We start from the raw sequence: 259,751 nt of genomic DNA, 5'->3' as shown, positions 1-259,751 counted from the left end.
GGATCCCTTCAGATCCCCTGGAGTCTGCATAGCAGGATGCGATCCTCTTGGTGAGAAGAACAAGTGCTTTTCTCTGACACAGGGCAGTCCTGCTGGCCTTGCATAATCTCCCTCCTCTCGGGTGCTCTGCAGCAGGGAGTGCAGAGCCAGCGATGGCCAGGTGCTGCATAATGGAGCTGAGGCTTGCCCTGTCCTTCCACCCTTCCTACTTGCAAACCCCGGAGAACCACTAGCCCAAACCTGGCTACTTCTCTAACACTTGGTACTTACGGCATGATGTCTGTTCAAGGAGCTTCACAAACAGTAACTACTGAGTCCTGTAAGTGCTTCTTAGGCCTTAAATAGTCTCAAGCCTGATCCACAAGGTGTTTGTGCCAGTGTAATTATTTGGAGGTGATTTTCACTAGAATAATTAAACCAGCACAAGCCCAAATTGGTGATGCAGCTATCCTGATGTTTAAAGATACTTTCTGCCACAGCCAGGCATCCTTTTCCAGGTCCAGAAGTGCAGGCTGAAGACTTTATGCTCCCGGCTGTTCTCACCGTTCCTTCTTTGGAGATCATTGCTCCCCATGGTTTAGCTCAGAAGGACATGTGGAGAGCATTTCCTAACCTGTTGCAGTTAGAGTCAATTGGGTTAGTTCAAACCATCTGTGGCTGCACTGTAAGCAGCTAACTTTGCACTGAAGGCCTCTCCTTCCATCCCATTGGCCTTGCTGAGGGAGGTTGTCACAGGCAGCTACAGTAATGATGCTTTAAGACCATTTGCAAAACGGATGTGTGTGTAGGGCTGCAGAGAGCCTTCTTACAGGTCCAACTATGCTGGAAGAGCCATAACAAGAGGCTGCTGTACTCATTACCTCATCTCCAGATGTTGTCCCTTCAGACCCTCTTAGGTCAACTGTTTGAACAAGGGCTCTTATCCCTGTCAACTAGAAAATTTTATTGGGAAAGACCTGCAATTTAAGCTGCTCAAGCACTCTGTGCATTTTAACTGAAGTGGTTAACAGAAACAGATCTCCTAAATATTTGCTCTGTTTCACATCTCGGCAGGCCTTTGCCCTTACAGAGTGCATCACAGTGGAGCACTGCTCTCTTCTGCCATGGAGGAGGCAGCTGAACTGCACAGGTAGCAAAATCCTAAGGATACTAAACTTCAGTCTTCCTCCCTCTGGCTCCAATCACTCTCTACCTATACACCTCCTGCAGTGACCACCATTTCACACTGGAGAGTAATATGACAGCCTCTCACATGAATAGCTACAATAATATGGTGAAACACCTATTATTGTATGGGAGTTAAGGGAACTGTCCAGTTCAGTTAATATAAAGTCTGGATAAGTGAGGAGCCTGCAGAGGTAGGCCCTGTAAACAATCTCTGAAGCAAGGCGAGACGTATTCTCCACACTCCCTCCTGTCTGGAAGAAGGTCACTGGGTTTAATAAAACTCTTGCAGGAGTCCAGAAAGCCTAGGAAAAGTGACCATGGGAATTAGTCTTTCAGAGCCTTTTGAAGGTCAGGGAGTGGCAATGAAACAGCCTATACGCTTTCTCTTAATTTTCACAGCCCATTGCACAGTACCTTTGAATAGTGTTTCTGGTAAGTAGTTGCAGCTGGGTGTCCCACTATGAGGTCTGTATTGCCACTCATGTATATAGGCACCAGGATCTTTGCACAGATCATCTCAGATTCCTTGCAAATTTATGCGTTTAGGAGGCTGGCTGGACTTGAGCATTTTTTTTTTTTTTCATTCCTCTCCCATCCCGGGCAGGCTATTGAAGGAGAGGCATCATCCTGATAGCCTTGGAAGGCTCCTTTTGTTCTGAAGGATGCTGCTGACTGTTTCCACAGTCAGTTTCCCAGGGTGAATCCTCAGGGTAAAAACAATCCTTGTCCTTACCTCCTTGGTGAAAAAAGGCAACATTCATGGAGAAACCGGGCAGGTAAGACCCGGGAAAACTTTTATTCTGGGGACAGGGGAGAGAAGAGCCCTTCAGGAAATCCCATAAATCCAGTAGACTAGGAGGAAGCTTTACGTTCTCCACATGGACCTGACTCTACCTGTGTATTTGACTGCTTCAGTTGCTACCTTTTAGGGAGAAGTGGACAGTGCTGGTTTTGGGTGTCAGTAGGACTGATTCCTACTGTGGACTAGCTTTAATGCTCAGTATGGTCCTGCTGTCCTAATTTCCTGTTGGTGAAGTTTCAGCTACCATCTCTGTAGTAAAGAGCTAAAGCAGCACTGAAGGTGCTAAGAAAAGTTAATTAGCATAGTTTAGAAGTTTAGTAGCAAAACCAAGTTTTCTTTACCCTCTTTAGTATGGAAGTGTGGATTTAGTGCTGGCGGTTTAAAGAAGCAAAATGAGCAAGATGTCTTCAGGCAGAACCAGATGAGCTAAACCACACTGAAGAACAGTTACTGTGGTAACCTCCCATGATAGATAACCTCCCATGGCCTTTGTGAGGAGACACATTTTAGACGGTATGGCCTTTGGAACAGCTTTTCTTTTTGTCTTATACCTGAAGTCTTGCAGAAAGTTGTCTGTGCTTCTAAAACCTGAGCAGCTTGGTTTTTTTTTTACTCTTGGTCCCCTGCTGGTGCTCTATCACGCATACAAATCCTTTCCTGTCTGCAGTGGCAGGAAGAGCTAGTTCAGAGTGCCTGTTAGTGCTCCAAATAAAACCTTATTTGAAAAAAATAAAGAAAAAAAGAGGTTAGTGATGACAAACAGCGTCTTTGTAAGCTGTACTAATTAGGCATAAGGAAGCAAGTGGCACAGCAAACAATGAAAAATCCTGCCACTGAGCCCTGCTGGAGTGTGGAGCTGCCTCCCCAGGGAGGTGGGTTAGATGGGAGCATTAGTGAGCATGGAGAGCTGACAGCGACAGAACTTGCCCATTTAACCTAAGTGGGAAGTGGCCCTTGGGAGAGGGGGCGCCAGCTGTGACAGATGGCATGAAACACGCCGCACTACAGAGAGCCATGCTTCGCTGCACGGGAATTCACCAGAAAATGTAAATAGGGATGATTCAGCCCTAGAAATGACAAAAAATGGAGGCGCAAACCCCAGATCAAGCACTTCCTTGTTTTTGACAAATACTTGAGAGCTCTTACTCTTCTTTTATGCTAGGAGAACATTTATATTGCTTGATAAGTCAATAAACTGTTATTGGATCTGTGTGGGCCAGGTTTATTGGATCTGCGTGGGCCAGGTTCCTGGGCTGGCTGGCCTCCAATCAAACGTGCCCAGTGGTGGGGGATTGTTCTATGGTACAAATAAACTTCCCCTGAGGAATTCAGCTCACTAGCTCCAGGTGACCGTCCTTAAGCCATAAATCTTTTGAAAGTGCAAACACTTCCGGTATTTGAATTTTTCAAGTTATGTCAAGCAGCTTGGAAAATTTTCATCAAAACAAATCCATCTGCTATCGTAAAGGTGTCTCTCCCCTTTCTTTCAAAAAGACTATATAAAGTTAAGTTGCTCTTCTATTGATTTCTGTTAGGTTTAAAAAATTCTGGATGCAAAATTCCAGTTTTCCGGTTGAGTCCCTAGCTACACTATAAAACTGAATATAGTTACTGAATTGAATTTTGTACACCCTAAGGCTGCAAAGAACTGCAAACTGCTTTATTTGCTGCTGACAACGGACTTAATGCAAAGCCAACACTTCCTTTCCTGGTGCAGCTCCAGAAGAGGACCAGGCAGAGCTGCCCGATGTTGTGTGACTCATCATGCTCCCAGGGACGACAACTGTGTTGTGGCTGATTCCACAAGCATCAGCCTCGGCCCAAGGCTATAACTATATAGTCTCACTAGCTTCAGGGTACATTGTTTGTTAGAGGCCACCATGAAAGTCCAAGTAGAAGCCCACGTGATGGTAGGTGGTAGAGAAGAACAGGATGTGACTGGGAATGATCGGAATAACTCCAAAATAGCACACCAGAGGAGAACTGTTAGGGAGAAATAACGTGCAAACCTCATGACAAATCTGCAGAAAAGTCATGGGGGCTATTCAAAACTCTGGGACAGCGCTTGTACATCCATATTTTCTAATATTCTGAAGAAGCCCCGGTTCCTGCAACAAGCAGTTATAGTCCTGGCCTCACAGTTCAAGAGAGGACTGTGGAACTTGTCTTTAGGGAGGCATTTGGGAAAGTTAATGTGAATTCGTTTTTAAGTGGCTCAATTAAACCATGTTAAACCCCTGTGTAGACACACTTGTTTGCTATTTATTTGATGAGGTTTACTTCATTTTGAGTGAAGTAATTCACTTTAATTGTAAATAAGAGTTTCTGCACAGGAGTGTGATGTAGTTTAACTAATCAAATTTAATTTCATGCTTTTTGCTCATTTCTATCAATCCTCAGATTAATTTGAGAGATTTCAGTGGACTTAGTCTGAATTTATAGTCTGAGCAGACTTAGGTTAAATGGTAAGGTTTTTTAGAGGATCTTGAGTAACAGTAACATGGCAGAGGTAGGTATCATTTCTTGGAAAGAACTAGAGAAGAAATTGCCAGTTCCATGTTTTATTAAAAGACAGGCAGGATGCTTGTGGGCAGCATCCCTGCAAGGAGCACATCACTATTTTGGCCAAGCGAGGGGAATTGCCCGTTGACTAAGGTTGTTTCCGGCAAAAGCTGCTGCTGCTGCTGGCTAGAACAAACTTTTCCGGTAGCTCAGTTGTTCTTACCAATACTTTTCCTTTTAAAAGCTCAGATACCATTGACATCTAGTGGTGAAATCCTGTGCGTGGAGGGCCAGTTTATTGCATCAAAACTGCCTATGTGACTTCAAGGGACTACAAGGAATAATGCAGCAATGAGAGGCTCCTCTGTAGTCTGTGTGGTCCAGTGACCTGGGTTTATTCGATTTTTTTTTACTCAGATTGCCACTTAAGTGGACTGATAGGATTGTCTGTTCAGCCTTTCTGTGCATGTTTCCCCATGGATTTGGTTTTCAGGTTTTATTATGAAAGTGCATATTCACTTAGGATGGAGGCTAATGGGAACAACAACTGCTGCTTTCTGATATGTCAGTAGCCATCCGGTGTCAGTGTCTTGGCCGAGGCTGTGTGCTGCAGTACGAACATTTGCTCATAGTCGACACGGCAGGGTTGTCTTGGTGAGGCTGACAAAAGAAAGCAAATGCCCTGCCTGCCGAGTTAATGGCGTGATGCTGAATTGAGTATCTAATCGGTGTAGCAGTTCCGTGAGCCCGAGGAATGGGTTTTCTCTGGAAGGTGGTGTTGTGCGTGTGTTCCTTGCAGCCTTTGTGACAGGTCACACTTATGTTCATCCAACCTTTGAAAAGGAACTGTGTCACTTAAACTCCTTTGTGTAACAGTGCTGACTTCAATTCCAGACAGTAACCCGTCACAAATGAATTGCACTGTGAAGTGAAATCAGGTTGCTCCTGATTTCAGATCTCTCAGGTGTCATTGTCCTCAGGGCACGAAGCGAGGCTGTGCTGGTATGCTAGGCTGCCTACCACAGTGTGGGCCCAGGGCACCATGTTGCAGCTGGGGAGGGTGCTTTGGAGCCAGCCTGCTCCAAAGCATCCTGTACCATGATGGGTCACATCATCTTTACCCTGGGCCCTGAATTCCCTGCTTCTGTGGGACCCTCACGTGCACAGATGGGCAAGGGACCGACCGCAGATGGGGCCAGCCAGCTGTAGCCGGCATATGGTGTCACAGAGAAGCTGCTGCAGCAGCTTCAAATATATGCGCTCCAAATATATTAGCTAGTGGCACATTTGGGAGTCAGTTGTTTTATAATCTGCTAGTTGATAATCCAGTGGGTACCAAAAGGAGTAAAATTCAGAAAGGCTGAGCATTTCTCCTATTGGTCAATGACAGCTGCAGGTCCTAGGGACTTTAGAAAAGTCAAAACTAATCACATTTTTATGTAACTTGGGAAGGTAGGAGGATTGCAAATTCTTTAAAGTGAATTCTTTACATTCATATCATATAGTTATGAAGTAGCATCTGAAAACTGAAGTCAAATATTTGCTTAAGCTGTAGCTGTTTGATAAATTGTGAAAACTCAGCAAAAAGCTCCAAACAGATAATGCGGCACATTGGGAAATGCCTTCATGATGAATTGGCTTCAGCAGTGAGCTGGGATTAGGAAGACTCCTCCAATCAATCATTCCCACTGCTGTGTTGATGCAATTGCTTCTGAGGCTACAGTCTAAGCCAGATCACTAACGTGAGAAACGTTCCCATCCAAGGCAAACCTCTCCTATGTAATAAACCTCATATTTCAGATACACACACAACTTGCAAATTATAATTTACCCTTCCACTGGGCCTAATGTATGCAGCTCGTCGGGAGATCTCCCCAGGGACTAGTCACTGTGATACAAGGACTATGGTCACAGTGATAGTCACTGATCAGTACGGGGTGATATCAGGGATCACTAACATTTGCTCTTCCCTGGACTCATGAGGAAGGGTGCTTATGAACAACAACTAAAAGAAATGTCAGTATAGCTTGTTCACTTAGTGGCACTGTCAAGGATTTAAAAGCACATTAAACCACTAACTACTTAAATTCTCTCAGTCACCACCATACAGAGAGAAGTTACTATCCCTGTTTCACAGATGAAGAAACTTAAGAAACAGTGAGCAAGAGAGACTTGGCCCTGGTTGCACAGAGCTAAGAACAGATTCCAGACCGCTTTTCACCCAGCCTTGAGCGCTTCCAGACCGTTGGCGCTTCTCTTATGCCTGCTCACTAAACCAATTATGAAGCGAACAAAAGTCAATGAAAGCAAAACAGGCGAGAGTACAGCAAAGACAAGTGCAAGTCTGAGTGTGGCCGAGCATGGCGCATTAGTCACTGTTCCTCCCCGGCTGGCAGTGCATGGCCTCGCTGTCTCCAGACAATTGTTCAGTTTTCTGCCTAGCACAGACATTGGGTCTCGTGGTGTTACTTGCACTGGCTGTTTACACTGTGCACTTTGAGGCTTTTAATTCTTTCTTTTAAGGAAACTGGCATGACTTGGAAAATCTTCCCCTTTGGATTAGAAACTCCCTTCTCAACCACAGTGTCTGGCCCAGCCGGTGAACTTTCAACAGCTACTCTGTCTCTGAAGCCCGCTCCCATTTCTTGCGACTGGCCGATGTTCTGAATGATTCTATTGCTCTAGAAACGTACTCCATAAAGAGTGTCTGAAAACTGAAATTATTTTGTGAGTGGGAATAAAGTGATATGCGCAGGAATGGATAAACCCCTCCACAGCCACAGATATGGAGGGGAACATTTTGGGAGCTGAAGCAGGGTGGAGCATCTTTCTGAGGCTCCTCTGAGTGACCTGCCTCAGCAGACAAGGAGTCCTCTCTCTCCAGGGACCGTTTCTCTTGTGGGGGCCGCCCCACTTGCTACAGGTAGGAATATCCCCAGTCTGCCCCTTGACATCTTTCTCGGTGTCCTGACATTAGCAATAGTTCACTCCTTCAGTCTTCTGCTCTGCTAGAATAGTAACCAGCTTTTACTGGTTTTGGCCTTATTACTATTTAGTTTATTAGTTTTATCTTTTGCTATAAACCCCTTCACTGAAGAAAAGGGGGCTACTTTTGTTTTCCTAACTTGCAATATCTCAGGCTCAATGTCAGTGAGAGCATACAGTGACCTCTAAAATCATGTCCTACCTTGTATATGTTATTGCACCATCAGCTAACAGGCAGAAGAGGGAACTAGGAGACTAAAATCTGCTTTTGAGCTTTGTTCTCCTTTATGTCAACAGTCACATCTGGCAGTACTTGTAGGAGCAAGAATTTCCTCCTGATACAAAATGAGGAGAAAGAAGAAGCATTTTTAATCTTGTTTCTAAAGAAAAGTGGCTAATTTAATTGCCCTATCTTGTCTCTCATTGGCTTTCTAGGTACTTTGGATGCTTTCAACCCAGTCTGAAAGAGGAGTGAAAGCCTCAGAAATAATTATATGCCTGTAAAGGAACTCAGAGGGCCACTGAATTAAATGGCCTCTCCAAAGGGTGCAGCACTGCTCCTCAGCCCCTCGGTGCTCTGTGGCTGTTGGAAAGCCAGCTCTTCGACAATGCTGCATTAGTACCCGCCTGGTAGAAATTTTGCGGGTCACAGGAATCATCGTGTGGGCGCATTTGAGCCAGGTACCATTAGTACAACTTGCTTTTCCTCCTGATGATTTAATATCTGGTAGTGTTAGCAAGGCATTGATCTGGGGTCATAATCTAGTTCCTGCTTCAACCGCACACTTGTGTCACTGTAGGCAGGGCATTTCCACTGATGTCCCTTGGTTCCACATAGCGGTCCTTTCCTCCTTTTCCCAGTCTTGCCTTTTTGTACAGCCTGCAAAAAGGCTGAATTTTCTCTTAGTGTTTTATGCAGGAGACTGATAATTTGTGAGATATGTACAAGACACTGGTATCCTAATGATATTGCTTTCCAATTCCTAACTGATTACTACCAACAAAACATCAGCAGCATTTAAGATACTGTTTTGCTTGCTTGCTTGCTTGTTATTACTTCAGCTATGCTATGGAGAGGACAGCAGCTCAGGGGAGCAGAACTTCAGCATGAATTTTATCTCCGTTTCAGATATTTTACATTGTAAAGACCAGTGCTTGCTTACCTTACAGCATTTTTTTCTGAAGCTCACTGAAGGAGCGTAAGCAAAGTGATTTAGGATTCTCAAAAGTAAGGAGCCACAAACTTCCTAAATATTGTGTTGCAAGGCAAGACAACTTGACTATAAAAGAATGGCCCTCAATGTGAGGAAGAACTGCTATTATGAAAATAGTAAGAGTCTACTTAACGACAGAGACTCTGTTTACTGGCGTTTAATCAATAACATATTGGATCCGTGTTTAATCAAAAAAAGATATTTCTAGCTGGAGTGGGTTGAGAGGGAATTGGATCAAATTTCATGTTTTGATTTCAAGAATAAGCGATGGAAGTGAGCTGAAGTAATATGAACTAACGCTTGCGTAGCTTTTTTCCCCCCATCCTGTTGTGTAAAAAAAGGTGAAAAAAAATCCCCTCTAAATTAGCTTTCGAGGCTCACGAGTGGAACAGAAATCTTACAGTGCCATCTAGGGGCTACTGTGCTTAAGTGAGGACTTCCTATTTTAACGCTGAAGTTTTCCACTAGCTGGGAACTGGAAATGCATTTCAGCTGCTCTCGTCTAGTCAAAGCAGTTCCAAAAATGGATGATCATCTTTTATTACTCAATCCACTCCCGTATGGGAGAGCCACATGATATTGTAGAGAAATACTCTCAGAAAGTATAGGTGCATACCTCTGATCCTGGAAAGAGCTCAGATATGTTCTACTTCTGAAAACCACCAGTGTCTACTGTTTCCCTAAATTGGGTGCAAATGAGCAAAGAGTGACCTTAGCTCTGGCAGGCAACTTGAGCAAACTTTTCTCTTTCTCTGCTCAATACCATGTATTTGGTATTAAAATGATCTGTTTCTCTCCAGGGAAGGTGGTCCTCACCTCTTTCTGCTCTTGTTTCTATGTCTTGGCTTCTCAGTTGCTTTGCTGAAAGCACATGGAGAGTCAAAATCATTTGTGTGTGTGGTGAGGCAAGTACCTACTACAGAATTTGATTTGGGGAAGTGACATCATCAAAATCTTAGCTCGCCTGATGCAAAAGCGCTGGAATGAATGTTTCGTATCAAATATCACCATTGCAATACTGGTGGCAGGGATGACTTTGGACCATGACAATTAAACCAGTTATAGTAGAACATGAGCATTTGGCATCCAAGACAACTCAGCAACTGCAGTAGCTAATCTAGGCTCTCATTATTTTCATAAGTTAACATTTTCCCTGCTCAAATTCTATAATACACAAATAGGGCATTCTTCGGAGAGGAAAGATATTTGGGGTATTTGTGATTAACTGGTTTGATGTCTCTGAATAGGGATAGCCAACAGGTTCCTGATGGTTACTAGACACATTCATGTGACTGCTTGCGTTTTCTGGAGCCTTCGTATTCCCACAGTGCATTTCTCAATCAAAGCACTCTCAAGTATTGAGGTGCTGGACATGGGAAAACACTGCTGATGATAGATGCTATAATGAATGTCAAACTATTTCCAACACGCTTTTTCTTGGCACCTGGCTAAAGCAGATTTCCTGTTATTACCAGCAAGCAAAAGCTACATTCTGTGAGATTATATACACTTGATTAATCTTCTTTAGAAGGAAAAGAAGAGGAGAAGTACCCTGTAATGTTTATCTGTAAATATAATCAAATTCTGTGAGAGGAAACATTTAATCTTGAGCTTAATACGGCATAGACTGTAGCTGAATGAAAAGAAAGAAGATTCATTTTCTGACCTGACTCACTGCATTTAGTGCTGAGCACTTGTGGGGAATTTGTCAAACAGAACAGTGCAACGCTGACACCTTCTGTAAAACACCAGGAATGTCATGTCTTATCATTTAGGTTTGTGTCCTTGGAAATTTCTAACCTATATGTTGGCAGAGAGCTGTTCATACAATAACTGAAGCAGACAGCACTACAGAGGTGGCTTCCCCACTGGGCTGTGCAAATGCATAACAGATTAACAAACCACAAGCTGCAGCTTGAGGGTAATGAGAGGTCTTCTATTTAAAAAAAAAAAAAAAGTTAAAGCCCTTTCTGCTTTCCTATTTGACTTGCTTTCTATTCAAAAGCACGCTTATCCAAAGGAGCGGCTAAGCATTTTAAGTTGAAGCTTGCATCATAGAAGAGGGCCCCAGCCCTATGTTAGAGGCATTTCTAGCCCACCTGTTGAAGTTATTCCACTGTATACTATTTACTAGATTAATATGTTAAAAGGACAGAGCACAAGAGGGAGCCAGACTCTGCATCCTACATAGGCGTTTGGCTGTGTGGTGGGAGTGGCGCAAGGGGGGCCTGGGTTTTGGTCCTTGTGCTCTGAGCTGTTCCTGTATTTAGTCAGTGTCTCCAATTTAAGATGCATGAAGTCCCATGGACACGAGATCAGGACTCTCTAGCCCCAGCTGGTGCCCAGGGACTTGGACCACAAAGTCAAAGCTTGTTGCTCTCTCTCTTCCTGGCTCAGCAGATCTTGTGTTGCTTTCTGTATGGTGATGTGACATTAAGGGAAGTGCCTCCCCGCCCCCAACCCAAGGATCAGGCAAGCTGCAAGGAGGTGGCAGATATGACTCTAACCTCTGTCCTGCTCAGGAGGAAATACAACCCATGTCTCCCATGTCATTCTTCTGGCCACTAGATTTTCAAGGTGCTGATGGGAATTTGTGATGGCAGCGGCACTGACTCTTTAGTACAGTGCAAGTGTGTAATGGCCCTGCCTCACACCCACAGGAGCAGTGTTTGAGACGTATCTTCCTAGCTAATTCTGGTTTACTCACTAATCAGTGTGTACATTTTTCTGGAGCTGCCATTCTGCAGTGCCTGAAACTCCCAACACACTGCGTAGGAAACCAAGCTGACAATCAGCACAGACTCTGGATTAAAGACCTAACTTTTAAGCATCTGAGCCTTTTATTGGCACTAGCCTTAACTGATGTGTTTTTCAAAGCACCCTTACAGCATATCACCGAGTTAGTAGCTGAACAGCTACCTCCTGAGCCTCAGCCCAATATCTTTACTATAGATCAGCTCTTCAGCTGCAGTACTGCATCCTGAAGTAGGTCCTTTATGGCCTCTGTCTTCCTAAAATGCATCACGATAGTTCTTAACTTTGCTGTGGTGCTGCAAAGAACATGAAGAGATCTGACCAAGTGGAAAAATTAACCAGATTCCTTTGCATTCTGCACAGTAGCTATGTGATAGCATGAGATTAAACCAAGGGTTTAGTACTTAAGCAGCTACCTACAGAATGTGACAGGGTGACTGCACCCCATATCTATTTGCATTATATATATTGTATAATTGTACATTGTATATATCTCTTTATATATTGTATCAGTATAATATACCAAATACATATCATATAATATATAAAATATATTATACACATGGTATTATACAATATAGACTACATTATATATATTATATATTTGTAATATATAGTGTTTGTGTAGTGGGAATGCAGTATGTGCAGCGCTGTGTCCACCTCTGTCGTAACGCAGCTCTTCTACCATACAGCCTCAATAGGCATCAGAACGGCAGGGGAAACTCTGCTCTGTTAAGACGATATCTTTCACCATCATAAGGTTCATACCACAGTGTGTACAACTTTGTCCAGGGTGGTCAGCGCTTCCTTTAGGTGAGCTCAATTAACAACCCAAGCTCCGCTCTCCGTTGTAGTACTCAGGAGTTTTTTTCAGCGTAACTAACTCAATTGACGACGGCACTGCTCGTTCATTTTTTTTTTTCCCCTGTTTACCTGCCACACAACCCTTTTAAAACTGACAGGCTTACACAATTAAACCGTAAACGATTTAGTAAAACTATTCCTACATATTAGAACTCTTGAAGAAACTGCTCCACTGTTCCCGAGGTCGACGAGAGTCTCTCCGCACGCCTCGTGGCATTAGTCGGGTCTTACCTCTCTGCCTCTGTGACCTGCACTCATCTTTGAGTGTGCCAGCTACAAGGAGGATTACACAGAAAGAAAATGGAGAAGAAAACATTATTGTAAGGGTATTTAATAGTATGGTGCGTCTGCCAGCCGATGGCCCCCGAGGCTGAAGACGTCAGGCGGGGGGCGCGCGCCGCCAGGCAGGTGCGAGGGGGCCTGCGAGGCTCCCGGCGGCCGGAGGCTGGTCCGACGCCGGCTCCCCAGGCCGGGGCTGCCGCGCTGCCCTGCGCTGGGCCGCGGGGACGGGGGAGGTGAGGGGGACGCTGCGGCGTTACCCAGGAAAGCGGCCACCACACCGGTCACCTTCGCAGAGCCGGGCTCCTCCTGCGTCTGTCTTCCCACCCCGACTCTGCCTGACTTCATGCCCGCAGGCCTCTCCCAGCACCTGCCCGAGCCCTTCAGCGGTGCTCGCGAGGTGCCAAAACCGCCATTTAAATCTGTCGTTGAAGGCAAAGATAAGCGTTTATAGCAAATCTTGCTTATCTTGGCTCTGCAGCTTCTGTACGGGAAGCGTCACAAGCTCCCCGCGGGGCTCCCGGCGCGCCGCGGCGGTGGTGGGGCAGCACGCGGCCTCGGCCCCATGCGCGTGGGGCCGTACCGCACGCAGGCCGCCCCGGCCGCTCGCGTCCCCGGCTGAGCGTGCCGCCTGGGGACGAGCCGCACCTTCACGGCTTTTCTATAGCGCTTTCTGCTTGTTGTGTTTCGGGGTTTGTGGCCCGCTTTGCGAAGCACCTTGGAGGAATCCCTTTTGGAGCGACAGAGTGTCCACCGTGCTCTGCAGTTCGCCTCGGCCACGCTCTGTGTTTATGCGTAGATGGGTATCTCTTCCCTCTCCCAATCCAGCAGGCACCGGCGCTGGCGCCTCTCTGATCTTACCGCAGAAAGGGTGGCCTGCGCGCAGGGCAGCAGGTGGGTCAGGCTCCCTGGGGCTTTTCGTTTGTGCCCCGCAGGGAGCCTAACAGCCCTGCAGGGGCAGGAGCGCAGTCACGAGCAACCCACAGCGTGCAGCGTCGCCAGAAAAAGAGTATTAATTAAAGGGTGTCAGGAGAGGGAAAAAAAGAGAGAGTATTTTTTTTTAGGGGAGATAGGCGAGAATAAATTTTCTAAGGGGAAGGTAATGAAAAGAGATGTCTTGCTACAATCTCTCATTTTTGGAGGAAATTCTCCTTTTGGAATTGCACGTCAAGCCCTCTGCTCACTTCCAAGCAACGTGGCAGAGCGACGTTTGTAGACAACACTGAAAACTGAACAGCTCCTTCTAATTTATTTGCCAAATTTAATATAGCACAGGTGTTATTGCACACTCCAGATCCAACCACTTACTGCTCTGCAGATGTCATACGCCGGCCGTAGGAAGAGGTAGCACTGTTTAGGTAAAATTATTTTTTAAATAGAGACAATAGATTTTTATTAATCTGAACTTCAGAATCTGAATTTCTGTTCTGAATTTCTTACCACTGTGCGATATATATACATGTATATATTTTAAAAGGACAAAAGAATCAAATTAAACAAGTGCTTTCTTCTCTTAATGTGCCACAAACTAGTCTTTTACATAGCATAGCAAGAGAGTATCAGTTCCGCAAATGAGATGATTATTTACTAGTAAATCAGAGAGTTAAAATTACTGGGATTAACTGCTTCTTTGAGCAGTGACAAATGCAAATGCTTTCTGCTCTGACTTACTCTGTGTTTATCCCCTACACCTGAGCTATAGACTGAACTGGTTGGGCAACCACCTGGATGCCCTTCCCCTGCTTTAGGGGAAGCAGGGCCATGGGCTAGCGTACTTTTTTTTACTTGTGTTGATCTTTTTCTTTTCCTTCCCTGTTTCCATGGTGGTGTCTAGCACATCTCTCTGAAACAACAGCTTTATGCAGAGATTTCAAGATATTCTGTGAGAGCCCACCAGGATCTCAAGCACTTTCAGCAGTTAAAAAAATTTTTTTGGATGATTTTCTTAATCCTGCTCCCACGTAATTTTATTTTAACAAAATAGCAATGATATTGAATACTGTAGTTAAAGGTAGGCAATAACGCCACCTTTTACCTGTATGTGGACATAATTTTCTTAATAAATATGGCTGCAAATTTCAATGTTGCCAACAAGACCAAAGTCAGGTTTGCATTAGCAAAATATGATTTCTTTTGTAAAAAACACTCTTCTCCTTTTCTCCCAACCCACCATAATAAAAACATTGATGAAAACTCATTTCTTTGTTGAACACGTTGTTCTGTGAAGAGTAAAACTGGCAATTTCTATGCTGATTTCTATGCTTTCTATCTCTGCAAGCCCACTACAATAAAGCTTGCTTCTTCACCCCATATCTCGTTTACTCTCAATGTCTCTCTCTTCTGCTGCTGTCCCTTATTCTCCCTCCTTCAATCTCCTCAAGCTCTCAGTACTCTTGGCTCCTTCCTCTGATGGCTGAAAGGCTACGTGCATCACACCTGGTCCCAAGATACTTGTGTACTGCCTGTGAGGATGAGGCAGACAGAGGATGGGCAACTTCATTCTTCAATTTTTCAGGGGGAAAAGGGAAGATGCTAACTTAGGTCTCTCCTTTCTCTCCAGCTGCAACTTTTCAGAAAATGTATAAGAAATTAGTATGTCAAAAATCAAGTGTGACTAGCCAAAGAAAGCATGAGTTAGCATTGGGGGATGGAGGGGTAGATATATGATACAATTACGATCTCCTTTCTTCAGAAAACCAGGCTAAAATGACTTAGGAGACTACCAGAATCCTAAGGAGAAATCAACACGTGACAACCATTTGAAGAACTGCTGGTGGTCTACTGAATGAAGAAAATACATGGGTAAAATGGGGGGAATGACATTTGTAATGCAAGGAGAGTTTAAGGAAAACAGGAATCCTGAAGAAAGGCTGAGGAGAATGCAAAGTAGTGGGATGGAAAGGGAACTTGATCTTCCTCTAAACAGCCAGCAGGAAGCATTTTCATACACACACATGAAGTTGTCTTTAAGACTGAAAGGACCACACATGTGCTTTAAATCTTGGTACTTTTCCAATAGAACTGCAAACCGAGGGGAAGTATTTTGGACAGAAAATAAATAAAAATGTATTTACAAATTAATTTTTATTAATTTTTAAAATCAAGGTCTGAGGCTTTCAAAATTCATGCAGTTCTTGGAGCTACACAAAGAAATTATGAAATGATAAAGCTTTGCATAACTGTCATGGAAATGCAAATACACTTACTTAGTGGATCCATTCCCTTTTTCTCCTTCTCACGTGGCAGCTAAGATGAAAGCTTATCTCTTGGGTATAGCATTGGGCTTTTTGCTAGTGGTTTAGAAATGTGATGATGAGATATTTAGCGCAGTGAGAAAGTGGAAGAAATTTGAGCTGTACATTGGACAGAGGCAGGGACTGGCTGAGGCTTAAGTGTGTGCTAAAATATTTCTGCATTTCCCTTTTGAGACTATGTGAGGTAGTTGAGGGGTTTTTTGGAGGAGAGTTTGGACTGTCACTGTTGGTCGAGTTGTATTCACAAAAACAGCTGGCACTTCTGACCTCTGGTATAAAAAGTCCGCTTTCCAATAGCTGCTTGGTGAAATAGCACCAAATTGGAGTGCGAGCAGAGCGAAGTGAGTGGTCCTTTCATGGTGGGAAAAGTAAATGAAGTCAGGCTGTGCTGGATAGTTACAGGCTCATATTTAGCTGCTGCTGGCCTGGAAATCTCTATTTCTTTTGTACAGATCCAGGTTGTATCCTATACCGTCTTTGATCTAAGTGGGCAAAGGATTAGGAGTAAGTTTTACATCAGTTACATTAGGAATAACTGAGTTTTACATCTCCATTTCTGCTGAGAATTTTGGGAAAATGTTTGTAGTAGCCATCTCATGATTGCTAACGTGTCTTTTTTATACTCATTTTGGGGAAGACATCATTTCACGCCAGCACTTTTCTGGCTGGACAGAGGAGGCACATGCCAAATTTCCTGTTCAAATCACCCTGAAAGGAAGAGCGTTCCGTGTTGCCCAGGATAATTTTCAGACTTAAGCCTCTTCATGTAAATAGACAGAGTACATTAGGAGAGGTCACTCAAATAATCTGTGACTTCCCCTCTCAGCTCTTTGCAGGGTTAGTCTATTAGTAAATCTGTGACAAACTGTACGATAGCTGCTCTGCATTCAAATCCTCCCTAAAAGCCTCTGCGGTGGCTGCAGTTTGAGAATCCATAACAATTACAAGAGAAGAAGTGTGTCATACCTGATCCCAGCTTGTCAGCCTGTTTTATATCTTTTTCATCTTCTTGGTCATAACTTTTCCAAGCTAGAGAACGCCTCAGTTTTGTACAGCACACTCTAATATGGTGGTACAAAGCCAATCATAAGCAGTAATAGTTATATATTTCATTAAAGCAGCTGAAGGAGCTGAAGGCATAATGCCAAACGGTCAGAAGAAGTGAGACTGGAAAGGGTGAAAGCTTTTCTCTTGAAACTGTAATTTATTACCTACACAACTTGACTTTAGTAGGGCTTTCCCAGAAGATATTTCTCTAAAATGAAACCCTAGAAACCCAAAATGTACCATGCTTTATGTGTTTGTTAGTAATAATAAAACAAAAAAGTGTGGCAGATCTCTTCATGTACTTAATTATGTAGCTGATGCAAGTTTCCTTAATTTCCAAATCTAATCTGCATAGATACAAAGATCACAGAGCAATCTGGAGACTTGTTCTTTAACCAAAGGGAAAAAACAACAAAGGGAGTAATTAAACCACAGAAAGTATACACAAATAAGATAGTATCTGACAGAACACCATGGGGGGCATCTTCCTTTGTAAATGTTTTTTTTTTTTAATGGCAGTATTTGAAGGAAAAGAGAGAAAGAAATAAAAGTCACTAGGATATATCTTTGCACTGATTTTTAGTTTGCCGTGGCTAGGAAGGATTTTTTTTTGCTTTTACTGAGTGTTGTCCCACTTAATCATTCTCTCTTCTCTAGCTCTGTAAGAGATTTAAAACATTCTTTAGAGCTGCAAGATAGATTGCTAATGTGCTCTGCAACTTCCTCCCATGCTCATGGTGCAGAAAAGAAAAAAAAAAACTCCGTGGTGGAAACAGTCAATACATGTTTTCCTCACTATTACAGTGACTTAAATGAGGAACAGCAACCTGAGGAAAAGAACTGTTGAAGAAATGTTTAATTCCTAAAGGGCATCTTGCAAACCATATCCTTCCATGCTCCTGAGAAAACACTGCCTATGCTCCATGTGGAAGTTGTAGTTCCAGGATGACATTAATAAAAAGAACCTAATCAATGCATCTTTAGCTCCTGTGAGGACTAGTGGTGTTATAGTAACACAGTAAGTCACCATATGATAAACAAAAGGTTCCTTTGCTACTCTTAGGCATGTAGTAGTGTATGCTGCTGAAGGTGTACTACTATTAATTTCTTTAGAATGATAGCAAGGTAAAATTAATGGATTAAAGGCCATTGGTTGGATTTTGTGATCATTGCATATGGCATCTGGAACAGCACGTGCCATACTGTTTGCTCTTTGAACTACAGCAGTTTTTTTGCAGAAAATCAGTCAAATTGATGTAAGATTTGTTAGCGATACTAAATCTAAATCTAAATCTAAATCTAAATGTGTAGGGCTTCCACTTCCAACTTTTACATCTTATTATTATATTTGGTTGCTAGTTTGAAAAGCTCTATTTTATTATCTCAGTTCTGCAGGAGGCTGGAGAAGTTTATGGAAGAGAAATCTATCAATGATTGTTAAATGCATAGAAGCTACACAAGTCTCAGGAAGTACATGAAGGAAAAATGTTTGTGGCTGGGAGAGTGTTAGACAGAAATGTCATACCTGTTTGCTCTGTCCTTATACTTTTTTCCTGAAGTATCCACTTTTGGTGCTGTTGGAAAAAGAATATTTGTCTGAATGGACCTTTAATCTCATCCATTCTGGCTATTCTTATAGTTCTCCTACAGGTATTTAAATTTGTGAAATAACACATTAGTTTTTTATCTGATTTGCTCTTTGCATATTTAGACTGTGCTCTCTTGACTGTTTAACTGTGTAACTGTAAGGCAAATTTGACTGTAGGACACTTTTTGACCTCCCCAAATGTGTCAGTGCAGATTTTGAATTGTGGTAAGCGGAACTGTGGGTTGTATTTCAGTAAGAAAAGTAGAATATAACTTCTCTACAGCTATGTGACAGTCCTTTCTTGATGTATACAAAGGTCACATCAGCCTTTTGGCAATGCTGAGAGGTCATGTGCATCTCATCTGTTCACCAGGATTCCAAGTTTTTGCCCTAAGTCAATGTTTGGCAAGAGCAGATCCCATTCAGTAAAGATATGTTGTGCATTTTGTTTCTGTATTCAGACCGCGTGTTTGGTTCTATTGAAAAGCACATTACTGGCCTGTACCCATTTCCCAAACAACCCAAACTGCTCTGTATCCAAGAGCGTAACATTGTACTTTCTTTGCAGCAGAGGCATGCTGGGGAAGATGGTCATGTACTAGGATCTGCAAAAAGTACAATCTGCTACTGTTTGATCTTTTTATCTGTTTGTTAGAAAATTGATCTGTAAGTATTCGTGATCCTCTGCCTCTGAATTGTCGATGATTCAGAAACTCATAAAGCCATTTTGACATAGAGGGTCAAAAAGGGATACCCTTTGCCTCTTTGATCCTTGTTCACAGTTGATTTTCACATTCGAATTATGCAAATATTTCCACTAGGTTAGAGAAATAGCAATGGGATGCCATTTATGCTGGCAGATGAATGATTATAATTCTTTCTTATCTAGACTCCTAACATAGATACACAAGCAATTGAAGAAATTCTTCCTGTGTCTCTTTATTAACTATGACTGTGACTTCTCAAAATCTTGATTTGGATTAAGTAAACGTACTCACCATGCTTTAGATTTTCTCTGTTTACTTACATTTAAAAAATTAGACTGGTCTGAGTTATTTTTATTCTTGTAGTTCTTTCAGCTTTGAAGAACAATTTTGAGTAAAACACTGAGGAAAGAGAACCTTCTTTTAGGACAGAGGGTCCTTTTTGCCTGTGCTGAAGAAGTTAATTTAGTAAACTCAAAGATCCTTTTTGTTACCTTATCAATGAGATACCAGCTGTGTGAGATCCCAGCTGTGTGTAGCTCTGAGCTGTTATATAGCCACAATAAAAGCAAAAGAGATAACTAACCTATCAGGAAATGGCTTTAGCTTCTCAGGGACTTTATTTAATATTAACAAAATTCTCATGGTTGTAGATGGAATTATTTTTGTCACTTCGACTTTACTGGACATAAGCAAATAATTTTTGTACTAGTTTTATTGCTACTATTTGTTTTTGCTTCTTGTTGGGAAAAAGATTTCATTAAAATCGGTGAAAGACACTTTGGGCCCACAGGAAGGAGAGATTTAGGTATCTACTTTTGCATGTGTACATCTTCCCACTAAGATAATTTTGCTTAGATCTGCATAAAATATGCCTACTTGGGGAACTTCAAATAAAGAGCTGTGTATTTATCTTGATGAGCATTGTGTACATTATGTATGTTTTGGGCTTGGTTATCCAGTAATCCTTTCTGAGATCCATACAAACAAAATGCCCAAACCAATAAGATAACTAAGACTTTAATTACTGTAATGTATGTATGGAGCATTTCTCCTCCTCCCTACTTCCCTTTACCCAAACCATCCTTAGTTCCCCTGGGCACCGTCTGCTAGCTAAAGCATCGAATCCGTCACAGCGCACTTAAACGGCTGCAGGAAATTTGTTTTACAAGGCTGGTTTTAACCGAACTACCTGCTGTGCACCACATTGCTACTGTTTGTGAAATGAATGATGGGAAAAGCAAGTCTGTGATTTCATTTGTTCAGACCGATTAGTCACACGTTGCATATGGTATCATTTGCTTGTCACTTAATGACTGACCAGCCTGCCTGAATCATTAGTGCGGCAGTGCAATGAAAGGAAGACATAAACATAATGATGAGCTCAAGGAAGTGGAGTGCTGTTTTACCTAAAAGAAATGGTGCGCAGAAATCCAGCACAGCTGCAGGTGCTCCGACGACAATGTGGGAAGCAGTTAGCTTCCAATTTAGCAGAAAATTAAGAGGGAAAAAACTGTTATTTGTGAGAGAAGATACTCATGGCAAGCAATCATCCATGCTCTGTATCCACAAGATGAGCATTCAGCTGTCTTTGTCGTGACTTAAAACAATTGGTATCTTGGGCTGCATTCAACACCAGATTGGTGCTTATTATCTGCAGTTTATTCTTTCTTGGGATATTTTGTGTCCCCCCCCCCCCCCCTTTATTTTATGGTTAATTTGCTTGCTTGAATGTAAAGCCATTTAAGCTGAAAAATCTGGATTGTGGTTCATCATTGTGCCAGTGCTCTGAGCTGTGTGATGCAACATAATTGGCAATTTTCAAATTCATAATCCATTTTGTTTCATGCATCTACACACACATACCTCACCCCATCCCTTCAAACTGGTAACAAGCAAGATTAGAGCACACGGATTCCTTTAGTCAAATAACACAAATCAACAAGAGGCATATTTTTATAAAGTTAAATGATGAAATCCCACAAGCCAAGCAAATATTGTTCCCAAAGGAGAACTAGTCTTCTCTTCCAAGAATTAGGAAGAGTTCATGGTTGGGAAGTATTCTCATCCCTAATTGGACAAGGCTTCCATCAGTTTCAGCAGAGCTTCTCACTACACAAAAAAGCAGAAAAATCTGAAAATTACAATTGCCTCAGTTTTTGGTGATTTTGGTAACAGTCTACTGGGCTTTCTGGGAAAAAAAGCATGTTTGAGGGAGAGACTGGTACTTTTTATTGGAAATTATTATTTCTTAAACACTTGGTTGCTTATGCTGATATATATTGCTATTTGTTCGGCAGAATTTTAAATACACTTTTTGTAAGTGATGATAAAACGCAAAACAGTGAAAATATTGGCCTAATTTTTTTGTAAAAAAAATAGAAGGGGGGGGGAAATTAATTTGATTCTGTCTTCCTTATGCATTGTGTTTTCCCTCTGCTATCTGGTTTCTGTTCCTAGAGAAACTCACTTCTCTGCTCTTGCTTACAGAATTTGGGCCAAAGGAATTTCTTTGTCTCACCATCTTACCAGTAACATACAGCGCTGGCAGGGTTGGGCTTTTTTTTTAATGTCTATTTTTTCAAGAGTAAGCTAGGCTTCTACAACAAACTCTGGCCTGCCTGAGCTTTTCATTTTACTACTTCCTTGTGCTCCCTTTCTGTTCTCACCAGCTGGCCAAAGCGAATGCTCAGCCACACTCTATTTTCCTCTGCCTAATAGCCAGTCTTCTCCTTGCCAGTTCTGCCTATAATCATTCCATTTTCTCTCTATTCATTTCCAATACTCCTGTCAGATCGCAGCATCTACTTCATTAAGCATATTATCTGCTTTATCAGCAATGACGGATTCTTTATGATGCTGGGACAGAAATGATCTTGGTCCATCAACCGTTTGCACATGTAGGGTACATGCCAGATCGCCAGGATTTGCTAAGTTGCAGCTACCTGGAAGGAGATTGCTCTGAACTGTTTCGCTATTAGGTCTCCGTTCGTTCACCTCAGTATGCAACCCTTTTTATCTGAGGAGGTAAATTCTGCCTAAAACTGATAATGGCATTATACTTCTACAGTCAAAATCTTTTAGTGTATATCACAGATCTGCACTTGCCTTATCTGAAGGCTCACAGGATAGCTCTGTTAGCTTTTAATTCACTAGGCCTACATACTTTAAATTTCTTTGGTTCTCCCAGTTTGTTCTTCAATATGAAGATACTGCAACCTTTAGAGAGGTGATCTCATGTGAAAGACAGTTGCAGTGACTAGTTCATGTCTTCCAATAGCTTAGTACTCAGAAGGTGAATAGAAAGTTAGCAGTTACTAGGAAAGGAACTGAGAACAAGACAGAAACCATCATTTCACTGCTCTGTAAACTACTGATGTGCTCATATCTTGGTTACTGCTTGCAGTTCTGGTCAGTCCACCACAGAGAGGACAATTGTAAGTGTAGAGGAGGGCATCAGAAATATCACAGGCCTTGACTGCCTTCCAAACTTGAGACTAGGATTTCCATCTGGGAGAAGATACTATAGAATAGAAAATGAGAGATTCATATCATCGTAAGTGGGATGGATTATTCTGTATTTCTCACAATAGAGGCATAATATCGGATAGGAATTTTAAAACAAATGAAAGGCAGCACTTTTTCACCTAGTGCATGGAACCATTGCCCAGTAGTTGTTGTGGAAATCAAAGTAGGAATAATTCAAAAGGAAAATTAATGAAAGAGAAGTTTATCAATGTTTATAAATTATTAGGTTATAGCCTGTGGCTCATGAAGTTTATGGTTCACTACCAGATGGAAAGTTATGAGAGAGAAATGATCACTCTGTACTTGCTTTCCTCATTTCCTACATTCTTTTCCTGACCACCTGCTACTGATCAGAGACAACACAGTCAGAATTACGTTGATTAGATGGGCCTTGGATGTGATCCAGTATGCCAGGTTTTACATGTCTTTACTGCTGTACAGACCAAGCACTCATATAACCTCCATCTATCCTTTCCAACTTTTCTGTGTAAAGAGCAGGGTGCAACCCACCGAGGCAGTCTGGCCCAATGTCAACCTGACCTTTACGGCAGAGCTTGGCACGGAAAGGTAAGTTCGCTCTGATTCCCAGGTCATTGCCTTAACTATCAGACCATATTTAATTCTGTGATTTCAAGAACATAGGTCCATAGGCATCCAAAGGATGGAGAGGTTAAGAATAAGTGTCTTATTCTTGCATGTACACTTTGATTTGGAGGGCACGAGGGAAGTCTGTTATCATAGCCTTCCTACTGAATTTCAGCTTCTTGCTTTAAGAAGTTTCACATACTCTGGGATATGCTTGCGACCAATTGTGTCTCTAACTGGGAATGGAATAGCATCTCACCAGCATGGTGTTGAGACAGGAAATGAAATGCAGCTCTGAATTCAAAAACAGCCCCTAGAACTGTTCTGTTATCCAAATTTAAAGAAAAAAACCCAATAATATTGGAAGTCTGTCTTTGAGACAGACATTTGTAAGTATTGCAAGGTGAGTTTAAAATGTGGCTATCTGAACAGTTGCTCAACCCAAATGCTATCATTGTAAAAATTGTAAAATATTTAATAGAAGTTGGCTTGTGCTGAGTTTGCGAGTTTCATGTATTCAGAGGGTAAGGTGCAGTCTATGCATCCTATCTGACAGCAGCAAAACCTTACACTGACAGCTGCCTGTGTATAATAACTTATATTTAAGAAATATTTTTACAGTTGATTCATTACCTCTTTTTACTAAGAACATCTCCAGTGGCACAGTTCATTTTAGAATCAAAATTTCTTCAAGCAAGCAGTGGACTAAGCAGAAGAAACCCTGTAGGATCTAAACACTGGCTTCAAAATCCTCTTGAGAGACTCTTGCTACGTCCTCTATCACATTTTATGGTCACCAAAATTCCCATAGAAAGCAACGAAAGCTATCTGCAAACTCCAGTAAAAAGCAATAAAGTGGTGTCAAAGAAAGCAAGCAAAATTTAAAGGCTAAAGGTTTTCTGCAAAGTATTTCAATGCTTTTGCTTCAAATTTCATTCAGAAATCAATCTGAATTTAATTCAAAATAAGTCAGTGCACTGTCCCCATGTTTCAAGTCTAATGAATCTCAAAAGAATTTTATTCAGCAGACCAGCTGAAAGTGTTTGCTGCTCAAATCAGGAAATTTCTCTGAATATTTCCGTATTAGTCTCTGGTTCAGCCTTCAAAGTCCATATTTATATCATCATTAAAATGGTTCATGGCCAGCAAGTAAAGAACTATTTGGTTATCTCCAGTGCTCAAGCTCTGGCTTTCTAGTAATACTGGATTCAAAATCAGAAACCTAGCGTGCCATATAATTCCACGTGGACCCCCAAAATAACCAGAAAAGTCCTAATGAGAAACATCTCTTTATCAAGATTTGTTCATATGACAGTGAGGCAAATAGCCACTTCTGTTTTATTTCCTGTTAGCAAAGACAACTTGCATATTAATCTCTTCCCCCAGTCCCCATTTTTATCCTCATGAATGTGGAATTGGGGCAGCCAGCAAAAGAAAGTGATCACATACAGGACAGTTTTACATATGTTGAACTGATGTTCTTGGAAGTGTCGCAGTCTTTATTTTTCTCGAAGGGTTTGCTATTTTAATTACCTTTAATTCTTCTGCTTTTAAAAGAAAATCATTAAGACTTTTCAATAATTTACTACTCCAGAGAGAAGTGTGAAGGAAAGTAGATTGCTTGTACTAGAAATATCACCTGTTGGCTAGATAGGCTACATGTAATGTAAGACGCAATATTTGGACAACATATTTCTGGAGCCTGATTTCAGGGCTTAGACTGTGGCATCAAGCAATATTAATGTCGGCATAACCACACTGAAACTGACTGACTGATTTTAAGCTTCAGGTTCTTGTGAATCACGAAGAAGAAAAAAACTGTGTGAATACCAAAATTAAACTGATAAAAATTAGTTAATTTCATTTTGAAGTCAATGAAAAGTAAGAGGACCGAGAAAAGGACTTGGATAAAAAGTTGAAGGGAATGAAGAAATAGAAAATGAGAGATGCCTAAATTAATGAATACACTCACCCCTGCACCACACTAAATTGTTAAATATTATAGTTGCTCCTAATTTCAGTTGCTGTGACCATGAGCAATGGAAAGGCATGCTCTGTTTATCAAAATAAAAATGATGTCAGTTTTCAGCAAAATTTGGGCCATCTGATGGGAAAAAATGTTTTCTTTTAATATGGTTACCGTGAACTCGTTCTTACTTTTCTAACCAAAGAGCTGAGAACGACATTCTTTTCCCTTACCGGTGAGTAGTAGCAAAATAGCCTGGAATCAGCTTTCAGCGGATTACATATCACTCTGTAACCCATCCTCCTCTTGCATTTAGACAAGGAAACAAGTGAAATCAGTGTGTATATCCAGTGCCTTGTTTTTCTTTTATTTACTTGAATTCAAAAAAAAGTCATATGGAGATTAACACAGCGAGCCAGCATGGGAACCAAACAAAAAACTGAAAAAACAATTATACTGCTGCTGCTGGCACTCCTGTACAATGCGCAAATTGCATGGTTGTCAGTGCTTCCTGCCACATTTTGGTTTTTTTATAAACCACTTTTGTCTTCAGCTAAAAGCATTAGTATATTTTGCATCTATTCCATATTCTGCACCATTGTAATTGAGATCTTTTGCAAAAAAAGGGGGGGGGGGATTTGAATAAACCTCTTAAGCATTGAAAGTGCTATACAATAGGAAATTGTTACACATATGCATTTTTATATCCAGTCTAATTCTATAGCTACATGAATATATCTTACTGGGTAGCTCCAGAGTCCACCAGACACTGGGTAAAATTCTAACAGTACTGAAGCTATTCACTCTGTAATATAGGGAAGTCCTCAAGAATTGTGCAGTCTGGCCTATAAACAGTCCAGCAGAGAACCTGAGCAGCATGAATGGTTCATGACCAAGACTTCTGTAGGCAACTGAGCCTTCCTGCTGTTAGAGGTCAAAAGCTCTTTGTAGGTCAATGCAGTACCATCTGGAGGAATAAGATAGTCTACACTGCTGTAGTGCTCATTAACAATATGTCCTTTTACTATTACAGAAATCTAAATAAAAAAGTGTCAGGAGATGAAAAAGGACTGGCTAGCAGAATATGGTTGTCTATCCATATGACTGAAACTAGACTGAAAAAAAAGCCAGTTTGATCTGGGACACTGGAATACCCCCTGACCTCTTTGTTAGATATTGGAAGAGAGTTTGTTGCACCTTACGTGTGATGGCTGTGTTCAGCAGAACTGTCTGGGAGAGCTATGCGCTTTTTTCTAGAAGGCAGTTCTGATGTACTGCAGATGACTGCCTTAGGAAGAAATGAATTCTGCCAAAATGTGCCTATTGTTGATTGTTGCCTGTAAAGAAAATCTAAATGAAAGCTTGGATGTAGACATCTAAACAGATGAGCCTACCCTGATCGAACTAACATAATCACTAGGGGCAATGCTCAGCCTAGGAATCGCAGCCCCTCTCACAGCATCAGAGGGGAAATTTTGGAGAGAGTCACCTATCCCCTCTGAGATCACTCACCAGAACTGATGTTCTTGCCCACAAGACATAGCTTCTACCAAGGTGCTGAAATGATGTTTTGGAACAATCCCCTGTGTCCACAGCCTCCTTTTCTGCATGATATGGGCTCAGTGGTGTATCAATGTCTATTAGACATAATAATATGGTAGCTGTTTGAATGTTTCTGCTAAATTTTATGCTAAATCATTATTGCTAAATTGTTGATGTCTAACTCATTTCTATCTGCATTTTTTTCTGTATCCTCAGCAAACAAGTAGGATTCTTATTCTTTATAGTTATGTATTAGTTCTGGTATTTGCTTTTGTTCTCATGTTATAGCAACAGTTGTCTGATTCTCCTTTATTTTCTTGAGAATTAGAAGCTATCAGTGATTCTCCTGCGATTTTAAAGTTTTCCCTTTCTTAAGGTTATTGCTAATGATTCTGGGAAACAGAATAACTCAGATCCTTAGTAATAAAGCTTTTTTTGCTCTACCTTTCTCTTTTTTTCTTTTTTCTTTCTTTTTTTTTTTTTTTTGTACTGACATCTAGCAGTCCCCTTGGTATCACTTACGGGTTAATAATTCTGACTTACTTCTCCTTCCCTCCTCTGATAGCTTCTATGCTAAAAGAAAATGAAAGATCTTAACTTTCTGCCAAATTAGGAAGAGTGAAGTACCTTGATCCTGAAAACTTAGAAGAAATAGGGTCCACTATAGATGAGAGAATGATAAAAAGTTAAGCATTTTAGTGGAAGGGGAGGTTAAGATCATGCACTAACGTGACAAGGGGTTCCAGGAAAAGGTGTGGATAGGAGTTAGAAGGACTCCTCTTTAATTTGATTGGGCTATGAGAGAGAACATCTGGTGTTGAGTAGACTGGCTTGTTCAATCATTCTGCAGTGGTTTCTTTACAAGCACTTTGCTCTCCTTCCTTGATTCCTGACATATTGTCACGTCTTCAGCCGCCTTCAATTTTTTCTGAGAAGGGGCTGTAACTAAATTTGCCAAACAGCTTTAATGGGAAGAAAACTGTAAGAGGAGCAAACATAGACAGCAGAGCAGAAGCTGTTGTTTTTCCTTTTTTTGTAGTAGCTCAATAGTTTTAGCACTTCCCTGCAAGGCCCAAGTCTTAGATGTCATTTCCCCTCTGCCCAGGGAACCAGAGCTTCCATGTCTAAGGGAGGCATCCAAATCGCCGCATTCAACAGTTTACAGAGGGGACTTTCAGCTTCTTCTGTGTACTCTAATTTCTCCACTTCAAATAAAACACTTTACATCAGTGTAAAGATTGAAGCCACTGTCAACCATTTCCCTGGATTGTCTTAACCACTGGGTTATAGAGCAACGTGTGCTGGGATTTCCATGGTCTTTCCTCTTGGAGTCATTCTACTTGGCATAAAACAGTCACTAAACAACAGAGGAGTGTGGTGCTTTGCCCCAGTGGCTAGGGTCATTTCCTAGGTGATGGGACAACTGTATTTTGATGCTTGCACTTCAGCAAGTAAGAGATGAAAAAGACTGACCATATTTTTCAAATCTCTGTAACAGATCATACGTTAACACACTCCTTATAGTGTATGATATTAAGGCAAAATAACCATTCTCTCAAAAAAAAAAAAAACACACAAAAACTCCACTTCTCCAAACTATGCAGTCTTAGGCCATAGGAAATGGAGCTGGAAACCAAATCAACACTTGTTTTGTTTGTACGCTTTTTATATTTATACAAAATAACACAAAATACAAAAAAAAGGGTTGCGTGCTGCTTAAAACATAGTGGTTAAGGCATGAGGATTGCAGAGATGAGGGAAAATCCCTGAGAGGTGAGAAGTGTTTTAAACTTGAATTTCATTTATTCTGGGGTTAGTGCACCAATGACTGTTCTCCTGAGAAGACAGAGGATACTGTTTCCTCCTATTTTGTGAATCCAGCCCCTCTTTTCTTTGAGGAGCTCTCAAGGTGTTTCATTATGAGCTGAATGAACTGTTTTGAGACAGATGAAATTTTCAGATTATTTTTGTTTATTTCAGTGAGAGAAAAATGTAAGTTTTATCTAAGCGGAAATAATCTATGTGCACAGTCCCAATCCTGCATTTACTTAGCTGAATTAGTTTACCTTTTTGCTTTCTCAGAAGCCTTCAGGAATCAGCCCATACATACATTGCTATGAAAACTAAATTGGTAGAGTGGAAGAAAAGAAAGTTCAATCAGCACACAACCCCTTTTCTGTGTTACAGAGCAATAGCATCCATTTCTTCTTCTAAAGCCACATTCTCTTCATTTTCACAGGCGGAGAGTTTCAGTGAAGTAATTGAGAGGAAAAATTTGCCCCTGCTGTGGCAAAGAAAAGTAATACAAGGCTCCAGGAAAGAATAGCAGTTACAAGTTAGGGATTTTCCCACAGAGTAAATTGTTTGTAGGAATCACATGATTTCATTGTGATTGTCCCCAAGGTAGCACCCTTCTTGGTGGATTGCTGTTGTAAGTCAGTCTAGTAAAAGAGTGAGCCTTGCAAGAAATGGTTAGCTAAATAATTATTATACTTCTTTACCCTCATTCATTAGTCAGAACTATGTTAATTTAACAGGATCTTCTCCTATAACTGTCTAAATTCTCACCTTTAAGAAATGAGCCTAAAGACTAGATGACTAAAGAAAAAAATCTCCCTCTCTCCTACCTTTCTTTTCAAGATGTTTTAAAGTCACAAAAATCAGAGAGAAAGGTCTTTATTCTGCTCTGCAGTAGCTGTCTGATGATGCAGCATTGATGCATCATCAATGTTGATCTTCATGCCAGAGTGTCTCTAGCATGATGTAGGTGTTGATAAGAATATGTGAAGTTAGGTGGATGATGTGAACTTTGTTAGTGAGAACTTCAGTTTAAATACTGGGCTTATCTGCCTTCCCTCTTTTTTTTTTTTTTTTTAATCTCCATATTAGATGGCAGAAGAAGAACACAAATTAAAAAACCGATCTGTAACACGAACTTAGAATATTTGTTTATACTATACATCTACCACAACACTATATCAATAGTGGAGGTTTGCAATAGCAACAATATTGTTTCAGGAAGCTATCAACTGGCAGGCTGCACTGCTTTCGATGGAAAACCTTATCTGATAGTGATTACATAAAGGAAACACTATAGTTTGTGTGAATTCATTACCTGGAGACTTCAAGAGCAAAATTAAAAATTAGATAATGTGTCAAATATGTGTTATGCAGCAGGCAGAGAATCAGGCATTACTGACGAATTAGAAATTACCTATAAAATAACTTAAAAGTGAGATGCCTTCTATTCGTTTAACATCTAAAACTGGCACTGAACTGAGAGAAGAATTAGTAAAGTTGCTAAAACTTCTGAAGACAGCAAAGGATAAAGATGCCTGTGAAGCAATAGGGTAAATGATGGTTTGAAATTGATATTGATAGATCAAACACTATATGCGTTGTAACAGATGGCACACCAAATACATCTGATGTGAATGTAGGATTAATTGCAGTATTTGAAAAAGCATTTGGACACCCATTTTTGGCATTTCACTATATTGTGCATCAACAAGCATTGGGAACGAACATAATCAAACAACGCTTGAAGAAAAAAGAAAATTGCAACAAAAAGAGTGAACTTCAATATCTCATGTGCACTGAACAACCACCAGTTCCAAATATGTTGGAAATAATCAATTTACTATATTCAGGATTGGTGAAGCATATCCGTGTATGGTGGTTTAGCTACTAGTGTGCAGCTCAATATGTCATTTATTATTTGGAGAAACAGAGAATACACCTGGCCTCCAAAGATCAAAATAATCCACAATTGTCTCATCAGCAAAGACTCATGACCTAATGGTTTTGTTTATTTTAATTTGCATTTGAAATACATTTTAAACTTCTCAGGAGAAACACAGATTTATGGATACTGATATACTTTCCTTTACACAAGCTGCATTTAGGAAGTACAGAGTATTTCAGTGTTGATGGTAATAGAAATTTTTAAAGGACAATAGATTCTATAATTCAACTTCTTATGGTATATTTAATTAGTCCTGAAAGCAAATAATAAAATTTATCACAAATCCAAACACAAAAAATCCAAACACAAACTGAAAGGTTTCAGAGCTCCTTTTTGCTGAACACCTATGAGATGAAGATGTCTTCAATTTTCAGTCAAATTCCATTTGGAAACAAAATAACCCACCTCAGTAAATAAAAATTACTTATTTAAGAACTTGGTTAGGAATTCTTGATTGTGAAGCACCAGTGGTAAATAGGGTCAGTCTCAAAAATAAAATTCAAAGAGCTTGAAAATATTTGCCTACTTGCTCTAAGACAATGACACTTTTATAACTAGCTATGTTGTTATTGGCAGAGCAACATATCCCTGAGAAGAGTTGTCTTAATCTACGAATTTTGACACAAGAAACTGTTTTACATCTGAAACGCGTGTGGTATTTGTTGCACTCAAAACAGTCAGGATCAAACCAGCAATTACAGTGCTTCCCACAGATATGCAATGTGGCAAACAGCGAGAAAAAAAATTCTCAGGCAGGGAGTGAGCGTTGGCCTTACAGCATCTTTGAATGTGTGTACAAGCTGTGAGAGCAAAACAGTTGCCATTTTTCAGGAGCAAAAGCAGCCGTGCCATTAGTACTTGTATGTGAGTCCACACTTCTAAGGGACGCCCTGAACAATGACATGTGGTTCATGGACCTACAGCTGCCATATGTTTTTCTGCCATACGCTCTCCTTGTAGGCCAGGCTGAGTCATCCTCCCAGCTGGCTAGCAGTTTGCAATTGGCACCAGCCTATAGACTAGCTCCCACCCAGTATGGTCATCAGGGAGAAAGATCTTCCAGCTGGAGCTATGTTTATTGAGTCCCATGAGATGAATCACCCGTCATTTGTGAAATGAGAAGATGAGACCGCACTGTGGATGACTAGAAGTCTATTCAGGCAGGTCTTTCTCCTAGTTGAAGCAGTAAAAAGAAAAGGCAGTGCTTGCTGGTGAGCGATGCTGTCTGCTCTGGAAGCTCAGATCCCCCACCCCCACCCCTGCCCCACCAAAGACAAAAGATGGCTCTAGAGAAAGAAAAGTGATTAGTTGATTGAAGAGGCTGCTCCTTCCTCCACCTTCATCTGCAACATGAATAATATCCCCCCCCCAAAATGGTAGACTTTTAAATAAATGACAAGCCTTGGAACTATCAGGAATGTCTCATTACATGATATAAAGTAAATGAAACCCTGAGACGCTCACTGACAGCATACGAGTGCGGCGGGCTGAGGGTCCATGGTGCTAGCCTGCAGGCTTGTCATATCCCAAGCGCTACATGTGAGACTCCCCTGCACTCCCTTCTGCCATCCTGTGACCCTGTGCTTGAAGACTCATGCCCCAAGGGGTAAGTGTGTCAGACGAGAAAGCAAAATGCAGATATCCAACCTTCTTCTTACGGCCTGTTCCTCACCGCTGTCCTCCTCACCCACCTCAGGATGAAGCTATACATCGGAAGGGTTTCTAGATCCTGAGTTACAGCGTATCAGGGAAAGTAGGGACGCTGCAGAGAATAGGCGTGAGGAAGGCAAAGCCAGTTCACCTACGCTACACAACTGAGCACAGTAATTACAGACATAGTGCGCAGCATGCTTGTTTATTTGCTACTTTATATCACAAACTGTGTAATAGCCTGCAGGAGTCCATTCTGCCCCTAATTCAGCCTTAATTAAGATTATGCCTTTACTTAAGTAAACAGCCAAAAAAGGTGAGAAGGGTGGGTGGAATAAATAAATAAATAATGCAGTACATTAAGCCATTGCCTCAAATGGTATCAGTCAAAGATCCTCATACATCTGAAACTCCTAAGTGGCAATGAAAGAAAATTTAATTTGGTTGGATTTTGCTCTGGGTATGCCATTGAATCAGTCTAACTCTCAATCTAATTAAACTAATGCTAATGGCATGTGGTTGGTAGACGGGTAGGCAAAGGGGTGTGCGCACAGACGTTTTCATACTTCACGACCGAGCCTGGCTCCAAATATAAGTTTGTCAGTTCAAAAGATCCACCTGTTTTGAATAGCATCTTGTTGGTACTGACTAGAGCGCTTGGGAATTTTCACCAGAGGATGCCGAACTGTTGGAACATGGCAGGATTGCTGCGCTACATTCACTGCAAAAGTGCTCCCGAATACAGGTGCTATCCGAAGGGAAAATAAAGAGACGCTCACCTCAGAAGAGCAAACAGCAACTTGACTAAGGGACAGCCCAGAGTTCCTGCTCTGTCTCATTCCGTATAGGGACCTCACCCATTGTACTTCATGTCCCTGGGGAGTGCTCTACCTCCTGGGCTATTAACTACTCCTTAGTGTACGTACAGCTGTTAGGGCAGGTGGGGGCAGGGAGACGTGGGCTAGAGTGGTGAGAATGACGCCATAGCACTATCCCATGGTGCGCTGAAAAGAAATCAAACAACCTGTTCAAGCTGGTTATTAAGAGTATCAAAGTCACTTTTTTATATCTGCTTTGATCACGTTGGGCTTCATTTTATGAGTAGAGCACAGAGTGTGGTTACGTTTTTTTCCTCCAAGGAAAGAGAATTTAAGAGGGAAAACTAAATCACAAAGTTCATCTGTGAACCTCTCCTTGTTCTAACCCTGCTGTTGTTTGACTCCTGAGAAGAATTTTCCCTTCTAAGTTGTCTGACTGTTTCTTAAAAATGCTATTATTTATTTTTTAGATCATACAGAAAATGGATTCACACCAAAAGAAAGGTATCAAACAACAATTCCCAGATGCTGAGCATACTTCCTGGTCTCTTCTTGGTGAGTGGTAGTGAGTAAAGTAGGTAAGGCAGCTCAAATTCAGATTCATGGAGCAGCGTAACTCCAAACAGTGTATTCACTTTTGGCCCTAACATCAGCCAAGGCTTTATCTTTGGTGGTGTTTTTCCATTCCTAGATGACAAAAATATATCAAATTGATATAACTGCTGTAATAAATAAAGAGGTGATGGTGTGTATTAGCTACAGCAACGGCTCTTCCGCTCAAAAGAAAAAAAAATGCAAATACATATTCATACAAATGTGTTCATATCATTCTCTGTGCAGCATAGAGTGTTTCATATCCCAGGGGGTGGTTTGGCTTCCAAGGAAGCAAATGTAGGAAGAAAACTCTTTTTTCACTTCAGCGAGACGAAGAAGAAGCTGTTTCAGAGAGGCATTTGGCTCTAGATTTTTTTCTGAAAAGGGAATGACAGTAAAATACCTTTTATCTGGAAGTCCCTACTTCATCAGGGATGATAACAATGACATGTCAGTTTGTTATTACAGATAGAAGAGCCTGTTGTCTTGTGGAAAGAGCATCATGTCATGCTCTGTTCAACCCTCTCTTGTGAGAGGAATGGGAAGTAAACCATAGCCATTGTAGCTATGGGTCTACATAGCTTCGCTGTGACTAGTGACTGTGTAGTTACTACACGTAGCTAATGCTAGGGACAGAGTTAGCGCTGGCCAGCTAACAGGTAATTTTAAAGACAGAAACCTGCACGAAGCAAGAGATCTTGGGAGAATGCTTATCTCCAAGTATTTTGTGTTTCCACTGGTGTTTGTCTTATTTCCTTTATGTCACCATTTGCTTTTCATAGTGACAGTCAGAAGCATGTAACCTGTCATTATGTTTTAAGGCCATTAAAGCATTTTCAGCGGTGTTAGGCAAATCTAACTATGAACAGTGACTTTATTTACCAGAAGAATGGTTTCTAGGGAAACCTCTACTCTTTTCAAAGGATAGAGAAGAAAAACATGCTGTTTATTAGAATGGCTCACAGGAGACCTACTGCAGGTGAGGGTCTGTGACGCATTTTCATTATAACTTTCAATCTCTAGGGGTTAAGATGAAGCCTTCCAAATAATGTGCATGGTAAGAGAGGTTCTAACCCTCAGCTGAGGTGTTCTGGATGATGGATGTTTAAGGAGGTGCCATCCTGAACACAGTCCTCTCAGAAAGTATGTTTTTAAAATGAGTCTCTTCAACAGTAATGAAAAAGGGGGAAAAAAAGAAAAAGAATAGCAGCACATACCCCATTTACAAAGGATTTAACAATGGATTCAGTAACCACCTTCAGTTTTTTTTTTTTTTAATAGTTCCTATTTTGATGGCTAAGCAACTTTTCAAAGCAATAGGATAATATATCCTCCCTTCTGCTTTCTTCCCAGGTTCCTCCCCATCCCTTTACCCAGTCACACAGCTTTCAGTGTGTTCTGCTGTGTCCGCAGAGGAAGCGGTAGAGGGGTGAGATATACGTTGTGCCTAAGCCTCCCTAAGACATGGACACACAGCTAGTGCCTTGTAACTGCTCCTTGCTGGGTTGCCCAGTGCTCTCTGCTTCTGGATGTATGCCGGTATTATAGACTCCATGAGACCTCCTTCATGCTACGCCTTTGGAGAGAGCCTAGTGTGGTGGCACCGACCTGCAATTAGCAGCCCTCAGTGCCACCTCAGTGGCAGTAAGTCCTAGTTGGGAGTCTGACAGAAGGTCCATTGCCTTGCAAGCCCGCTCCACTCCTGTGGGATGTCAGCTGTAAGGGGTGTGGCAGGACTGTGCAGATTGGGAGAGTGAGCACAAAACGTCTGTGCTTTTTAGCCCCTCTACATGATGAACAAAATCATAACCCTTGACTGGGCATAGTATTTTGTATTTTTCCTAGCCAGTCCCAGTAACAGAACTCCACAGAACTCAAATCTTTGCTGACCAAAAGTAATCACAACGTTGCCTTCCCTCTGCAGTAAACTTTCTGCACAAGGGACAGAATACACATGTGTAGGACCAAGCAGACAGCCACTGTGGTTCTCTGTATCCCCTCTCACCCATGCAGCACCAGCAGCGTTCCCCAAGAGCTTTTGCTAAGTGGAAATAGTCTAGTAGTTGAGGATGGGCTTGTGGCTGAGGATTTGGGAGACCTCTGAGAAACTGAGGTCAGTACCTAGCATTGCCACTGCTTTTCTGAATAGTTAGTCGCAAGTCCCAGTTGCCTAGTCCAGCAAAGCCTGGCTAAGCTGCATCTGAGACACAGTAGCCCCCCCAAGGCTGGCTGAGATCAGCAGCAGCACTGAGGCTCTTACCCCCACATTGACCTCTACAAAGAAGCAAAGGAAGGTGAGACAGCCTCCCTCAAGGCAGAGACACGACCGTAACATCTCCCAGCTCCTGGATGAGCCATGTCCTTGGCTGAGAAACACCTTGCTGCTAGCCTGTCTCAAACGTGCCTTGAAGTCAAGTAGATTTCCAGCCATCAGAGTAGTGAGGCTCTGGCACAGCCATCCAAGGGGAGAGCAGGGGCCAGAAAACCAGGCTTGGAGAGTGACAGAGCTTAAGCACAGTAAGGGCTGAAGTTTTGCTAGAAGGTGGCAGACAAACTCTTTCCCAGACTCAAGGTACCCCTAGAGACTCAAAACCATGGGGTTCTTAAGCTAGGCTTAGACAGTTGAGGACTGCTAAGCAACCCCTGCTCTATTTAGCTCAGAGAGATTAAATTATGTTTCTTACTTTATTTTAATGTATCTTAATGTTTATTTCTATATGTGCATGAGTACTTAATTTAGCATAATTATTGAGATGAATTGCAGCTAACATTACAAGAAAATTGTAACTTGTCATAAAACAAGAGGGCCATATTGTAGCAGAGCTGTTACCACACAGAAATGCTCTGCTAGAATAGCTTAATAACACAAATAAATCCATACTCCCCAACATGATACTTCTTAGGAGGTTTGATTAATTATTAGGAAACAAAACGGCTAACAAAGTAGTATATATAAAATATCTTTTCACATCAATAAGATTGTAAATTTTAACTCTATTGCATGACAGCAAGTATAAGCAAGAATTACACACAATGCAACTAGCTGAATGAATTGATATGCTTCAGGCCTTTGTTACTAGAAATACTTTGCTCTGTATTATAATCAGCCATTGTAACTCTGCTCAGCTGCAATTCAAGTTTCTCCTCACAGTTTAAGAAGTGACATTCTAGTGTCTGTGCAAACGAAAGCTTCCAGCACTGTGGCCTCTTCGCAGCTTTCCAGAGGTGCCTGAGGCCTGACCATCAGAATCCAGTATCTTTTCCATGTGGTAGGCAGCTCCAAATACAATTGCTGCTTTGACCTCTTTCCCAGTTCTGATTCCCACCAACTGTAGCCCAGTTCTTTTTCTCATTAGCTCCCACAGTCTTCCCAAGTATAATTTGCCACCTAGTTACATCTTAGCATAGATTATAAGAAATCAGAAGTATTGTGAAGTCAGGAAGACTTTTCTACATGGATTTTTCCAACGCTGATTTGCTCACCAACAGACAGGAAGTCTCTAGCAGATCCTGAAAAGTCAATCCAGATGCCCTCAGTGCCAGTCAAGTGCAGGGATCACATAGCCCTTTTTCTTCTCACCTAGCAGAAAATGGAAGAATAAGGTCACACTGACGCTTTGACTCCTTAACCAACATATTTTATTGGGAAAAATAACTTAACCTTTTAAACTCATGCAAAAAGTGCAGACTACCTCTTTCCTGGTGGGTTATGATTCAGCTTAACCAAGGGCATCAGCGGCAAAGATTCTGATGAAACGGCTGTTTATTCAGTGCTTCAAGCCAGTGACTTCAGTCTAGTTACTCTATAGAATAGATGGGCCTGTGAACCACATGACTTTAAGGGGCTAACCACAGCATCCATCCAGAGGGGTTACTCTCGCTCTTTACTGACTGCTAAGAATTGCTCCTTAGCAATCTGACAATTTCTTTTTTCACTAACTGTAGCTCTGAATAACAACTTTGTCATCAAACATTCAAAATCCATTTCTTAGCCACCAGAAATAATGAAATTGGCTTAAAAGTAATGAATTCAGAAATAAAATATCTTCTGAGCTTTTATATTTGCTTTCTGCTTTGAAAATGTAGGTTTAATTTAGTCACAGTTTCAAGCTTTCCCCCCAGAAAAGAGGGCTGGAAATTTCCTTTTTCATTTAAATAAGTGGTTTGCAGTGCAATCACATTAAGCTATTGAGCCACTCCATGAAGTAGATTTTTTGTTATGGTATAAACACTGAAATCCTCACAAAGAAGAAATAAGAATTAACAGAACAGGCAGAAGCCACAGAATGCCGCCTCTTTGCTATCACCAGTATGAGAGCAGGCAGCATATTATGTGCTGATTGTCACTGTCAGTTAAATGGTGCAAGCACACTTGCAAAAGTCTACAACACTTTTGCAAGAGTAACGGCTGGATGATAGACAGCAGCTCTCCAGGTTTGCCACTGGCCGCAGCACTCCAAGGACTGTGATTGTGCCCCTGCAGTTTCTACCCACCAGGTTGCCATGGAGTCATTTGATCCAGTCATTTTTTCCCAACCGTAGAGGACACCAGCATTTTCCTTTGGCACTCTATTGCATGGGCATCTGGTCTTAGTGTTGCTAAGCGTCTGATTTCACCAAGCCAGTCATGTGTCTCTACATCATTTATTTAGTCCAGAAGTAGAGAAAGGGAAAAAAGCGTTTAATAGCAAAAAGATTACTATTATGGGAAAAAAAATCTCCTCATTCAGAAGCCTTTGTGTTAATGTAGAAAAGTCAGCTCTGCGATTAAAAAGATATTTCAAAATAGCTACATTTTATTTCCTGTGCCGCTACTGTTATATTTTTTATCTCCATATGTCTAGCCGAAGTTGCTGGAAACCATGGCTTATGAGTGAATCTCCAGCTTCATTTTGTATCTGCTTGATTTTGCACCCAAGGTGAGAGACCCACTGAGATCCATACTGGAATATATTGAAAGTCTTGCATTGTAAGAAAAAACTGCACTGATCTTCATGAGAACAAATAAATAGTGACAGCTCAGCCAGACTTAAGCAAGACTGAAGCCAGATGAACTCATGGGAAAATGCAGTGTTTCATGAATTAGGATAGTTCCTCCAGAGTATACAAGATTAAATAGGTTATCGCAACAGATCTCAAAATATAAACAGCCCTCTCCCACCTAATCCCATAGTGTTACAACATGACCAAATGGTTAAGAAAATGTAGAGAAATGTATTGAAAAAACAAATGATTGTCAAGGCAGAGGATTTAATGAGAAAGTCAATTTTGCTGAAGTAGTGAAACAACTTGTAAGAAACGCTGACAGAAGACTGCTGGCAGCTCCTCAGCAATACCTTAAGTGTCCCCCCTACAGTGCTTTGCTGAAGTCAAATTCCAAGTGGTGGAGTTAATCGTCAAAGCACTTACTGGTATGGCATGAAGCTAGATCAAAGGCCTCCTCAAAGTTCAGGAATAGGACTTTGGTTAGCAGCTCCTGAAATGTAAACGGCATTTCCTCTACAAAGGTAAAGTCCTTGGTTCAGGGATTGGGGCAAATCCTTCTCAGCTGCAGGTGCAAAACTATGGAAGAACCTCTTAAAGGCTGTCCTAAAATGTTGCACTATGAAGCGCTTGAGAGAGGGTAAAAGAGACCAGGTAAACTCATGTGATGACAAGGATCTATCACGTTGCTTACTATTTCACAGAAATGTGCTTGGGTAAGGGGTTAATGGATCTTCGTAAGAACCTCTAAAGGGCAAACTACAGGCAATTCCAAGAAACACGAAGTGCACTTTCATGGATTTCACTGGTCATGAGTCTCTGCTCAGCTCAACACGTTCCCTGGACTTATGTGCTTGGTGCCCAAATTTGTTGTTATGCGTGGAGAGCCAGCTGTGCCGTCCTACTTTCTCTACATGACTTTCTTCACACTAGCATGAAAGTCAATAGTTTGCCCTTCCTACTTGGGTCACCCCTCCAGGTCTATCTGAGTGACGGAGGCTTTTTTTCTTCCTTTGAGCATCCAAAGCCAGGAGAGCAAATACCCAGCCCTCGCCTCAAATCATAATATTACCATTTTTCTCTAGAGATAAAAAACGTGTAGGAAAGGAACTGTGCAATGAGAGCTTGGACCTGTCTGTTCGTGGTAAAGGTTCACTGCCCCCACTCTTTAAAAGCTCTCTGCTTTTAAAGTAGTTGGACAGAATCAGGAGGTTTTCAAGTTTCCTCTGCTGCTTGTTTGTTTGTTTAGGGCACATAGGCAGCAGCAGTTGCTGTTTCTGGTTGCTGGTTTCCAAAGCTGAAACTGCTGAGATGACCTTGACTGAAAGCAGGAAAAGAATCTAGCCCCAGTAATGGAGATCTGGATGGGCAAAAGAGTGAGAGAGATGAGTTGAAAATGGTGAGTGAAGGGGAGAAAGAGATGAAGGAGAACTTCTACATAGATTTTAAAAGTCCTTCTGACTCCAAACAAGTGTATTGCATTTGCAGTGTCCCATCCTACATTTTTAATCCTTTGAGTTGACAATGGCATACCATTTGGAGCCCTCTTCTGCAAAAATTGTCTAAATTGGATCTGTTGTATTTTATATTCAGAATTACAGAGATTTTTCTACCACCGTGGCCTGTGGGCCAAAACATCTCTTATTCTGCATGTCTCCTCCAGGATCTCCCTAGCACCAGCACACCATGCTCTGTATCTTGTGCCTGAGCTGCTTAGGTCTTTGAAAGTCCTGCCTGGCCCTAGTTCGTTGCTGAGCCATTTCAGCATTCAGCTGAATTAACACCGCACTATGCCAGCAAGCATTCACGGACTTACAGGGCAAGGTGAATGGCCCAGCATGTAGGAGTTCAGCTCTTCATCGTTTGTGGCAGACTGTCCAATTTGCTGATAACCTGTGCCACGGGTGCAGAGATACTCAAGATTGCCCTAGGCAAAGCCCGCTTGGGTCTAGCCTGGCATATTAACTTATGTCTGAGAGTGCCATGCCAACGCCATGGTGCTATTGCTGAAGCCAGCGGCAGTCACCTGCAGTGCCTGGCATTCACCCCAAGGTAAGAAGCCTTGCCAGTGCTACCTTCAGCCTGGCGGGGTGGCTCAGCTCAGCCGCAGTGTCAGCTGGGCCCAGGGCCACATGGCTATCTCTGCCTCTGAGACGGGCTTGCTGCCTGGGATCAATGCAGAGAACATGCAGCTTGGCTGGTGCCAGACCTGAGTTGCTATTGTGCATTTAGATAGCCTCTATCTGAGCCAAAGAAGTATGAGCTGTATGGGAGAGGATGGGGAGTATCACCCAGACAGCCATGGGAGAAGCTCAGGTCTGTTGCAGTATCCAGGTTTCCCTGGTTTCTCACTCCCTCATTCCCCTAGAGAGTTACCAGAAAGGCAACCTGCTGCAAGCTAAGCAGCAGCCCTGGCTACTCAGTTTTACACCTAGTTTGCCCCAGTTCTCCTACTCTTCTTTTTTTTCCCCTTTTGCTCACTGAGTTGCTCAAAAAAGGAGCCTTTGCTGAAGCCAGCTTTGGAAAGCCAGAGCCAACCTGTTTTAGCTTTGAGCCTAAATGAGCAAATGAGTAATATAGTTACACAAGACTGACGAGGTGCCATCAGTCACACACAGTAGCACTGTTGTCTGGAATCCTGCAGAACTGGCAATGAAGACTGGAAAAATAATAAAGACATTTGTATTTTTATTATGGAGAGATCAGCTGAATAACATCCTAGTGATGTACCATAATGCTTTGGCCTTATACAGTCAGCTGTCAAAGGAACTCAGAAAGGTTTAGACTGATGAAAAAAAGTTAGTGAAAGCACATTGGTATTCAGCAACCAGGACAACACTGAAACAAACAAACAAAAGCTATCTAGGCCTTTAAGATACGATCTTTTCTCTCCTGCTCTTTTTTCAGTATTAATTCCTTCCTTGCTTGTTAGAGTTGTTACCTCCATCAACAATGGTAGTGTTTCTGGTTTTACTTTGGTCTTTTACTTTGGTCTTTTACAGTGCAGAATTCTTCATTACACCCAATATTACACCCAATATCATGTAAAACATGAAGACTACTCTGAGCCATATTATTCAAATCTGAGATCTCCAGAATATGAAGATATTCAGGCTCAGGATTTTAAAAACAAACTTATTTTGAAGTAAAATTAATTCACAGAGGCCCTGAGGCTGCTCAGTATGGAAGTGACTTGCAGCCACAGATGAGCTGTGACTGCCCTCGGCCTGAGAGTATCCACATTTCTGCAAAACAGAATGATCTTCATTCTTGCCCTAAGATGTAGATTTGTCCTAAAAATGTTGCTCTAGGTCTTCCCTTAGACATTACTGCATTTGCATGTACAAATATTTTGCAGATTACAAAATTCCAACTTCTGCCTTTTCTAAAGTCTCATGGGCATGAAATGTACCCAGTGCTTCTTGGAAGTGCACAGAACCCTCTACCTTGGGCCCAAAAAGTAGAATTAGGCTTGTTATTTAAAATCTGAGGCATGCATGGCAAAATCTAAATAAGAATAGATAGTATGAAAGGGTTAATTGCCACAAAGACCAGCATAATCCTGACCTGCATTGATTGCAATAAAGTTCTCATTAGCAAACAGTTAGCAACACCTACACTAAATAAAATGAATTTCTAAACAACAGGTAGTAATAACAAAATACTCTCCTTTGCCAAGAGTCATTAGAAGGTGGAGAAGGATTATCCGTAAAGAGAAGATTAGAAAAAAGAGAAACCCCTGATGTAGCAAAGGGAGCCCCAGCAGGCCAGCTGGCTAGAATTGAGATAATAATCCTGCGTTTCTTCAAAGACATAATAAAAGTAAAAAGAAAGATCAAAGCAAATAAAAGAACCCCTTCACATGATACAGTGTGCTGTAGATAAATGCATGTGCATTTTTAACAATCAGTTCTAACAGGCAAACAAAGGAGGAATCAGCAGTAGGTTTCAGTAGTATTTAAAAAGACCTAGGAACTGATAATGCCAGTTTTATACCTGTGTAACTCTGCTGGCTTCTTGATTTGTACCAATATAAGTAGGAGGAGAATTTGGACTCTTACTGTACAGTACAGTGTGCTATAGGATGAATTGTTGTTCACTGTTTCTCTGACTGTTAGGGGGTGGATAGAATGAACTAATAGGTCTCTCAAATTTTCTAGAGGTTTTTATTTTTTTCTTAGAAATGCTTTAGATCCCAGCTATTTTCTTGCCTTAGTAGTTAGCATTTCCACCTGCTTAGTGCTCTGCAGAACAGAATGAAACTTTACCTAGTTTCACTGTTACTTCAATTCTTACCATCTTTTCCTGAAGCAGTATTACTATGGCAACATATAACTCAGAAAAGGGGGAGAGGTGCTCTGGGGACTGCTGGCCAAGTATGACAGACCTATTCTCCATATATCTAAAGCTCTGAGCACTAGCTGGAATGACTTAGCCAGGTTTTCTTTGCAAGAAACATTCAGCTCCACGGGTATGCTCAGGGCCTAGCTCTCCTCTCACTTACACAGGACCCAATCTAGCAAAATCCAGGGAGTTACACAAGTGCGAGTCAGGATTTCAGTCGTGGATTTTTTTTTTTTTTTTTCAGCTGAGCTTCTCAAAACCACAGTTTCCTCACATGAGTCCCAGCACAGTCTTGGCAAATCTACTCTGCTTGCCTCCGGGTGCTGCCTTGGCTGACATTTTCTGTGCAGCTCCCTAAGCTGTCTATATTGCCATTTCTATAGTCACCAGGATATAGTGTTTCCCAGGATGGTATATGCAGGGCACGCACAGGTAGGCACCAAGCCCTTGCATGCCCGATGCTCATATGTATGCACCAAGTCCTTTGGCCTTTTACAGGTAAATTCTCCTCCAACTCAACATTTCGAATCTAAGTGCAGCGTTAGCGATGACGGAGAGGGGAAACTCTACTTTTCTATCAGACTGTCAGAAAAATCTGGGCCAGACGTTGCTCTTCGGGTTTCTTCCAGGAGATGGCAGCATTGCAGCGCGGACCAGCCCCGTGGCTGGGGGCGCGGGGGGACGCGGAGGGTCCCGGGCCCGCGCGCGGGAGCGGCCGTGCTCTTGCAGAGGAAGGACGTCTGGCACTGCTCCTCACCCGGCATAAGCAGCAAGCAGTACTTCACCAATGGAAAACCTGGTTATCTGGCTTGCCTTTTTTCTCCTCCTTGGGAATTTCTTTTAACGGACCCCCCCCCCCTTTTTTTTTTTTTCAGTTGTGAGTCTGAACACTGAAGTGGTGGGGCAAAAACCACAGGCGGGTGCCAGAAAATTTCAGCTGCATCTTGCATGGTGAGGGCAAGTACCTCAGAGGTACCTGGGTGTACCTCAGAGAGTTTTCATAGGGAAAAAGCATCAAGGTCAAGGAATGCCTGTGGAAAAAGCAGCTAAATCTTTCCTTTTTTATACCACACCTCATCTTTTTCTCTCTCACACATGGCTTTGACTTAAAAGAACACGTTTACATCTGGCATATGTCAGTCTACAATGTGTGAGGAGGACTAATGGATTGTCTCCCACTCCATGATGTTCTCCTGACACCTCCATCTTTGCCTGCAAGTGTCTGCTTTCCAATAGCGTTCTCAATCACACAGAGATGTTCAAACAGCAGAAGTAACTAAAGACATTATTTTCTCTTCATGTTTGTTACTGCATCGCTGCTGAAGGCTGTCATCCTAGCAGCCACATTAATGATCTTGTGTGTGCTCCCACAATGGTTCAGGGCAGAATCAGCCCCACGGACTGTGACGATTTATGGTAGCTGACATGAACTATAACTATTGCAGCATCTCACCTGTGGGGAAACAACTTTTGAACAAATGGTTGGAAATGAACAACTACCAACAAAGCCCCTCCAACCAGCCCCTCAAAGCCCCTCACTGGCAGCCCGTGCTGCACTGCGCCCTGGGCGTTCTGCTCGTAGCACTAATCCTGCACAAGAACACGCTCCAGGTTAGGAAAACATCTACCTGCTTTTACAGCACCCAAATTGGATGAGTCTTTGAGCTTCACCTGCTTCATGGCTCTCCATATTAAGCTCCTTTCAGTCTTGTTTTCAAGGAGAGAATAACTTCACAAAAAGTGCTAGTGAGAAAAGCACGAGTCATCAAGGTATATTGAGTTCATTGGTGGCTCAGAGACCTGTACTACTGCACTTTGGAAATGTTTAGGTCGTAAATGCTTGTTCAAGTCATAATAGGGTATGTGTCCTCCTCGTATCTTGAGCCATCTGGAGCCAAGAGGAAGCTCTGCTTATCTTTCAGGCCCTGTGGTCCTGGAGAGAAGAGCTGTTGTTGTGGCAGCTTGTTCTTTCTGCGTATCCTGGGAACCACAAGTGCAATGGCCATTTGTGGTGGCCTGGGTGGCCACTATGTGCCAGAGACAGCACATCTTTCCTCTCCTTCCCTGTCTTAGGCCCTCACAAAAATCTCCTCCACATGAGTTGTCTTTTTACACCCCCATTCACATGCATGGGAAGAGAGGGCAATGTAGGGAATAAGCAAGCTCACCCCCAAGAAAAAGCCTGGGCACAATCTCGACAAGGAAAACGTCCTGGAGATTTCTGCCCACTCTGCTCCCTCCCATGGTTTTTCCTGGAGGAGAGGGCAATCAGGCCTATTATTTATTTAACATCAGATTGCTCAAAAAGAGGTTTGAGCTGGCTGTATAAAGGAAAGTAGGTTTCATTACCTATAGCGCTTCTCATTTCAGAGGAGCTTATATTGTTACGCAGTTTGAATTGTTTGACAATATAATTAGTATTATTAGTCCATAATGTACACTAACAGGTCTGGTGGTGAAAGGCTGTATATTAATGCACAGTAACTATGTTTCTCTGGAGGGGGTTAAACAAAACTGTAACTAAGGTCAAAGCTATGCCTTTGCCTCCATCTGCTAGGAATAAGACATACCTGCTTAAATTTTAATTACAAATTAATCAAACAAAATATGGCATATTTTGCCCTGGAGGGCTAAATGCTAATTTTGTAGCTAACCAAGAAATACCTAATATGGAAATGGTCTAAAGCTAAAGGTTATTGTGGTTCACTTTTGAAAATGCACCTGATAAGATCCTTGAATTTGAGCTGAACATTAAAAATCAGTGAAGAATGGCATGGCCCAGTGAGCTAATTTTTAGACCTTCTCTCTTTCTGAAGGTTCAGATAATTTCCTGGCAAGGATTGTTAAACCAATATTTTTCTCCTAGTAAAGACTGACAAGTTTCTGGAGCTCTTCAATAGCGGCAATAGTTTCTGGTAAGGAGAGATAAGCCCTTTCCTATTTGCCAAACAATGATGGCAAACAAAGCTGCATTCTGCAGGAAGCACATGGCTTTTTAAAAAAATGTGTTTTATTTGTTCAGCTCAAGGTTGGCCTACTAGACTGAACAGGCCAATGGGTTTTGCACGCGTTTCTCTATACCCCATGTTCCAGTGTAAAGTTCAGGTACAGAACTGGTTTCAGGGTGCCTGATCTGTTTTTTTTTTTCTAGTAAAAGATTTGTGTGGCAATAATGCAGGAGACACAGCATGCAAATAAGAGCTTGGATGGTATTCCTTATTCTTAGCCTCCTGCCAGGGAAACAGCCTACAAAATGTTCATCCCTTTGGAGATGCAGCAGCTGATTACAGTATGTCATCCTTTCTTCTGGGTTATCAAAAGCACATACAACCTAACGCTTTCTGAAAAGAAGTGGTACCCTTTCAGTAACTAGTGACACTGAGGCAGAAATGGGACAGGTAGATGGGACAGGCAGATGGGACAGGCAATTAGAATATGTGAGTCTAACAGATGGAGAATCAAATAGATTTTTCAAGGACTCTGTTAAAATACCAGTGAAACTTTATTTTTAGTACCACAGTTCTGTTTAGACCATTACAGAGCTTAATGCCTCCTAATCTACTCAATGTCCTCCTCTTAGAAGTGTCTGCTGCTTCTCTTCAGTAGGCAGGTTGTACGCACACAGCCTGGTTCTTCGGCTCCAGCAGGGTTTGTGCTGCTTTGGACTGTGCTGAACGATCTCACTCCTTATGCAGACATGGCATAGCTTTGACATTGGGGACCATCTTATGCTCTCACTATTCAACAAGCTTTGCTGTAAATATATCTTACAGAGCATTCTTCCTCTGCTCCTCTGGGGGGAACCTTTGTGTTTGCGAGCATATATGAGGCCAGACTGGAAGCAAGAGGTATGCATGAATGACGGTTGCCCCATCACACAGTTATCTTGAAAGAATCTGCTTCCTGTCAGGCAATGAATCTGGGCTCTCCTATGCGCTAGGAAAACCTCAGCAGTTACTGCAGTCCTCAAGAGCATCTCAGAATACTTCTGAGAAACCCAAGTTTCCTCAAAACACTTTGGCTGGTGCTGAGCCATTTTTGAGTTGATATATTACTTCTGCTGTGGCTGTCACCACCTCCTCTTTGCTGGGATGTGAGAACTCAGCTTCTTCTTGGTCTGCCTAAGTCCCACTTTTCCAGTCAACCTATATTACCTTCCTGATTATAAAAGGAGAATTGCTGCCAGGAACCTAGCACAGAAGGAGGGAAGGGACACTGGGCTGAAGTGTTGCTCCCAGGGAGAAGCTGGTTAGCAGAAAGAGAAAAAAACAGAAAAAACAGAAAAAACACCCAGGCCAAGTCAGCCCACTTTCTTCGCATCCGGCCAGCAGAGGGAGCCACAGCCAAGCCAGCTGCCTTGATGAGGGTAAACCAAACTGCAATCTGCCCAGCGCTGCGTAGGAAAGGAGGGTAAGGCAGAGAGCTAGCACTCACGCAAACCTGTTCCCATTCTTGCATTCTCTATGCGACTATGAGGAAATAGTCAATCACTCATTTTCTTGTGTTTCTGCCTGTTTCCTAGGGAGGAAATATTTGAGGATATATATTTGAAGTCAGCCAAGTGTTTGGGTTCAGTGAGGACCACAGATGTGTTTGTTCCTGAGCCATCACCTGGATCCTCTCTTTCTTTGAGCAGAGTAGGCACAGAGCCTGTCCCAGAGGTCAGCCAGGCAAAGCACTTCCATCCTTTTAATAGCATTCATCCCCATGGAAAAATTCCAGGCTCTTGTTGATGTTGGCTGTATTAGGTTAGTAAAGGGATCATCTTCTGTCCTAAGGGACTTAGGGGATTCAGTGACTGCTTTGCCAACTTTTGTAATAGGAACATCCTGAGAGAAATTTAAGCACAGTGATCTGTCTCTCCACACTCTTGTCAATCAACTTACATATACAGGTTTTAAGTATGTTGCCAGCATGCCTTGAGGTGTTGTCTTATCAGGCTTTGTTTAAACATGTAGAAGGTATTGCCCCTGTCATGGGAAGACCTCTAACTACATAGATACTTGTAATATGCAGGCAAAGTACAAGCCAGCCGCCAAGGATATGTAACTGTTCTCTTCAGCTTTTTCTTGTGTTTTAACTTCCCTCAAACTGTTCTCCTCCCCATCTGGTCCTCCATATACTAGACTCAGCAAGTACCTGCTGCCTTTTGAGTTGCTCAGCAAGTACCTGCTCAGGAATACATTCAGTGTAATGTGGGTGCACATGGGAGAGCGGTCACTAAAGACCACTGTTATTAATGTTGGGAAAAGACTGGCCATATCAAAAGGCTTCCCCTGTCCTGTGCATTCTTCCTCTGCTCCTCTGGGGGGAACCTTTGTGTTTGGGAGCATATATGAGGCCATGACTTCTCTTGAATCTGTGAATCTGCCTTTTTCCCAGTTCCTGATTTTTGCATCTCGTCAGAAGGGGATATATTATTTTCTCAAAAAAAATGGGTGACACAACTACTCAACGGGAGGTACAAGGCAGATGGTGACGCAGGCTAGAATAGCATAGGAAATCCTGAAACAAAAGCTGGACCTCCAAGCAACCTGCAGGAGCTTCTGGCTACTTATGGGGGAAGTAGCCTTCCTCTCATCAATCCTTTGCACTACACTCCTGCTAAAGGGCAGGTGAGAAGTGTATACACAATTCACTTAATTACTACTTTACCGTCCTCTGCAGTATGGAGTAAGCTCTATTTGTAATGAGTTCACTTCTATAAAAATCAAAAAAAGAGATCTTAGCAAATGACATAAAGACTTTTAACCACAGAGTGCTTTTCTAATTGCATAGTACTACTATACCCCTGTAGTAGATACGCCCATAAGTCTTTGGACTAATGGATTAACTGTTTTCATTTACTAAGGATAGCGTCTGATCCAAAGAGTCTTTGCACTGATACAATGGAGAGGATAATTCTAGTTATCAATACATAAACACAAAAGAAAGGAGTGGAGCTATTGCTACACTGGATCGTATTTTAACTTTTATGACTTCCTTGGCCCATAGTGCTATACTGACTTGGGCAATAAAAGATTTTTAAAAAACAACAGATTATGATGAGCTTGTTCTTGTGCTTCATAGCAGAAAACCAACACAAAGACAAGGTCGAGAATGCTACAGCACTCTCTTGTTTTGGTCAAAGAAAGCATGCACACATCTTTCTACAGGATCCTGGCCACCTCTAAAGTCAGCAGTCTGACGCTTCCAAAGGGAGTAAGGCAGTAGGCAACACTTCTTGCTAACTGGAGAAGTAGGCAACACTTCTTCCTGACAGGAAGACCCGTTAGGCCAAAGTCACAGACTGTGCCCTCAGCCAGACATGAGATGCCTGGCAGTGGACATGGACATTTTGCATGAAGTAGATAATTCTTCCAGAGCTGTGTGAGGAGCTTGTTTTGGCCCACACGGTTACAACATACTCAGACGAAAATGGCCTGAAGTGGATGGTGTCTGCCCAGATTGTTACAGATCCCTGGCTAATTGGTTTACAACTGGCACGTCACCTACTAAATCCATAGTGATGGATGCTTGCTCAGGGGAGTTATGGCTTTGGTTCATTTGCAGGTGGCAAAAGATGGGCAGTGTTCCCAAAATAATTGCAGGCTTTCAATAAGCTGCAATGCGGCCACAGAGGGCACACGTGAACCCATTATCTGCTTCCCTCTGGAGTACGTTAACAGGAAAGAAACTCGCTCAGTTGTTATACAGGTGTTGGTGAAAGATTGAGAGAAGTTTACGGACACTTACCCATGAGCAGTTTCAAAGTGCCAGGAAATAATACCTGAGATTCAGCTTCTTTGGATGCCGGAATTTTCTATTGTCTAATTCTTTGGGGCATGAAAATTGGCTTGAATTGTAGACACCCAGTTGAAGGTTTATGATAGTCTGAGCAGATGTGTGGTGCTGGCAGAATGTCACTCAATGATCCCGTCCAGCCTATGAGAAGAAAAGGGGAAAGTGTCAGCTATGCTGCTTTCATAGGCCAGTGACAGCACCTCTAGAATTTAGACTACATCCAGGACAACTAGGGAAAGAAGGGTGTTTCCCACAAGATGAAGCTAAGAGAAGATGTTTTAGCTCAAGTACCATTTCTGTGCTCTATGTAAATCAATTTAAGAGGCATTTGGAAAGTTGGGTGAGGGCCAGGGTTCCTTACTACTGAGTATAATCACCTTACTTGCAGTTGATATAATTAAATGTAAGCCATTAATAGAATGATAATTTTTCTAAGAGAGCGTGCCGAACACAGAAGCATTTATTGAGACATGGCCCAGCTGGCAGAAAATAAAGCACAGATACAAATGAATGTAACCACTGATCTCATGCAGTCCCTTCTGAGATGGATTCGTGCAGCCTCTAGTCTGAGTTTCCAGCTGGCTGCCATATCAAGGTGGAAATGCAGTGGTGTGGTCAGGACTAGGCTGTGTTCCAAGGTTTAGATATTCCAAGGACTGTGTCCCCTTGGCTGCCAGAGAAGAGGAGAGGCAAAGGCTGTAGGAGCCTATATCCCCCCCCCCACTCATGCTCTTTCATCTCCCAGTTCTTTTCATCTCCAGAATCTATGCTTCTGTGGCTTGATTTTCTAGCTTCAGTTTGCATTTTGTCGAATCCACTGACAAGCTACATTTTAGTGTACTATGGCAAGTTGTCTTGGCTCCTTTGCCTCTTGATGCATAGATTTAGCAACTGGCTCACTGTTAGCAACTCCTGGTAGTAAGCTAATCTCTACCTTTAGTTTGATGGCTGTGCGAAGCAATAAGACATTACATACTTTGGAATTTATTGGAAATCCAGACAGTACTATGCTCTGTCACAGGAAGGCAAAACCTGCAACTTCTATCTCGCAGTGCATTTCACTTTGTCTCCTCTATCATTGTGGACCCAGACATCAATGACATGCTTATTTACTACATATTATTAATTGTGCAGTGCCATTTGTAACATTACACTGCTGCTTGCGTGTTTTAGATATTTTTCCTGTGTGAAAAACAGCTTAAGGGAAACTGCTTCCCTCATCTGAAATTTAAACTACCTGGACAACAAAAAATCCACCCTTTTTTGCAGAGATGGGACTTTAAGTACATTGTAAGTACACTGAAATGCACAAAAGGAATATCTAACACCCATGTTCATTTCTCTCCTTCTAATGAAACAAGCTGTAAATCCCTGAGCTTTCAAATCATTGCTTAAATCATAGAGGTGATTTCTAAATGAGAGCCAGAAGCCCAAGCAAAAAAGCTGTTGTGTCAAGCCATGACTGAGTTGAGGAAACTCTTGTGTTAGGTGGAAGAAGTGCTTGCAAAACTCAAACGTTGACTAACATATTTGAAATTGAAACTGAAACTGAACTCACTAAAAGTAGTGAAAGTAGCAGCCGGAAGGATCCCAAGAACTGAGGAAGGGTGAATGTTCATATGAGAGAAAAGTGCTTTTCCTCATATATTGTCGGGTATGAAAAGTCAGAGGAGATGGCTCTCCCAGTTTCAAAGGTCAAAATGGCCTGGCAATTGGCATGGACACAGCAGATATTTGGAGGAAATTTATGCCAGGCAAATTTTGGTTAACCTAGAGTTTGTTAAAAATGATGATCTTCAGCAGGATTTATAGAACTGAGAAATCAATATCAGAAAGAAATTAAAAGGATGAAAGATCATAGGGGGATCATAAAATGGGACACTGCCATGGGTTCCTAGCCTTTTTCTAATCCATGGAGACAGAGAGGGGAAAGGTCAGATGATCCCAGCTCACAGGCTACAAAAACAACACTTCCTCTGAGGGGAAAGCTCATTTCTCTCAAACAGTAAGGCTCATTTGTCCCAGATGAATGGCTGGGAAAGTAAAGGAGAGAAGGGTATTCCCCACATCCAACTAAAATGGTCCAGCTTTGCTGATTCTGCAGGATTTACCCAAGGAGGAATTAGCTAGAACCAGCACAAACCCCTCACGGGCAGTTTGGAAGCAGCCATCAATCAGAGTGGGCTGAAATAGCGCTAGGAATTAATAAAAAGAAGAACTAACAGATGACACCGCCAAATATCAGCAAGGAATTTTAGGATTGATTAGTAAAGGACTAACAGATGGTTGTTCTCCTTGAATTGAGACTTGCAGAATTAGATCAAGAAAAGAGTGCCAAAGATGTTCTCAGAAAGCTGGAATTTGCCTCAGAGTGTGACTTTTTTGCTGCAGCAGTAGTGCCCCCGAAAAGAAAAAAACCTCCTGTGAGGAAGATGGAAGCAGGTGTTCAACCACCTTGTAAGTATAGCTTTGCTGCCTAATAGGGGTAAAGGAAAGGGGAAATCTAATCTTGGTTCATCTTTTTGAATGACTGAAAACAAAATATCAGTTTGCAGTGTGAAACAAGAAAATTAAAATTTCAACAATGTAAACTTTATTGGCTAAAACCCTGCAAACCTTAGCGCAGCTCCTCTAAGGGAACTACGGAAGAATAGGGGAAGACTATTGCAAAGGAATAATCTGGGGCTTCGGTAGCAGTTGGAACAGTGAGCTCATACAAACTTTGTCCTCAGCCTCAACTACCCTCAGCCTATTTGTTGCAACAAACACTGCGTGTGAGGAAAAGATTTTGAGGTGAGTGGGTGGGAATCAAGATAGGAGGAACATTTGTGCTTCTGTTCCTGCGTGAGCTGCTACTGACAATGCACGCTCAGAAACCAAACCTACTCTACCACCTGCGATCTTAAACACCAGCTTTTGCAGTCTCTCCTGAAGGTCCAGACTGTCCTTAGACAGTTTGGAAACCACTAGTTTTTGTAACATGTTAAAAGTACATTTCTAGGGTTTGCTAACAAAATACAGAAGTTAATATTAAAAACTGTGTTCCAGTTAAGGCAATCAGTAGCTCTTTGTAAATACTTTAGAGGCAACCGTTTTGTCCTGAGCAGCATTCATGTAGTAACTGAGCATGTATTCATATAGCTGTTAGAAACTGAACCACAAAATATCAAAGCACCAAAAACAGTGATGGAAGATGCCAATGAGTTAATATACAGGCACACAGCTCCTGGACAAGCGTGACCACAAGTAAATCTTAGATTTGTTGTTTTCTTCTATGCCTTCTGAGATGGTGATTTGCCCTGCACAGCAGAACAGATTTTGGCCTTTCTTTTTCACTTACTAGAGGATTTGCAGAGCAGGAAAAGAGGATTACAATTCCTCTCAGCAGAAAGTAATCCTTTTAAGTTAGGTACGTCAGCATTCATTGAGAAGTGTGGGAAAGTGCATGCTACTTAAAATGCTTGACAGGTCTCAGAGAAATGTGGTGGCAGGAAGATAGGACTGAAACCCCCAGTCATGATTACAATGGCTCCCCAAATTAGAGACTTTTGGAGGGAGCAGTGAAAACAGCTCAGGAGTGAGGACTGATTTTCATGTGCATCTAGTTTGGTGAAATGAGAGCATCAAAGTCCAGAATTATAACCTAGAATGGTATTTATTCATTTGAAATTAACGGTAAACGTACTTTTCATTTACAAGGCCACTTCAGAGAGATGCTGGTCCTATGATGTAATTTTACTGTGCATCAAGTATGTTACTGAGGTGGCCCACAAAAATGAATCGAGCTGCTATACTTGATACATACTCAGAGCAGCTAATGATTCCTTCAGGACATGCTGGTTTCGTTCAGAAAGTTTTAGTCCGATTATAATGGTCACCCTAAGCCCGAGACAGAACTTACTGCTATGAGTTTCTTTACATAATTCAAGAGTGTGAAGTCTGGACTGAGACATTATCAGCAATGCTATCACAGAATGAGGAGCAAAGAGAGGCTATTCGGGACCCAGCTGTTGCAAAATAATTCAGGCTTAATATATAAGGTTGAAGAGGACCTAAAATCTAGCTGTATCTCATCTGAGGAGCTGATGAGGTTCTACTGACAAGGCAATAGTATGAAAGCTATTGGGGGTTAGATACACAAACTTTGAAAGGAGGTAAAGAAAATGGGCAGAAATGCAGTAGCAGAAAATCCACACTGAGAAGTATTTGAGATACAGCTGCCATCTAATCAAACCAAGGCAATTAAAGAAACCCAACTCTAAAAGAGCAGCATAAAGATCAATATCTGACACAAATGACTTGAAAATGCTGGGAAGGAGAATGATTGTGAAAGTATAAAATGAAATGGAAAGTTAACAGAAAAAGAGAAACAAAGCAAGAAATTGCATAAAATAGCACAAGATACTATTGGGCAGTTCCTAATGTATATGCAAGAGCACAATAGTCACATATCTCTGTTATAATCAGAATGCAATTTTATTCAGTCTAATTTAGCACAGGACAGCCAACACAATCGTTTCAAATCTGCTGTTCACAGTCTGAGCTAGTGTCTTGACAGCTTTTAACAAATGAAGTGCTTCACACTGTAAACTGTTGGGGAGAAGCAAAAGAACGAAAACCAGGGTCAGCAACAGAATACATAAAATACAGATCTTCAAGGAGTATATGGGCTACGTGTTATTATACAAGTGATTTTATACACTTTCATATTTTGAAAAGTCTACGTTCAATTTTGCTGACATTATATGTAATTCCCATGCTTTGTCTTCTACTAAATTCCCTTTTCCCCTCCTCCCTACCTCATCCACAAAGCTTATTCCTGTACCCTGAGTGACAACCGCAGGTGTCTGCAGTGGATATTGCAATGCAAACCAGTATTTAAATAGCGAGTATTTAAACGGTTCTTTGTTTGCATGTAACTACTTTTCCTCAGATCCAGTTCTAACAACTACTCTCTATATGGCTGGAATATAAAGGCTTGGAAGTACTTTGTGGCTCAGCTCGGTAGTCCACCTTGGGACTCAAACAGCGTGTGTTACACTGAGGATCAAATACCATACTACAAGGAGAGGCTCTTCTTCCACTTTTGTGGGGGGCTTTTCAGAGAGCAACAGAAGAAGATAATTTCTCATCTTGTCTTTTCACTTGCCTACAGGAAAATTACATTTGTGAGTCTTATTGTAAGTCAATTACACTACACTACACTATTTAAAAGTCCTAATCAGGATTGGGAACCCATTGTGGTAGGCAGACTGCACAATGAATGTTGGAGCCCTCCCTAAACTAAAACATATACACAACAAGTAATTTGATGGCATTCAGCAAGTATTAAAATAGTCAAAGAGTTCTGGATTTGTTACTCATGTGGTAATTCACAATTGGGTTTGAAGGTAAGCTACAGAGGAATACAACCCATTCATCTTTTTTTTTTCTTTAATTAATGCAAAACTACAAAGACAGTTATCATGGGCCTATTTCATCTAGATTACATAGCAGATGAACGTGTTGCTTTCTTGGTCCAAATGTCCAGACCTTATCCCACACCCCCGGGCTTAGAGAGAGCCAGTGAGCATTCTCCTGTTTTCCCTGATGTCAGAGAACAGTGCAGTTAAGAGGTCATACATGAATTTTATGGAATTGCAAGTACTGGAGATATTCCATTGCCAGTTCTGAGAGGGCTTTATACCCGCGAACCATTTGCAGAGCCCATCCCTTTGAGATCACTGATCAGGGGTTGGCAACAGCCACGGTTGGAGAGGATGGCTGCAGCTGCGAAGATGAGTGGTACTCTCCAGGGCCACCCAGGAAGAAATTTGCAGACTGGGGAAAAGGAGGGGAACTTTTAAAAATGTAGCCTAAATGCAAGAGTTCAGTTACATGCATATTGGGAATTATACTTTTCCATTATCAAAGCCACAACAGGAAAATATAATCTCAGCAGGTTTCTGTGACCTGTTTCATGCTGCACTGAGCAATCGAGGAGCCACAGTGTCAGTGGGACAGGGAGAAGCTGCGCAGGAACCTCCGTCCCACCATGCAGTGCGCTCACTGGGGACCACGATCTCTGGGACATGGTCTCTGCCCAAAGGGCTGTTTTGCTTATGGAATTATTCAGTAATCACCAGATAAAAGGTGCCTAACCTAGTACTAATTTGACACCTATAATATCGTAAATTTTTACAAAAATTAGAACTCCTAACCAAGGAACACAGGAGGCCATTTGGAGACAAGTAGAAACATAATAGTTTCTCTGTGTTCATGTTCTTTTTTCTTCCTGCTAGCTGAAGTCTGGAAGAATATAATAAAATAGGAATTTGTTTTAGGAAAATATAAATTGTGGAAACAAAAAAAAAAGATACATGTTCTCACTTTTTCCATCTTTTATTAAAATACTCTAACTTGGTCTACTTTGCACCATTTTTAAATTTGAATTCCTCTAGATCTGATGTTGAAGGGGGGGAAAAAAAACCCCAACAGGTCATATGCTGCCTCTTTAGACTTCACTTTGCACCGGCGCAACAACTGGGAGTTCAAGGTACCCCACTTGAAAAGCTTGGCAGCGCTTACAGAAAGCACTTAAAAATTATTTCCATCCGTCTTTCTAGCGTCTTGAAAAACGCGTGTACTTCACGGCTGCGTAATATGAAACAAACAAACAAACAAACAAAAAAGGATGAATTATTTGGAGGATCAGCGCCTATTCGGTCAGCCGGCAGCGCTCCTTTGCCCTTACCCGCCGGTCCCGCGTGAGCGCTGCGCTGCGGGGAGCGACCCGGCCCGGCCCGGTCCCCGGGCAGCCGAGACCCCGCCGCCGCCGGCCGCGCAGGGGCGGAGGGAGGGCACGGGCTGCCCCGGCGGGTCGGGTCGCGGCCCGGCCCGTCCCCCGCGCCTTTCCCGCCGCCGCCGGGCGGCTCCACCCCGCCGCCTCGCCCGCCTCCCGCTGCCCGCGCAGCCGGCGGCGGCGGCGCCCCCGCGCTCCTCCCCGCCCCTCTCCTCCCTCCCGCTCCCGCGCCCCGCAGCAGCCGAGCGGCGGCGGCTCCGGCTCGCGCGATGGCGCGGCGCGGGCGGCGGCGGCGGGCGGCCGGCCGGGGGGCGGCGGCGGCGGCAGCAGCAGCGGCGGCGGCGGGCCCGGCGACGAGGGCGGCGGCGACGAGGGCGGCGGCGACGAGCCGCGGCAAGGTGAGGCGGCCCTCGGGGGCGGCGGCGCGCGGCACCGGCCGCCCGCGCCCCCTCCGCAGGCCGCGGGGGCGGCGCGGCGGGCAGGGAGGGGACGGGGACAGGGACGGGGACGGGCCCGCGCTGGGGCACGGCCCGGCCTGGCCCGGCCGGCGCCCGCCACGTGGAGCGGCCGCCGCCGCCGCCGCCGCGGGCTCTGCGCCGTCCCCGGCAGGGGCCGGCGGCGGCGGCGTTGGCGGCGGCCTTTGTTCGCCCCCGCCGGCGGCGGGCGGCGCGGGGGAGGCGGCGCTGCCGGTCCCGCCGCCGCTGGCGAAGCTGGGCCCGGCCGGGAGGCGTTAGAAACCCTCCTTCCTCCCCCCAGAATACGGCGAGCGGTGCTGTTTTGGGGGCAGATCCGGCCTTGGCGGGGCCCCCTATCCACGTGGCGCGGCGGGGCTGCCGCCTTACCGTGCCCGGGGGTCGGCGGCGGCGGCTCCTCCCCGCGGGGGGCGGCTCTGGCCCGGCCCGGCCCGGCCCGGCGGCGCCGAGGCGGTCCGGGGGCGAGGGCGGCCCGCGCCGGTGTGCGGCCGGCCGCCGCGGTGAGAGAGCACCGCGCCGTTTCAGGGGCGCTCGTGCCGTCCTGGCGTTTGTAACGTTTGGGAGCGTTGTGTGGAGCTTGCTGGAGAGGAGCGTTTTTGTTTTTTCTTTTTTTTTTTTTTAACGAAAAGCCTGCTCCGGAAGAGTGGGAGTTGTGGCTTTTTAAAATAGCGCGTATTTTCATAATTCTGTCTTCTCTTGTTTTTGTTTGAAAGTGAATTTATGTCCTCGCAAGTATGCGCAGCGCGTTACGGGCATCGCCTGACTACCTACGCGTATTGGTAGCGTTGGGGGTTTTAGAGCTCCAAGGACGAGCGTGCTGTGATCTGCCCACCTAAGGGGGGTCTTGTGCAGGTGCGACACATGCCTAGACACACCAGGCTGCTTGTGTGTTTGCCGTCTTGGTACATGCTGGGGGGAGGAGGTGGAACCAGCGTTTTAATCGCTTTTGCTGGAAGAAGGTTTGAGTTTTATGTGGGTTTCTGTGGAAGAAGAATCGAGGGATGCTGTAGAAAGACCGAAGCACTGGATGGTACGTGTGTCCTGCGTGGTACTTGGTAAACTTTCCACCTCTGTGTAGCCAGTTCCTCAAGTTCTCCACCTGCAGAGTGGGGATAAGGGCGGCGGTGCTGTAAAAGGCTCACTGTTTGGAAAGCGCGTTGAGAACCTTTGATTGGCAAGGAGCAATAGACGTGAATAGCACTAACTTGTCATAGCTGATGCTGTAAAGAGAGGCTCTTATCTGCTAGGCACCTTTCTGCGGAAGAGCTAAAAGCTAGCACGTTATGTTTCTTTTAAGGCTCAGCAAAGGGGAGAAAGAGGCGGTCTTTTCTGGGTTCCCGTGTTTCTCGTGGGAGCTCGTTTTTGACTGCGCAGGGCCTGTGGCCTTCCTCTGGCTCTTGCTCCTTTTTGTGCCGTGCTAGTTGGCAGTGGGTTTGGTTCTGGCTGAACCAGAAGGACTGAGGTTTCCTTGCCTCCCTGAAGTGATGTGTCATCTGCTGGCTAGGAAGCTCGTTTATAAGTAACTGCGTGTCCCCGTTGTAAGTAATTGCCAAGTAAGCCAGTAGTACAAAATTACTTTGAATTGCAAGATCAGCAGTTGGGTCTGTTTCCCATTCCAAGGTCTAATATAAAAGATTTTTGTACGGCAGTTTCAGTATTTGGAGTTTGTTAAAGGGGCCCTGGTTAATTAAGCTTTGGCACCCAAAAAGCCTGGACATTGGCAGTCCGGACATGAAGAGGGGACCGGTCACATGCCTGAATTTCCATGAAACAGCGCAGCGGTCTCTTGAACCGTGGTGCCTGTTTCTATTTGTACCGTTAAAATATACATAGTGCCCAACTCCTTGAGCCAGTGACATTGTATAAAGCTGTTGCGCTTGGGTCTCTGGGACTCAGAAAACAATTAGAAACCACAGATAAAAGAGATACTCTTGAATTATGCAAAATTAATTAGGCAAAAGCAGTTACTACTGTTTGGATCGGTGAGAGATGAGATAGTACAAAAGAATAGTTAGTAGCAGTAGACAGCATTTGGACTGTGTTCATATGCTGGCATGCTGGTATTTACATTGTTATCAATTGTTTTGAAAAGTATGGGATAGTTTTCACGTAGTTGCCTATAAGTGGTAGTATTTTTAATAATTTGCCATACGCTCATGATAAAAGTTAGGCACTCTTTATTTTAGAATAAAGTAGCTTGATGGTTTTGAGCTTATTGAATTACTAGTTTTAAGTAAAGCAGCGTAGAAACTGTGCTTTGCTAGTCTGAACATGGCCCAATTTACGAAAATTTCATGGAATACTTTCTTGCTTTCCACCCTGTTACCACTGGTGGTGGGAATACTTCAGCATCCAGCAGGTTTCAGGGTTTTGTGCTCTGATGCTTTTGAGAATTTGCTGAAAACTCCTGGTATCCTCCCTGGTTTTCTGCCTTTCCTTTTTTCTTTTTTTTGGGGGGGGAGTACCTTGTGTCTCAAATTGTTCAGATGGTATTCATAGTCAGTATGATCATGTGTGTAGTTGTGTGATTCCTCCCCACCATGACACATGACTTTGCTCCTGCCTTTCCTTTCTTCTGCAGATGTTTGTATGAGGTTTAAAATGGAGCTCTCGTACCATGCTATTCACCATTGTGGTTCCAGTAGAACGACTATGGTTGTTCTGCAAATAGTTGCAAATAGTTTTGGTTTTTTGGTTTGGCACCTTTCAGCGTTCTGGCTGGTCTCTCTGTCCTTGTCACGCTGGTGATAATTGTCACCCTGGGACTGCCTCTCTGTTCAGTTGTTATTTGGGGGACACGTGCTGAATACAGTGCCTTTGACCCTTGGGTAGCGTCCCTATGGGCTTGCCTGAATACCGAGCCCTGAACATGTCAAGAGATCTCCACGGCGCTGGCTGAAGATGTGATTTTAAACAAATTTTGTTTTTATAAATACTCATTTGGGGTTAAACTAGGATTATTTCAGCTTGACTGAAATGAATAAATAGAAAGTTTGAACACTACTGAAATTATTTGTTCTGTGCTTGAGATAGGAACATCCATTACATTGTGTAAGCTTGAATGAGGGGAGGATGTTTCAGTTGATTTTTTTTTTTTTTTTTCATGGTAGAATCAAAAATAGAGAATTACCTTTCCTCCTGCTTTCTCATACTTAACATCCTCCTGACAGTGTGTTGTTACAGAAAAACATGCCAGTGTAGAATAATTGGCAATGAAGGCAATATTTAAAATCGTTGAGAGATATTTGTGGAGTGCAAATAACTTAATTTTCATGATTTCCACCAAAACAGAGGGTATGCATGCAAGCATTATCTTTTTTTAGCCTGTCAAAGCACCAGTGTGCAGAAGGGGAAGTTGCATCTGTTTTGTATGATCAATACGTTTCCTTTCTTAATTGAGATACTAGAATTCTTACTGTTGATGTGCAAAGTAAAAAATCTCACCTAAAGCTTTTCTTTTTCTTTTTAATTGCTTAACAAGATAGGTGAAGTTTGAGGGGATGGCAGTTAAAAAAACCACCTTGTTTTGACTGTGGCAACATCAGATGTCTTACTGTCTGTCACTTGTGTTGAATACAGGAATGTCACTGAGCAGTTTCTAATGTCTCTCCCAGCCTCGTTTTCTGTCTTCGTCATTCTTTGCTTTTGGTGACGGGTCTGTCAATTTGCATGGTACAAATGAGCTAAGTTCTCTCAGTTCCACCAGAACAGTAATTCTCCTCAGTCTGTCCGTTTTGGGTGTCCTTTTGGGTACGCTGGCAGTATTTTATTATTTCAAATTTAGAGAAGGTGAAACAGAGTTGAGGGTATGTTGAACTTGATGATCTTCTGCTGAAAAAACATACTTTGGCAGAGTTATTCTGGGAATTGTTGAATTTTATACTGTTTGTAGCAAGGAGTGTTTTATTCTATTTTTGAAAAGTAACCTGTGGGTGTTTTAAACAAGTAACTAGTTTATATGCAAAAATAACTGAAGTCAATAGGTATTATAAAATTTCGTACAAGAAATGATATTTAGACTTTTTCAGCACCTATGAATCGTTCCCAGGTTTTATGAGGTTTTCAGTACTTACCTGTTTTGTAACTAATATCTTTGAAAGGCAGTATTTCTCAAATCTTTGCAGCGTTTGTGCACACTTCCATTTTGTCTCAACCTGTGTTTCTTCATGTTGAAATATTTTCTCTGAGCAAACTTAAAATGTTCAGCACCTCTCTGGTCTCCTGTCTTTTTTTTTTTTTTGAGAGGGTGTAACTGCAAGAAGACCCTCTCTTGAAGTGCCCGCTTCTTTGAAGTGCTTAGAATAGATTGTTTTAACACGTGTGTTAAGGCAAATACATGCTTTTTCTTGGTGTTGTCTACTTTGTTGTCAGAGCTAAATTGATAGGCTGTGATGCTGATTAATAATCAGTTTCTGAATCTGTTTGAATTGAAACTTAACACTGAAAAAGTATGTGGCTTCCAGGACTGTACAAGAAATACGAGAATGCATCATAGTGAAGGTTTTTGGAGCTGGCTTATGTTTGATGTCTGTCTGCTGATGGCGAGGGACTCAGACTGGCAATACACCGACACGTGATTTCTTGTATGGAAATACTGGCAATAAGCTAGACTGTGAGGAAGATGCAGGGGTGTGTGTTGATTAGGCTGTGTGTGCACCTTGGCTCTGGTGCAGATGACCTGGATGTGCATTTCTTGACAAACTTGCAAGCAAGACTCTTTTGCAGAGTTAACAAAGGCTTCTTTAGATGAGTAGAGGCACTGCTTTTCATGGTGAATTAGGAATTATGCCTAAAACCTGCACACATGTGTAGAGACAGAATTATTCTTATATTCACATCCTGTTTGCTTCTAAGAGCTGCTTGAAACTAGACTTAGGTTGATCATGTTTCTTACTTTACTTAGGGATCAGATGCTTTAGAAGTGTGAGTCTTAATTAGTCTTCTGTAAAATAGCAGTTCACACATTAAGGATTTCTGCTTAAAATCTGGCAACATTTGAAGGAGATACTGAATTACACAGCTTTACCAAAATCTCAGTTATCACCCTTCTGTCTGTACTTCAAGCCATCATTTTTCCTGTGTTTTTAAAAAAAGAAAAAGGTATTGCTGTTCCTTTTTTTTTTTTTTTTTGATACTACTGGACTTTAGGCTGCAAGACTAACTACACAATAATGCATTGTATCTGGTCTTCACGGTAGCCAATAAATCACTAATAAACCGGACGGAATGTTTTCACGGAGACAGAGAAGAAGCTCGTGGTGCTAAGAACGCAACTGTTCATGTGCGTTATCAGGGAGCGCCTTTTAAACTCCTGGAGTATGTCCACCCGACGTGTATCAGGTGTTTTCTGTTATTAGATTAAGCCATTTAGTGGAATGGAGACTCCTGAACAAGTGAATGAGACTCTTGATAATCAGACTGTGAGAAGCAGGTCACAAACTAAAAATCGTTGAAGTTCTGCAGTAAGTTATTTAAATCAGTACCTCAGTATTTGGTAAAGATCAAAAAAGGGTCCTCTACTGGGAAAGTATTTTTTTCTTTGTTCAAAATCAGTAATTACACCCCCATAATGGCTCCTCGGGTGCAGATGCAGAAGTAATAGACGAAGACGAAGGAATTAGTTAGGCATACAGTAATCGCAGCAGTGGCTAGCTCCGCTGTACAATAGCACAAGAACTAATGCAGTGATTCCTGGAAGCCATTTATTCATAGCAGCAAGGCTCGCAGCTCCTTGTATGTTTTTCCATTATGCCATTAAAATGCATAATGCTTAATTTTTAACGCTGCTCTGCATTGAGTGTATTCCTTCACAGCAATGGAGCGGGACTCTGGCTGTTCCATTGAGGAGGTGGGATGAGGGAATATCCAAAAGGATTTTAATACGGACAGCATGACTTCTGCATCAGCGCGCTGGATGGTGCTGTGCTATGCCTGCAAGGGTCGTTTGTTTAGAGATGAATTCTGCTCTTGCTCAAGCCGTTGTAAACGAGTTTTGAATCTGTTACATCAGTTTCGTAAAAGCAGAGGAAGAATTTAAGCAAGAAATTAAGCCCCTATATGCCTGTTACTTGTTTCAAAGTGTGGCTTTGGTCAGGGTGCTGCTTCTTGTTCTAACAGAAATGTAGTTTTAACTCTATTGGAGATTATTTGGAGAATGATCTGCCTACGGGATGTTTGTCTTGGCACAAATAAAAAGTACAAAAAAAAATTATTTTGAGGCCCTTGGTTGTCTGTGACAGCGGGCAAGTCCAGGCCGCTCTCTGTTTCTGAGTTCATCTTGGGGATGGTCTCTTGCACCTGCAGCGCTGGGGACCCTTTCCTTTGGACAAGGAACACTTCCTTATCCCCGGTCAGCTGTCGATCTCGCTTGCACGTTTCTGAGGTTTAATCAGAGAGCAATGGAAATTCCCTTGCAGCCTTAGTGCATGACATGCAGTGAGAGAGGCTCTTGTTAAATGCGAGCAGTATGCATGAAATGTATGCCCCGTGGATGTAGAATGTAAATGTTTGGTCCCTGGTGAGCGGTTCAGACACTTGCCTCCCTAAGCTTTTTTGTGAATAGCAGAATGGTTTTGCAAATGATACTAACATGCATAAAAATGTCTTCTCAGGCTCAGGGTAGGAAATGGACATTATTTAGGTGGAGCAAAATACCTTCTGCTGCATTTTTCTAAGGTTGGGTCTGTTCATCCTGTCCTTCCAGACACACAATCCGAAAATAGCCTAGGTGAGAGATGTCTGAAGCCTTCCTGACTCTCTATCTATCCTGTTGCATAGTGAGGCTTATCTGAAAGGCCTGATAAAGTACTTGGCAATGGGAAATGGTTAGCTCTGGTGATACAAGTTTCCTTTAGTATTGAGACTGAACCTCTTGAACTCTTTAATAAAGTCATGAACTTGGTCACTTCAGAAAGTGCCACACTCTCTCTGTGGCAGTGCTTCCTGACTGGCTAGATCTTGGGCATGTAGCAAACAAGAAGTGTTCTTGATAAAGTGGGCTTTCACTTTCTTACCAAGCATCTCAAAATAAGTGCTGCATAATTACTGACAAAAGAAGACGAGTTGCGTTTTATTTTTGGAATTAGCTAAGTGTCTGTTAAAATATGTGAAATACTGTTACAAGTAACATGGTGAAATTTCTTTGTACTTGTTCAGCCCCTTTCATTATATTTGGAGGTGCGTCACCTCACTTCTAAGCCGCTGTTGCTCCGTGACACGAGGAGTAGGAACGGGTGTCACTACTGATCAAGGGGACCCTGATCATGCTCCTGAGAAGATTACGCATGCACAAATTTTTACGTCTGTGAGATGCACTGTTGTGTGGAGTTAAACACCCTGCATATTACGTCTCCTCTCTAATCCAAACCTGGGAGTCTGTATTTGGGGATTCCAACAGTCTGTACCAAATTTCCTGGAGTTTAGCTAAATGAGATACAGTTTCGCTACACAGAGTATTTTGTAATACATATTTCTACTTGAATAAGAGTGTAAAAATAAATGAAATTGTACCATTGCCCATTTGAGTTTTCCTATTAAGTTAGCATGTCTTGACTTTATCTTCTGTCTCATTTTGAATCGGAAGCAGATACCCAGAGAAGTGGCTGACATTTTTAATGCCCCCAGTGATGATGAAGATTTTCTGGGGTTCCAGGATGATGCTCCTGTACAGACATTGTTGTCAGAGGACAGCTGTGATAGTTTTGATTCCCTGGAGTCAGGAAAAAAGGTACGAACAGATTGCCATGGCCCAGTTATGCTCATTTGATACAGTAGTACTTCTCTGAGCCTCTGTCAAGGCTGCGCAAGCCATAACTCACCGCAAAACCCAGAATCTGCAGTCCTCTTATTAAAAATAAATATAAACAAACTTGCTATCCTTTTTAGGATTTAGTTACTTCTTAAGACTCTTTCATAATATCTCCTTCGCTGGAGATACTCAAAACCCGTCTGGATGTGATCCCGGGAAATATGCTCTAGAGGACCCTGCTTGAGCAGGGAGGTTGGACTAGATGATCTCCAGAGGTCCCTTCCAACCTCAACCATTCTGTAATTCTGTGATTCTGTGATAATATAAACAGGAAAATGGGTTTCATTAGAGGGTGAGCTTAAGTGAAATAGTCATCTGTAACTCTTTTAATACGGCATTTAAGAGAGAAAATGACCATCCAAGGGTAGTCTGCACTGGATACATAAGACTGGGCAGAAATGCATGACAAGAGATGGGTTTTGTGAGTGTCCCTGAAAGAAGCACTGTCCATTTGCAGAAATTCATATCCGCCTATTGCTCTTTCTGCACTAAAGTTGCCGTTTTAATGGTGGTGACCCACAGAAACCATTAGTTCTTATTCTGATTTTGAGATTTGCTAGTTCTCTGGTATTTTAATGGTGACATAGCTGATCATCATAATGATTCAGTATTTTTAGGATTTAATATTTATTTTCTTTGAGTTGATTAGAGGAAGAAAGGCGAAATGGTGTTCTGTCTTGGCTGTCATAAAATTTAGTGTTCCACCTTGGAACGCTAAATATAAACTACAGAGAGAGATGGGCTAATATGCTAAATGAGATCTGTGTCAGTTATGTCCTAGCCAAGATCTCTCCTTTCCATTAATAACAAAATTGAAAGCGACTCTCTTTTTTTTTTTTTTAGCCCACTAGGTCAGTACCTGGTAAAGAGTTGCTGAAGACAAGAAAGATGATTAGTGTTAGTAAGGGAACAAGCAGAATGAGACTTGTATGGGCTTGTACTTTTACTGGGACTTGGTAAGCAAATGACACCATGAAAGGCTTGTACAAAATGGGGGAGCCTTTTTTGAGTAGGGCTGCAGTCTACGATACGGAGAAAGATAGTTGCTAAGAAAAAGTGAAACATACTGGGCTCTAAATCATTTTTGTAATCTTGTTGCTCGACAGTGGTACTGATAACTTAGAAAACCAGGAGGTAGCCTGCTGTATTTCTGGATTTGTACAGAGTGTGAAGAATGGTTAACGCAGAGATGGTGGTGGGGCAAGCCTTGTGCAGGAGCCTGAGGTTCTCCTTCTGCTAGCCTGCTTGGTGACTGCAGGCAAGTTACATCACTTCTCTGTGCTTTGGTTTCCCAGTTTGTAAAGTAAGGATTGATAATGGTCTCTGCTGTGGAGCGTTTTAAAATCCTCTGATGAAAAATGCTATGTAAGAGCTAGGTACCGTTAATTTAGTATGCGGTACTGGGAATCCCACAGTCTTTCCTGCCCCAGAATGAGAGTTGTTCGGAATTGACAGCTAGCGCAGGCAGCCTTCCTCATCCTTTCTGTGTTTCCCTTAGGCTCTGAATTATTTCAGCTTTCCTGCGGTATTGACCTTAACTCTTTTGCCATTAAGTGGTACAGGAAAAGGCCGCTTTTTCCCTGGGTTCCATCCTGTATGATGCCAGATAACACTCTTGCTGTGAAAGACCATAGGTGCTTGCGCAGCGGGAAACAAAATATTTTTGGTGTGCAAGAGCAAAATGATGGGAAGTTAAGAAAAGTAGTGCAGTGGTTAGAAAGCCAAGCACCAGCTTTGCCAGGGCGATGAATGGGATGTTACCTGGGGACAAATCAGGAGCTTCAGGTGTTCCCCTGGATGTGGATGCACCAATGCTTTTACAAGTATCGACTTCTGCCTGTCTGTTTTTCCTCAGGACTTTCTGCAATCCTGTCCCTGTAATCTCCGCACTTGTGTTTGAGTTTCAGTGGTTTCTCCTCTAGGTATCTCTAGTGGTTATTTTACCATGCGTGGACCATTCCTCATAGGTGTAACATAGCATAGCTCTAGGTTTGTTAACTTTCAATCACTTTAGCTAAGAAACAGCTTAAAGGGTATTTGTTGCTGTTGTTTTTTTGTTTTTTTCCTTGACCATCAATGTGAAATTTCATGAAAACATAGAATGTATACAAACTTCAGTTCCCCTCCAAGAAATGCAATTTAACTTTAAAGTAACTTCCCTATTGTGTGTGTTCCTTTCTCAAGCAGCTGCACTGCAGCTATCGACAAAAGAATGAAGTAATTTTGCTTAGAGAAAACTCATTCCAATTACCCGTAATAATTTGTAGATGTTTTAAGTGCAAAGAAACAGCATATGCAGTAGCTCCCACTCCCATTCCCCTGTAAGTTTTTCCACTCATCTATTGTATCTGTTTTGCACCAGATATTATCTTAATGTAAAGAAGTCTGTAATTAAAATCAGAGAAGGGAGGGAATTGAGAGAAGGAATAAAGATATTTAGCAACTGCGTCGTATGAAAGGTCATTTCTGTATCTTGCGTGGGAGGAAGAAATAGCAGAGGAAAATTGGGGAAACAAACTTATCTTAAGTAAATGTCGCTGACTTCTAAAAGGCAGGTGTGGTATGAACACGCGTATGTTCCTGCCATGAACAAATCTTTCAGAAGGCTAATAGGGACAAATTGACAGATGCTCTAATACTGATTCAAATTAGAAGTATGGAAACGAATTTCTAATTTAGTAAATGCGTCGTTTTTAAACGTGTCCAAATAAAACGTTGTGTTTATACCTTATTGTATTTATGCCCTGAAAAGTGTTTTAATGAGATTTTACTTCATTTTTCATGGAATGACTGTTTTTTTTTTTTTTTTTTTTTACTAGTCTGTATGACAGAAATTTGGGATCTACCTAGCCTAGGAGATCTCTGAATGATCAAAAAGATAAACCACAGCGCTTAGAAACAGAAATGTGAGCGTTTGGAAGGTGGAGGGGTTTTAGCTAGCACCTTCGAAGCTCTTCAGTTTTGTGTTGGTGTCTGTTACTTCAGAATAGTGTGAGAGGGGACAGACTCCATCTCCAAGAGCTTTCAGTAGTTCTGCAGCAAACCCAGATAATAATTTTGTTTCTACTGTTAATTTAAAAAAGGAGGGTTCTTTCTTACTGTGATTGTGTTTTGATTTTTTTTTTTAATTAATACAAAGCCATCTCATGCCTGTTTTTTTACATGCAGAAGAAACAAACCAAAACATCTGATAATTTACAAGCGACCCCCCTCCCCCCCACTTGATAATTTATCTTATTGGGGGGTGGGGAAGAAGAGGCGAAGAAGAAAGTTTCTCTCATGAGAATAAGCTCAGTTAATGTCTTGCTCTCCAAACTACGAAAAAGTCCTACTAATTTAAAATAACTTGATGCTGAAACTCTGAATGTCTTCTATTTTTTTTTTCTGTCAAGTTTTGCCTGTTAAGTGTTTTCACAATACCTGCCATTTAGCTGGTGCTTGTGTAAACCTTAGAATCTTTTTATTTTGACTGTGCATGACTACTTTATATATGACAGTCTTTCATAGCAACTGGTTGATGTTTTTACAGGATGTTCGATTTCAGTCCAGGTATCTGACTGAAGAGCTGCGGAGGATTTTCACTGAAGACACAGACTCTGAAACTGAAGTCTTCGAAGGGTTTGCTTCAACCGAAGTGGATGTGAACAAGAAACGAATTCTGGTAAAGGCAGCACTATTGCAGTACAGCTAGGCATGCCCTCACCTACCTGTGAATAAATATATATTGGTTTATTTTTCTTTTCTGTCTCTTTGGTGTAAACATCATATTCCAGGAGGAATGTTTCTGATGTTCATTATTCATCCTGAAGAAAAATACATATTATATGAAAAGGAAAGCTTAATGTATTGTAGTATGTCATATTAGAAATGAGGATATCTCCCCATGCTTGTAGCATTAAGGACTGACAGTACTAGGCAAGATTGCTCCTCTGCAAACAGCCAACACAAAACTTTGTGTTGTCTGTACTCCAAACAGTATGTAATATGTAGACAGTGTGTTGGCCTCTGCAAAGGCAGAAGTCACATGCTGTGAACTTTTTAAATTTGTTGATTTGGGTGAATTCAGAGCAATGCCGGCATGTGATGAGACTGCTGCCTAGAATTAGTGATTAAAAACCGACCTTTTCTTGTGTCGCAGTTGATAACATAACATGAAATTCTTTCCGCATGTAGGCAGCAGACACGGATGTGAGTGATGAAGAACGCAGTAATTTATGTTTATTGGGTAGCGAGGAAGAAGAGGAGGAAGAGGCGAAGAAGAAAGTTTCCCCCAAGAGAAGAAGCTTTGGTCTTCGTGTTGCATTTCAGTTTCCTACCAGAAAGTCTTCTGAGAAAAAAGTGCCTGAACCAGCTTTTTCTAAATTACCTTTTAAGGACAGTAAAGACCTCACACCTCTTTCCAAAGAAAGAAGTTCCAAGCGGTGGCACAAACTAGAGGGCTCTGCTTCAGAGTCTGAAGAAGATATTAAAGAAACACAGGAAGAAAGTTCCAGTGCTCTGCTTAAAAGAGCTATGAATATTAAAGAAAATAAAGCCATGGTAAGACCTAAGAGGAGTATTTTGTTTTCTGATATCTGCATCTGAGTACTTAGCTTCAGCACACTTGAATTTTGGGGTCCTCACAGGTGGTGTGCTGGGACTTTCGGGAAAACTTCATGACGGTTTGGGTTTGAATTCTTGCCCCGGGAAGACCCTAGAGGACCATCAGTGCTCAGATGTTTACCTCTAAAATATCCTCAAGTAGAACCAGACAGCTCAACTTTGAAAGAAAATTTGAATCAAACATTTTGTATGTGGTTGTGAACAGTTACAGATACCCAAGTCACAGTCTTATATTTGGAACATATCAGAAAAAGAAACAGCTGGTCCCTTCGTATGGTTCATAGCGTCGTCTGCACAATAGCGTTTCTATTTTCCATTTGTGGCTGAGAGATCTATTATAGTTACTAATTGCAAATACTTCTAAAAACTAAGGATTGTACATGCAACTTTTCAGTTGTGTGAGATGTGATGTTTACAGTAGTACTTCATTATACAGCTAGTGAAAGTGTGTGTATGTACAAAGAGGAAAAAAGAGAGACTCTGATCATCCCCTAACACCTTTTCCATCTGTTGTCCAGAATTCCTCCAGCTCTCTTTCAGTTAGCACACTGCTGTGCAAATCCAAATTCAGTTTGTGTCCTGAGTTGCTCCTTCAGTTTTAGGTGTATTGGCTTGCAGCTCCCAAGTATAAACTTGCTTTACTTTTATATCTATTTCTAATCTGTCTTGTCTTCTCGCTGTTGTTGTGCTGTTCTTGCTGCTGTTCCTTCTTACCTGCCACCCCTCCTTCTAGTTCAGCCATTATGAAATTCATTAGCATCCTAGTTACAGTACTGTAATGACATTAAGTATATCTTAACAAATGCCACACTGAAGTATTAACTGAGAAATGCTGTATCCGGCTCTTATTCTCATGATTGCTGTGGCTGTCTCAGAGACAACTGCTAGCCAGGTTCACTTCTGCTATTGCTGGCTTTTCTGAAGGTATCCTCATCCTGGTCTTCCAGAACAAGTCACGTTGTTTTGGACCTGTCAGTCGCTGTGTCTGTTAAGATGCAAACATGTGTTTGGGTCTCCCACGTGGTACAACAGAATCTTTCTGCCAAACTGCTTGTGATGCTGCCTGCACCGTGGTTGGGGAAATGACCAGTGGGGCTGAGCTGGTTTAGGACTTTTCAGATGAGCGTGCGCACATGTCCCTGTGTGTACATGCACAGAGAGGGAACTCAAAGCAATTGGTATTTAGTATTGTTAATTGGGGTTTGCAATATTTGTGTAGCAGTAGTTCTTGTGCTCGAAAAAAAGGAAAGTTCCTTGTCATCGTTACTAGGGATCACTGCAAATCACAAGCAAAATTTCCCTGCTATTTCCTCACTGCTTAAGAGGGACACTCATTTCTCCAGTTTGTTCACTCACAAAAAGCATAAGTCACCAGTTATTTAGTAAAATATCCCACAGGAAGCCTCCTACAATCTTTTGACTCAGCTTAGTTCATCACTCTTGTTGCCAAGGTCACCTGCTCTACCTTTTTCCGCTCCTGTCATATAAACTCTGAATTTCTCATCATCTGTCATAGGTATCCTAAGCAGGATGTAACACACCCTTCACTGCTGTTTTTGACAACATTGGATATAATTCTAGCAGCATGACTGCAGTAAGAGTCGATGGAAGCTGAAGAATTAAAACCAGAGTTTTTCCCATTTAGGGGTAAATGAGTCCCCTTTATGAGCCTGTTTAAATGAAGTGCCTACAGAAAGGTTTCATGCATTGAGATTTAATGTGTTAGAAATAATTCGGAGTGCGTGTGAAGGAAGTGGATGATGTATGTCAAATACCTGTAAGTTTGCAGTGAGTTTTCAATGCGATATTACTGTTCATTTCAGCTTGCCCAATTATTAGCAGAATTGAATTCCATACCTGACTTATTTCCAGTGAAAACGCCCACCTCAACTCCGTCGGTAAGTCTCCATGATAGACTATAGATGCCAGATGTTTTTGCTAAGCTTACGATTCATATGTTTCCTCATGAAACATTTTTACCAAGTTTGTTCTGATTTTCTTTGGTTTTGGTCACTTTATTTGTAGGGACTTGCTATTGGTCAGTATTTATGTACCAGAAGTTTTTATAAGAATGGAGTTTTATAAGATACTTTATGAACAAATATACAGACCAAGATCAGAGGCTACTTCATCACTTTTGTCCCAGAATGATGCCAGGCAAGTGTCCGTGTATGTAAGAACGAGGAAGTTAACAGAAGAATAGCGTATAGATTCCTTTGTGTGTAGATTCTGTTAATTTCCCTCTCATTGGCTTTTCTTATAAAATCCCCGTTTCCCATTAGAGCTAGGATGATGAAATTCAACCAGTCCAACATAAAAACTGGGATGATACTGTAGTTACTTTGAGCAGCTTTTCTTGGCTTGAAGCAGAGGATTCCCAGCCCCTCTAGGATCTTCTGAGAGTAATGTTAATCCACAAGTGTTATGAACTGAAGATACTTGAGAAAGATTATAGAGTCATGTCTTTATTGAAGCCCATGTAAAACAGTTTCTGTGATAACTGTCACGTGGAACCAAATTATACAGTCTTTAAAAGGCTGAAGCCTTTTTAGCTCTAGGTAAATGTTTGTTATAGAATCTTAAACATTCCTTTAACGTATATGGAAGTGTTTTTTTTTTTTTTTATTTAGTATCTTTGAGGAGGGGGAGGGCAGCAGGAACACACTAATGAGCTCTTCTGCTTAATTTTTGACTTCTAGCTTGTCTCCTTGTAAAATGCAAGTTGGTCTTTCACGCTTTCTAAGGAAATAATTAGAGTATGGTAGCAACAGAACTAATTAGTACATCTTGTTTATGATGTCAAATTCAGTATGGTGAGCCTTCTGTAGATGCCTTTTATGGTAGGTGGCCATGCAGGACTCCTGTTGCGTGAATTCAGTCATGCAGTAATTGGCAGGTGTGACGATATTAAGAGGATACCTTGTGCCTTCCAGGAATGTGGGAGAGGAGACTTCTTAATGCTTTTGCACAGCCCTTTCAATTTAAAAATACAAAAGAAAATAATCTAGAACTTGAATTACTCCTTGAGGGTGTTTTCAAACTGTGGGAAAATCTGAACTGTTGAAGATCTTGAGCTGCTGAAGACCAGTGAGAGCTAGCTTCTACCTTAATATGTCATATGTGAAATTTTAGTAGTTTTATGATGTTAGTTGGGATAGAATCTGACTGTGAATGTGGTCGTCTTAAAGGAGCAAAAAGGTAGAGTATGTAGGGAAAACCTCTTAAATACGCTAGAAATTGCTAAGGTTTGGTTTAACAAATAAAGAGCGGAAGAAGAACAAATTGAATCATAATTGTACAAGTGTCGAGCAGGCAATTTGAGATAATTGCTGTTGTTTAACACCACAAACATTTGTTACTGGAAATTTTTTCTGTCTCTAGAAACAGAAGAAAATCCCAAGGAGGACATTTTCTGAAGGCCAGATAGAGCGTCGCATGAACCCAACCAGAAATGCTCGTCCACCAGAGAAATTTGCCTTGGAAAAATTTACTGTGTCTGCTGCCAAATTTGCGGAACATTTCCGTAGTTACAGACAGCAAAACCTCTTGAAGAAAAGACTCAGTGTGGTATTTGCCCAACTTAGATCCAGTAATCAAGGATTAGGAAACGTTAATTTAAATTTTTGGCCAACGCTTAGAGTAGACATCACATTTTACAGAAAGTTAGCGAGAACCTTTGGTTTGGGATTAGCTACAGAAGAAATTGTCTTAAGAGGCTTTCTTGCCTCTCCTTTCATCCATTGACTAGGCTTTGTATGTGAACTGCGTCTTGTGCAAGCATAACAAGGCAGTTTACTCGTGTTCTAGTATTTATTTAGTATCTGAAAATTGTTAGAGCCAACACCGTGCAAGGTGCACCAACACCTCAAGAGTGGCAAAGCAGTGGGGCTAGTGGAGGTGGCAAGACAGTTCTTCCTTATCTTCAGGCCAAGGGAAAATTAGCCAGAACTCCTCTCTGGAGACAGCAGAGGGAAGATAGAGAGGAGTTATACAGCTGAACTTTGAATGAATGAAGGGAATCTCCACCAGCCAACTGCTGATATACTAGTCAGCCATTCAAAAGTTGCAGATTTTATTCTTCCACAGTTTTTTAAATCTCCTTTTGATACATTAATTTGCATCTCCTGTTTTTCCCTCCTTTAGCCCATGATACTTATTTATTTGCCTTGTTTTTATTCATCGTATAGCCTTTGTGAGGAAGTCTCATAAGCTTGTATCTATACATGGCTGAGGCTGGATCCCAGTCCTGCTAATGGGAATGAGAGCTGGGCATAGTTGAAGCATTGCAGAGAGACCTTGACTGTTAAAAAGGTAGAGTAGCACTGAATAAGAATATGGTCTTGTAAATGGAGAGAAGAGAGCTGATCCAGGGTCAAGTACAAATAAGGTGTTAAGAGTAGGATAGGAGGAAAGCTAAGGATGGGATGAGACATGTACGTGTAGTTTGAAATATCCTGAGAAGTGTGGATGATCTGTGCGTCAGGGTCAAAGAGAAAGATGTCTGGAAGAGAAAAAGAGCACTTAACAGCAGTAGAGGACTCTCTTTTTCGAAAAAGGAAAAGGATAATAAGAAAGGGCTAGACATGGCCGGCTTAGCCCAAAATTTCTGTAATTTTTTTGCAGTATGATAGAGATTGCATTAGAGAAAGCAACATGAGACCATGCTAGGAGATTGGAAGAGCAAAGCATGGGGAAAGCGGGTGGTTGTAGTTCCTTATTTTGAAGGGGAAGAAGTACAGTATGAAGAGATGTAGTAGAGGGGTGCAGGGAATGCAAAGAAAAGGAGCTAACTGTAAGACATGATAGCGATTTGTGGGAATAGAAGTAGCAAGGAGATAATTAGGGCAAGGAAGAACCTACAGCCAGAATAAATGATAAACAGAGTAGAGAAAGGGTTAGGGAGGAGAGGGAGAGAAAGAGGTGATGTTGCTTTTGATGGGAATCCAGCTCTATTCCCTGTTCTTCTCATAGTCCCCGGGCCTGTAGTTTGCCCCCTCCGGCCTGCATGTCCGTTCTAAAAGAAAGAATTTGTCACCACGTGTGGTGACAGAGTCTTCATTCCACCAGACAAAGGTGCTGAGATGAGTTTGTTTAGCAGGGGGATTGTGGAGTGCGCAAAAGGAGGAGGTCATCAAAGTATTCATCTTACCGTCCTGTAGAGGATATTACTGAGGAGGACTTGGACAACATTGCAATCACTGTTAAAGACAAAATCTATGATAAAGTTCTAGTAAGTGGCTGCTATTTTTCTTTACGCTGTCCATTCAGTTTAAATTAAAAGTCTTTTTCAGTTCCTGTGGGGCTTGCTAAAAGATGTGCCTGCCTGAAGTTCTAGAGAGTGCAGCTGTGCATTATCGTGTTGTGCAAGTACAGCTTGAAAGCTTTGCCAAGCTTCTGTGGACTTGCCCCTGCTGGTTGCTATGCCCCACCACCTTTTTGGCTCTGCAAAGAAGTGCTGTTGAGACCAAATCTTTCCTGCCACAGAGCTATTAAGTGGAAATTGATATAGCTATGACTCACCACTGATAAGAGTTGAAGTCCCATTTATCTTTTGTTCTCACTTAACATAAATAACTGTTGTTATGGTTGTACCATTAAATAATACTGAGTCCTGCTGCTTCTTGTATCCCCGGAAGCTACATTTCTGTAAGTGTTGGCTAGTTCCCAAAGCTCTTGATGAAACTCTTCCGCCTTTCCTTCACCTGATTTGGCTATTATTAGTGATCATAAAGATCTGGATAAGCATCTTATTATGCATTTCATGCTTCATTATAATATTTGCAGAGATGAGTCGCAAGCTCATCTTCTGCTAGTTTTAGTTCTTTTTCCCCAGAGAGAGGAAGGGAACAGAACTGCAACATAAGGCTCATATAGTTTATGAGCCTCCAATGCAATAATTGAGGACAGGCACTGTCTCTATAAAGTCCCTCGCATATCTCTGCATACTATATAATTGATCATAACAGAAGCTAAATAACAGAAGCTCTATTTTATTACTAATATTTTCATTGTTCAATTTGAGTTGAAGTTTGTGCTTTGCTGTCAGCAGAGAAAGGCGTATTAGGAGACTTCTGCAACAAGTATTTAAGATGTCTTTCATAAATATGTATTTCTTCTCCTTTCCAACTTTAGGGTAGTACTTGCCACCAGTGTCGACAAAAGACAATTGATACAAAGACAATCTGTCGTAACCAGGGATGTGGAGGTGTAAGGGGACAGTTCTGTGGCCCTTGTCTTCGAAATCGATATGGTGAAGATGTGAAATCAGCACTGCTAGATCCAGCAAGTATCATTTATTTGGCTTAGAAGGACAGCATAATGAATATGGTTTTGATAGTAAGCTGTGACAACTGTAAAGTCTTAGTAAATGGTGTTCACTTTTCTTTACCATAAGATGATCTGTAGTACTGTTAGGACTGACACTGTTCTTCCTGGGACTCATGTGGATTTGTTTTTATGCTTTCAGTAATATGGCCTTGCAAAAGCAGTTCCTTGTTTCAGATTCTAATTTTTAAATATGAGGAAAAGGGAGAATGATTCCTAGAAGTCTTGGAACTGGCTCCTTTTCCAGACCCCAAGGAGCTGAGCAAGCAGAGTGCATAGACTGTGGCCAGAGAGTGAGGCTTATGGATACACAAACACATCTCAGCATAATCATTCTCTCTGGACTTAGCTTGTTCTTGGACCACCTCTCCGTTTGCTTTAGAGATAGTTCCCTGATCCGTTCTAAAAAACTGTAGAAAACCTAATGACAACGATGCCCTGGCACAGTGAAGCAATAGCTACTGTGCTGTAATGTGGGCGTTTAGTACCTCCATACCCCCACGTTTATTGTCTGTTGTCGGAACAGCTAGGAATGCATGACTTCTTTGGGTATAGCCTGTGTAATGCAGTCTCAGGAATCCTTTAGTATGGCAGGCTGCCATCTCTCAGCAGATCCAATGGAACTTGTAACTGTGGGTACCCATCTCTTTTTGGAAAGTTCACCAGCCTAGCATAGGAAATATCTACCATTAGGCAGTATTGCAGATGCTTTTAATTTATTTTAAATTAATATCAAGCAAGTCATTGAGGAAGCCTGAGTCATCACAGTAAGAAATTTTCAAGCAAACAGACTAAAACTTAATCATTCTTTAATCCTGCAGAAATTTGAAAGTGTAACAAGTTTGGCTGGCTGGCTGGTTCTGCTTTTAAAATCTTGCCCTGAATAACGAAGTTGTAAGGAAGCCATACGCTTGTCTGTTTGAGTAGTAGGAAGGCGAATATAAACTTACTCATGAGTTGCCCTTAACTCCCCCTTTCAGGACTGGATCTGTCCTCCGTGTCGCGGAGTATGTAATTGCAGTTACTGTCGCAGGCGTGATGGTCGCTGTGCCACAGGAATGCTCATTCACTTGGCAAAGTTCTACGGCTATGACAACGTGAAAGAATACCTTGAAAGGTGAGAGCTTTACCTTGTGGCCATCCTGTAAGCTGAAGCCTCACTCTGAAATTACTGCCTGAGCTTGAGTGAGGCTCTCTCAAAATGTTTCTCTCAAATGTAGTTAATAGGTACAAGTCTCTCTTAGCTCGTCATACTAAAATAATATTACAGAAGTTGAAAGTCCTTGAGTTAGTGTGACATTAAACCTAGCATGAGGCTTGGTCTCTGTAAAGGGTGTTTCTCCACTTCGGAGTCTCACTGGATACTGAGCATGAGTGGTTCTATTTTAACAAGAATTATTCACTTTCTAGACTTTAAGCCAACATGAAACTTGTGCTAGTTCCTTTTTAAAATGCGTAGCCCTTTAAATAATACTTGTGACTTCTGTGGCCTGGGGGCCGGTCGTGGACCTGTGCAAAAGTCTCCTGGACTTCAGATTTCTCCTAGGCTGACATCAGCCTCCGCAAAGTGAGTCATAGTCTCTGTGTAAACAGCTAATTTGCTTTAGCAAATGAAATGCTCTTCCATGTCTTGAAATCAATATTGATTGCTTCAGGCTTATAGTGGTGGTGTTCTGGAGGCTGTCATCTTCAAAAATGGAAATACTCTGCTTAGGGGGAATCTGAGTTTCCTAAAAGCACTAACTATGTTTTCTCACGTATCTTCTAGTTTACAAAAACAACTGGCGGATGACAATTGAGAACACTGAACTCAAGCTGTGCCTGCAACTGGTTAATATGTAGACCTGTTTTGACTTTTAAAGGTTATTACTATGTTTTATATAAGATAGAATTGTAGAGTATAGTACATGCATTTCTGCGTTTGGAATTTTTTGATTGATTGGTCTTACGCAAAAGATCTCTCAGGAAAACGTCTCAGTAGAGAAATCTACGTGCAGTACGTTCATCAAGTGGCATAGCACTCTTGAACCTTGAGTGGTTAATTTCTAATAGGGCTACACAACTAAGTGATGGAGACTTTTGCAGATTTGAGCAATATTTTTATTTATATGAATGTGAAAGTCTGTAGAAAGGGTGTTTAACAACTACCTATAAAACATACCCCATCTTTAAAAGAAACAAAACACAAAAAAAACCCCACCCCAAATCCTTGTATTCTGTACTTGATCATAAAGATGCAATTTTCCAATCATTGCTTTCTGAACTTACCTCGCTACCCCATAGTTTATGGGCCTTGTCCCTGCAAAGAAGAGAGGGGTACTTTCATCTGAATGCCATTATATTCCAGCCAAAGCCAATGCAACCAACTAGTGGGAGGATGATTTTTTTTTTTTTTTATTCCAAAGTGCAATTAACCACTGAAACATGAAAGTGGAAGTGTTTTGTGTTTTTAAAAAAAAAAAAAAAAGAGGGCAAAGAAAGCTTGTTTTTATAAGTTTTATATTTAAAAAAAAAAGGCAAATTCATCACAATAAAGAAAAAAGATTGCTCACCAGCAGTTTTTCCACGTGAATGCACCTGCTGCTTGAGCCAGCCATCTTATAGTAATCATACTTGATTTAAATCAAAGTTTCTAGATTTTTTTTTAATATAATTCTTACTTGGATATTGTTTTTAATACGTGCAACCAAGTTTTCAAAGAACTTTGTTTAAATGCAGCATGTTTGTATTGCAGTCTGATTATGTTAAAATTCATGTAACATACATGTTTCATTTTTTTAGAGAGAATAAAAAATAAACAAGAACATTTGTGTCAAGCAGTACACTGAGCTGCTGTGATGTGTCCCATTTACTTTCCCATCAATAATCATAATATGGAGAAACACCTGCACACAACACTGAAGGACAAGGAAATAACAACATAGAACATATGATAGCGTTTCACCAAGGAATGTGCTTTTGGGAGGCAAATCTGCTGTGCTAGCTGATTGTGAAAAGTATTTATCATCTCCTTTTGCTTTAATTATGAGGCGGACTCTGAGAAAGGTGGCTTATACTATTTTAGGCTTAGTTCTAAACTGCTAAGAGTAAAGCTACTCTTGCCAGAACCCACTTAGCTGGCTTCTCTTTGCTTTTCACATTAAAAGTCCAAATGTAAATATGCCCTGTGCTTTTTATATACTGGACATTTTTAGTTTCCTTTTGATCTACTGGAATAGCCCTTACAAAAATGACTGGCATTGCTGGAGTCAGTTTCGGGATCGGGGCTTCATCTGTGGTCCCCACTTGCATAGCCCACCTGGCTCTTGTAATAAATGTAAGCACGTAGTTTAAATGCTGTTCTGTAGTGCTACCCCAGAATAATTTGGTTTTAAACAGTTGCTTATTGCTAAATACTTAACACAAAACTGTGTTTGAACGTATAGTTTTAGTGTAGACTGTTGACCAGTTGTGCTTCATCACTTTGTATGAATGTGAGGATGAATGTGATGCTCAAGATAGCACTTCACAATAGCACCCAGTGACTGCAGTGACTGGAAACTCTGAGTGTGCCTATCGAAGTGGAGTGGTCAAATTTTCTTCTGCTTTTTCAGCTGGTATACGGTCAAGTAGTCCAAAAGCTGGAAAATTACACTGAAGTGTAACTAGAGTATGTTTTTATAGTGAGATAGTGAATAGCTACCTCAGCAGTACAGAAGTGATCTTTCTTAACTCCAGTGAAGTACCATGGCACTTTTGGAATGCTGCTGGATTTTTGAAGAAGTTCATTCTGTGTTGTGTTCTTCTAATATGAACCAGCATATAAACAAATTGTAGTTGTGCATTGTTGATTTTAAGAATGTTTCTGTAGCAACAAGAAATGCTTTATAGTTGCAAATACCAACACAGGCACAGAAACCACAGCTCAGAAGGGTCCGTGGCACCTTGTTCATAATCAGAGGAGAAAGGGATAGTATTGCCCTTTGAGTAACAGACACTATAAAAGAAGTCCTCTGAAAAATTCAGGTTACCTTTTCAAAAGCAGTAGTCTAATGCCTTGTTCTTTACCACACGAGTCCCCTTCTATGTGTTACCTTCTACACTAGCCACCTCCCTTACAAAGGATTTGCTTTCCTTTGATTACGTTCAGGTCTAGTGAAGAGTATGAGTAATGATGTTTCTGTAATTGCTGGAGTCAATCACCTTTCCTCTAATTAGCTTTAACTTAGTTCACAGCCTTTCTAAGTTAAAACTAAAATCTTTATTTGACTACAGGACTTAATTGTCATTCCTAAACTAGATATTTCAGTCTCAGAAAAATACACCTCCAGAAGAGCAAGATGCAATGCATAGCCTCTGAAAGTTAAAAGGTTGATTGATTGGAGCTCAGTAGATGAACACAATCTCCATACAGTGATTGCCTGTAACCCTGTTACTGCAGTAGCAGTAATTGTTTGGAAACTCCCATGAAAGCTCTACTTGAAGTACATATGCCTCACTTCTTTTGTAATACAGATGCAGCACTTGCTTTAGGTGTGTCCTTATACCTCATGCTAATATGGGGATTGCCAGGTATTGCCTTGTTTCTTGGTATGTTTCTCAAACAAACTGTGAACACTATGGTCTAGCAAATGAAAAAATTCAGAGTTGTTTAGAACAGCTTGGTTGAGTGATAACTTCACACCCAGGTGGAGCAGAAAACACAAGAAAAAGCAGATGATTTTGCAGATAGCTTTTTTCTGTTTGTTTTTAAGGCAACTGTATAGATATCTTGACCCAAAGTTTGAACTACTAACCTTATTCTGCCTCTCTTAAGAGCTGCAGCAAATTTCTAGGTGCTCAGAATCAGGATATGAAATTTAAAGTCTCTGGAATAGTCTTAAAGTTTCTGAACCTTAACTAGATTAGAGCTGCTGCTCTCCTACGATACAGGCCACCTTCAGACTCAGTTAAGGGCAATTTAAATGCATGAAGTATTGACAGGGAGTGGGACAGCGAGCTGGTATGAAATTTGAAGTCACAATGGACCAAGGCCTAGAATCCACCGTCATTCCTAAACTCCCACAATGCATTTTATAGGATCACAGCATGCAAGTCCAGCTCCTGATGGAGCTTATCAGCTTAATGAAGGAAGCTAGGATGTCCCTGAAATGGATTATTGAGATAAAGTAATTTAAATTTATTTCTTACCTTCCATAACAAAGCCTGCAGATACAGGCTCCTTCCCTTGGTAGGTGGCCATAATCTTCTTTGGTCTTTTTGGTAACAGCTACAGTCAAGCACACCTCTTGCATGCCATGCTCTGCCTAACAGCTTTAAAAATAATTCAATACCCAGAAAGTAATTTAGATGTCAGAACTGTTAATGTATCCTTCTCAGGCCTGTTGTGCACAAGCCTGAGACTGTGACTGTTCTGAGATTTATTTTTTTTTCTTTCCCTTTTGGCCTTTAATTGAAATAAGGTAGAAAAACTGCAATACAATTATTTGGAAACAAACGGTTCTGTACAGGACAGAACAGAAAAACCCCAATCCCCCAACTTCTGACAGTGGAGCAGGAGTGCATCGCTGTACACCCTGAAAAGATGATGGCACTTCTCTCAACTGAGTCCCTGTTCAGAAAAAGCCAGTGCTAAAGTGTATTCTAGCCTTGTGTGCCCCCATGCATTGACAGGAAAAAGAGGCGACACGAGAAAGGATTGGAGAGAGAGCAGAAGGAGTGAAAACGCGGTCAGGTTTCTCTGCAACCCTGGCACAAAACAAGGACCATTTGGGGAACGCTTTCACCACACAAGCGGCAGCGGGAGCAGCTGCCTGCCAGCCCGTCCAACCTCACGCTCCCCCTCTTCTGCCTCTGGCTGCCAGGAGAGATGTACCCCGATGCCCATCCTCTCCCAGGGAATGATGGCAGCTGGGCAGAGGTGTCCCGTGAGCTCCTAGCCACCTTTCAACCAGGACAGCAAAGAACTGTCCGTGCCACCAGCAGCCACTCTGAATTTGAGTTGCTCACATGTCTTCATTGTGTTCTTCCCACTGCAGTGTTCTTCCCTCTGCTTTAGCTATCCAAGGAGGCCTACAGACTTTTCTAGTTTTATCCACACTATTCCTTAAAAAAATAAATATATGCATATGTGTTGTGGGCATGGCAAGGAATGACACATTCAATACACTGCTGAAGATTTTAATCCCTACTCTAGTAACTGTACAAAGAGGACTGGCGGATGGATATCTTTTTCCACTTAGCCTGGTAACTGAGATAATAACAAGGAATGAGGCAGAATGCTACTGCTACATATGCACTGAATTGGTTAAAGAATACTGACAGGAAAACAACATTAAACTTGAAAACTAGTACTACTCTTTAACCTTTTTTAAACTATGAAATTCAGCATTTATTTCCTTAGCTGCTTGTCTTCACACTTCTGAATAGACTGAAGAGGAGTTTGGATTGTTTCCCTCTGTTTTCAGGGGATGATTATTCTGATACCAGTGAGTCGATCCGCAGGAGAAGAACCAGGACTAGAGTTTTTGAAAAATGGGACAACTACTAGGAATCCCTATTACAGAGCAAAGTTGTTGCTAGATAGATTCTACAGAGACACTTGCAAAGAAGCTTCTGCCTTAAACTTTTGGTACTTGCTTTTTAGAAAAAATAAAGCACGGACTCCCAGTGTAAGAGTATTATTCCTTTGAAGGTACTGCTAAAAGTTAGTAACAACAGTTACAATGCAAATAATTGTCTGATACCATCTTCAGTAGTGCACATAATCTTCCAAGATAAGGCTGAGCAGGCTGAGTACAAATCAATCAATCAGGAGCACCATAGTCTGACAGAGACTCGCTGAATAAAGGCATACTGCAGCACACATTTGCGCAGAGATACCTGTGATTTACAAAACCACTGAGACTAAACATCACTAGTTATGTAACTGCTTGGAAATGGCTGGGGTCAGGGTAGGAGGAAAGGAATCCTGCAAGATGCTGAACAGCCCTAGCACTTATGGTAAAAAGGGAGGTGACAAAGTCTTGCTTCAGCAAAGTGCTTAACATTTCTGCAAAATTCACTTCAAAGTAAAACCTGACTTGCATGAATACGACAAGTTTTTGACAACGAATGGAGTAAAAGCTGCTGCTTTTAGACCCATAGAATAACTGCCTGCATAGTAACTAAACTGAATGAGTTACTGTTGGCAGGTACTGTAGCACACTTACTTACCAGTGAGCAAGGCTGTACATGGATGGATATGCTAGTTTAGTCCGTGTGTCTGGCACAGCCCCATGGAAGACTGCAGACTGCAGCATTGCCATGTGAGGAGAAAACATCAGCTCCCCCTTTGGAGAACAATAAAAAGCACACTGGCATCATAAAGAATAGCTATTTCATGTAAAAAAAAAAAAAACCCAAAAGACACAGAAGCGCAGTAATACTACTTATTAAAAGGTCACTTGCCTTCAGACCAAGGTCCAGCTGTTTAAGAGACGTACAGATCTCTGAAATGAGAAGGCTCATCCTCTCACGTTCTTGAGAGCAAAAAAGGGCATAAGGGCTCGAGAAAGTAGTCTTTGCATAATTTCTGCCATGTTAAACTCTTCAGGGAGTTTCTCCAGAATATCATCCAGGACATTCTTAACCCTTCCAGGTCAATACAAATAGAGCTGTTGTTAGAAATCACTGCAGTCAGAAACTCTCTCTGACTCTTCTCCTTTCAAGTCTCATTTCTTCTGCAGTAGTGATGACACATCCCATTTTCTTAGAATATAAGACAGCAGTGCCCCCCCCACCTTTGCTATCTCTTCAGCAACAATATTGAGAGAAATGATTACAAGCCAATTAACACTTAGCAGTCTCTATTTAACTTAAAAATTTAAAGTTACATTGACTCCGAAGCCCATCAACATGTTCATCCCGGGCTTAGGATGAGTGCTGTACATGGGAGTACCCTTGAGACTGGGCTGTTTTTGGCCAAGCATGATCAAAGGTTTACATTACGATAGTACCTAATAGCTTCTCTCACCCCTGCTCCAGTCCTTACCGTCCTAGGCAAAATTCAGTGTGCACATGCACGCATGCACACGCAAACACACACACATCTCATCCCCTAAAAGCGCCTCTCTCCCTCCCTGTAGGCCAATTCTGGAATCAAGACAGTACAATAATGAAAAAACAATTCTTAACAGTACTAACGAACAGGAATTCAAATAAAAACATGAATGCAGCTCAGTCTCCATTTCAGACATAGCTCTGGCAGGATTAATGATGAATGCTACATAGCATTCACACACTCTGATGTGGACAGGAAATATAAATGTAATGTGAAAACCACAAGCTCCCCTGGGAAATGGAAGAATGAAGCATTGTTTCTCTGCTTGCTTGGAGAGCTGTCGTATTCCTCTCTGCAAAACTTCCATAATTTGATGGTGATAAGAGAAAAAAATACTGCCCAGAGGAAAAAGAGGGAGTAAGGAAAGAGACAGAGTTAAGAACAAGAAGGATGAATTTCATAGAGCTCTGGTAGGGATGTGGAAAACTAGAAATTGAAGACTCAGCCCCATATCACTGAAGCTTTTGGGGCATCTGGCCATGGTTTCTCAAGTCTACGCTCAGAAAGGAAGGTAAAGAGGACAGCAGAGTCTGATAACAGAACTAGCAGAGGTTTCGGAATACATTTCCTGCAGCTTCCTATGTGGGAGGAGAATACAGAAAGAATCTTAGAGGAAAGTAGAAATTCAAGACGAGGGAGTTCTCACAAATATCCCCTATAAAATGTGTTCAAATAGGTAGTGATCATGACCTGAACAAATGATACGAGCTGCCTTTGCAGAACAGATAGTCGTATTTTAATTATGAGACTTTTTATGGGCTGGACTCATTAGAACAGTCAGAGTCAAATTGACTTCACTAATAGTGGTTTGATGGTTGTTAAGAATTCAGGAAAGTAAGCATTAATAAGGAGGAAAAAACTTTTAATTGCCAAATAAATCCCGACTTCGCCATCCAATACAGCTTCACAAAGAACAACGATGTCATTTAGGAGACTGAGTTAACTGTGTGCTTTTTTGCATGGTCTTGGACAAAAGCAACAGTATGAATGTAACACATGAGAATGTAACTGTTCTCTTGTGAAAAACTTGGAAATGCCACCTGAAATTTTAGAGACTTTGGGTTCAGATCCAGCAGTCAGCTGCCTTGGGATGTGACTCCTCAGAACTAGCACACTGAGAAGGTAGTCAACAAGAAGACACAATGTGGGGGGAATTTTTACCCCTACGTTTTCCTTTTTGACACAGTAATGCAGATAATCCTTTCCATCTGCCTAGTAGTCACAGCTGAACTCTTTCCAGAAGATCTGTACCTACAGTCTGTCTTTCAACAACTAAGCCTGGATCTCTTTTGTCTCTCTGATGACTACAGCCATCTCCACAGTGAGAGTTCCAAATCTGAATCCTGTTACAGGACACAATTGAATGAATATCATACTATGATGACAGATTATTATGACCTGGACAACTGTCCGTTAGGATCCTATAGCAATTGTGTCTCTCACAGTATATATTGCAGTAGTCTCCAGGTAGCCAAGCACAACGACACAATGTAAGCATCAGTATGCACAGACAGACTGGCATACCGTGGTAAATCTTCACGGTATTCATTTTGCAAGGCAGTTTTATGCATCTTACTCTACTTAATGATCAAGAGAAAACTAGAAAGTGTGTCTCTCTGGGGAGTTTCTGGACTTTAGATGTAACCTGTTCATCCTTTTCTGATCAAAGTATTAAGCGTTAACACTAGTGTTCCATGCTTAAAATCCAGTCTTTTTAATTTTTCTGGAATCAGTTTGGCTGTACTAAGATTTTGGCATTATCTGAGCTATCTTGACTGTAAACAGAAACGCAGTGTTCCACTTGCCGTGTTAAATGACAAAGGTTATCTCTGTATTAGTGTTGTTCCCTTCAACACAGTGTCCAATAGCTTAATATAGATTTATCGAATAAGGCCTCCAGGTTTGGTGCAAGAGAGGTGCTGAGGCTGAGATTGTCAGACGGTCTCCTTGCCCAGATTTCTCCTTTTCAAACTGCCAGAAAAGCAAAAAAAAAAAAAATCCTGAAAGGCTCCTTCGTAGCCTCTGCCTCCAAGGGGAGGTCTCCAGCAGGCTCAGAGCAAGCCAGAAAGCTCCTATTCGGATCAAGGGCCAAGGAAGGGGAGCAGCTGGAGAACACTCTGCTTTGGCTGCTCTTCCTGGCACAAAGATCCTACATGTCACTAACAGGTTCTGCTGTGAATGGGGCAGAAAGAAACCAGGACCGCAGGCTGGGAGCACCTTCCTGCACTTGGCAGAAGGCGGATGGAGCAGGGAATCTTGACAGAAGAGGGGATTTCTCACTCAACAGGATGGAGCAAAGCACAGAAGTGAAGATCAGACTCACTGACTCGGCCAATCTTAATGTTTGTTTTGTAAGTTAGTATTGCTACGCTTGTTTTTAACAACAAACAAAAAAGCAAGACACATTCATCCTTTGTTTCCCGCCCCATATTAAATTCAAAGTGAAAAAGAAATGGGCTCTGTAACAAGTTAAACGCTCCCCTCCAATCCTATGATTGGTCCAAATTCTTCCCTAGTACAGAACATTACACAGTTTGGCCCATTATTCATCACTACTATTAACACTCAGCTGATCTTTGTTAATCTGATCCATCTTTTTTTTTTTGATAAATCAAGTCTCTTGCTCAAATAACACAGTAAGATATATGCTCCAAGTGTCATTAACAGTACTGACAAGGCACAAGATGAAGAACTTTTCCTCTGCAGATTGGCCTGATCCTTCTCCTGCAAATGAATTCCTGGGTTGCATTTCCAAAAGAGTTTTGAAGAGATTATCTCATGTTGCTGGCAAGTATTCTGTCTCAGCATTGGTTGCAGTCCATATAGTACTGGGCTTTCAGGTGATAGCATTTCACCTATGTATTTATGGTATCTAGCATAATACAGATTTGGTGGGACTAAGAAATCTGGTGCCAGAGTCAGTTCCCCTTCAAGCTGCAGTAAAAAAAAATCAATAATGTTATTATCAGTTCTTGATATATTCCTCTGTGCCTGCAAGTTTTCAGAAATTTGGCTGGAGTCTATTAAAATGACACCTATACTTTCTGATACAGTGGAATATGGTTATCAGAGTACTTTTAGCCCACTTACTCATTGTATACTTTTCTTGCGCACCTATTGGCTGCAGTATTAAAGTACTGTTGTTGCTTTCTTTTTCTGCATGAGGATGTTCTGAGTTTATTTCAAGGACTGCCACTACTGAAACGGGTGCATTCTAAGTATTGAATTTCTGCATTTCCTCTGAAGACACACAAGGATTATTATCTCATTTTGCATATGGGAGTCTGAGACACACTAATACCGAGACAAACGGGACACCTGTGGCAGAGGCAGGAAGAGAGCCCCAACTCACCTGAACCTCCATCCCAACACAGGGGCCACAGCATTAAGGTGTGTAGTTAATTAGGGGCAAACACACTCTGCTCATAATAACCTTTAAGTTGTTACAGGAAGCATGAGATAGATGAGACAAATAAATGCAGTATGGTAGCACTTGTAGAAATAGGATGGCGCACATACCAGTATTTGAGAAATTCTCAGCTTGTCAGAAGCAGTGATTCCAATCCACCTTCCACTTAAAAGGCTGTCAGTTAGGACATTTCTTTATGTGTTGTGGCCCTCCCTTTCTCTTCTGCTTGTCTCTGAACATCCGGGAGCTGGACTAGAGAGGAAAAAACATGCTACTCCACTCTGGCAGGACTTTGCAGCAGGTCAAGAATAAAATAATTGCCAGAGGGCATGGGTGAGATGCACTCTCTGTGGCCTACCCTCCCGATGACAGAATTGGAAAAAAGCTGTATGCAATCGTATTTGTTTTCCAGTCTCCCCAGCTCCTGTGCTGTAAAGACTTCACTGGACTCAAAGAGCTCCTTTGAACTTACTGTCATAGAACTGACCGGGATTTACTCCAGTCTCGCAAGTTGTTTTTGCTGAAAAATCTTTCTGGCTATGAGTAGTTCTTTCCACAACAGCGATTTCTCCCTAACACAGGATCCGCTCCACAAAATCACAACATATTTTTAAAGGCTTTCTTTTGGCATTTAGTCAACAACAAACTGCCGCTCACAATAATACCAGTAAGCACTTATTTTTGAAGTCATTTTGGTTCTGCAGCCAGCCATTTATCTGCACCTGAACCAGCATCACTAACTTCACCTACAATGAGCTATGTCTTAAGAAAACACTTTCAAGTAGCGCCTAGGTTTTGAAAAAAACCCTGTTGTTCGCTTTGAGTGAAAGACCAATTCTGTCAGGCAATCTGTACTCACCGTTCTCTCTGGTGGCCCTTAAAATAGTTATTTTATAGTTTACTGTATTCCTGGGAGTCATGCGCACAATGGGATACTGAAAGTCATTTGAGTCCATAGCAGGAACTCACTGCCCTCTTGTCCACAGGACAAATCCCAAAAAAGCAATAGCAAAATTAGTGTGTTAACGCTAACACTTTATTTTAACTTTATTTAATGAATATTTTCTTTATTATTATAACACTTTATTTTAACACATCTTGTGGAATAAATTTATAGCTGAAAGAATTCATCAGCGAGACAAGTAGGCAAAAGACAAGGTAACCTCCCCAGTGAATGTAAAACGACAACACTGATGAAATGTGTTGCCACCCTGTTTGCGTTCACGTGGCTGCCAGTCAATGAATGAATTTCATTTTTTCTCAGCAAAAACGTTGCTTCCCCAGATTACAATTACAGCAAAAAGCTTGGAACAATGTCATCTCATTGTTTAAAGTAACAGTGGATCCACACTCAAGGTTGAGTCCCTCAACTTTCCAAAGGCCATACAAATAGCAGTGATTCTCCTCAGGTTTCACCACCTATACTTATTTTACAATTATTTGAATGAAAGTTCAGGCTTGTGAAGGTTAATGGACTGCCTAAACTGGAAGCAGTAATTCTCTACTTATCCATAGGATAGACACAGAGCAGGAACGGGCAGAATGAGCTTCCCACCGTGCCCCCGTGACCTCGGCTGTCATTTGGAGAAATCATCCTCCGCAGAGGTCACGCGTACAGTAGTGTTTAGCCTTTCCGTCTCCATGGCAACCTACTCTTGGGCCTCTTCTTCTGAGCAGTTACTTCCAATTGTGTTAATCTGAGTGTGGCTTTTTGACATATGAAAACGCACTTGTTAGCGATGGAGGAGACACAAGCAAACTCATTGCGCTCAGAGCCTTGAGGCAGACTTCAGCTGCACTGCCGGGGTGAAAAGTGCAGTTTCCCTGACTTAGCCGAGCTCCACAAATGGCCTGCTCTAATGTAACGTGTTAATATTTTTCTCCCAAATCAGCATTTTACCTTTGCACAAAGAAAAATAATAAGTCTGCAAAGGGCTTTTGAAAAATGTCTCAACTGTTTTTAGCAAATTGTGTAGTCAGTTCTCTAAAGTGACCAGTTCAGCAGTTTAGGAGAAGCAGCCATTTGTTTAGATAGATATATATATTTTTATACAAATATGTATAAAATAGATATTTTATATAAACACACACACGTGTTTATAAAGACTAAAGCAGTTCTCAAGCAAGGCTTTTTAAAACTAAAATTAGACAGAGCTGCAGGGTGATTTTTCTTTTTTGATCTGCTTAAAAGTTCTATCATTTGTTTCTGACTAGAAAAAACTTTGGAAATTTTTGACCAAAGCTCAATGGTGAAATTCACCTCATGCAGTATGTATCAGCTGGTGGTATTCTGACAAAGCTACAGACACAGAGAGACATGTGTAAGAGGGCTGTGAAAATGAGAAGCAGTCTTACAAACTGTTTTCTGTATTTTAGAAACAGGAAAAAGCAAGGAAAGGAATTATGTTTCCGGGCTATTATTTATCCAGAGAAGAAAACATACAAACAGTAAATTTGAAAACAGTAAATATGAAACAGCAAATATGAAAACATACAAACAGTAAAAAGTCCTGAGGACTGTGCAACTCCTGACGGTTGTTAACTTATGAATCTGTCGATTGTAGCAGTTTAATAAAAGATACTTTCCCACGTCCACCCACGGACAACACCACCTTAAAAGAGAATATGAGGAAAAGAGAAACTCTCATGTGCTATACCCTATGTCCTTAAGGTGGCTATTCCAGCGATGTTACAAAAAAACTGAATTGAAGTTGCCATGTCAAGGTGCTTGCAAAAGTGTTTAAATAAGCAAAAAGCCAAGTCACACACCCTTGCAGACAAAATCTGTTCATGATGAGTCATTGTACTGATTACAAACTGGATAATTTATTCCAAGATAGCCAGACAAGAACTTGGTATGGGTGGGACCCATGGAAGAAAAAGCTTCTAGTCTTCCTCAGAAGGCTCCAGTTCTGACAGATTAATTTCTCTTAGGTTTAACATTCCTTATACATATTCAAAAGCTTTAAGTATATTTTTAAGAAAAGTTACTACCATAGGTGGGCTTATGAATTCTTGCAGATATGTGTAACAGAGCTTGTAGTCCTAGTCATCGGTGATGTGGCCACCATACATAATCTCACCAAAGAGATAACGCAAGTCTTCCTGCGGAATCTCCCAAAACAGTAGGATGCATCATTAAATGAAACAACAGGTCAGCTTTCTAAAGAACAAACCAAAGTTGTTCAGAATAATACTGCTACAAGAAACAGAGGAAAATCAAAATACTTCCTTTTAGAAAGCTTAATGGTTACACATTCTCGTTAATCTTTTTTGCTGTTGTTTAGAAAATAACTACATTGCAACACATTTCCTTTTCTCAATCCAGTGAAAGGTATCTATAAACATCTGATTAAAAATACCAAGTTTATTACTGAAATTCAGTAATGGTGTAAAAGCGGTATCATCTGAGCCTTATGTTTTCTACCTTAACCCTTATAAAAAAAAATCCCCTATAAAAAGCTTTTAAGAGCAAAGTACATTTTCAAAACACTGCATGAGATAAGAGAACATAACTCATTAACAAGTGCATGTATTTTCCCATACAGACCTTTAAAAACATAATCCTTAGAAGTGACAGGGAGGTAACCTACTGTGCCTTTCTTCAAGGAGAAATAAAAATCTCATATCTGATTGCAGTCTTTTATATCTCCTCACTAGGAAACACTGAGTAAGTGAAATTCTACATTATTTGAATTTGGGATGCATTCAAGAATTTCAGTAAAAATTGAATTAATATTAATCCCATTACTACCACATCATGTAAGCATTACGTTTATTGTAGAATTATAACACTGTTCTCAGAGCTTGTGATTAATAGTGGTAACACATTTTATTCAAGAAACTACTGTCTTTCTGTTTTGTTTGGCTTCACAGAATTTGAAGCTTCTTTTTGCTACCCTCTGGTTTGCAAAATATGCCAGTTTGTGATGAAGCCTTTCCAGATGGGAACCTTTACACCCTTGGGGGCAGTATTTGCCTCCCAACAGTTCAAGTAAAAACTTAATTATAGGCTTTAAGTAGTGCGTGATGTGACAGAACAGAACAAGTAAAATAGCAGCAGCTATTCCAGTGTGCTTCCTACAAGTTTATCTCAAATGGAATGCGTGAAATACTAATCCACTTTTCTTTTCAATTGAAATGAATGAAAAAAAAAGGCCACCAGAATATTATAACCAACGCTGCATGCTGGTGATGAGAAAACTGAACAGAGAATCTCTGTGGAAAAACATCAACTTTAGTTTAGAATAAAACATTCTTGCAGTTAGAATAAACCTGTTTTTCTCTTTGTTGGCAAAAAAGTGTATTTAATATTCTTCTAATGTAATATATTTTTATCCCAAGAAACGCTTTTTTTTTTTTTCTCTCCTGTGTCCTTTAGAAGAGTATAGGAATATTCTAAATCAGTACAACCTCACTCAGCCACATACCTTTGGGGACATTGATTACACTGGCATAATCAAAGCTTTTGATATAATAGGGACATTTTTACGAAAGTGAGAAAACTGGGCATTTTCATTAGAAGCCTTTTTCAGCTGTCAGGTTTGCATAATTGTCATCATACTCGCTAGAAAATCGGTCTATTGCACTCAAGGAGAGAAATTCATCCTCCGCATCACACAAATCTTGGCTGATTTGGTCTGTCTCCTCAGCAGCTGCATAGGAGCATCCCTCCAGCTCCTATACGTGCAGGAAGGGTTTCACTGATGCTTCGTAGTCCTAGTACACTGAGCAGGGGATATGGAGAGGCTGGAGTCCACAGTCCCTTCATAATATTGAGCAACAATTTCATGAACCTGTGTATGGGGATAAGGAGGTAGAAGGGAAAGAGCAGGACAACGAGGTAGGATCAAGCAGCCTGCGCTTCACCTGAAGAGACCTTAAATATCAGAGGCTTGTAAGGCAGAGTTCGTCTTACCGACAGGGAAGTGGGTTAAGCCAAACTGAGATGCAAGAAGATTAAATATTCACGGGGAAGTATCATAAACTGGCACAAATGATCATCGCTCCACTGCTATCAGTGGAGTTAGGACAATTTCCACTAGCTGATGGACTAGCTCAAGTTTTCCAGTTTAGGCTTTCTGGTCAGTCCCTAATGGTCTAAACAAAGTTGTCCCTAAAGGATATCCAATGCAAAACTATAGCTACATATGGATACATACATATACATATACACACATATAGTTGCATTTTGAAGAACTTTTATCTCTTTTTTCTCTCTACAGTACCAACCTTAGAAAATTCTTACGAAGCCACAATGTAATGAATCACTAGCCAATACAATGAAAAGGGCCAATACACAGTATTCCAAAAGGAGAGATAAAATAACTCTCTGACAGACATTTTTAGTCCTTCCTGCCATCAGAACCCTCTTTCTTATTACATAGCACAATTGATTATCACGCTTTTGAATTGTAGTTTGAAAAGAATAGAGCTTAAAGAGCAGCAAGAATGAGGTTTATTAGTAATGAAAAATAAGGGTTGGAACATGCTGATTTTATAGACTTTTCTTCTAAATGGGAAGCATTACTAAATCATCACTATTATTTCATTTAGAAATTATTTCACTGTGACATCAAGTGCCAAAGAAGGAAAATCAGTTTCACATCCTATTAACTAAAAAAACAAGGTCAGGAGGGAAAAAGAAAAAAGGATAATTAATTTCTAAGAGTAATTACAAGTTGGGAGATATGGTGAAAAGCATGTATTAGTGAGGTGTAACATTTCTCTCTCTGCTTTTTTCTTCCTTAAAGCTATGCATACTTTAATTTTTTTTAATTACAAAAATGGGAGGACCTATTCAGTACCATCTACATCATTAAGTAGTGGATAACTATTGCTATTATTTAGGCATTGCATTTATAGAACTTAAAGAAACGACCTCAACTGAGTATTTAAACCACACAACTGTAAAACATGCTGTGGCTCAGAAATAAAATCACTCATCTACCCTTAACTTCGACTCAAGGGGAACATTACTGAGAAAGTCACAACAAGGTGGCATCCTTAATACATAATAATGACACATGCAGGAAATGCACCATTATTTATACATGTGACGTGCTGTAAATTGCTTCCATCATCAGAACTAATTGTAGTGATTATTAATGCAGTGTTATGAACTGTCAGAATTGCTGTATGTAATTACATTTGTGCAAATGCTTCATTACCTGCCTAATGAATTTGGCATATATGCACATGTAAACCACTGTTTTTGTTAACATAATGAAGGGCATTTTTTTCCCTCTCAGCTACTGATGTGGAACCGGTTTGACCTATATTACAAAGTTCAAGCATCCACTGCCAAAAGACCCCCCACCCTTTGATCTGGTTTATTTTCGTACTCAGCAATAGGATCATATAATGTCAGCTACTTAAATAACAGCTTCAGAGAAAAATGATGTCCCCGTTATTCAGTATAAACAGTTGACCAAGTCAAAATCACCTTCGTGCGTGGTTACCTGACCACTACTTCTTGCCTTCGTGTGCATCTCTAAATAGCTGCAGAGGACGTTGACACAGACGGTGAGGTCTCCAGTACTGACTGGGTATCTGCAATTCCAGCCTTGAAGGCCAAACTTGAGTCTCCCAGCAATGCAAGTGGGAAAATAGCACAGAGAAAAAGGCTGCTATTTTATCTCTGGTGCACAGTTCAAGGGTATCCTGTCAAAGCAAAGGAATACATTTATCTAGTTAACAACTGGCATTGTTACTGGCAGCTGTACCTGCCTCAGCTGCCAAACATCCATGCTAGTTTAATATTTATTAAAAAGCATACTATTCCTTCAAATTTTACATGCACATTCCCAAAAAGTCATGCTTGAAAAGTGAATTTTGGTCATTTTTCTTTTGCATCCATTCTTTTTAATGTTAGTAAAGAATCTTGTCAAAATGAGATTCTGTGTAGTGTTTTATTTAGCTGTTTTTTAAATTATGGAGAGAAACTACATGGTGTTTTCCTATAAAATCTGCAGGAATTCATTCTTAATTCTTTGACATTTTTCCACATTCTATTTTTTAGGTTAAGGGGTAATTAACGTAACAGTCTGACGCAAAATTATTTTGAAATGTACACGTGTTGGAGAAAACGTAGAGAGAGAAATTGTTAGCTGCCAAAAGGAAATAGCTCATCCTTAATTGAACAACAGGTAGTAAAGTCTGAGCAGAAGTGAAAAATACTATATCCTACAGAAAACTTTCCTTAGGTCAGAATCATGAGCTTACTCATGAAAATTAAAACATAAAATTTTATCTTAAAGAAAAGAATTACAAAACAAGAAATTTATTCCACCCGAATTAGGTGCAGTTTGATTTTTCTCATTAAAATTCTTTTTTCCAAAAAATTAAAATACCTTAACCAGAAACGTATTAAAGATAGCATCTGCATACGAATTTGTAGTAAACGTCAAACACCCATGGCTAAAAACATCACGTTTAGAAATGAGCTAGCTAATTAAAATAGATATATAAATATCTATTGAATTGAACACAGTCTGAAGTGGCACAACTGCACACAACATGTCTTTATTAAAAGCTTTGTCCAGCCTTTTCAGCTTCCCATTAAGAACACTATTATAATGAGCTGTAAACAAATGAAAACAATTGCTGCAGTAAAGGTTGTCTATGTAGCTACAAAACCACAGTCGTTCTCCTTTTCCCACAAATATCTTTCAGAGTTTTATCATACCATTTCAATCAATGCACCTGCAGCCAACGCAGCTTTTGACACGGCTCTTTTAGCATTCTGTGCATTGGTTAAAGGCGCTTTCTATAAAAGCGAGTCTTACCCTTTTCATCCAAGCTCCACTTTCGTGGGTCCTACGTTCTATAAATAAATACCAATAAATTGCCAGAAGGCTAAAGTAACACCATGATGGCTGCCTTTATCATGGTATGTCACACTGACATGAATAACCTTGCTACTCCAGCTCTTCCCTGACTGTGGAGAAGCCGACTTGCACTGAGTTTGAGGGACTACCTACACTGTTACTCAGGGTAACAGTGCAGGGACAACCAGGGGTTCAGGGGGAATTAGGCTAAGCACACTCAGTGACACTCCAGTTTTCCACATTCTCATGCCTTCTTTCCTCTCAGCTACCTCTTCCTCCTGCCAGGCAGATCCACAGAACTTCACACAGGAAAAGAAAGGATGACAAAACAACAAACAGCACGCGACTCTTGCTCATAAATTCCTTTCTTTATGCCTAACTACAGGAATACATACATAGGGTACTCAGGCATTGCCTTAGCATCTGGATGCATAACTCCACTTTGTGGGAGAATAGATATGGTTGAACCTAGCAATAATTTAGCGAAGTTAGCAAGTACAAGCAAAGTTAGCGACTACCGTATAATGAAACACCTCTGACTTTAAAGTGTGGTCAGTTTTTTCATAAGACTGTATTTGAGTAAAGCTGATGCAATAAATATGCCTCTTTCTCTCTCTCCAGATACAGCTATGTATATCTACATCTAGATATCCATTAATACAAATGTATGTATTATTGTGACTCCTTTCCTCCTGCCCCACACTGACAGGAAATACGCAGGACAAAGATAGTTAAGCTCCCTGTGGCTTTCATTGCAGCGGGAAAGCACAAAGATCTTCAAGTGCTGGTCTGCTACAAAGCAGTCACCAACAATATCAGTTCCCTCCAAAGGGGAAAAAGTAATTAAAACAAATGAATGAAGAAGAGCACATCTTGCTTTTACCTGGTCAAAACTGTAGAGTGTAGCATGTAAATTATCTAGCATCCCTGTAGGAGGTTCACTGGCAACTTTAATTGAGTTCTCTAATATTCCTTGAGGAACGATGTGCTCTTCTGGAGTTGGAGCTGGTTCAGCGCTAATGAAGACATGGAAATCAGAACGACTTAATTCACTGCATTGCTCCAGGAGTATATCCAAAGTTCCTAGCCACTTGGCTACTAGAGGAATATTTTGTTGAAAAAGAGCCAATATGCAAATAAATTCATTATCCTTAAGACATTGTTATTGTGGCTTTATAAGGATGAATAGTTACTTAATTCAAAGCATCACTTTATTATTAAATAAACTGACGATACAAAGAGCAAAGCTGAGGAATCTAAGCTGCTGCCATTTCTTCGTAGCTGTTGCAATAGCAGAGTTTTTACCATAAGCCTCTAAAGTTTAAGGCCTTGATTCTGCAACTAATGAAAATATTATAAATTCAGAGTTAAGTGATCTGGTGTGCGTGTTTGTGTGAGGGGAGGTAACTCTTATATTTAAAATTAAGCATAACTTGGCAGAGCATTTAGACTCTGCTTAAATTCCCTGTAGAGCTGGGACCTAAGACAAAACATGCCCAATGCATAGCAGGATCAAGACTGAAGCAGTGCTAGACAACAAGACTGAAGCAGTGCTAGACAAAGCAAAACGGTTACAGCTATGCCACTGCTTAAAAAGATAAGTCATTCCACTTCAGAATCTTTAAGATTCTTAATATATGAAGAGTGTAATGTCACTGATAGATCAGAGAAGTTATCCACCAAACTTAATTTTAATGGAAAAATATCTGCCTCCAAAGCACCTACTAGTGAAATATGGGAATCTCAAGAAAAAGGTTCAACATGGATTTACCAGATGGGCTACAGTGGCTTTCACCCCTACTTCCCCTCACATTCCACCTTCTTTTGCTGCAGTACCAGCAACTCAACTCAATTTGCAGTTCAAGCACAGGGCTTCTCTCTGGCTCTTTGCTGGTGTGCCAGAAACGGCTGATTGCACTGGCTTCCACCCCCACGTGGTGCAAGAGAAATTACAACTCCATACACCACCCAAGAAGTAAGACAAGGCAGTTGTACTTTATAGCTACTGCATCACCTTATCATGAGAGCTGCTATGGAGTTGTTCCCAAATTGCCCCTTGATACAGGGAGGAAGAGATAGGGGGACAGAAAGAGAGAGAGACTTTCATATCACATGACATGACAGTAGCCTGGCAGCACCTGCATTTCCATATAGGCTGCATCCATCCCCTGCAAAGTGAAAGTGATTAAAGCCTGAATTAACTAACAAAACAACCTTTTGATATATCACATGTCTGAGTTTGAGAAAATAATGCAAGTCACACAAAAGGTAAACCTGTTACCAAAAATTTTCACGTTAGTCCTCCTTCTGCTGATTTACCAGCCGCTGTTTCAATTGTTTGTCCTATGAAAAATTCAAACTTTTTTCAGATCATATTTTGTTTACCATAAAACATACTTGTCCTTCCTCTTGCTCTGTCACTTTCTGGACTTTCCTCAGCTTCACTTTCATACAGTTTTGCGCTAAGAGCTTGACTTACCTATCACTAAGGTCAGTAGTAAATTTCCTACCTGCTTCAGGGGCATAAGTCTGAAGTCCCAGAGACAAGGCAATTTTTTTTAGTGTTTCCCAGATAGGATGCCAGCTTAGTTGAAATGTTAGAGGGTTCTTTAATATGTAATTTATATACCTCACCCCTACCCCCCCCCCCAACAAAAATGTCACCTCTTTTGCTCCTGTTCTGGGTTTTAAGTTTTTTTTAAACATAATAATGTAGGCTACAGCTATTTAGGTCAATAAAAAGAAGACTGAAGCTTGAAAAGCACTGAGTACATGCAAATTACATTAGCTATAGCTGGCTTAGCACCATTTAGAATTTGGTGGAAAATCTTTATTCAGTCTGAGTTAGGACATTCCCCAGCCTTTCACTATCAAAAATCTTCCCAGTAAAATTCTCACCTCCCTCCTCCCTCTGAAGTGAGGCATAATGGGCTGGAAAACAGAGAAGTCCTGTAATACCAGAAATCTCTCAGATGCTCCCCATTTATTACTGTAGCTTCAGACATGCAATACTGCTGAATTAGGACTTCTACCATCTTCCATTTTCATGCCCATTCCCCACAACGGCTGAGTACCTGCAAATTCCACTGAAAACCAGCTACGTGTTTTTCCTTCACAATAATATTTCAGTGCTCGCTAATAGAAAAGCATGGTTATTTTTAGACCAGTGTGACTAGCTTACTAGTACAGCTGTGTAAAACCTGGTTTAAGATTTCTTTCATTTTAAACATCAATGAAGCAGTCAGTGTGTATTTGTTTGTACAGTGTTTAGCACATTAAGGCTCCCTGGTTGTATGATGGCTTTATTTCAGTTGGTAGACAACACTGAGTCTGGCCTATCTCTTTGTTTGTTGTGGGCAACCGGGTTGACAACAAAATGTATATGCTGCCGAGGTTAAAAACAGAGCAGGAGGGAATAACCTGGTCCCTGTGACCTCCTTAAAAGCAAGGTGTGGAACCCACGTTTCTGGTACAGTTTCAGGACAAAGGGATTGTTACAATATACATTGGCTATTTAGCATTAAAAATGGGAGGGAAGCACCTTCTTTCAGTTATATTAACAATCGTAATGCTCCTGTCAACTCTGTGATTATGTCAGGAATGATAGTTTACCAGGCAATTGTGTGGCTCTCTTTGTTTGCTGCAGAGTGGGTTCTCAAACCCTACAATGCTGGTCAAAGCTGCTATTGCTATCTCTGAAGAACAGCACTTCAGTGCTAATTATACAGCTTCCCAAGGGCTAGTCAGACCAATTTTATTCAAGTCTCCATTATGGCCTGCTCAATGGAACAGGAGTTCTTAATTACATGGGTAAAGTGTATTCCTGAGGACATAATCCTACGTAGTCATCAGAGGCTTTCGGTATTCTCTCTCCTATTCCTCCTGGGAGTGCAAAGACAGTGTTACAAAACCCAAAGCAAAATATGACATTCACTCAATTAACATGATGCTTATCCTGTTACAACTGGAAGCCAAAGGGGAAAAAAAAAAGATTATTTGTTGTTTAAATCTTTTGCTGAAATCTACCACAGATTATTTGGTATTCTGAGAACATCCCTCCAACTGAGTGGACAACCATCATCAGAGGGGCTGTTTGACACTCATTTGGAGAATGACCCAATGGCCATGTTTGGCAGCCTTCTCTGGGGCCTCCTTTGCAGCCACCTCCAACCCTTATCCTAAACATGTGTTACGAAATCTTCCAGAATCTATAGTGAACCCAAGCTTTTTGCCTGTTAAAGAAATAATTGGGGGAGGGTGAGTGACAGAAGGGGGGGAGATAGGTAAATTAGCAGAGAAAAAAGGAAAAAGAATGATAATGCTCCATTAATTTCACTATCACTGGTGCAATGCATATTACTTCTTCTGAAGCACTTCACTAAACTCTTACAATTTCAACAAGCAAAACTGCGAGCTCTCAACAGTGGCCTTATTGCTGGTATTAGAAAAAGCCTGCAGAAATCTGTTCCCTTGGTTTTAAGATAATGAACCTTTTGACATTTTGATAGATGTTCGGCATTGTTACTGAGCTTTAGAAACTCTTACAGGGGGTACAGAGCAATTCCCTTATAAAAAAGGGAGCAACATGTGGTAGATATCACATCAGTTTTTTAACTGATTGCTTCAGTGGGTAAATGCACAAGCCTCTCACCTTGTGAGGCCTGAGTTTAAATTGAGCACAGCGAGGTCACAGCTGTATTAACCTGGTATTCTCAGTATTGTCTGTAGGGAATAGTAATCCTAAGCATAAAGCGACAGAGCCTTATACAATTGAATATAGTTTGTATAATGACCATTATTTAGTCACAGGGGGCACAAGATTACATGAGCATGGAGAAAATTGCCCTCTGGCCCTCATCTAGTCAAAAGGTAGAAAACAGTACAAAGGAAACCTGCATTATGCCAAGCAGAGGAATGCTCAGTCTGAAAATTTCTTCATACTGTAGTGCTTATGGCCTTACACTTTTCATCCACCCCATTTAGCACGAATATGGTGGGGGTGGAAGAAACTTTAAAACTTAAATCTTCTGCTGAAAATAAATCCTGCCCAACTTCACCACAGTAATCTATACTTCATTGTAAGGACAGATAGTTCTAGAGGGCTTTGTTCTGTTTAGAACAAAATACATGCATACACATGCCTGTGTGCACACTTGCACAGAAACACACGTGTTTATATAGCTATTACATGCTGATATATTTACATATATGCCCCCCGTATCCTCCATTTCACTTTGGAGTTCAAATTCTATTTCTTTAGTGGGAGCACAGTTGAATGATCCTTAAACCAGAAGAAAAAAAGAGGCTTACCTAATGTCTCCATATCTTTAAGACAGTCTACTGCTGGAGACAGAATGAAAAACACAGGGATGGCTGGGCTGCTCTCTTCATATGAAGAGAGTCCATCCTTATGCTTTCCACATATTTTGAGCCAAGCTTTTCCTCCACAAAGTTGCTATTTACACAGAAAATATGCATGAAGCACCAAAAGTGTTCCCTGTTACAGACTTCAGTCCTGCACTACATTCTTAGATTTGAGCAGCTGACAGCGACGGTTTAACAGTTGTTTCATTAAGAAGGTGTTAGGGAGGTGAACTAAAGGAAAGAAGGGGAGCCACGCAGTGAGAACGAGACAAAAGATCAGTCCTGTTTCTGTATGGGACAGGGGCCACGTGATAGAGCACAGCAACTCCTGAATAAAAAAAGATGTCTTCAGTAACTGAATCCAAGAAAACATTGTGTGCAGGCAATACTGTCATGTAAACCCAGGACAACCGGGCAGAGTAAACACTCAGGGCAGAAACACTGCTTTCTCAGAAGTTATTAAATGGGGTAACAGCAGTGATGGTGGAGGCTGGAGGATCAGGCCTACAAGACCAGCACTTAGGTTCAAAAGATTAAAACAGTACACCAGGCAAACAACTGAAAAAAGGTTGGGTAAGTATCCACAATTAATATTTTTTGGTGTCACAGAATTTTAAGGAAGGGTGACCTGAAAAATGACCTGTCATCCCATGGCATTAGCTACTGGCCCTAATAAAATAATGGGAACTGTCACTGAGAAATACACTTTTAGCTATTAACATCATAGCTTAGTACATAGGAATTTTCTCCCTACGGACACATCCAAGCCACCCTCGCACATGGTACCATCAGATTTCATACCGAAGAGCATATGTTATTCTATCTGGATGGAGCACCCTCAGTATGATTAGTTTCTGAAGAGAGCTTTTGTTTTTCCGTTCTTGGGGGAGCTTTTCCTTTTCGGGACATTCTGAGTTCACCCACTTCTTCCAGTCTCTTGGTGGATGCTTCAGTATCTTTATCTAACCCCCTGAACACATCCAGCAGTGCAATAGCCTGGAAACATACCAAAGACAATTACGGGTGGTGTATCCTCTGCATAAGTTTTTAAACGGGAAGACAAATTTTGCTACTTTTAGGGTAAGTCAAAAAGTGTAGTTTAACCCTATCACAGGGGACTCAAGACTTGCTTTAAAATGCAAATTTACATACATATAGATAATACTAAGAGATTACTTTGGTCAGTATCACCATACTGCCTACTTAGGATTAAATATCAGCATACCACAAATTGCAAACTTTGCACTAAGCATTTGCTACAGTAAGGAGCAGTATGAAAATCAAAACTATATTCCGATGAGGACTGGACAAATTATGGTAAAACAGAGTTTCCTCATAAAGCACAATACACGATTTAACTGTTTAAGGAAAAATATATCCAAAAAGGAAAGACAACTTTTTGAAAGCATCATTAGTTTTACTAAAATTTGCTGTGAAACATACGATTTTATCTGAAATTATCTAGTTGTAGCATGCCTCCAGAAATAACATTAAAAAAAATTGAAAATTGAAAAGCAATTTTCTAAACCTACCCTAATGGCACTCCACAACCGAGCAGTTAAAAAGTCAATGGGACTCTTGTAAGTGTGTTCAACTGTGAATCAAATCAGAAAATCCAATTCAAGGAGTTCTGTCTTTTTACTTCTTAGAAGAATCTTGACAGCATACAAAATTGGAAAAGGTCATCAGACTTGCTTCAGAGCCACTTCTGCCTTAAAGTATTCACCACTCTAACTATTACTGAGTAGGGAGCACAAAGCAACAAGAATTCCTAGGGCTGCATTTTCTAAAACTCTAATAAAATAATTTACATCTTGTTTTAATGGCATTTTAAAATACTGATTTGAAACCTGCCATAGAGAGAGTGATATTCTTAGGTATTTGTCATTAAAGGCTGTGACGTTTTCAAAACCATTCCTACACACACACTCACACAGAGCTGAACTTACCTTAACCCATTAAAAAGATATCTTCAGAACCGAACGTAAACGCTCTGTCAAAACTTTTTGCAGAAAATGCAACTGTTGTGCATCTATGTACTGACAGCCAAATCCTCTCAGATATTAAAAAGAGCTAAGCAGCAATAACAGTTGTATTTCTTTAGCTTGTGGTAAAGTAAACAAGCATAAAGACATAACTCTTTACACACTGAAGTTAACATTATATAATATTGGCCACAAATTATTTTACACTGTACTACTAAAAAAGTAAAGTTCTGAATTCCATCCAATTATCTCTATATATCTTTCTATCTCTTGAAAGACAGAGAGAAGCAAAAGTAGTGCACATGTGTCTCAGGCATCATTCTAAGCCCTCTTCAGATTGCAAGCTGTCACAAAACTCTGGGCAAATTTGCAAATCCTAAGGGTTTTTTCTTGTTGTTCTTTTTTTCTTTTCTTTTTTCTTGTTCTTTTTCTTTTTTTTTTTTTTTAAACTAATGGAGGGATAGATTCACAATTATTTTTTACTGAAGACTCAGACTTTGTACAAGTGGACTGCAGAACTGTATCAACTAAATCAGTTCTGGCACATCAACTGAATGCACACTAAAAAAATCTGTTTCTGCTAGTGCTTTTACCATTTTAATCAAAAAATAGTGGGGAAAAAGACACACCCTTGCCTTGCTACCATATACTCTCTCTGCTTTCTCATATAAATACTTCTTTCTTCCTTTAATAAAAGACCCTCTCTTTCTCCTTAGAAAATTGTTTAATAAATCATAAATTTATCGTGCCTCTTACTCTGTTTTCTGTCTACTCTGTAATTATGATAGCGCTTATTTTTCAGTTACTGTATAGATTCCCACGCTTCTTGATCCATTCCAGCACCACCGCTACCAAAAGAACAAGAGTTAAGTAGCATAGTGCTAAAAGCCCGAGTGACATGAATAAAGTCATCTGTACCACGATTCAGAGAAATCGTCACCAGTTTTCTTCCCCTCCCTTTTCTCTTTCCTTTCTCTTCTAGACATTTCTGTTTGTTCTTTCACTCTCATTTATACATTGTGTAAGGCAATTCCTTTTTTTTCCTATCCTTCCCCAGATCTGATTCCTCAATTTATAATTTTTTATCTTCCCTCTGAATTGTCAGTTTCTAGCTTAATTCCTGCATCTGCTACTGACTGGCTCTGTGACTCAATTCCTTTTGGAGCAAGCTCCTCAGGGCAAAACCTGCCACTCAGTACAATCGAGCCCTGCTTTTTTCCAGAGCTTATGGCTACTCAAATAAAAAAGGAAAAATAACAGCCTGAGTCTGATACGGAAGCGTACTATTTAGTGAATTTCTACTTTACATGCCACATTAATTTCAATCTTAATTATAAAGCCACAAGCAGCTAAATCACGCTATTTATCCTCAATATAGCCTGAGAAAGTCATTATAACATTATAAAATGAAAGCATTACATAAATGCATCTTTGGAGTTCCTGTAGTTATTATTTATATTGAATTATATTACTCATATTGAATTACAACATTTGACAAACTGCACTACCACAAGGCAAGAAGATACTCATTTGGGCAGAGGCATCACCTTCTAGTTAAGAAGCAGGAAAACCAGTAAACCACCAGCATCACCAACCCAATTTTTTTCCTCACCTGAAAAGCTTTTTGGGGCCAGGAAAATGAGCTTATCCTTTTCAAAAAGTCCTTGGCTTGTGAAAAGAAAGGTGGAGTAGGTGACAGCTTCTGTTAGGTTACAGATACGCCACTGAGCATCTCCTGATTCTTCAGTCCGCTTAATTTTTTTCTGGAAGACTGCACTGAAGACCTGAAAATAAGTACAATTATTTTCATTTATTTATTTCCAAAATTCTTGTGTGTTTGTTTTTTTACATGCAAGAAAATTGGTTTCTGACTCCAGGTTCCTCAGAAGAGACAGCTTTAGCAGTTTAAAAACGCAAGATAGTAGGGACTGAATCACATCTGCCGAGAGGCTTTGAGGAAACTTTCAGAGAGCAGGGGTGACGGCTGCAAACAGCTTATTTAACTTGCTTATTTAGCTCAGTGAGCACATCCTCTTACTCAGGAAAGCTGGTAATTTGGAAGTGTGTGACTTCCCTTCCTCACAGCATCAGATAATTTGGTAGATTTACCACCGTAAATTGTTGATAGAGAATGCTTTAAAACCGTTCTTACTTGACCTTGTAAGACAGCTTAACAAAAGGAAGGTAAACAGTACTCGCATAATCAGAAAATACCTTTTGATGGAAGCACACAACAAACAGGGATTAGTGGGAACGTACCATGTGGGAAATCACAGTGTTCTCCTTTCTCAAACTCAAGACACGCAGCATTGCAAACGTGAACATCTAGCACAAATGACAGGTAATATATTGGCATCACTGCTGGAGGCAGAATTCTGTTCCTTGCACTTTGAGACTAAATCAGCAAAATAAGCGTTTACCTTCAGTGAGAACTGGTACATGCGGGTGGTGTTGCCCCGACTATTGCTAACAAAATAAAGAACAGATGCTTTTAACGGCTGTTGGTCTGCAAGGCTCTCTTGCCTTCTCAGTTTGAGCTTCATTTTCTTTGGCTTCGGCTATAGGTAAGATGACAGTTGTCTAATTTATTTTTCAGTCCATCATGATTATCACCCAGAATTACCAGCACACTCCTATCAGTACCAAAAAGAATATGGATATACTGTAGAAAACGAATACTGTTTACCTCAGACAGTAGCAAATGTTTAAGGTACGGAGGCTTCTGCTCAGACAAATATTAGGGAATTGTTTTCTGTAGCAATGTGCCTGTTCACCTGTGACAAAACGGCAATAATATATGAATGTATTTGTTCACACTTCACGCTGTTACTTACTCCCTTTATGGGAGTGCTAACTCAAGCACCTAGCTCAAGAGGAGAAAAATGGTACGTGACAACTACACACCACAGATAAGAAACTGTATATGTCAGTAGACAGCACTTGCTGGACAGTCAGAAATTTGACAACTTCTAATTTATAAACATTTTTCAAAAGATAATAATACATATTTTATAGGTGACTTTAAGCTGTTAAAATGGTGCAACTATTGCTACCTTGTGCTGTATTTCAGCTGCAGTTGACTTTATTGATTCAAATGTCTCCACAAGTTCTTGCTTTGGGTGTCCCAAAGCACTGAGCCTTGCAGTTCGGGCTCGTAGTGAGGGCTAGCCAGTTCAGTGTGAAGGCTGAGATGGAAATTCTTGTTGGATTCACATTCTTTGCCTTCAATCTTGATATACCTGAGAAGGAATAAAAGGGACAAGAGTGGGAACCTCACTTAATAAAGGCAATTCATAAATATTCTACAGTACAAAAGATGAGTACTGTATGACCTAGGCATCACAGGAAATAGATACAAAACTTTAAGTACCCACAGCTTAAGAAAAAAAGGATGACCGAACACACCAAAACTACATGAAGAATTCACAGAGCATTTTTTAATTGGCATAGTTTAATTTGCATATAGAGCAGAGACCAGGAGATTATTCACTGCTGTACTGAAGAATCTGTGGCTGAAGGGTAAACGTCTATCTTTATTACTTACCATAGCCTTAGGAAAGTTTTCAAACAAGTTTTAATCAGATAGCAGTTAGCTCTTACAATTCTTCCTTTAAATATAGTTCATCTTTTCGAACTTTCAAAATAGCCTAGCAGTAAATCCTAAAAAAAACCCCTAAGCAGATGTGTGGATTTACAACAAATTGATTGTGAACAGCAGAGAGAGAAGGGCTAGTGACTAAAATAAAAATGATTTTTAAAGGCAACCTACTAAATGATTTCTTCAAAATCAATTACTTGGCAGGGGGGAAGGGAGAGGAGAAGAGACATTTCGGGTTCACTTTTACTCATTGAACAAGAATCCTTACCAAAGAAATATTATTTCCTGACCCCTTGCCTTCAATGTCAACCTATTCCACACAGCAATGCCACTACTGCTAAAGTACCATACCAGAGCCTGCAGATGAGGCAATGTAAAGTTGGCCTCCCCATTTTTACGGAACAGGATTTAAAAAAAAACAAAATAAAACAAAAAGCCCCTCCAAAACCCCATTGCTTATAGACTACAGTGTATGCTCTGTGCATGGTCTGGTGCAAGCACGTGCCCACAGCTTTATATCCTCTACGTGCATAAGGGGGCAATACGGCAATCTTCAGCACTAAGCTATTACACACTAGCACAAACACAGTATTTTCTGTTCAGTGATGGCTGCTTTTAATGTTTTCTTCCAAGAATGGAGATCCAAACTTTAGTAACAATTTTTTATTTTAAAAGGTCTGTAGAATATTCACACAATGGAACCTATTCTCGGGTTCTGTTAATCACAGAGTGGGAAAAATAAATGTTTTGTTACAACTCTCTTGCATTTCAAGTGATATGAGCAACAACGATAAACACAGAGGTGGGAAAAACCCATTGAATTGCTTCATTTTGTAATGAATTGTGTCTTTTTGCATTCCAAAGAAATACAGCTGTTTTATCACAGTCCATGATATAGGACATAACAAAAAATGGTTTCCAAAGAAACTACTAAAGCCAAAATCTACTTTCGGTAATTTTTTCCTTCACAATCTCCTAACCCACCAGAGCAGACAGAATGGACTGTGTTAATGTGCGGTTCTCCCCTGGAACAGGCAGAGTCTCTTTCATGTAAGCTCCAGCCTTCTTTCTTAAGAATATACAAAGTAAATTAGAAAAGGATTGTTCTCCACTATTTTTTTCCTGTTGCAGTTCTCAAAAATCTTGAAATAAAGTAGCTTAAAGATTCAAAAATGTTCCCAAAACACTTGTGAAATCCTGTATAAACTTGGAAGAATAGCTGCTTTTTATTAAAAGCAAATACTAAAAATAAATAAATCTCACAAGCTAGCATGGCAGTCAAACTCTCACCTGTGAGAAGTCTAAGAATTAATGCAACATCTGGTCTCATCTGCAAAGAACTGCTTTTCCCTTGTGGATGTGCTGCCAGGGGAAACAAACAAGCTTATGATTTTCAAAGATGGCATCCGATGAAGACAAAAACTCTGGAGAACAGGAACGTGGCCTCATATTATGAAAAGGGTCAACAGTCTACGCAAAAACTTTTCTTAGCAAATACTTCCAAGCAACTCAAAATGAACAAACGTACATTTCTGGGCAGATGCTCTCCAAAATGTACTGCAACTCTAAACGGCAGAAAGTATGACAGCTTCCTATAGCTAAATGTTTTGGATCAGCTCAACAAGAATGAAGAGTGATAAATTCTTGGATAGGAAAAGGAATGGGAAACAATATTTTTCAGTATGAAGACAGAGAGATAAACACACATTTTCTCTTTCAGTTCCTGCTGCTTAAAATTAAAAGCTTCTGGAATACACTTGTGAACTCCAGCAAGTAATGTAGCCAATTAAGTTGAACAAATCAGGTGAAGACAAGTGCAGAATGGAGCTGTTACTAGGCAATCTCAGTAGGCAAACTGTTAAGTTGGTCAAACTAGTTCAGTGGGAAAAGCGCTGCCTTAAAGTTGCACAGCTGGCGAGACGTTCCAGGCAAGGAAAGCGATTGCTATAGAAAAACTGAGTGAACTGTCTTGCTGTTTCATGAATAATGGTCATGTCTCACAAGAATGGAAACTCGTTCATACAAGCTACATTTGCACATAAATCAAATTCGAAGACATCTTAAAGAACCTTGTAATAACCTAATCTTGCAATTGGAAGGACATGACTACCACTTTGTGAATGTGCAGACGATTTGAAGGAGTGTAACAGCTCATATGGACACAAATAGGAATCTTATGAACAATGAATTTTTTCCTCTATTATCTCCCATACAAGCCAGAACGACATTAATCTATTAGAGTTAATGTTCCCTTCCAGTGATCTTGAAAACACTGCCGGCTGGGGAAATAAGATAGGAAAACCACAGATAAAACATAAATATTAAAGCCAATCCAAACCAAACCTATTCAATAGCATCACTCCTCTTATAGCAAGCTATTGACAAAAAACTGTATACAATTGGTGCCTGTTTACACTTATGCCTTGAGTTAGCTGCTCCAACAGACCTAGGTATGTATGTGCGTTCTGAGACATTTTTGTATACGTTGCGAATAAGCTGAACCTAAATTTTACTTGATTTTCTTCTTGTGCTTACAAAAACCCATGCACTGACAATTTTGGAAACGAGTCAATTCTTTTTCTGATAGAGAAAAATTCCTAAGATATTTTAACAAAAAATTTAACATTTTCTGGCCACTTTCAACATCAGGTCACAATATAATGTATATTACAAGTCACTGAGCAGGTTCGCTAGTTCAGATAAAACAGAACAACTAGACTGGAATGTCTAAAGATTGTTAGGTTTTTGTGTATAAGACACTGAAATAAGCAGCCTGATTTTCAGAGAAATCAAATACCCATAGTTCACACTGCAAACACCCACACTGTGAGGTGTATTATACACATATATTTGAAGCTCTGAAGCTGAGATTTTTTTCTCAGTCTTCATTCAGAAACAGTATCAGAAGTCAGTGTTATAGAATCTCTAAGATTCCAATACAAGAACAATCTTCATAAACAATGAGGGAGATATACTTTTATTCTGAAGCTGCTTCACAGATCAGCAAGTTCTCTAATAGGCAGGCTAGTAAATTTGCTTTGGAAGAAGTACAAGCTGATAAATCTCCCTAGATATGCTTTTTGTCGATTGATATGATAAGATGTATTTTACTTAAAATTAGGATTGTCTGAAGCTCAGTGGATTTAATTATTTGTAATTATCCAGTTGTTGTCAGTATGTGGCCATTTTATGACAGTGGTATCTACTGTGTGGGTCAGGTTCAACTGTATATCTTTTCAAACACAGAATTAATGTACTATTGATGAAACCATTACTAGAACCAAATTAAAGTCTGGGCTGATGTATTGGTCCACAGGGTGCTGTCAGACATGAAAGGAGTAATTAGTATTCATTACTTCATACTCTGCAACATTCCAATTATTAATGAACTTCAGCTGCTGGACTGCACCATATCTATCACAAATATCTTTCTAGTCTTTCTTTATTAGGAAGGAAAAAAAAACCTCAGGTGCCTGACACGACTACTAAAATAAACAAATAACAGAAATGAAGCTAGAATGATGAAAATTTGCTTATTTGATAGTAAAGGCATATTTTTACATACATGCCCCGCAAGGGACAGTTGCTACATCTTCAGTGAGCCAGAGAATGCGAGATCATGTAATGTTGCTAAAATATTCACCAAAGGAACTTCTGTTCATATTTGAATATTTTCATATGCATGTGCGTGTGTCTGTGTGTGCATGTGTGCGGCTCAGTTGTACTGTGGGGGAGCTTTTGCTAAGGAAATGCAATGTTATATCGCTGCGACCCCTTTCCTTTTCAATCCAACCTCTTTCTACTGTTTTACATTCCTCTTTCTCTCATGCTTTAAGACTTGTTACACTACAGCATGTGGCTCCTAATTCTCTGTTAGGCCAGTATAATTCTAACTTTCAGTAAAGTTTCTCCACTCACTTTCTCCACTGCAGATTCTACAAGTCAGACTTACTCTGATCTTACTCTGAAGTACTTCAAATACTGTTGGGGAAAAATGCAACAAAAAGGAACTATTTCAAGGGGAAAAAGTGGAGGGCAAGGGCATATCTTCCAGGAGCTTTATGTATTCAAGATTTGAGCTGTTGCATATTGCTCAGATTTAGCGTGCAGGCACCTGAAAGCTGGGGGTGAAGCAGGAAGGAGAGAGAACTTGGGTAATCGGTAAACTACATACCAATTTTATTTAACAACACTTTCATATTTTCTCTCTTAATAGTCTTAAACTGTGCAAGTAGTCTAAACACTTTTTGAGTAAAATCTGAGACCAGTCCAGAAATGCCTCAGGGGTATCTTTGACTTTTTATCTTTTCACAGTTTTTAACATGAAAAGTCTAGCTGTTGATGTGGTGTTTGAAAATCGGAACAGAAAGAAGAGAGGAATATTTTCAGGCTTCAAAATAAATTCACTTTCACCAAAGACAATAGCACTGCATTTCAGTTCATGAGACGAAACATTTAACAAGGTTTACCAGGTTTACTCTCTGTAGCCAAAAACCAACATTATTCTTCAGGTTGACTCCACCTGTTACAGCCGCACTGAAGACTCAACAATCACTAATGGAAGTCTTCATGAAAAGTGATGGAGAGCACGACAGAATGAAATTCTCTTGCACCAGGGCCTAGAATATTAGCTTCTTTACTTTTCTTATTATCATCCCTGAAAATTTATTTCTAGAGGTACCTTAATTAGGTCTTAGGGATTTTTTCTTTTTGATATTTTTCAAATTTGACAACAAGTTTTCAAATTCCAGGCAAAAAGGAGGGGAGGGAATGGAAGATTCATATGCACCCTACACAGGAGAGCAGAGCATGTTTCCCTGCTTTCTTTACGCCTTGTATCACAAATGCCATAGCAGTCTTTGAAGAGTCAGCAGCAGCAGCACCACCACTGCCCCAGCCTGGCTGGTTTTGTGAACGCTGGCAGCTGAGCCTGCCCTGACGCACAGGACACCGGCAGCAATATTCATGTAAAGAATTTCCATCTCTGGCTGCTCATTTTTGCCTCATGTTGAAGCATATCATTTTTTTTCCTCGTTAACCTTTTTTTTTTTTTTCATTTTTGTAACCAGTTTCTTGATTTGTTCCACAGGATGGCCCAGCAAACAGTGCAAAGTGGAGGCCTGGCTTCCTTAAACGTATATTACCGCTGGAAAACCCTGTACTCTTAAACGCAAATCTAGTTTTGCCAGTTCCAGTGCTTTCCCTTTGGCTACAGAGGCCTAAAATGGAAATGCAATGTTTTCTTTTCTTTTGGGCCAAATGATATTTGTTCCTCTTTTTGGTTGTTCCTTTTTTGAAGTAAAAAAGAAAGTGAAAGTTTTCACTTCGGGTTACGAAAGCTGAAATGTATGTCTGTATTCTGCTTCTAGTTCAATTTGAGAATTTCAGATGAACTAGTCAATCTATATTTTGAAGTGAATTTTTTTACTTAAGCAAATATAGATACAGACGTCTTAATATCCACTCTTCACTATTTTTTAGCCACTGCATTTTAAAAAGAAATAGGTAACTGACTGAAGGGTTATGAAGTAGTAAGCAAAAAAATGGCAAACAAAACAATATAGATCCAGCTGTCATGGAAAAATTCCAATTACTCAAGTATACTTACTTTCCCCTTTTAGCTGCATTTCTTCCAAGCAGGGGGATCAAGTATGGGATCAAAGGTTCATCCATGTTTTTGATTAATACAGTGCCTTCACAAGTTAAAGCTCTTTCAGTAGTCTTCAGAAAATCTCTCATGCAAAAAACCAAAAAAAAAGCCTCAAATGTTAGGTGAGTACTCGTTATAGAAAGACATATTTCTTTCATATAAAACAATTGGTGATTTTTTTCTAGAAAAATATCGGTTAAACCATGCAAAACTGCATTCACAAAGTTTTCCAGCGGTTAAGTGTGCTATGGTTTTGAGTTCAATGGCTCTACATCTATGCTCTTATTAGTACTCATATACACAAAACATATATTGTCGGGGCTTTTCTTACAAGCAAATACGAGGATCTAGCCCCACCCTGAAGACTTGGAATTGATATATAGAAGCTTTGGAAGGCATATATAACTTCCAGTTTTTCTTATTTCTTTGGATTTATACTTTTGTGTTCTAGCTTTTGATATACCCTGATCTACACAATAAACACTTCCTTAAAGGTTTATGATCTGACAGATTTGGAAGACCGCTGTTTCAAAAGGCAATGAGAAGGTGATAGACAATTCTGGAAGAACAGGTAAGCAAACAATATATCTTTGTGCAGAAGGATACAGTAGGGTATGAATGAAAATTACAATTATTCGGTGAGGGTAGGGAAAGTAAAAAAAAAAAAAATTCAGGGCAGGTAGGGAAAAGGGTTCGTTCAGAGGAGCAGACAGGATAAACGATAAATGCTTTTTTAAAAATAAGGCATTACTGTGACCGTTTACTGTGCTGTATAATTGTGTGTTGTATCTGGATTTCAGTAAAAAAAAAAACTTGGGTAGCCCTTTCTACTCTTTAAAAGCCTTAAAATTGTTTAAAAACTTATGCAGCAGTTAAAAAAATTAATGTTACTGTTTGTTTATCAGCAAAAGACCTGATATTGGCTTTTGCCTTGAATGTAATACACTAGATTGAATCTTTCCCTCTGTTTGTTGCACGCGCTGTGTCCTATAGACTAAACTATACAGTATCGGTAATGCCATATCATCAAAATTTGCACTCTACCTATTGCAAAAGTGTGCATCTCAGCTTCCACTTTATTTCCTTCTCAACATTCGCAAAGAGAGCAGCAAATGGTCCTCTTTCAAGCCCCATTTTAAATGGAAATGATACGATGGATAAACAAGCAGCGGCACTGTAGTATTTCAAGACTGTTCAGGTAAGGGCATTTCAACAAACACCAACCCCTTTCCGAAACCAGGGGAACTTCAGGGCAGTAAATGTGAAAGCCAATTCTTCAGCAGGCACATACCCTTTCTGTCCTAAACATATGACTTTAAGGTCAGCTCTGTATTTGTTCTTTATCCATTTAATTTGCTGTTGCTGGGGATCTATCATGAGAGGCCAGCGCTTGCAGTGCGTTAGGAGAGCGGCATTTGCTGCTGACACTCTGTCACTGGGCAGCCCCTCACTCCACGCTGCGATCGTAGCATCATCAGTCAACACAGCAATCAGGTCCAGGCCTTCGGTTACGGGAACACGAACCTTTGAATCAGAGCAGAATACAATAATCCAGCAAGGCTGCAAAGTAGCAGGACATGACCCAGGGCAAGGCACAACGTAACCGGGCTGATATAAATTAAAAGCTGTTGGGCAGAAAAGTAAGGAGGATCCCTGTGGCCTATCAGATGCAAAAGAATATGCCAGGAAATGTGATGAGGAGCTCTTTATCCTACTTATCATGGGCTTAAAAAAAGGGGAGGGAGTTTCCTTTAAGATATTTATTTCATAAAATCTATTCATAGTTTGGTTAAATTAAAAAGAACTTACAGTATAAATTTCAGTATATATGTATTCTGATATTGCGAATTCAGTGCTCACGTATGCTCTTGAACAGGTATTTCTAGAACATAGATCAGCATTTATCTACACAAAAATTATAAACCAAGGAGCTACATAGCAGGATTCCCATGGTCTTTTATTAAAATAGTTCAGTTATGTGTTAATAAGGTCACCTCCAAAAGATGGAGAGCAGGACAATCTCCAGGGGCAGGGGCAGCCTTGGAGCTCCTGCAGCACCAGTTGTGGCAAGGTGCTGGTGGTAGGAGTGCCTGTTCACTGAGAAGGAAGCTGTGGTCTCCACATATGCTAAGGCACTCATCAGATAACCACACCTGCTGGGTACTAACGTGTCGCAGGCATAACGTGTCGCAGACAGAAAGATGAAATCAAAAAGAAATAAAACATCTGAAATCAGTCCTTCCTGAAAGGAATGCAAATGCCCAACACAAAAGACAGCAAATAATTCCATCATTTGGAAAAAAAAAAAAAAAAGAAGGTGTTTAGTGGAAACATAGAAAATCTATACTGGTCTACACTTCCGTCGCATTTTTCTTCCTTGTTAGACATGTATAGTCCTCTGCGCTAGCAGTAATTTTGGAATTCTTTTAAAAGTGCACAGTAAAACCCCAAAAGCATGCAAATCTGTGGTTACTTATACAGGAAGTTATTGCATCTATTCATGCTGAGCCAAATTTGCACATTTATTAGCCTTAATAAGAATGCACCGTACCTCCAGTGCAGTCACTGCAGAAAGAATCGTCTGTTAGACAGTTTCCATACTATTGCAAAATACTTCCTTAAAACTTCCTATTACTATTGCAAGACACTTCCTTAAAATTGTCTAAACCTTTATTATAATCACAGAGCCCAAAATAAAATAAAAGTTTGATGAACTTGCTGAAAATCCAAGCACAGAAGGAGCGAGAGACATAAACTCCTGTCTGCATGCATATACATAATACATTTACCTCCTGTCTGCAACACATTTTTCTAAACATACCGGAAGACTGAGAGTAAACATTTATTTTTGACATGACTTCCTAAATGCCTTTCTCTCTTCTTTTCAACTCTTCCCCAACTGCAGGAAAACAATCAAAACTAAGTTGAGGTATTTAATTAACTACTGTTCAGTGAAACGATCTTAAAAAGTACAAAGTTATAGTATGAATTATTTTTATTTAGAAAAACATACAATCCATTTCAGAGAATCCCTAAAGGAATTAAGAAGGATGTTTGCCTAAAGGGTCCTACTATCCAAGATAAATAAACAGAGCAAAAGAAAAAATTAAATATGAGAAACACATACATTATTTTTTCTACCTATCAGCATGAGGCTGTGCTGTAGAAGATTTTTCAAAAGGACTTTATTTGCAAACAAATTTTTGGCAGAAAAGGCCAGGTAGATGTTCCAGGCAAAAAAAAAAAGCTCCACACAAATTAGCGATCATTAAACTGTGGCAAAAAGTAGATAACAACAAAAAGATGCCCCAGCAGTCTCAGTGCTGTCCTCAGGAAGCCTGGGTTCAACTTTAACCATATATTTCTAGAGTGTCCTCAGGCAACTCTGCTAGCCTGCCGTGCCTTACCTCTCCAATTTAAAATAGGGATAACAGCTCCATACCTTGCACACATCAGAGAATAAGCTACCTTAATTGTGAGAGAATATGGTGATTTGTGACACACTGGAAATATTAAACAAGTAGGAAGAGGTCAGAAGCATTCAGAGCAGTAAGGAAGACCAGAACAGTCCAAAGCTTCACGAAGAAGGATAAGAAAGGAAGGGCTGAGTGATACAGAGAATAATCCAGTATGGAGGGTATAGCAACAGCGGGATTTGAAGAAATTTCATGCTCGTCAAGCCACATCCTATTGCAGCCATACTATACCAGCAGCATTCAAGAGAGATGAACAAAGGGGCAGTATTTGGTGAAATGTTGAGGTGTGAGGCATGCACCCAGGAGGCCAGAGTAACATGCTGCAACAGCCAGGAAAAAGTATTGTAGAGACAACTCTACTCTCTGCCTTTTTAAAATCTTATCATGGTATCCTCCGCGTGCAAAGAAAAGGGGACTTTTGTAACTACTCACTTCCTGGAGCAGGAAAGTTAAGCAAAACAGAGCTCTTTACACCATTGTACTACCACTTATAGCATTTGCTATTACACAGGTGTCACAAAGGGCAGAATTTGACATAGCGATTGGAATAGGAAAGAATTTTCATTTGCCAAAGAGAAATCATTCCCTCTCTCCCATTCCCCTCAAAATGGGCCTGTAATCTGAGGAAAGCACATACACTAGAAAACAAATACTGAACTGCAAAGGGTATTTTATAGCCACTTCTAAATATAGACCTGTAGATCAAATTTTTGAAAGACAGAGACTTTAACAAACCAGATTCTTCATTGGAGACTTCTGTTTTGTACAGGAAATTTTACCTTTTGTGATTTTAGAAAAGGAACCCAGAGATGGTCCATCAGTTCCTGGTAATACTGTTTTGTGAAAGGTCCAATGTAAGACACAAATACGGCTGTTAATAGGACATCACCACATAAAGTCTTCTTTTGTGCCTTGACTTTATCAACAGATTGGCTCCAATGCGTGTTTTCAGACTGCAAAGCAAAATTAGAAAGTGTTGTGAACAAACATATATTAGTCAACACCTGAACAACTTAAAAGTGACAAAACAGTTAATCTCCAAATTCAACAAAACCACACTAAAGCACAATAGAAAATGTACTCTATTATAGTGATGGATAAACTTACTAAGACTATAAGGCTGAAAATAATCCATACTTTTTGGTGGCGAGTTGAATCTTTTGAGTCTGAAAAATTAAAAATGGGCTCTTCATTAAGCATTCTATTTCCTTCCCTTTTCCAAAATTTTCAATAATTCTTGATTTTATTTAGACCAGATATAGTGTGGCAGTAGGGTCTTGTGCAAACAGTATTCATTTTCAGCCACGTTCAGAAAAGGCAGTGCGAAGAATCAAGAATATTAAAAAAAAAGACGTTGACAGAGCTGTTTCAACCCCAATAAGGAAATGAATTTTTTTTTTTTTTACACTTTTTTCAAAGGAAGGGGTCAGGTGGGAGAGTTTCAATGTTTTCTTTCCCCTTCTTATTTGCCCAGCATGTTTTACCTATGCTTATAGAGATTTTACTGAATTAAGTAATCACCTTAAGAATTAATTATTAATAACGAATAATAATGATTTGGAATTCACAAACTTCACCATGCTTTTGGTACTTGCATACATAAAAGTAATACTTATGAGAAGAAAATTGAATGAGGGCCAAATATTCAGAAGAAATAGAGAGGAGAAAAACCACAACAGCATGAGTAATGGAGGGACTGATCTTACACTTATGGGATGGCCAGCACAGTTGCAATCAGTACAAACATTCATACTGACATCCTGGCATGGTTGAAAGGGAGAGGATGGCATGACATTCTCCAAAACGGAACATGTTTAACTCCGGAAATTTCTTCCTCCGTTTTTTCCCCCGCCAGAGAGACCTGGTTTCTGAAATCCCTAGTGCATTTGGCAGAGTTCGTTTTAACCACTATTACCCGGGAATATTTTGAATGGATAGTCTGGAACACACTTAGATGTTAATGGTTTCTTATTAGTAGATATATGGAAAGCTGTTATTTTATTCCAGTTAGTGTAAAGACAATGCACTGCCTATTCAAAATGTTGAAACCAAAGAATTTCAGAGAAAAAGCATCTGATCAAACTGATTAAATTCTAGATGTAAAGTTGAAATACACTGCCATAATCCCTCTTCCTTATTTGTACAGTTTGAAATGCCTGTAAAAATATTTTCTTAAAAGTATGATTCAGGATAAAATAAATGTTGTTTCACTGTTTGTTCATTTGCACATCGGGGGAACTCAGGAAACCATTCTATGGTGAGCAGAGGGACTCAAGTACAGGAGAGGACAGCAAGACAGAAGGAAAGCACACTGATGAACAGCTTACAGGGACTCTCCTTTACCCACAGTCTGTACAGAAAGTTATTTTTCATAGTGACAAAATATTCAAAATATGTTTTCCAGTCCTTTTCATGATATAATCAAAATTAATGAGAACCGCTGAATATAAAGCATCCTCCATACTTCAACTACTTCCATGTAGCATGCTTCAGTTTGGCTGGTACTAGCCACTTGAGAGCTTAAGAAAGTACTCTGAGATGTGTTCACTCTTGAAAGACTGACATGTACCAAATCAATCTTTTAAAATAACCATCTTTCATTTTTAAATAAATAATTTCTAGATGCACAAAACTGAACTAATAGAAAAATTGTTAACATTTGATATTTATGAAGTATTTTCCATTTATATTTCTCAGAAAAATCAGAAATGTTTATTGAAATGATTAACCATCCTATCCTGAAGAAGCAGAAGCAGAGTTCTACAATAACAGAAGACTAAAACGCTTTGTATATAAAATGGGAATATAAAATACCCACAGAGAAAACAGAAGTATCTGTAATTAAAATACAGTGCTTAGAAGAGTTAATATTTACACTTTTTCGTACTGTTAATTCAGGAAACGGAACTCAATATGTGTAAAGGCTTCCTTTTAAATCCCAATTACATGCATAAGAGATGCCCAACAAATGACAAGTAAAGGACTCCTGTTAAAAGCTCTAACAGCGACCTTTGTAATGCAGCAGTTTTTTTTGGAAGTATTTTAGATATGCAGCTTTTTCTACAGAACTTGTCTTCTTTAAATCATTAACTGAAGGCAACAAGACAATAAATCCATTAATTTACAAGAGGGCTTTTTGATTTATCCATTCTCTCTTCTTGTTGTCACCGACTGGCAAGTCGTAAACAATAAAGAGCACCCACCTCATTCTCCAAAATAGCTTTGAAATTTGAAGATTTACTAAACATAGAATGAACGTCTATTTAAATCTTCAGTAATTTTACCCTACCACCCAAGCACCATAAATCACTAGCGACATTGGCTAACAAGGGTTTAAGAGTTGGAACATGCAGTGTAATAAATTTCCAGACAGTTAAAAATCACTATAATTTTATTCTAATGCATTATAGATTGCCTGTAATGTCATCCTGGCCAGGGTGACCCATTTCTAATTTTGAACAGCTGTTCAGCTCGGGAGTTAGTTAATGATTAAATATAAATTGCCTGATTTATTAGTCTGAATGGTGGAGCTTCCAGGTCAATGCTATATAGACAAAATCATCAGTCTTGATGCTTTTCAGAAGTTAACTGTCTCCTGTTGTAGTCAAAAAGAATTTATTCTCAGAGGAAAAGACTTGACATTCTCAATTTATCCTTTTAAATATCTTCCCCCTTAACTTACACAATAAGATCACTAATAAAAACCCTCAGATCTTGGAGAAAAACTTCCTTGAACTGTGTATATAAACCTTCAAATCCAAGACCCAGAGACTATCTGTGTGGCAAAGGCCATTGAGTTTCCAGTGACTCTGGGAATCTGCAGGGTCAAGCAAATAACAACTGTCTAAGCCGAGTTTTGGGGAGACCAAAACTTTTCATATGCAGATAATACAACACACCAGCAATTTCACTGTTTTTCTAGCAAAGCAACTCTTCATATCCTCTACATTTCTTGGCATATTGATTTTGGAATCAGGTATCATAAACTTACCAGTTTTAAATGCATTGGAGTTTTTTAGATAGTTATAAACTCTTATAATACACTGTTTTCCAACCTTGTTTTATCTTCTTGATTGCCAACATCTACCGACAGATTTGCAAAAATAGAAGTATTCCTTTTGTGATCTTAGAAAAAGAGGTCACAGGGATTTTATGAAATCCAACTTAAAATATTTAAGAAAAATCTTTTCAGACTATCTTGGAAATTCATGCAAATGAGTAGTGTAAATATCCTTTGCGCTTCTGAATTCCTGTTATTTATCACAAAGGAACGTGTAAAATTCTAGATGATGCACCGAGACAGCATGATTTCTGTAAAGACTTAAGGGAGACTGTACAGCAATGCTGTGGCTTACTTCAATGGTTAGTTTCAAGAAAACCACTGAGTATGTGCTAGCTTTAACGGTGTTTGTCTACAAATTAATAACTACACTGGAATGTATGTAATTTTAGCATAAATATATTTTATTCATAATTAAAAACGGATGGTTTCTGCAAAAGGATAAACAGCTGCAAAAACAAACAGCTAATATATGGCTGGTGCCTTCCACTTATTTACAATCCAAGTGCAATGGGGGCAGACGCAGGGTCTGACCTAGAGGATTATTCAGTTTTTCTGCTCATTAGCTAGAGGCAGCCCGGGCTGTCAAATGTGTTCACAGTTGTGCATAACTGTGGTGACTTAGTTACGGAGGCATTTCTCTACCGACCATACCAATACTGGCCACTCAGAAGTACACAATTTGTTGGGAACTGCTGAATATATCCATCAGTTCTGGTGCAGTACATTTCACTTCCTAGGACTTCATTACGGGTTGATTTTTTGTTTGTTTGTTTTGTTTTTGTTTTCCTCCCTGCACTGATTTAAATGATTTTGCAGCAGGGTTACCTTGTCATTCCCCATTCCCCTGCTTTTTTCCCTCTACTCTCTTTTCAATAATTTTTAAAGCTTAACCTAAAGTTTAAGCAGCTTATTCCAAGTATTTCAAAACACACACTGGCAAGAACATCCAGGCAAAATATTCTTACCTCAAGTCCTTTGACCAGCCTTTGGCCAGCTCAGTAGTTTGGTTTGTTCAGTTCATATCATCTTGACTTCGGACTGTCTTTCCAATTGCTTTCTTGAATGAAGCTGTGAGCTGACACAGATTGCTATCCAGATCCTGTTCAGAAAAGTGATGGTTAAGCTATTAGTTTTTATATATTTTAATGACAATATTTGTAAATAGCATCTTTCAGACTGAATGATGCAAACTTTTGAGGAAAGGTTCTGTGGTACTCTATGTTGTCTCTACGGCTCCTGCTACGATTTAGAACAAAACTATCATTAGAATCCCTTACTAAATATCCATTTCAATAGTAGAGATCAGGTGCTCGAAGATAATTTTGAGAGGAACGTTTCTGCTTGAGGACAATGACTTGTAAACAGTAGGATCTAGAGGTCCCAGACAAAACCAGAAGTTTATCATGCTAGATTCAATACTGACATTCGAGGACATTGTTGCTGTGTTTATGCTTTCCAAAGCATTTAAAATCATACCAGAGAGGAAAAAAAATGCAGTAAGTGAATTATTTCCATTTGGTGGACTGGACCTGATGCCGTAAGAAGATCCGGCAATTTGTCTTTGGTTTTACTAGCAGCCGAAAACAAGGCACATCTCGGGCATGCCAGTCCACACTTTAATCAAAGAGCAACAGTTTCAAGGCATCCTGCACAAAGGGCAGCAAAACGCCCTACCACTGCTTTGGGGGATTTCACAGTGAGTGCACCTCAACTCTGTAGCAGCCACTGCCCCTGCAAATTCCCTGGCTTAAACTGTCCTATGAGTTGCAAGAAGCATAAGCAGCACAGCAGAGAGTTGCCCATCAGCAGAAGGGTGTTTGGGTGATGGACAGAAGCGCATAGGGTTCCTTCTCCTGACCCAAGCACGGCTGGCGAGACTGATTCACTCTCAGCATGGCAGGCTGGGGAGGCAAGTGTCTGCTTCCTTAACTTCAAGGGGCTGTTAAGGCATCTTAGCTCCTGAGCTCAGAGCAAGATATCATCAATCATCGAAGCAAAAAATTGTTCACCTCTACTTATTAACCTGAAGCAGCTGGGGATTTCTGGAGAGATACGGACATTAGCCCACCACCCTTTAGTTTTCAGTTTTCGTCACTCATGTCATGCAACTGGTGTTTTCCTGATCTGCAGTTTTTTCTTTAGATCATCTTAATTGAGCAGTTAAGAAAACATACCATTTTTAGATAAAATCATTTAAAATTTTTTCTGTTGATGCCTACTTGAATAAAACAGCTGAGAAACACTTGGAAGAAGAGCTATATTATTATCATTGTTGAAGATTCAACTCTCACTCCTTCTGAAAAAGTCTTAGAAAGAGGAAAATAATCAGTCAAGAGTCAAAGCTAACCACTAAACCAGAGAGGAAAAAAAAATTTAGAAGTTTCTTCTCCTTGTGAGAATAAAAATTCCAAACTATTGCTTTTGTTCATCAAAAATGAACATAAAAAGAAAAACATTCAAAACACTTATCTCAGTTTTCCCTCTTATCAGGAAGATAAGCTTTTACATCCTTTCCTACTTGTCAGAAGAAAAGAGAGTATCTTCCATCCGTCTTAGCAAACCAAAAAGTCCCATTGAAAAGAAAGGTGTTAAAGTCAGGTTTCTGAGTGGTGGAAACTGATGTTAACAGTTTAGAAAGTATTAGTTTTACAAATAATCAGATAAGACGGAAATCAAGTGCAAGAACCGAACTTGAAAGACCATTAAAAAAAAAACCAAAACAACGCAGGCTGTGGCAGGCAAGTTTCCCAAAACCGTTTCCTTCCTCTAGAGGAACTTCAAAACTAACAACTGTAAGTTCCACTTTAGAATAAACATCTCCCATTCTCAGGTTTAATGGAAGAACCATAACAAGAGCGACACAGAACAGATCCACAAAGGTTCAGAAGTTTTCCAGAAGAAAAGATATAGTCCTCATTTCCCGAGTTCAGTGCTTGGATTGGTTATGTTCAACCTGTAAATTTCAAAGTAATACATAAATTAAAAATAAGAGCAGTATAATGCATTAGGAAAGGGGAAAAGATGAAATTACAAATTACAGTGTAATAAAGAAGCTTGGCTTGATTCCTTCAGAATAACGAGGCAGCCAATCAATTTTTTAATGGTGATGATCTTAAACTGAGAAGGCAAAAAGGACTTCTTCCCATGAAGCAGTCTGATGGAGATTAGCTATAAGTAAAATGTGAGCGAGTCTAACATGCAAGATATAAAGTGAATGAACACAGAAATTGTTCTTATCTCTTTTCTTTTATAAATGCAGAAACTGAAGGAACTATTATTTCTACACATCTAAAGTTTGCATGTGTGATATCATACACCTGATGGAGGTGTATGTTACAGAGGTCAGGTTACAGAGTGAAATTATAGGATGCTGCTAAGGAAATAAACAGGAAGCAAAAGAATGTCAAAGCATCACTGGCAAAAATGGGAAAAAACAATGGAAAATGCTAATGTTTGCCTGACCTGATGCAGCTAACAGGTTAATTTTTCTGAGCCTGAGCTTTAATCAAAGGGCACTCATCTATCAAAGACTCAAAGGTAGTAAGGATGGCAAGAACATTTTTCTGCAGTGGAAAAAACACTAAGGAATGCCCCAATATCTTGGGTTTTTGAAATATAATATTCTCCTGTCCTCTCCTGTATTTTCCTGAATAGGAAAGGTGTAATTACAAACACATCATTCCTGTTTGTAATTTTTTCATATGATGCAACATAAAGTATAATGGTAGCAACAGAAGGATTACCTATTGCATTTTATATCCAAGTACTCTAAATTCTATGGGATAACGCGCACATTTTGAAAACACTTATTACTGAGAAAGTTAGCGCCAGGGATTTACGCTCCTTAACTGATAGCAGAAAGCCAGTAATCTCTATAGCAAGCCTGTCAGATCATGTCCCTGCATAATCTTTTTCAGAAACAACATGTATATTCACTGTATTGAAGTGCCTTCAAATGTGGTAACAGTGTTAATGGATGAGCTGAATTTCTGCTTTATTTTTGGAATCATAAGATGATGTAGGCTACAAGGACCTTTGGAGGTGACGTAGTGCAACTGCCTGCTCAAAACAGGGCTAATTTCAAAGTTAGATCACGTTGAGACCATTTCATTGATTGGCTGATCAGGCTGAAAATCTCCAAGAATACAACTTCTGCAGGCTGCCTAGGTAGGCTCCGGTGCTTAACTGAGCTCTTATGGTGAAGAGCTTTTTCATTATGTCCGAACAGATTTTCCCTTGTTACAACTTGTGACTGCTGCTTCTTGCCTTTTCATTACTCTTTCATTTCATAATGCCCATTTTGATTTCTCTAGTCCAGAAACAATTTCACTCTCTCATACATTTTCCCCGCAAATTAGTCTTGTTACCTAGCTTTGAATCCCACCTAATTCTTTATGGCCTTTCTGAGCTGAAATAGCCATTCCTGCACAAAAGTTTTCTCCTGAGGCTGTGCACTGAAGCTCTCTGTGTTCTGCATTGGGTTTCATCCCATTCCTAATACAGCTGAACGTCCTCGTTTTGACAGCTGGAATTTGAATAGAAGTCTTCTTCAAACTGCCCCCAGTCAGGCCAGGTATTCTTCCCTGAGCTAATAAGCAATAAACAAGAAGTATTCATGAGCAGTGCACATTTTTCCTTCCAATATGTATTATTTTGCATCATCAGGAGTGAATTTCACCAGTTATAGTGTTCTCCATTCAATAGCTTCATGAGCTCTGGACTTTATTATTGTTACAGTATCTCCCATGGAATCAAAAATTTTACCTATGGCTCCTTAAAAAAGTTCATCAGGTTGATCATCTATTGTAAGAATCAGTTATAAAAACAATAACTTTAACTGAATCTTCTGGCTTTGTAAAAAGAAGCCTGGCCAAACATAAAGTATGGATTTTCTAGAGTGGTTAAGAAAAATACTCATATTAAATGACAATGTGACAACTCTTGCCCTAACACAGGAAACAGATAACTGCAGAGGGAACTATAACTTAGTCTGTGGTGCAGAATTCTTCCTACTAGGAACTCAGCATAGCTGAGAAAATCCTTCTCCTAACGATCTGTAGAAAAATCCGCAAAGAGATGAAAGAGGAAGTAAATAAATATAAAAAGACAGGGCCAGATTCAAAGCTGGAACCTTATTGAACTGAAAGAACACTTAAAATAAGAAAGGGTTCTTTGAATTGCTGCCAGGCAAGGAATAGAGAAAGCATTAGTGCTGCTCTCTGAAGAACACATTAAAAAATAAACAGAAGACACCACGACATTCAGAGGTGATTGCTGTGTATTAAAAAAATCATTAAAAGGCTATTTTTGTACAAAAAGTACTTGCAATTCTTAATACATATACATCTGTCAAGATGAGTCAAATAAGAAAATGATCTTCAGTAAAGCTATATCTTTCAGTGTATATAGGAGCTTTACTAAGGCAGATGCAGCTTTGATCTGAATGGAGAACTCCAAGACCAGGGCTGTATCATACGGGGCAAAATAAATACTCTACCAGCCGGTTTTTTTGGGAGGGGGGTGCAGGAAGTAGAGGGGGACAGAACAGGAAGAGAAATGGTAAAAGCTATCTTTGTTTACCCATTAAATCTTCATCTGCTTCAGAAGAAGGAAAGCTGTGTACAAGGTTAATTGGAGGAATAACAGGAAACCGCTGAAGGAAAGAATGAAATTTGCTGACACCTCAGCTCTCCAAATTCTGAGTTTTAGTAAGAGTAAATCTTGCCCTGTCTCCTACTTGATACCTTAAGAGAAAACAGTGAGTGTAATCCCCGTAATTACAAATAGTTTCCATTTGCTCAACCTTCATATATTGCTTGTTATCTCAAGTTGTGAGATTTCAGGCCTAAACACTAAGACTTTTTTTTTGTTATTAAGTCTAGTCAAAGCCTTCTAAAACCAGCGAATGCCTTGCCTTCTGAACTGTTTAAAGTCTTGTCTCCTAAGTCCAGGTAATTGGCTTGCAGTAAAGAAACAAACTCCTTCCACCCACCATCTCCCAAGATACCACAAGGTACCTTTGTCTGTTTCAAGAGCACTTTGTGTTGCAGGTTGCTCCATTAAAGGAATAATGAATAAACAACAACAACAAATAATGGCTCTGAAAACTTTAAAAGATACTTGGCCGTAAACACAGTTTTGGTTCAACCATTAACTGAAAAGACAGCTGGGAGTAAAAAAACTGTAATTGTAGTTTCCACTTCCACCTTTTGTGTGCGTCAACATGTGCGTATGTTTTGGAGGTCTTTCAAAAGAATCAAAGGGAATTTGAAATCATTTTTAGGATATGATTAACAACAACTATACATAGATGAGCATGAGGTTCCAAAATTTTTTCCTGTATTCCAAAAGGTCAATACTCATACAATCAACTAGCATGCATAGCTAGCACAAATCATAGCCAGTTACTTACATCAGTGGTCAACTGGACTGACTAATCTATTTGTTATAACATTATCTGGGTGATTTTGAGGAAATTTGGTCATTTCTTGTAAACAGCCTCATCTGCTACCACTGAAAATGCTGAATGTTGTTTGACAGATTTATAGGAAAAATAGTAATAATGCTTAATGCAACCATATCTTTAATCCTTCAGCTAGGGAGTAATAAAATTAGTTGTCTCTCTAGACAGATCTTGTACTTTGCTAGAGCTAGTTGCAGGCCAATTAAATGGGCTCAAGATATTAAAGAAGACTGCTCATTAATCAGGCAGTACTTACAAGAAACTTTTTCCTGATTGATTTTAGCTTTTTGGTAGCTGCTGCTAATTCAGCATTTGCCTGGGCTAATGCACAACACTTAGGCTGTACCTCACAATACACCTTGAAAAAGGCATACAATACAGGTATATTAGACAAAAAGCTGGTCTCACACCCGTTTTTAAAATTGCAAATGACTCCTGCCTTATAGCCATCTTTCTACATAGTAATGAAATATGCAGAGATTTGTTTCAATATTTACCTAAAGAACACAGAAGATCTGATTATAGGTTATACAAGAATGTCTTAAGTAGAACTGAACATATCCTCAAGTGGGTCCTCTCTCCAACTGAAATTAATTCATATATATCTTTTTTATGGTTTCAGCATACAGATGGAAAGCCATACAAACACTGAGTTTGAACAGATTTCTAAACTGAATGGTTTTTGAACATTTGTAATTAAATGATAACTTGCAATCATACTAGGATGAAGAGAGTAATCCTACTGCCTATTCAAGAGAATCACATCTGATCAACACTGTGTCTTACACTCTAGACAGCCAGACTCAGATGGACACTTCAAATGCAATGTGTACATTTGGAGAAGGATATTTCTCCACTATTGCATCATGATGATAATTGAAAAGACCTAGATGGCCACACATCTTTTACCACTCTCTGCTAAAAATAAGTACATACATGCATACTGTTAAGCATTAAGCATTTCCCGCTCTGTTTGTTGTTGCTGTTGCATTTTTCCCAGAATGCTGATCTGAGCTTGCCAAAATAATCAGACTTCAATAACAAACATTCTCTCAACTACCCTAGTCAAGAGAGAAATATATTGATACATATACCTCATAGAATTTTACTATATTGATAGCCTAGGCACAGAGATCAGTTGCTACAAAGGACTTTATATGAACACAATTTGGGTTGAAATCTGATCTTTCAAGTGATGTTCCTTGATGACTTTCAGATAACTCTCAGGAATATGCTCCTTATCATAGCTGATTAAAGCTTGTAAGAAGTCATCAACCTGCAAAAAGAAAAGCTCCAGTGTATCAACCCTTTTCCACTTTAGAGAATCAGAAGCTAACTCCTACTTTATCACAAATGCAAAACTGGAATCCTGTACTACCTTATTGTTTTGGAAGTGTTACGCAATTCAAAGTAAAAATGTTACTTCCCCAAAAGGGAAGCCACATAACAGTGGCTTAGATCAATGACTTTACGTTACTTAGCAAAAAGTTCAAGGGAAATCTGAGTGCCTGCACAACTTTCTGATACGGTTTAATTATCTGTTTAAAAGCTGATTATGATTCTGTTGGTGCATATTTATCTGGTAGATTAACCCTGGAGGGATTTCTTCATCATCTGCAGTTGCATATTTGGAATATTATCATGTACATTTTTAAGGATACATTGCATGGCCCTGAAGTTGGTTATACTTGGCCAGTCTTTATCTTTGTACCTCACACTGAAAAGCTTCTCACGCAAACATTTCATGTTAGGTCTTGCTTAAACAAAGTCTAATTACAGAGAAAGTGTATACTACAGTGATCAAGAAGTTAATATTTGGATCAAGCATTGTGCGCTGGCAGTAACCAGCCCCTATAATAATTTAATATCCTTACTAAACTTGTTTGTATGATTGTTTGGGGGCACTTACCATGTATACATTTATTACATGGAACATACACAGACGTTATTCAAGATAAAAACAAAGACTAAAAATTAACTTGCAGTACTTTATAAATGACAAGTTACTAGCAAAGTTGAATCTTTTCCACATCTCTCATGAAGAATAAATCCAAAACAAAAGTCATGAAAGTTTTAGGATGAAATTCCGAATGTTTGTTGGTGTGTATCTTAGCCACAACGTATTTTTAAAATGAAATACCGCATATTGATTTGGCTTATATTTTCTCTACACATGGTTTGAGACCTAAGTTACTGAAATTAACTTACCAGGAAAAAAGTTTAAATCTATAGCCGACATAGAATTTTAAAGTTATTAAGTATGTAAGCATGTAAACACTTACTGCACACACAGGACATAGTGCTTCTAACATGACACAGTATTTTCCATTAACGTCACACAAATATTATAGTTCTGTATCTGTTTTTTCCTATGTTTAGTTGTTCTTTGCTTGTTGATGCACAAAGAAAATACGAGACAAGTCATTTTTCCTAAAGGAGGAAAAATTAAACAGAAAAGGTTGCAGATAAGGTTTAGAAAGGTATTCCTCAAACGCACTCCCCCTCACAAAAGGGGACCAAGGAGCTTTTCCTCATTTTCTCCAGAAATTTAGTCCCCTTCACATCAATAATTCCTATGGTATAGAGCTCTTAAATGATGGCTAAATTGCTAGAAAAGCTGGAAGCAGTGTGTCCTTTTGTGTGCCCTTAGCAATCAGACCACAAGTACAGTGGCTCAAATATACTGTGTAAATAGCGTACTTCAGCTAAGGAAGATAAATCAAAAAAGCTGGTCAGTCCGGATCCATCTTTGGTCCTTATCCTCAGCAGTGTCACTCTATCACCTGCGTATTTACGCCATGCTCTGCTTGTTTTCTTTCTTTGAAGGGATAGGCCCCCGTTTTAGAAAGCAATGGCATACGCATCTTTATCTGTAAACCACTCTGGATGGCATCATTCAGAGCATACAAACTGCCAACAAAATGACAGCAATGTTATGGCCCACTACTTTAAAATCTTAGCAGAGTGAAGCTTGTAGTCAGATCCCCGCTGATTACTGTAAAGGTATGGAACTCTGCCACATTTATGGGGCATCCAGACTGACCCCGCTTTTCTTCACGAGTCTGATCCAAAGTGACTTCCACTCTTCATCTCTTAGGTAATACATCACTCTAAGGCAATACCTCTAAGGCATTTACTAGCTTAAATACTGTAAAACTCACAACACCCTATAAACTCCAGTTCTGGAGAGTTAAACTTAAAAGTTAAATAATTTTTTAAAGGGTGGTCAATTTTAATCAATTCTGAAGGGTATCCACAAACTATTTAGCTGGAAGATGAATTCTCATTTGCTGATTTTTGTATAACAAAAATTATAGGAGAAGATTCATATTTAGAAACCATCTTCAGCCTTATGAAATAGCTTTAGATTAATGTAGCACAAAGTGACACTTTCATTCCAAAGAAAGCATTTCAGAAGCGCAATAAAGCAACGAACAGGGGAGTATGGTAATTGTTAGTGGCACGAAGCTGAGCCCAAAGGTGCATGAAGTGGCCCAAAGGTGCAATTATTCCACAGTAATCACTATATGTTTCACCTAGCTGCTTAACAAAGTAATTCGAATAGTATTTCTCGATCCTCCTAAATTTACCAGAACTGAAAAAGGACCACTGAAAAGTAGTCGGTAAGACACTGAGCTTTTTCATCCAGTTCATGCAAATTTAATCGCAGTCTTCTGGCTTTAAACTTTGCAGCAGTTTTTCTAGGTCCTATGTAAGATATGCATTAGTGAAAGCCTGATTCATAATCAGCATCATCTAGAAAAACATAACTGTTCTGATCCAGCCTTCATTTATGCCATTGGCAAAAATCTCTTTTTCTTCAATGCAATTAAGATAAGACAAAAGATCATTATGAAAAGTACTCAGTATCACCTAATAACAATAAATCTTTAAGAAGCAAAACAAAAGAGAATGAAAGACAAGGAGAAGACGGAAGTTTTGATTGCTCACAGACAGGGTAGTTTTCCCCATTCATCAGCACCTGATTACTGTTTACAACACTAACTTGAAGTGACTTGAAGCTTTCATATCTGGAAATCAGGGGTTAACAGCTATTTTGAATCATTTAGAATTTTCTTTCTGTAATATTGATAAAGGATACAGTCTACATCAGTTTTTCTAGAAAAATGGCAGAGTTGAATAAGGCCTGTGGACCTTAAGGCAGAGGAACTTCAATTTATAGCATTCTGTACTTATTTTTATTTCAAAATGTACTTTCTACGGTAGGTTAAAAGTTTAGCATCTGGATGAAATTATGCATTTTCAGCCAGTCTGTGGTGAGGAATAATGCATGTAAACCTCTACATCTGCAACATGAAAGTTGGTAATTAATGTTAATATGCTGAACTAAGAAAAAGGAGGAAGATCAACACTGATGAAACAGCTAATTAGGAATGCTATTATAATCTTTAAATTCGAGGTTTACACCTTGTAATATTGCAAGATACTGGAATGGACTTCTGTATCAATTGGATTGTTCAATTTACCTAAAACCTTAAAGCCTTCAGAAATCTGAAGTGCTCAGAGATGACTCCCTGACCTTTACTATATTACAAATAGGTCTGATTCTCAAGATCCACATCCATTAAATGCTTGAATGAACTCAGTATTTATTGTTCTTTCATCTCATTAAAACAGCTAAAAGGTTGGGAAAAGGCATAATGTAAAGAAAGGTCAAGTGGTAATCATGGTGTGAAATGCTGTTACATGTGTAAGTATAATAATTCTTTAGATTTTATGCTCCCCGGAGAGGAAGTTGTTCAAAACTGTTCACCTAAAAAAGGTTTATTTTGTGCTAAATATAGCTCAACAGCACTAAATGGGGGAATTAGACTGACCTTTTGCTCCTCTGCATCTGCAATGGCCTTTTCTTGGCTCACTTCCTCAGTCTGAAACCCTATCTTAGCAATCAAAGCTGTGGCATCTTGATTTCTCAGTTGCAGCTCTGCCTCTTGAGAAGCAAGTCTGGATTTTAGATCTTCTACCTACAGGGCAAAAGGCAATGCATTATTTGTGAGCGAGGGTTACCAGCTATGATTATTGAAGGATTACATCACATGTACCCCCAAAAGCTGACACTGAAAATAAAATTCATGCATATTTCACAGGTCCCAGTACTAAAAGTGTCACCTCTTCCTCCGTTGTCTTTTATTTTCTTTCTAAACAACAGCTCCATGTTTGTAGCTCACAGAATTTTGCTGATCTAAAGAATTAAACGAGGATGGTCTAACTGCACCCACCAGAAACTCCACAGCTCCTTTGAGACACCCCATGCTACGCCTGTCCAGTTGCTGAGGTTGTTTGTGCAACCAGACATCTTTTAAGCAGCACAACAAGCTACTGCAGGGCCTGGCAAAGATGCAAACATAAAAGCAAAAAGACATGTTGGAAAATGCTCAGCGATCACTATGAAGAGATAATTCCACTAGAGGTTTGCTGAAAGGTTAAGACAAACTCAGACACCGATTAACAAAGACTACCTGTTAGTTTGCTGAAAGAACAATTTATTGCCTGCCAGGCTAGAAACCCATATGAAGATATCTCCTGACAATACTTTTCTGTATGTGACGGATATATTTTAAATACCTCTTTATTTTCTTCCCTATCCCTCCAAGAATCTTATCATGATAATGAAGCTATATTCTAATCAGAAGGGATTGTTGTTAACCTGATATGGATAGAGGTGATAAGACAACGAGGAAGAAAAACATTAGCGGGGTTCAACTTTTTGCAAGAGGAAGGTCTTGAAGGCTCTTCTTTGGTGAACTCCTGAAATCCATTACAAAACCTAGAAGAATTATCTTTTCAAAATTTGTACCTTTCCAAATGAGAAGGAAACAAAGCTGGGATACTGACTTCTTTGTAATAGAGTCTCTAAAAAAAGAAAAAAAAAATCAGCTCTCCACTCACTTCATTTTAATTGTTTTGACCTGATTTTATAGATTTTTCTTTCTGCAAAACTAAAGTATCTGATATTGTTGTGCATTTGTTGCACTTGATACTTTTCATTTTTAATAAGGAAATTGCTGGATCGTGGCTTGTCTTCAGCAGCTACAAAGCAGAAGTTTCCCTTCTGTCTTTGTGTACTGGCTAGTCAAAACTGACCTGTAAAACTCAACTGTAGGCAGAAGTATTGCTCGGGGGCTATCTGGGACTACGTCCACAAGGAGACGATGACAACTGATGTAAAGGCTCCATACTGGTTACTCTTGCCCTCATTAGGTCACTGCCCATGCACCAAAGCCCCACATACATAACTGCATCACCATCGTCTGGCTTTTATTGTGGCGCTTACCCCTCCTCTCCCCCACCTGTGGCCCTCCTAGGCTTCCCTTCCAGCTAGTCTTTAGTCTTGCTCTGACGGGGGCAAGACAGCTAGAAAGCACAAAGGAGGGCTATGTGAAATAAAAAAAAAAAGTTTCCAAAATCAGGTAATTTCTGTGAAGCACAAAAATGTCATATCAGAACTAATCAATACAATGAAAAGGCACTGTGACTTTTTTTTTTTTTTTGCTATTAGCAATGACAAAATACATTATTTATAAAGAATAAAATAAAAGACTGCGACTTTCTCAATTTACCTGAAAAGCTGTTGTCTTTAGCTTCTGTATGCCATTCACCAAGTGCTCCACGTGTTCTGACAGCTCCTTGCCTTTTTTCTCTAGCAGGATCTTATAAAGCATGATTTGCTCCAGGAAATTCTTTGGAGCGGTGTAATCATATTGCTTCTCATTATGATTGTATTTGGCACTCAGCAGATTGACACTTGTGCGGGCATAAACCATGAAATCACTAATGGAGTCCTGGATAAGTGGTTGAACATATCCTAGAAAGAAGAACAAATTTAAACACAGGAGCAAAGATAGATATACTTAATTTTTTAAACCTATTTATGCCAGAAAAGGTTACACTTCTAAGGATAGCTCGTTCATAACAATATTCTTCAGTCTATCCAGAATGTAATTTTGTTAGCACATGAAAAACATTAAACTAGAACAAGCCTCTCCAACTTTTCAGTGTGTTAATTAATTAATTCTGGTATTAATTGGTGCTGGTATTCCTAAGGTCTTCATCACCACAGGAGCTGAGTAATTCAATATAATTTCTTTCTTTTTTTTTTTTTTTTGAACAAGTATTCCTAAAAGCTAAAAATAGAGATGAACTCAGCCACTACACTGTTATATGCAGAGCTAATGCTCCAGAAATTTGCCATTTTGTCTTTGGAAATCTTATCTAAAAACAATCCCATATAAGTTAAAAAAAAAAAAAAAAAAAGAGAATAGCTGCTCTAATTACACTGGTCCCCACATACCTCAGATATAGCATCAAATTCCTGTTCAGAATCAAATGGATTTATGCCAGTAACTTCAAATGGAACAGAATTAGACTCCACGAATAAGATTTCCAAAAGTGTACAGTTCCTGCTTATCTACGGAGTGCTTTTGAAAGTATCACTTTAAGTCTCTGCAGGGAAAATTCCATAAAGTTTCAGAAAATTAGCAAGATTTCTCTGCTGGTGAGACTTGGCACTTTGCTTGAGTTACACAGACGATGCCCCAACCATAGCAGAAAATCCATTTCTGGCAAAGGCTTTGAGAGCTCAGCCTCACGGATATCACGGAGAACCTATTAGTTTTGAGGCGGATGTGATCAGAAAGCTTATTATGACTTAATCTACTTCAGAGTTGCTCCAAGCTGTGACAGGTTCCCTTCCCGACCTGCCATTTGTGCACCAAAACAAAACGTATGCCAACAGCTCAGAGCAAAGTGCAGCCGGTTGCAGAAGGGACCGCAGAGCAGTCCTGCGGGGGCGCAGGGAAGTGCAGGTCAGGAGCCTCCTGCCAGCGACAGTGGGCTGTGGCTGGGACCACACAGTACTGCGTGAGGTTTCACTCTCATCACAGGAAGGACAGTAGAGCTGTTAGACAGGGAAACCCTTTTTACATACTGTGTGACAAACAAAATAGGCTAGGCGTATTTAAAACAGTTCAAGATGGTCTTTTAGTCACATATCCCGGAGCAAAACGTAGAGGTACAATGCTGTTTTCATTTGCTTCAAATAAGCGAGAAGGAGGAGAAGGCAAAGGAGAGAGGTGGTTCCAGGACTAAAGCTCCATGGTACTTTTTCTGAATTTTTCCAAAAGGGAACTAGCAAACATAAGATATTACTACATTGCTTTGATTTAGAGAATACTTCATTGGGATAAAGGTGGACTAAGAAACCCCCAAATCCATTGCTTTCTAAATCTACCAATATTACCGGAATATATTCACATAAATGTCTAAGCAGGGGTACTGCATGCAAAATTAATAGGGAAATACTAAGAAAACCTATTTAACTGCATTACTGAAGTAACTTCCATTTTGTCCTCTATGACTTCTAGCATACTTAACTTTATAATTTGTGGAGTCACATCTCCCTCATTTTAATGATTATTTATTGCATTCTGTGCAAGATGAACCCAGTTCAATTAATCAAGGGAAGCCTAAAAATCAATTAATATGAATTAAATGAGCTACACCAACTCTTAGGAAAGTCACACATAATTTACCAAAGCATTGTCAATAATGCTTAGAGATCTTTGGGAAAATTGCTCATGAGTGGCTGTTGATGCAGTTAAATGTTTTAAGCCTACATCATTAATATTACAATCAGGCTGATGCAGAAAAAAGACTTGCCATTTTTCTCAGGAAGAAACCTCATTATTCTCTTGTGACTTTTAAAAGCTAGTTAAAAAGAACGCTTGTTTCACCCATGATAACAACAACAGAAATTAAAACAAGGATTAAATTAAGAATGATTTGCATATGGGGCAGGCAGAAATAAATTGCGTTACAAATAAGAAAAAAGAATCAGAACATCATTTGTTGAAGCAAAGCTTGCGTAAGCTCACCTTATAGCACATAGCCCCCCAGAATAATTTCTAGAAGCAAGCCTAGTCAGCAGGAATGGGCACTTTAGGCGGATTTGAGCGGCCTCAGAGAGAAATCTGTTTCAGCCTTCCTTCCTTTTCCCCCGCTTTTTTTAATTGTCTGCGATATACACATACCCTGCAGTCCCGATCTTCCTAGGCAAAGATAACCTTCTTACACATGATCTTTATGAGAGGTCTCTACTCAGCAACCCCGAAAAGCCCTCTAACAACAGTTTCATTTGTAAATCAGTGAGGGAAGAAGTAGGTTCCGGGAGAGCTGGAAGTGGCCCGAGACAACTTGTCTCAATGGGGTAAAATAACTATTGTTACCAAGCTTAACAAAATGGCACAGCATGGGAGACACACCGAGCCAGAGAGCAGCTGGTTGTAATTCACACTGTTTTTCAGAAAACACTAATCGTTCCCGAACAGACCTCTTTGATGATTGGTCTTCCCTGCATTTTCAATTTGTCACTTTCTCTTATGATAAGGTCAGCAGTGACAGCACTTCCTGACATTAACAGCTGTGGCTTTTAAAAGGGTCATTGTGGAACTACTAATTGCAGTAATTTCATTAGCATAAATTATTTATTCTGCCATTCATTTATCTCCTTTTTTTTTTTTAATACTACATTGTACTTTTCAATATATGCTCATTCAGGGTTGTAGGCAAAGGAAAATTATTATTGCTGATTTAGTCTTTTTTATTTAAAAAAGCAAACAAAAAAGAGTTGATACAGTAACAAAATCTGATTTAACTGCAGTTCCCTAGAAAGCATAAAGTAGCTTGAATAATCGAGATTAGGCTGTTACAACTCAAAACTATTCAATAGTGTTAAAGAAAACTATGGAATAAGCCTATATGCAATTTGAAAGAAAACTTAAGTGTGAGGTCTTTTCATTTTTGTGCAATCTTTCAATTTAGACGTTAGGCCTGACTTTTAAGCATGCAAAAGATCAAACAATGTAACTTACTAGTAGAGTTTAGAGGGTAGTTTTGCCTAAGTCCTCCCTGTTACTTTCCTCAGGGTCTAAATTAGTCATTACAAAACCGCTCAGTCTTAGTGTTTGGCACTTAAGTTTCAGCTAGCTGAAACATGCCAAACCACTTGTGCAAAAATGACCAGTGACACTGAACTCACTGAACGCATCCTGCAAACAGTTATCAAAACCGAGAATGAAACCAATCCGTTTTTTGGCTGAAGGAAGAGATAACTGGGAGAACGCAATTCTCCCCTTGAAAGAGGCAAAGGGAGAATGCAAAGAAGTTATTTAAGGCTTCTGCTTTGCCACATCACATGATTTAAAATAATTCCAAATATGATGCGCTAAGAACATAATGAATTTATCCGAGGTATGCTTAACAGAGTGCAATGTTTAGTGCTAAGCCCCAAGGGAGCAGCATACAGAACAGCAACAGACTCAAAGGTGATGGTAGCGGTGTACATCATGCTTGTTTTAAGAAGGCTGGATTTAATATTCATAGATTCTTTTATTCTGTGCTCAATGCTGATGTGTGAAACTAGTTAAAAGTAAGAAAGAGATCGATTATGCGTCACGTCGATTTTAGAGACAAAGACATTATTTTAAAACACTTTAGAACACGCTTTATACCAAACAAGGTATAAAGGAACTTCTGTAAATTCTTTAAGCTCAATATATGGATTTCAGAACCTCTGCACGGGGTTCTTTTCTTGTGCTGTTTACATGCAGGTTTAGCAGTCTGAGTACTGAAACGGAGGAGGGCTCTTTTCCCTTCTTTCCTGTTCTCCGAAGAAATAAATGTATCCAAACCAGTTAAACTTCTGATTCTGTTTGCCTCCAAACACGGCTGAACTTGCAACCTCTTGTCCTTAACCAACACGTTGGCCAGTGTCCTCCCAAGCGAAAAGGGGTACATGGCACCTAGCCGCTGGGAAGCTTCAACAGACACCATAATTAGGGAGGATCACCTGTTCTTTCTGTCCAGACACTTTTGTATAGTAGGGGAGAAGGGATGTTCGGATCACCCCTTACAACACACACTGACACTGCAGCTCACCATCTCCCTGCTGAACTCAGTCTGCCTCCCTCCACCCTCAGATAAACTGCATCTTCCAGAAGAGTACCTAGACTTAGTCTGAAGATTAAGAGATGGAGAATGCAACACTTCCTTCCCAATACTCACAATTACCTTGAATTTTTTCTGGTTTTCCCCTAGCATTTAAACTCAGAAAGTTTCCTATTTTGTTAAAGTCATGTAGATATGATGGCATATTTATATTGAACTTATAAGAGAAATGAAAGATCATTAGCTTAATTTCAAGTAACCCTAATTAAAAGCAATCTGTAATATCACTATACAGTAATACTCAAAAAAAATCTAGCAAATACTACTTTTTTTGGAAACACCAAAATAAGACAATTAGGAACTAACTATAAATTATACTAAGATAATCACTGAATAGCACACCTCACACTGCTCTTCATAATGGACAGTATATTTACAATATGTTTCACAAGTCCAGGCATATGTGAGCTGCAGCTAATAAGTTTTCTCTGCTAAGAACAAACAATAAGCTTTCCTGAAATATCTAAAATGGAGCAAGTGAAACTACAAATCAGCACACCAGCCCTATAAATGAGGAAAGGAAAGGAAAACACCATCTATAAATCTTCTCCTGACAGGGGATGCCAGACTGCAGCTAAGATGCCTTCTGTTCTTCAGGGTGGTCCTTTTCTACCCTGCTTCTTTTATTCTTCCAATATCCTAACATACCCCTGCAACTCTCCTCTCCACTCCTCCCTTTACTAACTATTTCTCTGCGATCATTACCCCTCCACTTCCTTTTTACTCCTCCTCAGATTCATTGCTAAACACACCTCACCTACCTTTCTGGTTCAATTTTGCTTTTCTTCTGTCTCTTTCAGTTAATCCCCTCTCCTCTTCCCCCACAACACTGTCACAGTTTCTGTTATTTCCGTGCCTCCTCATGTTATTTCTGTTTCAGATTCATTTTTTCCATCCCTTTCAAATCCTTCTCCTGTCTCCTGCTAGTATTTTTTAAAATTTGCTGTCTTATCTTCTGGTCTTCTAATTGGTTGCACATGCAGACATGACTCGGACACCAAGTATTGCTCTACATATGTGATGATATAGAAACCTACGCTAAATGACAATATCATATTGTGCTATTTTATTAGGCATCTTTTATTTTACTTGCTGGGAATGAGGCAGAAAATGTATTTACTGGGAGTACTTAGCACAGCTGTGCAAGAGATACTCATGCAAAAGGTGCACAGCTGCACAGAACACTGCATTCTTCCCTCCATATCTAAAAAGGAATTACATAGGAGCACAATCCTTAAGTTAAAAAAACAGTTTCGATTTTAAAAGCTTAAATTCGGGTGACCAGCTGCATATTCAGTGGAGCAAACTCTAATTAGTTAAGGAACTGAAAAAGCGTGTACGTATTTAAGTCAAAACAAGATGTCTATTCGTCAGGAATAATCGCTCTTCTGTCACACAATCCTAAGAGTTTCTCTGAAATGAACGCGTAACTTGGGCCAAAAAGGCAAAAGCCTTCAAAAAGGGCAAAAGCCTCACACGGCCCACCAGACAACAAACAGCCACGCCAACTAATAACACTTCTTGCAAAACGTCAAAAATTAAGGGGGCAGGTGTGAAACGCGATCTGCAAGGACGTGCAAGCCTCGCTTTGCCTTGCAGCCCGACAGGCGGCATCAGCGCGCCGCCGGAGAGGCGCGGTCAGCAAGCAGCCGCGGCGCCCCGCGGCCCGCCGGCAGATGTCCTCGGTGTCTGCATCGCTCAAGCCCCGGGGCCGGCCGGGGAAGGACCCGCAGGGCATCCTGGAAGCAGCCGCAGGGATCCCTGCAGAGTCCTCTGCTCCGTGAACCCTTATTTCCCAACGACTCCATCGTATTTGGCATGGGTTCGAGTGGAGGGCGAAAGCGGCAGACGCATCAGTTGCTCACACAGGCAGCAACTGCTCCTCTTCTCAGGCTTTTGTGCTAAGATTAAAGTTGATTGCAGAAATCGGATTTTGTGCTTCTTTGTTCTTGAGGCGCTACCTGGGTTGCTTACACATTTTGGTGCCCAGTTTTGCAAACTCTTAAGACAGTTTCTTACCTGCTGCCCATGCCAGGTCTTCACTACTAACTCCTGGCACCCCAACAGCATTTGCCTGGGAACTTGCACTACTTAAAATAGACAGCTCTTTCCTTAGGCATTCCTGAAATCCTCAGCCTGTCATGACCACAAATCCTTTACACAACTGAATGATCCCAATCATAATAGCACTCCAGAATGAAACTACTGCAACTAATTCCATCAGCAAATACTTGAGCAATCTCACCACTAGCACAACAGTGAGAGCAAAGAGGGTGGGGAAACAGTGACAGTTTATTAAAACTCTTAAAAGAGTTTTAATAGAGAGAAGAGAATTAGAAGAGAATAAACTAAAACTCTTAGGCTAAGGAATCATTTCCTTCAAAGCTTGAAAAGAGACTCACTGGTATATGAATGCTTTGAAAACAATCCAAAAGCCAAACTCCACAATGATCAGGAAAAAAGATGGAATAATTATTCAGAAATGAAAATGCTAAATGCATTTGTTGTGTGGCTTCTAGGGAAGTTTTCACCCATCTAGTTGCTGAATAGAGCAACTAACTGGTACTTATTCTTTAGTTAGGCTGGGCTGTACACTGCAATATTTCAGCCTCACTTCCTACAGCACTAGTAAATATATCTAACTGTACTGAAAGGGGTTAAATAAATTCCAAATCCAAGAGATCCTAAATTGTCTAGAACTAAGGGATTCTGCAGAGAAGATATAGCGCTATGAGTTACACACATTTTTCTTTTCCTGCTTCCCTTCTGCCTGTGCTGGGGAGCTCTCTAAATTCTGCGGATGGAAGTGGGTTGTGACATGCCATAAGAATGCAGCTTTGGGAAGGGGTGAGCTTTAAGAACATTGAAGACAACAAATATGCAAGAAGGAGCAAAAAGGAAATTGTTTTTTCAGCTTATTCAGTTATTGATCTTTCAACGACCTCTGTTGCTTTCTTCAACGACTGACGAGCTTGAAAACCTGTCCCTCAGTCCCCTCTGTTTCCTCAATGAACCTCCTGCTGGTGGAGCGCAGGGCCTCCTGCGGCCACTCATGAAACCAGTCAATAGCGGTGCAGTTAACTATGGCTGGGAACTTCCGAGCTCGAGCTCTCAGCGTGGTACCAACTGGAGAGAAACACAGAACGGTCTGTGGAGATGAGGAAGGAAAAGAGAGAAGAAAGAATTGCAGGAGAGGTTGAGGCGATCAAAGAAAGGAATGCAATGAACCATGGCCCAGAGCTGGAGCAAGCCAGCTCACAGCTGAACTTCCAGACCCAATCAGCAGTTAATAAACTTAGTCAACTAGAATTTACTTAGGGCAAATAGGTTTTACTCACTCTCTACCATACAAACAGAGTGTACTTACGGCTTCCTTCCCCTCTCCCCAGGTTGCTAGCAGTTACTTTGTTGGGTAACTATAAATATAAATGCAGCCACAAAGACCTGCTGGCACGGAGACAGCTACAAGGCATACATGCAGTTGGTCACTGTGACACAATAGCAGTTCTTGAGTTTCTCAATCTTTTAAAGCCATTTCAATATTCACTGCAACTCTATTAAAAGAACGTGAAGGAAATGAGCACAGGATCCTTCCTAGTCTGTATATGAATTTTTAGGGGCTATTCTTCACAGAATGTGGAGGAGGATGTCCAAACAAGGCTAAAACATTCAAAGAAAAATAATTCTGTGTTTGACTGTTAATATAACCAAGCCTACCTAAAGCAACTGACATTTGGGAAGGAAGGATTATTTTAGCCTCTCAGTTGTTATCTATGGTCTACTTACTACAAATATCATGTATTTTGGGTTTGGTTTTGGCTAATTAGCAAAGTGAAAGGGTTTGGACTGTTTACGACAGGAATGGACTCTCTCCTATGCTTTTCTATCGAAACAAATTGTTTTTTCTATACAGGAGTACCTCAGACTATGTGGTATCAATATTGTTGTTTTCAGTCAAAAAATATTCAAATGTAATCAGAACAGATGATCACTTCCCCAACAACCACAGAAACCAGGACAAAGCCTAGTGGGGTACAGCAGGGAGGTGACAGCTATATCCTCTGTCTCTGGAGTTAACTGTTAACAGAAAACTGTCTAGAAAAAAAAAATGAGTAGAGTAGAGGACTAAAGGAAGAAAAGGGAATGAAGGAGTTTAACCTGAGAAAATATTTCACTGGGTCTTGGAACAGTCAGAAAGGAGTGTTTCGAAAGGAGATTACCTGGAAAATGGAAAATACTTGCTACTATCTCATATTTTTTAAAACTACGTCTCTGAGCTGGAAAACACAAGGAACAATTAGCTGTAATTAACCATTAGTTACGAGCAGAGATTAATATTTTTCAGTAGTACACAGTTAAAGCAAGCAAATTTCTGTCACTCAGGAAATGCTGTGGGACAGAAACTTCTCCTGGGACACTTACAACTTTGTAGAGCTTGCATTTTATGCAGGACCACAGGAAATATCCTTTTTTATTCCTACTCTTTTCAGCAAAATCAATTAATAAATAGCCACTGGCCACTAGCACTCATCAGTTTGTAACTCACAAAAACCTTCTTTCTCATGGCTGCACAAAGTCACTCTGGAAATGGAAGTGGTGAAAGACAGAAGTGAAAAACAATCATAAAAGAAAAAGAAGAGAAAGAAAGCTGAAAAAGATAAGAGGAAAGAAGCAAGAAGGGCAAGCAGAGGCAACAGGTGGCCTTCCACAGAATGACAAGGAAATGATACAGACTAAAATACTGAATGGGGCAAAACCAGAAAGCAACTCACTGAAATCTTTACTGGTGGGTGAACCATAAACATAAAATAAATGAAATGAAAGTCCCCAAACCCATACCTTAGACTGCGCTGTCTGTTTTTTTTTTGCACATTCCACCATTTTTTAGCCCGTTTACTTCTTTATATTTCTAAATGCAGGGTATTCACTAGTAAGCTATTCTGTTTCCAACATCCCTGCCAGCTTCCTATAGCTATGGGACCTCATAGTACGTTTCTTCTCTGTCTCATGGAAGATGATGTGGAGGGCTATTCCATGTTAAACCACAGTTTTGAATTACTATGATTATTCTGGTCCCCCTGTTGATCTAGTTTATTGTCATTACTGATAGGTTCATGTCTCTCACATGAACCTAAAATTCTTCTAACAACAGGTCATTTGCATATTTGTCTAGGGAAGTACTTGAGAGTGTGTCAGCAACAGAAAACAAGGGTTTCAAATCATATATGACCTTCAACTGCTGCAAAAATTACAAGTAGCAGTGCATTTTCTCACAGTTGCAAGAAGATAACGTCTTGCCCCCTCTTTAAGGGTTGTGGCAGAAATACAGCCTTCACTCTATGCCCATGCAAAAGGGCAACTGAAGGTCAGGGTATCTAGGGACATTACGTTACCTGGCCGACAGGCAAGGTGGTCCAAGGGTGCAGAAGAAAATATGTCATCTATGTTGAATACGATCAGTGTGAGAAGGCCAACGGCAGAAGAGTTCATGTAGGAAGATTAAACATACAAATTTCACAAAAAGATCTTGGAATTTACAGCAAAATCTCACCAGGCTAGTGAGAAAGGAGGGCCAACAAAGGAGAAACAACCAAAATATGTAAGGATAAATGGTCTCTTACGTGACACCACTGAAATGCTACCTTCTCCCTCCCCTGTAAACTTTGAATCAGGGAAGAAAAGTAGGCTAAGAATCTGCTAGGTCTATTTCAGGACTGTCAAAGTCCTGGATGCTTCTCAGAGCTCTGAAGTTTCTCCTCCGTTATACTGTGTATCCTTAAGTTAAATATTCCCTCTCCCTCTCATTCATGTCACCTCATTTTCTGATGAAAATCTATATTCAATTATAATATTAAAGTGAGATGCAGAGAGAGATTTTGATGCTTAGGGCACTGCATTTTTCTCCTCCTCTAGCTGCTATCTTCACAGATCTGCAGGCCATCCCTGTTATGGTAGCAGCATATAGGTATCTGTCCCCTCTTTGATGTCGCTCTTCCACGTGCCCTTGCTATGGCAACGGTGCCAAGCTGTACACCACAGTCTTGTTAGAAGTTACGTTTCCTCCACCCTCCTACACTGCTCACATGCATTCTGACTTAACTCTCTAATTACTGGACTGCAAGGACAGTCAAAATCAAAGTCTTGGACTTGTTGCCAAACTTAAATTGGAATTTAGTATTTTCCTATCTTTTACCCTAAGTAACATTTTATCCTTCCTAAATATTAAACATAATTGTTTGGATGGAATAATTATTACTATCCATGTCCTATTTACATCACTCTTAAGTTGAACTTCAAAGGAGAAAGTACTTTCTCTATGCAAAGCCCTTTGGTAGGAGTGATTCAAAAGAACTACTTGTATCTATAAGGAGTTGCATTAGTTTACACGCAGCGCAGATCCATGACAAGGTAACGCTGACCTTTCAGGATTGTTTACTTTTAACTTTCTCCTAGCATCTGAATCCTAAGATTTACTACATCATACCCAGAAACCATCTCTTATCCCCTTACCTTTGGCCACCCCTCAAAAAAATTCTTATAAAAATTACATTCCAGTAGTATGTTCTAATCTTTGACCTGATCTCCGTGCATATCCAGCACAGTACTGTGCTAGAGCTCATATGGGTTATCACAGGACACAAAAGCCTCTCAAATATTCTATAGTAAGTGAGTAAAGAACAGAGGGTGAACCAAGTAATGAGTGAAGCCAGAGATGAGAAATGGTTGAAGCAACAGTACATCAAGCAAAACTTGTGAAGAATGATAAGTGAGGCCTACTGATCATCTTTGCAAGAAATATAGGGCACACATTAGTCCTAGCAGGATTATTTGTCTGGAAAACCCAACCAAGAAAAAGGGTAACGTACTTATACGTTGGTCTTAGCTATCATAACTACACCGTGAACATCCCCCAAAATAGCTAATTTAAAGGCAGGCGAACTAAGTATACATGACATGCGGATGGACCAATCATATTCAGATACCCTGCTGTTATTTCAAAAGCGTCAATTTCAAAGTAGAAGATGATGACAGTTGAAAAGAACAGCTCCGAAGGCTAAAAAGATGGGGAATAGATGAGGGGATCTGCAAAAACCAATAATAAAGAGAACAGCAGCAGATCCGAGTCCTAGAAACCTTGAGGGGAATCAAAAAAGACAATTAATTCCAATAAAGACAGTAACAAGGGGTAAAATTAGCTACCTACACAAAAACTTTGAACATTACCATGTCAGGACAAAGTTTAGAAGAGCAATTTCTCAATCCCTTAAATTAAATTACTTCTTGGAATAGCTATTTCTAGGGCTCAAATTCAAATACGCTGAGATGTATAATTTCCACTACTTTTCTCTAAAACACAAAGTTACAACTGGATGACTTTTACTACATTATATTGTTAGACAGGAAGTTCCAGTACAGCCTTGACTACACTGTACCACTCTAATTAAATATCTATGTCTATTAATCATATTTTGTGCATGATACAGGCACAGTATACGCTTAAAAAGATGGTCAGAAATGGCAGGTAGCCAGATCCTCGCTATGCATAAGCCCTGCTAGCGCCTTTGGTTTTAGTGAAGTTTGGTCAATTCACACTAGGCAAGGATTTGATATGGTACATTTTCAGGAATCATTTGCATTCTCCCCACTGAATTCCCACTATTATAAAGAACCTTATACATTCGCTTGCTTTGCAAGCAGACTAATGAAAATGCTATATGATAACGAGAGCTGTGGGAGAAAAATCAGTAATTATCACTCACTACATTTAAATCAGTCTTTTCTTAAGCAAGGAGCTCATATTTTTAAAATATTTATCTTCTGCCCAGGGCACAAACGATAGTCTACTTTGGCAGATGAAAAAAAAAAAAAAAGAAAAAAAGGAATAGGAAATGTGTCATGTAATATATGCTTCATTTCTTGCAGGCAACCAGGATATAAAAGTTACATCAAGGGTGTTCATTTAGTAATAGAAAGTTTTAAGAAGTTCTCCAAGATACATCCATCCTTTTATGTGAAAGAAATGTAGATTGAAATGGAGTACGCAGGAGTCTTTCATCTGACATTTTTAAGATTTAAATTAGCGTGACTGCATAATAAAGATGGTTAAGTGTGGATGAAAGAACGGATATCATGCGAAACCAACGTTAATTTTCATGTATTAATAGCATTCGCCACTGCTAAGAAAACACAGAAACCTCTTCTTTCAAATGTCCTCTTCAAGTCTTGCACTCCCATGTCACTTTCCCCATGTATGTGCATTTCTTACATTATTGCTCAGCTCAACCTCTTCCTGCTCATCTGAGACATGCAAGATCTCTAGATTCAAGGAGTGATTCCAACAGAACAGGAGAGGTAAACAGTTTTATCTTAATACTAATGAACTAAAGTGGGCCTGGGCCAAGGCACAGGCTTGACCACTGGCCTAACACTGCCCATCCTTTTCCAGTGTCAGCACACTCTCCAGCATGAGCATTGCAGCAGGAGTAGGAAGATTGCACGGACCAGGCAATATTCCTGACAGGTTCTCCAGTGAAGCCACCTTTTTGTGTGAGGAGAGCAAGGGAAAAGTTAGGTCATATGTATGCCTACCAGATCATGCCATTAGTCCTCAGGACCACAAAACGTCCTCACAAATTTACTAACATAGATTCATCCTTAGAAATCAGCTCTCTGCAGTACTCAAGAAGAGAAACGGCTTACATCCAAATGAGACAGGCCTGGAGCTTTTCATGGAGAAAGAGAAACTCTATAAGCATCTGCCAACTACAGAAGAAGCTGTTTTGTAAGCTGTAGAATTTAAAAATCCTGGACAGCTTCTTGGCTATTTAATAATATAACTGATTCTTCATTCAACGGGGGAGCAGTAACTGTGCCTTTTTGTGATCTACCTGCCTCCTGTCACTAAGTTTGTAAGAACTTCCTTCAAATTTGCTTGAAATTAGTTGATGAGTTCAAAAATTGTTTGGGAAGTGGGACTGATCAAGTGGTAGACAGCACAATCTCTTGAAACCCTATTTCCCTATGAACCAGACAAAAATAATCTAATCTGGGCTAATATTAGTCTTTAACATAGAACCAGAAACCCTAAAAGCCTGGTTCTCTTTTGCCGTGATTAAAGCGTTCGAGCTGTTTGTAGCCACGTGTATTTATCCCCTTGAAGGAACAAACATGACAGTTGGCTGAAAGCCAGGCCGAACAAGTTCCTCTGCTGTGCTTCACAGACAAAAGAGATATGCTGTCAGTTGTGAAACGAAATAAGGAAAAGGCTAACATGTCTCGATGAAAGAAGGTTTGGGAATGAAAGGCAATGATTAAAAAAATAAAAAAATAAAAAAAAAAAAGGACAAGATTGCCTGTGGCGATACAGGGTGCCTGCCTGTGTGTGACATTAATTCTGGTTGAAGCATGAAACTGCTGCTCTGCTGAGTTCCTTAGAAGATGGGGAGTCAACTAAATATTGACAAGAGTACGCAAGGTATTCTCTCACACTTGGGGCAATGGTAAGTCTTTAAATATTGATGGTCTCCACTCAAGTAGGAGAACTTTATGCGAATGTGATGGCTAGACCCAATTTGGTTACTGGAAAAGAACTGGAGAAATAGCATTCCCCTAAAATCAGCAACAAGATTTAGATGTTAATGCTGGGACTCAACAACAACCAACGCTAAGGGACTGTAAACTTGGAAACAGGAGAAAAATAGACAATAAGGAAACTTGTTCAAGAAAGAAAAGCATTTGTAGTATAGATCACCAACTCAAGCAAAAGAAAACTGGCTGTACAGGGACTGACAAACTGAGATCCCCACAGTTCAGAAGAAAAGCCATATAATAAATATATATGGCTTTATAAGATATAACAATTTTTAAGAGCACTGAGGAAACTGAGATAAGCTGGTGAGAAATATAGAACTCAGAAAATCTGCAAGGATAAAATGCTGGAAAGAGTATTTTACTGAAAATGAAGTTTAAGAGTATGTTTGTGTAGGACATGGGGGCCCTAAGGCATAAGGCCCTGCAGTTCAATTTCTGGGAAAAAATTTAAAGGAGGTGCAGCTTGCTCAGACCAAGGGAATAAGACAATCAGATGGAGACCAAGGGAAAGCAGTTCAGCATCTATACAAGCACTGGCTGATCACGCCTCATATCCATGCTTTTGAGGAATAGCTGCTTCCTCTTGCCTTTACTTTTCTAAGAAATTCTGGTAAATTACAGAGTATTTAAGAACAGTTGCCACACAGATACGTGGATTACCGAAAAACTTCGGGGGCTCCAGTAAATCATTATGAGCATTAAAAACCTCCCAGTCTCTGCAAGAACATGCCTAGCCCTGTCAGCACATTACCATTTACAATGTCTGACCATCAGCTGTATTTGCTTAAGCTACATTCTTCCTTTTTAATTTATTTCATCATACATCATCAATGTTTTTGAAATCCTCAGGTGCAAATGTGTCCCCATACATACTTCAGTTGTGGACCCATATTTTATAATGGTGCAACTCCCTTGTCTTCAATAGGCATACCTCCAATTTACACCCATATGCATTTACACCTACATAAATAGCATGTTCTCAGTATGTTAACAGCAGAATTGATTGCAAGTTCCAGACTGAAAACAATCAAAACAAGAACAACACATGAAAAAATAACTACAGTAGTTCAAAGAATTCGACTGCATAGTTTGCGTTCCTGGGCTACGGATTCCTTATCATAAACCCGACTGTAGGCTATATATCAGATAGATGGTGAGCACAAGGGAAGTATGGCTTAACACAGAATGTTGATTCTTTTTAATGAAATGGCAAAATGGAACTATATCACTAAGCTTTAACATTCTGAAATTATCTAAATTGTCCCTTTTGTTCTCTTTCACATTTTATTAGTCTTTTATTCTACAAATCTAGGGATAGGAAGAAGTGGTAGGTCACCCTGCACTAATCAGAAGTCCATACGGATGTCTGCCAGTGTGTTAACTCATGAAATTTATGTCTCCTTCAGTACTACAATGTCTCAACTTTGCTTCTCCGAAACATGAATAGATAGCTCCTGTTCTTGCCTCCAGAAGTGCTAATTTCCACAGTGGGGGACTGGTGAAATGGTCTCAAGGTAAAAGGCATTTGAAAGCCGCCTTTTAAAAAGGCCTTTAAAAAAACCCACAGTTGTAGAGGAGATAAGGAACACACAAAGGGAAAGAAATGAGGAAGAAGAAAATAAAAAGAGCTATTAGACATCAGATTTTTTTCCTGTCTGTTCTTAAAAAATGTACACAAATGCAATGGTCATGAAACAGACACTAATAGCACTGACAAGAGCTAGATATAGACAAGGTAAGTACCACTCCATTTCACCATGTCACTGAAGTTGAGACAAATAAAAACAGTACAGAATATGTCTCACTAAATCCTTTATAAGTCTCCACCAGCCTTTAAGTTACAGAAGAAATCTGTGGGGAGATGGAAGTGACGGCAGTGAAATAGGAGATGGGAGGGAACTGAAGCAAAACAAAACTAAAGCAGGAAAGGAAAAAACAGAAGAAAAAAACCAATCCAAAAGAGAAAGGTATATGTTATAAAGTGCAAGAACTTGAAAATCTTATAACCAAATAGGAATGATCTTTAGATCAGTGGTGGTTAAGCATTTGAAAAGAAGGAGCAAAAAACCCACACAGCAGACAACTGTGGAATACTCTGGCGCAGGAAGGCTCTTCATCCCCATTCACACAGATCAGTTTAATATCCAAAGTGTGGGGTATATATTCCTCTCAAAAATTTTCTTTTTAAAGGGCTAATAGTTTTCAGACTTTTGAAGCATCAGCTACACAGACATTTCAGGTGATGTGTGAAAGTGAAGCTGGCAGAAATCAAAAGTTGCTAACAATTCCTTTCCAAGACTAGTGTGCCTGGCTTCTGCTTTCCAGTTTTCAGTAGCAAGAACTATAATCTACCTAAATAACATTGCCTCCCCAAAGAAGTTCTAAAGGAGACAGAATTATCTTCACTGGTTACAACTGCGGTATCGTGTTGATGTATATTGTTAAACAGCTTTTGACCTAAAAACAGCTACATGGCGATATTTATGTTCCCATGTTTTAAAAGGCATGGGAAGTAGAAAGAATTAACGTTTACTGTGACATTTCAGACACTAGTGCAAATATTTAAGAGCTGACTATGCAAAACAATTTTCTATATGGGTAATCAGTGAATGTCTTTACAATCACACTAGCCACACCACATAAACTCCCTGTTAGCATCTCACACCTCTCTGAAATGCATCATGATATTCAAAAAACAAGACCATGAAACTAGGGCACCGAGCAATTGACTTTCCTATGATCAGACAGGGAGTCAATAGCCAACATGAGGAGTAAAATTTGTCAAACTGTAGAGAGAGCGCTGTTATGGGGTAAATTGAAAGAGGTAAATGTATGTCTTCACTCACCTAACTCAGTAGTATCGTCATGTAAAAAAAACTCCTCAAATTAGCAAAGATTTATTTTAAGCCAGGGCAGCCTATCAGTCAATGACTTCTCCTGTAGCTATCTACATATATTCATATAGTGTTACACTGGCGGTTCAGAAATCCTTGGAGAGCTAAAAGTTCCATTAATTTCAACGGTCACAGGGTTAGAGAAAACTAGGCCTGGAGTGTGCAACATTAATGTGGGATTCTTGTGTATGAAGAAATGCCACGTAAACATAACATTGGTGTCACCAATGTCGCAAAGTAGGTCTTTTCAGAGAAGTATGTTTACACATGCAAGGTCCTGCGACAGCTGAAATATCCTGTAACTTTACCCAGCTCACTACTGCTTCTCTCCCCTCAGATATTCCAGAGGGGCTTACTTTTAATTGTCACCACACTCTACCCAAAAACAATCTCCAGCAGTTTTCTCTAGTGCCAGTTAGTCTCAGGCCTTGGACTTCTCTCCTAATTCCTGTAACTCTGCCCTCCATTACTGAACAGATGTGGAATCTCTCCTGCAAAAAAGACAAAGGAATAGTTAGGAGAAGCCTTCCACAGTACATTAAGGGTAATTTCTACACAGTATGTAGCACAGCGGGGTCTAGGCACAGAAAGAGAGCCATGCTATGACAACAGATATAACAAATAAGTTTCCTTCTGTTCTCCAAGCCTTTTTACCTAAAGAGAACAATTTTTATTTTAAGAGAGAGGAAAAAACATTGTTTTCCCAAAGCAGAAGTATTTGTCCTGATAGGAAGTTCACTCATAAATGACGCACCTCATGGAACAGTGGTTCCCTTTCTCTCAGGTTGTTCAAAAATTTTTCTTCCTGACTGTCTGCAAAAATGAAATCACAATTGAAAAAAAAAAAATCTTTCAGGAGTCTCTCCACCTAACTGTACAGAATGGGTTTATTCCTATTTCTTTCCTTCCTCTCTCCAGATCCCCACATTTAGAATCTAGATTCTCTAATTTTCAAAACATGGGTGAAGCTGTATTACTGTCCGTTATACTTGTGCAGTCACGAGGAAATTACTTACAGTCAGTAAAATCATATCAAAGCAGACATGGCATTAAGTGAAAGAGAGATTCCTATCTTCCTCGAGCCCATGCAGTTATGAATGATAGGCCTTAACAATTTGTCTCCTCACCGGGCAATGCCTTCTTAAGCAAGTCAGACTCAATGCTCAAGTTGGCTGGATTGATGTAGCTTCTCTAAAGGCTCCCCCTACAAATATTTAAAAGACAAATGACCTCTTTAAAGTTCACTGAAACCACAGATCGTTTGTCACTGGAGAAGATTTTTCAAGAACTGTGTTGGTCTAATCACCTGATGCCAACAAGTCATTAATCAGCACAAGAAAGCGTTCATCTGTAACCTGGGCATCTGTCAGCAAAAACACTGTGGGCATGTTCTTGGCGCCAGTCTTGATGTACAAATTGGCAAGGTCTACCTGTAAAGAAAAGAGGCAATCATTCACGCTCTGTTAAAATGTTGATACAGAAAAGGTGTCAAATGCATGTTACTGGATGGCAATGCATTGCTGACTTCTTACTTTTTTCAATTTACTTACTTATTGTTAATATATTGCATCACATCCAAAGGGAAAAGCTGTTTGCATGTTTTCTACTAACATCGCCTAACAAGCACCATGGTTTTGACACGACCAAGTGGTAAAGACGAAAGCAGGCCACTAATCAAGGAACCTCCGCATCACAAGCATACTAAAAAATGGATATTGCAGCCTTACTGCCAAGAAAGTCCCCATCAAGAACAACTATAATCACATCAGTAATGTCTGGAAAAGTCAGATCCATTTAGGACTGTTATTTCTGCAAATCCCCTTCCCCCCTTTTCTTTTAAATGGGAAAATTCTCCAAAATAAATCCACTTAAAAAAAAAAGACAGAACAGTATACTCTTCTTTTTCCCATATTATAGGCCTTTTTCCCATATTATATGTGAGCCCCAGAGAGGGGCACGGGATAATTGTGCTAGAAGCTGTACAAACAGGGAATGCTTCTTGGCATCGCTTTCCAAAAAAATGCATCAGTTGCACTTGATTGTGGTCACATTTGAAGTACAGAATAAAGTCCATGCTGTCTGATATGAGCAAGGTACCACATGACCTAGCAGACGGCAAGTCTGCAGGCTTGTTAAAAGAGGTTTAGAAGCTTCCCCACTTGGAAACAGCACAGGGGAAACAACCACTTGTGCCTATACCTTAGACAGCATCTCATTTGTCCTAGGAAGGAGGGCATGACAAGTGAAAGACACTAAAGAACAGGCATTGCTTTTCCAAAATGCAACAGTGTGTACCTCCCTCTCAAAGCTGATGTCTCAGGCTGCACATGCTATGGGGGCTTGACCATGGCCCAGGCTAACAGACAGGTGTTTTGGGAGCCACCATGCATCAAATTTGGGCATAATCAGATCTTAATTTAGCCTTTTGACTATGAGATGCAGAAACACTGCTCGCTGTCTGCATGGAGTGAAGAGGAAGAAAATGGTCCCTCATTTCCTCTTTGTTCACATAGGGTTCAGCCTTGCAGGGTGCCAGAACCTGTAAGCCTTAGACAGCACTTCACTGATCTGTATTTCTTGCCTTTGCCTATGAGCAGTTTCAGTGATTAAATGGCTGACATGCAGCACGGCCAGAATTTTGCTCTGCATTCACCCACGATTTTATTCCACTCAATCAAGAAATTTCCCAAAACATGCAAAAACTCTTAATAATGGCTAAATTTAAATACCAGAATTTCAATCAGATCTTTGTGCTGTGTGAAGTAGCTACCTTGGGAAGAGTGGAAAAAATTACCGGATCCTGTGAAGCACATAAACAGATACTAAAATATCTTTTGACCACCCAATTTTCAGAAATAAACAAAATAAGAAATACTGCTGAAAACCACAGGAACCACAAGGGCTGTTGCTGTAAATTATACTACCTCACCTGTGATTTTATCAAGCTTGTGCAGCAACAAAACATCACAACGCTGAAGCAGTTAACTCTCAATAGACTCAATATCTACTAGGTTACCCTGAGGTCCTGGAACCCACAGCTTTTCTTCAGCGTGATTTGGCAGCCCTCCAGGGAACAGATGTATGCTGCCAGCCTCAACAAGCTTTGTTTACCACTACCACCTACTCCAATCAGAAGTGCATAACCCCTAGGGGCTTCCAGGATAGACTAATCCAGCAGCTGATGACAAAAAATAGCAACACAACATAGACTTTAAGAACCATATTAACCAACTTTCTCAATTTCTCTTTATCACACTAAAAGTATCTATTTTCGTGCTAATGTGTTCCTCACACCTAAAGGTACATTATCTTCATGTCAGCTTTCCATTTCTTTCCAAAATTTGAGCAAGCAGATAGAAAAGCTGTTTTCCTTGGTCAAATGTTGAAGGTATCTGTAGCACTTTACAACCACCACAGCTCATTGTTTATGTTGAGCTGCCCCAAAGCATCATTCCAAGAGCCTCATGGATGATGACATGACTAAGAGCAAAGATCTAGCTAGCTTGAAAGGAGACTGATCAGGCCCTAGATCACGTCTGGTAGTTTGTACCATGAAGGCTGGAATATGATTTTTTGTTACAGAATCACTTCATGACATATATGTATCAAACTTTAATATACTCTTGGAATTCCCACCTGAGGCTACTTAAGGTATGTTTTCGGTGATCATGGAATACTGTAGGATAAATAAGGTCAGGTAAGAATTTGCCCAAACATTAGACGAGATTTAGTTGCTAGAGTTTTCAGATGTAAGTATTTAGGTATTTCCTTCCACAAAACTTATGTCTGAGACAGATTAAAAAAAAAAGTCTTCCAATTGATATTTTAATAATTTATACAAACAATTAAAAACTATTTTCAAAATCTCATTTTTCTAATCAGATTCAAATTCTAAGGGATTACTACCTCATATCAGCAGATCAGAGGTTATTGGCAGCACAGCAGACCTTTTCCTTCTTTTCGCTTCAATGTCTCAATGAAAAAACAGGAAGCCATCCTCTCATTCTCTTCATATATTATGCCACTGAAAACAATCATTTCTGAAAAAAACATTCATGTGAACTTTCTTAAATAGACAAAGGGACAACATGTCTAATCTGGATTCATCTAGTAAAGAGGCAGAAATGCATCCCATGAAAATACTGCTGAAAGCCAATCTGCTTTGACCTCACTGTAGGGCTATGTTAGCCTTATTCATGATTTCATAATAGATTCATAAAAATGTATAAAAGATGGGAAAAAAAACTTTATAGGATTCAATTTCACATGTTCTTTTCAAGGACTGCCAAATTGTAAGGCTAAGACACCCTGCCGCTTTTGTTTGTCAGACTGGGATACTACTCTCAGTCACAAAACTTGAGAGAAGATAATGGCTTACCAACATTTTCAAGAAAAACTAGTGATACCTGAGAAGGCTTCTGTCTGCATTTTGATGATTGTCACATCAACCCCTCAATCAGCAGAACAGAATCTACAGTCCCTATGAAAGATCCATGTGATTATCTTTGTAATGTAAGCTCTTTCTTAATCCTCTCGGAGAGAAACTTCTATAATAGGCTGCTTTGTCAAGGCCTTCTCTTATACAGCTCCTGCCTGAGTATGTGCAAAGTGAAAAACAACAATGAAGCTGAAATTCTAGTCCAACTCAATGAGAAGAAAAGGTTCCATGTTAAATGATTTGACACTGCAAATAATAGAAACTGCCTTAACAAAAATAAGCTCTGCCAGCATGGGTCTCTGTATCTTTCTGCAAATCATTGATGTTGCACATCAACAGAGGGACTAGACATCTTAAAGAAAGATTATAACATAATGAAAAGGAGCAAAGATGAAGTCTGAGCCTCACTGATTCAGCAAAATATTCACTTCAGTTCCCGAAAACTGCCTGTTTTTCTTCTGTGCAGGAGAAAAAAAGCAGATGTACTTAATCAGTTTTCAGAAACTGGAACTGGGACTTTGGGCCATGATCAGTACTAAGAAATTGCCCCACATGGAAAAGAACAAAATTACCTTAAACTGATATAAGGTAGGAATACACATGAAAAACCTACAGATGAAAACAATCTTAAGATCACACTTAGGAGAAATCTAGGCTGATTAAGATTTTAAAAGGTACAAGGCTAGATTTTAAAATGTACAAGAACTTTAACTCTCCCACGCAATAGCATCATTCAGTAACTATATGTTTAATGTATTTTAATATTTGCTCCTGTAGTAGATTAACCTAATTTTAAAGGCATTTTCCCTTTCTCCAAAACAAAAGATTAATATGACTATTCTTATAAAGACCCACTACTTCATTAACTATTTAACAGGTAAGGCAGACTGTCTACAGAATAATAGATAATTTTTCCAACTGCAGAGACTAAGTGTTGTTAATTTCTGTGTGACAGAAAAGAGGATGAATTCCTACTTAAACAAACAAAATGGAGCTTATCTTGAACCACAGAGCCACAGTCTACTCTGTCATAATGGCACCAATAAAGCCTTTTCAACCCATCAGCACCAAGAAAAAATATTTTTAGGCTATTGCAATGCCTCAAAATACTTGCGCATAGCGTCTGCCATCATTTTACGAAATAAATTAGTCTTTGATTTCCACCAGTTTATCCCCATAAACATGCGCTGATTCATGAAGCCAAAGTTGTGTCAGGTCATTGGGTTGCAGTAAACACTCTCTCCTTAAAGACGCTAATTGTACTAACTGACTAGCTAACCAAAACACATTGTGCTTAAGACTATAAATGCTCTCACGTGAATCAGAATTTCTCTGCAAATTAGCAAGTTTTTCAGCTGACTCTGGAAAAGTATAACTAAAACAAATGTCTGCGCTCCACTGCCTGGCACACCTAGGTGATTCATTACAGTTTCAGGCTCTGGTGCAGTGTAGGACATAGGGGAGAACCAGTACTGCCAGGATCTTCTACACGTTTGCCAGCCCTCTTTTGTAGTGCCACCCAAGAAAACAGGACTCAGTTTATCACGACAAAATTAGCATTTTCTACGTCATCACCCAAATTCAGTATGGGTTATACAGGGCAGCATTAATAGGAGACCTGACAAATCTATGCCTTCTTGCTAACAGCTCCAGACAATCCATGGGGTTACAGGCAAGAAAAATATTCTGGAAGATGACAGAGCTGCACTCCAAGGAACATCAAAACAAACCAAAAATCCCGGATCAGACTCACCTGTTTTTGCAAGAGGGACCAGAAGTTGCTGATGGTATCATATCCTTCACACAATTTCCACACTAATTCCTACTCTGATGTTTGGCTACTGATTTCAGACCCTGTTCTAGAGCTTCTTCAAACTCTGTTTCCTTCCACCTAGTCTTTCATTTGTCAAACTAATGAGTAAACATAGAGCAATAGTTTGCAAATCTTGCTATTTACATTAAATACCTTTTTTCTCCTCTCTACCTGACCATAATCACCTCAGGGACTATCTGCTACTTTGTACCATAGGCATCTCTTCTTCCCTGGTCCACAGGCATTTATATCATTAGAAACAACAAAGAGCAGCAATAATATAATGTCTTTAAGTAGAAAATCAACCTATACTTGGAAGACACTGGAGAGTTCGCTCAGGTTAAAGATTTAGTGGAACTTAATAGCAGTGGTGGGAAGTTTTGAACGACTGTCTGGTGAAGCCATATGGCTGCTTGTACTATTGCTGCAATATTCTTGAATACTGACAGAGCAAAAGCATGTTGCTGAAAGCGGAAGGAAACTATCTTACTATAGATGGTAATCAGGGAATCTGAAGAAGGGAAGTTCAAAGCAAATACTGCAAAATGACTCTGAAAATGAAAAGGGAAAACGAGATAAAGGTTCTTCATTACAAGAGAGCAGATAAGAGTCAGTCAAGCTCCAAATGACAAGACAACATGGAGAAAATACAGACTCCTGAGTGTCACGTCACAAAAAACACTTTATTTCTAGCCTCATTCTTGATGGAGTTCCACAGCAGTTACATGCCTGGCTAAGGGCCCCAAGGACACATCTGCCAGGTGAAGGACCAAGTAAGACGGCAATTGCTATGAAATTCAGGGGATTCTCAATACCATAACAAATATGGCTTCTCTTTATCTCTTTTTAGCTACAGGAACAGCAGGATTCTGAAGTTGTGTAAGTCTCAGACACAATGTTTTCTCCTATGCCAATTAGTCTCATGCCCATTGCAGTGAAAGGCTAAATAATTACCTTATGTATTAAATACGAAATAAAAAGATTGCTAAAATATGACAATTAAAATCATACCTGGAGCCTAGGGTTTACAGTGAAGCTGCCGGCAGTTGGATTCATACAGGCAACATACTGACAGTTATGAATTTCTTTAATAGTTAGCTTCTGCCTATCATACTCAAGAAAGAAAATTTAGCTTGATTAATATTAGTGACAAAATACTGTATATTTTCCAGGCTTATCCTCAGTGGAAAAATCAACAGTTCTGCTTTTTGGGAAATTCTGGAATAAAAATGGCCACAGAAGTATCAAATTAGGATGGACACTGAGAATTTTTACAACACGATTTCTATTGCAAAATATTTTGCTCAACCCAAAAAAAGAACACATATTCTTACTGAACATTCTGATCATGACAAAGAGAGATTTTTGAGTGAATCTGGCTCCAAACAAACTGGGATGTGTACAACCCGCTTAAAGGAAGTTCAAGTTAGTTTAAGAGCACAGGCAGCTATGACAGAAAGGAGCAGATAAAATTAACAGATTGTGCCAAGAAAAAAAAGAATCAAAGATTATCTTGGCAGGTATGAAGAAATTGCTCTGAGAGTTATGTAAAAAATGGGAATCAAGGAGGCGGCATACTTAGAAAATCACTCCTTTTTTTTGCAGCATCATCCAATAGACACTATTTCTGACTCTTCAAATCACACATTGCATAGCCTCAGGTGAATTAAGGCCACATTTTTAAGTGGCTTTCAATATTAGGCAATTTGAGTTCTGATTGCCCAAATCTGAAAACAGTGTCTTATTTCTTTAGAAGCAAAAATAACTCCTTTTCAACTGAAGTAGGTGCCAAGCAGCTACCATCTTTAAAAAAAAGTACAGAAAAAGGAGAATCCATAAATAATGCAGGCACTCACTGTTTAAATCAATAAATCCCTCCCAGGACATCACACTACCATACATTCTCTTTCTTTCTCAAAGAACTACATTATTTTCATATGTTAGCAACAACTCAATTACATTTTATTCTGTTTTAGGATTTTTAGATCCATACATTTCAAATTCCTAAACGGGGAGGTCAGTATTTTCCTACTTTGATTTGTCTTGTAAAATAGAGATCTTAAGTTTTTGGTTGTATTTTATTTTTCAATCAAGGTAAAATCAAAAGAAAGAAAAAACAATATACAGTAGGAACTTTTAAGATGAGAAGTTTGAAAACTTGGTGGTGGTGGTGGTGGGGAAATATCAAGGTTTCAACAGTTTATAACTCTCGGGAAAAAGCAGAATAGCATTGAGACATGTTCCCTTTGCATGTCTCCAAATTAGAACTGACTGATTTCACTCAGCTAGAGGTGTTTCAGACTTCAGCAGTCACTTCTTTTTCTATTTATGTCTTATTCCTTAACAAGATATCCACCTAACACCTGGTGTCATTCTTTCTTGTGATGAAGTACTACCCAGTGAAAAGCTTATGAGATTCAACTGAATTGGCATCAAAAGATGCAAGAACAGCACAGATTCTACTGCCTCACCTTGGTCACAACTTCAGTGAGATAACTATGTACCTACCAGGGAAAAACAGAGCCCTCGGTGACACCTAAATTTTAATGGTATGGGAAAAAATCCTGAACACGCGATGAGAAGGTAGAGAACTGAGTACAGACACTTAGCTTTCTACTGTCACTGAAGTATGGATGTTTTTCTGAGTAAGGTGCCTGCCTGTCTATCTATCCATCTCCTTTTGATGCACACGTAGGTACATACACATATATCTATGTTTTTTTAATTTTTTTTCATCGTTGATCACTTCTCTCCTTTACCCACCAGTTAATTCACAATAGAGAAAAATACTTTCTTCACACCTCTGAGAAATAAAAAAGCAACAAAAAATGTTATGCTTTCCTTGATGAAGGAGAGGCAGGAAATCTAAATCATGCCTAGGAAGAATCTATACCTCTGTTTCTGAACAGGCCATAAACTCTAACCTTTGCAACATGCTTGTGTTTTCCATTTATGTAGGATTATAGAATCTTTATTTTTGGAAGGTTTTCTCTAACTAGGCACACCTGGAATTCTTTGTGCCAGCAGTCATCATTTCATCCTGTCACCACTTTGCTCTGCAGTGACATGTACGCTATAGTCCTGACTCAGTTACTAAGCATCTAGACTTGGCCCTAATACTGAAAATATTCTATCATTTAAAGAAACAGGAAGTGTTTCTAGAGGCACACACCAAGATTTCTGGCAGAACATTCCTCAGAGCAGCTTCAAACGAATACTGAGAGATAACACGAATTGAGAACTGAAAGAAAAGATCACAAGAATTTGTATCAGCTTTTCTCCCCAGAAGATGGCAAATTCAGGATAATTAATTCAGGCAGTTGATTATTTAATTACTCTTCAGAACACCAATCTATACAGCATTATTAAAGTTAGAATCCTAACAGAATTTTATAAAAGTGACCAGCATATATAGGAACAAGAGTCTCATAGGCATTTATAACAGCAACACATTTACACAAGACATAGATCCTCCTGTATCAGAACAAAATCAAACACTAATTTGTTGATTTTGAACCAAAAACTTTCTCTTTACGTAACCTTTTGTAAGAGAATATTAATAAAATATTTTAAGAGCCAGCAAAAAAAATCTTTTGGAAAGTAAAAATGGAATGACCCTAATTGCATAAATCAAATTACTTTTCTTATATGGTCTTTTTCTGTGATTTTCTTCTCATGGCACAGAAAGAATGAGTATTCATTTGAACCAATTTCAACCAAGTGTCTGTGGATTTTGTCTGCTGTCTTTAAGGGCTTAGAGATGAGTGGTAGGGTAAGTTAAACATTCTGAAAGCTGCATTTTAGGGAAATAATGTTTATACCTCAGACATCCTTATTCTCATTAGGTCAATTTATGGGGGTCAGCATTCCGACAGTTCATCAGGAGCAGCTGAAGGATACTTTCTTCCCAAGGCTATCTACAGTCCTGTCACTTTCTACTTCTCTTCTAAAAGTGCTTATAATCTCCAGGGCATGATTTTGAGCAGTTTTTGAAGCTTTTAATTTCTGTGTGGTTTAAGGGATCCCATCATGGCACATAATATAAAAATTATAGTGTATCATAAAATAAGATGTAAATGCTCACGAGTGTCCATAATCTATATGCTGCTGTATCAACACACGAGGTTGAGCTGTTCTGTATCTGTTCACTTCAGGTATGTTTAAATCATAAATAAAATAGATAAGTCTTTTATTGCCAACTGGACCATAGTTATGACCAGATTTTTCTCCACCTTTGTTCAAGCATCTCTGAAACATTGCAAAAATATATAAAATGGTTACCATACTAAGCAATGCTGAGACTAAAAAAAACAAGAATTCAAAATCACACTGGATAATCAATTTACAAAATATTTCACTACCTGCAATGGATTTCAAACTACTGAAGTGCTTAGTAATCAGTGAAACTCACAAAGTACCTTTGGAAAAAAAAAAAAAATCACACTGAGTTTCTGAATTCCAGAAGAGTCATGTTGATTTAGCTGCCTGGGTACTTCACGGCTTTTGAAAATCACACTAGATATCCATCCGCATCCTTTAGACCTGAAACGAATGTGAAATCTCCAGGTATTCTATTGTCCAGCAATTTTACCACTATGGTAGTTAATTTTCCTTAGGAAACATAAGCAAGGACTCTAACATTTCTAGAGATGTACAAATAGCAATGATAAATGTCCTTCAAAAACAGCTCACGTATTTGATCAGGAAGATAGTGTGGTATCTCTCATACCAAAAAATATTAGTCTGATTATATCAAATTGCAGACTATTCCTTATACCGAGGTGCTTACATGATGCAAAATGCCGACCACTACGTAACAGTCTTACTACCACAGCGAGCAAACTAATTCAAATACTCTCATGCTTTCATTAGATCTTTATAGTTAATGACGTAAATTTTAGCTTGATACACTTTGTAGCCAACTGTACCGCTTTCCCTTATAGGTAGAACAAGAAGGATAAATAGAGTAAACTTCCAAGTCATCTTGAAAATATAAGAGAAAACCACTAGTATTAAGCATCGTTCCAATGTTGAACTTTAACATGATGTGGTCCTAAACTTTTGTCAGTGTCACATTCTACAGACTCCCAATAAAGGATTCAGATTTCAGGAAAGTTTGGCTTACAATTGCACCAGCAACCCTGCTTCTGTTTTGTGAGTGGAAACGTGCACTCACAAACAAGAAGATGCGGCCACTTTCGTGAGCAGTCACTTGATTTACATGTATAGAAACAGCGTCTGAAGCTCACCTCTCAAAGATCACAGACTTGACACTTGGTAGTTTGAAACTTAAGGCTTATAAGCATTAAGTTTTCCAAAAAATCGATTTTACAGATGTTCATCTGAAAAAACCTTGTGCTGTTTGACATGAAACAAAAAGTATCAGACATATTTTGAAAAGTAGATGGAAATTGCTGGATTCATTAAAATTGCAAAGGAAAAGCTGCTCTCATGCAAGAGTTCATGGTCTGTGGTCATGGTTAACACCCTGTTCTAACTATAGTAGAGATTTTTGGCCAGATTTTAACCATATCCCCAACATAATCTTTACCAGCAGGCTCTCACAGGTTAAGTGGTGATCTGTTTTCAGTCACTCCTTTTGAGACTGTTCATTTCGCAGAAATCAGCATGAACTTATTAGAACAGGACAGGAATCTATCCCATCTCATTTCTCTTCCCTCCTAGCTCATGTATTTTTTTCCTCTCTCAATGATCACATAAATATTTTGCATAAAAAGAAACCACAGCAATAAGTGAACGTCAGGGAGAACTTTTCGGTACATCCCAGCGACAGGGGCTCTCATCTTCAGCAGGGAGCTGAATTTCAAATCCTCTGCCTCATCCATGGTAGAGTTTTGAACTAAAGGTGGTTACAAAAATTTTATGAAAGAGGTCGGTTCACAGCCCTTGCAGCAGAAGAGAGATTTTTATTCAGGTCTTATGTGCATGAGAATTTTCACTCAACACTTGGACAAGAGGAAATACATTTTTCAAAAGTTTGTGCATCTATCCCAGATTCTTTTTTCCAGTCAACATTATTGTGAGTGTGGAGTACATTTGCTATTAGTTTTGAGACAACTAAGCCCACATTTTTTGTGAATTTAATATTTGTCAAGAGGAATGGAGGAGGAGGAAGAAAAAAGACTATCTGTTCCATGTATAATAACAGTAGGAGAAAAAAGCATATAGAATATCCTAATATTACAGGCTACAGGCTTTTTCTTTTTTCCGTTACGTTAGCCCGTATGTTAAAAACCTTTGGGTTAAACAAGAAAGAGTGAAACGTAAACATATAGCTTTGAACTTGGCTTGATTTTTTTAAAACTGCTATGTGCTCAAGACAGCCTGTAGGAAATAGAAACTGCACTCGCATAGTAAAACCTGAATGCTGTATGTCGCAGCACTAACCACAGTTCTGAGTTGCAGCAGACATTTTTGTTTCTTAAGCAAAGCATAAACAAATACATCACTCGAAAGAGTTTTCATTAGGAGAAAGGAGTACTGTGTTGAGATCTTAGATTCCTCAAACAATGAAATAAATCATCTGCAGACCCCAACAGTGATTTTGTCTGGCCAATTCAATAAAGATCACAAATGCTTCCAAAGACATTTCTGCCTAGTTACAGTCAATTAAAAAGGATGGTTACTGACCGTGGAGAAGAAAGGTAAGCAGGTAAGAAAGTGAAGGCGCATAGGAGGACATGACAGAAACGCAGAACCTCAAAATACCTGCCGCTGAATGAATTATAAATTTTGTGAAATAAGGCTGACTGTGACTACAACGATCCTACTTTTCTACTGTAATATTACAATAGAAGAAAACCTTTTGCAGAAAATATGTGCCGGTGAAAAGTTTAAAATACCTTAGTATCTTGGGCAAAAAAAGAGATTTTCTTCTTCTTTTAGTTTTGGTACATATATAGGCATACTTTTAAACCTAAGATTAGGAATACTTCTTTCCTGATCGCTAAGCTTACCCAAATTTTAAAGAGTGTCACAAATATAGTTTGTTCCTGTTATGCTTCTCCAAATTATTACAGTACAACAAAGAAATACATTTTACTAATTTCTTCCGCAGTACATAAACGTTTATGCCAATTTCCTCTCTGTAACACTGCTCAAGATTTCAGTACTATTGAAACCCCCAAACTTGAAGTGCCAATACTTAGTTTGCATCAGAACCTACCTCCATCAGGTAACGTTTTCAAGCTTTCTAATTTTCTATGCAGAGCTGGTGAGTCATATGCTTTAGGGAATGCTAAATAAAACCCAACACTACATGCTAATCTCACCCACTCTAGCAGGTACCTCAAAAAAAGCTATGTGGATATAGATAAGATAGGAGCCAGCAGAAAATGCTGCAGATTAGAAGTGATATGATCTGTAAGAAAATCTTTTAATCTCTAAGCTATGGAAAGAGCATGAGGGTGCAGTGGATAGCTATATTTTAACAGGTTCAGCTCCTAAGCTCTTCTTTTTGAACTGGAATTTGATTCAAATTGCTCATTTTTGATATGGATGACTCTCCCCTTTAAAATGATTGAAACTTGATTGCTCCAAACAATTGCTTGGAGTTGTAGCCCAAATATGCGGCTTTAAGAATAGCATTAGAGCATATCACTTGAATTAATTGTGTAGGAAGAAGCAATGCTATAAACAAACATAGAAATAATGGAAGAGGTAGTCATTTTGAGCTATACATGACAGAACAAAATCACTCCATCACAGCTGACTGCAAAAACGTTGTAAACACAATGGAAAGTGAATGCAATATATTTGTTTCTGAATTGTCATAGAGCTCTTCACCCAGTGTGATTAGTGGAGGGACTCATAAGTTGATTTATTTTTTATGGGCTGCTAGGAGAGCATTTAACAAGAGCACTCGGCTGAAGAACTGCGGAGAGAACGAGGAATTGCAGATAATCAGTATGCTCAGTAGAGTCCACTTAAGAAACGTTAGGAGATGAAAAAAGAAAAGGAGCAGTGGATGTTTTAAAATACTGACTTAAAAATCTGAAGGGATGATATCAACGCTAACACTTCAGAGCAATCCTTAAAGATTCATACACTCCCAAGTTTTAATTTAATGACACTATTATCAAGGCAGACTAACGGCTGCAGTGCTGTTGGCAGGTGTAACGCACTTGCAGAGAAAGCCCTCATGATGTTGACTTCGCCTATCTGGCTTATTTAAGAAGTTTGCTGCAGGAAGAATGCATAATCTTTGGCATCAGTTGCCTAGGAGCTCCTTTCATCCATCTCTGTTTGCAATGGAAAGGGTTATGCCTTTGTGCTCTATTGCCTTGGTCACGGCTGCTGCTGGAATGACAATTATTAGCTAAACAATCCCTCTCAAAACAGAGGAATATCTGAAACTTTTTAGGAGTGATTCCCTGTTAAAGGAGCTATGACAGTTTACAGCAGCTCAGGATGTGACCCTGCGGCACAGCAGATTTTCTTCCCCAAATCTCTCCATGATTTTTGAGGAGCAAAAAGGCTATCAAGTTCTGCTAATGTAGGATTCTAAGATAACATGAATTTGGAAACACTTCAAAGAACAAATTGAGGTACAAAGTAAACTGAAAGCACTATTTGTTTATCTGGCCTGAACAGAACAAATCAACAGGAGATAGGAAAGAAAAAGCAGGGGAAAAGGCCTCCGCTGAATAACAGAGTGTGGATTTATACTTACTTTTTAATGGATCAAATATCACGAAGCTATTTAACAGCAATGTAGATTGGCTAGAAAGTGAAAATTTGATTGCCCAAGCAGTTAAATTAAGCATCAAGAAAACTTAAAATGCTTCTTAAGATTTTACTTAAAGACTAAGGAGTTAGAAAGTTAGGAAGTTTTTAGAATTGGGAATTTTGTTTTTACATCTTCTCCCAGATAATGTGGAAGGATAAGACAGTGCATTAACTTCTTCCTCTAGTGTTTTTTTACAGCTGTAAAAAGCTGTAAAGCGAATAGGACATGTCATGTATTTTCTGTATAATTATATCATACCAGTTCATGTTACTATAAAGAAGAAAGAAGGCAGCATTGAGGGCATACCTACTGACAGCTGTACTGTCTTGGTGGTAATGTTCAAGAAAACAGGAAGAGATGCAGAGCTTTTATCAGCCTGTTTTACTATGACTGCCTGACTCCTCTTGTTCCAAAACCTACAACCAATATAGTGTTTTCTGCCAACATATAGCTCCCTCTGCTTATGTGTAATATAATTACTTCCTTTGTCCTGCATCCATTTTGTCCACGGACTCCGAACTTTTCAGGACAGAGGCTGCCCCTCCTCTGGGATCGTACGGTGCCTAGCCAAAGAAAGCCCAGTTCCTGACTGCCCTTTTTGTGACTGCCACAAGCACAAGGCAGAGACACTCAAGACTAGCCAAAGATGGCTCACGGCTTCCTATTAGCACAGGTAAAACTGAGTTTTGTCATGCCCACATGAAGTGCATAGTGACTCCTTGGGGCACAGTGTCAGTTTGCCCTGATCAGTTTCATCCTCCTCCTTTCCTCTTACCTTACCCCTACTTTCCACTCTTCCAGGTGACGAGCATCGCAAGGCCCAAAGGCAGCAGTCAACAGACCTACAGATGTCAAAAGCAAATACGGCCTTGCTGCCTCCCCAGCTGTGGCTTTGTAAGGCATGAGCTGGGCCATGTGTCACCACGCTCACTGCAGTGGCAGCACGTTACTATCCTGCTGTGTCCAAGCGAGGGAAGGATGGTTGGCAAGGAAGGAGACTGGAACCGAGCAGGTCTAGACCGGCTGTACAGGTAGCGAGGTCACGGCCACTCACTGCTTTTGCTCCCCTGGGCAACCATTGCCATGAGAAATAGCTATATGAGGCCTTAATAACCGCATAAACATTTTCCTCTTTGCATTTGAGGTAAGATAGGTTTCTTATATCCATTTGGAACTTAACTCTAGCACTGCTGAGGTCCCATAGAAGTTGAGAGGAACGTTAGCTAGCAGAGTCATCAGAAACAGCAACAAGCTTATCCCCTACAAACGCTGTTTTTTCCTACTCCAGCATTTCCAATAAGCATGACTGGTTTCCCCTTTGCTAAGAGTAAATCAATAAAATATTTGAGATGTGCTGCCTCAGATGCGTGAACAAGGATTGCCTGACATTGTAAAGGAAAAAAAAAAATCGAACACTTGCACGACACAGTTTTAAAAGCAAACAGTAATTTCTGTTTCTCTTGATATATGGCTGGAACTGAATTCTAAGAAGGAATAAAATAGGATACACCTTTTCCTCATTCTCAAACATAATTACTAGTGCAAAATATTTTACTGGATTAGTTTTTATATTCGTAGTATTTCTGTGTGAAAATTTGTGCTCAATTTCTTTTAGTAGGAAGATTCTGAAATCAGGTTGTGGCTGATATGTGTTGGTTCCATTTCAGCTTTTACAGAACGCCAGTGTCACAAAACTGGTGGAGAAACAAAGGTTAGTGCAACAGGCAGTTTGTTTAATTTTTAAATTTGTATTTTATTTAATATTTGGCCTGGCTTTCAACATACCTAAAATTCTTTGGGCAAACAGTTGACCACAGGTTAGCTTTACTTATTCTGAACACACAAAACCTTCACTGCCTTATAAAACTTTCTTTTCCAGACTATTTTCCTGCTAAATTTTATCCTACAACAAAGACGACTTGTTACAGGACAGCTGATAACGGATAACATCTTTTGATCAGCAACTACATATTTCTATGTCTGTAACTTTCTATTTCTCCCAATAAAAATCCTACTCGTCTACTCTTTTAAAAAGGAAAAGGCCTAGAAACTAATGCAACCACACACTGTGAAGCATTTGAGAATCTTCTATATGAATCAGATTAAAAATCAACAAAACAATCAAACCCCCAAAATAAGGCAATTAATATTTAACTACTAGCTTATGCTTTAAACTCCTCCACTGAGAGGCATATACTTTAATTCTATGACAATTTTTACATCCCACAAATTTAATTCTAACTTTCTAGGTTTTATCACCTTTCCATTATGCTCTTGACCAAGTGATTTGCTGCCAATAGCTCTCACACATTTCTGTTAGCATGAAGAGAATTTAGTCGGTACAAGAATACCTGTGCAGCAAACTGGCAACAGAAAAATGTTAAGGCTTCAATTTTTGGTATATAGCTGCTGTGGACACTACTCCCAGTGCTCAAATCATTTAAAAGACTTGGAGACAGAATTTCTCCAACTATGGGAAAAGGTTTTATTCCACTAACAAATTGAATATGGATGCTCCTTACTATTTTAGTAATATAAAACTCTATAAAAGCCTTGTTTCGTCATCAAACCCCAAGCCACAGCTAAAGGCACACGGGCCAGACATAAAGTTTTATCCAAATATATCTGGAGAATGTTACTTTCAGGGCATCTAAGAAGGCATCAGAAATCTTGACAAAACCCCAAATGTTACTGCATCTAACAATACTCAGCACTGTGATCGCTGGCATGCATGTATTACACCTGTAAAGGGGCATCTGGGGCCACACCAAGGTACGGAACCTTATCAGTCCAGGGCATGAATTTCCTTGCCTTTGGATCAAGATAATAATCAAACACAGTGCCCTTAGATGGAAACTTCACTGCCTTTATCTTCTTAAGCCCCCAGTGGTTGAATTCAGCTTGGTAATTTGGAAGCTATAAAATGTTATGGTGCATTAATTGTTTATACTGTATTTCCATATTAAGAAACTCATATGAAGTGCAGATACAGATACCTACGAATAAGAGACTCAGAAATAAATCTTATTTTGAAATACATACACCTCTAGACTCCGATGAAATAATTAACAGAATCAAAGGAATATTTTATTATTAATATTGTTTAAGGGGTTAAAGGGCTCAAGCCTTTTTTGAAAAAAATCAGACCAAATATTTTTATTTCCTAAAATTTCTAAATTCAGTTTAAATTTATAGAGCTGTGAGACTGCAGGGATGACTCGCTCCAGACAAGACCTTCCTGAGTACCTCCACAGAACAGAAAGTCTTTTGGAAGGACAGGAAAACAGATGTTAAGGTGTCTTTTCTTCCAGAAAGATCTTCTCAGTCTTTTGATGCAATAAAGGGTTGGTTAAACTTAGGTAAATTGCTTCTTTACCTACAGATTATGTATGTGTGTATTTGTGCCCAGTTGACAAGGGCTTCATCTAATTTACACTGAAGTAAAGCAAATTGTATTCTTGTTAGTCTTTGAAAAGTAGGTATGACTAGATATTTGTCAAGAAATTAAGATCTATCTAATCAAATCACTGATAAGTGATTGCACAGTTTTAGAATTTTCTTTACCAAACCTTTTGCAGCATCACAACAAAACATATCACTAAGGGCAACACAGTCTAATGCCTTGATGATATCTACATTTCTCAGTATAAATCCAGCAGGAAGATTAATCATAAATCTGTCTAGCCCCTTTACCAGATGATTTAATTCTGGTAGGAGTGACCTTCAGATTACTTGCTGTTGCTTAGCCAGGGACTTAGGATAGATAAAAAGGTACAACTGGTAACACTTTCCAAAGTAAACATGGCTTCTCCATGCATGACGAATTAGTGTGCACAGAACAGAGCCTTGCACTGTAGGCAGTCTGCTCCTTCCAGTCGAGCTAGCTATCAGAGTTCATCTGTAAGTGAGCTAAAGCACACAGTACTACAGGCCCACAAATCAGATGCGTGGGCAACTGCTCTGCAGCCCCTATCAACATTAGTGGGTGGAACCTGCATTTAGCCATCTCTACTTTTGTATATAAAAATATATATAATGATCTATATACAAATATGTTTTTCAATATATGGTTTTCAAGCTCAGTGAGATAACGTGGCCATTTCCTCTAACTTGCCTTATCTTGAGAAAAAGCCCCACCAAATGTCCAAACACAAGCAAAGACAAAATACATCTCACAGAGCTCCAGAGGTACATTTTCAGGGGTCAGCAAACAATTCAACAGAGAACAGAGTGTCTCCCATGAATAAATAAGCAAAGAGAGAGTGACCTGTGAGTCCTACTCCCTGAGAAGGTGACAGCGACCTCAAGCAGCTATTTAAATATACACAGTGAGACTGCAACTCCTCGCTGTGTTCCTTATTGTCTAGGAGCTCCTCTCAGGAGGTCGGAAGCACAGATAGACATTACAATAAAATGCAATTCTACAAAAATGCCTCCACCCCACAGTATTTAAAGTGAGGTATATGAAGAAGACGACACAGTTCAGGCATGTACGTTATGGCCAAATTCTTAACACACAACTCAGTTATTTTTCCCCTCTCATATTCACTTATTTAGTGGTAAGGCAAACACTCAGAACCATTTAGAATGACTAGGCATATTAAGTGAAATTAAAATGCCAACATAAAGGTGTGCAGTATCAGATTGTTTAGGTATGAAAAACAGAGCTCAGCTCCATTCTTTGATAATGTTTAATAATTTATGGTATCATTATCAGAGTATGAGATTAACTAACACTAACGAGTTTAGTCAGTATTTCATTCTAGAGGCAAAATGCTTCTATAGAGATTAAATGGCTGGTCCTGAGCTATGAGAAATAATAACTGAAGCAAGACAAGAACTCAGAAGTCATGGGATTATGCCCAGAGCCGTAAACACCATTCTTCTTGCTGCAAGTGGACCTCTGTGATAGGACACCTCTGAATCCCTGAATGTGTCCAGGTTTGATATATTCACTAAATTTAATCTCATACCTGATAGAGTGACAGCAATTTTAAGTTTCTTCTCTTGTGTAGGGTCACATGCTCAGTCGGTGTTTCAGAAATAGTTTCCTAAAATATAAACAGTTCTAATCCTAATACATACCTGCACTATACTATTCTCAGGAATTGGAGTAACAGTTTTAAGGCTTATTCTAAGTAAAGAGGCATATATTTATCAAAGAGAATAGTCAAGTTAGCCTTTTCTGATTCATATCTCCTTGTTTCTATCCAGCAGGCAACATACCCACAAAACAAACTGGAAAGCATCCAAGTTTTTGGAGGCAGAAGAAAAGAAAAAATTCATTCCCTCTGGCTCTGGGAAACAGATTGGTTTTGTTGACTTTAGAGAACTGCTTGTAACTGCCTTCGGTGCAATGCACACCCAGTGCAGTAGTATTTGTAAACCACACTTAAGTGCTGCTAATCTTGCAACATTTTTATTTGTTCATATAAAGGTCATTATGTTGCTGTATTCTTAAGAGCTATTATGTCAGCCAAGTACACTGGCATATGGCTACGTTCCCTTTCTTTGACTGCATCTTTTTTTCTAGGGAGGGCAGGAGAAAGGTCCTCCGTGATAGTTTGCTTCTGCTTACAGTACAGCTTGCTGAGCCACCAGGAAGCAGGTTGCAGCGAGGATCCTAGATTTACTTTGTGTTCTTCTAGAATAGGCTATTTAAAACACCAATGTGCAAGCGGTACACAAAATTCAGGACTAGGAACACCCAAGTTCAACATTATTTGAATTATACAGACTTTTACCTGAAAAATATGACTGTATTTAACTGAAGACAACTGTAACAAAAACCTTCTTCATCTGCTAGTTCCTATCACAACCAAGATCTACAACTCCTTATCATTACGGTAACAATAATAAATGCTTAAGGTTAGAATAGACACGTGTATCTATATTCTTAAGCATTGGACAATTTTATCCTCTGTTTGTGTTCACATAGTATTAGTTAAATGCTGTTTAAAATGTTTATTTACTCGATCACAGCTATTCTGTTTGGACAGTTGCCTACTGTTTGTTTTGTTTATTTGCTCTGAGAGATCATATTGCCTCTCTCTGTCCACATCAGCCCTCTCTGATCCTCATCTCCCCAGCTGGGCAGCTTGTACAGCCTCAAGCTGTTTAATTAAGTTCTCCTTCTGACAAGATTTCTCTGGGAAATGTTTGCACTGAAGGCTTTCAACTTAGCTTATTCCAACACCATTCTACTCTAACATAGATAGCTAGAAGTGACTGAAATGCTGATGGCATATTGGAGTGCTGAAAAAATTGAATTTTGATATCAAACATCAGCAATGCTGCTTGGAAATAAAAACACTGATTGACAAATGTTAAAAAGATTAACTTTTTAGACAAATTTGTAAGAACTGTTTTGGATCAGCTCAACGAATACAAAAGGAAAAGATCACCTTAGCCTGCTTCAAAAATCACATGTTGCACTTTGACCAAATTCCCTATTTTTATACTACCATAGAAAAGAAATAGAAACACAGGCCATTCATAAACTCCCATGTCCTTAACAGTATCAGAGATAAGTTAGTTATAAATAGATGGCAACACTGAAGGATAACACTCGCCAAACTATTCACTTCACTGCTTAAGATATTGGTTTTGCTGCTGCCAAATTTGCATTATAAAGAATGGACAGTCAGTTCACTACTGCCCTGTCTGAGCAGTCTGGATAAGAGGCAAATATAAAACACTTAACTGATACTGTAATCTTCCAAATTGTGTATTTGACAACGTACAGAACCATCAACTAAATCATCCCACTATTACCACAGTAAAAACTAGAAGGAGAAATTATTATAAATAATGGAGTCTACTGCCATTAAACAAATTAATCTTCAAGATGCTTCTTAAAAATGTTAATTAATATTGTTAAATACTCATGGATTCCACCCGAGGTCCTGGACGTTCAGAGAGCGAATACAGGCTCTGGACACTGTAGCTGGAGTAGCAGTTTTTAAAACAGTGTACCTCAAACAGCAGCCGCACTGATGGAGTCACAGGCACACCTTCATTCAGTGAGAGTCAGAACCTAGAAACCATCAGTAAAGCACTGCTCAGGAGCAAATTAAGATACATACTCTAGTTGGAATACAATTCAGAGAAAGCCTGTGTTTACTGTGGCCCACAAAGGAATGAAGATTATCTGCAACACTGCGTGAACACAGACACACACACTTCCTTGAATTTAGCTGAACATGAACTCTGTTATAGTTTTTACTTCAAAAACACAGGGAAGGACAAAATTATGAAGTTGTATTTGATCTTGTGAGATTTTTTTCAGTTTAATTCATTGAAAAGACTAGCCTGCATCACCAACAGGGGTATTCCTGAAGGCAAATTTTAGTCAGGGTATGCTAAGTTTTTCTCAGAGAAAAGGGAAAGAAATACAGAACAATTCGGAGCAGGATCCTAAATATAGGTGCTCTGAATGTCCCTTAGAAAAGCCTTCTTCTCTTCATTAGCTCAGGTTGGACTATGTGCATAGCCCCTCCACAGGCACCTTTCCGAGTAGCCTGAGAACATGTTACTGCATTTGATCGGTGGAAGTGCTTAAAAGAGGAAAGCTTAACAGTAAGGGCTAAACTACAATAATCTTTCTGAAGTTACATTCAGATTTTAGATTTGAATTTCATTATGTTACAGCATTTCAGACAGCCAACAAAACTGGTTTATTTGTATAACTGAAGTTAACTGTACAATTAAAAGGTTAAGAATAAGAAGTTTGGGTATTACTACTAGTTTTCAAACTGCCTTATATTTAGATTCCCCAATACTAGTCTTCCTTGCTGCAGTAATATAAAGACTTAATTCAGGGAATCTTACGTCTGATTGACTGAAAGTAATTCAAAATGCTAGCTTCAATAATCTTATGATTGAAATCTTGAATTACATCAACTTGTACACTAGGAGGCACAATCACCCTTACAGTATATGCAAAATGACTTCAAGCTTTGCTGTGGTATAAAACAGGCAAGAGATAATGTGTTACTCAGATATCAAAATATTATTTTGCAATAATGAAAACTAAAGAAATGGAAGGAATGAGAGAAAAAAAGAACTCTCATAAAAAAAAACTTACAAACAAAAAAAAAAGAAAGTAGGGTGGAAATGTGAAAATTGGTAGAGGGGAAGCCTGTAGGCTTCCTACTTACTTCGCTTATTATCGTCCGTAACAGTGTTGAGTGACTCAATGCACACAGGATCTCTATCATCATCTAAAACTAACTATTTTGACCCATCTTGGGTAATATTAGCTTGCTTTCTTAGAAGAAATGACAAGAGAATTTTAAATGATATTTCAGTAAAGTCCCATCACTTTAGCGCTTAAGTAATATACTCTACAGCAATTAAAACTTCAGAAGTCTTACTGCATCACTGAAACAAGAAACAGCTTTTGTTGTATATTTAAAACCATGTTTGTCTTTTGCTTGCTTATTAGATGGTTATTCAAATTAAAATCATAAGTATTTTCAGTTAACTTTTGACAGAGCAAAATAATCGCATTTTATTTTATAATGACCTATCTCTCTTTTAGCTGTGTGGGAGTTTGTCATTAGTCTTAATGATATGAGTGAGAAATGGGAGGTTTCATGGTTCCATGGAAAAAACTCTTCCCGACTCAAAGGCAGCTGAATCGGCGCTACTCAGGCTAGCACCTTTCTATCTTCTAGCACCCTGTTCTGCCTCTAGTCTTTCCGTAACCATCAGTACTCTGTACCCACATCTTATTGCAAAACACAGCAAAACACCTTCTCCAAGTTCTGGCACTGTCTATTTCTGACAGAAAAATATATCTCCAGGAACAGATCTTAGTTAGAAGAACATCTGCACTACTTGCCATCTTTCCATTCTTGGCTTGAGTGATGTATAAAATCAAACCCTTCATCAGTTATCAGAGCTTTTGGGTTAAGGTCATTCCAAACAGCCTTTTATTTCATGTTCAAGTACGTGTGATGCAGAATTTTCGGAACCTAAAGAGCAGGGACAGCATGCATGTTAGGGACATGATCTTGATACAGTCTTTTGGCTTTCTTTCTGAGCTGGGTCTCAGACTGCAGACCCTCACCCTCAGCCAACTGTTCATCTTTATTCACTCATGCCTCCCTGCTACTTTAGCCACAGATTTCCATTAAGTCTATGGGAACCACGAGGAAGAATCTCATTCTGACCTAGCTGCACTCTCTAGTCTACCTTCTCTGATAGAAAAGGTTGAACGTGAAGAAAAGCCACACGCTGCCAACGCTTAGTAGCCAAACTGGAAAATCATTGTCTATTAAAAATACGTATGTATTGTTTGGCAGTATATTCCACTGTTTCTGTCTAGAAGCCTGATTAAACCATCCTGCTTTGCCTTCCAGAAAAAAGTCTCATTCAGTCTATCTGTCAAATAGAACGTTGATTATTCGGTGCATTAATCTCACCTTGGTACATGCAAACAACATATAAAATCAGAATTCGCTTGTAACATTTGAGGTCTGGAAGTGCACGTGATGTGCCTGATTGGATGGCCTGAACAGTATGCAATTATACTGCAAATTAAAGGTAACATACCACACACACTGTTTTTGGTGAGAACCAGGGCAATTTCTTTCCAATGCAAGACAGAATACACACTATGTTGGTAGGCACCTTACTTTTTCTGGTCCCTGCATTTCCAGCAGCAAACACAGAGTGACACACTGCCAGCAGCTCCTCCAGCTGAACAACCTACCACACAGAAGGGACACATAGTGAGCACACTTGCTCTCCTGTTGTTCCCTTACTACAGAGACGCAGGTATTCACAAAACTTTTCAGCTGACTTGCTTCAGCTGACTTCATGTTGCATCAAGCAACATTATTTGTCTCCCAGAAACTCAAAGAGAATTGGCTTATTTTAACAAATGCAGTTACCTTAAGAAGCGATAATAAGTCTTATCATTCTGCCGGCCATATGCTCCAGTTGGATTGTGCCAACCCAGGGGTATAGAAGGGTTATCACATTTTTTTGCCATGCCAGGATGACTTTAGCAAGAGTAAACTCTATAATTAGAACAGTTGTGCAGTCATAATTTGGTAAAATACAAAATCAGTTCACTAATATATACAGTACAAGGAACACTAAAGAAATACATTTCTTTCAAAGAAATAGCTCTGTGAGCAGCAGAACGGAAGGAACTCAGCTCCTTATGGATTTGTGTCTTAATGAAGAACATTCACATTGACTTTCTACACTCTAATAAGAATGAGTTCATGTTCCTCAGTGGTCGTCTTCTGATTCACTCAGTTAACGGGAATCAAAATGCTCTACAGAAGGCTGATTGGACAGCTGATATTCCTGCAAGGTATAGCTTATTGTCTTTCACTCTTTTGTCAGGATAAAGGAACAAGACAGAGCAGAAAGTCCTTTAAAAGTCCTGGAAACAGCCACATTTAACCAGTTATTTCAATTTCCAATAAAGCTTAATAAAGGAAAGCAGTATACTACCTCAAACAGCAGATGTGGATGTCCTCTGAAGGAAGATGGCAATACACTTTCATAGTAGCCCAAATAAGCACACTTTTTATTTGCTTCATATACCAACCAATGTTCCAATAGCTCTACGTTTCACTTTTTCACCTTCTCTATAATTCAAACTAAAATTAGCGTCCAATTTTAGCTTATAGAAAACTAATCTTCATAAGTGTGCGTTCATCCACACATGCATGTTTTTATGTGTTTAGCACATTCAGTATGCATTATACAGAAATACCAGAAAGCAAAAAAGCATACATAACCAGGCACATTAAAAATCTATTCCTTCCTATTTTTATAATGTGTTTGCTCCCTTACTCCTTCTTCTTCCCTATGAATAATCACTAGTAATTACTATGCTACCGAGTACCAAGGCTTCATACTGTACACTAAGAAATGTATTTGTCAAGGAAGATAATTTTTTTTTTTTAAACAGGATACCTTTCCTCATGGGTATATTCATTCTACTGAGCCACATTACTGCCATGATAAAACGCCTTTGAAATTATTGCCATGATAAAATGCCTTCAAACTACTGAGACTTTGAGGATGCCTTATCAGTACTATACTGTACTGAATCAGTACACAACTCATTTGCAATTATTTTGATTGAAACTCTTAAAGGGAGCAATTAGAAGCAATGAATTCTTTTACTTTGAGAATAAAGCTCTCTTCAGGCTGCAAGCGAAGCACTAGGGGAGACTGTTTAACCATCTGTTCAAATTGCAGGTCCCTCTTCCTCAGAGCATCCAGAGTTGGAAACAGATCACTGATCAGGCCCATGACAACTGGGATATCATCTGTCACTATTTTAGGCAAACTGTAGTCTCTTAAGGCTCGCATAGGTACCTGAAAAAGGCTGGTAAACACATACTGTCAGAGTGTAAAAATCTTTCTCTTTTTAGGGTTCTGTTTTTATTCAAAGACAAAACACCAGAAGCAGTTCCTTCTCTTGCATGCTTTTAAATGAAGATTTTACCTGATCCTCAGGTCTGTTCTCGTTCATTTCAGTGAGCCAGCAACTACCAAAACTGACTTGATAGCATGAAATCCCCAGTCACAGTGGTTCTATGAAAATGCCTTAACTAGTCATGTTAGCATAGGAAATTAAACTAAATGGTAATGTTTAAGAACAACAACTTTGGTTTACACAGAGCAAAATGACATCTTTTTATTCGCTATTTACGTTGTGGTCTTGCAATGCTTTTAGGTCAGTGTTGAAAGTGTAGTAAAACAAAAGCGTACAAGGGCGAAATGTGTACAGCTAGTTAGTTTTTAATATTCCACCATTTTTCTCCCTATCGCTATATAACAAAATTTGTACAGAAGATAAAAAGTCCAGGAGGATACCGTGAGAATAATCAATGTGGTTGATTTTATGAATGAATGTTTGGACCCATTTTGGCCTTTTTCTTCTGGTAACAGTCTCAAACAGCAGTAGATACTATTTGCAAACATAAAATGCTGACTCTTCTGAGGAAACAGGTTTCAGCAGCAGGCCACGTGTCGTTCATCCAGCACGGGAGAAGGATGTAACATGCCTGTTCCCTCTTCTCTCAGGCTGAGAATTTAACAGGCTTAAGTTTGAGAAGTCAGAGTGCACTCCAAAAAGTTCAATAGCTCCTTACTCCTTAGGTTCTGCTCACTTCTAAATCTTTTACTTTTCCATCACAAGGGTAGGTTGTGGGGAAGGAATTATCAAGAGGAGACCTCAATCAGCAAAGACTAAGTTTTCCTGGGGAGATGGCCTTTCTAGTTATTCTCAGCACCAACACCCACATCTTGCATTTAAGTAAATCCTCCTACCTCTTCTACAATGCTTTCAAGTCTTTGTATTCAGCACAACTATGTCTCCATGATTAATCAAGGCAAGCAAAAAAAATTGCTGCCAAACTTCTACTAATTTGACCTGATGTTAGCAATACCTTTCTGTTCCCAAATGAGAAGTTTGGGTAGATTAGCAGCATCTTTGGAAATCAGCTTTATCACTAAAGCTAAAGAGCGACAGGTAGTATTCAACCTAGAGGAAAAACCTAGAAAAATCTGAGAATGGAAGGACATAGATGAAGCCTATATCCTCCCCTAAGTCCTTATAATGGGAAGGCAGATATCTGATGTAGAAGGTGCAACTATTTCTTTTTCATCACACAAATGCTTTTCAATCCCTTTTCCTCCTTTTTCCAGGGCTATGTAACATTGACCTCTTTCACTCTCCTAAATACTACAGAAGTAGAAAGAGAACGAGTCTGAAGTATTTGGGAGCACATTTGGGAACATGCAGATAGTTCGAATAACAGCACCTTATATGATTGAAGGGAATACCCTTTACTGAATTTAGTGTTATGCTAGTTTAAGTAATAGCTAATTTTACAATGGCTCAAAGTGTTTACCGTGAACTTGTGGCTCTCTAAGGCTATGCCTACACTTCACCTAAAGGTGTTCTTGCAGTTCACACAGAGATCTCAGATGGTTATTTCTGGTACAACTAACAGTGAGACCATGGCAACATAGAGCTCAGTGCAAGCTGCAAAAGCCACTGAAAAAGTAGCTGGGTAGATATTTGGATGATCACCTTCTCTGAGCTCTGTGTGGCTGCAGCCAAAGGCTACAGAGCCACCATCTATTCATATTAGCATAAATCACACCAGTCACGGTGGTCTACAGTTTCCTTAATGGACACACTACCTCTCTCTCGATTTCAAAAATCTGCCTGCGCTTGCAGCTGCCCTGCTGTCAGTACCCAAGCTAGCTACCAGTATGTATGTGAACATAAACTGTAGTCTTTGACTTCAACACAAATACAGCCCAATTTGTATTATTAAGTAAAAGGGGGGGGGGAACAACTGCTAGCAGAATCACAATGTAATGATACATAGTTCTTAAGAACCTAGATGTCACTACCATGGAAGATAACTATGAATCAAGTATACAAAATACACTATATAGATAAGAAAAAATAAAAAGCAACTTACAACTTCCAGACACTTCATCATCAGCAAGGAAAACAACTTTTCTTTCTGAAATACCAAAGATGCTGAGTATCAGCAATGAAAATGATTCTCCACGTTTTACAAAATAATATACCTAGGCAAACAAGTTAAACACGGAGCTGGTTATGAAAGCAGAAAGTTTATGAATATCCTAGGTTTTAGAAGCTTTCTTTAGATTTAGGTTAAGATTTTTGCAAATTCTTGTTTGGTCTGCTGGCTAGTGGGTTGTTTAAAAGGAAGCTATGCATCTTTACAGTAGTCTACCTACAGGGAAGAAATGATACATCTTCTCAGCCTTAAAAAGTATAGTTTTTAAAGATAATATTTTGAATATGGATTCTTCCTAGTAGAATAATTGACTTATTCAGCAATGATATATTTCCATTTTTCAAACTAAGCTGTACTATATCTACTGGGTAATGTTTATATAAACATTCATCCAAATGGAACACATTATTTATGATTCGTAATAACTCCTACCGAGCTTTAAGGTTTTTCTTCTCTCTAACAAATAGCATTATTTCTAAGATAGATACCATGCAACACCACAATTTAGTTTGGCCATCCCAGGTACTAAGTAGTGTTGTAGAATTGTTTATTGCAAAATTAATGCGTTGAAGTGTCCCAAGATCAGAGAAAAGGGCACTTTCTTCTGAACTCATGCATGATGACATAATGAGTGTGGACTTAAGGTGTCTTAAAAATAAAAAATAAGACTATTTATATAAAAAAATTATTATACGATGTCCAGCTGTACAATTTCCAAGTGAATACATGTTAATTACCGTGTATCAAGACCAAGAGCCCCAAAAGACCCTCACCTGCTTAGAAACCAGATCCCTCCAGAGAGTATACAAGGTAATAAACTTCCTGGCTAACAAGTGCGTATCAGTAAACCCTTCAGCAACCAATGTAACTTCACAGATCAGTTCAATGTCAGGGACAACCATGGTACAGTCTCTAAGGAAGAAAACAAACCCCATAATCCAAATACACAGATTAGTATTTAAGCATGGTAAGAACAAGTCACTTAAATCAAGTGACTGATGTATGCAAACATTTTTAAAATAGAGCTCAAGAGAGTTACAATTAAGAGTGTCAGTCAAAGCTAACAAGGACCTTACTTCAAAGTAAAAACAGCTAATTAGGCTCTGTTGATTGTCAGTATTCAGTAACATTGGTGTATAGAAAGGAGGCAGCTGAGAAGTGCAGGGCTAGCAAGACAGGTACTACAGAAACTTAGTGCAGACACAGTCTGTAGAGGTGTCATTTGCCATGAATGACTGAAAGACATTGCCAGCAGCTGTACAAGGTCTGGAAGTGCAACACCCTGCCATTGCTAAAATAGCCATCATTTTTATTTGCCATTTTTAAAAGGATGTTAATTTTTGGAGGATTTTAATACTCTTTATTTTTTTCCTTTGGAGGTCTAATTTGTTTGTTTTTACATTCAGCTTTCAGTTCAAACTTTTAAAACAAAAACATAGTCATTTTAATGATATAAATGAGAAAAATGCTCAACAAGAAGTAGTACAAGGAGATAATGCAAGGACTTAAGTTCCTCATTAAATCACTATTTAAATTATGTAATAGCAGAGAAGAGATCTTGGATTTTGTCTTCAGGTCAGTTATAAATACGGTTCTCGTGGAGCACTTTTCTTACTACCGGCAAATGCAAAGATTTCTTTTGTTCCCACTCACATCAGAGCTTGACAAAATTTAGACTAGTGTTTTAGTCCATCAGTTCATCTCTGACAGGAGTCAATAACATATAATCTAGAAAAAGAGTAAGCAACCCTCTATAAAAGAATTTGAAGTAAACTATTCCGTAAAAAACTTTCTTCATATGCCCAAACATACGCTATATGCTGCCATATGCATTATAGTCCATCACAAAAAAATGATACGCTCTTCTGCCTACTACAACCCATACCCTACTGGCAACCAGAATAATTGCTTGCATGAGAAATAATATTATGCTAGTAGTATTTAATATATCCTCTCCCTCCTGAGATTTTATTAGTAACTATATGAGGAGTTAATGCGTTACCAGTTTCTCCCCACCTTTCCTGTGCCTTGTACAACAGGTAAGAGCTATTACAGACATCAACTACTGAGCTGAATTCCTGAGTCTCATATGCAGCAGATCATGCTTTAATTCCAAAGGCTTTCATTTTATGCGACAGCCAAGAGGTAAAGATAACACTCTAGCTCTCTGCAGCAAATTTCAAATTTCTCTGCTGAAATTTCAAAAAACCCTAACAAAAACAAAGAAAACCTTAACAAAAAGCATCACAAAATGAAGCAATAATTCCATTATTTAACAGTCTATATGCTTGAGTGAAATGATTGCTAATTAATATTATTTCATACTCCCTACTCTTTTTTTCTCCCCAGAGGGGAAAAAAACTGCAGACATTTTCCATCCTCTGGTAGTCTACTGTTAGAAGAAACATCTAGTAGCAATAGAGACTGATCCCTCCTGGTCTCCTGTCAAATACTGCAGCCAGCCGATCTGAGGAAGAAGACTGTCCAAAGGTCGAAAGGAGGCAGCTACACCACACAGACACACAGCGCGAGGGTGGCTGGTGTCCTCACAACTCTGTACTCTCTTGAGTGAGGCTCTGAAGCCAGGGGCTGCCCAAACATCATTTCCTTCATACAACACAATCCTGCTTTTGCCTGGAAGAGTTCTCAGGTGGTAATTAATGAGAAGGCTTTATTAAAGCATCAGGGTAGGTTGTCAAACATTAGAGAAAAGTGAGGGGAAGAAGGGATACATCTTCCACTGTCTCCCTCCAACACTGCCAAGATCCAACTAATTATAACTGGTCTTAATCTGAGTGCCCTAGCAAAGCTACATGCCAGCTGAGTCCTTCAGAAATCCAGTTACAGCTACGTCCGTGTTGCTGCTCCTGGCACAGGTGTGGAAGGATCCAGTGATTCCCCCAAGATTTCAGACACCGTCTTTAACTAAAGATCATTTGGATCAGGAAGACTTCTCCCCAGCAAAGGAATAAAGAACATTGCCAAAATAAGCACCCTGTTGTTTGGAATAGTGCTTTCCTGACTGCTTTGCCCCATCATGTGTGGGGTAAAGGCAGAACTAATGGAAACCTTCAGCACTCTTTGCAGAGAGTTTTACATGAATTAAAATCCTAATGTTCTTCTTGTAAAGAGCACTTGTGGCACTTACTGCTTGCCACAAGTGATTGTATTTTAGGCTCAAAGAACAAGAGAGCTAATAGCTACTGCTGCCCAGCCCTGCCATCTGAGGCAGGGTGTCTGATTGCCAAGAGGATGAGGTGTGCCTGAGCAAACGGCTTTCTAATTTAAAAGACTTGTGTCTTTCCGCAGTGAAAACGTGAAGGAGTGTGGTGTTAGAAATTCCTTGGCTAAAGCAGAAATAAGAAAAATACCAAAACCTTGCTTTTTAAAAAAATCCTTATGGAAGAAAGTAGTGTTTTGTTTCAGTTTGCTCACAGAAGCAAAACCATGAGGCCGAATTCTGCCATAAACTTCTATCCTAGAATTCAGCCAGAGGGATTTACTGCTCAGAAAAGCACATCCCTGTACTTTTACTCCCAGATTTGTACTCCCAAGTCTGTACTTCTGCTTCCCCAGACAGCCTGACAATGCCCTGCAGCTTGCCCCATTGAACCTCAGTATGTTGAGAAATAAAATCACAGAATCATTTTTTCTCAAGTCAGTGGAAACCAGCAAAAACTGTTACTGCAAGAGTAAAGAATTCAGATGACATTTTTAAAGCAGTCTCTGCATCTTTTAAGTCAACGAACATTACCAAATAGTTCTAAGTGCAGCTCCAACTGGAATAAATGGGCACCATTTTACTGCCCATCAGGCAGCAGCAGCTTCCTATGGAGGTTAATTTACTCTCGGAACATGATTTTGATATGAACTTTTTGAGTGCAGCATGCAAAATACAGTCAGACTTTGCACTTTTTAAATTCAGAACTTTGTTCCTTGAAAGACTGGTGTTAAGATGCAAAGCATAAATATGTACTTTAAGAAAAAGATAGTGGGCTGTCCTACAGTGTCCAAAAGCACCTGAAGTTATTTGCAGTGCATTATATTTTTCACAGCTTCTCATCAATCACATATCCAATAACTTATTAGATAAGAGTAGGGCTTCATTTTCAATTGAGAGTTATGAAATAGCCATGCATGCCTACGCCTATGAAATAATGTGACAGCTTCACGCTTAAATAGATGGTTAATTTACTAGGTTAACCTAGCTGTGAGGATTCCTATCTATTCCAGTCACAAGATAATCAATATTCTTGCACATGCATAGACACATTCCATGTATTCACAGGTACCTTTACAAATTATATGTAGACACAAAGAAAACAAAAGCAAGATATACATTTAATTCTCTTGTCATTATATTGTATAGGCAGAAACAACATGAATACTGAATCTTTTCATAGAAACTCTGAAGCAAACACAAATTGCCCTTTACTGTGAACCAAGGCTAGTGGCATTAGGTGACAGGTGTGCTGTACTCAAAACACTAACCTATCGTCTACTCACCCGAAAAGCGCTTTGAGATTTTCAGGTAGTTCTGTCCAACCTGCATATCCTGGGTTCGCAGTAGTAAATATTCCAGCTGTTGATTTCAATGTACTGTTTTCACCAAGGAATAAAAATCTGTCTTAACAATAATAAGATTATACATACTTATGAAAATGCTACAGTGAGGTTAGATGTAAGCAACTGCATAATATAAAGCCAGTCATCTTGGGCCAGATTACAAAGGTCCATCTGGCCTTGGACCCCATCTCCCACAGCGGCACGAATCAATTCCTAGGAAAGCTTATGAGGGCTCAGCAAACATATAGTGCCATTTCACTGGTAGGCATCAGCTTCTGGTGAACCGTGGCTCCACTAGTCAACACTGAATTTGGAAGGAAAGAATTGGACGGTTAGGGCAAAGAGCGTGTGGTTGAAGTACGTGTGTCACAGGAATCAACTTTTAAATATGTAGAATAAACGCAAAGAACAGGAGACAGAGAACATAAAATTCTGATGGTTGCTTGTCTGAGGCAAATATAATGGTGATAGGTCAGTTCCTCACTTGGTACAGAACAAAGATTCCTAGACAACACAGCTGCCATCATTGAAGGTGAAATGAAGTGTGGAGCACAACTCCATAAATTCTGCTGAGCCAACCAATACAACAGCGCTGGGACTGATAGGGATGAGGTGGGCTTGAAGAGGGCAGGAGACAGTATCAGGTAAAGGGAGCAGAGGAAAGAGAACATGGTACAGTGGAAACGCAAAGCCTATCTCGGAAACACTGGGAAACCCTGGATCCCTACCCCACCCTCCCGCCCCAAGACTTCTTGCAAAAATGAACCCCACCAATGTTCTAACCCATACGATGCAATCATTTCACAGAGGGTGACTTCAACAGCAAAGCTTTAACTGGGTTTCTATAGGGCCATGAACGTATCCACACTTATTGTTATGTTTGAAGAGAAAGTTACTTCAATTTAGGTATACACAGGAATTTTAATGCTACCCCTCCGCTCCCTCACTGATTTATACAGGATTTCAAAAGAATTTTGGAAGAAGATTTTTATTGGTCTGTGAAGGACGATAAAGAAGCAGTGCTAAAATACTCGCTTCTTTTTCTTGTTTCTACTCATATCGTGCACAGTCTTTACTTGCACTGCCACCACTGACACAACTTCTGAGATGCGACTGAATTCATCAAAGCATCCCCAAGCTCCTATGTGGACCAAACCTTTATAGATATTCCTTACAGACTAAAACCAAAAGTGAAATATTTCAATTTTTCTCCTGAAAGCAAAGATTTCCAACAGACTTTATACGAAAAAAAACACAAACAGTTTCTATACTTTTTAACTGAACATCACACCTTGTAATCTGTCTGCTCAGAACAGCTGAAAACGTATCCCATCACACAAAGGGCATGGCCCAGATCTTTGGTGATTTCCATTTTACCTGTGCCAGCTGGTCCTCCAGGAGCACCACTCATTGTTAGGTGAAGAGATTGGGTTAGAATAATATAACACCTTAACATCACAAAAATTGCTAGCATTGCAAGGAACATTATAATGTCAGGGTTTTTTTTGTAAAAAAAGAAAAACCTTATGTTTCGTGGGTGATTTATTTTGAATCCACTTTCTCATTATATTTTAATGAACTAAGCAGTAAACATACATCTTTCACTCATATAAAATTATGATGTGGCCCTACTCAGAAAATGTCTATTTTAGATATGAAAACCATCCACATCAACACTTTTCATTTTTTTAAGGAGTTAAATATCCCATCGGTGGTCACACAGGACATGGAACACAAAACTCTCGTTGCTGCTTTGCCTAATTCAAAAGCTTCAGCCTCAGAACTCTCCCTCCCAACTGAGAGCCATAAACACTGAGCCAGCAACGACTGCTGGATGCATCTCTCCATCCTGGAGCCAAAACATTTCCAGAAAAAGCTTCATTGCAAGTGGTATGAAAAAAGTACTGGCATAGACTTTTACATAAAAGAAATTCTGAAAAACTCTCAGTTAACCTTGGTACAGATCCACTCATATTCTTCAGATTAGACAGTGACTATCCAAGCTAAGTAAATGTAAGAAATATTTCATTTCAGTTAATTTACAAATAAATGGGCATTAAGATCATACCATTACTCAGGTACGCACATCTACATGCACAGCTATGCTCAAAAGATACTGTATTTGTCTCAAAAACAGATTTAAGAAAACTTTATAAAATATACTTGATGTATGAAAGAACAATGAACTTCTAAAAAACATTTGACTTTGTATTTGCTAAAACAGATCAAGCAGACATTGTTATCAGTAACAGGCATTACTTGTCAGTCAAAGGTGTAATAACTAGTCGAGGGGTATTTCTCAAGTACTCCATAAAAGTACTGGAACTGAACATCGCAAATGCTGGCAAAACAGTATTCTGGGCTTTATCCCATCTGTGGCGTAGCTGTGACAACCAAGCAAAAGCTTGGGAATTGGTGACCTAAAAGGACATTGCAGAGCCATTATGCCACGTAGGAGCTATTCATACGAAACGAGACGCATCATAATGCTTCAACTGTTATCAGTAGCTCTCATACCTCACTCCTAGCCATTTATGAATAATAACTACTACAATCAATCATAAAGGATTTGATTCATATCTAGGCATTGTGCATTATATAGAAGCAAATGTAATATAAGACCTTTTTAATAGAGCTGTTACTGCAGAACTCATTGTGACTTACTGAGCCAATACCTCTCCTTACAAACAATACAGTCTTTGCAGGTGAGCAGACATCACTTTTGCCAGAATAAGTTTCGTTTTACTTCTCAAGCCTTGTTTCTCATGATCCGAAAGCCACCTTAGAAACCCATTTTATTTCATTTCCCCGCTCCCAAATCCATGCATTTTTAATGCTTTCTTTTAAATAGTAGCCACTGGAGCATCAGAAGGTGTAAGCTGTAACACTAGTCTACGTTATGTGACTAGGCCACGAGAACACTACTCGAACTTCTATGCATCATACCTCATTTTAAATATCATTTGCAATAAATCCTAAGTAAATAGCGTCTCTCATCCTGTAATGAAACTTGCTAAAGAAACACTGGAGGGAGTCATCATGCCTCCATGTTTAGAAGGAAGAGTATTCTAAAGAAATCAGAGGCCCAGGAGGTCAGAAGGAAAATGAGAATTCTTTCCCATTTCAATCCCCGTCCAGTGGAAGTTTTGGTGTACTCAAAGCAGTGATGTGTCTGACACCTTAGTTTAGCTGAACAAAGTTATAGAGAGAGCGCGCACTTTGGTTTATATAAACACTTGTTAATGAAATGCACTTATACAGATTCAGCATAGAAGAGTGCCTTGCACCAGAGATAAGCATATATGCCTCTAAGGGGAGAATAAAACACACTATGAACAATTGGAGATGGAATAATTAAAGATAGACTAATTAAAGACATTTAAAAAAAACCCCTCAGAATGCCCAAGAATATCCTCTGCTCAGTTTTGTGATCTGAAATTTAAAGGAATCATCTTGCTGTTCACAGAGAACCTGCTAAAAGTTTGAAGGATTCCCAGAAGTGGGATAAAAGATGACACCTGACTCTCTCTTTCAAACTAATTTCTGATTTGGACAGAAGTGACCCACAAGAGTGCAGGCATGGCAAAAAAGTTTGAGAACATGGCTCTGATGCGGGCTGTCCTCATGACTATAACTATTCCACCTCTGCTTTTCCACACACAGATCCAGGCCCAAGTTTAGCTCAAGTAATATTAATTCTTTTTGAAACCCCTAAAATTGCATGTGTAAAATACAGTAGATCCAAAGCCCACCTTCTGAGCAACAAGACTTGCTACCACTTGAACATCCATAGTGCAAATACTCATGATCTTCTGTCACACCTTGTTCTCCAAGCAACAGGGCAATAAGAGCATTTAGTTGTGCGACCTAAAAAGATTTAAATAATCCTCTTAGAACACAGGAATTCCACTACCATTTAGCACCGTTGCTGAAAGTTTCTAGTTGCTACTAGAAATCAGTTCTGCCTACATAATGAATTATCACACAAACTAGCTCCTATGTGCAATTTACTAATATTAATCCTGAGAAGCCATAATAAATCCTGCTCAAATTCTATGCTTGAACCATCACCAAAACAACGATAATCCAGAGAAGGACTACAAATACTGAAGATGATCAAGTAGGTAGGGGAGGAAGAACGGGATTAAAATTTTTGATAAGGAGATTTCCATGAAGTTGAATTGTAAATTTTGTGGTTACCATCTGCATATGCATCAGACTGAAAAAATTGGTGTCCTAATTGCTTGAGAACATTTGTTGTACAAAGCGTTTGAAAATACACCTTAGATGAGTTCAGTGACTTCAAAAACAGGTAAGGCAATTAAGGTAAGGGTTGCAAAATGTGATATGAATTATTATGCTTGGAGTTGAGACAGTAGAGATATCTTATGGAACTTTTTTAGGTTGCATAATAATAGAAAAGAAAAATGCACATAGCTACTGCATGTAATTCTAAGGAGGCAAATATAATCCTAACAGAAAGGTATTCTATTGGGTAGCTAGTGTGAGATAGAACTACGCCTTTAGGTTTTAAAATCAGCTAAAAAATGCATAGGTGAATTAAAGACACCTCAAATACTACCCTTTCTATATTATTTTTATTATTCAATACACATACGGGCTTACTGGTGCTGTTTTTACGGAGATGGAACTTAAGGCCCAGAGCGTATTACTGCACACAAACAAGTTACCTGAGAATCACAGTCCAACTCCTAATTGATTTTTAAAATGCTTAAAAAAATAAAACCAGCAAGTAATTTCATTGAGCTTCTTATGCCTCCGTATCATATCATCATGGATGTAAAGGATATTTCAATAGCAAAATTCTGAATGGAGTTGTCTAACATCCCAGAATATTTCTGGCACCTTCCTTTAAACAAATCAAAGCTCCACTTCTTTGTGATGACAGTGGGCTGTCATATGCACTTTTCTTGCCTAGTTGACTGTAGCAGAACCAGCAGAGCCAGTCCAAAAGTCCCCAGTACAGATTGTCCAGTCAGGAAGCGGTCACAACACGAACCAGTAGTGAGCTGTACTTGCTAAAGGACCATAAAAATATAGCCTTATTGGAACAGATAAATCCTAATTATGGTCCAGTGTCTGTCTTTCACAGAAGCCAGCAGAAGATAATTTTAAAAAGGAACATAAAAAACAAGTCAAGAACATGGATATCTTCAAAGGCTACATCACAGACGCACCAGCCAAGATCTCCTAAACTAAAAAACAAACAAACAAAAAATTTAACTAGACCATCATATTTAATAGCCATTGACTGAACTATTCTTCAGGAATTTGGCTAAATATTTTTCTTCATCTTCTTCATAGTTCTGTCATTCTGTAGCAAAAAGTTCCATAGTTTAAACTATGGAACTTTTTGCTACAGAGTATTTCTCTTGCTTAAAGTCTGCTACCTGGCAGTTTCAGGTAGTGCCCACTACCTCTTGTGTTATAAGAAACAGCAGAAAAAGATTAATCTTTATCACCCTTCTCTATAACTGGAATGATTTTAGATACCTCTAGCATATCTCTCCCTCCTTAATGGTCTCTTTCCTATTGGTAGATTTTCTAGGTTAGAAGGAAAAGAATGCTCCCACCAGAACAACAACGTTTAATAAGAAGGATGAAGAAAAAAATCAAGCAATAGAAGATACCTCCTTTAAAAGTGGGACTAAAACAAATCATATTAAAAGTAAACTGTCTCATTTGACACAAAACAGATCCAACAGTTTTGGCTTCCTTACACAAATGTACAGGTTTAATTTTTGCATATGCACAGCTTGCATACCCTGGCTTGGCCCCGATAAGGTTGTCCTTTTACAACATATATTGTTCTACCTGTCATCTCTGTTCAGAATAGCCCCACAGAAAATCCAGTAATTAAGATGTGACACAAAGGCCCACAACAGGACAGAAATGGAAGCAAAAAGCATTTTTTTTTTTCCAGAAGATGTCAACAGCAGTGAACTTACTACAGGACTAAAATTATTTAATATGCCACTCATATCTTTCTATGAGACCATTTTCAGTGAATTAAACAAAAAGATGACATCCATACCTGTTTCTTGTTGTGATCCTTCAGGGCTGATTCCAAACCCTCTTCCAGCCTACTGAATGCCATTTCTACATCTGAAACCCACCAGATTTGTGAACTAGTAAGTGCAACTTGGGCTGAGGAGTCAAAAACCCACTGTTCTCTCTGCTTTCCTTCATAAGTCAATTTTGCCTCCATAATGTAGGGACGCACAGCTTTGCGTACAGTTTCTTCAAGTTGTTGCAGCCAAGCCTCTACCTTTGGAAGAAAAAAACCCAAGCATACATAAACACTGCATTTTATACTAATAATATCGGAAGCTCATCTCTCATTAATCTTTATGAATGATTTTTTTTTAAAATCAACATCTTTTACATTAACTGATTTTTTTTTCTGCCCACACTGCTTTTTCAGTAGGATTTAATTCTGAGAAGCCCTTCCCAATTACTGAGATACCAGACATCATTTGTTTTACATATCCAATTGAGTTAAACAGATATATTGTCTTAAATCCCCAAATATTGAAGTTTTAAGTTTTTGTATTCTGCAAACACAAAGTAAACACAAACAATACAGTCTCTTTCATGTCTCAAATGTAGCTGTATGTTGGAGAAAACATCTCTAAGAGGCAAGCTGCGTATATTTGCCAATTCAGTCTGAGGCCTCCCTGCTGAGACAATCAATCATTAGAACCACACGCAACGCTGATTTTATGCGATGTGAACACTCATCCATTGAGCAGTGTTCTGAGAACAATAAGTTATTGTCCCAGAAGCTGCTGATCTGTTCTTTCTGACCTACCACTGCCCAGTTAGCACGCATACTGGCTGGCCAATTAGCAAACATGAGCCTCGAAACAGCTGAAATCCTGTTCAACTGATAGGGAACATGGAAGAGAGCTGGAGGTCTGGAGAAGTGTGTTAAAGGATAGAGAAGGAGGGGATCTGAAAACGTCAGGGAAGATGAAACAAAAGAACAGAAGACGAGAAGAAGTGTAAGAAATGTAATATTTAAACATTGGCTTCATCAGTTCCATTACTTTCAGTGGAAGCTTTTTCGATGGCTCCTAAACACTTGCTTAACTCTCTCTAAACATTTATGTACAAGGGACAGCTAGACAATTTATTATTAGTTTATTAGGCAGTTAAAATATTTTAAAATTTGTAAAAAATATTTTAACTTTTTAAAAATGTTTAAATTTCCATTTTAAAAAGTGACATTTCATGCCAATATTAATTTCCTATTTAATCTACATAGCAAAGAGGTGAACAATCCATGAAAAAAACTTCACATAACTCAACATACCTGATCATCGCATTCACATTCTTCCTGGAATGGAAGATATCCCTTTCCTCTGCCATACATGCCATGTGTAAATTTGTAAATTCTTCTTTATTTTCTTGAAATTTAAGATCAGCAACGTTGCCCAAAAGTCGGTAAGATGATGGGTCACCTGCACCCCAAAATACAAGAGATTTAAAGACATTTTTTATCTCAGTCTTGCTGCTGTCCAACTACCTTTACGCATAGTTTTTAGGAACTAATTGGATAATATGAATACTTTACACTAACATTACAACCGCATTTCTGATTCTAATGCTTTCAGCACATAGTACTTTGATTGATCTTAGTGAATAAAATGCACTGAATGAAAGGTAACTAACACTTCGTTCTCAATTTTTAAATACAATGAAAAAGTTAAAAAACAGTTTTTCCGTAGCATTAGAACACTTATGCCATTCAAACAAAATAAGACTATTTTTGATCTCCCATGTGGCACAGACTGACACAGCAATGCTATCTGAGTTTCTGTTACGAGATTACTACACAAGAGGCTTTTATGGAAAAAGCTTGAAGAAGATGCTCGCAAAGCAAGTAGTGAACAGAGTTAATTACGCTATTGTCAGTGGTCAGAAGAGTCTGAAGGATGAAGATAGATCACTATAAAACTGAGAAGTCTCCAGATTGTTATTATTTATGGCAAGTGCTTATTTCACAAAGGTTTGTCAATTCAGGCCTAAATGCCTTTTGTAACAATACACCTCTCCAAAGACCATGGAGCTGGAAGATCGCTGTCGACACAGGAGCATGTAGTATTCCTGACAAGCAGAGCTGGAGAGTTACTTGCCTGCTCTTCTTTAATATGGCAGTGAGCAATAAATGGATAAAACAAGTCACTTAACCTCAACTGATTGAAAGACACTGTGAGAATCTACGATTATGTTTTATAAGGCTTAGTGTTCAAGTCTCACACAAGTCCTTCATCCTCTGGGAAAGTATCAGTTCTTCTGTCAAATCCCTTCTAAATAAGCTTTGCCTGAGACGCATCAATAATTTCTAGTACTCAGAGAATTAATGGCCATAGCTGGATAGTCACTGAGGCCAGGAGTATCATCTGGTTCGTAGATAACATAGTATAAAGCTTTTGAAATACATCAAAGCGCCGGTGTTTTAATACAAATGGGTCTCAAACTGCCACAAAACCTGGTAGATGATTGTTTAAGGGAGGAAAACAGAAGGACGGATACAAAAACATTTTTAGTACAATGGCCAGCAGCTCAGTCAGTAACAACCTAGAACAGACCATAGATCTTTCGGTGCTACATATCATCCCTATGCGTAGCATGCCTGAGATTTGATCAGTCTGGACCAAAAGCAGAATAGATTTGATGATCTCATTGGTCTTTCAGTTTCTAACTCCTGCAAACCTACAATCCAAACAAGTACAAATCTCACGCGTCTACATTTCCAGCAAGAGGCAGCACAGAATTTCCAATACTTTTCCCATAACGATGCTTTCATCTCTCCTTGTTGAAGATGATGTAGCTCTCCCAGTTGGGGGAAAACGTTTAGTACCTTATGTACAACACACATATTTCTAAAATTAAATTAACAGCTAAAAACAAAGGTGTAGATTTATGATACTACCACCTCACATGGTTATCTGGAAATATGCCCTCCTATAGACAAACTGAAGTAAAAAAATATGCAAGGAAGTTTACCTTTTTAGGCTGTCTTCCTTTTGAAAGAATGTCTAGCAAATCAGCTGAAGGAACAAAATAGAAGTAAGGAAAAGCTACGTGCTTGGTTTCTAAATATTCAGCCAGAACTTTTCCACAAAGAAAAAGTCATAGAAGGAGACAGAAATTTTAATGATATATGCATTTAATCATTCTAAAACCAAAAACTCCATCCCATTAAGGATGAAATCAAACCAAACAGTAAAACAGAACAATATGATCCACTTTTAACATAAAATAACAACTTTAGACACAGTTCAGTTGTAAGGAACAGAGAAGGCGGCAACATTTGCACATTTCCTTTCCAGAAACACTCACTGACATAGAACACGCTCTTTTTACTCAATTCAGTCCAAGAAATCTAAGAGAATGGAATGCTACCAGAAAAGTCTCTGAAAATATAAGTCTGGTGAAGTGGAAATTCCCCTTCAATCATCCAAAGAGTCCAGCTTTAGAAAGTAATTTCTTACTTGACAGGACAGTTATCTTCGAAAGGGAGAGGGAAAAAGAAAAGGGAGAGGGAAAAAGAAAATTTTTTTAAAAAAGGAAGAAAGAAAAAAGAAGAAAAAGTTAAGAACCAGTCTAACAGGGGAGCAAGGTTACTGGTCCTCTTAAGATACATACATTTTCTCTCACATCTGAAGAATAACAAACATGAAAACACATTTTGCAATTGGCACAATAAGTATTAAGACTCAAGATACTCAAATTACATGCCTATCTGGAGGAAAAAAATATTTATGTATGACAAAGAATAATGCACTTCACCTATTAGCTTGGTAACTCTCATCATAACAATGGCATCACAAAACTACATTTCACTCCAAGGAGCAAGAGCCTGTGACTTCAAGCATCACTCTCTCTCCAGGCAGGAAGACTGAACGCCAATGAGAAGTTTAAGGCATACCCTGGATGGTGTTCAAGAAAGACCTTTGCAAGGACACCACCCACTATCTCCTGCTGTAAGCATGAAAGAAAGATTTCCAGCTTCTAGCTTGTGGACGGGAAAAATTTAAAAATATCTGACAAAGTTAAGTTTTGCATCATGCAACCCGCAAATTATGTAACAATGTCTCACAAGTAATTGATCATATAAAAAGAGTCAAACATCACTTGGTAAGGCATACTACTCCAGTATGTTTAGTATCAGCAAAAAATGACAAAAATATTACCATCAGATCACCTCATACCTGAACAAGAAGCAAAGCATGACCTAGCTCTCATTTACTGACTATTCCAGAACTGCACTTTAGAACAATCCATAATAGTACTGGAAGTTTTACCTGTGCTGCAAAGCTTCAAATTTGTCATACAGCTTTGGTTTGATTGTATCTGCTATCACATTTTTTGTATTTGCTGTGTCAATCATTAACTCCACAGAAGTGCAAGAAAATTAGTTGTAACATGTGGAATTCTCCTTAGATTTTTTTCCCCCCATTTCAGATCATTTCCTAAACTGGGACAAGAAAATCACTGGGAAAAAGATTTGGAAGAAGGCACTTCATCAGATCGTTCTGGGTTCTACTTCTTAAATGGCAAAAGAGAATAAGCAAAGAAAAAACTCACAAATATTTATTTTGAAAATGTTTAGACTGAATATAAAATGCAAAATGAACTCGGACAACTGCATTGAAGGAAAACAAATACCACTTTAATTACACTGTTAGATCTCTTCCGACAAAATAAAAATGACCAATAGTAACAGAAAGCATTAACTTGTATTTAATTCTGCTTATAAATACAAGTCCAATGCCATGAGGAAACTTATGCATATTCAACTACATGAATAATTCATTGTTCTTAATAGGGTTCTCAACTTGCACAGAAGTGTGAACGTAGATTTTTTTTTGTATGAAGTTAGAAGTTAGACATGCTGCTGCCCGCATTGTTTAAATCTGCAATTTAAACGATTAGAAATTTATTTCAAATTCTACATGCAGAACCACCTTATAAATCATTATCAGAGCTCTGAGGCAAGAGGGGTAGATAGACTTGGTGATCCCACTGAAAAGCTTCAGCTTTTCAGAAATGCCTGTGTGAAAACTGAGACCTCAGAGCTTTCCCTTACATAAGGGAACTGAACTATAGGTATGCTGGTAAAATGCAAGTTATCTTCTTTACTTAGAGAGGTTCCAGTGACTGTTTTTGTCAGGGTGAACAATTAAGACAGATAGTTTGGGGAAATTAATATGTTTCAGTTCGCTACAAGTGATTGCTACAATCACTTTTGGTTAACAATAAATAATATACCTTAACCTTGTAATATATTTACCATCATCATCAGTGATATGCATTTGACAAAAGGGGTTTCTGCAACTCATGAGTATCATATCTTTATGCCACTCCAGGATGCTAAACAATAATTAATAAATGGTAGATTACAATAAAAGAAGATATTAACGTCACGTGAAGAGGTAATCTGAGGAACTGTTTCTACAACAATGGTTTGCAACAATATGTCATCTTGCATCTCCTAGTCCACCATAAAGAAAAACAAGATAAATGATTATTCTGATTTTAATAATAAAAAATGGAAACTCTGCTTCTGAAATTTTCCTAAGTAAGCCTGGGACCCTCTGTAATAACTTTAATTCAGTGGGTTAGAAACCAGTCTATCAAAGAAATACTCAAACTAATCTGTCAATATGGTATTTATTTTAAAAAGTCTATTTAATTTAGTCTAAATACAAGATACTATCTATATAGTCTAGGTACAAGATATATAGTCTAAATACAAGAGTATACTATAGTCTGTAATACAAGATACAAATGGACATAAAACACTAACTCTAAAGGAGTTACTAAATAAATAGCCCTACTAACTTTGAAGTTGGTATTGATTCCATCAAACCTGTTTGCATCTTCGGGCTTTTCAGAATTGCTTGCTAGTAACCTAGAAAAACAAGTAGTAAAGCAAAAAAACTGTGCTAATGAAAATAAGTTTCAAGAAAAGTTTAACAAATTATCTTATAACTTATTATTACTGTAAATCATAACAGAAGACATTTTTAAACATGCCAAAAGGACAGCATATTATTAAGAGATTTCAAAAAATCTAAGAAAATATAAGCTTGCAAAGCTGTAATTTTGTTAACTCCTACACAGAGACCAAAATTTTCGTTAAAATATATATAGTTAAATAGCATACATATAATTTCAGAGGACTAACATCTGGAGAAAACATAATTTACTGCAGTAGAGATTCTGGGAAAAAACCTTTAAGCTAACCAAGTGTATCAAGGGAGTGAATAATACCGATATACTAATATTGCTACTAATTAAATCCTTACTTGATTGTTATATAAAGTTTCAAACAGTTGTTCATCTGACTTTAATAAAGGAGCTCTATTTCTGTGATACTCTTCATAAGAAAATTCCATGGCAGCCCATGTCTGGCTGATTTCTGCAAGAATCTGGGGCTAAGAACACTAGTAATAACCTCTGTTTATACATACCACATTTCATATTTTTAGCTGAGAACTGTAACTTAATATGTTTAAGGCGCAGTGATGTTAAATTATACCACAGACAAGAACGCAGTTACATTATGCTTCACTTTGGCTGTGATTTTTGCTCAACAGATAAGTCACATGAAATTATTCATTTCTCTCATGAATTTCTTGAAACAAAACTTAATCGGCGCCCTTAACCAAGATCTTAATAGGTGCTACAATCAAGACAATAATTTGTTATATACTATTCTGCAGAAGAAGGGGTATCTCTCACCTTTTCAGTACCCAACTCTTTCACAGCTTTGTCAACTATACTTTAGACTTCAAGGAGGAGTCCCAGAAGGTCTGTCAAGATTGCATCATCTGCTACTAAAAGCCTGACCTGTAAAACAAACACAACACAGAACAAAATAAGTAAATAAGTAAGAAGTCCTACACAAGCATTTAATAAAATGTTCAAATGCAGTCTAAATGAGTTAAGTCATATACCCTGTAGATACTGCTGTGCTTTCAGCTCTTCACCAAAACCATGTGGTACCTTTGAAGCTAATCAGCCTAGACAAAATATTGTGCAGATGCTCTTTAGTGCATTTTTTGGTTTGAAACACTTTGTTGAGTGGTAATCTGTGTGCTCCTGGACTGTAATGTAACGTATATCACAGACATGGGACTAACTGGAAAGTTTATTTGTACAGCTGCCATTGAAGTTGATGGAACCTACAGACACAGTACTTGTATTCTAGAAATCCTAACACATTTTTTATTTCCCATGTTTTGTTACCACTTTGGAATAACAGGTTTTTCTTTTTTTTTTAACTGTAAAATTTTAATCAAGACACTGAAAAGATTTACCACAGTCAATCCTAACCGAGTCTTTCTGAGAAATTTAAATTTATCTATTTTGGTTCATGCAAACTCCTCCTTTGGTTATACCAGCTACATAATCAACAGTTGGGTGAACTGCATACGCCTTTTCCTCATCTGGCGCCCCTCTGTTTTATCTATCCACTGTCAAGTCAACAATCTCCCTGTGCATCAATTCCTAACGAATCTGCTACTAAGATGATGTTTCAAGCGGCCTATTTCCTTCCTTTCCTTGCATTTCCCTCTGCCTATCATTTTCTCCAGTCACTATCCAGAAACATTCTCTTCGTTATCCAGGAAAGCTTCTAGCCATATTGTTTTGGAGTTCTTTTAACTATTTAATACTAATTATTTCCTGGTAGTATATGCCTGCCACAGATGGGACAGGAACCCCTTATGCCTCGTGCTATTTTGAAGCTCAGCAGACAGACTCGGCCTCCTATTAAACAACTCCCTAAGCCAGTGGGACCTTTTGTTTGAGCAGAGACTTCAAATTTACTTCTCAGCACATAAGATGCCTAAAACCTGAATCTCCACTCCACTTGTACATTGAATAGTTGGCCCCTGGTACGGTGATCTCTTTTTTTTGTCTTTCATTCTTGGCAGCAGTGGCCTGTCTACCATATGCCTGACAGTACTGTTGTGCTTAAGTGTACAGCACTAAAGACCATGACTGGAGTCTCTTTTGATGACTACTTACTCCTGTCACATTCACGATCCTCTGACTACAGGATTTTGCAATTCCAGTATTGCCCTCAGTGATGTCATCATATCCTTCACCTTTAACACCAAGCCTGTATATACATCCCAGGAACGAACTCCCTTATCCAAAGTCCACATTTCCTAAGGAATAAGATTAAAATATTTGCAATAATTGCTCCCCGTTAACAGTCACCTTGTTAATGGTGTTCAAAAAAATAAATAAATGCACAAAAGGATTTGCAAGGTTTGCCAGAAAGCTGTACTTTCCTGTTTCATACGCAGATGTGCGGGAGTGTCTTGGTTAGCACAAGGTTAGGGAAGATTTTGTTTAGGTTATTGATTTATGCTGCTGATTGACTTAAGGCTCTGGAAATGTTCTTTCCAGTGTGGCAACTTAAATAACAGAACTGTGTTAACATTGTATATTTACACAGTGATTTTATGATCCCAGTTGGACCAGAGCCCTTTACTTTATCACGGTAATGTAAAGAGGGCCAGCGGAAACTCCTGCATGCACACCAGAGCGTGAGGAGCCTGACACAGGCGTTCAGCCTACAGGCAGCAACGGCAGTGATCGGCATCTTCTCTGTGCCATCACCTGGCACGCCACAGTGAACAATGGAGAAGCAGAAGTTGCCCCAACCTCCCCCTCGCTCTTCCCAACCCTGTCACACCACATGTCCCTGATATCATATGCAGCAACTGACTGAGCGGGTTAATTTTGAAGGAATTAAGTCAAGACACCTGCTGTAAGCCTGACTCTCTCTTGCAACAGCATTAGCTGGGCATACAATGAAACCTATTTACTTCCACATGAAACAAATGTGCAATGAAGAAGATACCCGTTAGGTTCAATACTTTCTTCCCCGCATACACAACCACTACACTGTCTGTGGCTCACAGCTATTGCTTTAGTGTCCTGCAAACAGTCTGGGGGGCCTTAGTTCCTATTTTTGTTTCGAATTTCCCTTGTCCTCTTAAAACTGTCTTCTGTAGGACCACTACCAAAAAAAAAAAAAAACCCACTGTAAATACCTCAAGCAAAGAAATTATCCTCCCTTTAAAAATGAACATCTTTGCTGCACCTCCCAACACTCTGGAGCTATGTCCAAGAGCAGAGCCGATAAACCTCTGTAAATTCCACTTGTCTCTTCAACTAATGACTTTCATCTTGCAAGGACTGACGTAAAACCCCACCCTCTTTATTCTTTCATATACTGCCTCAATTCAGAGAAGTGACAGCATGATTTTACCATCTACCTCCACAGGGACTAGAAACTCAGCCAGAAGAATAACATTTTAAAGGACAGCTCCCAAACCAAAACATGTTCCTAAACATTCAGTTTGAACATAAGCAACAAATCCACTGAAACATCAAAGTGGGTGGGAAGAATGAGAAAGGGGTGGACACAAGACAGATAAATTGTAGAAATAGTCAGCTACGGAACCTGCCTTGGCAGACCTTCGGAGCTCTCTATCCATCTGTTCCACATTAATCTGCCTCCACTGCGTTTTAGTCCAGTCATCAATGCTGCTCTCAAAAACAGAAAGTATGGGTAAAAGTGTCAACAACATTTGGTAAAAACAATTTTTTGCTATATAACAGATACATGGATGCAGGGGGTGGCCTATCATGCAGCAATAGTTCTTGGCCCTTGAAATACTAAGTTTTTCCAAGCCTACACCACCACTACCTAGAAAGTGTACCAAATAATCCATCTCAAAACCTAAACCAAAATCCAAGCTTTTAAGCTATTTCACACTTACATCTCTGACAGTGTGAGAAAGGTGTGTATATTCCTATTAAATATACACCTATATCTACTGATGTTATACAGATACAACTGGAATTGTGGGGGAAACTGCCCCCATCCCTCCCTAGCATTAGACATGCCATGCAAAGTACTATAGGAAAAAAAACAATCAAGTACACACATTCTTAACTTGCCTATGAAAAACAACTTCCCGAGATAAACAGAATTTTATAATGCTGATTTACCGCACAGGTCTGTACACTGACTTTTCTCGACTCAGAATCTAAGTGAGGATATAACTGTTTGTGTAACTGCCTTGCATCTAGCCTTCCTCAGCTTTCTAACATACAATTCGTCAATCTGAAGGGGGGGTTGTGGGGCTTTTTGAATTTTTACTCATTGGTTTTAATTATTCCAGCAAACTATTGGTAACAAATAAGCTTAAAATGAAACTGCAAGGGTTATTTTGCTTTGAGATTATTTTGAAATTAGTTAAGCTGATATTAGAGATGCTCTTTATCTGAGTGTTCTAAAATATGGCATTTATAATTTCAAGAACAAAAGGAATATGAAATTCTTCAGTATTTTAAACTTTTTTATTTTATCAAAACTGTAACACTTCACAGACCAAATTAAGAGTGTAACTTTCAAAACATACTCTAACTTTATAATTTCTTTAAAAACATCTTGCATTAGTGTAAACACTGATATCCCACACTTTCTTGAGCAACTCCCTTTCTTTTTGACATTGTTCCATTTGCTTGTAGTCTGGAACAATTTCTTCAGAGAGCCTTGTGGATTCCTGCACCAGTAACATTTCTTTTTCCCGTAGTAACATTTCTTCTCCAGCATCTCAACCTCTTGATTTGCCTTGAAGAGGAAAAGAGCACCTTAATAAAGTACAGCTATAAAGTATTTTGAACATACCTAAATCAGGCAGTGAAATCTATACATCTGATTCAATGTACCAAAAATTTAGAGGAATTATTGCAAACAGGTTAACCTGCTGCATTTGCAATGTCTCTGAAAGAGCCCAAAGGCCCACCACACTCTGGGTTAGAGCCATAAAGACAAATAACTGCACAGAAAACAGTTAATTTATACTCTTGCAATAAATATCTCTTTTGACTTATTAAAAGTTGTATAAACGCTGATAAAACCCCTCCATGATGTTTCAGAAAGATACACTAAATCTTCTACTCTAATGCATTCAAAGTATATTATGCTGACTTTTTCAAAGAACACGAATATAAAGTATATGCAAATATTCTGCAGTGCTTTATTTTATCAATGATCATATGCAGCTTTGGCAGAGAAACAAGGGAAACTGGGATTTGGTGGTGATTTTAAGATAGGAAAGATAAAACCTTTGATATTTAACTACTGGAATTCTACCTTTTTTACAAAAACAGTAAATATTTGAATGCGTATATCACAATATCATTAGATTTGGTACTGAAAGATTACAAGCAACTACGCTTTTCTGAGATTTCCCATTATCTTATCAAGATGCGCATATGGATTTTCTGCACAAAACTGAAAAGGAGCTTCCATTTCAAATCTTTTGCTGAATTCTATCTGCTTCCCCTGATAAAATACAGGTAATAAGATCTGTCACTGATCGCATTCTCATTAAAAAAAAAAAAAAGGGGGAGGAGGGAGAGAGAGAAATAGTAAAGACTGATTTCAGAATTCAGCCTACATCAAATGAAGCCCATTTTCCTCTGATAACTGCAGCCTCAGAAGCCTGAAAAGGAATTACTTTGTGCTTTACAGACATAGATATCTTTTTAACGGCATTTCATTTTTCAGGCAATTCCTACTGAGCAGAGTAAAATTATCTTGGAGGAAAAATATCACATATGGCAGAAATACACAGGTGAGTTTTATATCTTAACAATGGGCATATCCCAAAACCTGTACATCAGTAAGAAACTACAGTGGAGGATTTATTTAATCACAAACAATACCGTACTGGGTAACTTTTGCTGGAGTTTTTGTCAAGTGCAAAGTAAGTAATTTTATGGCTAGCTGGTAAACAAACTAGGTGAAATAACTTAATGAACTTACTTATTTGATGTCTAAACACATAAAAATTGATCCTAAAATGTTTTGGGAATCTTCCACACAGTCAAGTAGAGAGCTCCCCTCCCAATGACTCAATACTTAACACACTTTCAAATACACAAAGCTGAGCTGGAAATACCTTTCTCATTCTACAAATCTTTCTAACGCCTCAAGAAAAAACATTCAGGAAACCATTCAAAAAACCTATTGCATCAAGATGAAAAAAAATACCTTGAAAGGCTTTTTCTTTGTCTGTTTGGAAATAAGCATGAGAAATAGAAAACCTGAATGCAAGTCACTTCAGAGTAACTAGAATACTAGCTTAAGGTAAAATGCTACATTTATTTTTCTAGCCAATCCCTCTACCTAGTTTGAACCAGACAGAGGTAGAAACAGAAATTCCATTCTGAACTAGAGAATCTTACCACAATTTCACTGAATCTGGTGAGAAGTTCCCATTTTAACTAATTAATTTATCTGATGAAAAACATTAGTTGAATTTCTGTCCCATTCTAAATAACAGGGTAATATTATTTACAATGTAGTGCATCTCCCAAAACAACCCAAATAAAGGTCTCGCATATGCAGGTGCTGATCTTAACGCCATAGTTTAATAAGCACTTATTTTAGTGTTAAGGGGAACCACTACAGCTGTAGTGCCTTTCCACCTATTCTTAACATATCCAACAAGGTTATTTTTAATTCAGATAACTCCCCCAGCTTCACCTGTGACTCAAAATAACTTCATTGGAACGGCTGTAGGGCAACATGTATACAGAAACAAATGGCTGAAGATGTCTGAAAAACAGTATCATTTAACAGGCATTAAATCTCAACTTTTTTATCCATATTTGAACAGAGTCCCAAACTATTGCTAACTCTGTTAAGGAACTGGAAGCAGCACAGAAAATATGTTCACTGGAGTTTCTATATGGGTTAGCATCTAGGAGGAGCCTTATGAACGTAAGCGTGACTCGATCAGTAGAAAAAGGCAAAAAATAACTATGGACCTCATCAGAACAAAATGTAACAGATCTCTCTTTGAACTGACTTTCCATCATTCACACAAAATAAATGTTTTAAAAACCCAGTAAAAGCTACCTGGTTTATATCTGGCAGTTAAGAAGGAGAGAAAGTGGAATTATTTTACATCACTGAGTTCAAGTACTGCTATTTTAGGACCATATGCACACATGTGGACATGAAATATTACTTTTGCTGGATTACCTCTGAATAGACATAAGCTTGGTCTGGTATCTTGTGTCCATAGCTTTTCAGCAGCATAACTATCTCTTTCAGAGGTTCAAAAATTCATCAGTAGCTGTCTGCCTCTATTTCACAGCCAAGAGATAACCCATGATTTCTACCAGCCCACAATAATCTCGCCTCTTCACGTCTCTTTGAAGTCCAGCATCCGTCATTTTCATAAACTCTTCTAAGTCAGTCAGACTACCAAAGAGAGAAAGATGTGATTACAAACACAGCAAAGATCCCTTATTGCAGTGAATAAATGTGTGGTAAGTCCTACTGGTTCTACCAGTGGTACTTATGTTGTAAAAACAGACTATTCCAAGACAGCAATTCAGAGATGGCAGCTACCTACTACTGAGAATTAACCCAACACGATACGCAAGTGAAACAGCTGGAAGAGTTAAAAACAAAATAAAACAAATAAATCCATTAATTTACACTATGCTTTTAAAAACATCATAAGACGACTACCCTGAAATACACCTGAGTCTAGCAACATTTCAATACGATAGGTTTGAAATGCTCTGCTGAAAAACCACCTCTGCTGGCCCAAACTCTACTTTGCTTTACCTCTAGTTAAATGAGCTTGACGTGAGTGGATATGCAAACTCAGTTCACTCAAGTATTACATGGAAAAAGACCCTAAACTTAAGTCTATAGTGCATATAAATACACACACAAAACACACTCCTTTTACATAACGACAAATTTCATAAGACACTCCTTAAACATCCAGCTCCATTTCTTAATAATGTTTAGCAAACTCATTTTGAAAGGCTACATATCCACCTTAAACCAGCTCTTAAAAATTCAAAAGTCTTCATATTTGCTGATCTTAACATAGAGATTTTCGTAGATGTCAATCTATGGCAGAAAAGAGAGAAATATATGTATATACTCCTCCCATTTTTATCTCATTAAACAGTCAGAGTTACTAAGACTAGTTGCTTTCCTGCCTGCTATTTAAACTGTTTAGTAGTGGGAGGCTGTTCATGAACTTCATCAGCATGAGGCATCTCTTCACATGTTAAATAAACCATGACCACAGAAAAGAAACTGCTTCATAGGCTCTGACTGGTCATCTAACCAGAGATAAGCGTAGGTATCAAGAGGATTTCTGCACTCCAGGGTTTGGATGGTAGCATCTGCCACTCTCTCCATGAACTCCTGCCTGATTTCAGACAGATCTAACATGTTAGCATTTCTAACATTAAAAGAAACGTCTGTTATTTCAGTAATTGAAAGGCAACAATACCAACTGGTTAAACATACTGGCATGCAAACGAAAGACTGGAATTCCACCCATATTCCCAGAAAACTATTAATACAAAAGCATAATTCACTCAGCTATTCCTATTTCAGATTTACATTTGTTATATAAACATACAAAAGCAAACTGAATATAAATCCCTTGTAAGTTATTGAAAGCTGAACATTTCCTGGACTGATTCAGACCATCAGTTCAGTGGATAGCATACCTGATAATGTTCTGATTCCAGGTATGTTGCTACCCTTTTCACCCGGGCAGACATTTTGAAAATATCACCCAGAAGTTCATCTACTAGATCATAAAAACCATCACTAGCCTATTTAACTAGTAAAGGTTTAAATCCAATCCCTATGGCATTAAGGATCGTTTGTGCTTTTAAAAGTGGAGTAGGCTTTAAGCTTTCTTCTGTGTTCTCCAAAAACAAGTCTGAAGAATGCATTATGGTGTCATATAAGCCATTAACTACAATGTCATCAACGTACACCATATACATCTTCCAAGAGGCTGAGGAGGAATCTCTTTTGAAGAGCTTTAAATTTCCCTAACAAGCTAAACAAATCATATCACAATTTAAAAAAAAAGCACTTTAAATTATGGTTGCGTTATTGTATGTCTTCATTTAGTATGCCTCCTGGTTTCTCTATTATTTTATACAGTGATATATAGCACATAATATAGCACAAAATAACACTAATACTTTTTGTATCAAATGTGCTGCTGGATGGCACTTTGATCAGTGTAGGAGACTCCTGAACCTCCTCGGAATCACATTTACCCTAACAAAGCAAGGCTGAAGATACCTACTGCGCTGATAAGACCACAGGCTGGTGGAAAATGTAACAGAATGCAGCAACATCGATGGAACAGTCACATTTTGAAAGAATATCTCTGCATGTTTGTTCCGCATTCATTCCAGTACGAACTCCTATTTCACTCTTGTTCTTAATTAAGTATCAACAGTATAAATAAAGGCAATAATACAAATAAAGTTAGACCTGAATCTGAACTGAAAGATACCAACACTAAGTTTAATGTTGATAACAGACAGAAAAATTTATGTGCATCTTGCACTAGAAACAGACAAGCAGGTCCCTTCAAGAAAAATTAGCAAAAATGGGGCAAGGAGACAAAAACCCCTGCTTCTGGGTTTCTGTCTTGTTCATGTTAAGGCCTTTGATTCAGAATAACTGTATCACTGTCACTGCTAGTCACATAACACAGCAGCTCATATTTAAGGATATGACCTTTTGATTTAGTATTCACAAGTAAATAGAGGAATTATCTGATGTGTATTTTTAATTAAGCAAATAAGCAATATTCAAATTTCAAGTCAAAACTATTTCACATCATATCTAGTGCAAGAAGGAATTTATGAGTGATTTTTCCAGTTGCAGAAATGATTTTACCTATAGAGGTCACAGAAACAGCACAGCTCAGGGTATGAAAAATGAGACAGCAGAACCATCATGCACTAGTCAGTCATTCCCAATCTACCAACTTAAAAAAAGCACTACTGTGCTTTTCAAACGTTGCAGAGACTGTTATGTGAAGACAAATGGGAAGAAGACAAATGTCAGTCTTAAAGAACTCTTATGTGGTTTGCACAATGACACAAGTATTTAGCAAAAACATACACATAATAGTGATTGATAAAGTGTGGTTATGAATAACAATCATTGCCAGAGATACGCTTTAAAAAATAAAATCAGATTGTCATTTAAATAACACGTCTATTACCTCTAGAAGATGATGGATCTGGTAGCTATCTTCTTGTAGCATTTTGTATCTTTTAGCAATTCTTTTTTCTTTGTCATCCAAGTTTAATAAAGCTTCTTCTTTATTTTTCCTGAAATAGAGGGCATGTTCCCTCCAACCATTCACAATCTGATGGACCATTCTAACATCATCCTTTGATTGTTGAACTCTTTGCTGTGCATTACACATTGACACTTTCACTTGTTTGATATAGTCCTAACAGGTGGCCACCTGCCACGTGTACATTCTTCTGCTTCTTTCACCTCCCCCTCAACAGCTCTCAGCTCTTTTTCAATCAGAGGATAGTCTACCTCCAGAAGGCCTACCACCCCACCTCCAGAACAGTCTGCAAGGGCTTGTTGTACAGCTTGTTCAAAGTTTCCATGGTACTGTTCACAGGAAAGACGTTCACAGGATGAAATCCCTCTAAAGTCACACACACGATGTTACGCGCTCAGATGGACAGAAAAGCCATTTGAGGGAGGTTCTTCCACACCTACATGCGATGAAAGGGAAACCATGGGGGCCTTAATTGCGTCAAAACAGAACAGGCTGCTAGGTAGAAGGTACTCTCCAGAGCACAACTGGATCCAGCATCTGGAGGATCCAGACTGGAAGCGCCTTCAAGTATGTAACGCTCAGCTATGGCCAACATTGCAAGCTGAAGTATAAGCTGCAGGTGGGATTCTGTTAGATAAATATATGGTATTTCCTTTGAACAAGATGAACAGTAGGACAAATAAGGTTGCGTGTGTGCTCACACACATGCACACAATTTGCAAGAGGGAGGGGAAACAAAAATAGGAGCACATGACTTATACATGCTAGAAGCACAAACCTTTGCAAAACTGTTCCTTTTCTCATATATTGCTAAAGCAGAATATGGAATACTGGATTGGTTCAACATCAGGAGATACTTCACCTCTCTCAGTAGAGTCACTTTCTAGAAGAAAGAAAGAAACAGTTTCAGAAGGATCAGTGCAAGAACTTTTTAATTTGGCACGTAATCTCAGATACTGAGGCATTAGAACAGCACTGTGATGACGGGAGTATGAGAAAATATAAAGGAGACATGTTTTAACTAACATACAGTAATTTAAGGGCAGGGAAGTAGGGTCTTTGAAGTTTCAGAACTAAAAGAAGTACTATATGTTGCAGACAAGTGCTAACTGTAATTATTATTAACCTCCATATGTCTCTGGCAAAAACAATTAATAATATAATGGCTTTCTTTACTGCTTAAAGTAAGACCTCTCTCCTGCACAGGCACACGGCAACTATATTTCCCAGCTGAAAAATGAAGACAACAAAATAAGTAATCATAGACATTACAACAAGAGAAAGATAATTTTCATATTTTTCCTGGAATCACAGATGACATTTACTCATATCCTAGAATTTTACTGTCATTTTAAGAAAATGAAGTCAAGGAGAAACAATAAACAGATTTAAATACAACTATACATATACCTTCAGATCAAAATTCACACTCAGGAGGCCATTTTTGGGATTACATTTAATTAGAGGTTGGTCTAAATTAAACTAACAGATTTCATGCACCGGAACTTTCTATTCACAGTAGGTCTGATCTTCACACTGGTATACGAATTTCAACATCTCTACATATTTCTGATAAATAAAAATAGCTTTAGGAGTTTCTAAGACTCCACAAAGAAAAAAAAAAAACACATCTAATCAATCTTCTTCATTTATTAACAGCAACTTGCAAACAAATTAAGGTGAAGAGTTTTAGCTCCCATAGTATCATTTTTAAAGCAAGAGCTATATATTCTGACCATTTTAAGCTATCCAAAGCCTCATCAAATCAAACAAGAAATTAAAAAAAAAATGTATAAAACAAAAAGTGAGAACACTGAGAACAATTAAGATTCTAGGAAAAGAACAGGATATGACCCCATTATATCTTACTGGTTACATCAGTGGTCAACGGTTGAAACGGTTATTACTCAATAACTTTTAACTCAGGTAGGTCTAATTCTCCCACAGGAACATGCCATCCTTTGTGCTGCCACCTAAAAGCATACGTTTAGTGAATGATGGGGAAAGGAGGGAGATACAGAGCACAATTTTTAAATAATCTGGATGTCTAGGTGCCACGTAAGTATCTTTCAGAATGTTATTACTATAGAACAAAGAGTGCTGTTTATACAGCTGATGTTAAAGTTGCTCTGCAATGGAGAAATTCTTGGTTTTGTTTTGCTGCTGATTGACTCATCCACACAATCATCAAGTAAATCTCTTACAGATATAAAAAACAATTCTGAGAATACTATAGAGTACTCTTCAACGCAGAAACAGAGAGTTTCCAGAATATATTAGAAAACTTGAAAAACTGTATTCATGCACCAAGACAGATGTATAAATTCACATGAATGAAAGACAGACTATATTACACAGGTCACACTTGTTCATCAGTGATTAGCGAAACCTTATTTAAAGACTGTTAACTTCCTGCTAAATCAGCGTCTATGAACACTTACCGGTGAGACAGACCTGAGAAGCAAGACCAAAAAGTCTGTATTCGTCCCTTCAACTCTTCAGACCATTTAAAGTTTCCTGAAGCAATCGGCATATTTTTGTTAATTATTTGATTACCTTCAATTCCACCTGTTTATTAATAGAAATGAAATGAAGCCACTTTGAATTAACAAAAAAAATAAGCTTTTATTTTTGCGTTGCAACATACCTGGTTACTATGTTCATCAGATAAATATTTGCAATTATCCAGTTCTTCAAAAATTTGCAATAATGAATTGGGCTAAATATCTCCATGATTATAGATTGTTTTAAGAGATCCAAAAATGGTTAAAAGCTTAAGGGAAAAAAAAAAGAAACAGAAGAATTAGATTTCTTTTTCTATAATGCCCCTCTTGCAATTTGAAATCTCAACCCAAACGCTTCTGAAGTGCAAGGATTGGAACTGTACCAAGCAATACTGTCAGTGTATGCCATGTGCTGGCAACAGACCACATATATTTCCAAATATGCTCTTAAATTATGCTATGCGGATAAACTCTGCAATGCCTAAGAATTACAGTTTAATTTGGATCCTAGAAAGTACAGAACTGGGTTTTTCAGATCAAGTACAGGTATACACGCTGCCCTCCAGATGCTTTCTAAAATCCTACATTGCATGCTTCTCACCTGAGTGATTTCTCCCTTTTATATTCTTCCTCAAAGGACCGTGGTCTGGTTTATCCAGCGCCCCCCACAAATTCAGTCAAAGCGTCAATTTTAAGTTCACAGTTTTGGAAAATAAAACCTGCTCCTGTAAAAAATTGCCAAACAAGAGGCAAGCAGAACTGAGTTTTCTGAGGATGCAAAGTTCAATTTTCTGTTGTCCTTGCTATGCTTAAAGTATTTAAAGGTTTTGAGAAATTATATGGCTTCTCAAAGAGTAGATTAATACCATTTGTATTATCCAAATTCAGTGAGAAATAAGTTTGGAAAGAAACAGAAGATAAACGCCAGAGTTAAAATGCAAGATACTTACTTAACTGCTAACAATGCCCAAAGAGAGAACTTAAGGAAAATTCATTTACTCAAAATTACTTAGTTAAGAATTAATTATTACTGTTCTATACATACCATAGGTTAAGTGTTATACTACGATATAACCTGAGTGTGTTGTACAGTGTCACAGAAACGTACGGCTAGAAGGGACTTCAAGAGTAAGTAGTCTGTGTTCCTGCCCCAAGACAAGATCTGTTATACCTATGCCATTTCCAAAATAAGTTTTTCTATCCCTCTCTGAAAGATTTTCAGTAACCAAGACCCTGTCACCTCCCCTAGGAACCTATCCTAGCGCTTCATAATGCTTGCCATGAGGGAGTTTTCAAACTTGAACCTTCTGCACTGTAATTTAAGCTCATTGTGTTCTGGTCATGGAACACAAACTATTTCCTTCCTCTATACAGCAATCTTTTAACGTATTTGAAAATTTGAAATGTCTGCTCTCAGTCTTTTCTTCTTAACCTCAATAATGACCAATAGATCACCTTTCTCGAAGTATAATACTCATACCTGGGCATAATACTCCACTGGAGGCTTTATCAACAGTGATTAACAGTAACAGATTTCTTCTTAGGTCTTTCAGGCCACTTGCCTGTTTAAACATCTTATTCTCATATTTGCCTCTTTCTTAATGTCAAAACATTGTTGACTCATGTTCAGCATAGGACAACTCCTAAACCATTTTTTCAAAAACTGTTTCTAATCAGTTTTCTCTGTTCTACATTTTAATTATTCCTGCTTAAAAATAATACATACTACTGCAGAAACATGCTCCAACTACACAGGGTAGTTATATGCAGCACTAGCTGGAGCAGCCTAGATGCATCTGCATACAGGAAATTCTCTGTACTTTGTAGCGTCAAGTCCCAATCCAAAGTGTTAGCGGACTGGGAATCGTTCTTTTCACTTGATACTTCTCAGATCTGGCCTTAGCTAAGGGTCAGCTTCTGGAAAGGACCAGTATTCATTACGTAATTAAAATAGGAATAGAACTTAAGATCTTAAATTGGTCCTGCAGATGAAGTATTTCACAAAATTACATTTCTTTCAAAACAATCAGAAGGCTCTGGTAGTTTCCAGCTTCAATTGATGATATATTGACATGCATATCCTGTAATAATTCTTAAAATTTACAAATATCATATATTACCAAAATATTTTCTGTTAGTCAGTATTCTGAAACATGCAATCCACAAATAGTTTACCTGTAAGGTATAATTTAACTTAGGCAATGTGTGAACCTGTTTTTTTATGGATATGAACACTGACCTTAAAAACAGATTCTAAACCTGAACAGTCATGAAATCCTACACAAAGAACTGATGCAAAATGTGTCAAATCCCAGGGCTTTGGCTTTGAATTCAATATAATCATCTTTAGACTCCTGCAACATTAAAAAAAATCTCATTTTAAATTCATCTAAGATGACTACTGGGGAACAGTAGAATACATAAAACTAGTTACTGTATTTTTTTTCAGAAAATACACTAAACAAGAGTTTCTAAAACAAGACTTGTAACAATTATTTTTTTCCAGACTGTTTGAAAGAGTTTTGATAACGTCCTCCTAAAAGGACACCACACCCTTAACGGGGTTAAAAAAAAAAAGTTAGAAGTGTATGTGTACAGACTCCTATCCCTCTAAAGCATACACCCAAGACCACAAATACAGATTTATTCCCGCCCCCCCAGCATAATATGAGGGACGAGTCTGTCTTCTCAATCTTATATTATGATTTGAAAGGAAGAGACAGAGGCCAAGTTAAGACATACACTTATGTTCTAGCCTACCTTGAAACTGCGGAAAACTGAGTGCTGTAAAGGCACCACGCTTAATTTCTGGGAGAAAGCAAGCACCTTATTCGATGAGCTCATCTAGTACCAATCTAGTCTACAAACTCCAAAGGTAACTCCAGAAGGGGCAAGTACTTGAATAAAATACCTTTTTTGACTCAGGATAGTACAAAACGCATTTTTTTTTTTTAAGGATACGTGAAACCTCTTCTTCTGAAGTACAAAACCAGAAATCTATCTCCTTTTAAAAACCTGAAACTTCACCGGTGAACCTTTGAATTACGCATTTCTATCAAGTCACGTTAATGGTTTACGGACTTATTTCCTGCTCTTCAGACAAGATAGATAAGTATAACCGAAAACAGCTTAAACCCAAGTTACTAATGCACAACAGGTCTTTTTGAAGCATCTACCACACAGAATCTCTTAAGTGTTGAAAAATCCCCAAGGAATCCTAGGTGGGGAGAAAAATCACACAAAAGGTGTCCTATCCCTAAATCTGACAATTACACAGTGTTTCTCAAGATGCTTGCTCACTCTTGACAAACAGGAGATACTAAATCAGTAAAATTATCTGTGAAAGGTTTTACAAAACCTCTTTTGTTGGCTTTATTTGAAAAGCACACACTGTATTTTATATCTTATTCACAACAGAGATCACAACTTTGAGAACGTTTCCTCCTCCCAGGCGCTGAAGCACCTGGGAGGAAGGCATCAACAAACGACGGTAGGCTGCAGAAGTGATATAAGTGCACATGGGGAAGACGGCAGGGCTGAAGAACATTGTGGCTTTTCCCTTTCTGCAGGACATAGAGCAGTCAGTCCGGTAGAGAAGAACATGGGACCCATCTCTCATCTTCTCTCTTCCTCCTATCTGTGGGAGTGACTCTATCATAGCGGAGCACTGGAAGAAGCCCACCTGACAGTGCTGGACTATGTGAAAGACCAGATATTTTTGCTGTTCGCAACCGTAGAATTATCAGAGCTAAGGCTTCCTCCTAAGAGTGGGCTAACAGCAGATCCTTTTACTTGATACATGGCAAGATGTTTAGTTTGTCTTGCCTTTACTCTTCCCTTTCTTGCATTTTTCTGAAAAAACATTATTGAACTTCAGAGTACATATAAAATACATTGTTTTCCAAAGCAAAAAGCTAACGGACAGCACAGTTGTGCTAGGCAGACAGAGGGACTTGACAGACAGACGGTCACTGAATGAACTTCTGATAATTTTTGTATTTTATTTTTTTCAGTACTATTTTAACTGATAAGCAGGGATCAATGTTACTGAACAGTTAGTGATGTTTTTGTTTTGCTTTCAAAGAAATGGAGTTGATAATCAAAGTATTTCCTTATCAATTCAGATTATTTTTTAAAAAACAGCGTAAGACAGTACACGTATGTATCAGTGATATGTATGTATCTTAAGGGAAACAATTACAGTATTTCATTTCGGAAACTTGATAAAAGGGATACTAGGCTAACTATTACTCCTCTTATGTCAATAGTATTAATCCTTCCGCTAAATGCAGAACTTCCACAAGTTTATAATGATAACATGCAGAAATAATTTAGGCTTGTTAAGCAGAGTATTACAAGTAAACTTCAGCTACTCAAATACTTTAAGTCAACTCACTAAGCAAGCAATGAGTCAGACTCAAAAGATATCATTATGTTTAATCAGATCGTCTTAAAAATCAGCAGCTACCACACGTATTAGGCAACAGAACAACATTTGGGACAGCTGTACTTTCTTAATACTCGGGTTATTAACCATGTCCACAGCTGAGCACTTTCTTAAAAACAACACCAAAGCAGAGAAACTAGGAGTATATTAATGTAAGCTCATGCTAGCTTTGAAGGGAGAGTTCTAGCACCTTCTGTGCTATCGTGTAACAGGACATCAGAATGCAATCAGGAACACACACAAGTAAAGCTACACTTGTTCCTCTGTTAAATATGTTAAACATTGAAAGTGTGTTATAAAAAGTCATATTTTCTTTGCTTTGCAGCTCTTGGCTGTTACTAGCCACTAGAGAAGGGAAAAAAAAAACTAGAAGGACTAATGATGAAAATGGATATTTAAATAAAATCTGGCATCTCTGGAAAGGTATACCAAACCAACTCCTTTATTTAAGAGTCTTCTTCCTTTCTCACTGCTCCACCTCAATGATTTTTTTTTTTTAAAAGCATGCTGCACAAAGCCACACATATAAACCCAAAGCACATAGGCCTAAACACGACATTAAGAATTACATCAACTTCTCCCTAGTCAATTAAAGAAATTCAGATTTGGTTCTGTCACTGAGATAAAAGTATGTCTTACATGGATTTTTTGATGTGTTAAACGATGAGAAGCCCATATTTGTACTCTGAAAGCTACACTTCTTTTGGTCTACTTTGAGGTCAGAAGCCCCAGTGATACTACAAACCAGATCATTGCTGTGTTCTGAATTTCAAATAATTCTGTTCACGCATTAACTAAACACATAACGCGCACTGCGTATGGAGAAGCATGCAAAACATTTTTTTGGAAACAGCTTGACACAGTTTATATATCATACATCAAATAGCATGAACCTTGAAGCTTCTGACAAACAAGTTAGCTTTATGTTGACAGCTACTGTTTGGTAAGGCTCCTGATTAGTATTATAAAGCCCAAAGGCAAATAGTTGCTGAAGAACCTGAATAAAAGTAATATTTTAGTGATGAAAGTAAAAACAGTACAATAATTGGTGCTTGGTATTCCACTTTTACTTCTTCTGTCAACACTAAGCTTGCAAACATAAGTAAGAGAGGCTCATACTTGAAAACTAATACTTTTTGAATATGCTTTACTTGGCAATAAGCTGGAAAGTCAACAAGTTTTCAATGTAGAATGAATGTTCAGAAATTTACTATAAAGGTTACTTTTGTCCTACATCAGTCAAGTCACTAATGAAGGAATCACTGCCTCAAAAACCACCCTGAAATCTGTGCCTTGCCAGAAATTGTAATTGCTGCACTTTAAATAGAGGCTTAAAATTGGTTTAAAGCATTCTCACCAACATTTACATTGCTTATACCTAGCATGCTTGGAACCTTTCACAAAGATAAGGGCAAAAGCTAAGCATAGTCTACATATAGACCTGAGCAAGGGTGTCTTGAAACCACATCTCCCACCAGCAAGGACTCCTCAGAGCATCCTGCTGCTCTCAGACTTCTAAGTAGCAGCAGGCCAGTGCAGCCACTCCTTTCCAAGGCAACACTATAGCTTTGTGCAGAGATCAACAGGAACGTAGTATAAGTTATAAGGGATTTTATTAAGAGGGATGAAGTCTAGAAGGACGTTACAGTGAAATCCTGACCCTAAGAAGATGTGGGAAATTTTGCAGTGGACTTCAGAACAGTGCCTGAATTTTACACGAAAGACATAGGCAACTTTGCAAGACTTTTGCATGAATTAAACTTGCAACATTTATTTAGTTCAGATTTAGTTTACTAACATTTTTCAGATTTTTAATTACCTAGATTAATTTATATATTTGCAAGAAAAAACAGTGCATATACACAAGGACACTGTGTCCTACCACATCTAAAAAAAAGAGTAAAGTTCCTATAATAATGTTCCTATTATTATATTAATAATAATATAATTATTATTAATCAAAATTTAAGTAACTTTAATATTTTTGTCTATTTCAAAAAATTTGCCTTTAAAAATGACACCTCACCCAAAACTCCATGCAACACTGAGCTCTCTTTTCTTACTGCACAGCCAAAAATACCACAGAGCAGATTTGAGCTCCTGAGAGTCAGCAGAGCTTACATCCACAGAAAGGCAGAGCCCATCTCCTAGTTGTCTACACCTGGGCAAACCCAGTGAGGCTTATGGGAACACAGGTGTCAGGAATGCAGGGAAATGGCAAGGACAGAGCTCAGGGAATCGTTTCGTCTGAAGGGTGAGTGCAAGAGTGAAAAAAAATTATTGGTCATCCAACAGAAAATAAGAGTTTCATTTAAGTTCAGTCTGCAAATAGATTAGAAAAAGTATGCTTTTAACTTACATTATTTGGGGTGATTAAGTCCTGCTTGTGATGGAGACCTTTGGATCAGAATGGTCATCACAGGGCACCCATTAAAACTGCAGCTGGTGTTGGGGTTGCCTCAACCCTCTCTACTACTCTATTAAGTCTCACAGCTAGGGCACACACCTGTGAGAAGGCAGACCTGGGGGTCTGCATTTCAAAAGGCATTTAATCAGTATCTCCCGCTCCCAAAGACGGTGCCCTGCTCCACAAAGCTGTGGGGTAAAAAGGAAGAAAAATAAATTTGGCTGTTATTCTGCCAAAAATGCCAGCTGGAGTGTAAGCAAGCCAGTCAAAGTAGTCTAGCAGCTAGGACACTCTCCTCAAGTTTGATGGCTCTGTTCTCAGTGTTACTTCTCATTTTTGCATGGTGACTGTTTAATATAAATGCATAAACATCCTCAGTGCTGGGAGGAGACCCCCCATGAAGATGGCCCACTGCTTTAGGCAGTAGGCAGCAATGCCAAATTAAGTAACATGACAGGGTACTTCTATTCAAATTTATATTAAAAGCAGATACAGTCCTTCAGAGTAAACTATTTTCCAAACTTACAGTTATTTATAGCTATGAATTATCACCTACATCTTGAAAACAACAACAACAAAAGCTTATATGAAAACTAATAAATATTTTGTGATATCAAATTCTTTGTTATATCAAAAACAAATATGATGGCTGTTAGTGAATATAGTTATAGGAATTACTAACTATTATTGCAAAACAAAATGATGTACCAAATATATTTTAAAGAGCTATTCTATTTTTCAAGCAAAATCAACTACTGATTTATTATTTATGCCAAAACTGCCTTTTATTGAGAAAACAAATGAGTATTTGGTTTAAGAAGAAATCGTAGATACTGGAATAACCGTGCAGTTGTGTTGGAAGCCTGTCATGTTTAGTTCCATTTAGCACTACAAATTTCCAAATTTTACAACCTCTAAGTTCACAGATACTTTTAAATAAATAAAGGTACAAATACCCTTGTGGACAGTGCAATATTACTATGTAACTGTAATTGGAAAGATTGTATGTTCTCTTTCTAAAAACTTCATGGCTTTCCATAGACTCTTTATTCTTTCTGCAGACCTGCTCACTTAAAATTTCCCCTGATTCCACCAAACTTCAGCTTTTCCAGCTTCTGAAATTCCAAAATGTTAATGAAAATTTCCGAGATTGAAGGAATAAAAATTAATGATAAGCTTTTACAAAAAACAGTAGCAATGCTATATTTGAGATACTTTTGCTTCATTTGACTTTTTGTCTTCTGGTTTGACAGAATGCGAAATTAAAATTTATACTGTCTTAAGTATTTAGTATGAAAAAAAGTAGAAGAGCAAAAAGTAATCCCAACAAGGCTTTAACCTTGTTGAGTCGTTCACAGGATTAAAACACAAATGGAAATGAATTATCCCATAGACCATAAAAATTTAATTCCATTTCATCAAATTAAGTTGAAAAAGACCTAGCAAAAAAAGAGCAAGGACTACTAAACACAGACTTTTATGTATAAACACATGATTTATTATCATAGCCCTACACAAAGTTGCTATGAAAATTAAACATAAATCTTACTCAGAAGAGTAAAATTGAACCCACTCTAACCTGTGCCAAATTAATTTCTATGGTCTCTGATTTCATTTGAGCGAAATAATTGTTTTGTGCCCCAGAGGGGTGCACATAACTGGTTCCTAGCGTGCTTAGGAATGTACAGCACCTCTTCTATTCAGGAGCAAAACAGTTACAGGTTCTTCAAGCAGAATACTGGTGAAATCCAGACCCCTAAATTCAATATTATGATCCACAAACACTTACTCAGCTACCACCTCACCCTGAAGGGACCTACTCTCAGAAGATAGGGCTCTCTGACTCTTACGTTCTTTGGGTGCCTCAAGTATTTCTTTAATGGTGACCACAGTATTGCAAAATGTGGCAACCATCTGGCTGTCAAGAATCAAGATTGCCACTAAGAATTAGTTTACATGTAGGGGCCTCATGCAATGACTCCAATGGCCTCAAGCAGCCAGGGCAGCCACCCTTGCAAATTTACTGCCACAAAATATTGCCCTGAAGCATCTGCAACAACTGTGCAGTTTGAGCCACAATGTTTCTGTCTGCTGATGGACAAAAAAAGCCAACACATTTTTGACAAGTCCCTTGCAGTGGTTATTCTGGTAGGCACTTTCAGATGCTGTAGGACTAGATTTTTTACTCTCTCGTAATTTTTTTTTAATGAAGTAGGATGGAGAGGCGCAGTAGCTAGGTAACTGCAGAACTAACCTATGTCATTTCCCAGCTCAAATCCCAGATATGAATGGCCCTCTTCCCTGAAGGGCACTCGAATCAGCAAGTGCAGGCTAGACTCAACAGAAGCATGTCCAGCCTCCTACTACACCCGCTTCCCAAATCAGGAAAGCGTAAGATAAAACAAACACCAAATGAAACAAACAAGAAAACCTACCACACTCCTCCTCAGTTATTAGAAAAAAACAGATGCAAATACCAGGCTCGGGAGAAAGTCCCAGCCACCGACTGCATGTAAAGAGTAATGTTTGATTCAAACAAGCTCCTAAAACACTGGATATATGATATGCTGGATACACCAAGCATATGCTGCATACACCAAGTCTGATCAGAAGAGGTCAAACATTAGCCAGTAATACTCCGACTAGCCTTGTATTGATGTTAGCTTGAAGCTGAGCATTTAACAACACTGCAACAACTTCTTTTCCCAGACTAAAGAAGCCAGTGCTATTTTGCATTTCAGCAGAAGGCACAACAGGCACGATGTGTGTTGCTAGTGTCATTTGATGAACTGTGAAGAATTCAGATTCATATAAGCAGTTAGCTTTGATCTCTGTGCAACGGAGGTGAAGTCTGTTCTTCTAGTACTCCAAACTTTAATAGGTGGAAGTTGTAGAACGATGCCAGCCTCTACAGGTGGCCAGATCCTCATGAACAATGTCCTTCCACTGCCTGGCAGGTACTCCGTGCAACTCTGGCCTCAAATATTCAGAGGAGACCTGACCATTTCTGCATTTTTACCATTGCAGAGCATTTCCTGAGTAAAGGCTCCTGATGAATTACAGAAGTTTTAACCCTTTCTTCTATTCATACATCAATAAAAATGTATTCCAGTATGTTCCAGTGTATGTTTCCAGTGCACAAATACAAATTTACGAAGTTATCTTACTCATCAAGAAATAAAAGTTCTAACAGTAGGTTGGTTTCTCTTTCTTTTTTGGAGGGTTGTCCTTTTTTAAAGGGCTGCAAATATAGGGATACTTTAAGGTTTGTTGTCAAATTCTGACAGCAATATTTACCCATTAGTAAAACGGGCAAGATAATACTTGCAAGTATAAGTTATTTGCAGAGCTAGTATACTGAATGACAAACTGAATGACTTTCTGGAGGAAACTGGCATTTTATTATGTTCCATTGAAGCTCAGCAATAAAGAAATATTTGGCTAATATACTATTTTGTATATAAAACTAACTGCCTTGTTTAATGTCTTTTAGCAACAGAATTTAGCTATCAGATTTAATATAGCTGGAGAGTCAAAAGGGATGCTAAAAAAATGCTCATACTAATAGATTTTGCTACTCCTACATCTCACCTCCACTTTATATGGCAGGAAAAGCATCCCTGTAAACTTTATAAAAACAAATAATGATCCAACTCAGTACACAAAGGAGCTTTATTCAACTTGTGCATGCCCTTGCAGCCCTGATACAAGTCAACATCATGAATTAGTATAATGACATGTCAAGTCAAATTACAGGTTATTCTGTAACACAAACAGACATGGACATAATATAAATCTCGTTCAATCTACACTTACCATCTACTTCCTTGAAAGCGTCCCAAGAAGCAGCATAACAACTGCTTTCTTTGGTTAACCATTTTTTGAACAATAGGACTGTGAAGCTAGAATTTAACAAAGGAAAAAGAAAACTTCATTAAAGACCATGGTCCTCTGTCAAGAGGTTTGAAAGCACTAATCTTTACTTTCAGTACTAATGGTACTAGTCTTTAACTTTGAAAGGAACACAAAGTACAAACTTGCAGAAATTCAGAAGACATGGACGTGAACAACCGAATTTCCCAGAATTCCACATGGCTACACAGTTCTTCATCACTAACTCCATTTTCTTTGGCGGCACAGCAAAAGATCGATTAATTTGGAAATCCACTATAAACTATTTGTAAAAATAAGGCACTGAAAATTCATTTTGGTAGCTCATTTTCTCATGGTGGATAGGGAAGAGGGGACAAAAATATAGTTCTCCTTGATGTTTACAATAGTATCTGAAATCACTTACTTATGTATAAAAGATCGTCTTTTCTTGCCTTCCAGAAGTTCAGTGCGGGGGTCTGGGTGAAGGCCATCCAGAAGAGACTGGGCAGAATTCTTATTCCGTGTCATGAAACTCACGTGACCGCTTCATAATCATCGATTCCACGGCAAGTAGCCCTACCCCAGAATTAGGATCTTTTCTGCAAAACACCGAAAAGTCCTTGAATTTCAAAGCAAGTACAGTACTGTAATAGCAGAGAGCTCTTTTTCTTTCCCTCCTTTACACATGAGCATGAGCAAAGTTGAAGCATGGAATTTAGTTCTGATCAGAGGAAAGGCATATTAGGGCAAATACATACTAAAGAAAGGGCTAAAAGGATTGTTTAAGATATAGATTGTAATTTCAGATGTATTTGCGAATCAAAGCTATAGCCAAAGATCCTCTCTGAGGGTGGGCGGCACATCCTTTAAACAGTTCACTGTGATTATTCCATATGTGAAAGTCTGAGTTCTACTGTTTAATTTGGCAAAAAATAGGTAAGATGGTAATTTGTTATTTGAATGTATTCAGATAGTTAACATAAAAATTGAATACATTTTAGCTTCTATATTTTATTACACTTCATTAGTTCATCTTTCTTTAACGAGTAGCAATGTGGCTTACATGGCAGAGCATTTTAATAATATTAATGGAACATAAAGGTTTATATTCTTTGTTTCCAGACTCTGCTTTCACTCAAAACTTTCATTTAAGCCAGCTCATCTCTTCTTTCTCAGTTTTAGCTCCACGCTTACACTATTCTGTCTGGCACACCTACCACATTGCCACGTCATACAGCAGGGAGCTGATCCTGACCAGAACCACTATTATTTATTATGGGGAAGATTAATAATCTTCACTCTTCCAGCAGTCGATTATCAATCATCTCTGTATAAAGTAATTCCTAATCTTCAAGTTGGTTTGGTTTTTTTGTTTGTGTTTTTTAAATTTAAATAGTTAGTTCTCTGGGACATTACTCAAGAGTTTTTCTACAAATAAACGTGCATTGCAATGATTACTGCCACGCTCCTTTTTATGCCATCTTTTGAGGCAGTATTAATCTCATTGAAAACAATGAGACATCTTATATTAAAGTTAAGTTCACATCAAGTGCTCAAGGCTACAGAGAAATGTGATCTATGAGGAATACATGCAAAAGGAAATAATTAAAAAAAATTATTTTGTTGATCTCTGAAAGCATATTTCATATAGTTCAAATGTCTGGCGACTCTACAAACAGCTTGAAGCTTGCTTTTGAAATAGAGACCCAAAACATTAAGTTCTTGAAAATCATGTTTTCATATGACAGCAATTATGGTTTTTAAAATATACTAATTGCACAGCTCTGTGTCTTCTATCAACATCAATCCGTACTTGAATCTCAGATACTTGAATCTCAGACAAACTGTACTGTAGATGGAAACAATGTGTTTCAGGACAATATTATATTATCAGTCAGCTGAAAGTGAATACTGAGCATCTTGAGAAACTGAACAGAAGTTTATACTACTTTTATATCTCTCCTGCTTCCCTCCTTCCCCTCATAAAACCAGAAACAGACTGGGGGGTTTGTGGAGGGAGGCGGTGATGGTTCTATATCCACTACACCCCGTACTCTTCTAACAGAAGAGGCAAGCCCTGTCAGTAGCCTAAATCCTCCTTTCTATGTTTTAATAGCCACTAATATACAGTCTCTAAAGCTAGTTTATTTGGGGCTACAACCTCATATTGAAAATGATTTTCCAGAAATAGGTATCTGGGATACAGTTGTTGAAGAATGCTTTTCAGCGGTACAAGTGTGACTTGAATATGAATTTTGTAGCAGTCAGTCATATTTAGGCCTTTGTTTCCTTTCACGGGATATATATACATTTTGTAACTTCATTCCACATCGTTTCTTAAAACATCAGTACAGAGTTCTGTTCAGAAAAGCATGTAGGAACTTGAAGTATGTTATTATTTTTCATGACACTTAAAATTAAGCACATGCTTAAAAATGCTTTGCTGAAGCAAGTCCAAGCTATAGACAGATCCATTAAATCTTCACAGCAGTGTCCCAAATGAGCTTCTTTGAGGAAGATCTTCACCAGTATATGAGCTCCAGTCACACCAGGCCCTCATTAAGCTCCAAATAGGTTAATGCCAAATACCAAAATTGATTACAAGTAACCTTTAAATGATAAAATTCAGGGAGATTAATCCCATCCTAGGGGCCCATAGTTTTAAATCCTAGTACAGCTAAAGATATTCTGCTATAACCATACTCTGTCCTATGTACTCCTCTCTGTGTGCAATTTACAAACAAGAAACAGAAAAATAACCAAAATAAACAGGGAGGGAAGCAATAAGGAAAAGAGTGATGCAAGTCTGTTCTTGCCTAAGCAGTTACACACTCCAGGTTTACTTTTAGAATTCAGTTTTGCTCGCTCTGACAGCGAAGCCACAAATAGCTCTTCAGCATACCTGTTGCCTTGCAATTATCACTTGACTGTAACGTGCAAGCAAGCTGGCAAAATAAGGGCTAAAACAGCAGCTAGAATGAGCAGCACAGTGCTGCTGCTTCAGTTTTAAACAGCATCCTTCTCTTCAGATCTAAGAGATTAAGCAAAGCAACAGACAGTTCCTATGGCACATCCAGGCTATGGCTCCTTCCAAGCCTACACCTCCGAGCTCTGCTCGTTGTTTCGTCCCACTTGCAGTGCAGTCTTTGTTCCTCTCCCAAGACTTTTCGAGATCTGAAATTTGGGCCTGCTCCTAGACTCAACCTCTTATCCAAGGAGCAGAAGTCCCCAGCTTTCCTCAGCCAGTATTTCTGCTCTGGAAGGTGCCTTCAGCTCAGCATCTTACAGGCAAGTCACCACAGAAACTTCCTGAAAAGTCTGTCCTGCCATGAAAACTTCAAAGTGAGAGACCTTACATGACACGGGAGATTCTCCAGCGTCAGATGCATTTCAGCCCTTCACAACTTCATCTGCCGGGTTTCTCCGAATGTCTTGCTCATCCAGAGGGCATGCTTTAGAATAGCTGCCTACTCCTTAGAGACTCTTAAGGAAGACATTATATTAACAAGGAGTTCATTTGGCTTTATAAAGGAAGATATGCTTCCCTAACTCAATAAACCCCTTAAACTCCTATAACCCAATAAACCTGCTTTGGTTTTGTTGTACTGTGGTAAGGGAAAGAAGCAAAAAAAAAATCAAATTTTTTGCTGTGTTTTTCTCTTGTTGGGCGTTGTATGCTATGAAATGTTATTGGAGTTCAGAGACTAGATTTAAACACTAGGGTTACAAATCAAACTTCTTGTGTATATACTGAGCAGGCACTAAACTGATGTCAAAAATCTCTAAGCTTGTACTTTCTCTTTTTCAAAAGGTTTTATATTTTTCTATAAGATTATTTTTGCTGAAGCCTTTACATTTATTTATAGCATAGATGACCAACACATGGAGACTGGTAACTATATTATATTGGTAATTATATTATAAAAATTTTAACAGGTGCTACCGCTGGGAAATTTTGGTTTCTCCCTGCAAAAATGTTTTAAGTGAACAGCCACAGTAGCACTACAGACACTGTTTGTGACAACCACATACTAGATGTTTGTTTCCATAACGTCAAACCAAAGGAGAAAATCTCATTCTCATTTTGAATAGAAATACCTAAGCCAGGTAAATGCCTACATTAGCTTTTACAAAATCAGTTTCCTAAATAAACTGATTAAGGAACAAATTGAACTCAGTTGCCAACTTTCTCTTTTCTTTACAGTATTCGTTTCACTCATTCTTTTTCTTTCTTGCTAATCTTTAAAACCTTGACCTTTCCAAACTGCCTGACAACAGATTTCAGATGCACTCAGGTTGCCACACATGAAATCTTTCGCCTTTGAAGTCGATGAGAGCCTTGTCAACGGCTTCAATCAGAATAAGATTTCTTCCCTTGTCTTCCCTCCACGGCAGGAGAGATCAGTGAGGGCAGTGCAATTCTACCACTGCTTCTATTCATAGCCGTTGTCTCTCAAGACCAGGAGGGGACCATTACTTCCTCTCAAACTGCTGAGATAATGACAAGCCTGAAATATCCATTCTACCAACAAAGTACTAAAAAATAAAAAAACTGTCATCTTCTTATTTTGGATCATTACCATCAGTATTTATATGCATTTTCTGTAAGACTGTATCTTAATCCATACATTTATTTCTCTTGAGATAAACTTTCTATAGAAAACTAGGAGTAACAAATAAAACTCTTCTGTGTAGCCTATTTGCCTGTCCTGGTCTTAGCTCAGGTTTCCTGTAGCCCAACTATGCACACTAACCACAACATTCTGGTCTCCTCCTCAACCCAGAATTTGATCCTGGATCTTTAACTAGAGTATTTCATTCTTTAAAAGCTTTTATTTTTACGAGTTAACATTTTTCAAAGTTTTGTCCAAAAAAAAAAAAAAACCTAGCTAACTGCAGTCAGGATCACATGCAACACTTGTACATCCTGGCGTAAAAAGTGTTGTGCTGCTCTCACCAGGTTCCTTTCTGTACAAAGCCTGAATCCACTCTGTTTAAAAACAGAGCTTCAAATGCAATTTAAGAAGATATTCTTTACTGCAAAAGTAAAAGTCTGATCTGGGTTACAGTCTCCTGAATTACATTTTTTCCCCCCTAAAAATATTCAGGTAAGACTCAGCTACTCTTCAAAATTAAGTATTTTTTTCTGTTATTTCCAGAACTTTTACAGAACAACAACAAAAAACCCCAACCTTTCCTATCCAACTCTAATCCTGAATGTCCACTAGCAGATATTTTTAATAAAGCAAGAGGTTTTTGTGCAATTTTTACAAGGAACATATACTAAAGGGCACGGCACATATACAAACTGAATTTCTTATGATTTATTCTGTTAAAAATTTTCATGCAAGTACTTTTTTTAGTAGCTTATAACTCTCGTAAGACAGAAATTTAGATACTGTATACATAAATCTCTTATTTACATTTCAGAGGCAGCATACTTTTTAATCCAGTAGCCCTGAACTTCAGAAATGCCGTGAGGGAAAACTGGCAGAAAATTATTTTAAATGTTCTCCCTTCTCTATCACTCACTCCCTTCTCATGAGTTTACCTCTTTTATCAGCTGTTAAAGCCCTTACTCATGTGGCTATTCACTTCATTTTTACATCATACAGTCAGCAGACAGCTGATCTGTGATAACTGCATATGCGCCTAACTGCCCATGTGGTAGCTCCCCTATTTCAGGGCTCCTGAACAAGGTGGTTAGTCATTATTGCCCACAAGGGAAGTGACTCATCATTCACCTTCACAATGACATGAACTGGAGACGAGGTACAGCACCTATCATTGCATCTGCGTTGGCTCTAGCGACCCGGTTACAAGAAAGAATATATACTTCACGCTGTAAACAACTCAAATGACAACAATCATATCCATTATATGAAGAGCAACAAGAGTGACATGCAACGCAAAAATCAAGCCCCCGGGCAGCAACCCTTCTCTGATGAAGAAATAGAGAATGGAGTAGCTACATTTTTACTGAGATACTTTTTAATTTCATAAAAGTTGCTTTTCATTGGTTTTCTCCATCATGCCATTAAAATTTGATCCTTATCTTTGTTTTATTACGAACATTTAGCCATAAATACCTCTTCTATGAAAGCAACTGTATGATCAAGCTGTGTTTGGGGAGCCATCTCAAACCAGAGGCCTTTTTGGTAGTTCTCTGTCCCAAGGCATTCTGTGGTTTTCTTTATAACACAGCTTTGTGCATCGGCTCATGTGACATCTGAAGCTAGTAAAATACAGGTTTACTTCAACAATATCACTGTTGCACTACAAAGCAGACAATAAACAAGATGAGAAGAGCCTCAACTAACTCCTAGAGCTTTCCAGCAACTGATGATCATGAAATCAAGATCCCAGTAAGTTTCGCTGGGAATGAGTGGTAAAAGCAAGATACAGATATGCAAATATGCAAGTCACAATCCCAAAGAACATTTTCTCAGAACCTACTTACACCACATGCATATACATATGCACCACATGAGCATATGTATATGCCTAAACCTTGGTCATCCTCGTAAATCTGCCTTTCAGTTTGTCTATGCAGTGACTATTTCCAAGCCTCTGGGCCTGGGAACATGACCATGCAAAACGTTTTGAAAACTATCCCTGGACCCTCCGTACTACCTTTCACGGGTGTCACTTTAATGCACGTAATTGCATTTAGTCATTTAGACTCTCTCTGCTCTGCCTGAAAGACATAAATCTCACCCCTCACTCCTGATGCAGGTATAGCCTGTTTTGTAGCCAACAGGTACAAAAATCAGGGCCACACTTCCAGGTAACAGCGAGGCTGCATCTTGGGACATAACACAACTGCCACATATTCTCTGTAAATTTTCAGCTGTGATATAGGACCAAGCTCTATTCAGCACTATACATACACAGAACTCCTTCTTAAGTTAGTGGGAGCTGAATGAATGCTTCCGACAAAATAATCTCACCCTAAGGCTACGTGTTCACATTCAAAAATAAACTAAGTCTTCAAAATCTTGTTTGCCAGGACTCTGTACTTCATGACTTGACAGCTGTACACATCACTATGAATTCCACAACTTGCTCAGATATGCAGAATCAGAGTTTTCATTGAAGCAAAATATTTGTAACCTGTCTGGAAAACAAAAAAAAGTTAAAAACATAACCAAGTACACATTAAACCGTATGCTAGGATCATGCTTATAAGAGATCAGTTCACTCTGCAACACCAATGAGTGCATATAATATTAAGTGACCCTTGTGGTTAGGTTGCAGCCCATGAACGCTATTAGGCAGTGAACTATGAGGGACCGAGACAGCTCCTTTGCAGAGGAGTACTCCCTCCATAGCTGGGTGACTGGGGGGGGGGGGGGGGAGACAGCAAGTGCCCTGGCCAGAGCACACAGCACAACTGCAGCCATGGGAGAGGGAGAAGAAGGGGTGCTGCTACGCTATGCACAACTATAGAGCTCCCACAGGTTTTCCAGACTCTAACTACACTGACAAAAACAACTCATTTGCCACAAACTGTTTTAACAAGGGCCAAGTTAAACACGGTTGTCATATTTCTAGTTCTCAACAACAAAAGCACAGAGCAAGCACAGTGAAGATGAAATCAGTGATTTTTGTCAAAAGTAAATAGCAGGCACTGCCTTCAAAATGCATACATTCAAGGGAGGAAGAGGACAAAGGAGAAAAAGGAAGAGAAAAGAGGATTTTGCCACTATGAAGTATTTCTACCTGTGAAATACAGTATTGGTACCACCAACTATACTATTCTTTAAATGTATTCAGCTGATTTAACAGGATATACAGATGATACCAGAAAGTGACCTGAGGAATAGTTATATGAATAGTTGCCCCCCACCCCACTTGCTGGTCAAACTAACATGTTTTTTCCTTAGTCAGCCTGAAGTTTTGTCCGCCCTCTCCCCCCCAAGCAAGAACTTTTTTTTTCGGCCCGAGACTGAATTCCATCGACCCACGACACTCACCGTGCTCCCCGCCGGCCGCTACGCTTTTCGGAGCCCGAAAATAACGCAACCCTCGGAAGCGAAAACGGAAAAACGGAGTAATTTTCTCGCACTACTCACACCGGTGGGAGTCAAAAAAAAAAAAAAAAAAGTAATAATCCTGTGTGTTGGGGTGGGGGAAACCACATGCACCCACAGCCCCCCGAGGTGCGGCAGAGGCGCTGCGGGGCCGCCCCCGCGGGGCGCCGCTGCCCGCCCCGCTTTATCCCCGCCGCGCCCCCACCCCCGCAGGGAGCATTTCTTCGCGAAACTGGAGGTCACGCCGGGGAGCGGCTGCCCGTGGCACCGCCGCACGCACGCAGCCGCTTTCTCAGATTAAACTGGCTGCGTCATAAATCAAGATTTCCCCTTGCAGTGTGAAATATCCCCGGGCTTGCTTTTGTGCAGAAAGGAAGGGAAAATCCGCTCGCTAGAGTTCGCCTTCGCGACCTCGCAACGAGACCTGCCTAAGCGTATCTGATTAAGCACTAACAACATACAGATCTTTGCAGGATATGTGCTTTTGCTCTCCTGAAAGCAAAAATCTGTAGATGTTTGCGAAAGACATCCATTATGTCAGCTGCAAAGAAAGTGAGTTTTATTTGGTGTATCACGGATTCCTCTTGGAGTTTTTTCTTCAGTTTGGCACTGAGGGGCTGCTCATACCTCACTGTCCCTTTATGGTGGCCCACCAGCTGTAGAGCATCTCCGCAGGTGGCTACTCATCACAGAAAACGATGATTTCCCCCTTATGACTAATGCAACAATATCTTTATAAAATATGTGCATGTTCCTGGCATGGACAGCTAGAAGACCTCCGTGATCATGGAAGACTTTGCAAAAAAGCAGATTTCATCTAGGGAAAATAAATGTCAACTATGACTTGAGCTCTACTAACCCTAGAAATCAGAACCTGTAAGTGGGCAAAGATAGGATTGCACAGAGCCACATTTCAAGCACTCCTGAAAGTTGAGCACAAACAGTGAGGTAATGTCTAATGACAGCAATCCACTGCCTGCCAGGGCACTGCCCGACAGACCTTTAGAGCTGGCCAGCCTTCTCACTTGGTAGACAAAACTGTAATGCTACTTGGTGAATTTTTCTCTTGTTATTCCGCCAGCTCAGGGGACATTACAGTTCTTCCCACAGTTTCTTTTCTGTGAGCACCTTTGTTCTTACATTCTTAGAAAAAGGGATTATTTCCCCCTCTGCAGGGGCCAGACGACGTTCAGCGCTGTTGCTAGGGCCTGGAGTCAGGCTCTGTCTGCAGTGCCATCCCTCTGCTTTTCATGCTTCATTTGGTCGACATTTAGCACCTAACCAGCTTCTAGAGCACAAGTCTGCACTTTCCACCTTTCTTAAGGAAACAGCAAGATAACTCTCTTCTTTCTACTTCTTTGGCTCTTGGAGCCATCAGCCTGTACAATGTAACTCCTCCTTGCCAGGCTTGATCTATTTCTTTCTGGTATCACAGAGCAGCAGAGAAAGTAGCTGTCTTGGTGTCCAGGCTGTTCAGAAACCTTTTGCTCTCTGAGGAGCAAGTCTTCCCTGAGGACCAACGTGTCTCTCAGGTCACATGCAGCCTGCAAAATTTTAACAAACACTAGTGAAAAAGCCTTATCTACCTTCCTTTTGCAGGCAAGTAATTTCCCCATGTCCTTGGAGGAAAATCTAATAATTTGAGCAAGTGCAATATTTTTTAAGTAAAATAAAATAGTTCTACTATTAAACAAGGGATAAAAAACCCAAAGATTAATGCTAAATAACTTCCTGACTTCTTCTGTAACCTTGATGACTGACAAAAATTGTCCTCAAGTTGTATTTGCCTTATCCTTCACTAGTAATCCTTTTGTTTCTTTAACTCTTCTTGTCTAAAATAGTTCAGCAAAGCAGAAGGTCTTCTAGCTGTACAAATCAGCAAGAGTTTGGTTGAAAGCCTCAACCTGAGTTTTACAGTTAGCTATTGCAGCTGTAGCATGATGAATTTAGATACATTTAATGAGATATGTGGTGTGGATATTTTAATCTATCATTTGGCCAATCAAATAGCAGAATAATCTAAAATCATAATCTTAAGTCTTGAGGGACACAAGGTAAGAGTTGACTAGATGTACGTGATCAGATATCGATCCTTTTCGGTGAAGTATTTGAATAGAAGCTTTTGTTCTTTGAAATGAAAACTGGCACCTTCCAAGAAAAAAAAAGTCATTTTCTAATCTTTATGATAAATTCTTATTTGTACAATCTCTGTGGAAAGCTTTGGATAGTTAGGCTTCAACTGAAAGCTTACACAGGCATTTAACAAGGCATTCATACAGATCACAGTGAAAGCTTTTTATAGATCTTAAAGTAATATCTGAATTTCCATTTCTTCAGAACCACAAAAAGACAATCCCAAATAATTCCTTCTCTGTTTCTGTGACACATCTAAATCTGCTATCATTTTTCCCATAAATTTCACTTTTCATTTTCTTCAGTATATCATTGCTGTTCAACAGGCAAGGTTGATTGAAATAAATATTTGCTTCAGCCAAGGATAATGAATTTTCTTCTGCAGACCACATGCAGAACTTGAAAGAATGCAAAAGATCAAGTCGAGACAGGATTATATTTAGCGTTTTTGTAGGCAGCTGTTTGTTCATATAGCTGTTTGTTCATATAGCTGTTTGTTCATATAGCTGTTTGTTCATATAGCTGTTTGTTCATATAGCTGTTTGTTCATATAGCTGTTTGTTCATATAGCTGTTTGTTCATATAGCTGTTTGTTCATATAGCTGTTTGTTCATATAGCTGTTTGTTCATATAGCTGTTTGTTCATATAGCTGTTTGTTCATATAGCTGTTTGTTCATATAGCTGTTTGTTCATATAGCTGTTTGTTCATATAGCTGTTTGTTCATATAGCTGTTTGTTCATATAGCTGTTTGTTATGTACTCTATTGCTCTCCAGAGCAGTTGTCTCATGAATGCTACTGGGTAATTGGCTACCGTTAACTAATTAAATAACAATCTAATTTGTACTAGAGTTCTTAAAAGACTAAGAACTTCTGTTCTAACAGCATAGAAATAGACTGATGCTAAAAGAAAGAGAAGATAGAGGCTATTAAATAATCATAAATAAAGGAAGAAAAAAGGTGCAGTCACTCATTATTCCTGGCTAACTAGCAATAACATATTAGTAATCAGAGTGGTTTCTAGCTGATCCACAATAAAAAGACAAGGCTACCCAAAGGTTTCAATATTAGTTTCAGAAAAGGCCTTTTCACATATTTAATTCAATACAGGGGAAATTTAAAAATATTAATGTAGACGTGTGAATTGTGTGTAATGTGAAAGCCGTACTGACTGTAATAGCTGAATTACATCATTTGAACTTTTTTGGTAGGTTGATGCTGGAAGACAGTGAAATCGGTTCTGCCCATATTTAAGAGGAAGAGCTTAAATGTACTGTTATTTCATGTTGCAATCTCTTACCATTGAAGCCTGAGTATTTTTATTCCTTCAAGGTTACCGCCTTGCCTTCTGAGTAGTTTCATGCTGCTATAAAAGAGGGGGAGAAAAAAGCTGAGGGAAATTGAATTTTTTTTCTATGTAAGTGGAAAAATCTTTCTATTTGATGACAGCCTGTAAAAACTGATTGCCTGCCCTAATGTAAACAGATAGTAACAGATCCAGGATGACTGACATTTACTACGTCCATGTGCACTCCCAGGGGACTAATTTTAACTTAATCCTCTGTGCCTGCAAATCCAGCAGTTTAGGGATGCATTTAGAAAAAAAAATGCTAATTGAAACAAGGTTTTCCACTTTTTAGAATATTTTTCGTACTAAGACTTCTGCTGCTAGTCAAGATAGGAAGAAACTACCCGCAGCATGCATGTGACCAGCTTTGTTTCAAAATTCAGAGGCAGAAAAAATGTCTATCTGCAAAGGAATGGTCCCACCAATTCTCCATCTCCATATAGCTCAGAAATAGGAGCTACTACATTTCCTGCTCTCCTATCATCATTTTAGATCTGCTTCAGGTTTGTCCTGTTATTTTCTTTAGTTTTCTGCTTTATAATGTGCTCTTATATTACCCTTTTTTTGCAATTTATCTTACCATCCATCTCATTCCATTGTCAGTTCTTGCTTCCTTCAATTCCTCTTTTTTTATTTTTTATTTTTTCCCTTTGCCAGCTTATATTTAAAGACCTTTAGAGTTAACTGGAAGCGGTAGTAAACTTTAATGGGAGCTGCCAATAAAAAACTAAGGCTTTGGGGGGAAAAAAACACACCAGTCAGAATCCTGTTTTTGCTTTATCTACCTTTTTTTTTCTTTAATTGACTATTACTGCTACCCTTGGTTATGCAACTTTCATGTTGGGAAAGGACAAAAGAAGGTGATGAAAGTCTGGCACTCCTAAGAGGGCAGAGTTAAAATTATAACTCTGATAAAAGTAAAATATGTGCCTGGAAAAAGTTACTTCACTTGGATTGCTTTTTGTTTCCTTGGTTTTGTTCCATTTATCTGTGTAATTTTATGTATTAATTTCCTAGGTTGTTAAAACTGTAAATAGAGAAAGTGTACTTGTAAGACAGGAGTAGAAATGATGACTGACTAAAAGGACTTAGAAAGACGATAGGATGTTTTGCACTCGTTAATGGACAAACAGAAAACTCTCTCAAATAGTTCCTGAAAGAGGCATACGCATCACTTATCAATTCTATTTACATAGAATCCACCAATGCACAATTTTTCAGTCCACTGCATCTTGTTACACGCAATGCATCAATTAGCAATAGTTTAAGTTGGTAAATTCAGCTGTGAAAGTTATCAAAGCTGAAGTTATCCACATCATAAATTCAACTATATTTATTAAAAATCTGAACATGTCTCAGTCTACCGAGAGCTTGCTTCTCTCCTAAATCTTGATTTTAGGTGTTTTAAAGAACTTCCAAAATTTTCACAAGTGTGTCAACACCAAAAGGTCAGCCAACTTTGAATTTTTTTCATGGAATCTGTCCTAAGACTTCTCTTTAAAATGTGCAAAAGTGACCCAAAGCTATGCATGGAACTTAAAACAGCTTAAAAATTAACACTGAGCAGAATTTCACATCAGTGGGACAAACATTTTGGAGACCTTCCCTTCCCTCCCCCCACCAATTTATGCTCCATTTTAAACTGTACCCTTGACTATGCTTCCATAATACATGGGGATGGAACAGAAACCTCATTCGAATCAGAAGTACTTTCCAAGAAGAGTTCTCTGGTATAGGCATATTTGAGAAGGACTGCTTCTTTTGGCCACTCTTCATATGCTTGCAATGGCTTTAGCAAAAAGCCATAGATTATCAAGATATAAAGGTAGAGCATGAAAAATTGAGAATGCAGTAAGCAAGGTCTTTGTGTAATTTCCCTGTTTTTGAGAAAGATCTCTTCCAAGTTCAATGCAAACTGACCTCCTCCTCTGACTGGAACATTTTGGTAGGTTTTAATGACCTTCTAAAATCCCATATGGCAAGTAGTCTGTGATGTGTTTTTTTTTTTTTTTTTTTTTTTAAACTATGAAACATACCTAAAAGTATATTATGGAAGCCTAGGCTGGGATACAAAATAGGGGACAGATGCAAGAGAGAAAGCGAAAAATTCTGGAAATGCTGTACAACTTATTGCTGGTAGAGACAAAAAAACCTCTGCATATTTATAGTCTCCAAAAGACTCCATTTTGGAACAAAAAGAATTTCTTCCTAGGGGAGACTCTAAAGGTAGACATGATCTTTGTACTTTTTTTTTTTTAATGCAAGTCATGTGTTAAACATCATTATTGGAAGAAACAATTAATGATGGTTCAAGGCTAGACATGTTCAAGACGTGAATGTGTAACTGATAGGCAAAGCCTGGAGCCTATAAATTATGAACCTTAAACTGAACATTGCTTTCAACGAAATGCCTATGTTCTTTGACTAGGACAGTTTAGGAGTAGGCATTTTTTGATCCTGATTTAAAAATAAATAAATAAATACACAAAAGTAGAACCTGAGAGAAAAATACCTCATCTAGAACGATTTGAAGAAAACATTTCACTTGAACAATTCCCAAGTATTAGAGCCTGTTAAAATCCTTTAGAAGTAAGCTATAAACCTTACATTTGAAGCACTTCTGAAGAACAAGAAATCCCATGTCAAAATTAAGAGCTTTCCAACATTTCTGTTAATGGTAAATCATTTCCATTATGGAATGTGCACATGGAGCCACATCCCTCAAGTCATAGTGGTTAAGTATCTAGCTTAGCTGAAGAAAGTGCCTTTAGGCACATTCATATCAAGTGATTACATCACCAATCTAGCTGTTGGTAATGACTTCTGGCAATTATTATAGTGAAGCAGTTCTGCTATAAAATGTATCCCGCTCTCCTCTCCCTCAGAAAGTTATTCTAAAAAGCAAGGAGAGCATACGCTAGCTGTAGATCCCCGTGGTAGTTCCATCTACATTGACAAATCTCAGGATATTGGGAAATGATGCAAATAGCTTTGGGGAAAGGAAAAGAAGTGAAACAGCGACAGGGAAAGCCTAAGGAAAGTGAAGGTGACAGCAAGAAGCTGAATATGAATTGAAAATAAATATGAATTTTCTATATAGAAAAGAACTAGTATTTGCTATCTATTTTGACATAAAATCAAGCTAACAGTATAAAAATAAAATATGCTTTAATAAACTTATAGCAATGGTACTGAATGCACTTTAACGGTGGAAAAAAATTACTCCATTTGGAATTATATTTTATGTTTTACAGAGAGTAGAATGATCACACTTAAAGGACTAAAAGGGTAAAATGAAATATGCATATTCATCCTTAATGCTTTTATGTTAAATTTTATGTTACATTTTCAGATACTGTACCACAATGGTGGCTGCATAGGTGGAGGATTACTCTCTTAGGTGGAGGATTACTCTCTTATCAATAATCTAGAAGCTGCTTAAAAGAAAAAAAACTAGCTTGAAAATGATTCACAGCAAAAAATGCCAATGCCACAACACTAAAGAAGCAGGCAATGAAGACATACTAGTTGGTCAGAGGCACTTACTTTGAATTATTACATATTTTGACTTCAGTAAATAAGTTTGTCTGACATTAGAATCATTACATTCAAATAGAGGTTAATGAGACTTGAAATTAAACAGGCATTTAATCAAACATACTGTAAAGATAATTGATTTTAGGTCTCAATTAGAAAACGGGAAAGATGATTCTGTCTTGCAGTACAAGATTAGAAGTCACAAATTTTTAATTACCTTTTCTTTTGAGCTTGACAGAAGAAGCAGTGGTCGTCTTGGTATTTATTTCCTCCTTTGTGAAATACTACTGATTATTCACCGTAAAAGTACTGGAAGGCTTACCATCAACATATTGGAGTTCTTTTGGTATAAGACAATAAAAGAGTGAAAATCCTATTTACATTTCATGAAGAAAAACTCAGTATGTATTGAAGTCAGTACTTTCAGCTTTCTTTTAAAAACAGTTCATTTTTTTCTAATCGTTTCCTGTCTGCAAAGTTATGACACTTCTCTTAAATGGAATTCTAAATTATTTTCTTTTTGTTTTTTTCTCCTCCCTTTTTCCCCCCTATTCCTTACCTTAGCAAAGTTTTCCTTTCAGTTACTCACCTGCAATTTTCTTCGATAAAAATGTGCGTATTCTGGAATAACTGTAACTTCCTTTCCCAAGAACTGAACAAACCCAACAGAATTCATGCTGAGCTAGAATCTGCTGCTTTAATTCCCTTTTGGGAGTCTGCCAGTTGGGAAACGCTGACCAGCAAGTACAGGTCTTAATTACACAAATCCAGAAGCTGCTGCCAACCTTTCCCCATTGAGAAGCATTTGCTTTCTAGTGTTCTTCTTGATGAACAGATTATCATTCAAACATAATTTATTGCTGCTTTATATTATAAGTAATTAAATGAAGAAACCTTTTAAACTCAAGGGAATTTTAATAGGTTACTTGCAAAATGTTATTGCAGGCAACAACTTGTACATGATTTTAGTTCCAAACCCACCAAAAATTATACAAATCAGTAATGTAAAAGTGTCAAATTAATGCCTTACAGGCTTTGCTGGCAGAATTAATTTCTAAATTCTACATGAGGGGAAACGTTACGCGTTCATTTTTTTTCTTTTCCATTTTTTTTTTTTTTAGAAAAATTTACAAGTGAAATATTACTACAAAACTTTTTTATAAGGAATTTTTGCAAAACATTTACATTTTTACCATCAACTATTTTTCTGTTTCAAAATCATTATGTAGATTTAATACCCTATGCTGCACATCAATTCTTGCGGGATGACAATTCAGTGACATGCATAAAAAAAAACACCACAAGGCATTAAAATGAAGACTTAAATACAAATATTGTTGCAATAAAACAGTTATAAAATTGAAAAATAGGACCTAAACGTCATGCTTACCTAACTTTGACAAATTAACTTTTTCTCCTAGATTACACACTTTTATTACTGCTCTCGTGAAAGAATGTGATAAATAATGACTTAACACCAATTTCTAATGTAATCGGCAACACATACACAAACCTAACCAAAGAAAGCATATTTTAAGAAAAAAACTATTCTAACACTGGAGTTCTACCATGGTAAATACACTTTGCACTGATAATTACAATAAAGCAAAAATTTTTAACGGTGGCAAAGGGAATGAACAGTGAAATGCCATTAAACAAGATACTACTGCACATCTGTGCCCTATTACTTACAACAGCTATATCCCACTGAGTCAAATAAAGGACATTGAAATTTACGATCCTTTTAAGACAGAAAAGTGGATTCCGGATGGTATGCAGAACAGACTGTCAAAATGTTTCTAATTCCAGTGGTAAAACGTGCACCTGCTAACACAAGTTAATGTACTTGAGATGCTATGAAGCCAACCAGATTTAGATTTTGATACATCTATAATAGGGATTCATTGTAGATTAAAAATGACTTCAGTTTCCCATCTGCATACATAAGTATGCATGAAAAAAATATATATGAAATGGTTGTGCAGAATGCTAATAACTTCAGTTTACAAAAATTGTTAACTTCTAGGAAACATGGTAATAATATTAGGAAAGTTCTTCTTTGCATAAAGAAATTTATAGCACTGATTGTGAAGCATAATGATAAAATATATATTTGACATTTTGTTTCCTATATAATAAAATTAACAGTTAATACTACCTAATGTTCATCTGTATTAAATGTAACATCTAATTGATTCTGATGTTTTAAATCCAGATACATCAGTTAAGAGTACTTTAAATAAAATATACAAAATAATGTACAAAACCCAACTAAAATTTAAAGACTTTGTTACAAGTCTACAAAAGCTTTAAGAAACTTGAAATTTATAACCACAGTGTAAAATTTTTTCTTTAATCTCAAAGCTTTTTAGGTAAACTGAAAGTATAAAATACTTTCAGCTTAGTATTTTGCTACAAAGGGCTGGCCTAAAGTGTACACAGTGTAAACAATGATTGGTATTTCTCTTGCTTCAAAAATACACAAAACACCACAAGATTGATAAAGTATTCAGATGAGAAGTATATGTTTTGTGAGGGAACGCACAAGGTATCTGTTATGTGTCTCAAACCAACAGTTACCGAACACATTCTTCCTTTTGTAATTTGTAGGAAAAAACCTTATCCTTGCACTGTACTTCCTTTAGTTACATCAAAAATATTTTGGTGTAAAATTAAAAAAAAAGGTCATGAGCATTATTACCAAATAATTGCCTTTGTAAAAGATACATCTATGCCTACGGGAATAATTCAAAATCCTGAGTATGAAATATTTGGCCATCTTTCCTCCTTGTATGCACTGGAGTTTTTTCATAAACATGCACAGGGTTTTTTTGTTTTAGTTTTTTCATTTCCTCTATATTCCTATTAAACTGACACATCTGAAAATTTAACCAAACCTTTCAAATCAAAAGCTTTGTAACAGAGATAGCTATATTCCTCTTTCCCCATTTTGTTTTGTGGTTGGAGGCTCAGCGTAAGATTTCAAAAGTGACACACTTATTACCAGACCACATATTATCCTTGGAGAGAGAATAAAGACCGTAATATTTAGGGGAAAGGAGAGAAAACATTTTACTTACAATGCCTTTTTTGGTTAAAATGTGATAATTAATTCTTTTCTTTGGCTATTAAGTCAAAGCACAAAGAACTCAACACGTTAACCACAATATAATAACTAGTATTTACAGGAAGAATAAACTGGAGAATGAGCTACAACACTCATGGAGACACTTCTCTGATTAATGTCCATGAATTCTAACAAAATTAAAACAAGTAACTATTTAAGATTGATATTTATGATTCATGTTACCTACAGGCTGGAAACAGACCACTGGTGCTTTAAAATATAATGAAATGAAATACCCCAAATTGACATACAAGTTGCCATATTCATTTTCATCCTACATAAAGATACCATTATTTTTGCAAACTCTTATGTTAATATCCTTCTACGCTTCAGTCTTTCCTACTGTATACACTAATTCTACATAACCTTAACTCTCCAAAGAAAGAGAAGGATTAGAACTCACTGATTGTCATTTATACACACTACTATAATGTAGTGGTCAAAATTACCTGAGGTCTTCCTCAGATCCGCTTTGCAGCATGTATAGTCCAGCTGCTATTTGAGTAATTCCAAAACTTGAGAAAAGACGGCCAAAATCAATTGACATGTTCTATGGACTGAGCAAAAAACTAAAATCCTTCCATTACCACTCAATCTGTATTCAGTTTTGTTGTGCCTTAAGGGAAAAGGATGTTCCCATGAAAATATTACAAAACTATATTTAAAAACAAAGTACCTTCATCAAATGATATCAATCCTCATCAAGGTTCACCCTGTTTTACATTGACATTATCTGATTTTACAAACATATTAACATATAATGCTAAAATAGAGGGAAAAGCTCATTTAAAATCATTACATGATATACAGATATATAACTAAAAAAGTACAGTATGGAAATAATATTCCCCCATCTGTTTATCCAGTTCATCAATTTGCGTTGTTTGTATTTTTGAAATTTTTTTCTTGTTGCACCAGTGTACACTTCCCATGCTGACCCTCCAACCTGGAACACTTACAGAAGTCAAGACTGAATACATGATTTCCTGCTCTGTCATCCACTTTACCAGCCCACTTCCATATCCTGAAAGGTATGTAAACGTAAGTGCAGCACTAGGCGTCTCTATATAAATGATCCTTTCAGAATTCCTCCATGTTTGTTGAAACATTAGGGGTTGCTGGGTTTGAATCTTGAGAAATGGCAGCAACAGTGACAATTCTTGGAGAACCAAGAACCTCAGTAACCGAAGAGTCCAGTTCTCCTGAGGTAACAATAGCAAGAGCTGTTCCACCACCTTTCTTGTTCTGGTGAGTTTTGACATGTTTTGAGAGATGGTCACTTCTCATAAACCTCTTAGCACATTCTGGGCACTCAAATCTCTTTTCACCTTTTTTAAAAGAAGAACAAAACCAAAATGTTACTGAAAGAGAGCATTAAGTCCTATTTTTCTTTGATCATTTGTATCTGACACTTCTCTACTGAATGTCTGAAATGTCCTTTTGAAAGTAACGTTTTCTTCTCTACACATTTGATTTGCAGACCTGCGCTGTTCAGTCATAGGCTTTTGGCTCTTGTCAACACTCTTCATTCTTAAATTGCTTTCAACAAATATTTGCTATGCTGTGATTATCTGGTGTATACTTTGAATTTTAGGTCATTAGGTCACTTTAGGGCACTAATTTTAGATGACCATTTTCATAAACTTCATACCTGACAGTGTATGGCAGGAGACATAAAGAACCTAAAAAAGTGATTTGATAGCATCAGAAAATAACTTTATTCAGACTACAATGATGAGAAGACAATTTGGAAACGTGAATCTCAAAGCTCCATGAATCTGTTTCATGAGGGGCAGAAGGGCAGAGGTTCACCATACTAAAAAGCACCATTAGTGTTTGAATGTCATGGGTTTGTAGGTTTCCTTTGAGTGTTATCTTCTGAGACTGAGTTGAGTGGTGGTGGTGGGGGGAAGCCTTTCTGGGACTAGAAGTATGAGGACTGATAGAATATTCAGTTTCTGAAAGGTCCACCTTTCTAACTTGAACTGTTAAGAGAACTTGCTTTATCAAGTCTCTCTTGAAACATCATGAAACTTCCCAAGTAGACCAAATCAGATGAACAGACTAGGTTAAATTTATTAAAAATTGAACTAGTCCAAGTGAGGAATCAGCTGCCTGGCTCACAGCCACCCTACAAGCTCAAGAAAATATGTCGAATTAAGACCAGACACTAGCTACTGTACATCAGCTATCTATGATGAGAAGGTCATCTCTTTCTAGCACAGATAGAGAAGAACTGTTTGAACAGATCATTTTAATTATTTGATTTCACACACACCTTGCACTGATAAAAAACTAAGATCTACCAATTCCTCTTTTTAAGTTACTTTATTTACATATATACGTAGTTTTCAGAGATCCTAATGGGATCTTTTCTTTGATATAATGGCCATGGTTTAACAGTTATGATTCAGACCTGCTGTATTACATATACAGAGAGGGGTGACCAACCTGTGTGGGTTCTTCTATGTCTTTGCAACTCATCACTCCTTGTAAATCGCTTGCCACAAAAAATCCAGTTGCATACAAATGGCCTTTCACCAGTATGCCAACGCAGATGTGCCCGAAGATGAGATGTCTTGCCATAAACTTTTCCACATCCTTCAATATGACAGATATGTTGCTTCTTTTTTCCTGGCTCATTGCTGCTCCTAAAAAGATAAAATTTAAACAGGTGAGTAATAATATTCTAAAATATTATTAACTAACTGAAGACAAGTATTCCTGTTAACTGAGAAAATTATACTCCCCTATCGAAAAAGAAACATAGAAGCATACTTTCTAACAGGCAGGATTAAAAACCTGCAGGCAATACAAAAAAAGTCATGCTCAAATTAGGCAAGCAGTAATAAATTGACTAAATATTTATTGATTTACCTTCCTTCTCCCTCTCTACAGTTAGGACATGAGCAGGCAACTCTTCTCAGTCTCTTGCCAGGTTGCACTTCCTGGTCAGAAGCTTGTTGAGCTTGTTGCAGCTGCACTTGTGTTATCTGATCAGGACTAACAGCACCAATTGCTGCATTAGCAATGCCACCTACTGCTACAGTTACAGGGGCTATTGTGGCTTGCTGAACTTTTACTCCTCCATCTTGTCCTTGCTGTTGACCTGTAAAATAAGAATATCTTTGTACCTTTTATTGGCCTTTTAAATAAGTGAATTGCACAAATAAACTGTATAACAAAATCCACTGAAATTAAGGGAAACTACAAAAAAAAATATTGCAGCCAGCTATTTTACCAGTTTTCCTGAAGCACTGCCAGAAGACTTACCTGCTAGCTCAAGCTACTCCCAAGTTCAATGTCATGTGTTATTAAAACAGTACAAGACAGCAAAATACTGAGCAATATTAGGAAATGTAAACTAATTTAACAGGCAATTTCTTTTTCTCAAAAGCTGAGATAAATTAAAAATATTAAACAAAACATTATATAGAAATATTAAATCTATTGCCAGCTAATATCTCTATAATAACCTTAGAAAATATATGTACATTCAGAAAACTAACATTAGTCCATTTAAAAAGTTGTTATATGGCGCATACAGAATTGTCACTTCTACAGTATCTGTGATACCTGTAAGTACTCAATCAACACAGAGTCTAACATGGATGCACTTTATTTACATTAGATAAGACTCTCTTACTTAATGAGGTCTTTCAGGACTGCGTAGCTGGTGTTCCAACATGAAGTCATGAAAATAGGAAAGGAGCAAAGCAACAAACTGCACGTTAATCTATCAGTACTCATAGCCTGGGACCCTGAAAAGTTTGAACAGAGAGACTACACAAATTCACTCTAACAGCCTACAAAAAGGACTACGTTTATTGTAAGGCAAATCTTGTTTCCTTAACTAAACGTCAGTACAGATCTCTCAGTAAGTGACTGTTGATAAAAATACTCTAGAGAGTGAGAATGGGGATTCAAACAGATAGCACTACTGACTTTTGGAACTCAGAATTTGTTCTTCTTGCCTCGTTACAGTCTTAGCGTCTAGAAAAGGGCAAAAATCAGTATGTTTTTGAAACAGGATGCCAGGTCACCAGTGTTCTGCTAAAACGCTTTAAAGTCTGAAAGGAACACCTCAACTACTCAGCTGGCAACAAATGCAAACACAATGAATAACTAAAGCTTCTAAGATGAAATTCTTCCGCTTGCTGATATTCCTGTAACATCCACAAACAAAAGGAGTAAGCTTGAACAAGCTAGCATACTAGAGTTTTTAAAAGTGAGAATAACTTTTTTGATGTGTTGTGCAGATAGGAGTATGGTTGCAAGATGACTGGAAAAACAGCTTTATTGAATCAAATGGAATTCTAAGATTGACTTGATGCATTAAAGATTCAATTTCCTTGCATAAGTTCATGGATCTCATTGCCTTTTTTGATCAAAGCAAATCAGGAAGACTGTCTTGATGTTAAAGCAAAATAGAATGTTCCAGTACAGGTAAGTATAGTTTCTTGAGCAGCAGAGTACTAGTATGTTTGCTTTCCTAAATACATTAGTACTATAAGGTTTGAGAAAACAATCTGACACAAAGACATGACTGGCAGTTGAAATCTAATAACACTGAATGCCAGTCCTGTCAGCAACAGGCACAACACGCTAAGAAGCTGCCATTTTCAAAAATTCAGTGGTTATACACAAATGGGAAAGAAGGGGAAATACTATTTTATTTATTGATATAATGCACTTACCAACACAATGTTCCTCACAATAGACCAAAATACTCTATATGCCCTGTCTGGCAATCCTCAGTATTGAAGCGTTAATTTAAAAGTAAGAAATCACTTGGAGGTAACATGATTCAGAGTGATTCAAATGGGCACTCCAACATACTTCTCAGGCATGTGTGAAAGAAATCATCAGTGGGGATAAGACTGAGAATACCCTTTCTAAAGCCTAAGGTGCCTAGCTACCAAGTGAGTTCATATACAACACTGCGAAATAACGATTACTTTATTCACGATTACTGAGGAACTACACGTGCTTGGACAGACTAACTTGGATATAGTGCCATGATAACAGATATAGACTAAACCTAACAAACACCACTACATTATAAGCAAGTAGGTTAAGACTAAAGAACATGATATATAGAGCTTAGTCCCTTTAGGAGGTTCTATCTCCCAGCAGGTCAGCGTTGGCTATGAGATAAGAAATAATTAATCCATGTTGTGCCTAGGTCAGTACCAGGTTATTTTTACCTGAATTTTCCCAATTCCTTCTCTTTGCTTCAGCCTGGAACTTGCACCTGATCTTCCTAGATATGAATAAATATGCATTCCTTGTTTTCTTAAGTGCACCACAATTATTGACCGATACTTACCGAGTACTTTTGATTCTCTAGAAAGAACAACTGCAAACCCAGAAGTGATAATGACTGAATCTCACTTGCTGTCGAACAGCTAGATATTAATACTAGAGAAAAAAAAAGTCTAAAAGAAGCCTGGAATTTGCAGCAGAGGAACAAGTGAAGAAATAAAATCTTAATATACAGCGTAGAGCCTCCATATGTCAAGGAGGGCACAAACTCTTTCGTTTCAGAAAGAGAGAATATTGGAAATAAACTTCTCTCCCATGTTCTCACGAGACCTCTTCATACCTCAGTAGAGCAATAAACCTGATGTTAGCAAAAGGCACCGATGAGAGTAGTCCTCCAGGAAGATGATGATAGAGTATGGAGAACATTGGGGCATAAACGCAGATAGTAATATCTAGCACTTGGGCCTAATAGTGGCAGAACAGGACATGAGCTTCCACAGAAAATGCTAGTCCAAGGTCAATCAGGCTGTTAAAGTTGCTGAATTAGTGAATGAGTATAAGAATAACCAGAATCAAAGGCAGCAGCCCACTTTTTTTTAATACATATTATACTCATCTAAACATGATATTGTTATTACTTATGTTAAAACCAGCTTTAGTTTTTGGTTAGCCAAAGGTAAATAATTAATAGGAAGGAAGAACTAGCTCAGCTTGGGGTACTTTACAGACTATAAAGTGCTGTCAGCCCTCTTATTAGGCAGACTCAAAACGCAAATTCCTTTAAACAACTGGGCTAACACTATAAACGAAGACAGTCTGTGAATGGTCACTGCAAAAGCTAAAGGTATAACAGCTATTATGGCCACATGTACTGCAGTCTCTGATGATATTTCTCCAATAGGTACATTAACAACAGTCATCCTTTGTCATCAAGAAGGATGTTAGACAGGTGACTCCATCCACAACGGAAAGTCTTGTTTGGCCAAAAAAGTCCTGGCACCTAACTGTTCCATGGTCAGAACACAGCTGAGTAGCATCATTTTCTTTCATTTTTTTTCTTGAATATTCTTTAATTAATATTGTTTCAATGTAACTTTTCCCAGACTGAGATTTTTCAAGTAAGATATGAAATGATGCACTTAGAACCCTTTTTGTGCTCCATCATTAATGTTACAGTAGCAAACATCTGTCACAACTTTTGCTGGATCTGGCCAGCTCTCATTTATGGGGAAGCCTGTTCAGTATTTCGGAGTCACACACATTGTGCTGATTAGATATGGCTTAGAGACCAAAACTTGGTTCATGAGATAACCAGGAACACAAGTCTTCTGATACTTCTTCAGAATATTCAGTACAATCACTGACATATACTTTATCCAGCCTGTGGTTTCTCCAATCTTTGTCATCTGTTCTCTAACGAATACTTGCATGGTCCACATGAGGACTATCTTGGAGTGTAACATACACACTATAGAGCTACAACTTTAGTCTACTTATTAAACATGATATACTGATATATTTCAGTAGGAACGCTTCACAATAAATTTAAAGGTGACAGCAAAATACAAAAGACAGTAAAATGCTAAGCGTAAGGCTGCTCAGGCAATTATAGTCACCATATGATTTCAGTTAAACAGTAATTACATGCTCTTTGGATAGTGTTAACAAAGGTACTACATTTCTTAATGTGAATGTTGACTTTCTTCTTTAAATTAAGCTTGCAGAGCTGTTGATTATTTTAAACTCCCCTTCCTTTCAATTCCATTTACTAAAATCAGGGCAGAAGGTTCTGAAACTCTCAAAATATCACATAAATAGCATTATTTAAAGATCCAGGTCACAATATTCACTAAGCAAATCTCTACTTTTTGAGGTAAAGGAATAGCTATCAGATATCCAGTTCCTCCAGTTATGTAAGCCTTTGGTAAATAATGTTTATTAGAAAAGACTCTAATTTTTTTATATTTAAATTCCTGGATTTAATTCTTTTGTTATGGATGCCTGAAACAGCATCCCAAGAAGCTATCACGCTAAGAGCGCACAGGATAAAAATACATGCATCTATTCTCCTTTAAAGGTGTTAAATAGGAAATTCTTCATTCTTGTCATTTATGAGTAAAGTGAGTATATTTAAGGTTTGTTGAAAGTCTTTCTCAGGAAGAAAGATCAGTAAGTTTTCATGAAACAACTGACAGAACAGGCTCTGGTCTAAAGCTTAAAGTAAGCCCACCGTATTTTTGAGTCACATCATTTTGGGGAGGGATTTAGTGAGTTTTATTTTTTTTTTTAATAATATACTACGATTTACTAAGGATCAGTAAAAGCTTTTACCATTACACCATTTACATGTATTAAGAAAAAATGAAAAGATATACAGCATTAAAAAAATTACTAAAATCAAGGTAATTTTGAGTCTGTAAGATTGAGCAAAGCACAGGAATCAATCTTCATCTCGCTAACAAGAGAAATAGAGTTTCAAGAGCCTTAATCCCCCCCCCCCTCAAAAAAAAAAAAAAAAAAAAGGAGGGCAAGTACTAGCACTATTTAGCTATGGAGAGGAGTACTGAATTAAAACCTCGGTAGAAAGAGCTGCACCAAAGGCTGCAGCTATCCAAAGACATGAAGGAGTTTTACTAGGCATATAACAACTCAACACTACATCTATTTGATAAGGTGAGATTGCCTTCCCTCAAGCTAGACCAAAACTATTACAGTACAAACTACACAACAGTGCCAGAGCTTATCAGCCTTGGTGGCCGCATCAGATGGGCTAAAGCTTGCTGAATGTGCTGCTGCCTTTTTTCCTATTTTCCTAACGAAAAAAAAAAAATTCTTCACAAATTGGCAACTAATGGTGGATGTAAATGAGGCATTCTGTTATTTCTTAAATTGAATTTAATAAAGAAAGGATACTGAGGTGTTATTTAATGTTGACATGAATTTTTAGGCAGCTTACAAAATTTGATGTAATTTCTAAAATCTCATATAAAGAGGATTTTTCCATAGAGAAGGTGTACATTTACTGGCTCTTCCTTTAAAAGAAGGAAAACAAACCCTGCTAATTCTTAAAAGAGGTAGTTGAGATAATGCTACTTATAAAGAAACAGAATAATCTACTGTCAGTTTCTAGAAAGAGGAAAAAAGACCTTTTAAAAATAAACCATATGAGTTGTTGCAAAGGTCATAAAAATACCATTTAAAGCCTTCCAGAAATTCTGCTACAAGCATGAGATCACTTAACTTTACTTCTTCCTCACAAACTCAAAACCACAAGACTTAATATCACTATACTTCATCATTCATAGCCAGGCTTTTCAGTAACAAGAACTCTCGTATTTCAACATAGAAGATTTCAGAAATAGGTCTAAAACAGATCACTAACTGAGGGAACAGTCAAGGTCACACTTCATTTATGTTGTTACACAGGAGCTGTCAAAGTAGTCACTGCACATTCACACCTGCTTTTGGAAGACAGTTTTTCTTAAACTCCCATAATTTATTTTTAATAGCAGTTTCTTGAAATTGTGAAATGTTCTCTCCTTAACAAAATAATCACTGAACTTGTACAAAAAAATTGAAGTTTATTATATATATTGTCAGGTTACAACTTTAAGTTACAACAAAACGTTAGTGCACAAAGTAACACTGATGGCAATTACTCCATTTTATTTTCACTTCTGTTTAGAACTCTCCCTTTCTTTTGGGGAGTAATCATTGCACGTTTTCCTGTGTCAAATAAAACAACAAGGCAACTTGACATACTACTCATTTGACAAATTAAGTGCAGTAAGACCTTCACTGCCTGCAATATTAAAAAAATACAGACTTTTACTATATGTTTACAACTGAATAATTAAAAATAAGATGAAGGATGTTCTTCAAGTTTCTTAAATATAAGACCTACATGATTTTAGCCACTAATCTTTCCCAAAGAGTCAAGTAAATGTATAACTCATTACCACAAACTCAATTTATCAAGATGGAGGATTGTATATCTTTTTCTTCAGAATTGCTTATTTCTCTTTCCAATTTTGCGCTAAAACGGCATCTTAACAGTTGGTATTCCTGTATATAAGAATCTAACTCATTCATGCAAGAAAAATTAACTTTTTCAAGCACTTCCCAGGGAGGCAGATTTAAAAAAAATAAAGATCAATTTTAGATTTCAAAGTAACTTGCAAAATAAGAGCTCCCATAACTGCGTGTGGTGATTAGAAAAAGCTAACGTAAGTTACCCAAGTAAAAGCTTCCTATAGAGTGACTGAAAACTGAAGATCATGGTTATTAGGCTTGGCCATCCACAAGCCACACATACTTTAGCGCACAGTGGACAAGCACTCCTATCACGCTGTTCTTTTTCACCTTACTTTGTAAGCATGAAAAACTGCTCTTTGAGCCAAGCAGAGCAGAAAGGGTTGTAACTTTGAAGATTCAGGGATCACTGGAGTTCAAGCTTTAGAAAACGGATCTTGGAAGGAAGAGAAATGTAAGACAAAAAAAACCCAAAAGGCACTTACAGTTTCTGGTACTCAGCTTCCAAAGAAAATTTTGCTCATCACTGATCGACAAAAAAAAGATGGCAGCATTATCAACAGAGAGGTATCCCACTGCTGTGTACCTTCTCGCAAAAGCTGAGGAACAGTTCAGAGGAGAAAAAAAAAAAAAAAAAAAAAGCACCTAGAGCTAGAGTAGTAAATGTTATAAAAAAAATTTGTATATTGTATATACCAAAAAATGAAAGAGAAGGTCATGACTAACATCCATAATTCAATGTATATATTACTGCAGGACAGCTAAAGTAAAGCTTATGACCGCCTGCAGAGCTCCAAAGCTTTGTAAGCTTTAGAGCTGATGCTACAACTCACAGATTGAACAACTTACTGAGGCAAAGTAGGGGGTTGGGGGAGAAGGTGGTCTCACATCTCCCTTTCCCCTCCATACCCCAACTGCAGTCAGCTTGCAAACATCCTTTCCAGGCACTCTTTTTCTATAGTGAAATAGAAATAATCTACTTTGATTAAAATTAGTCAAGATTTCAAAATTTAAAAAAGGCTGTGACAACAGTTTATACAGTCAGAGATAATTTCTTTCAAAATAGTCTACTAGAAAGAAGATTTTATACTGAAGAAAAATGAAAAAAATCACATTTTATAATTAAATATATGAAGACAAGTGAACTGCAGCATTTACGCAGAAGCCATAACATAATTTGGTGTTACTTAAATGGTACGCAGGCAATCCTGCTCTAAAGTAGTAGTTCATCAAGATCTTGAGAAATGGTAAGTTAAAGAGAAATTCCCCAGAACAGAAACTGCTCAGTGGCCTGTTCAAGGGACCCACATATTCTTCAGGAAAGAACAGTTTTGAATAGAGAAAGAATTGTATCATAGTTGGGCTCATCCAAAGTTTGGGTTGTCTCAGCACATAATGCCCGGGTGCTACTATAAGCAAGAACAGTTTCTAGTATAAACAACTGCAGCATTAACTAAATAGCTCCGTCTTTCCTACTAACTGAAAGGACAATGCAGCAAACTTCTATCTTCTGCCACTGCAGATTTTGACAAAATTTGTAGAACTTGGATCTTCTCCCCCAGGAGCTTTCCTTCTACATCAAATGGGCCAGTACGCTCAAAAAATTACTGAGCATCATGATTAACTAAGCTTGATTTCTGTGGAAAAGTGTCACTTAAAAGCTGGATGTCTACAGCAGTAATAACTAAGGTTTCTGAGGGTTTAACAAGTCTTTAAAAATGTTTTTCCTTTGTGTAAGATTCTTACCAACAAGACAAATATAAAACATAACCATGAAAATTTATGAAGATATTTTAATAGCTTTTCAAAAATAGAAGGCTTTACCCAGATGCATTAGGGCAACATAAAGTCACTTCAAGTATTTTCATACAGAAAAATAATTTTTCCAGACTGCAGTATTTTTCATTTAACTGAAAGCCAGTTCTCTGTGTTACTTTATTAAACATAGCAAAGGGTTCGCACAAACATAACATAGGAAATGCTATAAGTAAAAAATGCAAAACATCAACTATGAAGCTGCATTTTCACAAAATTTAGTCTTGCACAATCAAGTAGAGGTTTCAGTCAAAACCAGGCAACATCCCTGGGGGTTCCAGATGGTTTGCTGTTATTTTAATAGGGTTTAACTGGGGGTGGGTGGGAGGAATATGGTCTATTTATTAGGTATTCTAAAGAACACACTGTCCACTGACCCAATCAGAGAAATTAACTTGTTATACTACTACAGAAAGGGAACCTTTCAAAAAAGTGATTTTTATCTTTGTTGAAGTCAAAGAGTATTTTGGTTAAGTCTTCTTGAAGACTTCTTTACAGACAACAGCATGCACTTCTGTGCTGTAGAATGTCACATACATGGCATAGAAACTTGCAGTGAACGTAAAGAAAATGAGTTTTTATGTTTGTTTTCACTGAAAACAGCCCTTTCCACCCAACTCTCAGCTTATTCTGTAGCTTACAGGCACGGCAGAACTTGGTCAAGTTCTTTCTTCCTACTCTTCCCCTTTACTTCAGGGAAGTAAATTTGTTGACTTTAGACTTTATAGTGTAAATAGAGGAGCGCAATACCTGACAACCTGTAACAATCAAAATATGCACCCATCTTAAATGCTTCTTCCATAGGTAAGCTAAAATACTGATTTCAGAGAGTTAACTAGTCTATTTTTCAGCATTTTAGTTCAATGTCTGTGTAAGTCAATTACCACAGAAACAGTAATAGCCTAATCTTGAGAAGACAGAAGGCAGTTGACAGGAAATACATGATAAGTTTTTAGTATCCTTTTTTTTACTACAGCTTAGCTGCTTTATGTACTATTTCATACTTCCAAGCTGATGCTTGACTAGAGTGTTCATAAATATCCTTTAAGTAAACATTTCAGCTATATAAAATGTTACCTTTATATTGATCAAAATAAAAATAAATATGCTTCTGCGCACAGGAGGGATTAGTAAACAGGTATGTAGACATGGAGAACAGAAAACAACCTAGTTTTAAAGTTCTCTCTCTTCAATTCTGAGAGGTTGTATAATATTTGATAAATTTGTTCAGAATTTAAAAAGCTTCTAACAAGAGACTAAAATTGTTCTCAGGAAAGACAAGATGTATAAAATGGTCTTAAAGATATTTTACAGTAAAACTAGATATGAGATAGAAGCTTTGGATTTATTACAGCTTATGGGTAGATGGGCTGATCACTATCAATGATTAATTTGTTAGAGCTGTAACAACTGTTACACCTAGTTACAGCCTTTATCAGACAAGGACCAATCAAGCTACATATTACAAAATGACAGAAGTGTCACGTAAGCATCTAAGACCCAGCCCCTTAGAAGTTCTGCTAACTCTTCTGTAACACAGTTACTCCTTAAAAAGGATGCTTAATCTTACCTGTCCTTCCTTTCTGGTACAGAACCTAACCTAAGAAGCTTGATGTTTTACTCAAAGTTAATTCCTGACAACCAAAGAAACAAGACAACTAAGGCCCATATTGCTTAGACTTCAGTATTTTGCTCAAGGAAACGTGTTCATGTCATTACTTGAAATCATCCTATAGGTAAGGAAAGGCAGACTTGTAATTCAAGTGTTGTATACTTTAAGTACCTATCATGCATTCCAGGTATTTTGGCACAAAGATATTAACTGATCTGTTTACAACAATATGATACTAGTTTGCAAGACTATTAAGACTAACTATGCATGCTGGGATAATATGGTTACCAACGACCAGCTTATCAAGGTATATGACTGGTTCAGTGTCAGTAGTACTATGGACCACTGCAAACACTATTCTTAAAAAATAACATGCACAGAAATTTATTTAACTGTATTCCAAACTAATGTAAGCATGCACTGGGATGCTAAGTTTCCCAAGAGACCAAGGATATCCAGAACTATAGTTCTGGTGAAAGTTTCATATGGCCAGAGCAAAATACGAATTAGAAAAAAAACATACATTTCATATGCAGTCCTGACCATTTCAAGAGCTGTGATAAAAGTTGTTTTATTCATACGCTGTATTGACCTAAGTATATTTGATTAAAACCAATCAAAGGAAAGAGTTGTTTTTCAGCAATAATACTGTTTACACTTGAAAATAATGTTCCCCTTAGAACTTCATGCCAAAAAAAAAAAAAAGGTAGTAGTAGTAACAGGCTGATGAAGATGTGCAGTATCATTCAAAGAAGCATTTTATTCCTTGACACATTTTCTGAACAAGAAAATTTAGTCAATTCATTTTCCACTCTGTGTGTGTTAACAGGAGGGTGAGCAGGAACTAATATTCTCAGAGCGAGCACCTGTACTGCTGAAATGTTTTTATAAGACCAAATACTCTAATTCTGAAATAGTTTTCCTAATGATCTTCTTTGAAGAGCTTAAGAACTTGCACCTATTTCTTGAAGTTACTAGTGGAGAAATTGTTCATTGGAAGCCTGTTTCACCATGTAATTTTGAGCAAAGGCATTACATAAGATACTTCCCCTCCCCAGTTCATCCAGAAGTAACGAAGATGTGTCCTGCTACTCACAGGTCAGGCACCAAAGACTTATTTTACTGAGGCATACCACAATTATTCTCCACAGACAATTTAGTTGCACAAATAAATTGTGGTTTCCATACGCATCAGGTTCAGAAATAGCATACTGACACTATTTTTAAGCTATCATCACCTAGTCAAATATTATCATGGTTTGTTGATACACTGTTGCAGCCACTATTTTGAATTTCAGTTTAAGAAAACCCCACAACCAAAGCAATCTTGTCATTAGAAGATGCTTCTCTTACAACTACTCTGAAGCATCTGAAGAGAACGTCAAGTGTTATAGTACTTAGAACACTGCGATTCTGCAACAACCCTCAGCTCAAGGCAAAGTGAGAACAGTTGTAAGTGACCCTTCATGACCTTGGGGAAAAGCATGCTAAATTTCCATATTCTTCCCAACTGCTTTTCAAACACTCGCAGCAGAAGACTGTCTAGAATGCCAAGTAACATACTAGGATGTAAAAATTAAGAACACCTTCTGCATTTGTTTTTTCTCTTTTTGTAGAGGAGAGCTCAATTCTTTGCACTTATCTTTTCACTGCAGATTCCACATCTTGCAGCTTCCGTTTCTTTAAAGGTATTTGCCACAGCTTCCCTGTCTTTGAACATCCAGGGGAACACTGGATGTTGTTCAAACATCATGCAACCACCATCCTTTAGCTCCTTTGACTTTCACAACCAGTATTTATATTTGCCCATTTGCTTGTACATACTTGTAGCTATTTTAAACCCTTTTCACCTCATCACCACCTAAAGGCTCCCCTGCTTTGCTTAGCTACAAAACCATTGAGATTTGAGTCTACTCATACTTGCTGTCATATTAACACGAGCAAGTAGGAGACTCACATGAAAACCTATTTTTCTCATGTAGTGATGCAAGTTTAATAGTCCAGGACTTCAGGCTAAACAACCCTCTCCTTCCCTGAATATCTAATATATATGATAGAGATATAGAAGTTCATGGATGGTACAAAGATGAAATACCTCTTTTTAATTCTTGTGTTATGAGAAATGAAGACTATCAGTTAAAAATGTATTTTATACAACAGTGAAGGCACTGAATTTATTACCAGCAAGTGCTGAGCATGTCAACAATTTACATGGGTTCAAAAGAGAAATTCATATAAGAAAAAAAATCCATTCAATATAAAAATGACCACTTCTGGCTCATGAAAACTTGAGCTACAGACCCCTGACAGGTGGAACAGTATCTGAGAAAGCAGGTTATTCTTGCATGCATTGCTTGCAGTCAGCATCAAACACTGTCAAAGACTAAATATATAGTTAGACACCTCTGACTCCTACATTTCTGAATTACACACATTTAATCTCTTATTTATCATTTTATTCTTGTTGGAAACGTTTTACCAAAATCTTTAACTTCCTCACCCCTGCTCTTCCCCCCACCCTGAGAAGTCTGTTTGGATATTCCACTCATGCTGGTTGAACGTCTTCAGTCTTTGAACAGCAAGTCACAGAATTAGCAGCTCTCACAAAAGAAGACTCAATAAGGCAAGAAAGGGAAGACAAAGCCTGCAGGACAAACAGAAGGTGGATGCAGGCAAGTGAGAAAAATGCATGAGGAAGCAGGAGACCTGGAGATACTAGCAAACTGCATAACTAACAGTAGTAGTGCAGTAGAAGCAGTTGATGGAAAAAAAGGAAAAAAGTCTTAGTTACTCACGTTAAAAAAAGCAATGCAACTTACCCTACTTCTGTTTCCCACTCGGTAATGAAGTGCCCCAATGAGAACACTTAATATTGGACTTCATGTAATTAACAACTGGTTTAAAGTCTACAGCACAACCCTGCAAGAGACCCTCATCCCTGCAAGCTCTCTTACTAGAGTATTGTCAGGCAAAAAAATCCACTGAACAGAAGTTCTTCTATGCTATTTTGGTGGATGAACTCAAAAATTTCCCCATAATTTGGACCATGCCACCACCCATCTTAAAGCGGCTAGAACCGGAGTTGCTAAGTGGTGGAACCCATGACATGAGACTAACAAAACTCGACCAGGTCCACATAAGTTACTTGCAACTTAAAAAATGTCCCATATAAGGACAGTCAGACACCTTCATCTTCATGTAGCGATAATTTCAAGAGGTATAATCAAAGTTGAGACAAGTATGAACCATTACTTTAATTCCCTGTTTCTTCTGAGGGAGAAGAAAAAAAAAAACCTGAAAAGTCACCATCTCTACCATTAAGAGAGGTCCAATGTATTCCAACTGTCAACAAGTGTTGAACAAGTTCGGAAAAGCTTGTGACTTCTTCTGAAGGCCCCAGCTTAAGAAATTACACAGGCAGAACAACTTTTGCAGACAAACTGATATACTTAAGCATTTCATTAACAATTTAACTAGCCCCCCATATTTCACCCCACATTTATCGCTATCCAACGTTCACATTCCATGCTGTTCCCAAAACAAACATCAATGTGTTGAGAGACAGAGGAACCTAGCCTACAAAAGGGTAATGGTTTTATGAACCTTATGGTATTTTAGAACCATACCAGTTTTAAAACAAGCTCCTTCTACCCAGTCACTTATATTGTCAAGTAAACACATCCAGATAAACAAAAGGGCCTGAAAATAATCTTTTAAGTAAAGGTTACCTTATTGTAAGAAGGGAGGGGGGGAACCTTTGACCTTGAATACACAGCTATTACAGCAGAAGCCTTAAAAAGGCAAGAGAGTTGTAGCTGTGTATCATTTGCTTGTACCAAACTCTCATAGGGTAAACTCAGGAAGCCAACATTTATTTTGTTTCAGATTAACATTAAAGACTATCCTGTTCCCCAGGGAATGAGGTATAAAAATACTACAATTCATATAGCACTAAATAAATGCTGTTACATTGCACAAAACCTGCTCATAGGAAGCTGACTATGACAGAACTGATCTCATAGCAAGCCAGGTATTTGCAGATTTCTACATGTTCAGATAAACACTCTTGCTTTTACTTAATTCAGAGCTAATCAAGCTATGTACTAAATCATTATTTAAAGATTTTTTTTTTTAAGGCTCAGATACTTAATTTCTATCTCCTCCTCATCCAACTTTCTTCTGTACCTTCAATTATTCCTTCATGTGATGCTTTGTAGGTCTTTTACTTCTACAAAATTTCTTCTACATCACTGATGCTGAATGATTTTTCACTCAGGTCAGAAAGCGAAACGATATGAGAACTTCTCTGCTTTTGCCCATATATAACATACAATTCTGAATGTGACACTCACCAAAAGCAACACATCTGAGCTTTCCACCAAACAAACAAAAAAATCCACACAACTCACATGCTTTACCCACTCTGCTTGGTTTACAGTAGAGCCTACATACCCTGAGACCAGTGACTCAGAACAAAGGTTATAAAGCAGACCAAAATATTTACTTGAATGTTTTAATATTTTTCTTCCCAATGTGAGATGTGTGTCTTCCAGAATTTAGAATCTGCTTGACAAGAATATTAGTGCCTAAAGAAGCTTTCCCAACATAGCTCTATAGCATAACATTTCCCTAAGAATTTTAAGCTAAAGAGTTTTGTTATTTACAGTTAAGAGTCCTATTGCTTTACTGTTTCATTTATTGCATTTTAATTAGTTTTGCAGTACCCAAATTACTTCTTTGTAATAATAGCAAGGAAAACTAATATTCATAACAGAGAAATACAACACAAACCAAACAGTTATTTCAGATAGATATTCCTCCTCCTCCCCCCCCCCCCAAAAAAAAAAAAAAAAAAGTGGGCTGGCTTGATTGTTTGGGTTTGCTTGAAACCCAAAAAAGCTCTTTTCTCCTAAAAAAGCCAGAGCACCTGAGCTGACACATGGGTTGAGTCTTTCACTCATCTGTTCCCTTATACTTTCTGGACATCCTACACATGGCTTATTTCTAACACCTACTGTTACTGCTCTCTTGTAAGAAATGATCCGTTTCTGAGGAGATCAATTCATGTACAAAAGAATTCACATTGACAGACTCAGGTTCCACAGAGAAAGAATAGAAATATCAGTTCGCAGATGCTCACTGCTGCAAGTTAAACACACACACACAAAAATAAAAACACCACCCAAGCAACAGAACTTGTATGACTTAGGCTTCTTTAAGGACCACACCTGCAACTCCCCTTCTTTCATCCTCAGTTACAAATGTCAACCCCTTTATTTTCCAGAGGACATCACAGATAATCAGACGTGCAATCAAGGTAACTTAGCAATATGATATTCAAAATTTTTCTTTCAAATTCCTACTAGTGTCTAGTAAACAGTCGTAAGCCGTTAGTAAGGAGAGACAAAAAAAAAGAAAAAATAAAAAAAGAAAAGCATGCATTTTACCATTTACCCATTTACCAACGCCAAGCTTCTCCCAAAGCAGACTTCCCATACAGAGTCCCCTATGAAAGTATCAGCTTCTGTCTAACAACTGGAGCCAATCAGCACTCTCTCATCAAGGAAAGTTTTCCAAGGCAGATTAGACCATAGCCTATTGTAGCATCTGGTGACTTCCAGCAAGCACAATCTTCTGGTTGGAACCATTAAAACCAAACACCAGAAGGTTAAGATTTTAATTTGGATTACCTAGAATAATATTCCTTCAGTAAGCTAGGTTTAATGCATCCAATTCCACTCTTAAGATTTCAACATGCCACTAGATGCCAAAGAGTACCATAGCAGATAAAATTCAAGTACAAAATTCCCTCATTATTAAAAGTATAGTATCGTGTTGCCATACTGGCTTTAATGTCAGCTGAACAGCACTTAGACATGAGTTTTTTCTTACGGTTTCATATTCACAACAGCCCAACTGCAGATAGAGATTTAAAAAAAAAAAAAAGAAAAAAAGAGTTCAACTACCAGATTAGAAGACTTCCACTTGCATGAAGTAAAACCAAGTTCTTGCACATGGTTATCAAGCTAGCAAAGAACACCTAAATCAAGTTTTATATAAATCTTTAAAAGTTTACAAGTGAAATGCCCTTGTGAAATACCACAGAGAACCTTGCATAGAATCTGCTTTAGAACTAAGTTCCATTATCCAGCCTAAAGCCTTTTAATCAATCCTGCTCCAACTATTATAAGAGCATAATCAAACAGGTATTTCATAATGCAAGTCGTAAGTTCAGTATTAAGTACTGAACTACAGTTATGAGATCAAAAAACCCCAAAATACACAACACAAATCACAGGAACTGTGCTGTGCATAGGTGTACCTTATTCCATTTAATCTCTTTGCAGAGGGAACAATTTTAGGAGCTAATACAGAATATTATAAACCCTTCCATACAAAACACTTGCTATGACATGAGATTTCCCCAGCTCACTTAGTGTCTCCTTCCTCATCCCATATGCCCCACCCAGCAAAATTAGCAGTACTATCTGGTTGGAAGAAGGTTTTGTTGTTGGTTTTTGTTTTTTTTTTTTAAATCAAAGCTTTAACAGAATAGCCTCATATTCCCTCTCAAAGCCCACGCATCTTTAAAACAATTCTTAAATGATGTTTTCTTTTTGTCCTATTAAATACTAATAGTTCCATTTCAACTGAGGTAGTAACTGATATTGATGCAATTGGTAATATTAGCTCAGTGTTTAGGAGAGGTGTCAGCTACATTGAAATCCTGAATTTTAGTGATAAGGTTTACAGTTAAGGGTTTCAAATTTACTACAGAAAGCCTGAAAAAAAAGCATTAAGAAACCATCTGATATTCTTGCAGTAGTAAAATACTTTGTCAGACCACTCACCTGCAACACTGGTAATGGTAACTGGAACTCCTTGAACTTGAACTCCTGCAGCACCCAGGTTGGCGACACTTACTGTTTGGAGATTAGGTACTGAAGCAAGCTGGGCAGCGTTCAGTGTGATTGGCGTACCAGCAACAGCTACTGGTGCAATCTGAGCAATAGCTGTGCCACCACTTGAAGATACAGGGGTAATGGTTAGTTGCTGGGGTAACCCAGCATTTTGAACTTGAAGATTGGAAAGGCTTTGTAGATTCTGAACCTGTACAGTTTGCCAGCTGATTTGCCCTGATGGTGTTAAAGTTGGAGCCCTAATGAGCACCTGAGTTGGACTCACTGCCTGCAGCTGAACATTCTGCAAAGGCTGCTGCTGGATGGTCTGTAGAGTTTGCCCTGACTGGAGCTGAAATGACTGTGGAGGAATGGCCTGAATAATCTGCTGTTGAGGCTGCTGGATCTGTATTTGCTGCAGAATGGGCTGACCTACAATTTGGACCTGCTGAAGGGAACCTGACTGATCCTGAACGTTCTGTAGTCCATTCGACTGGAGCTGACTGGAACTCTGGGCTTCAGAGTCTGTAGCAGTTGTTTGAGGTTCTTCAGTTGTCTGCTCTGAACTGCTACCTGTTGTGCTTGTGTACTGGCCTGTTTCTGCAGAGCTTACTAAAGTGTCACCGCTAGTTAGAGATGTTGAGGCAGTAGTCGTAGAAGTGGAAGATGAGGAAGGAGATTCTGGCATTGTACTAACGGAGGCAGTGGTGACAGGTGTAGATGCTAGCTGACTTCCATTGGAAACTCCACTCTCAGTAGACTGGCCAACTTGTCCAGAACCTCCTCCTGCTGCGACATTGTTTATCACAGGCAATGCTAGGGTTACTCCACCAATGTTTATAGGTAAAGTTGTTACAACCTGTGCTTGAGTACCAGGAATAGTTTGCAGCTGCAATGGTATGGAAACACCAGGCCTAATTTGGACTGGAACTGTCTGATTTCCTAGGTTTTGAGCAATAATATTCCCCGAAGCTGTCCTGTTTGCAGCTGTGAGGATAGCTTGATTATTCCCCGCAGGAATAAGCTGAATTTGACCCTGTATATCTTGTACAGCAGTAGCATTAGCAGGATTGATTTGAACTTGTTGACCTTCTGTTGTCTGAATCTGTGGGATCACTTGGTACTGGACACTGCCACTTGGATTTTGTACTTGAATGACTTGAAATTGTCCAGGGTTTGTTGCAGAAGAATTCCCCGATTTGGTTTTTGAAGGAGATGAACTTCCATTGTTACTGCTGGAGGGACTAGCTGCGCTCGAGGCAACAGAGGATCCTTGTTGAGCAACATTATTCTCTTTTGAAGCAGAAGGAGCAGCAGCAACAAGCTGCCAAGTGTTTCCAGCAAGCTGAGTTGTTACTAATTCTAACTGTTGTGGCTGATTTTGAAGCTGCACCAAACCTTGATTTGGATCTATAATAATCTGCTGTTGTCCAGTTGCTTGATTCTCACCAGGAGTTCCTATTTTGCTGCAAGTGGCTGCTAGCAAAGCCAGAGGTGAAGGCTGAGAATCCTATCCATAAAGGAAAAACGGAGCAGATTCAGAAGAGCATGAACACAAACCATCAGAAATAACTATTCAAATTTACACAGGAAGTGGGGGGGGGGGGGGAAGAGTGTTTCTACATACGGAGACCAATCACACAGCTCTGAATGAGGAAGTACATGTTCCTGTAAATAATTTTTAAACATAAGGCCACCAGTTATCAATGAATATGTGACAGCCAGGACCATTTCTTCCTCCCTCCAATCTTCCCCCTCCCCCCAGAGGAATTAAAAAGTGAATAAAAAAGAGCATCTGTAATATATGGAAAGCAGCTGATCACTCTAAAATGCAAACAAAAAACATGTCCAGGCAGTAAAGATATTTCACTCAATCAACTATATTTCATCCAACCCAAAGAAAGATGCCCTAAGCAGGAAATACTATTAGCTGAACATTTCATTTTAAATGATAATAATTTGGGTACTTCCCTATTTGGGTGTGTGTGCTTTACCTGTGAGCCTCCAGTTTTCCCTTTTTTATTATTATTGCTGCTATTTTCTGCCTCGGGAGATTTCTCTCCCTCTGTGGGCATAGTTTCCTCCTTCTTTTGATCTGCAAAAATATCAAGTGTAACAGGTTAATTATTCACCTTCATTTATACAATAACAAAACCTATGCGCATATCATTTTTGGTTCCCTGCTTCTCGCCTTTACCTCTTCATGAAAACAACAGTGCAAAGCATTATTACAAAAGAACGAGTCCTAAGAAACGTGGTTTGAAACCCAACCCATGGGGGCTGGAGAGTTAACACCCAGAAAGGGGAGGTTTGGTTTCCTCTCCCAGAGACAGCAGGAAAAAACCACCCACAACCCTCCTCCTCCTCCTGCCCCCTAAAGCATCGACGGCCACTGAGTGGCCGTCGATGCTTTAGGGGGCAGGAGGAGGGTTGAGCAGGGGAGGGAAAGAGGGAGGAAAAGAGGAATGAAGGAGGGAGGGATGTGCACAGGAGGGAGGGATAGCGAAGAAAAGGGGAATGGAGGAGGGAGGAACGGAGGAGGCAAGTCAGAGGGGCACACAGCGGAGGAAGAGAAGAAAGGGGGTATGAGAGGAAGAAGAACAGAGGGGTGGAGGGCAATAAAAGAAGAGTGAAGAAGGGCGGGGTAGCAAGGGGGAGAATGAGGGAAGAAAAGGGGGAACCCGGGAGGGCGGGATAGAGGGGGGATGAAGGGTGGAGGGAGGAGCGGAGGGAGGGAGGGGTGTGCACAGGAGGGAGAGAGGGAGGGGGTTACATACCGCTCATCCCGCATTAATGCCCCGCTGAGGCGCCGCTCTAGGGGGGAGGAGAAGGAGGAGGAGGAGGCGGAGGGTGGGGTGGGGGTAGCGGGGAGAAGGCCGGTCGCAGCCGGAGCTGGGAGGAGCGGGACGGCCTATTTTTCCACGAATGGCCGCCGCTGGGCTGTGGCGTAGCTGCCTGTCTCTCCGCCCGCCGCCGCCGCCGGCCTCAGCCCGCCGCCTTGAGTGACAGCTCCGAGCCGGCCGGCCGGGCGGCGAGGGGCAGGGAGAGCGGCGGAGGGGGCGGGGCGCGGCGGGGCCCAACTGACGCCCACTGAGCAGGAAACCGAGCCCAGCCGCCAGCCTCTCGGCAGCCCCTCTCCGCCTCAGCCCGGCTCCCCACGCCGGAGGCAGAGGAGGCGGGTCAGGGGCGGGACGCAGCGCCCGGCGGGCCCGGCCCCAGCAGGGCCGAAGAAGGGTGGTCGCCGCTGCCGTCTTCCTCCTCCTCCTCCTCCTCCTCTTCTTCTCCTCCTTGTCGCCCGCGCCTCGCGCCGGGCGGGAGGGGGCGTGGCTACGGAGGCGCGCGCGCGCGGCGGGGGCGGGGGCAGCGGCTGCCCTGAGCGCGGGCGGCCGGGGCTCCCCCGCGCTCGTGCCGCTCTTGACAGCCCGCGGGGCGGGGCGGGCCCCGGCCGAGCCGTAGCCTTTAGGCTCCCCGCGGCCCGCGGCGGCGGGTCGGGCGCTGATTGACAGCGCGCGGGCGCGCGCGAGCAGCGAATCCGGCGAGGGGGCGGGCGGGCGCGCGCGGGGCGCTGGCCAACCCGGCGGCACCTGCCCGCCTCGCGCGCTCGTAACTGACAGCGCGCGGGAAGCCGCGCCACAGCTTCCCCTCGGGCGCCCCCCTCCTTTCTTCCTCCCCCCACCCCCCGCCCGTTACCCGGCTCGCGCTCTCCTTCCCCATCCCGCACGGTTAGGGAGGGGGAGGAAGGACCCCAGCGGTTTCCATGGAAGCCGAGGCCCACTCCCCCCCTCCCCACCATTCGTTCTGCTATTCATTTGTAGCAGCCTTGCTAGTGGGCTTTCTGTGCCCCGTGAGCCCGGCTTAGAGGGACCCCTGGGAAGGAGGGGGAAGGGCAGCCAGGGATCCAGGGACTTCTTTCACACCTGCTGGGGATATTTCCCGCAGCCAGGGGCGAGGAGGCGGGAACGTGTGTTCTCCCGCTCCATTGGCCTGGCTGAGGCGCGGGGCACGCCGGGACGTGTAGTTCTGGGCTCAGGTTGCGGCGCGGGCTCGGGGGCGCGTAGAGTGGCGGTTGCGCATGCGCAGAGAGGAAGGCGGGCGTTTGCGGGGGGGGGGGGGGGGGACGGGCGTTCTACTAGCCAGGTGCCGTTACGGTGCCTCTGCCAGCCGTTGGCCTGGGCGGGGCGGTTGGGGCTAGGGGGAGAGAGGGGCTCTAGGTCAATAAGCTCAACTGAAAGCTTCACCTAAATGTTACTTCAGATTCGCAAAGCTGTAGGTGGTGC

The 259,751-nt window shown here is 39.2% G+C and overlaps 3 protein-coding genes and 1 long non-coding RNA gene across 8 annotated transcripts; 1 reads left to right on the top strand and 3 right to left on the bottom strand.

The window, feature by feature from the left end:
* Positions 1-30,772: 30,772 nt before the first annotated feature.
* Positions 30,773-57,402, bottom strand: LOC138066316 (uncharacterized). Its single transcript, XR_011139638.1, has 3 exons — positions 57,322-57,402; positions 49,651-49,839; positions 30,773-37,168 (listed from the first exon to the last, which is right to left on the bottom strand). It is a non-coding gene; the product is annotated as an uncharacterized lncRNA (long non-coding RNA).
* Positions 57,403-57,415: 13 nt separating this feature from the next.
* On the top strand, positions 57,416-78,504 carry CDCA7L (cell division cycle associated 7 like). Of its 4 annotated transcripts, none has more exons than XM_068935067.1 (10): positions 57,853-57,982; positions 64,535-64,678; positions 68,289-68,420; positions 68,933-69,298; positions 71,185-71,259; positions 72,743-72,928; positions 74,460-74,591; positions 75,494-75,643; positions 76,666-76,802; positions 77,454-78,504. In XM_068935067.1, the coding sequence occupies exons 1-10, from the start codon at positions 57,923-57,925 to the stop codon at positions 77,482-77,484; spliced, it is 1,413 nt and encodes a 470-aa protein (XP_068791168.1). In that variant the 5' UTR covers positions 57,853-57,922; the 3' UTR covers positions 77,485-78,504. The 4 variants fall into 4 exon arrangements, with proteins under 4 accessions (XP_068791169.1, XP_068791168.1, XP_068791165.1 ...); XM_068935064.1 differs by having other exon boundaries at positions 57,860-57,982; positions 74,457-74,591; XM_068935066.1 differs by having other exon boundaries at positions 57,908-57,982; positions 64,538-64,678; positions 74,457-74,591.
* A 3,966-nt stretch (positions 78,505-82,470) lies between these two features.
* On the bottom strand, positions 82,471-225,949 carry DNAH11 (dynein axonemal heavy chain 11). The gene is given in 92 exon segments (XM_068932635.1): positions 82,471-82,546; positions 82,880-82,995; positions 83,114-83,223; positions 83,226-83,296; positions 86,459-86,573; positions 86,576-86,699; positions 90,169-90,288; positions 93,654-93,816; positions 93,818-93,837; positions 95,887-96,118; positions 99,112-99,235; positions 100,314-100,403; positions 100,406-100,458; positions 101,169-101,299; positions 101,301-101,363; positions 101,900-102,022; positions 103,948-104,136; positions 104,773-104,844; positions 104,846-104,910; positions 105,437-105,591; positions 111,559-111,684; positions 112,892-113,124; positions 115,856-116,029; positions 120,105-120,127; positions 120,130-120,238; positions 125,859-125,960; positions 126,697-126,785; positions 126,788-126,917; positions 130,441-130,587; positions 132,184-132,422; positions 139,619-139,775; positions 149,469-149,580; positions 149,582-149,603; positions 150,419-150,542; positions 152,129-152,278; positions 154,651-154,699; positions 154,701-154,816; positions 155,676-155,737; positions 155,740-155,914; positions 156,375-156,476; positions 165,301-165,343; positions 165,345-165,388; positions 165,390-165,494; positions 166,855-167,028; positions 168,227-168,346; positions 169,198-169,253; positions 169,256-169,338; positions 171,001-171,080; positions 171,082-171,148; positions 172,268-172,442; positions 172,943-173,090; positions 173,749-173,826; positions 175,267-175,461; positions 175,592-175,617; positions 175,620-175,680; positions 178,424-178,562; positions 182,157-182,273; positions 183,252-183,394; positions 183,508-183,664; positions 184,476-184,525; positions 184,527-184,573; positions 184,576-184,636; positions 185,754-185,759; positions 185,969-186,032; positions 186,034-186,083; positions 188,272-188,505; positions 189,553-189,623; positions 189,626-189,685; positions 189,688-189,700; positions 191,250-191,377; positions 192,552-192,639; positions 194,091-194,160; positions 196,299-196,426; positions 197,738-197,821; positions 198,731-198,889; positions 199,540-199,626; positions 199,742-199,858; positions 201,334-201,416; positions 201,419-201,555; positions 202,046-202,221; positions 202,314-202,367; positions 202,369-202,582; positions 202,834-203,168; positions 204,365-205,069; positions 205,221-205,325; positions 206,312-206,415; positions 206,884-207,010; positions 207,090-207,215; positions 207,548-207,671; positions 217,617-217,702; positions 218,098-218,272; positions 225,650-225,949. Coding segments are annotated over 84 exon segments (9,387 nt in total). The 5' UTR covers positions 204,572-205,069; positions 205,221-205,325; positions 206,312-206,415; positions 206,884-207,010; positions 207,090-207,215; positions 207,548-207,671; positions 217,617-217,702; positions 218,098-218,272; positions 225,650-225,949.
* Positions 225,950-233,863: 7,914 nt separating this feature from the next.
* Positions 233,864-258,783, bottom strand: SP4 (Sp4 transcription factor). Of its 2 annotated transcripts, none has more exons than XM_068935063.1 (6): positions 258,252-258,783; positions 257,469-257,569; positions 255,427-256,984; positions 238,729-238,960; positions 238,303-238,502; positions 233,864-237,179 (listed from the first exon to the last, which is right to left on the bottom strand). In XM_068935063.1, exons 1-6 carry the CDS (start codon positions 258,256-258,258, stop codon positions 236,932-236,934), a joined length of 2,346 nt encoding a protein of 781 aa, XP_068791164.1. In that variant the 5' UTR covers positions 258,259-258,783; the 3' UTR covers positions 233,864-236,931. The 2 variants fall into 2 exon arrangements, with proteins under 2 accessions (XP_068791164.1, XP_009676229.1); XM_009677934.2 differs by lacking the exon at positions 258,252-258,783 and adding an exon at positions 257,672-257,855.
* Between the last annotated feature and the right edge of the window lie 968 nt (positions 258,784-259,751).

The sequence above is a fragment of the Struthio camelus genome, chromosome 2, assembly GCF_040807025.1.
Source record: "Struthio camelus isolate bStrCam1 chromosome 2, bStrCam1.hap1, whole genome shotgun sequence".
NCBI lineage: Eukaryota > Metazoa > Chordata > Aves > Struthioniformes > Struthionidae > Struthio > Struthio camelus.
Note: the sequence above shows the minus strand (reverse complement) of the source record. Positions and strands in the feature narration are given on the sequence as shown.

Coding starts and splice junctions, on each gene's coding strand:
- SP4 (XM_068935063.1), bottom strand. Junction 256,985..257,468: donor GGAAAACTGGAGGCTCACAG/GTAAAGCACACA, acceptor CTTTATGGATAG/GATTCTCAGCCTTCACCTCT. Junction 238,503..238,728: donor TGTAGAGAGGGAGAAGGAAG/GTAAATCAATAA, acceptor TTATCTTTTTAG/GAGCAGCAATGAGCCAGGAA.
- CDCA7L (XM_068935064.1), top strand. CDS start 57,923: ATGTGGGTTTCTGTGGAAGAAGAATCGAGGGATGCTGTAGAAAGACCG. Junction 64,679..68,288: donor CCCTGGAGTCAGGAAAAAAG/GTACGAACAGAT, acceptor ATGTTTTTACAG/GATGTTCGATTTCAGTCCAG. Junction 76,803..77,453: donor GTGAAAGAATACCTTGAAAG/GTGAGAGCTTTA, acceptor CGTATCTTCTAG/TTTACAAAAACAACTGGCGG.